The sequence below is a fragment of the Archocentrus centrarchus genome, chromosome 11, assembly GCF_007364275.1.
Source record: "Archocentrus centrarchus isolate MPI-CPG fArcCen1 chromosome 11, fArcCen1, whole genome shotgun sequence".
Taxonomy (NCBI): Eukaryota; Metazoa; Chordata; class Actinopteri; order Cichliformes; family Cichlidae; genus Archocentrus; species Archocentrus centrarchus.
The window spans coordinates 16,505,589-16,791,876 of record NC_044356.1 but is presented as its reverse complement, the minus strand read 5'-3'; the positions used below and the strand labels follow the sequence as shown (position 1 = coordinate 16,791,876).

Below are 286,288 nucleotides of genomic sequence, written 5' to 3'. Positions count from 1 at the left end.
AATTAGGTGTCTAGTCTACTAGTCACTCACACCCCTAGCTACATGCTCCTCAGGCCACGGACTTTAAACGCATGTTTATTTATCCTCGGGTTTCTGGAAGAGCATACGTAGGCTGCCATGACAGACTGCTACTTCCGCTGTACGGTTTTATACTTCCGGTTACCCAAAGTTAGAGCCAGAGGTAATGACAAAATTCGGTTACTTTGTGCTGCAACGGGCGGCTTTATTAGTTGGAACATGAGCTTGGATTCAACTTGTGCTGTTGTAAGTTGTCACTACATCAGTATGTACACTTTTTCAAATTATTTTATTCTGTAAATTTATTCTTTTTCCCCCAAATTATACTACCCAGTTGCACATCCTGTTACCATATTTTTTCCTTATGTTTTAAGTTTTCCTTTAATGTACAGCCTCTTATTTTTTTATGTTATTTTATTTATAGTGTGACACTACAGTATACAGCCTACTTGAAGCTTAAACAATGCGTGCCTTCATGTAAACACATAGCAGTTAGCAAGATGACAGCTACGTGTTCCCCCATCACAGCCCTCGGCCAGTCCAGTGTTTCTGTTTCAGTGATCTGAACACTCTGATATCTGATAAGTGATATACCTTCCACAGAATAGCTGCAGCATCACTACATGATTTCCCAAATCAGCGATACAGGAACAGCTGACTGTCTCCTCCACTCCACTTTCCCTTAGCATGACCCATGCTAAGCGCTTAGCTTGGCCGATGCTCTGGCTCGGCTCTACAGCTGCTTTAAGGAAAACAACCTTGCCTTGTTTGTTAAGCATTACTTTATTGATTTTATTGCTTTGAAGGTAATCTGGTGCTCTTATAATTGCATGATTCCTCGCCATCAACACCTTCGGAAAAAACAAGGTAACTGATAATGTCGATGTAGCTGACTTCGGGCCATAATTTCATGTCATTTACACAAGTGATTGGTGAGGCACTGTTACCTCGCTGCTTTATAAAACATCCTTGCAATGTAACCACCTCCGATGTGGTACCATTTAGGCCAGGTAAAAGAAACTGCAGTGTCAAAATGTTTAAATGAACGGCAACGCCAACCTAAACAACAGCGCAAACGGAAGTAAAATACCGGCTTCCGCTATGAATTATGGGTAGTGGCTGGAAGTCAGAAATACTGTGGATAAGGAACGACTAGTATAATCCAGGCTTTACTGTGCCAAGTGCATAAAGACGTGCATTGCTCTTTTTCCCACAGCGCACGCAACATTCAGATACCTAATACACTAACATACTCCCATTAATGGCTGCATGTTCACAGACAGGTTCCGTTGAGACAAGTCACTTGCTATGTGCGCACTGCTGAGAAAATGGCAGCTCAATGTAAGTTAATTTCTGCTGTTTCATTACAATACCTCTGTTATTGAGGAGTAGAAATAAATGGAACTTGGCTCTAAACGCTTAGCATGAGGACTGAGTGAAGAGTTTTAGGACAGAGCCAAAGCTTTGGCACTGCATTCTCAGCGTTGAGCCATCTACCCACTGTGCCAATGATGTACTTCTTCTGAATTGTCATTTTTTTTTTTTTTTTTTTAAAGATTTAGGGCAATTTGCAGTAAATTGTGTGCCGCAGGCCATCAGTAAATCTGGTTCTATATGTTCATTCTATTATAAAATTCCAGCCTTTGTAATGAAGGGTTCTAACAGGTTGTTCTCGTTTATATGACCTGCATAACACAATAGGCTAAGAGCGCATTACTGTGAAGTAAGATGCGCGTTTTGCAGTCCATCCTCTGCACATTGTAGTTTTAACAAAGCGGACAGCTCGTTAAGAAGGCGTGTTTAACGTCACATGATTCTCTGCGCACCGCGCTTCCCTTTTCCTAAGTCCTCGTGAATCCTCCTACTCACTTTTTCTTGACCTCGATGACGAAGGAAACGTAGTTCGGAAAAGGAGACAGAAGGTACTTTTCAAACGTGGCCCTCGTGTTTCCTCATTGTTTCCCATCAGCGTTTCAGGCAAAACGTACTGTCTGACTGTACGACCGCAGTCCATGCCTGGAGCCGTTTCAGCGGCACGACTCACAAAACCTATGACTATGATTTAAGCTATGACTGTACTCACAGTTGTACCGTTTCCCTGCTGCTTCAGAGCGGAAGAACTCATTGAAGAACTTGTAGGATTTCAAAGTAAGAGTTTTTAAAGCTGTCAGACTTGAAACGACAAGAGTCGTTCTACAGAAACGTCCGATTTTGGGATTGCAAGACGCCTTAAAAATTATTTTCCTAACATTTAAACTTAGACCATATTATTACATAACTTGTTGACTTTATTCATAAAAAAGATAGCTTAAGGATTAAAAAAAAAATCTACATTTAATTAATGTAAAATTTATTTACTCTTCTGCACATGTATTCAGAGTCACATAATAATAAAAATAAAAATGATAATTATAATAATAATGGAACAAATCGGGAGATTATCTTTTATGATTTCAATCAGGTTTGCTAAAAGTGTGTATTGTATGATATTTGCTCATTTGTGCAATTATTTAGTTGCTATAACAATGAAAATAGTTGAACAGTTAAAAATGAGTCATGCAATCCATTAGATCTTAACCCTCAAATGTAACAAAATTCAATGGATGTAAAATTATTATCTTGTTAAGTATGACACATTTCATTTGATGTGCCAGAAAAATCAAAACCATCTGGGGGTATATATGGCACTCAATCTTTAGACATACTTGACAAATGAGGTTTAATAGTGATGAGAAAAAATTAAAATTAGCATAAAATTAATATTTTATGCAAAATGCATTTTGAAAAATGGCTGCTACAGGGCATCAAGCCAATTCTCAGTCATTGTGTACTCACAAAATTATCTGATTTAATCCATTTGTAACACTAGTGACACCACTCCAAGCGCTCATTACTTTCTTTGTATATTTTGGGCTTGTGATGTAGCCCACATATCACTCTTTCCCATAATGCAGTCTTCTTACTTTATCCAGTGTTGCACACTGCACACATACATATACTACAGTTTCCCATGCAGGCCACAGGATCTGCTAAATGTCTTCACTGTAAATGACAAGCTGGGCAATACCTTTACGTGTTGCAGCTGGCACACAGCTCTGTACAGGACTGTCACTTTAGGAAACCGAGATGCTTGTACTAGAGCCCACAGGTTCCTTACACACCGGACATAGCAGAGGCTGCTCATTCTGGCAGACAAGTTATTGATATTATAAATATTAATGATGATTTACTATGAACAGAAGAAATACAGAGCCAGAAGAAATACAGAAATCAGGAGAATGAATTATATGAATTATTTCAAACATGCCTATGGGTGCTTAGAGAGCAAGTGCGTAATATAGCAGTGAAAAGTATGAATTATAGGAACAGAATTACCTTTTCAGCTGGACCTTGGGTAGCTTGTCTCTGCTCTGTTTTACTTGATGCTTCCTCACTCTGCAGTGCAAACTGTCATTAGGAGTGAGTTCTCAGAAAAAGATAAAAGTTTGTTTTAGAGAAAAATTAAACCGGTAATGTTAATAAGCAGTTTTTTTTGGCAGCACAATTAGACATGTATTCCCCCCAGCATGGAGAGGAGAGGAAGGGAAGAAGCCATTGAACAGAGTGACTGGGCAGGCTGTGGTTTCCTGGATGTCGATTGGTGCACAAACCTTACAAGTGGAAAAGCGATCAAAGGTCCTTCAGTGTCCATAAAGAGACAGTGCATGCAACTTATTATATGCGCTTCAGTTATGTGCCCACTCACTTTTCTTCAGGCTCAAAGGAATTTTCAGATTTGGTCATATAAAACTAACTAACCTGAAAGAAAATGTAAACAATGGTAGCAGCAAATAATAACTGGAAGAGCAGAGTACTTTAAATAAGGAGTAAATGTGGTGGATAAGTAACCTAGAAAGCCCTTTAATGACTAAGCCTGTGTAAAAAAACAAACAAAAAAAAAAAACAAAAGGGGGTGGGGGGGCTAACACAAGATCATAGAAAAGATCATGTGAGATTTTATATGAACATCTGGTACAGTGCACACATGCAATACATTATAATTAGCATAATTAGAAATGCAGATTAACATGATCCACTAGAGGCTGTAAAAGTTTTGTTTTTCCACCAAAGAAGCCACATTCACTCAATCATAAGAATACAAGTCAAGTTTAATAAGTCTTTACATTTGCAGCATGAAGGATGCTGTGGTAGTCTCTGTTCCTAAATTCAGTTTTCCCAAAATGGTAAATGAGTTCAGACTGGTCACCCTCACATTAATTGTGACCAAAGTCCTTATAAATCTGGTGACATCAGAGATTTTAATGAAAATTGAGCACGTGTATGAGGGAGGAGAAGACCATGCTAGAATAACCCCACTGAACCTGATTGTTAAACACTTGGAGGGGAAAAGTTCTCATTCTTGATTTCTGTGTGTTGATTTTTCCTGAGCCTTCAGCACAATTCAAACTGATATTTTAACCAGAAAGCCTTCTAGGCTGGACTTTTCAACAAAATGGACTTAAAGAGTCGATTTAAAAAGGGATCCTATTCAATCAATTTTACTCCTCAACTGGCTCCCCGCAGGACTGTGTGCTCTCGCCATTGTTATTTATCCAGTATGCAAATATGTGTCAGAGCAGGAAACAGGACCATTTTAAAGTTTGCTTTTATTTTTAGGCTGCTCCAGACCAATCATGGCTCAGTCCTTGATGAGTCCTACCTTCAATTAATAAACAAATCTAAAAGGAAAGACATGGTCATTGATTTTAGAAAATGCACTCAGACAAGAGGAGGTCACATTTCATTCAGGGTCAGAAGGTGGAATGTGTTAGTCGGTATAGTGAGATTGTATAGTTATCTATAAAGAGAACAGAAACTCAGTCAGATTGTTAGATGGTTCAACAGGCTGACTGGTGAGCCGTGGCTGAACCGAGCATCCCCGTCCAACAGACAGTTACAGTGGTTGACTGGTTTGATTTTAACTTGATGAACCTTTGCACCCTTCTGGACTAAGGCTCCTGGTTCAGAACAACGAGGTTTAAAAACACCTTTGTTTTGCCAGCCATCAATCAGATAAACAAATCGTTTATCTGTTTTGCTAGCCTATATATTGCTGTGCAAATTCTCTATTATTATTTATTTATCTCTTCAGTACTTCTCTGTTTACTTGCATTGAAAATGTGCATGAGAGGACGGATGACTCACTTACTGCAGACCAACTACCTTCCAGTACAAATGAAGTAACCTGAACCTGAACCTTAATTTCATGGGACTTTGTAAAAGGCAGCTATGAAGTGCCTAACAGAAGAAGAGAAACTGGTTGATTTTTTTTTTTTTTTTTAATCCTGTAACATGTGTCCGCATGGCATTTACTGTACTGAGAGCACTCAACAATCACAGCAGAGAATCAAGGAAAGGTGTTCACAACCACTGCTGAAATGTCTGCTTTTCCCCAGGCCCTCAGGATTGAAACAGACCGCTGATGATGCTCAGCAGGTTTTACCAAAAGTTTATTACAGCACTGGACTTCTCTCTGAGCCCCATTAGGACACAGATGCCTTCAGCGTGCAACCACTAGGTGGCATCAAGATATTAACCTGTGACTCTAGCAGCAGGGAGACCTGCTTGAGACTCTGCAACAAATTAAAGCTGTGAATCTTCAGACAGCAGCAAAACTGTCTTAGGCATTTTGCTACTGTTTTGGCCTGTGATTTTTTTTTAAATTTTTTTGTGATTCCTTAAAAATAGTTCATGTATTACTCTTCACATAGACTTTAATAGTTAAACGTATTTGTCAAGGTAGAAAAGAGCAATAGATAGAAAAGTAATAAAAAAAAACATGCAAGCTCATGCAGCCCCTTTTCCCAGCCCCTGTTAACCAGCTTTTCAGATTTACATGGGGAACTCATACAGTATATCACAAGAGCATTTTATACAGCAACTAACTAAATTTGTGGAACATTTAATGTATTTTTACATTTTGTTTGATGTTTAAATCTCCTGTAAATGATTATTCTTTGGGTAGTTTGACGAGTTAGTCATACATTACTCAGTGATGAGTTTTCAGCCTCTTAAATTTTAATTAGAGAAGAAGAAGAAGAAAGAGCTTTATTTGTCACATACATTTACATGCAGTGAAATTCATTCTCTGCATTTAACCCATCACACACATGGAGTATGTAGTACACACAGCACAGCATGGAGCAGGGGGCAGCCAAAGGGCGCCCGGGGAGCAACCTGGGGGGGTGGGCTTGCTCAGGGACCCACAGTGATGCCAGCCCGAGGATTTGAACCAGGGTCCTCTCAGTGACGAACCCTCTTCTTCTCCCCTAGGCCACCACTCCAGACACGGACAAATTATAAGAGTAGTCAGAGAAAGGTGCACAAACACTGACCCATCTGAAACACTTATCGCACTACATCACTTAAAAGATAGAAAAGTATTTTGGTTTGAATTGTGGTGACATCACATGATCACTTCATGATTATCATGGGCAGAAAAATTCAGAAGATATGTACAGAAAAACTGAAAAATAACAGCTAGTCAACTTCGTCAATCACTTTATTTACATTTATCACTTTAAAGCACTCTGATGTAGAAAGTGCTTGTGTGGATACGTGAATGATACATGCAGTATAAAGTGCTTTGAGTGCAGAATAGAAAAGCAGTATATTAGAACCAGTCCATTTACCATATTATTACGTGCATATTTGACACATTATTGATATTTAATTCTTAAATATCACGCTTCATCAATACATGATGACACCCCTAGTTTTAATTGCAAAATATTTTCAAAGCATGCATACATCTTTAAGACCAGTGTCTAACCACCTGTCATACACACATTGCAACAAATACAAGTTGGCATAATTACTCTCCTGCAATTGACAGTTCTTTGAGATAAAGTCTTGCCTTGCATCTGCTTGGGCATACGCTTACATTCTTAACCTTCTGCTGCAGGCCCCACATAACCTTTACCTGTCACACACACTAATGAATAAAGCTGAGGAGTTACCTTTGATGTGATTGCCTCTGTGTGTGTTCAGCATCAGAGCATCAGGGAAGGTCATGTGTGCAAGGCAACTGCAGATCAGCAGCTTACTTGCTTTTTACTGTTGCATAATCTCAGGTGTCTTCTCCTCCTCCTCCACACCTGTGCCTGTAGCTCCCGCCGCCTCCTCCCATCTCTGTTTTTTTTTTCTCTTTCTGCTCTTCACTGGCTCCTCCCATTCAGAGCTACCTCTCCTTAATGTGTATGTGAATCTGCAGGCTTCTCTCTTCCTGTGGCCAAGAATCATTTAGGCTTTCGTTAAGCCAGTTCAGATCTCCAGCCAAGCTCCACTTCCATCTGCTGCCACATCTGACAGCAGGTGGCCTTTTAGCAAAGTGCTGACTCACATGGTGGAAACAGCAATTATATCTCTGTCTCGTTACACAGCACGTTTAGTGCTCTCCTCTGATCACATGATTCATGTCACATGAGAAGGTCAAAGGAGAATTTGGATTTTTAGAGAAACCATCACATACCAGTTTTGTTACAATTCATCCAAATGAGCACTTAATGACACATTTTGTTGCGTTGCATGTTGGAGTCTCATGTCTGCAGGCAGGTGACAGGTTTTATAGCTGGCCTGAGGTGTCACAGTTGTCATGACACAGCACAGAGGGAACAAGTCATTAAGTAGACTGCCTATAATAGATTGCTGACATGAGACCCATCCTTACTCTGCTTATCTGCACCACACAGTTCTGAAATTGTGGCTTTTCATTCCACCTTTGAGCAGATAAAAATACAAAAAAAAAAAAAATGCAATGACATAGGGCTTATATATTTATGCAGTAGTGTCTTATCTACTCTAACGTTTTTTTTAATTTTGTTTTTCTGCAGATTTAAATTGTAGAAAAAAAAACAACACCAGGAAAAACGTGCTTCGTTTTCTATATAACCTCTCAATTAGTACAAGGCATTTTTTTCCCTTTGCATGAATGTGCCCACCAGGGCCAATTAGCGGACCTTAAGGTAACTATGTGAAACATAGTCAAGAACCAAAAAAGTACACATATGATCTCTAGGAGTAAAAAGTTCATATTTGCACAGTGATTCTAGATTTTAAGGTGAAAGAAATTAGGTAAAATCTTAATTTTACTATTACATTTATAAGCTTTTGTTATTTATTTAAGTTTAATTAAATACGTTTTGACAAACTTTATTCTGTATCTGTCTCATACACTCATTTTATTAGGTACACTTTGGTAGTACTGGATTGGAGGTTTGCCTTCAGAACTGTCATAATTCTTCATGGCATAGATTCAACAAGATGCTGGAAACATTCCTTAGAGAGTTTGGTCCATATTGGCATAATAGCAACACAGTTGCTGCAGATTTGTTGGCTACACTTTCATAATATGAATTTCTCCTTTCACCACATCCCAGAGGTGCTCTGCTGGATTGAGATCTGGTGACTGTAGAGGCCATTTGAGTACATGGAACTCATTGTCATGCTCAATGTCACAGCAAGAAAAATCAAGATCCATCAGAGCAGGCAACATTTTTTCAGTCTTCTGTTGTCTGTGTGAATTTTAGCTTAAGTTTCCTGTTCTCAGCTGACAGGAGTGGCACCTGGTGTGGTCTTCTGCTGCTGTAGCCCATCTGCTTCAAGATTCAGAGATGCTCTTCTGCATATCTTGGTTTTAACAAGTATCAAGTGATCCTCAGTTTGAATTTCAGCAGGTTGTCCATCTTTAATGAGCTCGGGTCCAGAGTGATTTCTGGACCGCTTGTGCATATTTCTTTCTTTGCTCTAAACATTTGTGGTGCAGAGACAAACTGTGTTCACTAGTAGTAGTTTTTCAAAAGTGTTCCTGAGGTCCTGCAGTGATTTCCACCACAGAAACATGTTTGTTTTTAATGCCGTGCCACCAGTACTGGTTTAAGGCATTTTCTTTCTTAACAAGATTTCTCTGAATTCTCTGAATCATTGCAATTTTATGATAAGAAACCTTAGATTGCTGAAGTATTTGTGTTCACAGTCTTTGGTGAGCCCTTTACCAGCCTTACTTCTGATAGACTCTCATGTTTCACCTGGTGTTGCTTTTAGCACTTTGTCATTTGCCCCAACTCTTTTAAAATGCACAATGAAAATGCATCAAATAAAGAAATTCATGTTTAAAAAAATGAATATGCTGTCTTTGAAGCCCTTTCAATAAAATATATGCCTTAAATAATTTGCAAATCAGAGTATTCTGTTTGCATAAACTACATTTTACTCAAGATCCAGACTTTTTTCATAAACATTGTTTGTGCACCTTGCCCGTGACACGTCAACACTCTGACTGTGGTTGTTAGAGGACATCTGCAATACATTTCTCTCTATGAAAGGTCAGGCTGTTTAATATATATATATATATATATATATATATATATATATATATATATATATATATATATATAAATAAAAAAACACCTGTCTTTAGTGGGTGTTCTTTCAGAGGATATCCCCTCCTGCAGGTGCTGATGTCGTGTAGAAGTAGAAACCACACACATACATGCAAAGTTGACACCTGAGTTGCTGTGAATAGGCTCAGCACGCAACTCTCGGCATGTTCTGGTTGAGAATAAATTCACCTGCTGGGTAATCCATGCAGCCTGAGCATTAGGCCGCCAAGCATGACGTACAGCGCGGTGCGATGAAGTCAAAGTTTAACTCAGTGAAACTGCTCTTGTGTTTGATTGCTACTCTCTGAACTATCCTTTGTCTACAGGTGCAATGACACATAACATAACATACATATTAATCAAGCATTTCCACACAGCATCGTCTTCTTAATAATTTTTCAACCCAGTGCCTGAAGAAATTTTGAAAATAAGATTTTAACTCACTGAGCAACAAAGACATTACAATGAACTCCTCTTTGAAAATCTGAATGCAACTTTTTGAATGTGCAACTTTTCCTCAATAAAATAACAATCCTCAGCCAGGGACAGCTGCCAGGCAGCTTAGCTCACCTCCAAACTTTGGCCTCACTCCTCAGCAGGTTCATCAGCACAAGGTTGGCTCTGTCTGATTAGGTAACAGATAATCATTAAGAAAAGGTTGTTGGGCCTCTGCTGTGCTATTCAGTGGCTTCTCCATCCAGCACAGCCTACTTAGCCTCGTCTGTAAAGCCACTGTTACCTAATGACAGAGCCCGTGTAGAGCCATGGGCCGGCTGATTTGGAAAGTGGCTGTGGTGTTCAAAGAAAGACTCTTTGCTGTTTGAGCTGGGGCACACCAGGCTTCACTAGTATGTGTGTATGTGCATGCATGTGTGTGTGTGTGTGTGTGTGTGTGTGTGTGTGTGCAGCTCTTCATTGTACAGCCAGTCAGATCAATGTTATGCAAACCTATTAGTCAGAGGTTGCAGTGTTGGCTTCACACAATACTCAGGGACTCTCCCCCAGGGTCAAACACACTGATGAGCTCTCACCTCTGTTAAGACTGACAATGATTTCTCAGTTAAAGCCAGCAACAGAGAACCACAACTTTAAAATGTCAAACAGTGCTATAAAGACAGTTGTGCCATGGCGTCACCTGCATTTTGTCATTAAAGCAAGCATTCATGTTTAAAGTTGCACCAAAATCAAACTCAGAAATTGATTTATTGATATTTTAGCTGCTTTTCTGTCTCTATGTTTGCATATACAGTAAAATCCACAATCATAAAATGTAATCAGACTTTTTTATTATATATTTTGTACCCATTTCCAAAAGCATGATTCCAAAAAAATCACACTGCTGTGTAAAATGTAAATAAAAACAGAATACAGTGTTTTCAGTGGGCGATAGCCCTGGACTGCAGGCAGAGCACCCACACTCTTTTAACACATAGCCATGCTGCTGGACTGCATGAAGAATGTGGTTTGACTTTGTGTTGCTTAAATAAGCAAGGACCCTTAAAAGGATATGTTACTCCTAATATTGTTCAGCATTAATGGTGACTTCACAGATGTACAAGTTTCCCATACAATGTGCATTAATGCTGCCCCAAACCATCACAGATGCTTAATGAGAGTAAGTTGATAACAAGCTAACTTTTTGTTTAAAAGACTTGGCCTCTCTGGCTTACATTTTTTAAACTTTTTAAACAATCATGCTGCTGACTGACCTTATTAACCGTGAGATGCTTTAGCAGGTGTGTTTTGCTACAACTTTTTAAATGTGTTGCTGGCATCAGATTCAAAATAACCACATATTTTACAGACAACAATACCATTTCTTAGTTTCAACATTTCATATATACGCTCACTGGCCACTTTATTAGGCAAACTGACTCAGCTGCTCATTAATGTAAATATCAGTCAGTCACATGGAAGCAACTCAGTGCATTTAGGCATGTAGACACAGTCAAGACAACTTGAAATTCAAACTGAACATCCGAATGGGGAAGTAAGGTGATTTACGTGACATGGGCTGTTTTGAGTATTTCAAACTCTCAAAAAAGAGAAAATATCCAGTGGGAAGGAATTCAGGTGAGAGTGGTCAGACTGTTTCAAGCTGATAGGAAGGCAACAGTAACTCAAATAACCATCATTGCAACCAAGGATAACATCTCTGAATGGGCTACAGAAGCAGACGACCACGCTGGTTGTCACTCCTGTCAGCTAAGAACAGGAAACTGAGGCTAGAATTTACAAAGACTCACTACAGCTATGTTTATATGTTCATCCATTCATGCACCAAAGTTAATTGAATCTGAGCAGGGGAGGACACCTCCTGCCAAATAATTTTTCTGAATAATTTCTTTATGTAATCCCTTATTATAGATTTTAACTCTATAAAGAGAAGTGCAAGATGAAAAGAAGATGAGATGATTCCTGTGCGTGCATGTGTCATCAGTGTTGATCAGATATTGCTTTTTGCATGTAATGGATCATTGTGATCAGCGCAATGAGGATTTTGCTGACTCGACAGGAGGGGGGTATGGGGAGGTGGTTCTCAGTGTACTTCATAAGGCCATTAAGAAAATACTCCCTGGAACACAGGCTGAATAATCCCTGTGGCTTTGACTTCCTTTAATCATCTTAGCCAAAGCATGGCTCCCAATGTGCCTGCATGGGAACACCTGTACTGGGCCACAGCAAATGCATGGTGGTTATCATCTTAATCTTCCAGATGATCATCATGCAGTACTCAGAAATAAGCAAGCTCATTTATGCTGACCAAGAGAATGCAAAGCAAGCAAGCTGAACTTTAATGCAAATGATTGAAAATGTAGTCTTAGCGTCAGCTGTTTATCTTTATCATTTGAATCCGTCCAAAGGTCTAGTTTGCACACATCTCACATTAGGGAGAAAAAAAAACAGCAAGGCAGGTAAAACATACAGAATGCATGCAAAGCTGGAGAAAATGTTTAAATAAGAACAGGAGCTGCTATAAACTGTGGAAACACTCAGTAAATTGTGGGGCTATTTGTGCAGGGATTTAAAATCCCTCACTTTTTTAAATGATTTTTTTTTTAGGGGGAATGACGAAGACTTTATAACCAACAGATAAATAATTAAAACAAGAAATTATATCTTAATTATTATACACTTTTGGATGATTTTAAATAATGTATTGAAAAAGCTAAGAAAGACTTAATCTTGGGTAGCCCCAAAATGACCTGGAAATTTTACTTTCTATTATAAAACATAACTACATGCCCCCGTTTAAAAAGCACATAGTTACTATTAATTACAGTCAGTTCATGTTTAATTTAATATATTCTTCAGTAAACCAGAAACTTCTGTGCAGTTTTACATGCTAATCGCCCTTCAGGTGCCGGGCTCCTGTTGCCAGGAAACCGTGGTTTCTCATTGGCCGTTGCCGCATCACATGACGCCGATCCTTGACGTCACGGCGAGCGGCTTCGGGGCTAAGCTGAGTGTGTACATCGGCTCGGGAAAAAATCCTGGTGGAGTTTGGACTGCGAGCACCCGGGGAACTTCAGCTACCTATCGCCTCTCTTTGCTTCCTCTGAAACTTTCGCCGCCTCTCACTTTTGACCTGAGGTAATGGACTCCTAAAGAGACTTTAAACAAGCTCTCAAAAGCAACTTGAAAGCGAGGTAAGCTGTAGCTGATGTTGTGTTCGTCTCTCCTTCGCAGTTTGCCCGCTTCCTCATACTTTCCCCCCCCATATTTCACTAATTTCAGCTCAGGTGAGATGAGTTTACAGGTTGAAGAAGCGTCCTTACAGGCTTCGAGCTGTTGCCTCTACTTTTATTCGCTTGGCTTACATGATCAGAAGAGCAGCATTTTCCACATTTTCTTCCATAACTTTGCAGCTGTGGCAGCATTTCGCGACGCTAGCGGCGTGTAAAGCTTTACCTACATTTCTAATCGGATGAAAGTGCTTCTTCTTGTCCTTACACAAGCTCCTGAGTGGAGCCGGAGAGGTGGTGCTCGTTTTTAGTCTTTACACTCTCCATTTAATTGAAGCAGGAGAGAGAACAGGAAGTGAAAAAAGAGGGAGTCCTGCTACCACACAAAGCTGAGTTAGGCAGGGTATCTCATTTCAGCAAATGCACATCAGTCAGCCAGTGGATTAAAGCCGGAGCGGTAGCTTTACTAGACCGGTGGTGCTGCTTCACCTTTGTCAGGTGAGTGGGAATCTGGTTTCTGCAGACTCTGGTACAGTGTGAGGGATCTGGTCAGTGCACTCAACCTGTCAGAAGATCCAGAATGAAAACATACAAAATGAAGGGTCTAATAAAAGCTACTGAAATATCAGCAGATGGTATGTCAGATATTTGCAGGCTGTCTCTCTGTTATGAAAATTTTGCTTTTGCTTGTTGCATGCAATGCAGACCACACATAAGACCCTTCTGTCTGCATATACCTAAGGCAAAAGGTTTGTATTATCTTAAATAACAGATGTCTGAGTGTTTTTTTTTTTGTTGTTGTTGTTATTTATGGCCATTTTGAAAAACAATTTAAAAAAAAAATTTAGAATAAATAAAAAAAAAACTGTTAAAAAGCAAAGTCCTCTTGACTTCTTTTAGTGGAAGGTCAAAACCTTTTTTATACGCAGGAATAACAACCTTGATTATCATTACAACAAGAGAGCCAGACAAAATTAAAAAAATGATACATTTGTTGAATTGCTGTACAAGCTGAATATTTTTGCAGTTTATAAATATGTAATGCTAAACATTCAACTATCACTCCTCCTCATCTGAAGATTTACTCTGATGGCATAAAGAGTAAATAATTAATACAAAAAAGTCCTGACTCGGTTGGTTTCAGGTTTCCATCACAGTCAAGCGTCTAATGTAGCATTAAACTGACTAAAGCATCTCAAAGTAGCTCCTCCAGGCCTCACTTGAACTTGTGCAGGATTTATTTATTTATTTATTTTTTAAAGCTGTCTTTGGTTTCATTTTGGGTGTAAACACTGGGGTGCATCACAGTTAAGTTTCCTCTGATGGTTCCAGTGAAGTGGCCACGAGGGGATCAGAGAGGGAGGTGGAGTGAGGAGAACATTAACGGACACAGAAGCTGAGAAATAAATCTGAGAGCAGTTGAAGTTCAATGGTACTAGAGGTTCAGTTCGCATGCAAAGAAAACAGAAAACAAACACACACATGTGCACGTACACACACACACACAGACTCTGGAAGCTGTGCTGTCTTTGAAAACTGTGGCTTTCAGACTTTTGATTTGATTTTAGTAATTCAGCAGCTCAGGCAGCCAATACAGCATAATGAGATAATTGAAAGACCTGTGGAGGGTGGAGTTGCGATAATACCCCCCTTTGTGTCAAAAGCACACCCCTCACCCCACTCCCAAAGAGCTTAGGATGCTGACAGATGTGTGCTAAATTTGAACAGATGTTCTATTTTCACCGGCGTGGGTGTCTTCTGAGTTTGTTTTGGGCCAGATCGACCGCATTGGCTGCGTGGTCTGTAGTTAGGCTTGTCTGGGCAGCAGCCTTTGAATTGAATTAGACCTTTTTAGAGAGAGCGGATGGTGAGAGTGTTTCGGTAAACGCAATGATGAGTGGAAAATTAAAGTGAGGGAGGATGGAGAGAGCTGGAGATGACATATGAGAAGAAACAGATTCTGGCCTGTCACGCACATTATATTTGGGATAGAAAGGCACATTTCTGGCACGATGCACAGCAACAGATATCTCTGGCTGAGAGGGGTGGGAGTTGTTTAGTCATCCGATAGATTGACATTTCCATCTTTGTAGCCTTTGTCTTTACAACAGGCTGTTTCAGGGACAGACTCACATTTAGAGATTCAGTGCAAAAATAAACAGCCCTCTCATGCAGTCAGTGGCATTTTGCTGTGAGTGTGTGTGTGATGCCGTTTGTCCGTTCTGCAGCTGTGGATTCGTGCAGTTGTTGTCAGACTTTTTTTTTTTTTTTTTTTTAAATCTTGTTCTCATTCGCTCCCTCATAATGGCTTCAGTGTCATGATTGTGGTTTTCTGCAGCGCCTTGACGCACAAAGCTGTCTCACAATGGGAGCTCATGTGTGCTGCATTATGATGAAGTTGCTGCCTTGGGTTTCTCAAATGCAGGATGGATTTTAGTTATTTATTTTGTAGACGGAGGAAGAGGAGGGAAGAAGTGTTTTTTTTTTTTTTTTTTACAATAGCAAGCAAAATCCATGTTGAGCTCGTGATTTCTGGAAATCATATGCGAGTATTGCTTAAATGTTCAAAGCGAAAACATTTAAACATGAACATGGAAATTAAAAAACTAGAGCACTTGGATTAACTGTCCCTCTTGCCCAATATCTATCCTTATAAATGTAGTTGTTATTTATCTGTTTCACGTCAGTTTTGTGGTTACTGAATGTTTAAACATTGTGTAATGAAAGGCAGAAGGACTTTAATACAGGTCTGTTTTTTTTTTTTAAATAATAAAGATTATTTGTTTATATGATCAAAAGGAGAAGCAACTCAGTGCACACATATATACACACACACGCGCGTGTATGTGTGTGTATATATGTATGTATATATATATATATATATATATATATATATATATATATATATATATATATATATATATATATATATATATATATAAAATGTCACACAGGTGTTAATAAAGGTGTTGTTAGGATAAACACAAACAGTAGAAAGTGTTCTAAGATGATGTGGCTAACTTTAAAGCTACTTTGAAGCTGAAGGTTGGTTGCAGGACTCCGGTTGCCTAGGTGATGCTCTAATGTGTTTCCTACCTTATCATAAGTCAGTAACCAGTATCCCTTCATCAATAGTCGCTACAGTCATTCGCCTCAGAGTTGAAAAAACCAACCGTTATCTCAGGATGCATCAGTAGTTGCTAGGAGTTGCTGAATGTTGTTGCCACGTGGCTGCAAATCACTTCCTGTGTGGACGCAGCTTTAGTTTGTGTTTTAAGAGTCCGTTGAATTTCAGCCTTAGTTTGATGTGAAGCTGTTGCATTTCCTGCATCAAATGATTGTTTTCATGTGGTCTGAATAATTTCTCCTTTAATTGATTAACCTAATTATAACCAACAACAACAAAAAAATCATGACAAAGGGGTCCAAAGTGCCATCTGCTTCTTTTGACTGGTTGTTTGTAGCATTGCGATATAGAATCACGTCACCAAGAAAAGCAGGATATGGTCAGTTGAATAGTTTCAGCTCTGGATGATGTTTTTAGATGCAAATAAAATTAATTAATTAACCTGCTTTGACTTTTTAATATACCACTGTATCATTTTCACTTTTCTTTGCTTTGAAACCTTTCACTGAAACCTTAGAATTAGTGTAGTACCAAGTTACTACCAATCTGGGTTTCAGTGTTGGTCTGTGCATCCTGTTTCACTGACAGAAACCCTGCGAAACCCCCACATCCTCAGACTTTGGTACAGGTTGGACCATCAGTGGTCCAGCTCTGACCTTATGCTAAATAACATGGCGGATAGAGTTGCAGTGAGACATTCAAGGAGCCGCTAAGGCATGCTACAGTGAACAGGCGTCGCCACGATACTTGTAATGTGAGTGTGCGTGCTCCCAGAGCTATGTTGGGCTCAAAGGTGGTTTGAGATGTTCAGGCTGACCAGTCATGTGATTGCTGGTGGATGGTAGCCAGAAGATGTTTATAGATGATCCGAGACATGTGTTTTAAGCTTTGACATGAGTGAAAAATCACTTTTTCTGTGTGAGCTTTCTGTGCTCAGGCTATTTATATGCTTCTGTGTCTCTTTGTGCACTGTTTGTCAGTTTTGCGCTTTACTCCTCTGGAATAACACTAAAGTTTGTTCTATAACTAAAACTGTGCCTGTAAATAAGGCTTTCAAGGCCTTGTTGTTTGCTTTCATACTTCATTTTCATGCACCTAATGTCAGTCAAGTTGAATTCAACAAAACAAACTGGCAGTGAGGATGAAGTGGATTTAATAGAAACAAAAAGGATGTGAAATGAATAACATTTTAAAGCCGCCAGCTGCTTGAGCCTCGTCCAGTACTTACCTGCCTTTTGGAATATGTGCTGCAGCCTCCTCTTGTCACATCTCCTGCAGAAATAAGACCGTTCATTTGTTTTCTTGCCCCCAAGTTAAAATTAGTAATTTCTGCACCTCTGGAGTCATGGTTGGTTCCCTCATGTGTACCTATGTAAATCTTCTCACCTGGTAATATCTTTGATCATTTATCCATTAAAGTGACTGATACACCTGCGTATGTTACATGAATTGACCTGAATTTTGGAATATGAAAGCAGGTTCAAAACAGGAAGCATAACAAGAAAAAACCCCACTGATTTTTCAGGTTTGAAGTTCTTATTACAGACCAGAAAACAACATATATAAGAGTCAGACAGCCACAAACGTCTGATCATGAGTTCTTTCAAAAACACAGTTTAAGTAGAAGAAAATTACAGATAGATTACTCAATTAAGCAGCAAAGCCGAAAGAGGCTGGTTGTGACGTTGTTGTTGCGTAAACTGTTGCCTGAAATCAACTTTGAACCAAGCCTCTGGGGTTGTTGTCTAATCTGAGGAAAAAGTGTCAGTTTTAATATCTTATCACAGCTGAGATGAAACAAACTTTTGAACTGGGGGTGGATATTGGATTGCAGACCCTGCAGGTCTAATAATTGCTTCCTTGTTAGGTCGAGGGTAGCTGCCCTTAGCTCTGCAGTATGATCGCAGATGCATCATATTTCATTATGAATGTGCCATTCATAAACTCTGTGATGGGGTTCAGCCATCCTTTCAGGCTCGCTGTTGACCTCCTTCAGCTCTCTGTTCTTGGATTATCTGTTGGACTCTGAGGTTAAGATTTACCTGTAGGATATAAATGGAGCCTTGTGGCTGTTGCGTAACTGGGCAATAAGATGTTCTGGGACGAATGCCGGGTGGAGGCCCTTTGAGTCAAACAGTAAGAATGAGTCAAAACACTGTCTGCATACTAGGGATAATTGATTGAATTTTCTAAGACTATAAAAAGATAAAACAGTTATTGCAATGATGCTCTGACCTTGTTTTGTGTTATGAATCCGTCACCCCTGTTTCCGTTACACAGGTGGCTTTTGACTTTCTCTAAAAACTAAACATGCGTCTCATCAGACCACTGCATGCTAAGCACTACTTGAGATGTATTTTACCTAAATAAATAAATGCATGATGCTTTCAGTGAGCCAGCGAGTAATCATATTATATAATGGTGATCTCAGTGCTGAAACCATTTTGATTGTTGCCATCTTCGAGCTGTCCTCCTGCTGTGTAGTTGTGTAGTAAAAAGATTCCTTCAAATTTAAGAAACCCATTGATTGCATAGGTTGGCTCATAAAACCTTAAACCTTTGAGTCCTGACAGAAAGTTCTGACAGAAAGCGCTGACAGTTGCGCTCATACTCATTTTGACTGAGTAATTAAAGTAATATTAAAGTTGTTTATTACTGAGTAATCAGTTTGTTGGCCCCAGCTTTATTTCTAAGGGAGTTTAACCCAGACGCTGGGCCATTAGGAAACTCAGGTGTTGTATTGATCCCAACATGGAAACATGCTCACCAGCTCACCATCAGTTGACATTTAGTGCAAATTAAAGCTGATGTTATTAGCCGATTTAATCAAACTTCCCCCTGGAGTGAAAATTAGTCATGAGCTGTTCAGGTCGATTTAAATGTTTTGGTCATTTTTTTAAAGGAAAATTGCAACATTCATGCTTTTTTTTTTTTAAGCTAATCAGCTGCAACATTAAAACCACAGACAGACGAAGTGAATAATCGATGCCATGACCATGTTCTACTGGGAAACCTTTGGCATGTGATTCTCTGCAATTTTGCTGTCAAAACATTAGCTGATATCTTCCAAGCTGTTTTATTTTCTACCTGTTAATTTAAAAAATGGCAGCACAGGAAGAAGTAGCCAAAAAAGCATAGGAGTAAATGATAATATTGTTCACAAGCAATATTAGGCATTGGATCTGTGTTTTAAAAAATGTTGTATTATGAAGTCTTGCTTTATTACATGTGGTTGATTTTGATGTAGTTCTTGTTGGACAGAAAGTTTTTCCTTTTCTGTTGGCTTTGGTCCTCCTTTTGGAGCCACTGATGATGTCTTTGCTGTTTGTTTGGCTGTTTTGGAGTCAAATCTGTCTGAAGACCCAGCAGGTGTATCCTGTCTTCTGCTAAAGGTCTCAAACTCTGAACACTAAAGCGCATGGTGACTGTGTGTGCGTGTTGTTGACGTTGCACTCAAAGAGACAGTCTATTCTGAAGATCTTCACTAATGCCTGTGCAGGCTGAGGTCAGCGGCTCTATCTCAGACCCGTTCTCCCCTCCTAGGGTTAGACTAATGTCACTTGCTTGTGTTGACCTTAAGAGATGGTCGAGGGAGAGCTTGGCTAAACCGCAAGATCTGTCTCCTTGTCAAAGCATTAGTTATGTAACGGTGCCATCGTTGGTCCGCCTGCAGCCGCAGGTAAGAGCCTTACCGGTTTAGTGTAGGCAGTGATCTCATAAAGCCAGGAATAGCGGTGTTCTTAGGGTGACTGGCTGAAGAGATGTTCAGCTCTCATCCCATCAATATTTCTTCCAAAATACACGCAGACCTTCAGCCAAGAACTGATCCTCTTGGCTGCCGCAGAGGTTTTGCATCACAGGTATTTTGTGTTGTATTCTACTCTTGACTGTGCATAATGAGACATTTTGACAAGTGTGTAAAAGAACCATCCATGCCTGAATCGAAACCACGTGACTAATGGCAACCCTTGCAACTAAGCTTTAATTTAAGTTGGATTTAATTCGATTTGAACAACATAAAGAGACAGGGGCAGAGGGAAAGGTTAATGTAACATCAGTCATGTTTAAATGTGCAAAATTTCTTCAATCTGATTCAAATTCAATTTAGAACTTTACTAAACTGGACCCGAAATAAGGTGGTCCGATCAGGATGTGGGTTTACGTGCATCAAGCGTTTGAACACAATAAATGATTTTGACATTTGAATTGTTTAACCTTCCAGAAATAATGGAAGAAGTTGCATTTCCAATGTAAACAAATATTTTTGCCTTTGGTGCCATTTTTCTTTTTTGAATGGGACCTACATTGTGTTCTCATTGTGCTGACATGGTTCTGTTGATGTAACACACATACAGAGGAAGGACAGAAGTGTTTGTATGCACATCAATTCAGTTAATGATAAATTCTGAGGAAATTGTGATCCAAACAAATGTGATCGGGTCAGAATCTTGGCATGTTTACATCAAGCATTTTTATTCCTCTCAGGCTTTTAATCTGGTTACTCGTGTTCATGTAAACATGGCTATCGTAACCTTCCAGTTAACATTTGATACCATAGAATTGATTGCTAACGTGCTTTCAGATGACTGTAAGCAAATAATGATGGTAGACAAATGAATTTGTTTATAGCTGTAACTCCTGTGGTGACCCATGGTTGGAGGCTGGTGTATAAACAGATGATGGATGATATAGTAAAACACAGCTGTAATAGTATACAGCCTGTCTTCAGAGGAGTAATACTGTACATTAATAAATACTTTAAATCCCTATATCTGCTTAAATCTGTCTTGTAGTTTTTAAAATATGTTGTATATAAGGACCTAGTTTAATAAAGTTTTTAATGAGCGTTAATTAAAGGAACAGGAAAACATTAGCTATAATTGGTCTCTGTTACCAATTAAAATGTAAATCATGTGCATCAGTCTCATCTCCCTGGAGGAGAAAAAAAACTCAAAGAGGCAATGCAAACTAGACACAGATAAACGTAAGCTAAGTTTTTATATAAAATATTTGGCTCGTAATAAATGCGTACCACAGCTCTGTGAGATGAATGTGCAGATGCAAATTAGACTGGAACAAAAGGGATTGGAACATTAATTCATGGCCTCAAAGCATGCAAACTGACTAATTTTTCCTCATCAGCACCGGTGCCGACGGAAGACACTGCAGTGTTGAAACATTAGTCTGATTAAGCTGCATTTTGCTGGAATGTGTGGCAAGAACACTGATTTTATGAGTCTGACAACTCTTAGTAAGTTTCTAAATATGGTCATCAACAGGTGCAGACCAATATGCTCCTGGATACAGCTGGATAAACCAAAAAGCAATTAGCAATACATTACATATTTCATTGCTCTAACACATGCCATAAATTGGATAAACATTTGGGATTGGCCCAGCATGATTAAGGTGCGGAAAGGGTGGATATTTACACCGGAGAGGAACAAAACTAATGCACACTGCACAGCTGAAATAGATTCAGTGATTTGTCACTTACTGTCATGTTATTCCATTTAATACAAAAAAATAAATAAATTATTACAGTTAAAATATACATGACTACTGTATACTGCAGGATGAAGAAAAGAAACAAATACTCAGATTTGAGACGCTATAACCAGGTAATATTTGCCACTTTTCCTTTAAACGTCTTTCTTAAAGGAAAAGTGGCATTATAATTAATCAGTTATAGAAAAAGTTGCCAATTCTAATTTCTGTTGGATCAGCTTATCATTGCCCAGTTGTTTCAGCTCTTTAATCGTATGCATGGAAAATAAGCAAACACATTTGTTTGCAGTGAAAATAATCTTAAAAGTTACACATAAACATATTTAAACTGTCAACATGCTGTTTAATCCAGCTCTGTTTTTCTTTTGTGTGTGTGTGTGTGTGTGTGTGTGTGTGTGTGTGTGTGTGTGTGTGTGTGTGTGTGTGTGTGTGTGTGAGAAGCCATTAAGAGCAACACTAATTAACCTTCCCCCTCTGGTTTAAAGTAATGGAGAGAGAAACGTGTTAGTCGGCTCAGTTCCTCCATATTAATGTTTAAACAGTGAGGCTGGAAGGACACGTTATGATTAGGACTGCAGCTAAAAGCAAACAAACGAACAAGCCTTCAGTTTTTGCATAAAGTGCTATTTAAATTCTTTTGTGAGTAATAATGCTTTTTTCCAGTCACTCTTGGTTATCACAGCGATAACCAAGAGTAATTGCAGGGTCAGTTGTCATGACAACACAGCACCAAATAATCAAAAATGCACCACAATCCATCAAGCAATTAAAATGCATATTTGAGGCTTTGGTGGCTCCAGTCACCGCATCAGACAAAGAATGAGTCTATGAATGAAATGAAGATTTCAGAAAAGGCAGATAACCTAAAATTAAACCAAATCACACGGTTGGTCACAGATACATTACAGATGCTGCTTGCTGTCGATTCGCGGTTAAATGCGTTTTTTTTATCTCGTCACATTTAAACTTTGAGTAAAGGCATAAGGAACGGTGTAAAAATTGGTGACTCTTAATGTAGGGGTTAGGGGTCCACAAAATAATTTGATAAGAATCATAAAATTGATGGGGACTATTTGGACTAGTAAAACAAGCATTACTTCCTTTCCTTCTGGGTCAACAGAAACTCTAACATGATTATGACTAGGACTGGGTACCTTTTATGTTTGAGACGATACTGGTACCAATACCTGGAATTCCTTTCACTTGCAACACTTCTCCGTTTGAAACATATTTGTTATTTTTAAACGTGTTCTGACCTGGTTTCCACAGATTAAATGTTGATATAGCAATAGAAGTCGTCAAAACAGGAAGTAAAGAAAGTGTCTACTGCCCTTAATTTTTATTTTTCTAAACCATTTTTTCCATACTTGAATGCAATCTACCTTATAGTATTACTTCTCAAATGAGGTACTTGCCCATTACCTTGACCTTCAAATGAGCTTGACCTTCTACAATAATTTTTGACACTAACTCTTACACTGGCCATTAGTTTTTTTTTTTCTATATTGACTTTACTATAACAGCACTTTGATACCCTCCCTCAAAGCATCACTTGCTCTTGCTGTATAACCATCCACACCAGTTTGACATGCCAGAGTGACTACTTCATGACTCCTTGTGGTGGTACAGAAGTGAACTAACTGTGATTGAAGGACAAACTTGCATGAGGTAAAGTGGACTGCATCGACAGTGGAAGAAAACAAGTCACAGAGCTAATGGACTTAATTGATATGATTTAAATTGAATAGTGACACTGACATCACAGTGCATTTAATTATTACATTATTCCTGCTTTTTCCCTTTTGAGGTGTATTTTTCTTCTTGAATTACACTGGTTTGTGATGTATTTGAAATGACTCTCTTATTCTGTATGTGATGTAAATGTGACACTATTGTTATCACGAGAAACGTACTGTGGTAGTATCGTAAGTTGTCTGTGATTCCCACCCATAAAAACTTACATCAGATAGTTCTCTCTGCCTCGTGACACTCGTGAAATTTAGGAAAATTAAATTTTTTTCTTACCTCCTTCTCATTAAATATGTAAATTGATAAACTGGTGAGATTTTTAATTTTGCTCTAAATGTGGTTGAACAAATTAAATTGCAAATTGAGGTGATATTTTTTTTGCGGGCTCACTAATTTATGAACTGACACCCTGAATGTTTAATTTCCATTCAGTAATGGTTAATAAAGTTCAGTCTTTATTAAAGGAAGTCACTTATTTTTAAAGTTTAGTGGCCTCTCACACCTACACATGCAGTTAGGATTATTATAGCATACTAGAGCTCTGATTAATAACAGACCTGCCTGATCAGTAGTATTTGCTACATCTGTGCTTGCTTGCTATGACAAGTGAAAATGTTCTGGAGGTCACCAAACTTGGTATAGGAATCAGCTGATGCTCATAGACTATATAAAAGATGTTCATAGTTCTGGACCATTGTGGAAGTGATTGCATGGTTTCCCTGGGTTTCTCAGATTCACCCCTTGATCATCACACCACCATGATGGTGGTTGTGTACATCTTTTAAATACAGTCTATGCTTACACCAGATCATATCGGTTACTCTGCACAGCGGCTGGCAGATGACTCGCACACAGGATTTATGATCCTGCATTGGTGTCTTTGTGTAGCCAAAAAGTCACGAAAAGCAAAAAAAAAAAAAAAAATTTGACAATTCAGCCAAGGCGGAGGCTACTGAAACACACTTGTACGTGGTCCTCCATAATGTCACATGAAGATGATGGTGATTGTTAATTGCATTTTGGTTGTTGAAAAATTATTTGAGTAGAAAAGAGGGCAACAGTGGAGTTCACCACAAGAGGAAGAAGTGTGAGGCAGGGGGGACATCAAAGATCAAATGAGCACAGACAATAGCTGCAGTGGACTGCTTTATTGTTTTGTTTTGTTCGCTTCTCCGCAAAGACGTTATGACTTTTGCCATGACTTTAGGGGCTAAGCTGAGCAGCACAAACCATAAACAAGAACAGCCCACATTACCACGTTATTGCAGATATTTTGCCCTCAAGTGACAGTACACAGCTAATGTGTACTGTCACTTGTACAATGGACATTAGTAAAATTCTGCGTAGCACCCAAAGACTACAAATTTTCCCAAAAACTGTATTCAATAAATCTGGTGTAAAATGGTTCAAAAACATTAAGTTCAGCAGGTCTAACTGCAAAGTGAGAGAACTATAAGTCATTCTGCACATACCAATACAGTCCTGAGGAGTGTAATGTTTCAGAAAACATTGTCCTCAGATTATGTATTTATTGTGTATTTAATAGGTCTATTAAAGGATAAAAACCACACTTTCTGTCTATATATGTAAGCTGTCTCATGGCTGTTTGCTTCTGTCTAATTTAAAGGCACAAACTCACTTCCCTGTCTGTATATCCACGGTTCAGTCAAGACCTCCTCTGTGCAGTGTTTTGCCCCGGGATAGGTGTGTAAACAGGTCTAATCTCCTTTTTCCCGCTGCTGCAGCATTGGAGTGAACTATTGGTAAAACAGCAGGGGAGCTCATCGGAGGTGGCTGCCACGCTGCTAGAGCTCATTGTTCACTCTGAGTTAATTAAAGGATTATAGCTAGCTGTTTATGGAACGTGTGTTTGTGAAATAAAAGACGACGAAATTGGATTTAAGAAAACCAATACAAATGCAGACTGTTTAATTCAAGCAGCGCACACACACACTGACGCACTTGCTGCAGAATTACTTAAACTACCATAACTGATGAGCACTAAAACTGTTTTATTGCTGCTGCTTATTTATTTTTATTTTTTTAACAGAAGTTTAACTTAATACTTAATGCTAAATTCAATCTTATTGGCAATAAGGTTTGTGCTGTTTCCACCAAGTGTGCTACTGTGCATGGAGGTCAGTTAATGAATTTTATGGATGAGCAGCCACATTGAATGTAATGGGAAAACTGACTGCATACATGATTATTATCAAGAAACTGAAAACTGTACCTGTACGATTCACCCAAGAACTTAGGATGCATGTAGTTATTGTGAGGTCATAAGTTCATATGTGTTTGTTTCTTTTAAATTTATGAGGTGACAGTTTTCATTTTAGATTTGGAGTACGAAAAGCCAAAACTCTGAGTGGAAACAGAGAGGTGATGGATCTTTATTTCCCTTCCTGGAGCAAGCTACCTCCACCGTAATTTGCTTCGACCCGACCTGACATTGCTGATTTTATCTGTCATTATCCTTGGCTAAGCTTTTTACAGCTTCCCTCTTGTCTTTAGCCCGGAGAGCTCAGCAGCAGCAAGCAGTGTGACAAGGGAGGGTGGTAAGCACTTTAGCTGCAGGGGAAGATGATGAACTGTGTCCTCTGTTGAGTTTTAGAAAAAGAAGAAAGAAACATCCCTGATTCCTTTCTGCACCAAATTATTAGTTATGGAGGAGTGCTACATTTGTCACACTGTTTATCTTACGTTTCTCAATAAAAATGAAAGAAAATGTTATCAGATATTTTGATATCAGATCAATGAGCCATCTTAGCTACAATTACAGTGGCTGTTGATAGCTGTGTCTATGAATGAGCCTCAGAGTTCCTGCAGGAAATGGAAGATGCATCTGCAGAGATGCATGCACAGACACAAAAAAAAAAGGCATGTTATAGGTGTGGTTGTGCAGCTGTTGTAATCCTACACCATCAAAACATACAATGGTCTCGTGTTGCAGGTGCATGTGCACAAGACCACGTGCCCAACTTAACACTAAAGGCTGCATTTTCCTTTTATCTAGTGTGTAGTCTTTGCTTTTTTTCGTGAAAACATTTGTTTGCATTTTGTCATTAAAACAGCCAGAAAATAAATGAAAAAGATAAGGCCATACCAAATAAGAGAGCATGTGCTAGTTCAGCACCAAATAAATTTTCACCTTGCAGACAAATAAAACAGAATGGAGAAAATAAACAAATTTAATCAGTGACAATTAAGCAAGATGCATTAAATAGATAATGTGAGGAAAGGAAAAAAATACAAATGCACATTTTACTGACGTGTGATAAACACTGACATTAGCAGCTCAAGTACACCTGACATTGCAATAGTCATGCCTATTTCTGGCTGCAGCAGTCTCCGATAAACACGGGGGAGACGAGCATTTAGCAGAAGAACGACCACATTTTCCTCTCTTGCAGCTGGTGACCAAAAGAGTCACCAAATATTCAACTTTGCGTCTATCAGCTGATGGCAAACTCGACTCAGTGAATGAAACGTGTTCTGTGTTTGGTGAATGTGTATTCAGCTATTCATTCACTTCATTGGTAAACTGGATTCATAAGGTGATATATCAGTGAAATTGATTTTCAGCTGTAATATGTGGATATACTTCATTAAAAATAAAAGCTGGTGATATATGGTTTTATATAAATGTGACACATTTACATGAAAAGTCAAAAATTGGGAAACTGCATTAAGCTCACTTATTCCTTTTTATATCCTCTCCTCCCCCTCTTGTATCAGCAAGCCTCGAGGTCATTTCAGATGATTTTCTAACAACCTTTTAATGTCTCTCTGTCTTCTGTTTTCTGCTGTCAGCAGTCTTAAAGCGCCGCTGCCCCCTCACCAACCACAGCCTCAACAGAAGCAGTGACCATGGGTAAACAGAACAGCAAGCTCCGTCCCGACGTCATGCAAGACTTGGTGGAGAACACGGACTTCACCGAGCACGAGATCACCGAGTGGTACAAGGGCTTCTTGCGGGACTGCCCCAGCGGGGCTCTGTCCATGGAAGAGTTCAAGAAGATCTACGCCAACTTCTTCCCTTACGGCGACGCCTCCAAGTTCGCAGAGCACGTCTTCCGCACATTTGATGCCAACGGAGATGGGACTATAGACTTCAGGGAGTTCATCATTGCTCTGAGCGTGACCTCACGTGGTCGGCTGGACCAGAAGCTGAAGTGGGCGTTCAGTATGTACGACCTGGATGGGAATGGCTACATAAGCAAGGCCGAAATGCTTGAGATTGTAACGGTGGGTTTGATTTAGTAATCTTTGCTTCCTTTTTGAGGGGGGGGGGGCTCCTTTCTAGCTTTTATTTTCCTTCATCTTCTGTTTCCTCAACCATTCAGACTTTCTGCTTCTCTAGCTTTATGTAGCCCTCAGTCTTTCAGTGGAAGCTGCACACATCATGCTCCCCTGCTCCTAAAACTAGTCCTGCAGTGAAGCAACATTTTTGCTCAGCCATCCATAACAGCTGCTATCTGCTTTTGTGCTCTGCACCATTTCACTGCCCACAGCAGGGAAAGCAGCCACTGTGTAATTTAAGAAACCAGCAGTTCCTCTCTGGTCTTCAGATGTGTCTAAATTAGACTTGGCTGTGATGTATTTCTAGAGCTGAGTGGTCCACCTTCTGATTGTCATATTGACTCAGCACTACTTCGAACAACTGTGCACTTCTAGGAACAGTTGCCTCCCCATCGTTACTGTACAGCAAGCAGGCTTCTTGTCTGATTGGATGAATGCTTCAGACGTCTGTCGGAGCATCACACACTCGCACACCACCCAGCAATCCCATACACATGTTGTTACATCACACATTGCGGTGCTAAATTGAGTCGAGCACTAAAGAATGTGTAATCCCATTCTCCAAGTAGGTGTTATTTATAGCGTGTGCGTAAGGTGAGAAGTAGCCTGTGCATGTGGCGAGGATCTGATACATTAAAAGCTACACCATACAAGGCTAGATTTGTTGCGTGATTTATACATTAAGAAAAAAGAATCTTAAACTAGAGAGTTTTTAGCTCACCCGGCTGAAGGCCCGACGAGTGTATGCTGTGGCGAGGCATCAGTTTATCTGTTCGCAGTTCACAGGAACCACTACTCCCCCTACAGTATTGATTGGAATTTAGTCAAACTTACAGGTCTTCACCCAAATTATACTAAGGTCAAGGTCACAATTGTCTTTCTCAGTGAATTTCGATTCTTATCAGATTGTGTGGCACAGCCAACCAGTGATTAAAAAATGTGAAGTGGGTGTTAGGTATGCACGACCTGGATCGGAATGGCTGCAGTTTCTGGTTTAGGATATTTTTCCAGATGAATGGCTTTAATTGAGCGATTGGCTTTTTAATTACTTTTTTTATTTTCTTTGTTAACTGTTACACCTTTAGTGCAGCATTGTATTACTGCAGATATTTGGCTAATAATTAAACTGATACTCTTCTCTAAAGTTAGTAGGTGCTTAATTAAGAAAAACTAAATTACCAACACACTAAGAGACGATGAAAATAACTGGTGCTCAGCATGTCTGTGTTGTCTTCAGGTGCACTGCTGACAAACTCCTCAATATAAAGATGAATGTTTCACTTGTTCTGCCATTAAAATGGTCTCATCCAAAGCCAAAGAGTGAAAGGAAGGTGATGGAAAAACAGTGCAACCCTTCAGTAGCTGATTTAATAGATTTGACGTTTCACTTTTTTTTTTTTTTTTTTTTTTGGAAAATTTCTTCTGCTTCATATATTTCATAAACCTAAAACAATAAGGTAAAACTCTTTTTTTTCCCAATATGATCTCTTCCTGTTTGAAAAAGAAATGGGAAAAAGGCAACTCTATTTCTCTTTCTCCCTGCAGAGATAAGTTGATCGATGGGTCACTTAGATGTTTTTTTTTTCTGTACACTTCTGTACAATTGTGCTTAATGGAGTCTAAAGGTTTTTCACTAAGATATCATCTGTTTGTAATGCATTACAGCCACTCTTAGAAAATCTGAACTGACATAAAAGGACATTTAGGTGATTTTGTTGCTTAGTGCACAGAAACAGCTTTTTATTTTTCCCCCCAAAAGTCCCAAAATGTCCATACTGAAACCTTTGTTCCCCTCTCTCTTTTTTCCTCATGTCTACAGGCCATTTACAAAATGGTTTCCTCTGTGATGAAGATGCCTGAGGATGAGTCAACACCTGAGAAACGCACAGATAAGATTTTCAGGCAGATGGACACAAATCGAGATGGTGAGACTTCCTTATTATCGGTTCTTATTATTTCCACGCACAGAAGAAGAGACACAGGGAGGAACAGAGGGAACTTAAACACACAAGAAAAAACAAATTCAAAAGAGGAAGTGAAACTGAATTTAAAAAAAAACCAAAAAAGCAATAATTTAAAACTGACACTAGAACAGTATCTAAATCTAAACAGGCACCCAGAATGCCATAAATGCAACAAGAAGTTAAGCTGCATCCACACAGGAAGCAAGTCACTCATTGCATATTGATTTGAAGGTGATGGTTGGTCAATGGGATTTATTACCCTGCAATTCATATGAATGGAAAAGTGTGCCCAAACTTTTGACTGGTACTTTGTGTCAGTCACCTGTAACCTGCGCTGTCATTGGTAGAAGCTTATATCACTCACCTTGAAGTCAAGAAAAAGTTTTTTTTTTTTTTTAAAAAACTCTTAGTCACTTGAAGTCACCTGGTCATCAGTGATCACATAAATGGCTTCCTGGGTGGACACAGCTTATTGCTCAAAAATTTCTAGAATGATAATGAAATCAAAACAGAAATGGGAACCCTCAACCTGAAAATTATCAAAAACTAGGAGGGCTTAAACAGAAGTTAACCTAAACAGAAATCAAGAATAAATAATAATAAACACGAACAAAAAAAGCTCAAAATCCACACAAAATCCTGACCATAACAAGATATCCGTAACATGGTGATCTTAGCTCTGGCTGTGAGCACAACAGCCCCACCCACCTTCTGTTCAAAACTTTTGTTTGCAAGGAGCAGCCAATCTGGCTTTAATGGAGGTTTGTCTTATAAAGAGAGCCAGATTACCAACACCTAAATTTCAAGGCGCCCTTCATATTTAGTTGGAAAGTGTTTCTCTGAGGGAGGCAGTACTCTTTACTGCAAAATCAAATTATTACAGAAGAGGCCTATAATTACACGGGTCACTTCCTTCTCTATTTTTTTCCAGCTTTATTGTAGCTACATTTTAATCACAAATCCATTTTTTATTTTTTATTTTTTTTGGGTCCGTGAGCTTTTGCAGCAGTTGACGGGTTATGACAGCTAAATATTGCATTTCAAACTGGAGCGTTGAATATATGTGCTTTATTGAAGTATTTTTTCTTCTTTCAATTGAATGATTCATATTGCAGCAAATGAGCAAGATGAGTACCTATTAAACTCCATGTCTTTCACAGGTAAACTTTCCCTGGAGGAGTTTGTTGAGGGAGCAAAGAACGATCCCTCCATTGTCCGACTGCTTCAGTGTGATCCCAGCAGTGCTGGGCAGTAAAACAACAAAAGGACTTTTCCCACTGCAGTTTAATAGATTTAACACATTTTCAAAATCTCTCCCATCTGACACACCTGAGATTTTCTTTTTTTTCTTCACACGGGATTCCTCGAGCTTTAGAGGCACACCAGATTAACATGCACATATACATGCCACAAATAGTATATAATCGTCCAGAATCCTACATGCACACACAGTTCGTGCGCCTCTATGCCTGGTCAGAAACTCCAGACATGCAGTGGAGATCTCACATATGGTACAAATAGAAGTCAAAGAACTGAAATCCCATCAAAGACTTGTTAAATGCAGAATGAGAGCTGTGTTATCTGTCTGAGAGGACGCCCGGCGAGGATAATCCAGCACATTTGTGAGGTACTCTGAGCGAATCAAGTTTTGGCTGTTTGTTTTCCTGCCCTTTGTTGTTATGGAAAGCATTATTCCTGATGGAAAGGGAGTTGTGCTGTTTTTTTTCTGTGACTGACTGAATGGGTGGTTGGTTTTTTTAGTATTGCAGTCTAAATCCATGTTAACACTGGAAAAAAATGAAGTTAAGTAAGTCTGGGGCAAAAAGTGTTCTGAGCTTACAGTAGACTGAAGATCTGGGAACTGTAGTTTTTAACCAAAGAGTAATTTTAGACAGGGATGAAAGATTATTTTATTTGTTTTGTCTTTTTTTTTTTTTTTTTGTACATTTTGGAGGAATGTTACATGGAACCAGAACTGAGTCAGATTTCTAAATGAAGGGGAATATCATGACTACAGATCACAAGCATCTGCTTCTTTGAAAGTGACTTTATATGCCAAGTTCTGTATCCACACCCTCAAACATGGTATGTGCACACATTCATTTTAACTATGAATACATAAACTTGGCATATGCATAGAAACCGAGCTGCGATTCTCCTTCAACTACGGTTCAAAAAGTGTATAACTGAAAAACAAAGATAGATGTTATATGAATATATATAGTATGTACTTATATATTCTTTTACTCTGTGGTAACGTTGTAGCAATTCGCTGCAATGAAAGAGATTCATTTTAAAATGTTGACGTATAAATTATTGGAATGTGATGATGAATATTTTCTTTTCTTTTACTTGACAAATATGATATGGAAGAAAGTTGTACAGTATATTCACTCATATTTATGCTAGAGATGTTAAAAAAAAAGGAGAGGACCACACATATTGCTATGCATTCAGCTTTGAATATCATCTGCTGCATTTTAAAATTTTTTAAGTCTCCTACACTGACATGAGATAAAATGCTGGCAGTCGATAAGTTTTTTTTTTTTCTTTCCAGTAAAGTCTCTAAATTCAAATGTAACCATAATCTCAAATTTTTGTGCAAATGTGACGTCATGTCTCCTGAACATGCACTTTTTATCTCGTGCAAAAAAAAAAAAAAAAAAAAGTATCAATTGCAAATTAATCTAAATGCTGCTGTGACAATTAAAACAATTGCAATTATAATGATGACAGTCGCTCAACTGACAGGTCGATGCACAGACATTGGTGACCATACTATACCGTTCCAGCTGTATTTCTAAAGCACTTTAACACAATCACAATGGACCAAAGTGCTGTACAGAGGAATAAAGAAAAGACAGAACAACATACCAGCTCACATGAAGCATAAAATGCCCGTAAAAAATGCAAATGAAAATAAGACTTGAAGCATAAGAATAGCAACAGACATACAATAAAACAAAATAGGTGAAATAAAAAAAAGTCAACGTCTCACAAGTAACTGGTGCATCCACCAAACTCACTGTGGTTTTCAGGATTCACAAAAGCTTTTCATCACTCCCCTGCTGTCCCTGCCGATCAGAAAACAAGGTGGATAAATGTGACGTTAGGGTGGAAAAAATAATAAACATTTCAGAGAAGCAATTGGTACTACAGTCCCACATTTCAATAGCATCTTGTGGTCAAGTGCCAAATTTAGATGAATTTTAAAAAAGGAAGAAAAAAAAAACAGTATTGTATCTGTTTATACTGTACAGCTGTGACCTGTCGAACAAAAAAGTTATTTTGTAGATTTTTTTGTATTGTTAACTTGCAATATGTGTTCTGTGTAGGATGTCCATTTTGTTATTCAAATAAAGACAGAATGGGGAAAATGGCTCATTGTCGTTTCACTGTTATTCATAAAGATGCATTTTAAGTCACACCGTCAGAAAGCTGACTGGAAAAATGTCTACGTTCACTGGTTCATGTGATTTTGCAATCTTCTCTACAGACACAACCACGTGGGTCATATTTGAGATGCTGTACAAATTTATATTTCTCCACAAGATTAACATTTGTTGGCTTTTGACACCTCATGCCATTTCACAATTCTAAATTTCCTATGCTTAAAATCCTGATAGTTTATATTATACAAATAGAAATCTGGTAAACACAGGGCTTTTTGTCATGTTTCCATTGTGTGACATATAAATTGGGGAAGCATTAGAATAACTCCAACCAAACAAATGACTAAAGTTAAAGTTAAACAGCTGGCTTTGGTGTAAGGTTTGTAGTTAATATTAATTGGCAAATGTTAGCATGCTAATACGCTAAGGTAAGGTGGTGAGCATACTAACATACTGTACCTGGTAACAATATTGCCAAAATGAAATAAATGTTAAATAATATATATTGTAAATTAAATTAGTATATCTATCAGTAATTAAATGTTAACATTTTGAAATAATTATTAACTATAGCATCAATCTATTCTCTGCCACTTACAAACATCACACAGAAAGGCCCGGGCAAGGATGGATTCAAACCCAGACCTTCTCGCTGTGTGAGGCAACCATGCTAACCACCATGCCACCATGCTGTTTTCCTTATAAGGTCCACTGAGTTGCACCATCTTCTTTGGCAGCCTCCTAGCTGTTAGGAAACTGCATTTTTCTGATTTTTGATCAGTTCGGTTACAATTGGAGGCTTTCAGAGGATAAGATTTGAACTAAATATTTATTTTTCAGAGGCTCCATATTATAATGGTTTACACAGTTGCCTAACAAGTGTAAGATACCTGCCCCCCAACCCCAAAGGGACTGATATTCTTTGGGATTGGGTCAGGAAGGACATCTAGCATTAAAATCTGCCAACTCAAACATGTGGACCATTTGTTGTGGTGATCCCTTATGAATAAGAGAGCCGCTGTTTAATAAAAAGTAAAGTGTCATTATATAATTTGTGTTCAGCGCTAACTGGAAAATACATCCTATAGAGCCAAAATAATGCTAGTCAAAAGACAACTCGCCAGAGTTTATCTTGCTTCACCAAATATAAATGTATAATTTGTTTTCTCAAACTGAAAAATCAAATGGTTAAACAAGTTTGGTTAAAATAGTTAGCCTAGCATAATGTAGCTCTAGCTGCCATCTTTAATTCCATTTCATGTTAAGCTATCTTAAAAGAATACACATTTCTACTGTATTTGTAATGTTTCTCAACCAGCCCTACGTGTGTTTAGTTTAATGACCTTTTCCTTTTGTCATTGTCAGCGTATTAGCGTTTAACTAAAAAAAAAACAAAAAAAAAAACAGTCTTAATCACAGTTTTTCCAAAAAATTATATCTCCGCATCTTTATTAATTTTTCAAAACATCCAAACACCTGAGACACAAATAACAACAATGTATCATTTGTCTCCAGTGAGATCGTGTTTATAGTTTTTAAGTGATATTCTCATTTAGGGCTACAAGTGATCTTTACACTATGTGTTGACCTGTAAATATTACAACATGGTTGAAATAAAGGGATATGACATTTTAAAACTTATTGAGTACTGCTAAAGAAGGTGACTCTGGGAGAAGTCACTGAAATGTAGTACTTTGAATTCTTGAATGAATTGCTAAAGAAATTTAAAATCTCCTTAAAGCATTAATAAATAACATCTAAAAAAAAAAAACAAAGGCCGGCATGCAAAGAAGCTACTAAATTACTTGGGGTAAACTAATTCAAGTTGCAGCTATTACAGTACATCAGGCATTTCACAAGTCTACTCCTGATGTGTCATTTGGCAACATATGTCTGTACAGAATGAGGATAAGCATCCTTTTATACAAGTATGCTGTAAAAACTGGAGAACTTGAATCTGTGGTCTGTGATTTCACCCCAAACCAGTTCATAGGAAAGTCCTTTAAAAAAAATTATGTTAGAAAATGCAATTTGCTTCATAGTGGAACAGTGTTGGTGAGATATCAGATGTGTCCACGTTGACCTCAAAGCATCTGCACAGCTCCAGTGGACTGTCTCCAGTAATTTCAGCCAGCTTATCAACCAGTCACAGCGTCTCTTTTGACTTCTCCTGCAGTCTATTAAGCCAGTTAACAAGCTGTCAAATCTCTGTCAGCATGATCTTGTAGGCGTCTGCGTAGCTCTCGATGCTGAGGATAAAGGTGTCTTCGTTGGAGTAGTGCTCGATGATGTTATCGTCCATGTTCACCAGGATCCTGCCGCAAAACACAAAAGTTTTATTTCATGTGCAAAATGTGAAAGCTCCAAATTAGCCCCAACTTTCTCTTTCTGTGTTTGTTTCACTCACCCTTTCTTACTTTTCTTGTACACTTTGGCTATCCTCTCTGTGGGCACACCATATTTCTCTGATATCTACCGATAATAAAAAAAAAAAAGAAAAAAGGCGCTCAGCTGCAAACAAACTGTGCCTTTGACATTAGTTCCCACGTACAAACAGAGGCATCACTCACAGCATCCATCAGGCCTCTGAGCGTGGGAGACTTCAGCATCAGTGCGTCGAACACCTCGTCTGTCTCCTTTCTCACATAAAGCAGCACTGCAGACAGGAGGGAGGAGAGCAGACCACCTTTTAGTGTATATACATGATAATGCGCCTGTGATTGGAGTGTATATATGAGGAAGCACTTAGGGATATTGTGCGCTTGCCGCATTCAAAAAACTAATCAGCAACCTTTTATAAATCCTTTTACTGTTTTCCAGCTGATGTCAACAGTCCTTCTGGGCCACACAAACAAATCGGGGAAACACAGTCTGGATTTTTTTTTTTTTTAATTTTACATTTACGGCCTAAATAGCCAATCAGAAATCAGAAAAATGCAGTTTCATAACAGCTAGGGGGCTGCCAAAGAAGATGGTGTGACTCAGTGGACCTTGCAAGGAATGAACTTTAAGTCTTGCAGAAGAAGAAGTGCTTGGAAGAAATAGAAATGTAAGTATCTGTGAAGCTCCAGAACAGCTCCTAAATGTACCTTGTTCCGTTAATGTACAGAAGACTACCTGACAAGGAAAATCACAAGTGCTTCTGAGAATGGTTTTATGTTTCTTATCCAAATAATAAGTTGAATCAAAATGAATGATGATGATCTGGAACTGTTACTAAGCATAAATAGTGCTACTCTGTATTCATCCTCAAACGTGATGGAAAATATCTGGATGGAAAAAGATCTGGGCACAGTGTGTCCCATACTCAGGCCTGATTTCTTATAAATTGTATAGTTAATCATTAGAAATGTCAAACTTTCTTGCGTATTTCCCTGCTCTTCTTCCTGGTCTGGATCATTTCTTGAAGGTCACTTGAGAAGATAGAGGAGATGACATGCAGCTGAAGGAGAAGGCGTCCATCTCATACCTCTCTTGTGCGTCTCCTCTTTGATCTGCTTGTGAGGAGACGGGCACAGATCTTCATCCGATGTCCTGAACATCCTCTTCACCACCACGCTCCTGTGAACAGAGAATCACGTGAGGTCAGGTACATGCGTGTATTCTTGTTCCATTGTGGTGACATGCACTTCCCCCTGCACGAGGCGGCTATCTTCAGCAGCTTTCATTTGCATACATATATTTGTATGAAAACAAGTGCTTCCTGTTGATGCATACTCACCCTTCTCTCTCAATCTCCTCTGTGTTGAAGGTAAACACCTAGAAAGGAAGTGTTAGGTATTAATAGCAGTAATGAATGTCATGCAGATATAAAAACAGATATAAAATGAATAAGTGAATGGTTAAGGTTTTGAGAACCCTGATGTTCTCTAGTTGTAAGAAAAAGTTTAAAACCCTTTGGAATTTTCTATATTTCTGCATAAATATGATTCATGAGTCCTAAAAGTAAAAACAAACAAACAAATGAGATTTAAATATTTGACTTTTTGTTATTGAGGAAACTTCTTCAATATTACATATTTCTGGAGGGAAATGTATGTGAACCTTTCAGAATGGCTTGACCCTGTTTTGCAGCAATAACTGTACTTTCAGGTAACTTATCAGGTTTAATCCTCAGTGTACATTTAACTCTAGGATGATGTTGGGTTTCTGCCCATAAGCTGCTCATTTCAAGTCCTTACACAACACACAACATTGGATTAAGTTTAGAACTTTTTTGACTTGGAAAGCAGGGCTTGGCTTAGGCTGTGTTTGGTTTGGGAGGAGAACTGCTGACCAAGGAGTACTTTGAGAAACTCCTAAACCCTACCAAAAGTCCTCTGTGAAGGAGGCAGAGCCTGAAGACTTGGGGGAAGACTTGCCTATCACAATGGCAGAGGTCACTGGAGTATTAGACATGTTCCCCAGTGCTAGGTTTGGATGAGATTTGCCATGAGATACTAAAGGCTCTGGACATTGCGGGGCTGTCTTGGCTGACATGCCTCTTTAATTAACATGCAGATTTTGGCTGTGAAATGAGTTGCATCTGTAGCGTGGCTGGGCTCAGCCTTAGGAATAGGGTGAGCAGCCTCGGGTTGATCCTCTGAGTTGAAAGGAGTCAGTTGAAATGCTTCTGGAATTTGGTTTGGATGCCTCCCTTTGGAGGTTTTTTTGGACACCAGAGACTATAAATCTCATCTGACTTGGGAATGCCTCAGGTTCCCCCAAGAGAAGTTGGAAAGCGTTGCTGGGGAGAAGGATGTCTACAGTACCCCACTTAGTCTGCCCCGTGATCCACGCTTCCGAAAAGCAGAAGATAATAGAAGATTATAACATATTGATTTTATTTTTTAATCATTTTTAGTGGAAGAACTACGGGTTGTTATTTTGCAGCATCACTTGCTTTCTCTTGAGGTTCAGTTCATGGATGCGTGTCTTGATATTTTACCTTAGAATTTCCTGGTATAATTCAGAAATTATTGCTCCATCAGCGATGGTGATCCTTCCAGGCCCAGATGTAGCAAAACAGGCCCAGACCATGGAAGAAGGATCTTGAATGCTTGGATGCAGAGTTTTCATGTCTCCAAATGAAATGTTTCTTATTTATACCATTCCATCATACCATATCCATCTACAAAACACTCTCGAACAGCCTTTTGTTTTGTCCATTTTTATTTTTTTTTTAACCAAACTGCAAATGGGCAGCAGCTTTCTTTTCGGAGAGCAGTACCTTTTGCCTCACAGGCCTCCTGTGGACACCTTTGTTGTTCAGTGTTCTCCTAATGTATTACTCGTGAGTGTGAACGTTAGCCTGTGTAAGAGGAAACTAGAAGTTACTCTGAGTTCCTTTGTGACCTCCAAGGCTCCAAGGCTTACACATCCCGCTTTTGAAATGATTTTTTTATGAATCGATTGTTCCTTTGCAGAGTCACAATGGACCTGAACTTTCTTTATTTGTGCAGCATGTCTGACTCTAGATTGATAGTGTTCAAACTCTTCAGAGATGGTTCTGTAACCTTTTCCAGCCGTATGAGTAGCAACAACCCTTTTTTGTTCATGCCACGAAAAACGTCCTCCAATACATTGTAAGGATTCAACTTTGATCCCTGTTCTCTGTATAAAATCAAGGTGTCACTTCATGCCTGATTCTAATTTCACCTTCAAATTCACTTCTTATCCTTATGGTTCACATACTTTTCCCACTCACATATAATTTTAATGACCAAACATTTTCAAATATTTTAATTTTTTTTTGTTTAATTCTGTCAGACTGGCTCAAGGTAAGCTTCCTCTCTGCCTGTAGGCTCTGCAGGAGCACTAATATTTGTTCCTTTTATCCAGGTTTCTTAATAGATCCAAATCATTTTTTATCCCATTTTTTCCTCTTTCCTTTTCATCTTTTGAGTTGGGGTCATAACTGTTGGGCTCGCTTTATCTACTTTCAGGATGTGTATGAAATTCAGATGATTTGGTTCAGAGTTTTGCAAAAATACCAAGTCTAAAAGGGATGAGAAGCTTATTCCTGCTATTTTAAACAGATATACATTTACTGAAACTAGTTGTAACTGGGTAAATATCTGTACAACTTTTAGTCTGTAATAGTTTAAAAATGCTGCATTGCAATAAAAAAAAAAAACCTGCCACTGTGAGCGGTATATCATTATTGATTACATGATTAAATTTGCCTTAATTTGTAGGCATCAGCCAACATACTATCAGATAAATGTGGTGGAGAAGAACTGCCTCTGGTAGCATAAAATACAAATACTTAAGTAAAATGTTTGAGCATAACTTTTCCTTTGCAGCTGGAGGGTGCGTAAAACCAGAAAAACTTGCTAACAGTTGAATCGGAGCTGAATTGAGGCTCCAATTTCATATTTCAGCAGATGAGCTGATAGCAAAAACAGGTTTGCTTTAAGGAAAAAAAAAAGAATAGCGATCTACCTGTCCGGCTCTCTGCAGGTTTCCAAAGTGAACATCGGGGATGAAGAGCACGGGCTGGGCATCCAAATCGGTCATGGTCTTGAAATAGGTGGTGTCGGACTTTTTGGGGACACTAATCACCCCTACGCCTCCATCTTTCCCTGGAGATAAGTCAAAATGAGAAAAAAAACAAACTAGAAAATAAATAGCAACAATTATTTCCATGAAGGATTGATGTATTCAAAGGGATTTCAGGTAAATATGCAACCTTTTTCTACCTCTGCAAGCCTCAAATTGCTCCCTGGAGCTATAATTTTCTCTGATTATTTTTTTGCTTTTATTCAAAACAAAGTAATTTCTCATGCAGCTCAAACCTTTTGACTTCTTGCGCAACAGCTTTCTCTCCTCGTCCCTTATTTTCCTTTCAGCTCCCTGGAAACAAACAAATAACAACACAAAACAAAAAAAAAATGAGACATCAGAAAAAAATATAGTTTCAATAAATTTGAGCTGTGTGTGTGTATGTGTGTGTGTGTGTGTGTACTGTCTTTTTAGGTGTGCTTTGTGGATCACTATACACTGACCACTAGAGGGAGGACTGATGCCATGATATAACTGCCTCACTGCAACTACCTGTCTGAATACTTTACCTTTTGTATGCCTCTCTCACATCATGTAACAAGCATCAACAATAAAAACTCAGATTTAACTTTGTGATATTGTCATATGAACTGAAACAAAACCAGACAGCAGTTAAACTCACAGCAGCATATTTCTATTTTAGTTCAGTGTTTGAACTGCTGTTATCTCTCCAGAAAATGAAGCCTTGAACTTATTTTACAGCCATTTAAACAACTTCTTAAAGTTTTGACACTCTTCTTTGGTGTTTATAAAAGTAAAGTGACTATTGTAGGAGTCTTTAACTATTAAAGCTTACAATAAGGGTTGAAGATTTTTTACTTTTTGAGTAACCAGGTCAACGTGTAAGAAAAGAGCTTTTGAGAGTATTTATTGTCACCATGAGTAACACAATGCAAGTGCATTTTAGTTCCATTGTATTCAAGAGAAAGCAGACACCTGATATCACGGGGCAACTCACACCAAAACAGTCTAGATGGACAAAAACAGCAGAGGATGAACATGTATACGTAAAACTGGGGAGAAGCGTCCCTTTAACGTTTCTCCTGATAAATTAATTAGTCCAGAAAATAAGATTAATCAAACTCCATATAAAAAAATACAGAAGTGACTCATCACCTTATCACAGAAGACCTTGATCTGTGAGTAGGCCCTGTGTAGTGGCCTGTTGCTGCGGTTGTTGTAGCTGTATGTGTCGATCTGGATCATCAGAGGAAGACCCTTCACCCCCTTCTGAGACGAGAAGTCTGTGCTCAGGCAGTTTACTGTGATGAAGATCTTCAGGGACACAGAAGGAGAGGAGGAAATGTTAAAGCACTTTAACTCTACATATTTGGGAATAAAAGTACATTAACTTGCCACTTTGGTAGGCACACCCGTTCAACTGCTCTTTAACACGGGGGGGGGGGGGGGGGTCAGTGACTCAGTGCATTTAGGCATGTAGACATTTGGGCATGAAGAGCATCTCTGAATGGGCTACAGCGGCAGAAGACCACACTGGGTGCTACTCCTTTCAATTAAGAATAGGAAGTTTGCACAGACTCACCAAAATTAGAAAACAGAAGACTGAAAAAATGTTGCCTGTCTCGATGTCTTCGGCTACATTCAGATGGTCAACCAGAATTTAGCATAAACAATAGCAATGCCTCATATCAATGATTTAGGCTGCTTGGTGGTGTAATGGAATGGGGGATATTTTCTTGGCACACTTTGGGCCCCTTAGTACCAACTACACATCGTTTGTATACCATAGCCTACCTCAGTGTACCCATCTTCTGATCAACTGTGTGATCTATCATGTCAACATGGACCACAATCTCTGAAGAATGTTGCCAGATCCTTGTTGAATCTGTGCCATGAATTATGTCAGTTCTGAAGGCAAAAGTGGGTACTAGCGAGGTGTAACTAATGAAATGGCTGCTGATTGTATTATTTTTAGCTATAAAGGAATCCAAAACATCCACAAGAATGCTACATTTAATTGCAAATACTCAAAGAAGTGTATACTTCTGTTATGTTATGTTGCCTCTCAAAGCGAGGCCGTATCTTTTAATTTTCTAATTCCAGTGCTCGATATTAATAGTTTTGCCAGATATAAACCACCTAGAGTTAGCCAGTAGAAGCCTTTTTTTTTGTTCCTAAACAGACATGTGGCTGTTGAGTATCACAAACAAAATTCCTTTCATGTGTTTTCTTCTCAGAAGATAAAAATCAAAAGGACAGAGATACAGATCAGTGAGAAACTATTTCTTCTTTCTGTGATGGCGTTCCCATCAGTGAAAAAAAGCAAACAAAAACGTAACTGCTGTATTTCTGCATTTCTTGTTCTTCAAGCCTCGGCACACATCACCATCAATCTTTGAGCTTTGTTGTTATTGCGTACTACAACAAAACCCAAGGAGGTTGGTCATTAACTTGAACCATTAAAAACTCCATTAGCTACAGCAGCCAAGAGGAAAGCCTGTGGAGAAGAAACACACTTAATGCTAAAGCCCCTTTTCTTTTAATATACTCTATTCTGAAGCACTTCTCTCACTTTTATTACCTCTGATTAGTGTTTCTATGAATTTTGATATACTCTCTTTTCTATTTAAACATCAGAACCACTACTGTTAACTGCCTCAGCCGCTTTTAAATGCATGACAGAGCAAGGTGGGCCACAAAAAAAAAAAAACAAAAAAACAATCCACAAAGATTAGGTAACTGCTTCTTAAAACCGCACAGCACCCTGATGGAGGACTACCAGATGAATCAGTTCCACTCCTGTAATTTAGTAACATGTAGGAAGATTATTCAACCACATGAAATGAAAATAAAATATTACATGGGAACTTAGGCTGTACGCTCTTGTTTCTACTCATGACATAATTCAAAGCTCTACTTACCAGTTTAAAATGTGCAAAACAAATGAGCTAATCATGCTGACAAGTTCAAACTTTCACATCTCTCAGAGTAGATTTTTTTTGTTTGGCTTTTTTTACAATAATAACATTTCACTCTGAATGGATTCATACACTATATTGCCATAAGTATTCACTCGTCTGCCCTCACAAGCAAATTAACTTGAGTGACATCCCATTTATAATCCACAGGATGTCAGCCAATCCTTTGCACCTATAACAGCTTCAACTCTTCTGGGAAGGCTTTCCACAAGGTTTAGGAGTGTGTTTATGGGAATTTATGACCATTCTTCCAGAAGTACATTTGTGAGGTCAGACACTGATGTTGGATGAGAAGGCCTGGTTCACAGTCTCCACTCTAATTTATGCCAAAGGTGTTCTATTTGGTTGAGGTCAGGACTATGTGGAGGCCAATCATATTCTTCCACACCGAACTCACTCAAACTGGTGTGCAGTTATGTTGGAACAGGAAGGGGCCATCCCCAAACTGTTCCCACAAAGTTGGGAGCATGAAATTGTCCAAAATATCTTGGTATCCTGATCCTTAAGAGTTCCTTTCACTGGAACTAAGGGGGCGAGCCTAACTCCTGAAAAACAACCCCACACCATAATCCCCCCTCCACCAAACTTTACACTTGGCACAGTGCAGTCAGACAAATACCGTTCTCCTGGCAACCACCAAACTCAGACTTGTCCATCGGATTGCCAGATGGAGACAAGGGATTCGTCACTCCACAGAACACGTTTTCACTGCTCTAGAGTCCGTGTGCTTTACACCACTGTATCCAAGGCTTTGCATTGTGTTTGGTGATGTAAGGCTTGGATGCAGTTGCTCAGCCATGTAAACCCAATCCATGAAGCTCTCTACTCACTGTTCTTGAGCTAATCTGAAGGCCACATGAAGTTTGGAGGTCCGACTGCAGAAACACACTATGCACCTCAGCATTTTACATGGCCTTTCACTTCGTGGCTGACTTGCTGTCATTCCCAATCACTTCCACTTTGTTTTCTAACAGCTGACTGTGGAATATTTAGTAGTGAAGAAATTTAATGACTGGACTTGTTGCACAGGTGGGACCCTATCATGGTACCATGCTGGAAATTACTGAACTCCTGAGAGCGACCCATTCTTTCACAGATATTTATAGAAGCAGTCTGCATGCCCAGGTGCTGGATTTTATACACCTATGGCCAGTAATTGGAACACCTGAATTCAATGATTTGGATGGGTGAGTGAATACTTTTGGCTATATAGTGTATTTGTAAATAATACATACCATTGGTCCATTCTTATTCTAAGAGCATCAAATAGTGCTGTTTTAACAAAACTATGTGTCACAGACACACAAGGTGTCTTTGGGTGCCAGTTCTGTGACCCACAGGGGTTCGAAAATAGTGAAACAGGCATGTTACTCCCACCTCATTATACACTGGTGCTTGTAAAGGTCTCTTAGCATCACTTTTAGATACACTGGGTAGGCATCATATTTCATTCAGCTGGGATAATGTTGTAAACGGCCATATTGTAACCCAAAACCCAATCTCTTCCTCAACCTAACTAAGAAGTTAGGCTTTTTTTTTTTTTTGCATTTTTGACCACAGCAGCTTTTATCATCAGTGGAGAGAAACAGGAAATGGGGGAAAGATACAGGGAAGACACATGGGAAAATTGGCAACAGGCTGGGATGCGAACCCACGCCGCCCGCACCGCAACATGGCATATGTATGTGGTTGCCAGTTTCACCACTAAGCCACCTGGGCACCCTAACTACGAAGTTTTTGCTATCTGTACCTAAGCAGTGGCTAAAGGCAAAGTTAAAGTGAATGAAAACCAGTGGGCTAAAACACAAAACTCCCAATTGGGACAGAAACTGTAATTTCCTGCTGACAAACCTATAACTTCCTAATGCAGACTTTGTAGCTCATTAAGACCACTAACTCTTAGAATTTTATATTTTGCACTGCCGATGAGTCAAATCACCAACGGCAAAGGATATCTTGACACTATACACAGCACACTATTTAAGGTGTGCATCTGCAAGCCACTTTGCAACCCACCGCCACCTAAGGTCCTCCTTTTTCAGCTGTGTCTGATGTCCTAACTGTTGTTCTCTAATGGGTTTTGCTGCTGTATCGGTCACTTTAGGCTTTCCACAGCTTAACAAAGAACAAAACACCAAATATAATCTTATTTTGACTAAGGTGATTCCTGATGTAGGTTTTTCTCAAATATACAGGACTTAAAGCAGAGTGCTCTGTTCCAGATATAGGTGTGTACACCATATCATGTGTGCTTTACTCAGAAAATAGTTCCATTGTGTTTAATTGTGGCTTAGCCTCTGGGTGTCAGGTTCCTGCTTATTGCCTTACATCTTATTCATTTTCCAGGTAGTGTTTTTGCTATCAGGCATAAAAAAAGGCATGTAAAAACATATCTTGGAAGTGAAAAAGGCTCTCTTTAAAGTACCCTCCTATTTTTTGGGTTTTTTTTTTTTTTTGTCCTGACAGAAGAAAGCAAATACAATAAACTGCCTCGGCATTACACCTGTTTCGGTGGTTGAACACGTATATGTTCAGGTTCAATAGTCACAGAGTTTCAAAGAGGAAAAAGAGGAAAGAAAGACAAAAAAAGATGAACAGAGAAAGTAAATATTAGTCCAGAGAAGTGAGCTTGGATTTTTTCCAGCACTGTCTTTGTCCCCAGGCTGCTATTACAATGAAAGAGTCATACAACACAGAGTAATTCACACAGTCACTGGTGTTCACACAGAAATGAGGGCAAAACAAACAACAGAGGGTGGGGACCGAGACTGGTGTGTGTTGGTCCTTGGGGGCACTCTGGAGTTCAAACACTGACGAGGCTTTAAGGAGTGGCCACAAAGGAGGACAAACAGAGCAAAAGTGCACAACACTGCCAGTCAGTTTTATGACTGTCAAGAACATGCCAATCGTAGTGAAAAAAAAACTGCCTTTAATGTTCAACTCTGCAACATTTTAGGATTCAATTATCAATTTCAAAGTGAGCTCGGGAGTGTTTGTGATGCCTACGTGTCAGGCAGGTGCTTGCATCATATTCGAAAGTGCACTTGTGTGCCAACAACTGAATCAGCTCATAAAACCTGTCCCACTGCTTTTCACATTTTCAACTCATCTCCAGCAAGAGTAAATACAATGGAGTAGTTTCTGGGAAAATTACAGTGACACTTATTTCACACACACACACACACACACACACACACACACACACACACACACACACACACACACACACACACACACACACACACACACACACACACACACACACAAACCAAATGGTAATACTTTTGTACCTTGGCCTCTTCATTTACATCCCAGGTGAAGGAGATGGCGTTGTAGGCGATTTCTTCAATGTTGCTGATCGTGTTGAAGCTTTCCTTGTAATCAGCTGTGGGGACACATGGGGACACGGTTCATTTCAAGTATAAGTTCTTCTGCAAACAATGACACCGCCCCACAAACTGGTCAATAAAAGCAGGTAGCTATTGTTTAAGATAAGCACTGAAATGGCACGCTTCAGTTTTGTAAGATAAAGCCTTATCTGCAAGAGCAAACAAGCTCACAGGCTTCAAAGGGAGCAGGAGGAAACATAGAAGACCATTTGGCTCAGAGGACCACATTAAAAGCCAGTCACATGAGTGCATCAGTATGATATTGTTGACTGGGGACGATAAACAGGATGGACTTAAAGGCCCATGGTATGCTGGCATAATGACTCATATGTGGCTACTCCATTATGAGAATGTTAAGATAACCTAAGGATTGCTACAAGGGAGAATTTTAGCTAAAAGATTTTATCCTTCCCTTCATTTTGAGGATTTAGTCAATAAAAAGTGGAGAGACTGTTTTTGAGATGCAAAGTTGATTCCGTCCAGTTTAAGCAACAGAAAAGAGAGGCCTTCAAACTGACTTCATTTTAGATTTTTCCTGTCATCACAAATGCTCCTTAATTTTCTGGGGCTGTAAATATTGGAGCATCAAATGCGAGTGACAAAGCCCAACAAATGCAGTGCTATTGTGACCCTTTTCCAAAGGTTTATGTCTTCATTCAGCAGGAATGCCATAGATATGCAGAAAAAGAAGAAAAAAAATCGCCTTTTATGCAATTTGTTGGCAATAAGTAAACTATAAAATGATGCCATCCTCATTTTTTGACTGAAATGATCAAAAAAAAAAAAAAATCACCTTCTGTATTTTTCAATTGGAATAAAAAAATCAGCATGTGGCAGGATGAGATCCAGATGTGATCTGGGGGTGAGAAGTTCTACGTCCCCTTGTCTGTCAGTGACCATTCGTCTCTGTCATCCTAACTGCCGTTGCAGCAACACTTCCTGCTTTCTGAGCAGGTGCACAAAGCTACAGGGCGAGCAGCAGCATGCCTATCTGCTAACAGCCCACTCTAAATAACCCCATTCAAATGATCCATTCTGTGACGCTGCCCAAGGGCACGACGGATCCCGCCTCATCCCCCTCACCCCCCAACTTGCTATTCAGCTCAGATCACTGAAGATCTTCAAGTTACAGCCTGCGCCCGGGCTGAGCTAGCTGTAGCTGCAGGGACAGTGGCCCGTCCTCCATTACTGGCCTATTTTGTCAGCATGACCTTTAACGAATGTATACTTGTAGAAAGATAAGTGTGTTCATGTGCAGATAATATCACTCAGCTCCCTGTTGATGCACGATAGCTATCTTTGCATCATATATGCACACCTACAAACAGAGATTCATTACACTAGCAAATGCCAAACAGGATGCCAAAGGGATGTACGCTTAAAAAAGTTGTTTCACTTCCTCCAAACAGACGCATGCATGATTATATGCAACCAGCAGTAAAATACTTTTCATCTCCATGTAATAATGTTAAAGGTGAGATGCTATTTCAGCAGCAAAAAGATAGAATGATTTACATTCAAGTCTTCATTTTGCAGTTATCTGAAGACCATTTTTGTGTTTGGATTATAAAATGTGCCATATACTCATACGCATTGTAACAAAGTTAGGTTCATACCTAACTGTGTTTTCCTATGTGTCTGTGAAGGGGTCAACGGCTACATGGGGTGCACCCGGGCAAAAGCAATCCTGGAAGACAAAAATTCTCATCTTGGCTCATTAACGCCTGAATTGACATGATTTGCCTTTCAATTGGCCTTTGTTTATTTAAGTTTTGCAACACCTGGCAAAGTTCTTATTATGGTCACACACTTGTCCCTCACTCATCACTTTCTCATTGATTTCTCTGGTGTTTTATTCAGTTGTGATCATTTCTTATCTTACTGTCATCCACTGCATATTATTTTCTGTATTTATCATGATCTGGGAGCCAATCTAGACAAATTGGGGCCCCATGCAAGATCTGAACCCCGAGCGGACTTGTTGACTGAGGTCTTATCTTCCAGGATCCAGGATGGCAGTAGCGTAGTGGCTCTGAATCCCTTTAGAAGAGCAGTTCAACATTTTGAGAAATGTTTTAACTAGAGGCCTGATATCACCTTCAAATTCATGGTCACAGTCAGGAAGCCAGATAGCTTTGTTTATCATCAAGACTAATGTAGTTTGCCTCTGTCCTGAATACATAGTATTCCAAGTTCCAAAGGAAACAAGGGTAAAAGTCAGGAATGAATCTTCCAAGAATCTTTAACAAAACCTCAGATGCCAATTTGCTAGGGGTAAAGTTAGAGAATCACCAAAAAGAGGAGAAAACACTGAGCATAACCACAAGGTCAAGCTCAGCTAATCTCAGTACCAGCACACCTCAGAATGGCTGCCCAAGTAACCTTATGCAAGATAATGAACCCTGAGTTGCCCCTGATCTAGCCACTGGTGTGTGTGTGTGTGTGTGTGTGTGTGTGTGTGTGTGTGTGTGTGTGTGTGTGTGTGTGTGTGTGTGAGGTTAGAAAGTACTTAGGTTATCGGCTATCGATAAATCCCATGTAGGACATTATTTAAGGTGATTCAACTTTTATGCAGTTGCTGCTCCCTCTGCAAGCTGCTTTGCAAGCCAACCTCCACCCCAACTCTTGCTACTCATGCTGTATCTTACTTGGTGTGTTACATTTACCTTGGAAGTCAGCACAATGCCTATTTTTTCAGAAATTCCACTGAAGCTCATTTACGAATAGAACCTGGTCAGTGCTCTTTGTGTGGCTTAGTTAGGGAGTCATAAATACACAGCAGTGGGAGTACAGAGTACAGATTACAAGTTTTACACTTTTACTAATGTTTATGTACACTTTTGGATTGTGAAGTTGGGGTTGGTGGGGGTTCTCCAGCTTTCTGAGTTGGAAATACAACTTGAGGGATGTTCCAGTAGAAATTTCCAATTTAGAAGTCAGGATTTCTCACTTCATATGGAATACACTATTAATCAGTGTCATATCTTTTGTCACTGATGCCTGTCCTTTTTTTTACGAGGGTATCTTGCTGCAGTGCCATACTGCAGCTCTTTCTACTTTCACTAAAGTAGTCCTGACAGAACTATCAGCAAAAATATTCAATCCATCTAAGACAAAAGAAGCCCAAAATGGGTTTTCCATTCTTCCTTCGCATGATGCTCAGGTTGGAATCATCTATTCCCACAGATGCAAAGATGTGTGTGAATTGTAGGCTGATTGGGACTTGTCTTGGTTTGTATAAATAAAAGAATTAAGATGAAGATCTAAACTGGGAAAGAATTACTTCCAACAGACCTCGACCAGCTAAGGTAACAGTGTGGCTAGCATTCCTCTCCCTGTCCCGACAAGCTGTGTGTGTCTGTGTGTGTGTCTCCCATCGAATTCTCCCACATACCTCTGCATCTCTGCCTGCTGAGCAGGCCCAAGCTTGTCAAGGACAAACTGCCTACAATCTTCTCACACACTCATTCAACAAGGCGTAGAAAAAGTCGGTTCAAATTCAAATGCATCAACCGAAAATCGGCGGCAGACAAAAGGTCAAAAGTGTAACGATTATAAGACTTTAGATGAGAACACGTATACCCGTGGGAAATGCTGTGAGATGGAAAATTTAACTCTGGTTTGGATGTTTTGTTTTGTTTTTTTCACAATTCAGTATTTTGCTCAGTCTCCCAGTTAATGTCAAAGAGATTAGAGGATTTAAGTTGTGGGTATCAGTCATATGCAGGCATATGGAGACTCAGGTGTGTGTGTGTCTGCCTCTTGCCTCTTGTCTGATGGTGGGCAGCTGAACGGCCACAGGCAGACATCTGGGTGGAGGCTTGTTTGCTCTCAGTTTAGTAATGCTGTGTTTACTAGTTGAGCACATTCCAGCATAAATGTGTCATCTTGTCTTTTGGTTCATGTGTTTTCATTCATATGTTTGTCCAACATGGGACTGAGCGAGAAGAAAAGATGAAGGGGCAGCGAAAGTCTCACCAATGTCCAGGACTCGCTGTTTGGCCGTGTGCTGCCGAGAGTGCCAGTACTTCCAGTATTTAAGCTGCTCGTCTCGGTTCTTGTCCTCACTGAACACCACCATGATCACACTCTGAGAAGGGAGGCAAGACAACAAAATGTTAAGACGACTTAAGACTCAGACGAGACCGCAGACAACACCAACCCTATCTGATTTTCATCTTCATATTACAGCTTGGCTTTTATTTATAACTTCGTACTTTGGACTCAGATTATCTCCAGAGATGTAGCAGCAACACAGCAACATAAGGGGTAAGATGATTAGATAGATGACCACCTCTAAACTTAGTCAAACTTATTTAAAAGATAAAATAAAGTGTCACTCCACCCAGATAAATGTGCACGAATGCACAAGCTGATGAATTTGTCTTTCTGTATTCATTTTTTCATGTGTTGCTAAAACAATATTTAAATTTAAAGGAAGTTATTCTGCTCTTTCCCAGCTCCATATTTTTACTTCTGGACTCGGTCTTATACAGGCCTTTATCTACACCCTCAATTCATCCCCAGCCAGAGCTGCGTCCTGAGATGACTCTATTAGGGATATGTTATCTTAATGACCCCATACAGACCATATAGTTGAAAAACCTGTTTAAAAGTGAGCGTTTGGGGTAGTTTGAAGCCTTTTGTCTCACAGGGATTACTCAAGTATATGCTGACTTTGGCAATGTGTAATACAAGCATCCACTATAGTAACAGGGGCATAAAATTACATAAAATAAGGAAAAGAATAATAGATACTCGTTAATTTGTTACCAATCAGTTTACCTATTCAGCAGATACTGTAGGTGGCAACATTTAAATTCATTTGACATTAGGGTTCTGTGTGGTATTCACTCTTTTTTAGCTTTGTTTTGGATCTCCACATACTCTTTTGGGTAGTTTCTGATTTGTAATGTCTGAGAGTTTTTTTTTATTTATAGCAGTTGTGCTCAGTTACTTGCAGTTACTTGCTCTCAAAACAGCAAAAAAGTACTAAAACTTCAGGCCAGAATGCCAAGACTGACGTGGAGAGAAGAAATAAAAAAAGACTTCCTGCTGGTTTATTATTAGCTTTAATAATAAGAAAAATGACAGTGTAATATGCAAACTTTCAAAATACCAGGGGAACAATCTAATGAAACTGGGAGTGGAGGGGGGAGAAGGAACAAAAATCAAATCAAAATGATCCGCTCACCCGGACTTTACTGATGGGGTGACGGAGGCGCTTGTTGGTGCTGAGCTCGTTGAGCGTCACAGCGTAGAACTGGCCTTTGTTCAGGTAGGTCATCGGCCCCTCGCCCTGCTTCTGACGCAGCGAACGAGAGGCATCCAGCGTGTACTGGAAGCTGTCGCTGTACACACAAACACATCAACAGCAACATGTGGTTAAAAAAATAACAAAGCGGGATGTGGGGAACAACAACTCAGAGCACAAAGACTTACAATGAAAGTTTGTTATATAATGGACCACATGTAAATATTTACACCATATAAGCTGTAATAAGAAGTAGGCTTGAATGACTTACACTCCCTCCTGATGAAATAAGAAGTCATCTGTAGGTAGAGAGGAAGGCGAGTGGTACTTCTGTTTAAAAAAAAGACAGAAAAAGAGGAAATTATTAAAAAGAACATTTAGAGGAACTGCTTAAACAGTACAGCAGATCCAAAGAAATTAAACTCCTGAGCAGCAGGAGATCTTAGAGCAACAGGGAGCACATTAGATGACTAATTTAATAAGTCTTTAACCTCTGAGTGAATCATATTTACACATCTATCAGTCTCCACCCAGCATATACAGTTACAGATCATCAGCATCTGACATTTCAGTCCTGAAGTGTTACATTTCCCGTTTTAGTGCCTACAGTACTTTATTTCTCTTCCCAGTGTGTCTTCTGGCACCTCATCATTCATGCAACTATAGGAAGGTAATAGCAACAGACCAAAAAGAAGCAGACCTGAGCCAGTGTTTGCATTGCATTCTGGTCTGATTTTGAGTATCTTTGTGGAGTCGCTATTCACTGACTATCTTGTAGATTTTGACGTTGACTTGCATCAACACCAACAAACTGGAGGGCACCACACTTTTAACACCAACAGTGTGCATGTTTTGGCCCGTGTTTCCCTTAAATGAAGCTCTTTCTATGTTTAACTGCATCAGTATCTGTTCATGTCCAGACTTTCCATTCTCACCCTGTCTCGTTTCTCTTCATACGGACTGTCAGGTGGACTCTGCTCGTCGTCTTTTGTGTACGAGTTGTGATTGACGGTGGTCACCTCATACGGACTCTGTTCATAGATCACCCGTGCCGAGTCTTCTCCTTCCACCCGGTAGTGAGGCCCCCCTGCTGCCACGAAGACGGGTGCGTACACCTCGGCCTTCACCACAGCCACAGCTGGAGAACTTCCGTCCCCCGACCCCGTCGAGCTGCTGAACTGCTCCCGTTTGGTCTCCTGGTGCTCAGTGTTCAGGGACAGGTTGACGGGGACAGACTTGAGAACCTGAACCCGGTTGTCCACTGTCTCCACCTCGTTTTGGGTGCTTTGGTTGTTTGGCAACATAGTCCTGATAAAAAACATGGATTAAATAGGATTTAGGATGTATTTCTTTGGGAAAATCACTGACTGCAGCAATGTGAAATATTAGTTATTGAAACTGGTGAGCTACTTTTGGAGGTAAAAAATAATTTAGTTTAATTTAATTTGAAAAACTATCTATAACTAACCCTAAAACTGATGTCCATTTTAGTAAAAGAAAAGTAGGCGAGTCTGCAATGAGCAACTTAATAACAATAGTCTTTTCTGAAAAACATAAAAATTCCCTGTGGAGTGTTTTTGGACCTCCTGTAGCATTTTGGGTTTTGGGGTTTTAAGCAGAAATCCGGAGTGTACGTTAAAGCAACACATGGAATAAAGCAGGTAAAACACTATAAATAGATATCTGTATATGAATATACAAAATGTATTGGCAGGGGGCTATAGTTTTGGTACAGGAAGGTTTCTGATTTCTGACCAGTCCGGTTTTAGTTGCATGCAGTTAAACAGTCTGTGTGCAGTCAAACAGGCCTAGAGACTGCCTGAAGACCCTCTGACAACTACCAGTTGCTAGGGAAAAATGTGTATTCCCCAACCAGTTGTTGTGGTTGCTGGAGGTTGCTGGCTGTCGCTGCATGAAATTGGTCACAAACAGGTATATGGTGCTGCACCGAAAACTTCCTGCAACGCCTTTGGTCACTAGCACATCTCCACCGCTACAAGCTGTTCGTGCAGGAGATGCTCGCCTAGCATTAGTGAAACTTTGAAAAACTGACCAGAAACGGAGAGTGTTTGCCTTTTAGTTGGCAAGTGTTTGGAGACAAGTTTTTCATGCAAACTATGGGCGACTGCAGCAATCTGCTAGCAACCAAAGCAATCACAAGCAGGCTTTTGTTGCAGCACACCCTTTGTGACAGATTTCAACTACCAACAGCCAGTATGTCTGTGTAGGTTCTCAATCATCCAGGTCATAGTAGTTTCTGGAGCTTGAAAAAAAAAAAGGCGACCGGACTTCTTTTTGTTTCTTGAAGACGTTTCACTTCTCATCCAAAAGGCTTCTTCAGTTCTCAAACCAAATGGTGGAGAAACCCAGGTATTTAAACCCCAAAGGGGGTAGTCCCCTGGAGGTGGTTATGACCATCTATTGTTCATGTGCATAATCACATGCGCCAAGGTGTGAATGGAGGTGTGGGCCATTACAATCAGTGGTTTCAGGTGAAACCAATATGGGACTTCACTCCATTGTTTCATGTGACCTATTGAGGTCACAGCCAGCAACTGGTCTCTGGGCCTGTGAAACTGAGGCCTTAAATCAGCAACAAAGCCCAGAAAAAAAACAGATTAGTGGCCAAGAAGTGTTTTTGGTAGTCGAGCGCACATCAATACAGCGACTGTATTTCTAGCTTCTGTTGTTTCTTGTATATAGTGACTTTAATGGTGGCTTTTTGGCCCACCATTTCTGACTGTAAGAAGAAGAAAACTCCACATAGGCCCTTTAATTCTCTTTCTGGTATGTCTGAAAACCTGCTTTCATTTTAAAGATTAGCACTAATATGCATGTCAGTATTGAATAATTGAAAAAAAAAATTTGAATAAAATGTAATGATGCTTTCAGGTACAGTTGATCTAAACATTCACGCAGCATGTTGTCTAAATGGAAATGAGGCAACGTTTCCCCTTTTACAGATCAGTAAGTAGATAACAGCAGTTTGTTCCCAAAGCAGGAGCGTATTTTACCATAAAATCTTTTTTCATTTGCTTTTTCATTGGCTTCAGTAAATTCTTGGCTTCTTTCTTTCAGTATCAGCACTTCAAGTGAAACAAGACTCACTGATGTGTGATATTTTCACACATTGATACTCGTGGTGCTTGTCTCATATCACTGCGACCTTAGATTAGAAGATTTGTTACTGTGTAATAGAAAACTGTTTTTGCAGAAATGGCTTTCCATATGAAACTGTTTTCATATGCAATCTTTTTAACTTCATTCTTTTATTTTACTGAGCTCCGGGGTTCAATTCCACCTGCTGCTGGAAACATCTGCCGGCGACATATTTTCATGGTCTTTCCAACCCTGAGTGAGACCCGTGTTCACTGACCTCTTCTCCTGTTCCTCCGTAATTTCAGTGGCTTTGGAAACTTGCAAAAGTCTCTTATCTTTGGGCACCTGCACAGAAAAGGAGGAAATGTCAGTCATGGTCAAACCTACAAGGGAACTATAGCTTACAGCTTACAACATATATGCTATAAGTGTTTTCTTACGCATCGTGTACCACATGGAACGTGTCGCCTGTTTACACCAAGCCTCTGTGCTGTGTGATTTTTGAGTTGGTGCGGTTAAAAACTGAGTGCAACAGTTGTCAGTGTGACCTTCTGACCTGAATTCATTTATCTAACAAATGTAATCCTTTGAGAATATTAATGTAGACTTTTCTAGAGTTGCCAAAGAAAATGTCCAGAATACCTGAAACTAATGTGCTATTACATTTGAAATAACAAAAAGTTTTAAGAATTTCCACATATTTGACTTCATCTTCTTTAAAGTTAAAAAAGGAAACTGTAAAATGTGAGGCACTGAAAACCCTGCAGCCTAAATATCAACTTCATCTTTCTGTTGTTCAATTGAATTTCCCCTGTGACACTACCATTTAGGTTTTGCATTAATGTTTTAAAGCTTACCTTTTATGCTCATTTCTAGCTGCATATTTGCATTCTTGGATTATATTTGAGTACCTTTCCATGACTCACAGTTCAAAATGATCCCTATTTATCTTTTTAGGTAGCCTTCTTCTGATTGGCTGCCCCTCACAGACAAAAAGGTCTGATAAGCACCCACCATTCTAACAGTATAGATACATGAAATAAATGAAGGGAAAGAATAATGGCTGCACTTTAAGACTTTTTTTGCACCTTGTAGTAGTCATAGAGCAGACCCAGGGCATTGGCACTGTCCTCGTCTCCGTTGATGCTCATCATTGCCTTGGTGGCAGCTGTCAGTGGGTTCTCCAGGTACGACCGCCATGCCTCATCTTCGCTGGTGTACGCCCGCCTCACCGCAGGGAACGAGTTCTCGTTGGGGACCACCACCACCAGACGTTTGCTGAGAAGCACGAGAACATAATAATTCTGTTATTTTCCAGGCTGAACGGTGACTGAAGAAAAATTAAACGATGAACTGATTAGCTAGAGCAGTTTTCACGCCTGTGTGTTTTTCTGTGTGTTTTCCTCTTTGCTCTTTAGGCTCACTTAAGTTGAGATCAGAGACCAGTTAAATGCACACAGTGTTGCCACAACATCTCTGAGCTCAGCCAATCACAAGAGAGGCTCTGAATGTGGCAACTTGCACTTCAAAATCGTTGCACAAAACATTTCTGTCAACAGCGGTAAGTTTTCACTTGGCTCTTTCTGTTTGTTGCTGCAACACATTGCTTGACAATCAGGATATTTTTTTTTCATGCAGCTCTGTGCAGCGCACAAAAAAAGGCTGTCAGTATGAAAGATCTGTTTATTTTGCTGCTATACTTTCTCTATTTGACATTCGTCCTTCCTCTGAGCAGTGACGCAAACCTTTACAGAAAAAGGCGCAACTGCAGAAGACAGGCAACAACGGGCAGAAGGGAGTTGTTCCACGGTGTCTTCCTTATATTGTATCACACACAGTGGAGCGATGCCGTGCTTTTTTTAGCCAGCTACAAATAAATAATGCTCCTGTTATTGGATTGATCTTGCATTTATCTAAAAAAAAAAAAAAAAAAAAAGAGCTGGTATTCAGAATCAGGTTGTTGTGTGAGCGATGTTTATGATTTTAGCAACTTTACTCTGGTGGGTTTGACTAAAGGTTAACACTGTGTGTCAAAACAGAGGCAGACACCTGCTGTTTCCACTGATGCAGGAGACAGCAGCTCTGCAGGGCAGCCAGGCTTTGACAACCACATTCATGCCACACATACTTCTAATAGTATTGATAATGACTGAAATAATGATTAACTGTCAAGCTAGGCAGGATCCAGGTAAATGACATAAGACAAAAGGTTATCATTAATACAGTTTAATATGCTTTTTATGAGTATATTAGAAAATTTTTAAAAACTTTACTATTATTTGGGATTTGGAGAAAGTGAAACACAGCACCTGTGACTGGCACAAGGCATAATATATTATTATTATTATTATGAAGAAAAAGTTTAATATTACTGACTTTTCAAGAGCACAATCCTTCTCTATTAGTATTTAGCATTGTAGTCCAAAGGTTGATTTCTTTAAAAAGTCCATAAAAAAAGGAATTTCTAGTGTTACAAAACAGCAGAGGCCAGCAGGCTTTCCAAACTGTTCCCATTCACAAGCAGACCCAACACGCTCTCTAGGCCTGAAACAGGGAAAAAATATACAGTGATATCCGAAAGCAGGACTAAAAAGTATTTTTAAAAAATTCAGGGTGTTTACAAAAGCCAGTCCTTGCACTTTGAAGGCTTTCCCATCAGTCAAAAATGGCGAATTCAGCTCTAATGAAATCCACGGCGCCAAGCTTGTCAGCTTTTCCTTCAGGCCTAGAAGAGTTTGATATCTGTCATAAATCATCCAAACGGAGCAAAACCGGTACGCGTTCCCCATTTCTGTGTATATATGTGTGTGTGTGTCCTCTACAAAAGTAATCCCGGGTTTAAAGCAGCTTTGTTTTAATAACAGACTCTAAAAGAAAACACTTTCAACAACTTTCCCCCCCTGCAATTCAGCAAAGATCCTCTCCTCTGGCTCGATCACTTACTTGTCTGTCTCCTGTGACATATTTTGCTTCCTCTACGATTCTTCCTTGTGAAACTGGACTTTCAAGTCGGAGCAGGTAATAGAGTGAGAGTGAGTTGCCAGAAGTTGGGCTACAGGTAAGTCGACTTTTCTCGCCCCGCTTCTTTTCTCCCTGCCCCTCTCTCTCTCTCTCTCTCCCTCTGTGTGTGTGTGTTTGACTGTCTCTCCTCCGCTCCCTCCACCTGGACAGGTAAAGCCGCTTTTTTGTCCCCAAGCAGCCAATCGCGCTGCGTCTCTCTCGCTCAGTTTACACGTAGATTACGGTGACAAACATGAGCATGTTACACCGCCGTCCATTATGATATTTGCCTTGGCTCGCTTTAATGGCAGCGGGTCAACTTTGGCTGCGAATTCTTCCACTGTGGAAGAATTGAGGCTGAGGGTGAGTCTGCCCGCTGATTGGCTGCTGTCGAGGGGCGGGTAGTTCCGATTGGCTGCTGGGGCCAGGTAGAGGCCCACCTCACCTGAGAGCATAGCAAAGGACGGTACTGAAGACGCCGCAGTGACACAGAAAACAGATAAACACGGAAAACAGTTTAGATTTGAAGGGAGAAAAAAGACATTTACGAGCCTTCAGATCTGATTTGATTCTGTAAAAGTTAATCTTTTTTTTTTTTTTTTTTTTATATATGAGGATTTGAGGCATGACTGCGCAGCCTCAAACTGACCATTCACTGGACACACTCTGCCTCAGGCTTTCTTTCATTCCCATCGGTTGATTTAACTTCTGGCCCCTCAGATTTCAGTGGTGACTTGCCTGTGTGTGTGTTTGTGTGTGTGTGTGTTTCAGGTAAACTCAGAGCAGAGCGAATGCAGGGAGGAGCCCTATCATTAGCTCACACAATGCCATTGTACCCTTAATGAAGCTATTGTACGCGGAGATCCCAATGCATGGGATTACCCAGACAGAGCAAACAGTGTGTGTGTGTGTGTGTGTGTGTGTGGTGTGTCAGGTGGTGCGCAGCAATCTGTGATTTTTCTTCTCTTTAATGTATGGATGATGGATGCAGGGTGGTGCTTTATTATTATTATTTTTTTTAAGAAACTTTAACACAGCAGAGACACATCAAATTAAACATGAAGTAATTAATATTTGTTTGGTGAAAGGGAAACCTGAACTGGATAAGTGGCAGGAAATGGATGGATAGGTTTGCAGTAGCAAAAATGAATTAATTAAGTACAATTTTACCCCTGAAAGCTGCATACATAGTTTAATAGTTATTTTTCAGATGAAGATTTTATAGAAATGATGTCACTCTGTGTATTATTAGAGTAAACCAGAGACTTACAGCCCTTTTTTAAGCTTGTGAAAATGAAAATGAGTTTTAATATGTATTTAGTATTTAACCTGATGAAGTCTAAGTGATGGAAAGGGATGACAAGTAACCTAACCTGATGCTGCCAAAATATTTCATATTTGGCTTTCTCCCAAATCTTGGGAGTCAGAAGACAAAAAAAAAAAAATATGTTTAATTGACATGCATCAAAAATGATATCCCTTTTTTGTAAAAAGCCCCCCCCCCCCCCCCCCCCCCTTTTTTTTTCTTTTTCTCAGCTCAGAGTCAATAAGGTCCAAAGACATGTATCGGGAGGTGTAAATTTATAGTAACTTAATGGCAGCTTAATGCTAAAAGGTTACAGGAAAATTCATTTATTGTAACTTTACTGTAATTTCGCTTTCAGCAAAAAAATTATCTAATTTAATTTACAACATTAGTGCAGTTTTTAACTAGGAGTGTAGCTTTATTTAAAATGGACATCTTTATCTGTGAAAAAAAAACAAAAAAAAAAAAACAAGTCACTGCAGTCCAGCACTGTAAACTTTAACATAAGTCCAAAAAAAACGAATGTGAGCATGAGCTTTTTATTTTGTTAGCGCATTAATCGTCTCACTCTGTGCTGAGTGTCACTGATCTAAACAAGCTATATACATACAAATATCTGTTATTACTGGGTATTAGTTGTATTAGTATTTAAGTAAAGTGAATAAGAAGTAAAAATCTTCGGCTGCCTTTGTTTTCTCCTTCTCCAAACTGCTTTGAAGGAAGTGTTTGCATGTCAAAATGCCAGCCTTTTGCGTATGAATGCTTTCAGGCACCTTTATATGGAAATCCAAAAATTACGTTTCAGATTCAGTTAAACCGTCACCTCTGTGTGTATGTGTGTGTGTGTGTGTGTGTGTGTGTGTGTGTGTGTGTGTGTGTGTTCTTGTTTGCGTGTCTGAGGATGCATGTGTTTGCGTGCCCTACTGATGATTACTATCCTCCCTTGTCCAATTTGTTTTACAGAGCACCTGGGCCTTGGCTGAGCTCTGTCTGTGTACGTGTGTGTAAATGGGACTGCTAGATAAATACAGGTGGGGTCCCTTTCTTCTAACAACACACAGACTGAATGAGAGATCAACAGGGAGACAAAAGAGAGGGAAATGAAAATGCTCTATTCATCTGTATTACTTACCTCGTTTCAGCTTTATTACTATATTCTTAAATTGACATGATTAGAGAAGAAAACCGGCTACAAACAGATTGAAAAACACCAGAGAGGTGCAAAATGAACATGAAGGTTGTTACATTACAAAACAGGCTTTTTGCACCCACCCTTCTGTTGTCTCATAATCCATCCACAAATCATTTACGCTGCACAGAAAGCAGAGTGAGATTAAAATAATGGATCTATATAAGCTTCCCTCTTATCTTTACCTTCCCGTACATGACTCCTGCCTCTTGGAATCTCAGCCATGGAGATGACAGCTGAAATCATGTAAGGGCTACCATACAAGCTGCCACAAGCAGGCAAGAGCAAGACTGGAAAGTCAGGGGCCACGAGTCACCACATACTTTTCTTGTGTTTATGTATGTGTGTGTGTCCAACTCTGAGGTGAAAGGTGTATCCTACATTCCAGGCGTTTTTGTGCAGGAGCAGCTTGTCTGGACTTGGGCAGGATTTAGTGTCTGAGTCTACTTGTTTGAGTTAAGAAGCCCACAGCTGAGAAGGAGACAGAGGTGTGTGTATGGGGGTGGGCCAGTGTGGGTATGCGTGCATGTAGGAGGGGGATGTTGTTCAGATGGAGGTTACCATAGATGAAGAGTAGGTGCAGGAGGGAAGGAGGATTATTATGGTATTATGTTTTTGGTGTTGTTGTTGTTTTTGCAAAACGTGCTACAGAAAAACCTTTTCCAATTCGGGGTTGACTGGACTGGAGCCGATCCCAGGTGTGACTGTGCTGATGGTGCAGTGGTTTGCGCTGTTGCCTCACAGCAAGAAGGTCCTGGGTTTGAATCTGTCAGCCAGTTCTAGCCTTTCTGCCTGTTCCCCCCTGTGCCTGCATGCACGGGTTTCTTCCCACAGTCCAAAGAGAGGCTTCTTAGGTTAACTGCTGATCCTAATTTGGCCATAGGTGTGAATGGTTGTTACTGTCTTTCTGCGTTAGCCATGTGATGGACTGGCAACCTCTTCAGCTTACCTAGTAACACACAGATAAAGACAAATTAAAAACTACTACTAAACTAATACTACTGTGGTGACCCCTTATTCACAAGGGGTCACTTTGGAAAAAGATGCTTGGGGTAATATAAAAAAAATAATACACACACACACACACACACATTACCCAGCAGAACAACTCTGACAGTCTGCACCACATGCAGCAAAGTAGGTACGTGCTATAGTTTCCAACCAATTTTCTCTCTTTCTACCCTTAATTACTCTGTCAAAGTATTTTAAACAGTACTAAGATGTCAGAAGGATGTTGTACAGTTAGTTATTCTGGCAGTGCAGAAGACAAAGCTGAGCTTTTAGAGTTTCACATTTTCACATTTTGGTAACCTCCAATAGCATAAATTAGATCTGCTTCATCTGATAAATTAGAAATTCCTTCACATTCGTGTTTAAACTGTCATCCAGTGCTGCTGACTCCACTCGCCAACAGTCACAGTTGGCCCACATTTCAGAGAGCTGCTGCTGTTGGTGAGCTGTCACCACCTTCACAATCAGCCTCTGTCTGATCAGCTTATGTCTGCCTGACCCAAGACCTCACCTCTCCTTCAGCTGCACTCTGTGTGAGCATGTAGGTGTGTGTGTGTGTGTGTGTGTGTGTGCTGAGGTAAGAAATTAACTTCTTTCTCCCTGAAGGCATGATTTGCCCTCGTGCTATGATTTCTCAGGGTCAGTTTTAACGAAACAATGAACAGAAACATTTAATATTGGCTGTTTAATCTTTAATCGCTTTGATTTCTTTTTCTTATTCCACACGGTGAAACAACCTGCTCAGTGCTTCCTGTGCATGCGCTGTTTGTCATTAAAGGCCAGGCTTCTGAAGCAGCAGTGAAAGTTTTCAGCCGGTGGATTTGTTGTGACTATGTCACTGCACCGCTTGTGTACAGCCTGACTGGTCTGGCAACATTGTGGCATGTCACAGTGGCGCGAGCAGTGGAGTGGACTGTGGATAAACCTGTTGGTTCGGAAAAAAAAAAAAAGGGGAAAGCATGAAGGGGGAGCAGGGAGAGGAAGTGGCTAATGGGGAAGATGAAATCCAACTTCCTCTCCCTGAGACAGCCTCCAGAGAAGAAAAGAAGATCCTATTCACCTCTGACAGGTGCCGTTTCACCCTCTTTGTGTGAGGTTTTGCTGCCAGGCTAGTCTAGCCTCTCTCCTGAAATGCCTTTTTTCTTCTAAACTCTGCTTAACCTCCTAAAAACTATCAGACACCAGATATTTCTAGAAACAAACAACAACAAAAAAAAGCACAAATGTGAGATCGTGATGACTAAGAAGTCATTTACAACAACTTGTGGTGGGAGGAAAAGACCCAAATAGAAAAAAAAAAAAAACATCTCTGACTGTCTGTGGCAAACCTTGCTTACTCACACGCACAATGGACAGCCAGATAATATCCTCCTCCACTATTGAAGCTGACACCTGGAAGATTTGCTTTCACACAGGCCCCAAGGCTGGAGAACCCCACCCCAAACCTAAGCTAGCAAGTCTCTGCACAGCATCCTCTAGGGTGGGGGGAATTTGAGTAATGTGTGGCTTTTGTCATTTTTTCCCCTCCACTTTTCTTTCTTTTACTATCTGCCCCCCCCTTCTTAAAGCATAATCACATCCTTCTCTCTTGAGAGATATTTCCCTCTTTCACAAAAGACTGAAAAGACCATCTTTCTTTTCTTGGGATGGCGTGGTGGAGGGGGTGCAGCAGCGGCCGGGCTGGAGGCTTTTCTCACAATGATAATATTTCTCTCAAGAAAGTCAGGAATATGCACCATGTGCCTGAAAATGGATAAAAGTAGATCCTCTCTGACACACACACACACACACACACACAGCAGCTGTCTTATTCTGATGTGTAGAAATGAATTAAAATACACAAAGAGCAAGAGGTTTTTCCTGCTTTCCTTACAGCCGTATTAATAATTTGGTGTTATCGAGGCAGCTTATCTGCATTTCCATCGTGTGATAACTGAAGCTGCAGAACATTTACATATTAGCTGAATTTAGTCAAATACCGAGCAGTAGTGAACAGCTCCACTGTTCCTGCCTGATGGCGAGACCACAGTCAACGACAGAAGAGATAAGCATCTAATGCACCGCAGTGAACCACATTATGGTGTGTACAGGTCGTGCTTGCTGCAGTGTTTGTAAAGCTGAGAGTTTAAAATATGAGTTAAACCTTTGAAGTGAGATTGTTGCGATGATAATTCGGGATGTTAAATATTACTCCAGGTATTATGTGCATTTCAGTGTTGGTGTGTGCTCATGATGTGGATGCTGGTGGCTCACTAACAGATTCCTCCACACATCATACCAGAGCTCACTGTGGAGTGTAACTGATTTCTCCTCCAAAGAGGCCCCCTAGTGTTTCTCTGAGGGAGCTCGTTTCTTTTATTATGGAGCTTTTAAAGTTGATGGAGCAAAAAAAAAAAAAGGAAAAACATACACCTGCAATCCCAGTAAAAGCCACTGAGTTTTCTCAGAAAAGAGACAACAGCAGTGATGGAACACTTCATCGCTCAATTACAGCAGTCATATGAATGCTGCATGAGCTGCAGTTCAAAACAATCCTTACACTGAGTCTGAAGGGAAGGGATGAACCGGTGTTGTCTACACAAAACTTTGCAAAGAATCAAAAATTTTTTCTTTAGGGGTGTCAAACTCCAGTCCTCAAGGGCCGGTGTCCTGCAGGTTTTAGATGTGTCTCTGCTTCAACAGTCAAATATACAGTAGAAGTCATTAGCAGGACTCTGGAGAACTCACCTGCATACTGAGGAGGTAATTCAGCCATTTGATTCAGGTGTGTTAGATCAGGGACACATCTAAACCCTGCAGGACACCGGACCTCGAGGCCAGAAGTTTGACACCGTTCCTAGCAGCCTGTTGCAAAAACGCATCATTTGTTCCCATTTCTTTAGTTGAATCTCCAAAAAAGGCCAAAGATAACACAAATTTTTTTTTTGCACCAACAAGGTGATTCCCAACGAGCTATCAGAGCTGAAAACTTGGCATATGTCAGCATGTTGTGCAGTGTGTCCTTAAAAAAATTCAGAGGACACTGGACAAGTGGAGGAAAAAAGCAGTTGCAGGTCTAAATAACTATCCACAGCAGATGAACCGTATCTGAAAGTCATGTCCTTAAGAAACAGGAAAGACCTGACACATCTGGCCCTTCAATTTGTAACGTTTGGGTTGTGTTTGGCGGTGAAGAGGAGGCAGCAAACATACTTAGCAGACGGTCAAAAACAGACAACCATGCTGGTACTGGGAATTCCACAGTGTTGTCCTTTAATAAACATACTCTTCACCAACCTTATAAAGCCCGGTTGAATGGCTGCTGGATTATCATACATGAAATAGCAGTATTCATACAACCTGTAACATTACTAAGAGTTAGGGAGATAGAAAAATAGAGGTCCACCTTGGTCCGTGCGTCCATCTGCCAAAACGTTTCTCCCACGCTCTCTACAGAGGAACGGTGGCTCACACTTGTGACATCACTAACAAAAGTTTAGACTGTCATAAAGAGACAACACACAATTACGACTGTTACAAGTTGATCCATCTACTCCATCCATCTAGTCACTGAAGCCTCATCTATATATAGGATTAATAGATATAATAACTATATGATTATGAAAACCTAGGCATAAATATTGCAACTTTATGCCTTAATGAGCAGTATTATTGATACAACACTGGGCAAGCTATAACTTTTTAACTCTAGAAACATCATAAAATAATTCACTCAAAAAGCTTGACTTGGTCTGGTTTTTTTTTTTTTTTTTGTTTTCCTCCCCCAGTTCTCTTCCCAGTTCCCCCAGTGCTTTGATTTATCAGTGTTTTTGTGGACTGTACCAATGACTGCAGAAAACTACAGTCGTGTGTACCTCTGTTACTCTACCACTCGGGGGCGACATTGCGCAGAGTCGCATATCCCCTGCACGTTTATTTGAACCAGGGTGCATTCAGGGATCCATATTTTTATTGGTAGATATCAGTTCACCACCTACTAAGATGGTTAATCTCATCTTCCTGTTACCTTACTCCCTACATTTCACAAAAAGGATTTTATAAGACGATTTATATTATGCTACTACGCTACGAACACAGATGGACTTCTGATAGGTTTGATGACAGTTTATTACTTTATAATTTGTATAATTACCTGTAATTACAAACCCTAGCCTGCTTCATATACGGAGCCTGACATATGCAACTCCATGTTTTCGTTTATATTTTTGTCCAAATACGAACGCTTCCTATCGCTTAAAGTAGTAAATTTTATAATTACCAACCCTTGCCCGGTCACTGAATGCACCATGACGTTCACCTGTCAGCGTGAACTGAGCAGCTGTTCCATTTGAGTGTGCGGGCACCTCGCAAACGACACGTACTCCAAATTTTAAAAAGGTAAGGACTCTTATCTCTTTAAACAGTTATTGGCTATAATACAGTGCTGCTAATGTGGACCCATGCGTGCAGTTAAATGTCCATATGGTTAACCGGCGAAGCTAACAAGCCAGACAGCAGAGAACAGCACGTACAGTGTAAGGCTATCAACTGCTGGTTTAGTGAAGACAAAGTGATGTTAACCTGAGAGGACGTTTGCACTTTGTGTTGTGAAAGATGAAAGATGAAAACTCAAAAAGCAGCAGCACTTAAGCAAATATACCACTGAAATTAATACCAATACTCATATTTAACTGTACAACTGCAGGGACCAGAAACTACTTACTTTTTAAATAGCAGCTCTTTAACATCACGTGTTTATAAACCAGTAGTTTTACTAGATTTTACATGAGCTGACCAACACTACATAACACAGCTGACCAAACAGAGGGCTATTTATGGAAGGTGCTAGTAAGCAAGGCTACATTACCAAGTCCCTGGACACCCCCAGTGCTGTCTGAGTCACAGTGGGGTCAGTTGATTAATGTACCACTTAAAAGCAATCTTAACCAAAAAAAAAGTGGTTGCTCTGTTATTGGCCAATCTTGACTTGTCGTTCAGCCAAAGCTAATTTTTGCCCCTTAAAAGTCTTTGAGTTTCACGGAGCCATACACATGTTTGCACTGCAGTTATGACATCTTGGTTACATAACCAAACCTTTACTTGTATCCACCCAAACCGTTATCAGGCAAGGCCCTCACTGACAGTACGATCCAGGGAGAACAGGCTGGGCAAGATAAACTAGTTAAAGCACAGATGTGCATTTAAAGGCCTGTGAGGGCATGACAACACTTGTTCCTGTGATTGTAGCTCATGTAAAAATGTGAAAATGCAATTACGTTGTAGCACAAAGCTACCGAACCTGGTCCTTTTCCAAGAAAGGTGAGCAGTTATATCTAGAGGATTAAAAACCTATTATTAATTTCTTTACTGTTTAAGTGTTAGATGTAAGGTGGTTCCAGGGTTTTGTGGGTCAGTCTGCTAACTGTGTTTAACCTGAAGTATGTTTTTTTCAGTTCAGGTGAAACTGGAGCTTTATCTTGTTGACTTGTTGACTATTGCTTTTTATAGTGTTTATATCCATTAGACCTTTAATTACCTTTAAGGAAGACCCTACACTGTCTTTGTTTGTTCATTGGTTTCTCATTATTCATGAACAAACATGATATTAATAAGCCCCTCCTCACACACTAAATGGACCGTAAATAGTTGTTTACTTACTGACTGCTCATGCATCCACTGTGCGTTCCCAGCATGGCGCGCGGGCATCAGAAGATTCAATCCCAGCAGAAAAACGCCAAGAAACAGGCAGAAATGAAGAAGGCCAAGGGTCACGATCAAAAGACGGCAGCCAAGGCAGCACTCGTGTTCACCTGCTCTGTGTGCAAAGTAAGTATGTCCACTCGGAACCTGACTGAGGGTGGGAGACATATTTTAAACCAAACACAGTGCCTTCTCCTTCAAATCCTCCTGTCCTTTAACATCTGTGGGATGTTTCATCTCTTCTCGCAGTCTCAGATGCCTGACCCAAAAACCTTCAAGCAGCATTTTGAGAGCAAACACCCAAAATCCCCTCTGCCCCCCGAGTTAGAGGGAGTGGAGGCGTAGGTGGATGTGAAACTCTCGAACCCTGTACCAACAGCAGTCTGACAGCAATGGATGATTTCATGCAACCAACATGAAGCACTTATCTATTAATTCTTTTACAGGCTGGGTCACCTTTGAACCAAGCGCTGCCTCCCATCCAATCTGGTGCGGGTCAGGCTTGAATACATGTCACAGTAGACCTGTACAATGTATGAACAATGAAAAGTAATAAAAGGGGATCGTTTGTTGTTCAGTTATCCTGAACACACTGATGTGTAAGAATATTTCTGCCCGCTCTTGTGCCTCTTTATGCTTAGCTTTGGTGGACTGATCGATCCTTTACCGACCAGAGGTAAACGCACAGTGTCCTGGAGGTTGAGGACATTACAGCAATGACAAAAATGAACTCATCTTCTTAATTAGTACTGAATCGAAAGGAGACTGTGAACTGTCTGCCCAGTTATACTGCATATTCTCATTTTAGCTCATCATGATGTCATGTTGTGTTTATAAAAAAAAAAAAAGTGAAACTTTGATAGCCATTTCCGAGCTGCTGAATGAATTGTAAGCCAATGAATGTATCTTCCAGTGATGCATTGTTAAGTCATTTTATTAAAAGGTTCACTTTTATATTTTATTTTATTGCCGAGTAATTTATTATTTTCCTTTCAAAGTGACAGCACTTTTCTGTTGCTCTACCCACTCAAGCAGAGCTCTTTTCACTGTAACCCTGACCAATGCTTTTATTATTACTCAACAAGTCTGCGTGTGAAAACGTGTTTTTCCTTTGGGATTAAATGGTCTTTATACTGCCGGATTGTGAGTCAAAGTTGGTGTGATGTCCGATCATGACACAAGCACAGGTAATTACCCTGGATTCACAGTGGGTGAGTGGGTGTCCAGCTCCACGTTATCCAGGCACCTCCCTTGCTTAACCCAAGGTGAATATTTCCAGTAGTGAGACAGGACTATCTCCTGTTTTGGGCTGTAAGCGATGAAAGGACGAGCCCAGACCTGTTTCTCCCGGCACTGCCTGCATTTCATGTGTGAAAACAGCTTTAAAGTGGATCTGTGTTCCTCATTTCCAGAGCCATGCTTTTATTTTTGCACTCTGTTAGAATTGCTTTGCATGATTCACAGTTCAAAGTATTAATTATTTATCTTATACTGAGCCTTTGTACAGATCTTCAGTTCGTCATGTCTAAAACAATCCATTTGACTATCCAACTTTCTCTGATTTGGTGCTTCTCATAAACAGAAGGATGGAACAGCGAGTGGGCGGGGCTTCTGTGCTCACAGTTAGTGCTGTTAGGTTGAGATGACCATGTTATCCTGTCTTTTTGACATGATGATTAAGTTGTGTCTAAAATCATTCACCACTTCCTAATCCTTATATAAAAAGTGATTTGTAGAGGACTATACATTATCGGTCACTTTAGTAGGTACGGCTAAAAAAAACTACTCTTTAACGCAAATATCTAATCAGCCAATCACATGGCAGCAACTCAATGCATTCAGGCATGTAAATAAGGTCAGGATGACCTGTTGAAGTTCAAAGTGAGCATCAGAATGGGGAAGAAAAACAATTCATGGTTGTTGGTGCCAGATGGGCTAATTGATCTACTGGGATTTTCCCACACAATCATCTGTAGAGAATGGTTGGAAAAAGAGAAAATTTCCAGTGAAGTTCCTCTGGGTGAAAATGCCTTGGTGATGTCAGAGGAGAATGGGCAGACTGCTTCAATCTGATAGGCAACAGCAACTCAAATAAACATTCTTTATAACAAAGATAAGCATCTTTGAACACACAACACGTTGAATCTCGAAGCAGATGGGCTACAGCAGCAGAAGACCACACTGGGTGCCACTCCTGTCAGCTAAGAACAGGAAACTGAGGCTACAATTCACACAGGCTCACCAAATTTTTACAATAGAAGACTGAAAAAACATTGTCTGGTCTGATGAGGCTCCATTTCTGCTGTGGCATTCAGATGGTAGGGTCAGAACTTGGTGTAAACATCATGAAAGAATGGATCCATCCTGCCTTGTATCAATGGTTCAGGCTGCTGCTGGTGGTGTAATGGTGTGGGGGAAGTATTCTTTTCACACTTTCAGTACCAACCGAGCATCATTTAGACACCACTGCCTACCTGAGTATTGTTGCTGATCATGCCCATCCCTTTATGACTACACTATACCCATTTAGTAATGAGTGCTTCCACCATATCACAAAGCTCAAATATTCTCAAACTGGTTTTCTTGAACATGTCACTGTACTCCAATGGCCTTCACGGTCACCAGATCTCAGTCCAATAGAGCACCTTTGGGATGTGGCAGAACACGAGATTCACATCATGAAAGTATAGCCAACAAATCTGCAGAAACTGTGTGATGCTATCATATCAATATTGACCAAAATCTCTAAGGAAGGTTTCCAGCACCTTGTTGAATCTTTGCCATGAAGAATTAAGGCAGTTCTGAAGGCAAACGGTCATCCAACCCAGTACTAGCAAGGTGTACCTAATAAAGTGAGCAGTGAGTGTATAGTGAGATCACTGAACACGTCATCTTGTCTGTGCTATTAATTACATAGTTACTGTCACACAGAACTAAACAGAAGAAAACTGGCTGTATAAATAAATACAGACAGTTACATAGTTGTTGCAGTTATACTGTGCTGTCATTTATCTGTCAGTCTGTCTTTTTTTGACTTCACTTCAATGCATGATGGCATACAGTGCTTGGATAATGACCACTGGTTTTACACTACTTTTTGTGAGGCAGTGTGGGTTGCTTTGAGTGTGCTATATAGGCTGAGTGAGTAATATCGGACACACCCCAAGAGGAAAAAAAAGTCTAAAACCAAGAGAAGTCTGAAGCCTGAGCTTTTGGCCAGGTTTATTATGAGTACCTACCACTTTAACAGTATATACTGTATGACAGAAAATGAGGAAAATCATAAAACTTTAATGGTAAAGAAGGTCTTTTATAGCTCATCGGCTCCTACCTACCTAGTAATGAGTGTATCTGGATACAGAGCTTTAATTGTGGGGGTGGCAGCATGACTCACAGAGAGTAACTGGCAGCTGACTTGAACGTCATCCCAGGAGGCTGTGTTAATAATCTCTGACATTTTAAACAGAATAAATTAATCTCCACAGCCAGGGGATGTGGCACCACATTGATTAAAGCTAGGCACACAGAGCTTCACTTACAGGTTTAAAGACCTGTTTCAGGTGGTGTTCTTAAGAAAAATGTACAGGAAGTGACAAAATCAGTTGAAGCTAATCTATCTGTGGCTGAGTGATGCATTGCATCTGCTGAAATGGCTCAAAGTGCAGTATTTACTAATCAAATACCCTAAACTGTCAAGTGACTCGGTCTGCATAAAGACGTCTTTAACATGGCTGGTAATGACGAATGCTTCGCTTCAGCTCAAACACAATAAGTGAAAGAATATACTATGTAAGCCAGCCACACAGACATGGCTACAACCACACAATTGCACTTCATGTGTGAAGTCACTCAGTTCATAAAGACCACACCATCTGTCTTCTTTGTCATAATTAAATCATTCCGGGGGAAATGTGGCTTGACTTCCTTTTATTCTGACTAGTCAGAAGCAAAAAAACCTCCAGCATGGTCAGTGACGCGCTGCCTGTTGCTTTAGTTCAGCTGAATGACTCACAGTTCACATTGTTCTCCTGCCTCCTCACACACAATCCACATCCTGCCTTCCATCTGTAAACTTGTAAATCAAAAATGCAACACATGTTCATTCATATAAACAAATACACACACACACACATCTGAATTTTTTGGTTTTTACGGCCTGCCTTTGAGCTCAACATGCAGGAGTCACAGGAAAAACGAGAGCACTCGCACAAACTAGTTGTTTCAATTAGGTGAAGAAATTCCCCCTGGCTATAGATCATCTATTTTAAGGCACCATTGTCAGTCTGAGCTCTCATCACACTGATGTGAAAGAAACACTGAAGCACCAGCCCCTTTCTGTCAGCATCTTTTTACAGAATAGTAACTCAAGCTTCTGGGCATCATCGCAACTGCTTTATTATTAGTGTTTCTTCTTGGGCAGTGTGTGTATCTGGGCCCAACAGTAGACCTTTACCATCTAATCAAAATCCTGCCATTAACCTGAACCATACTCTGTCGAAAACCTGATTATAAAACATGTTTCTCCACGCTATATGAACTGAATTTCATTTAATAATGGTGTTTTAATGGTAGAGCTTGGGCTGTTTTAATTCTGTGGAAGATTATTTTGGAGAGGACCACTTTCATTTAGTTTATGTGTGGTGTAATAAAAGGTAGTAATCAATATGCCCTACAGGAGGTTGGAAACATTTCAATTCAATTCAGTTTTATTTATATAGCACCAAATCACAACAAACAGTCGCCTCAAGGCGCATAAACATTTATTTATATTTAGGCAAACACTCTTTAGTCACCATCACGACGTATCTACTTCCCCTAGTCCTCCTTGGCCACTCATTAGCACACCTCCAAATCTGAAGCTTTTACACATGATTTATGTCTCTCTAAGAAATGCTGTTGGGGCTGATTGCCGTCATGGTCCGTCCAGTTACTGGGATGCCCACCTGATGACCCCAGAGACCTGCTACCTTTGACCGGTTTTACAAGGTCAGGGGAGGTGATTCACTGGAGTAGGCCCACAAGACAAATTTGCAAAACTAGTGAAACTAGAAAAACATGCCTGATATTTGAACTACTGAAGGGGCCAAGGCATTTGGATGAACAAGCCTATCTTGCTACTAAGCAGAGCCACAGCATCTACAAACAAAAAATAAAATAAAATAAAAACATCTTCTGTAACCATTGATCATCTGTTTGCCTGTGCAGACACTGGATAAAATAGTTTTAATATGCATAATATACGCCTGATACCAACGTTATTTTTTCCATTATTTCCTCATTTTGTCAGTTTCTCAGTTTACACGTTAGACCATTTCTTGTATAAAGCTCTCTTGGGTAGTTTCACATGATTACAAACACATTGATATTTGCAGTTTTAATTACTTTTTCACCCTCAGTAAAAATGCAAATTCTTTGTCAGCAGTTGTGTGCGCTGAACACAAACGATCGTAAAGAGATATTTACGGTAAATTATGATAGTAAAACTGAAATTAAAACATTGACATCTCACTCCTGGCCCATGAACATGTAGCATGGACAACGTTATTAAGCGATTAAAGTCATCTACGCTTGATTTAAAATATAGACTACATCTCCCATGCATCCTTGCGGGCGTTACCGGACAAACGCTAATGCCATTTGTACGTAAGTAAAACATTTAACATTAGATTTAATTTAGAAGATTTCTGAATTCCGCTTATGTCACTAAATTCATATTTTCATTAGGTTTTTTTTTAAATTATTTTTTGTGCTCGTTCCGTGCAGTCTTAAAAATTTTGCCTGTAAATTTGGCTACCATAGCAACTCTCTTCTTACGTCATCCATCCGGGCTCGACCCTGCTGCCGTGTCTTTGATTGGAGGGAAACCCCGTGGATGAGCGGGAGAGATCATCAGCTGTGCGGCCGGGAATCAGGAACAACAGCGTCTAACGACACTCACAGGTTAGTTACATCTATTTACTGCTGTTGCTTGGTGGTGTTTTTAACCAAAGAATCGCTCCTTGTGTTTTTGGGAGGGGGTGGGATCTTTTTTAAGCCTGCATTAATCGCCGTGTCTGGCGGCTGTAAGTGGAAATCGTTGATGCTCCGCGCTGCTCAGTCATTGTTCGGCGCTCGCCTGTCAGGGAAGCGTTGGTCTCGGCAACCCTAACCTATCTATTTTGTTTACTCGCCGTTTTTGGAGGACACCTCTCGGCTGTGTCGGGTGGGCTTTTGTGAATGATGCAGCCTAAAATATGAGGGTAATTGCAGCTAGAAGAAGCGGTCTGGTTCGCTTTCCGGGAAGCGAAAAAGGGCGTTCACTGAGGGCTGAACGAAGCGAGGCTCCTTTCATTGCAGTGACTGACTCAGAGACACTTATTTTACGGTCGCCTGCAGCGTTATTAAGCGTTTCCCAAATTAAATGCAGAGACAATTTAATCCAAATCGTTTATTAGGCTATATCTTTCTCTCTCGCCATTTTTTTTTTTATTTTTTCTTACATGGTATGAGCTGGGTGGGCAGGTGTGTGAATGAGTGTGACGTGAAACTGGGTGGCCGACATTCCTCAAAGGGGTGCAGGTGACTCGGTGGTGGGAAAAAATTTCACTCATTGTGTGGTTTTGGAAATGCTGAACACATAGTTTGGGGCTTCTTCTTTTTTTTTTTTTTTTTTAATTCAAGACAGATTGGTAAGCAGGTTGCATATCAAGTTATTGCGTTTATTGCGGATCTCTGCTGTTACCCAGAGATTAAGTAAAAGGTCTTAGCTTTAAGGGACCTACATTTAAAAAAACACAAGTTACTCAGCATAGGTTACTATACTGTTAATCTAGTCTATATTTTCTAGTAAATCAGACTTCCTGTCCTGCATCTGTCCTGTGTATGAGCCAGTGATTGATGCTACAAAAAATGACCTGCAGACCACTTTTTTTAAAATTTTTTTTTTTTTAATTTGGCAATTCATCATCTCAGTTAAAACTAAAGCAACTTCTTGACTGACAGAAGTTAATCTGTAACTGTTCTGAGATTAGATCATGACTGTGGCATGCATGTTAACTGTTTGGTGGAGGAAAACGCACATTTGTGTCACCTTATGGTTTGGGAAATTGTGAATCAATATAAAATAGTCTGTAGATTAATACAAATAATGATTGTCATCCATTGACCACTGATCTCCGGGGAAATGTCCGTTGTCTAATGTTCATTTTCCAGAGTTTCATAATCTGATTTTTTTTTTTTTTTTTGGTGTGAACACGTTGGCTGCATGTTTCCCGTAAGTGCGTAATCCATTTTGTCTGTTCTTGTCTTAAAGGTAATGAGTCAGAAGAAGCCTGAAAGTATGCCTGATGTGTGATTATAACCTGTGTAATTAAAACTTTGTCATTGCATTTATAAGATTTCAATGCCAAATGACTTAGTCACTACTTTAAATCAAGTCTGTGCCCGATTGTGTGCAGCTGAGCCAAGCAGATTGATTTCCAAAAAAGTGCTCTGCTGGTGTGGACACACCCAACTTTCCCATGAATTCTTAAGAGATGACACACTGAGAAGATTATAGCTAAAATAACACAGATTTTTGTGCATGTAATATAAGATATACATTTTCTATTTTATAACATTATGGGGTCTCTCGAATGTCAGGTATTTAATGCATATCTGAAATATGAGGTTATGCTGGAAGAACAGCACATTTACCTGCACAGTAGTCCTCCATAACTCACCTTCAGTGATCAAATCTCTGCATCCTCTCTTCAACGTCCCCTTGCTCTACCATTTCTTTGCCTCAACTTGCTGTCTCCTGTTCCATTTGTGTTGTCCATCCTGACTCTTTCCTCTCTCCTTCCACCACCCACACATGGCAGTCATGGCAGACAGGGAGGAGCTGGTACAGAAGGCCAAACTGGCCGAGCAGGCCGAGCGCTATGAGGACATGGCTGCGGCCATGAAGTCCGTCACAGAGCTGGGCTCGGAGCTCAACAACGAGGAGCGCAATCTGCTCTCTGTTGCCTACAAGAATGTGGTCGGGGCTAGAAGGTCCTCCTGGAGGGTGATATCCAGCATTGAGCAGAAGACTGAATCCGAAAAGACGCCTGAAACTGAAAAGAAAGCGGCGCTGGTCAAGGAGTACAGAGAGAAGATCGAGGGGGAGCTTAAACAGATCTGCCAGGAAGTACGGGTAAGGAACAGAGATGTTGGAGAGAGGAGGTGAAGAGGGTAAATGCTTGAATGTGGGTAGTGGATGGTGCAAGCAGATATGCATGCAGAAATTAAGCCAGGTCCTCTTGGTATTCGTATAACCTACATTCAGATCCTGGCTGCAGGGATTTTGGCCAGGCTAAGTCACATTAGCAGAGAGTTAAATTCTGCGTAGCATATTTTTGTTTTTTTTTAATCTTTGAAACAAGCAGCAAAAACCAAATTGACAAACAGCAAACTGCTTCTCTTATGAATGAATGCTCACCCACATCCTTTACAAAAAGAAGAGAACCATGTCTTTTACACATTAGTGACACCTACAGGTCATTTGTGGTGCATGTGTGAATGTGGTAGGGATCTAAAGGGGGACAATGAAAACCTGCAGCTAACAGGATTTAAATATTAGTCACAGTTCTCAGCATACAGCTGCTTGTCTAGGTTAATATGGCTTTGCTTCCATCACTGTTCATCTCTGAATGTCCTACCCTCAGCATTTAGTAAAGTAAATGGCCTGTTTTACTGAGTAGCAACTATGAACACCAAGTAGGCAAATGATGGCTCCACATCCTTGCAGATGTTTGAATATCACAGAGATAAACTTTAGTATTTGGATAGTTTAGATACATCCTGTATTTGGCCATTCAGTGACTCCCAAATCTGTGACCTTTAAAAGGAAATTTTAACATGTAGGCCCACTATCAAAATCCATCTCTACTCATCTGATTCCATAGATACAAGTTTGCATGTTGCAAAGTATATCCAGAAGAAGCTTTCTTTCATGTTTTATATTAACTTGTACACATGACGTTTTAGTGTTTTGTTTGTACATTATTTATCAGGTATGCTTTGTGAAAAATAAATGGCAAAGCAATAAAAATCAGCTGCCACTGCATCACCCTCGATTGCAGCTGAAAACAGTAGTTCTTGTTCTGCTCTGCAGTCTAAGTGAGCTCTGCATAGCGGCATGTGAAGCAGTTCTCCACCTGCTGCAGATAAGTGATCACTGTTGATCTCAAAAGCAGAAGGGCTGCTATTGTCAGTTGCCACCGGCTCACTTATAACTGCTGGTACAATTGTGTGCAGAGTTCCACATGTTCTTTAGTGTTAAAGTTGCACATTCTTTTTTTTTTTTTTTTTTTTTGCAGGACCTGCTCGACAAATTTCTGATCCCGAAAGCATCAGGTGCCGAGGGGAAAGTCTTCTACCTGAAGATGAAGGGAGACTACTTTCGCTACCTGGCTGAGGTGGCCACTGGAGACGAGAGGAATGGTAAAAAAAATGCGCATGTTATACATTGCTGATAATCTCACTTTTTTCTTTTTTTTTTTTTTAAATCCTGTTGTGCAGTCACTCCAGGACATGAGGCAGTAAAAGTGTGTTTTTGTGCTCAGGGTTCATGAAAACTATAGTGGTCTGTCACATAACCCTAGGACCCTATGACTAGTTCAGGTGGTGTTTGTAGCAGGAATACTGACATGCTTCCTGTCCTTGACCTACAACCATCTGCCAAAATACTGGCAAGTGCTGCTGCGAGGTTGCCATGGCAACAGCAGCAGCACCAGGGTGTTGGCTGCTGATAGTTGGCAGAAGGCATTTTAGATTTTTTTTTTTTCTTTTATTAATTTTATGAAGTTTTGTAAAATTATTGTTTTTATTGCATTCCATAAAATCCATTACGCATGATTGGATACTTCTTTGGTTTTGAGGAATATTTTGGTTATCTTAAATTGATCCTGTGTTTTCTCGTTATAACTGTACTGACAGTAGAGCTTAGCAAAAATGATATCGGATGATTTGACTTTTTTTTTGTTTGTTTGTTTTTGTTTTGTTTTTTGTATAATTGCTAAAAGAAAAAATCCAGTGTATGATTTCAAAGAGATGATTATTCTCATTTGACATATCTGCTTCCTGACTGTTTATTTGTGCAGAGATTGTTAAGCACTCACAAGCTGGCTACCAGGATGCGTATGACATCAGCCTAAAAGAAATGGAGGCTACACATCCCATCCGCCTGGGCCTTGCTCTGAACTTCTCTGTCTTCTACTACGAGATTGCCAACTTACCTGGCGAGGCTTGCAAACTGGCTAAGACGGTAAGAGCCTTCCTCTGTTTCCTGTCCCCTTCTTTAAGAAGCGCTGTTAACAAGGGGTTATTCCTCTCCACCTAGTGCTTGCTCATAAGATCACTGAATCGCCGGGGTCCTCGCTTTAAAGTTGCAATACAGAAAGTCTTTGGATTACTGTTGTGAGCAAACGCTTAAAAAAGTTTTCAATCCTATTTTGTGGCCAAAGGGTTTTTTTTTTTTTTTTTTGGTATGCTTTCTCTCCTGCAAATGATTCTTTTACATCATCTGTGCAGAGTTTTAAGACATCAGCAGCTCCAGCTTATCCAAACAGTGCAGCCATCCAAATCACTTTATAGATACATAAAATGATAAATACACTTACCTATGAGAGAATGCATGTTTGCCACCACGCAACCAAAACTGTTGTGAACCTCTGCTATGTGCTTGTGCAAGTTCAACAAGATGGCTCAACATTTGTTGTTTGAGGAGAATTTGGTGAGGCAATGGAAAAAGACTTTTCGACTGCCTCAAAGCGATTCTGGTGACTCAGGAGTGGAAAGCGGTGCTCTGCTCACTCTATAGTGCAGGTAGGGCACTGCTGACTTCAACTGAGGATATAGTCGAGTGGGGGATAGAAAACTTTGATGCCCTCCTTAACCCCACTGACACACCTTCCGTAGAGGAAGCAGAGTCTGGGGACGAGGGGATAACTCACTGGTGGGTGAGATCACTTGAGGTAGTTCACAACTTGTTGGTGGAAGGGCCCCTGGGGTGGATGAGATTCACTCTGATCTCCTGAAGACTTTGAATGTTGTAGGGCTGTTTTTGTTGACATGCCTCTGAAATGTTGCATTGATCTGGGGCGGTGGTTCCCATCTTCAAGAAGTGGGACCGGAGGGTGTACTCCAACTATCAGGGGATTACATTCCTCAGCCTCCAGGTCAGGGATAAGTTGCTGCCCTCAGCGGAGGATTTTAAGTATTTCGGGGTCTTGTTCACAAGTGAGGACAAAGGGAAGCGATAGATTGATAGATGGATTGGGGCTGCGTCTGCAGTGATGCGGATGCTGCACCAGTGCATCGGGGTAAAGAGAGAGTTAAGCGTAAAAGCGAAGCTGTCGAGTTACCACTTGATTTACATCCCCACCCTCACCTGTGGTCACAAACTTTGGATTGTGACTGAAAGAATGAGATCACGGATACAAGTGGTGGAAATTAGCTTCCTTTGAAGGATGTCAGGCCTTTCCCTTAGAGAGAGGGTGAGGTGTGAAGCCATTCAAGAGGGGCTCAGAGTAGAGCTGCTACTCCTCCACATTGAAAGGAGCCAGTTGAGGTGGTTCCTGGGTGCCTCTTGGGTGAGGTGTTCTGGGCATGTCCTACTGGGAGGAGGCCCCAGGGCAGACCCTGGAGAGATTATCTCTCAGCTGGCCTGGGAATTCCTCAGTGTTTCTCCAGATAAACTGGAGAAGTTGGCTGCGGAGAGGAAGGTCTGGGATTTTCTGCTTCGGCTGCTGGCCCCAGATTAGTGGAAGAAAATGAATAGATGAGAATTTTACTGGCTTTTTGGAGGCAGGAACAGGACAACAACTGCCTTGAGTGTTCTGGAATTTTCTTATTCAGGACTCTTAAGCCCCATCCATGTTCCAGACTGCAACTCTAATGTATTTACCGTGCCATCATATATCAGTCAGTGGTTACTTTGCCTGTCATCAAAAAAAGTTTATGCTGATATTCTGCTGGCTCTGGTCCTCACATTCCTGCTAATGTCTTACATGTCTCTGACTCTCCTTTGGTGTATATAATGTTATTCTTTAACCTACATGGTCACTTTGAGGAGTTCATCAATGGAAAGACTAACAACTCTTTTAAACCTTCTGCTTACTGTACTCCATATCTTTTAGGATTTTGTTGAATGAAACCTTAAATGATGGAAAAAAGCATTTATTTATTTATTTTTTTAACTACATGAAATGACCGCTAAAGTCTGTTACTAATTAATTACATTAATGAAGGTCCTATTTTATTTAAGTGCAAAGCCTTGACTAATGTAATCAGTAGTAATACGACAAAGTTTGTCCACGACTCTGTGTGACATTTTAACATTTTGTCATCGGTTAGTGAGTGCAAGGGTCCAGATGTGTGTACCTGCCTGTTTTCTGACACAGAAAACTGTGTCATGTGCCTCAGGTGGCAGACTTTAAAGAAGTATAACAGGAGTGATTGCTTGGCCATTGGGTCTCCCAGCTGTCTGTGTCCACAACAGAGTATAATCAAGGCCTAAGAGAAAGACATGACACTTAAAGGCTCTTGAAGTGAAATCTATGGGAGAATCCTACATTAACAAAGATGGTGGGAACAATGTAACTATAGATTTTTAATACCTTTTACATAGTGATTCTGTTGCTGCAGTCTTTTGTTATAGTGACCATTAAAATCATAAAACCGTAAAAGTTAATGTAGATAAAGTTTGTCCAAGTGAGATTTAACCTCTATAAATGGCTGCTTGTTGTTGCTTTCCGTTGAAATTATTGTTTTTATTGTTGCCCTGCCAATACAAGCTCAGTGTAGGCACTTTCAAGCGTCTGTACTCTGGTTTTTGGAAGTACTGATGGTCGTCTCTGTCTCTTCCAGGCCTTTGATGATGCCATCGCCAAGCTAGACTCGCTCAATACTGAATCTTACAAAGACAGCACCTTGATCATGCAGCTGCTCCGTGACAACCTGACTGTGAGTGTCTCTACAATACTTGATTCAAACTTGGCTTAATGTTTCAGGCCAGAAAGTTTTCCCCCTGCTTATACGTGAGCACTAAATTCAGTATCCTGTGTTTTATTTTGTATTGTTTTTCAGCTGTGGATGTCGGATGCAGGCGGTGAGGGCGGGATTGAGGGAGAAGAAGGGGAGCAGCCAGCTGAGGAGAAGAACTGAACTTCAGAAAAAAATAAACCCACTTTTTTTTTTTTTTTTTTTTTTTAACACCTCTCACCAGCCTAAGTTGTGTGCGTGGTTGTGTCCACATACATGCACAAATATGTATGTTTACACTCCACTCACAGTGTGTAAAGTACAGTATGTGTGCAGATACATTGAAGTGTGCGCGTTAATCGTATCAACACCTCCACAGGGAAAAGAATGGAATAGATAGGGTTTTTTATTTTTATTTTTTACATTTTTTTTTTCATTACTCATTGTGCGACCCAGTGGATGTTCATTTTTTTGGTTTTTTTTGTTGTTGTTTTTTTAAAGAAAATATAGTCTTTTAGTTGAGATAAAATCCCTCCTTTAGATCCAAATCTGCCCCATGCTCTTGAACCTTAATCACTGTAGCAAACTGCTGCTGTTGCAGGAAAGTAAACCAACCAACCTCGAAGTGTAACTTTGATAATAATTTGTATGTTTTTACTTGAACTGAACATTTACAACCTTTTTGTGACACTTTGGTCCACAAAACTCCTTTGAGGCACGTTTAAAAAGAAAAAAAAAAAAAAGGTCACGTTAGTCTGAATTCATTACATTTTAACATCTGACAATAGCAGTACTCATGTACTGTTGGCAGGTTTCATTTATTACCATATTGCTTGTATCCATGCTGCCCTGTCAGCGTCCAGTGTAGCAGGTAGTTTTTTTTTTTTTTAAATGGATGGTACATGTGTCATGGCTCAGTGGGTTTTACAGTGCTTTCAGGCATAGGAAAGGTTTTCTACATGAATGACCACTTACAAAAGCTGTAGGTTACCTTTGGTTTATTGAGAGGATTACATTCCATTTTACTGACATATTTTCACTATCAGTGAAACGTGTAGACTAATTTCCTGCAGTTTTGCATACCACATGACAAGCTATATAGACAGCCTAAGATAAAGTGAACAACTTGATAAAATGGCTCGATACTGTAACTTTTGATATTTTATCTTTTCAGCAGTGCAGAGGATACTTTTGCCATGTGCTTTTATGTGGCTTTCTACTCTTTTTCTATTCAGGTGTTTTTTGTATTTTCTTTGTATTTTATTCCCTTATTGATTCTTGATTTGACTCCTGGAATGTATGTGGTTCTCAGTAGTCTGGTGTGAGGGTTAGGCGTGCTTTTAAAGCTGGCAGTCTCTGCTTAGGATTAGGTGGAATACAGTTACATTTTTCTTCCTTGAAAGTACATTGTGAAAAGACAAAATTAAAAACTGTGGCAAATATAAAATGAGAATTTAAGTCACTTGGTAGGAAATTCCATTAAGGCCATTTAGTAATCACAAAGTAGTGCCAGTTTCTTAACTACAGTATCTTGGTTTTAAGAAGATGGGATGCAGGATTCAGCGAGTAACATTCTTGGGTATGTTATTTGGTTATGTGCTTTCATGTAAGTGGAATTAAAACATTCAAATTAAGCTTGTGTGCTTTGTTTTTCTACTCTCTTTACAAATGTAATATGGATGGATGGGTTCACAGCTCACGCTGAGACAAACCCACAGATGACCTGAGTGTGAAACCCTGTTAAAGCAATGAAATGAAGGCTGTCATAGTCATGTGAAGCTTTTCACAGGTCCCTGTACAGTCCTGTGGAAAAACAGAGTACACCCCCATGATTCAGTAGCTTGTAGAACCACCTTTTGCAGCAATAACTTCAAGTTATCATTTTTACTGTATGACTTTATCAGTCTCTCATTGCTGTGGAGGAATTTTGGCCCATTCTTTACAATGTTGCTTTAGTTCATTGAGGTTTGCAGGCATTTGTTTATGCACAGCTCTAAAAGTCCCATCACAGCATTTGAATGAGGTTGATGCCTGGACTTTGACTGGGCCACTGCAACACCTTGATTCTCTTCTTTTTCAGCTTTTCTGTTGTATATTTGTTGCTGTGCTGCTTGTGTTGCATTGAACCAATCTTGGGTAAGCTTTAGTTGTCCGACAGATGGCCCCATAATTGACCGATCTGTATACCAAAGCATACGGAGGAGTTCATGGTGGATTCGATGACTGCAGGTCCCGTGCCCAAATAATCACCCCTCCACCACCGTGCTTGACAGTTGGTATGAGGTGTTTGTGCTAATATGCTGTGTTTGGTTTTCTTCCAACATGGTGCTGTGTATTATGGCTCAACATCTATACATTGGTCTTGTCTTTCAAGAGGACATTGTTCTAGAAGTTTTGTGGTTTGTTCAGCAAACATAAGCCTTGCTCTTATGCACTACTTAGAAGAGGCTTTCTCTTGGCAGCCTTCCAAACAAATTGTGCTTATTCACTCTTTTTCTCTGTGTACTGTAATGAACTTTAATATTTAACATGTCAGTGTTAAAGTTGTAGAGTCTGAGATGTAGCTCTGGAGTTTTTTTGCATGATCTGACCTTGGGGTGAATTTGCTGGGACATCCACTCCTGGGAAGATTGCTAGTGTGGAGCATTCAGGTGTGTTAACACAGTATCACAAACTGCCTGTCGGACTGAAAACACTGCCCTCTGCAGATAGTGATGAATGTGAAGGGCGGATGTGATGCATTTAAGTGCACCATGGAACAAAACATTGCCATTTGTTCACTTTATATCAGGGGCCCTGTTTTTGATAAGTGTTCCGTTTGTATAGTACCCTCTGTGCTCAGTGCAGCTTTGAGCAATATCATTTTTATGAGTTACAAGCCTAAATATACAGTACAAAGGCTTATTAATGTATAACGCATTCCTAAATAACCTCAAACTTCCCAAGTGAGGGAGGGGTTTCGAGGGTTAGACACACCAGTACTGAAACTGGTGTTTGTATGTAGGCTTTGCCTTCCCTACCAGCTGATACTAAAATGTACATCACCACTTAATAGGGTTTTACTGTCAGTACAATAACGTATTTCGAGGCTTTAACTATACATTTTACATGATTTCATCATCACCCGTACACTTTTGGTCAACGCCCCTTTGTTATCTTCTTCTCCCCCGCCCCCCTTAAACAACCCTAAAAGATGATTGGTCCATTTCGGTGACGCACCCATTAGTATATATAAGACAACTTCCCGATAACTTCCTCCCCCTCAACCCCGGCTGTTAGTGCTGTGTGAGTGCGTGTGTGCGCCTGAGCTCGCTCGGCACACGTTCTATAAAAAAAAAAAATACAAAAAAAAATTCAAAATATAAAAAAGCCAAAAAATCTTTTTTTTCCCCCCCTTTTTCTTTTTGTAACAAGTCGGTGAAGCTGAAGTAGACATCCGAGGACTGGACGGTAACGTACAAAGAAGGGGCTGCCTAACGTATTGAATTTTTTTAGTCGACGTGTTAATGATTCAGAAGCGAGGCCAAGTAACGCCAGATTTGCTTTTATTTCTGCGTGTCAGCTTTGAATGACAGTTTTAATCCAATTAGAAGTCGACGTTTTGCCATTTTAGTATAAAATTTTTTTTACCCGAAAACAACTGACAGACTAGTAAACGGTTGTCTCACGTTTACCATCAGCGTTCTGCCCCGAACTGACGTGACGCTAGAGACCGTTGGAGAATCGAGCAATTCGTACTGTAGTCGAAAACTTTTTCTTTTTAATCAAAAAAAAAATTAGCTTGGTACGATTATTTTACTAGCCTCCACAGCCAAGGAAAAATGAATCCCAGTGCTCCCAGTTACCCCATGGCCTCCCTGTACGTCGGGGATCTGCATCAAGATGTGACTGAGGCCATGCTGTACGAGAAATTCAGCCCAGCCGGAGCGATCCTCTCTATCCGTGTCTGTAGGGACATGATCACCCGACGTTCCCTTGGATACGCCTATGTCAACTTCCAGCAGCCAGCGGACGGTATGTAATTTATTGAAATACCAGCGAAAAATGTGCTTTATTCGTGTTTTCACTTGTCGGTGACAAGTGAGAGCTAGCCTATTCCTACTACACGTGACTGCGGCCGACATGTTGTCGGCAGGGTCTCCTGGTGTGAACCTCCCAGCAGTGGCGTAGCAGCGCCGAGTCCGCCCAGCCCAGTAATGTAGCAGTGCGCTGCAAGCTGCCAAGTGAATATGCACCTTTATCTCTTTTCTCTCAGGACAACACCCCAACTGCTCTCCTTAAAATACTTACACAACAGGTTAGAAGTTGTAGTATTAATATTTATCAGTATTAGGGGAAAAATGAGTGTGCCAACCTGTAAAAAAGTTGGAATATGTAAAACTTGAATATGAATGAGGTTAATTTTTTTTTTCTCCTAGAGTCCGCATATCTGCGCCCTTCCACCTCAAACATTTTCTGCATACCATTGAATGATAAGGGCAAAGGGCTGCCTTAGACTTGGGTGTGTTTCTTTTCTAATCATCTACATACATGGCCAGAAGTTTTGGCAGTCACACAAATTTTGTTTTATTTCGATTTTTGTCAAATTTCCATCTTCTCATATCTATTCAATTTTGTGGTTTGAGTTATTTTCCCCCTGCTTATTTGTAAGGTGTTTTCTAGTCCAGTCAAAGTACTGTCTTTTGAGAGGCATCACTGAGTTAATAAATGCTTAAGCAACAATGCCCCCCAAATACTAGCTACATCTTTTTGCTGGTGTCTTATTTGCTGGTTCGGGCTGTCTTTTGATGGTGATGTGAGTAATTTGTCTTTTTGATGTGTGGGAGGAAAAATCGAACCGTAAAGCAATGTTGGGGAAAACTGAATTTACAGGTTTGTGTGCATGTCTGCAGTAAACTAGTGGGAATCCTTGACATGCCTAGGTCAGCTAGAGGAGGGTTTAATATTGAGATGACTGTGCAGCTGAACTAAGGTTAGCCCTAAATAATGTGCAGACCGGAACAGTTGCCACTACCAGTCACATCGATTTGCTTTCTAATATTTGTGCTGGTCTCAGTTGGCTGAGAGCCAGAGGTTACTAATGTATGTATGCTGATGTACTTAAGACCAGAAGGGCCAGTTTGGAGTGACGGAAGTAGGTTAAAGCACCTACTGTGAGGCTGCCTTGGTATTCCTGGTATTCCTTTCAGGACTACCAGGAGGACTAACACATGTTAATGTGCTCTAACACCATTACAGAACTACCTACTGTTTTTGATCCTTTGAAATGGCTCAAGGAAAAACCTGTAAATCCAGTTTTCTCACATTGGTTTTCTAAAAGGCTTCATAAACTGCCCTCCAAGACTAACCTGCGTGCCAGCTTATGCTATTGCAATCAAAGTGCCACACGCAATAGATGACTTCCACACAAAATCTGACTTGTTTTAAATAACCCCACTTTTTTTTTTTTTTTTCTTCTTCTTTTTCTTCCCCCCCCTCTCCCCCCACTTAGCTGAACGTGCACTGGACACCATGAACTTTGACGTGATCAAGGGGCAGCCTGTACGCATCATGTGGTCACAGCGTGATCCGTCACTGAGAAAAAGCGGCGTGGGAAACATCTTCATCAAGAATCTTGACAAGTCCATTGACAACAAGGCTCTTTATGACACTTTCTCTGCTTTTGGCAACATCCTGTCATGCAAGGTAAAGCCTTCCTGCCCCCTCACCCTTTTGTTGTAGGTAAACCTGAAGCAGGGGGGATGGTTCAACAGGATGTGTGATTGTATTTGCATTTAAGTGCTCTGCTGGAGTCTCTTTGTGCTGCAGATTTGTGAAAGGTCTTCTTTCGTTAACACATTTTCTCACCCTGCTGCTGACACGAGAATACCTCAACTCCTGAGGTCATGTGAAGTTAAAAATGCATCATAGTTTAGATCTGTAGTTGCATAATTGTGTGGACATGTAAAAAGAAAAGCAGGTTATGGGGAGGAGAGGGTTTGCCTTCCCTACCCTATACAATGATTCTGTATATAAAGTAACACAAGGATTATGAACTGTCCACTGGATCCAGAGAAAGATATTCATTAGATACTCTGAGCATATGTGCTCTTATTGTTTTGATTTTTCACAAAAACAAAACCGTGTTATTACGGTTTTATATTTTCTAATGAGTTTTTGCGTTCTTGGTTTCAGTTTGTTTGCAGAATGGGTTTGATCATCCTTTTAGTTTTTGTTTGAAAATATGTCATTTTCAGTTAGCTGATTTTTAGTTTTTAAATAATTCTAATATGCACGTTTTTCAGTGATGTCAGTAACACGTTACTCTAATCTGACTACTTTTTTCATTAACGAGTAATCTAATGCATTACTATTTGCAGTCCAGTAATCTGATTTAAAGTTACTTATCCAGGTCACTTTGCGTTACTGTTTTTGTCATTTTCCTTAGTAAAAAGATATATTTTTGCCATCTTCTTGCGTCTCGGGGAGTGACGTCTGGCCAATGCGACAATTAAGTCCTGTTTTCAGCATGAGGACAATAATCGCACACAGCGACACAAATGTAAACACTGGAGGGAGGAGAGAGAGATGCACGTTTTTATAGCTGGAAATACAGGCACTATTTTGAGTTTGTCAGCTAAAGATGACAATATCAAGGTTCATTGTGCACTCTGTGCTGGCGACAAAGTGCTAACTAGCTTCAAAAATACTACATCAAATTTGAAGAAACATTTTGAGTCGCAGCACAGCCCAGTCACACGTACAGAGCAAGTCCCACAAGGTGGTGTTGTGCCCAAAAAGCGATTTTTTTTTTTTTTTTTTTTTTTTTTTTTTTTTCTCTTGGTGTTTGTCAGAAACGACTGCCTGTATTTAAACAGCTGTAAATGACTTGTTGACCTGTAATCTGTGAAACATAATGTCAAACATATCTCATGAGTTATATCGGGTCATTTTGAGCGAGAAACAGCATTTCTAAAATGTATTTTTAAATACAAATCTGGCTCAGAAGGCTGCAGAAATCACAACAAATATAACATCACAGTTCTATAAAGATATTTGAAGTGGCCAAAAAGCTCTGGATTGATTTATAATGTAGATGCAATAATACAGACTCCTAAAGATTCTTGCAAAACAGGTTATTTCTTCATTTTCTATATAAGCCCTCTATTTACCAATATAAGCAAAGACATTACACATAAAAGCATAAAGAAACAACGGAGTCACTTTATGGCAGACAATCACTTTTTGGCACAACACCGGCAGCTGTTGAATGTAACTAATAAAGTAACTTGTAACTTGTAGTCACTTCTAAAATTAAGTAATCAGTAAAGTAGCTAAGTTACTTTTTAAAGGAGTAATCAGTAATTGGATTACTTTTTCAAGGTAACTATGCCATCACTGATGGTATTTGTCAGGGAATACTTGTAGAAGTTCACAATACATAATACAATACACTTATTGAAGGCTGCAAAGCACCTAGTTGTAATTTAATTTTTGTGAACTGTGATAAATTGGAAGCAAAGTTGTGTTACAAAAGGTCATAATGAGGTATTCATTTTTTAAAGTGGTTTGTGTGTGATCCTGCAAGACCGTTCATATTAAGTATACTGTTGCTGCATGTGTGTCCTCTTTCTGGAAGGTGGTTTGTGACGAGAACGGCTCTAAAGGCTACGGCTTTGTGCATTTTGAGACTCAGGAGGCGGCCGAACGAGCCATTGAGAAAATGAATGGCATGCTGCTCAATGACCGGAAAGTGTAAGTGAATGTTTTAACTGGCTTTGGAGTGATTTGGTGTATAATATCTGAAATCTGCAGAATCATGTTTGAGTAATTGACATTTTTAATGTTTTTGTGCAAAGATAACTGTGACAAGTGTACTGCTGTCATTTATTATAACTTTCACTTTCTGTCTTAACAATTATGCAGTGATAAACTGTATTAACTCATTTTAATTATACATTTGTAAATTTTTAAATGTCCTTTTAACGTAGGTTTGTGGGCCGCTTCAAATCTCGCAAAGAGCGCGAGGCTGAGCTGGGGGCCCGAGCCAAAGAGTTCACAAACGTTTACATTAAAAACTTTGGTGACGACATGGACGATGAGAAGCTGAGGGAACTCTTCAGTAAATACGGTCAGTCAGCGTCTCCATATTTCTAGCTGATCTTTAAAATGCTTTAACCTGCTCTAGTATTGGCATAAAGGGTGCCTTACCTGAAGAAAAACAGCATGGGTTAAAGGAAAAAAGGCAATAAAGTTTCTCTGTTGCTTAGGCAATGCCATGAGTATCCGGGTCATGACAGATGAAAGTGGAAAGTCTCGAGGCTTTGGGTTTGTCAGCTTTGAAAGACACGAGGATGCCCAGAAGGTCAGCCAACTTCTTCTTTTTTTTTTTTTTTTTTTTTTTTTTAATTAAAGGTAACCGCCAGAAAATCACAAAGTTGACGATGTTTTCATGATTTCTTCAGGCGGTGGACGAGATGAACGGGAAGGAGTTAAACGGCAAGCTGATCTACGTCGGCCGTGCCCAGAAGAAGGTGGAGCGACAGACGGAGCTGAAGCGCAAATTTGAACAGATGAAACAAGACCGCATGACTCGATACCAGGTTTGTTTCTCTGTCAGAAGTCTACACAGAGACTGCAGCTTTGTCAAATTCAGTGCGCTCTCTTTGGTAGGCTGCACTGGCCAAAATGGCTGCAACAGTGACTCTGTAGTTCATGGGCCCCACGTTTCTTCACTGTGGATCATGGGGATAAATATGTGCTGCAGACAAAAGCATCAGTTATAGTTCAGTCCATTAGTGGGGGATTATTCTTTAAAATGGTGTTTATAAGAAGGTACAAGCTTATTTTTCTTCATTTCCAGGGTGTTAATTTGTATGTGAAGAACCTAGACGATGGAATAGATGACGAACGCCTGCGGAAGGAATTCTCGCCATTTGGCACCATCACCAGTGCCAAGGTAGGGCTAATAATAGAATATTATGAGCTGGCATGAATGTTCTTTTAAGGTTTAATATTATATTATTGGCAATTTATGATTATGTAGTATTTATATAACCTTTCTCTCAGGTGATGATGGAAGGCGGGCGCAGCAAAGGCTTTGGCTTTGTCTGCTTCTCGTCCCCAGAGGAGGCCACCAAAGCTGTGACAGAAATGAATGGACGCATTGTTGCCACCAAGCCACTGTACGTGGCCCTGGCTCAGAGGAAAGAGGAGCGTCAAGCCCACCTGACCAACCAGTACATGCAGCGCATGGCCAGTGTGCGCGCGGTGCCAAATCCAGTCATCAACCCATACCAGCCCACTCCACCCTCTGGTTACTTCATGGCAGCCATTCCCCCAACCCAGAACCGTGCTGCTTACTACCCAGCTCCTGGCCAAGTGACCCATCTCCGCCCGAGCCCACGCTGGACCACCCAAGGCGTCCGACCACCGCGTGAGTATTCTGAAGTTGTCCTTCTATGATTGTGTGTATTTACTCACATTTTAAAAATGCATGAAAAGATTTGTTATATGAAAAATCTAAATTTTCTATTTTCAGCAATTATTTGTCTCCAGTGAGGCTAGAGACCTGCAAAAAAAAAAAATGAGAAAAGACCACCTATTTGTTTTCTTCTGTCTCCATCAGCTGACTGGCTCATTTAGAGACATTTATATAGTCAAATTTGCAGTAAAGATCTTTTCTTTTAGATCATTTTTAGTTTCTCTTGTCAGAAAATATGTCAAAGTATGAAAATGGTGGGAGATGATACATTTGTACTGATAAAATCTTGAAATGCACTTTCTGGAGTGTGTAGGACTTAAATTAACTTAATATAAACTGGGTATGAATGTGACTGTTGTAGGTTAAAACTGTTTGATTTTGTTTGTCCATAGATCTCCAGAACATGCCAGGTGCCATGCGTCCCTCAGCACCTCGTACTCAAACCTTCAGCACAGTGCGGCCTACCTCCCAGGTGCCCCGCATGATGTCCACCCAGCGTGTCGGTCAGTCCACTTAACATACATGCAGTACTCTTGCTAACTGCGCAGAAAGTACAGTTGAATTCTGTGATTTCCTTCTGCCTGTCACGCATTTTAACCTTTCTTCCTCTTTTGGGTCTCCTCCAGCCACTCAGGCCATGGGCCCCCGACCAGCCACTGCAGCTGCCGCAGCAGCCGCCCCCGTGCGTGGAGTACCTCAGTACAAGTATGCAGCAGGAGTCCGCAATCCCCAGCAGCACATGACCACTCAGCCACAAGTCACCATGCAGCAGGTAGGAATGCTCCTTTCCAGAACTACTGGCCTCTTTCTGCCCTACATCTGAGGAAAAACTGGGATATGCATTAAAATTTCTTTTGGTTTCCCCGTAGCCTGCAGTCCATGTTCAGGGACAGGAGCCTCTGACTGCCTCCATGCTGGCTGCTGCTCCTCCACAGGAACAGAAGCAGATGCTGGGTAAGGTTTTAGTAACAGCTGTCCATGACTATGAAGTGTTAGCTTAACAGTAGCATTTATCCCCTCCCACTGGACTGAGTATAGACGGCGTCTTTCTTTGTGCATCCTGTTTTAAATTCCCCTCTTATCTGTCCCTCCTCTAGGTGAACGTCTGTTTCCACTGATCCAGAACATGCATCCCAGTCTGGCAGGCAAGATCACTGGCATGCTGCTGGAGATTGACAACTCTGAGTTGCTCCACATGCTGGAGTCCCCCGAGTCTCTCCGCTCAAAGGTCAGTACTTAAGCATGTTAATATCGACAATGTCAAGCAGTTCTTTCTTTTAAGAGTCCTCCTGCGCTCACTGTTAAAAAGGAGGCCAGAGTACTTGCTGTTGCTAACATCAGTTGACATTTTGTGTTCAGGTGGATGAAGCAGTGGCTGTGCTGCAGGCTCATCAGGCCAAGGAGGCCGCCCAGAAGACAGTTACCAATTCAGCTGGGGTCCCAAATGTCTGAACCCAAGGTATGAATAGTTATTGAGAGCTGCTTTAACAAGGAGAGGATGGTGTTTTCAATTAATCTAGAGCTTTGAATGTACCTAGCTTCTTGTACAGTGAAATAATAGTGGACTTTAAAATTGCTTGTTGCAAATTGTTTAAATGTGGTTTAAACAAATAGTTCATATCACTAATTGTTTTTTTTTTTTGTTTGTTTGTTTTTAACAGGAGTGGGGAACCTTGAGACTAGCTTCACTGATGGACAAAATAATTTCACAGTGAAAAAGTTAAAAACACACAAAACAAAGTAAAAAGAAAATAAATAATATATAAAAATAACATTGAAAACAAGTCTCCAGCCAGGCTACAATGAACAGAAACACCAGGTCTGGTTTGTGAATAAAGAGAAAAGTAACAAAAAAAGAGGAAAAAGTTAAAATAAAAAATGCTCAGTTTTGAGGGGTTTTAAAGGCAAATTGAAAGCATTCCTTTCTGACATTTTATCTTTTTTTTTTTTTTTTTCTTTCTTTTTTTTCCCTTTGGTATCTTTTTTTTTTTCCCTTTTTTTGTTTTTAATGTTTGGGTTCTACAAGCCCGTTGTCAAATTTCCCCTGACCTTTGCTTGCGTGAATAAAACAAATGCCTGTTGACTGTTGTGTTCTCATTCAAAGGATAAATCTCGTACTGTTCTGAGTCATCGCTATTTCACAAAATGAAACTAGCACAGAAGTTGTGTTCCAAATTTATTTTTTTTATTGTGCTTTGTGACAGAACCAAAGAAGTGTCAAATATTAACAAGCACTGAAACATATTTTGGGTCAGCCATCCAACATGAGCAGCTGCAGTAATTCAGTCCACAACAAAAGTTGGTGATGTGGTGGCAGGTTGAGCTCGGCTAGTGGAGCTGAATTTATTTTCCAATGGCCCGGGCCTGCTCTGCCATATTCTGGATCAGAGCCTCCATCTGCTTCTGGAGGTTATCGAACATGGGCTGCATCTGGGCGGCCAGGGGTTTGATCTGCTCTTCGATGTTGGTAGCAGCGGTCCTCAGCTGATCCTGGATTTGAGAAGCCAGGGGCTCCATCTGGGTTTTCCTGTCCTCCAGGAAGGTTCTGTGGAGTAAAATATGATCAACAGTTAAATTTAAAAATCAGAAACGTACCAGTCTGGAGGCCATGTGTCCTGGTAGTTTCTATGTTACGCAGCTGCCACCTCTCATTTAATGGCACTCAAAATATAGGTAAATGTAAAGCAAGTTAACTAGAACTACTCAGAATTCAAATGCATTTATATTAATGTGAAGTGCAATTTAATAATGTAGGTGAAGCTCATATGGTTTTGTGGATCATATTTTAATATTTTATATTTTTATGCAATTAAAAAGGTCAAATTGAAGTGGAATAGAGTAGCAAGTCTATTAGAGTGAGCTATCCTGCACTCCTGCAGCTAGTTAAAAAAAAAAAAAACAACTCAATCACACAGTCAGTACTCAGGGTTATCTGAGTCCGGTCTGCCTTACGTGCTTATCATTACCCAGAGGAACTGTTGGTATTTAAGAGTGAACAAAGGTCTAGTGAGGTCAGCAGCAGCCCCATCTTGGTGTGTGTGGAGATGAGCTAGTTACTCACTGAGCCTGGTTTGCCAGGTCTTGATTGCGGATGATCTCAGTCAGCTCCTGAGTCATTTTGTTCTTCACCTCTTCAAAATACTGACCGAGCTTTTCAAGATTGAAGGCCTCCTGTGCAAAGCTTCCTGTTGGTTTTTTAAAAAAAAGTTTTTTTCTTTGTCAAAGTAAGGAGCACCCCCCCGCCCACACACACACACACACACAGATATTCAATAAAAATGCCAAAATCTGATAGTACCTTGTGCAAGGGCAAGCACGACAACAGTGGCAATGAGGGAGAATTTCATGACTGCTGACTGGATAAGACCTACAAAAGAAAACCCAACATTTCATGAGCAGTGTGTTTAAACTGTTAGATGTCAAAAAGCAGAATTTATCACTGATGAAGTTGTGCTTTCTAGGAATTCCAGTCTGCTGTGTTGTCACGTGGAAATGGAATCAATATTTTTCGTCACTGTGTATTGTCCAAACTTTAACAGGCTCATCAACAGCCAGTCTGTATACTTTATCTGTGCCAAACCTTTAAAATAATTTATCACAGGCAAAATTAAGAATAAATGGTCAAAACTGGGCATAATTGTTAATTAAAAAAAAAAAAAGTTTGCTTCTTTGGTTGTTAACTGGAAAAAGAAATGTTATAATTTACTTAAGCAAATAAAAAGACCAGTGCTGATAGTTTCTTCTGTCAGTGCACCTTTTTTAAAAAATCCAACTTTTAGGATCAATCCTACACATACAAGGCATTTCTTTACATTTCTACTGTTTATACTGAGTTCAAATGCAGTATTTTCTGCTCTCTCACTGCATTTCAGTAACCTAAAAAAATGTTTGTAGGGTTTGAGTTTTTTTAAATTTGTTGTGCTGCCTCCACCCAGTCTGAACTCTGCCTTACATCACTGTCAAATGCTGACCCTTCAGATACTCCAAGGTGCATTTAAAAAAAAAAAAAAAAAAAAAAAAAAAAAAAAAATATATATATATATATATATATATTTGATTCAAGCCCATAAGAAAATCAGACTCACCTGTGCTGCAAGCGACTTTGGACCGGATGGTGGCTTCACACAGGACCCTCACACTTCTTATACCCCGGCATGGTGATGCGTCGCCGTCAGACTTTGAGTCTGATTGGTTAAGATAAAGAAAGAAAAGACAGACATTATTGGATGACCCTTGCTGCTGTATTTGCCAGCCAGGCAAAATTAACCAAAGTCCAGCAGTCCCTCTGCTGACTGTCCAACACGAGTGAGCGTCTTATCCTGCTGATTAAACATAAGCACCTAATCATCACTAACAGCATCAACGTTACGACAGCGGGGCCACGTTTGGTGACGTCAGCTTCAACAGATATGATAACAGATTATTATAGAGGCAGGCTCGATGCTGGTGTTGCGCTCCTGTTTTCAGTTTTCCTCAAGCTGAGTTTTCACAAATTGTGAAGGCTCAGGAGTATACTGAGTAAATTGAGTTCTTGTGAATAACTGGTTTATTGATGGCTTTGTGTGTTTTTAGGCTGAGTGCATAAAGATCATTGAACTCTATTGTAAACTATGGAACTCTCTGAATAAAAACAGACCACTTTAAACCAGACCGAATCATCTGATTGCATCCCCTGGATACACTGGATAAATCCATGTGTGGATCTTAAAACTTGAAATTTGGGATTTATTTATTGTTAATTCTCTAATAACTGGTAGATGGACTGTAATGAAATTGTACACATTCGTAGCTCCCTCAGGCAGAGGTGTTTCCAGGATTTTTGGATTGGAGTGTCACCAAGCCACACACTGAAGCACAAATTTCAACAGCCTGGTTGTGTGTTTTTTTTTTTAATGTTCATCTTTGCAAAGTAGGGGAGTTACAGGAAGCAACTAGAGGCAATGTGGTGACCTTAAACCATTGAATGTCACTGATGATCAGCAAGTTCAGGGGGTGATGGGTGAAACAACTTTTTTTAGTCCGTGGGGAAAAAAAAAACATTTCAAAATTGCCTAATTTAGCTGCTCTTTAGGAAGCAGCGTTATGAATTCCACTAATTCGTGCAAATGTAAACCTTCTACCCTTGGCTTACATCCAGCAGGGTGTTATAGCCTCCAACCCATCTTTATAGCTGCTGTAAAATGATTAATTCCCAAACGCTTTCCACCCCAGCCAGTAATAAACAATCTCATACATGTGTTTGGATAGAAATATGTGAGCAGGGAGCATAAACAACACGAGCTGTTTAATAAACCTAGTACAAATGGCCTGTGAGTATTCATCTGATGGGAAAAGTCTGCGATGGAGCTTTAAAAATTCGATTTAGACTGTAAAGCTTTGATCAAAACCAGATGTGGGAACATGCACTGTGTTTTCAACCCAGCACATTCTCTGTGTCCAACCCTGGACTGTCCTGTTGGCTTAAACTCTTTATGTCTCTAAAAAGTGCTCCAGACACAGGACCATCTGCTCTGTGGTATGCAGGCAACGTGAGGATGCATCACTTGACATTAAAGTGTGTGCAGCAGGAAGAGGTAGCAAAAGTAGTACAGCAAAGCTTAGACGTGAACAATGAGGGCATTTATTCAAAAAGATGTCAGCATGAAAAAAAAAAAAAAACTGGTAAGAGGAAAAAAATGTGTCCTGATTCTGTCTTTTCAAAGCTTTGACCCCTTGAGGCTCTGGCTCATCCATAAAAATGATTGATTGCATTAAGGACTCAACTTAGCAGGAAACATACTAAGAGCTGTAAAAGTAGTCAGTAAAACAGCTGCTGTTAAAGGCAATCCTGCACTAAGCTGCTTTCTTATATTAAACAGACAGTTTAATGTTTTACCTGATTGTGGAGGAGCTGTATATAAACCAGTGCATCTCAAAAAAGGGGTTTGTAATTTATGTCAGAAATACCCAGCTTCTGAAAAGTATGTTCATTTATGCACTCAGTTCTTGGTTGGGGATCCGTTAGCATGAATTACTGCATCAACGTGATCAGGTTGTGGCACTTTAGATCAGGTGTTTCTCATCTTCCCCACAGACTCTCTGTGAGGTTCGGGTCAGGCGAGCTGGCAGTAATAACATGGTCAGCAAAATATTTGGTGCTAAGTCTTGAAAAAGGAAATCAGCATCTCTATAAAACTTGTCAGCAGGTGGAGATGTGAAGGGCTCTAAAATCTCCCAGTGGACGCTGTGTTGATCTTGGACTTGATAAAACACAGTGGACCAACACCAGCACGAGCAGATGACATGGCACGCCAACTCATCACAGACTGCTGAAACTTCACAGTGGACTTCAAACACCTTCTGTGCCTCTTCCTCCAGACTTAAGGACTTTGACTTCCAAATGAAATACTTTTAACTGAAGACAGGACTTTGGACCACTGACCAACAGTCCAGTTCTTTTTCTCTTTTTTCCCACTTCTGAGGTCTCTGGTTCCGGAGGAGTTTGATGTTAGGAATGCAACAGCTGTAGCTCCTTTCCTGAAGACATCTATGCACCTTGATACACAGACACCAGCCTCAGTCCACTCTCCCAGGCTCTTGAATCAACTTTTCTTCACAATCCTCTCAGGCTTGCTGTCACCCCTATTGCTTTTGCACCTTTTCCTAAAAAACTTTTCCCTTCCATTAACATAATTTGATACAACATAGTAGATGATTGTCATCTGGACAACTGTCATGCAGGCAGTCTTCCCCATGATTGTGCTTGCATTTGATGAACTAGACTGAGAGATACAGTATTTGTATAAATATTTCAGAAAAAGGAAAAAGTATGCACAGTATTTAGGTCAGAGGATCACCCGTAACTGGTTTACTTGGACTTAATCTTGAAGCCTCTTGCATTAAAGTTGTATCTATCGTGGAGTTCAGTCCACGCTGAAACAAGTTAAGAACAGACACTCATTAGAAAACTGGAGAAGAACATCAATGGAAAAATGTCAGAGGAAGTGAGCATAAGCCAAAGACCTTCAGGTTATAAACTAGTGTCATGAAATGAGAGCATGCAGTAGCGAGTCGCACACTCATTCACAGTTATGAAGCATGCATCTGCTGAAATCCTTCTGCTGTTTGCACACTCTGTAGTAAACACTCTTTTTTCAACGTTTTTTTCTTGTCCTTTGTGAGATTTCCAGTTTCTCGCTGGGCTCTAATTTGTTTAAAATGTGCTTTTTAGTGGAAACAGATGATGTTCAATCTTTGATTTAATGCAGATTCAGCTTTAAAAAAAAAAAAAAAAAAGGAATAGTTCCTCCTTTGGACTTCTCTGGCCTCATCCCAGACCGCACAAAGAATGAAAAATGACACAAGACCCAGAAAGTCCTAAAAACATTTAGGAGGCACAAGAGGAGGTCCCATTTCCTCTTCAAGTCTTTGTTCTGCTCTAAGTTGGTGGTCCCCCCCCCCCCCCCCCCCCAGCCGACAGTTAAGATACTATAAGCTTGCATTATGTTTCAGTATTTCAAAGAAAAATCATAATTTTTTTTCCACCTCTTATCAAGTGAAGTGAGTTGGTCTGATCCAAGTTTTAATCACATGCTTCAGCAGAGCTGGAGCTGTAAACCGCACTGTAGTTGTTCTCTGTTGGTGCCAGAGAAGAACAGAGCAGGCTCAGATTTCTCGGCTTGACATTTTCTGATTTTCCACTGATGCATTCCAGTCCTCTAGGAAAAATCGGAAATCTCAACGCAGCACACGTAACTAAAAGCATATGCTACTTGTCTGTAACAAAGATGACTGCCTTGTTACAGACAATTAACATTTATCTTTATATGTTGTTTTATGCAGCATTTTTGTAATGTTTAATATTTTCTGTTTAATGTACGTATTAAATAAGCAGATTATTACACTGTTAATTTTTGTTTGCAACAAGTAAAGTTGAACAACCTCTTTTTGTTTTTGTTGACTGGCACAAAGAAACCCTGCTTTTCTTTTTCTATAGCACTTTTCTACTCAGTTGAGCACCCAAAATAAGTTTATTTATACAGTGCTTTTATCTATGCCTAAGTGATTGCTGACATTTGTGCGCATACACACCCAGGGGCAACTCAAGGCTCAGTATCTTTCCCAAGGATACTTTGGCATTCAAACAGGAGGAGTCAGGGATCAAACCATCAACTTTCCTATTGGTAGATGGCCCACTCTACTACGTGAGCCACAGCTGCCCCAGTACAAAGTGAATGCAGCACAAACCCACTGCAATTTGTCTATCGGTGCAGTGCCATTTGTTGGCTAATTATTTCTAAATCAACTCAAAAATTAATATAAATTAACATATAGCTAAATCAGCAGCTGTACAACAGGAATAAATAAATAAAATACATAATAAAATGAACATGGAGTTTCCTAGTTGTAGAATATTTTGTAAGGTTGCATTACACTTTGAATGTAAAGCTAAACATTATGACAACTTAAAGTCAGTGTTACTATTGCCCCAGGATGTAAAGAATCCCTCATCCTTAGATCCTCAGTTAGGATGAGGAAATACTCCACAAAAAGAAACACAGGAAAACAAGAAATAAACAGAGAATAGAGAAGGATTTATTTTTATTTGCATTGTATACCAAGAAAAAGAAAAAAAATTCTCATGAAAAACACAGTCATTGTAACAATTACAAAGAATACCAATTCACACATTAGAAACGTATGCAGCCGTACTGTAAATGCATTTTACAGTGTAATTAAAGCAGTAGTGGCAGAAGTAGCAGAATACGAGGGGTCCTTGAAGGCAACAGTTGACTGACAATCCCGCAGCCTAATCCGCGGAGCGAGGATGCATAGCAGCGCCGTTATGTGTCGAATCAAGTCAGCTCAGTACTTACTTAGGCTGTGACTGACAAAAACCCTGATATACTTCGCTCATTCAGCCCTTAAAGCTCACTTTTTCAGCAGAAGCCGTCGGGTTGATCGCTACAGTTTTCCTCCAGACCGGGACTCCGCAGACGTTACGTCGGGACAATGGAATCTAACGTTATCCCGGACAGTGTCCGCCATCAGAGGCTGCAGCCGGGGATCGGATTCGGTTCGGGAGCGACCGGGACCCTCCGCTCCTCTCTCCGGCCCGGGGTTACTGTCCCCATCGCGCCGTTGCTGTCCTCTCCGGCCTCTCTGGCAGCTTCGTCCGGGCCTCCTCCTCCGCCGCCCCCGCTGCAGCTCCACAGCCTCTACGGCGGAGTAGGAGCGGGGCTGGGGCCGGTGGCTGGCGGTCACTGTAACCCGGGGAACCCGGCAGTACTGAAGGAGGCGGTGGAGGCTGTGGTCCGCAGCTTCGCCAAACACACGCAGGGTTACGGCAGAGGTAATGTCCGGCAGTGACACTGTCCTGGGAATAGCGCTGTTAATGTGTGTCATAACGCTTCAGGTTATAGCTGGGGAGGGGACTTTTTGAAGAGCTGAAAACCACTTTCAGCTGCGCCATTTGTTTGGAAGGAAGGCATTAAAAAGAAACTCCTGTAATTTTCACGTTTATCTAAACTGTGTAAATACACCATGTAGGCTGCAGTGGTAATTTGCACCTGATGCAATGTTACCGTGAAGTTTCCTTAGATGTTTGCTCCAGTCACTTCATCGCTGGATTAAAATCCAGGGCTGCAGGGGATTGCATTTACGAACAATAAGCTATTGTTCGTAAATTGGCCATTACACTCCTGTTACACGGTAAATAACAATAATGGACGCTGTGAAAAACCTTAATAACCTTGAAAAATCAAAGAGCGGTGCCAGTATAGTTTGTCAAATTATGTCATATCCTCTGGTTAGAAAACTGAGTTTATATATTTTATATTAAATATAAACTGCACATCATTAGTAATCTTTACTTGAAGGATGGAGTTTAATTTAAAGTACCTGACCGGTTTCTGTCATCACCTGGAGGTCAGAGTTTACCCTCTTGAGGCGTACCTAAAACTACCATTAGACCAAAGGCTTAAGCAATGCTAGAGCTGGAGCTAAAACATGTGTTCCTGCCCAATGCTAATAGGATTTATTTCCCAAAGATGGTCCCCATGTGTCGCCAGCTAACAGCCTCTTTTCCCCTGCATCCCATTTAGGCTTCTTGACACATTCCTTGGCAGCATCTTTTAAGACTTTTGGCAGTAAAACACACGAGATGATGTAATTAGGCTTTCCTATATGTTTCCTTTAAAGCGGTCATTAAGTTGTAATTTTAAAAGACCTATTTAGTGTATTTAAAGAAGTATTATGAGAAAAGGGACATCGTGTGCAAATATGGCTTTGGAAAAAGTTTCGTGCACTTTAAAGTGGAGTTGCAGGATGTTCTTTGACTGTAGTTTCTTTTTTAGGTTTGAGCTTGGACCAGCTCCACAATACATCCTTCAATATCAAGTCTTTCCTGTCTCTTTCCACTTTTACTATAGAGGAAATTGATAAAAACAGACCAGAAATCCTCATTAAATCACTGTCATGAGCCTGAATGTCATTGTGCATCCAGAGTTTAAAATAGAGTACATTATGGACTTTTTTTTTTAAAGCAATAATTGTACAAGAAATAGTTTTTAATAGTATTTAACTTTATACAAAAAGCATTAAACAGAAAAATAAACTGTCTTTAAAACTGCACTAACTCTCGCATGCTTTAAGGAGCAAATTCAGGCTGTTTGAGTTTCATTAGGCTGTCTCTTTATGTAATCCCAGATTGACTTGACTTTGAGATCAGGGCTCTGTGGGGGCCTGACCATCTGTTGTGGGTCTCCTTGTTTGTCCTGACACTGAAGATAGTTCTTTACAACTCTGGCTGTCTTTGGACACATTATTTGTCATCCTGCAGAGTGGAGCTTAGGACAGATCAGACGCTTCCCTGATGGAAAAGAACCAAAATATTTAGAGTGTCTAAACTTCCCAGTCATCGATTAAAACTGTGTTACTAATTGGAAGCAAGAGAACAGCATACATATTTAAAAAAAAAAAGATTTGGATAGTCCTTTAGGGATCTACTCTATGGAAAATATGGCTTATAGTTTGTTGACAGAAGCTTCTTTTTAATGTTTGATGAAGTTGGTGAGCCTCCAGACTTGTATAAGGGCGAGATGCAGGCTGCCTGTGTTCAAACAGTGAGCAGTAACAGCATTCAAATAATATTGGCTGCACACATATTTCCCAACAGACCCCAAACCCAAGTAATCATTTATGACTCAGTTGCAGAGTTTGCAGCTTTCCATTGTTGTTTTTGTTTCCTTGTGGATGACAAGAACTCAGCTTTCTCATATGAAGCGCAGAGTCGAGTGTTTTTCTGTAAGCCACTCCTCTGAGGTGATGCAGAATTTCCTCTGGGCAGCCACCTAAACCTTTCCGGAAAATGCTCTGGCATCCTGGAGACGACCTTTCCCTGCACCTTTCAATTTTTGTTTAGAGAGGATGTTGTAGAGCTCGGCTAGTGGCAGCAGACAAACACATGTAAACTGGACTAATGGTTTGTGTTACTCTGATGTAACAAGGCTTCTTTTATCTGTGCGTCCTGCAGTGAACGTGGTGGAAGCTTTGCAGGAGTTTTGGCAGATGAAGCTGACCAGAGGAGCCGACCTGCGGAACGGAGCCCTCGTTGTTTATGAAATGGTTCCATCCAACAGCCCTCCATATGTTTGCTATGTTAGCCTTCCAGGCGGCAGCTGCTTCGGAAGTTTCCAGGTACAGTATCTGCGTTCTGTGAGCACAATTATCACAAAATATACAGTACCGTGCAGAAGTCTTGAGACCAACCCTCAGTTCTTTACATTTTGCTTCCAAGGAACCAGACTTTCCTGTAATTTTTAAAGTGGTCTTGAACATTGGCTCATTTTCAGTCCAGTCCTTGTACCTGATCATTTTCAGAGGAATTTTTTTGTTTGTTTATTCAGTCATTTAACACTGACCTATGAATATGTGTGTATACCTATGTCTGTCTACACGTAATAGACAACTTAACAAAGAACCAGTTTTAAAGCTATCGGTGGAAAACTTGCCATATCTCGGCATGGTGTGCAGTGTGTCCTTGAAAACTGGAGTAAACTGGAAAGTGGAGGACAAAAGAAGAAGTGTCAGGCCTGAAAAATGATCTACAGCAGATAAACGGTATCTGAAAGTCATGTCCTTAAGAAATAGGAAAAAAATGCAGCAAAGACCTGACAAGACCTGAGAGACGCATCTGGACCTTCTGTTGATCCATGTACTGTTCACTGAAGCCTCATCAGAAATGGCCTCAGTGGAAGGATGGCTGTCAAGAAGCCATTCTTAAGGAAGAGAAACAAGGAGTGAAGGCTGAGGTATGCCATACTACACAATAACTGGGCTGAAAATCATTGGCAACAGGTCTGATGGAGTGGTGATGTATGGAGGAGGTCAGGAGAGAGTGAGTGACAGTGAGTGTCTATAGCCATCTTTGGCTTTGTCATGATTTTGGGCTGCATTTCAGTCAGTGGTGTTGCACATTTTGTCAAAATTGGTGGAATTACGAACGCGGAAAAATACCATCACATTTTGATCCACCATGCAATACCATCTGGAAAGCATCTGATTGGCAAAAGCTTTACTTTTCAGCATGATAATGATCCTAAACACACTGCCAATGCAATAAAAGCGTACCTGGATTGAAAAATACATACTATGAAACACTATCAATCATGGATTGACCTCCCCAGAGCCAGGACCTCAACGTTATTGAAGCATTGTGGGATCATATTCACCGAGAAGAGAAGAAAAGGCAGCCAACATCCAAAGAAGAGCTTTGAATGTCCTTCAAGAAGTCTGGAAAACTATTTCTGAAGACTGCTTAAAGAAATTCTAAGAAAGCTGCCCAAAATAGTTCAGATTGTGTTGTCATACTAAATATTGACTTTCAAGCTCGTTAGAATTGTACAAACTCTGTTTTTCCTTGAAGACTGTATTTCGCTGTACCTAGTTACCATTTTCCTAGCACAATATAAAGAAATACTTGGTGGCTTGAGACTTTTGCACATTATGATAAAAATGTGCCATTGTCTTTGACTGGACAACAGTGAATGTGTTGTGGTTTGGAGAGACGCTTTATTCTATTGCAAACATTTCTGCAACCACAAGATCAAATATGGCTGCAAGCTCAAAACCACAGTCATTTAAAGATTGCCTGAGCTGTCGTTGGCCTTTTGACTGTTTATCTGTGTTTCTGTCCATTCATACATGTTCTCTTTGCTGTTTGACAGTTCTGTCCCACGAAGGCAGAGGCAAGACGCAGCGCTGCCAAGATCGCCCTGATGAACTCTGTTTTTAACGAACATCCCTCGCGTCGAATTACAGACGACTTCATTGAGAAGAGCGTGAATGAGGCGCTGGCCTCCTTCAATGTAAGTTTAATAACCAAAGTCGTGTTTATATGACTGTCAGTCAGCAACACAGGTCAATTTTTGCGGTTTTTGGCAACATGCACATGGATATTTGACATATAGTAAATGTTATGAAAGTGTACACAGGTCATAGTAGTCTCTGGAGCTTGAAAAAGGCGACTGGACTTCTTTTTGTTTCTTGAAGACGTTTCCCCTCTCATCCGAAAGGCTTCTTCAGTTCTCAACCAAATGGTGGAGAGACCCAGGTATTTAAACCCCTGTGGGCGTAGTCCCCTGGAGGTGGTTATGACCCTCTATTGATCATGTGCGTGAACACATGTGCCCAGGTGTGAAGAGGGCGTGGGTCATATTTAATCAGTGGTTTCAGTTGAAACCAATTTAGGACTCCGCTCCATTGTTTCCTGTGGCCTATTGAGGTCACTGGAACAAAGGTGTGAATGGGGGTTGAGACGTCTGGGAAGGGAGCTCAGGACAGCACTGTAAGCGGGGGAAAGTTGGTGACGTAATCCACCTCCTCTGTTCAATGATGGTTGTTCACAGTGGACATAGATGGCTTCTTTCACTCCTCTTTCAAACCATCTGTTTTCCCTGTCCAAAATGTGAACATTGGCATCCTCAAAAGAGTGCCCTTTTTCCTTCAGATGCAGATGTACTGCTGAATCTTGTCCTATCGAGGTGGCTCTTCTATGTTGTGCCATTCGTTTGTGAAGAGGCTGTTTGGTTTCACCAATGTAGAGGTCCGAGCACTCTTCACTGCACTGAACAGCATACACTACATCGCTGATCTTGTGTTTGGCGGGTTTGTCCTTGGGATGAACCAGTTTTTGTCTTAGGGTGTGACTTGGTTTGAAGTATACTGAGATGTCATGCTTGGAGAAAATTCTTCTGAGTTTCTCTGACAAGCCTGACACATATGGGATGACAATGTTGTTCCTCTTGTCCTTCCTATTCTCTGTAGTTTGTGTTTGGCCTTCATTCCTGTGCATCTTAGCTGATTTGATGTGTCAGGCTTGTCAGAGAAACTCAGAAGAATTTTCTCCAAGCATGACATCTCAGTATACTTCAAACCAAGTCACACCCTAAGACAAAAACTGGTTCATCCCAAGGACAAACCCGCCAAACACAAGATCAGCGATGTAGTGTATGCTGTTCAGTGCAGTGAAGAGTGCTCGGACCTCTACATTGGTGAAACCAAACAGCCTCTTCACAAACGAATGGCACAACATAGAAGAGCCACCTCGACAGGACAAGATTCAGCAGTACATCTGCATCTGAAGGAAAAAGGGCACTCTTTTGAGGATGCCAATGTTCACATTTTGGACAGGGAAAACAGATGGTTTGAAAGAGGAGTGAAAGAAGCCATCTATGTCCACTGTGAACAACCATCATTGAACAGAGGAGGTGGATTACGTCACCAACTTTCCCCCGCTTACAGTGCTGTCCTGAGCTCCCTTCCCAGACGTCTCAACCCCCATTCACACCTTTGTTCCAGTGACCTCAATAGGCCACAGGAAACAATGGAGCGGAGTCCTAAATTGGTTTCAACTGAAACCACTGATTAAATATGACCCACGCCCTCTTCACACCTGGGCACATGTGTTCACGCACATGATCAATAGAGGGTCATAACCACCTCCAGGGGACTACGCCCACAGGGGTTTAAATACCTGGGTCTCTCCACCATTTGGTTGAGAACTGAAGAAGCCTTTCGGATGAGAGGTGAAACGTCTTCAAGAAACAAAAAGAAGTCCAGTCGCCTTTTTCAAGCTCCAGAGACTAAAGTGTACACAGTGAGTACAAATAAGTGATGCTTTTGAAAAGAAAATGAAGGAAAATAACACTGCATTGGATTGACTCACAAACACACACACAAGTGCCAAATATGTGTAGAGACATACAAGTAAGTAGCATACGTGAGACCGAGCTGTTGTTGACTGGCATTAACTGCTTGTCGATGCTCACAGGGAAACAGAGAAGAGGCTGACAATCCCACCACAGGGATTGGGGCGTTTCGCTTCATGCTTGAGTCCAACAAAGGAAAGTCCATGCTGGAGTTTCAGGTGTGTGTTTTAAGTAGCTTTTTTCTTTATATTTATGCATGTAATATCACTGACAAGGTGTGAGCTCAACCTTTATAAATATGCCTATATACAAAACACATATTCATAAAGACAGCAATTTTATGTGTAAATGTTCATTCACAGGTGATAATATACAGTTAGTTTGGCCCCACAATGCTCAATTACTGGTTTCTTGTTCTTGGTCTTGCTTGTGTCTGTCTTCCAGGAGCTGATGACTGTGTTCCAGCTGCTGCACTGGAATGGAAGCCTCAAAGCCATGAGAGAACGGCAGTGTTCCCGACAGGTACTGGATGAAATCCAAGCCCTCTAAAAAATTTGCTTAATTTAAGCAAATACAGTCATTTTTAATGAACAAATTTCACACTGATCAGCCACAAAATTAAAACCACCGACAGGTGAGGTGAAAAACAATGAGTGTCTCTACAGTGCAATGTCATGCTGGGAAACACGAAGCACCCACCTTAACATTGCGCCGCACCACAATTCAAAATCTGCACAGGAACAGCTTGAGGAACCCAAAAAAGAGCTCAAATTCTCCGTATCCCACTCCAATCAAGGAGTCCCGGGACACGACAGAACAATCTCAGTCAGTCGAGGCCCCACCCAGCAGTCCACAGGACCAAAACGATCCACAGCCAGTGTCCCAGTGCCAGACACCAAAGTGCACCCCCAGAGGTTCTGTGTCCACGCCCAGTTTTGGTGACCGACAAAATTAGGTGGTTTTAATGCTGTGGCCGATCAGGCATTTTTCTATGCGACGGGGCTGTTCTAGATAAATTCATACCATGACATGACTCACCACGACTTGTAGCAGTGTTTGAGTGCACAGATTAGTTGAAAAAAAGGAACAACAAAAAAGGTCTTTCTAAATGAGAACATGCTGCCTAAAAGATGAGATAAGCTTTACATTTGGGAAGTATCCAACGGACAGCTATTCTAATCTGAAAACAGATCACATGTACATATACAGAATTAAAACTTTAACTAGCTTTTTAAGCAGTCAGAGATTTGTTCACAAGATGACCATATAAAGGATTTCTTTGCATTTATTTTTCTCGTTTAGATGCTCTTTGTGACATCATATAGAGCTAAGAGCAGAAAAAAACTGCCTGCACATACTTTGTTCTCTTTTTATTTAAGATTATGGACATTTTTATTATGAGCATCTACACTGCAACACTCTATACAGAACTGTGCAAAAGTCTTGAATCACTCCTTATTTCTTTATATTAAGGAACCAGACTTGTTATTTTTTAACGTGATCTTGAGCAATAGTTTTCCAGGCTTTCTGAAGGTCTTTCAAAGTTTTTCTTTGGATGCTGGCTGCTTCTTCACTTACTTTCAGTCCAGTACTTGTACCTGACCATTTTCAGAGGAATGTGTTTCAGTCTGTTAAACCACTGAACACTGACCTATGAATCATTCAAGCATAGAAAAGACACCTAACACAATGGATGAACCAGTGTTGTGTCTACACTTAACAAACAACTTAGCAAAGTACAAATTGTATCTTTAGGCACTTTGTTACTAGCAGCCTGTCACACATAATTTATTCAAGTGTCTTTGGATAAAGCTATGAAAAATGCTGAAAGTAAAGTTTAACAGACATAAAACAGCATTTTTATAACAGCAAAGTGAATCCCAAAGAGCCTTTAGCTAAAAACTTGGCATATCTTTGTAGCAAAAGAAGATGTGTCAGGTCTGAAAAACTATCAACAGCAGATGAGCAGTATCTGAAAGTCATGTCCTTAAGAAATAGGAAAAATCCAGCAAAGACCTGACAGGACCTCAGAGATGCATCTGGACCATCAGTTGATCCATCTACTGTTCACTGAAGCCTCGTCAGAAATTGTCTCAGTGGAAACGTGGCTGTCAAGAATCTGTTCTTAAGGAAGTGAAACAGGGGGAAAAGGCTGAAGTATGCCAAATTACACAAGAACTGGACTGAAAATCTTTGGCAGCAGGTCTGATGGAGTGATGAATCCAAATTTGAAATTTTTGGTTCAAATCGTCAGTACAGAACAGGTCAGGGGAGAGATACAGCAGTGACTGTCTACAGCCTTATCGTCTTGGTTGGATCGTTTACAGACAGTGGCTCCAGTCAGTGATGAAGTCTCACTAGATTGAGCTGGCACAAAATGCAGATAACTGAGGGAATATCTAATCAAGGTTGTTTTCCATTATCAAACACTTAGCCGTGATTATGACTTTATGGCTGAACTTGCAGGAGGTGCTGGCTCACTACTCCCATCGGGCTCTGGATGACGACATGCGCACTCAGATGGCCGCTGACTGGGTGAACCGAGAACAGAGCATAGCGGGCACCATCGCGCAGGAGCTGGCCACAACAGAGCGAGAACTAGAGGACGCCAGGCTGGCGGGAAGAGAACTGCGTTTTTACAAAGAGAAGAAGGACATCCTGATGTTAGCTGTGGGTCAGCTCAGTGCAGCCAACACCGCCACACTGCCCTCGCACTAAACCTGTCGTCCAATGTGGAAACATGCCTTCACGCTCCGTAGGATTCCTGGTAACAGTATTGATATCTTCACAGATGACTTCTCAGAACTTTAAGGTTTTGTTTTGTTTTGAGGACCAGCTAATCAAGCCTTGACTTACAGTATGCACATCTTGTCCATAAAACAAATACTACCCGCTATAGCCGTTACCTCTTTGTGCCTAGTAAATACAGCATAGCAGTGCTTTTTTTTTCTAGATGCCTGTAAAAGTGCTCGGCATTCTACCTGACTGGGATTTACATGTTTGTTTGTTTGTTTTTTCATTACTTCATACTGTACTTACTCAAAGTAAACCTACGGAGACAAAGCCTTCTATGATTCAGTGAATGTACGGGGCATAAAATGACCCACCAGACCAAACGCTCCTGAGGCATGGTTCACGTGTTGCTTTTCGGCTTTGGTTCATTTTGCTTGCTTATAGTACTTGGGATGATAAGATGCCAGATAAGTCACCCCATTCAGCAAAAAAAAAAAAATCACCAGTGAAGGGGATTAAAGATCTCACCTAATATCACCGGTTTTATGTAGTGGGTGTACAACCTTGTGCTGCAGGTCCTTAAATATTACTAGAATTCCAGTAAGCACAGAAACACACTTATTGGCTCATGTTATAGTAATTTGTGTGTTCTTTGCAGAAAAACAAAAGGAAAATGTCAGGTAATTGACATTTTTGACAGCTCTGACTGAAGCTCAGGTTTTAAAGAAAAATCAAATATTAAACCACCCTAGTCTGTTTTACTTTTGTTTTTGTTTGTTTGCAAAGACTTTTGGCTTTTTTTAAGCTTCATTGTTTGCTTGGTTACGATGACACTAGCCGAATGTATATTTTTAATGCGCTAGCAAATAAAGGGCCTGCAAAGCAACACAACTTAAACTACAAAATTGCTCTTGTGATGCAGATTGTGTTTGTCAGCTAGAGGAGTTCAAAAAGGTCAGTGGTTGTTAGGACTTAAATGTAGGTCTCAGCAGTTACAATATGGAGGCCAGAAAATGAGTTTGGCTTTTTTTTTTTTTTTTTTAAAGCTGAACCATCGGTTTTGAGTCATTGCAGTTAAAACAGTGCCAGCTTCTGTGGTCTAAGTCTTCTTTTTTTTGAGATACTGGAAGCAGAAATTGGGTTTTGGCAGTGTTGTTATGTCTACATGCCAAAAAAAAAGTAATATAACAGGCATTTATTACCTTTTTTTACTGTAAATGTCATAACTTTATATTTGTCCGTCTTTATAAAATGCATTTTTATACATTGTAGGGATAAAGGCGTTTTAACAAGCAGCATTAAAAAGACCCCGCGTAACCAGAGTTTTAATTGATGTGATATGGCTCTTTTGGAGGTAATGAAAGTCAAACAGCAGGAGGGCTCGTTCTCATTGCTGAATGCTGGATTGTTAGCAGCAGAAACTGATTACACAGAATATAAAGAGATGACGAATAAAGAAAAAAGTGCAGGAAGAGCTTTATTATTCAGTTGCTATAACTCTTCTCTCGAGTCATTGTGCCTTTATGAAAATTGGTAGCTGGCAATGTTTGGACGGTTGTCTTTACACGTGCAGCTAATTTCTTACTGTTACAGCATTTTAAAGGAATAGTTCAACATTTGGGGGGAATTTGATTGGAGAATTAGATTGACGTATGCATGGCGGTCTGGTAAATATGAAGCTAAACGCAGCAGTCTCAGCTTAGAGTAGCATAAAGACTGAAAACAGATGGAAACAAGTTCCCACAGTCAGCCCGAAAGTAACAAAATCTGCCAAACTAATTGACAGACTATGTCTTTTTTGTATAATGCATATGGAAACAGAAGTGTAAAAGTGACATTTCACAGTTGTGTAGAGGATTATGTGCTATTTCTTGATCTGAATCACAGACTGTATATGAAAGATGGCCGAAGCTTCTCTGTCTAAAAAGTCAAGCCAGTGAAGAAGTGCCTTCCATCTACATTCTCTCTAATTGTCAGCACGGGCGAGTCCTCTGGCTGCAAAGAGAAGTAAAGAAATGACTGACCTCAGTGATTACTTTCCTTATGTGTTTATGGTCTCATTTGCTAGTTTCAAGTCCTTTTTAATGTACAGCATGAAGTCTGCTCATAAATTATGATCTCATGTTGACTATGATACAAGATGAAACAGGGTGTGCCCTCCTCCTGTTGTGGAGGGCCGCACCATTAAGCTGAACTCAAATCTGCTCAATATTAATCTTATCTCTTTATAAGCTTTGTGGGTGTGGCCCTCCACAAAAGTCCCAGTTTCTCATGTGGCCCCCGTGGGAGAATTCATTGCCCAGCCCTACTTTAGAGTGTCACTACTTTGTTACTGATGAGTCATTACTATATATGTGTCCCTCAGTTTCTCAGTGAGATACACCACTTGTTTGTCATGTCTGGTATCAAGAAGGTCCAAAATGCCAAACATGAGGCTTCCAAACCAATGGGTGATGACACGGTGGCTACATCCATCTTTTATATACAGTCTGAGCTGGTTAATACTTTCAGTATCTGCAGAGTGGTTTCAGCCTTTTTGTTCATGTCAAATTATGAAAGAATTCCCTTTAATTTGTTACATGCCGTTAGATTACGAAGGATGTATTTAATATTACTACCTTTGGTATAAATTTATAAACATTATATAATGTTTTTGTTTTTTTGTTTTTTTGGTGCTCACCTTGCAAAATATGTGCTTAGCACAAGTATGAAAATATTTGTTCGGAAAAGACCTTGCGGTTCTCTTCAGTAAATAATACAAAGTTAAAATTGATTGAAAACTTCAACCTAATATATCGACGTTAAGATCTTTTCTTTTTAAAATGTTTTCAGCAAATTTTACACTTGGAACTAAACAGCCTCCCAGGATTTCATCTGCAGAAATGCTGAGTGATTTTATCGTCCCATTAATAAATTAAGAAACGTAAATGTGATTAATGAGGAGAACTCGACCAGTGTTTAAATGCCCTGCTTAACAGGAAAGAGGCTGATCTTGAATCGTGTGTTTCTTCTAATTTAGATGCTCAGCCTTTTTGATTGTTTGTTTGTTTGTTTTAGCCATAAGCCGTTAATCTCAGAGCTCCTATTGTAAAAATGCCTTTGACCTTTCTTTGTTATCATTATAAATGAAGTTTTTTTTTTTTTTTTAAGCAGGATATTCCTTTGCTATCCATTTACTAAAGAACACTTTTGGCTTTTCATGTTTTTTGGCTTTGATACACGATGTGTTGATTAAGTTCTGTTTTATATGTTTCATATTCTATACAGTATTGTTTTATAAGAGTGTTTCTCGAGGTCCTTACTGTTTGTATTTTCTATGAGCATTTTGTATTCCATGTTTATACTTTTAGTAGATTTATATGTATATGTAATAAATTTGCTGTTACAAATGTTATTACTGTGTGGAGTCACTTGTTGTCCATGTTTACAAACTGAACTGAATATCAAGGCCACATTACACAGTGGTAAAATTTAATACTATAAACTAATGAAAAGACATATTTCAGATGTTTAGAATGAAAAACACAGCTGTCATTCACTTCATTTTTTAAAAATTACATAGTAACTTTGGTTTCAAATGCCACAGTAAGGCATAGTAAATATAACCACCAGTCTTAAAATATATTTTAGGCTTCATAGCACTGTTTCTGATAAAAACCCAGTCAGTTTGAATCTGCAAATTAAAATTACAGAGTAATACTGGTGAGGAACAGACTAATTACCTTTTACCTCTCTATTAACAATTGTAATAGACTAATTACCTCTACTACCTCAGACCAGACCTCAAACTCTCATCCAGGGTGCTCAGGATCTTGAGTGAGAGCATCACTACCTGGATGGGGAACTGGATCCGTGAGGACTGCTTGGCCCTCAGAAGGGTAGTTCATTCTACCGAGAGAACCACCAAGCTCCAGAATCTGCAGGACATTTACATCAAATGATTCAGACCTAAAGCCAGGAGGATCGCAGGGACCCTAATGACAACAGACCGGCTTCCAGGATTGAAAGAATGAGAAGGAGCTTCTGCCCTCAAGCCATTAGTCTGCTAAATGAGACTACAACTTAAGACCACCCCACCCACTACCTACCCACTACTGAGCTACCCAACATTCACCCCTGGACTATGCTTGAGCTACTAGTTAATTATGTTTGCTGTTATTCAATAATAATAAATAAATACAAATAAAAAGTGGATTCTTCTGGAATTCTTTTCTATTTGTGTCTTCTTCTTTGCTTGTACAGCTGTTCTGGTACATAAGCATTTCACTGCACATTACACTTGTATAACTGTCTACGTGACAAATAAACTTTAAACTAATTTTTAAAAATAGTAATAAGTAAACCATCTGTATTTATTGAGATGTTTTTCTGGTAAATTGTGTCCAGAAGCAATAAAATAATCATCCCATTCTAGTTAGAATGAGCTCGTTTTTCACATTATGTGCTCGAAAAATGTAATATTATACCAGAAATTTTATTTTATTTTATACTTCCGGTACATAGCGGCGGAAGAGGTGGGACTTCTCTATGCAGCGCTTCCCCTCCGTTGGTCATTCAATATGGCAGCGGGACCAATTTCAGAAAGAAATCAAGGTACGTTCATCATTAAACTGTTTGCTTTGTTTCGTTGCACTCCGCAATTATAAATGTTAAGGTACATTTCACTAAAAGCTGCTCACATATGTTTGCTGACCGCCTCGTTCAGACAGCAGTCTGGTAAACAACCGGCGGATCACATGGAAATACTGCGATGCCATTAGCTTAGCATTTCGTCGATTTAGCTCTTCATTTAGACTTTTATTCCTTTTACTTGCCGGCTGCGGATGAGAGCCAAAGTACAGCGTTGTTTTTTGGGTTGTTTTGAAGTGTGGTTGTTGTAAGCAAATTAAAAGCAGACTTAACGTTACAGCTAAAGGTAGCCGATAAAGCTAACAACATAGCTAGTAGTAGCTTCATCCGGCATTCACGTCAAAGAAATAAAACTAAATTGTTTCTTATTGTGCCGATTTTACACGCGGCAGGTGCGGAGTATTTAACAATGTAGATATGGAGGATTGTAGATATTATTTTAGATGTAATCGCTAAACGTGTGGCTTTACTGAATATTGCCCACGTATGATAAATTGGAGGAGAGTGTGGAAAGCATTAATGGGTTTAAAGAAAGACACATTATTTAGACAACAAAAAATTGTTGAACCAGGCTGCCATCCCACATCTAATCAAACTTTCCCGCACAGCGTAATGAAAAGTACCCATTACCTTAGAACTCACTCCAAACAATCTGAACCTGTGAAGAAAATGGAGCCTTGGCGCTAATTTTTCACATAAAAAGCCAACATGTTCTTCCCATTTAAAAAAAATGTGTCCATATAGGTGCCCAAATACTTTTACAAGCTAGCCTGTTACCACATTTTACAATGCCTTTATTATACATTAATTTTACAGTAAGATTTGAATACACTTTATTGGGTAGATAACGCTCAGCATTGTCACTATGTGTGAAAAAGGCTGAAAAAAGACAGAAAATCGTATTTTCAGCGGGTAAACAGTATCAATTAGGCTGTAAAAATGGTAAATCTTTAATCACAGGTGACTAACTTGAAGAAGAGTTTAGAGTTTTACATTTAAATGATGTAAATAATTAAAACCCTGCAGTTCTGAAGCTACAATGAGTAAAAATTTGGTATCTATTATTCATGAAATACAGTAGCTCCATTGTCATAGTATAATTTTACTCAAGTTCATTGAAAAAGAAATGGTTTGATGATGCATTGATAATTATGAGGTTTATTCTCTCTTCATTTTGCAGATGCCACTGTGTATGTTGGTGGTTTGGATGAGAAAGTGTCTGAGCCGTTACTATGGGAGCTTTTCCTGCAGGCTGGTCCTGTGGTAAACACACACATGCCCAAGGACAGGGTCACAGGCCAACATCAAGGTGAGGAGAGGAGAGCAGAGAATAAAACCTCTTGAAGCATGTATTTCTGAAGGATCATCAGAAACAAACATGGCTAACTGTTTTTATTCCTTTTCCAGGCTATGGTTTTGTGGAGTTCCTCAGTGAAGAGGATGCCGACTATGCCATCAAAATCATGAATATGATAAAGCTCTATGGTAAACCAATCAGGGTTAATAAAGCCTCTGCGCACAACAAAAACCTGGATGTTGGTGCTAACATCTTCATTGGTAACCTGGACCCAGAGATTGATGAGAAACTGCTCTACGACACATTTAGTGCCTTTGGTGTCATCCTCCAGACGCCAAAGATCATGAGAGACCCAGACACTGGCAACTCTAAGGGTTACGCTTTCATCAATTTTGCCAGCTTCGACGCATCAGATGCTGCCATTGAGGCCATGAACGGCCAGTATCTCTGTAACAGGCCCATCACAGTGTCGTACGCCTTCAAGAAAGATTCCAAAGGAGAGCGTCATGGCTCAGCTGCAGAGCGACTCCTGGCTGCGCAGAACCCTCTCTCCCAGGCAGACAGACCTCACCAGCTGTTTGCAGATGCTCCTCCACCGCCAACGGCTCCAACGCCGGTTCTCACCACGCTGGGAGCTGCGATGCCCATCCCAGGTATGAGCAAATGACAGCTGTTAAATTGTTTTGAGTGTGTAAAAGTAAATTTTTTTTGCATCGGTCTTTGGGTATTTGAACACTGATGCAGGGTATTACAGAATGTTTCAGCCACTGATCAGTTAATGTGGAAAGATACTGTTTCCGTTAAGAATATGTTAATAGGTGATGATTTTAAGTCATTTTTTTACAAGCAGAATGGGGGTTTCTGGTACAATTTGATCTACTTCCAGGAGGAGGAAAAAGAAGTCATCAAGCCAAAGTGGTGTGAGAATAAAGTTGTTCCTTATGAGTTTTGATCTCTTTTCATTTTATTCTCACAGAGAACCTACTGCAATTTAGTTTACACTATACACTATATTATCAAAAGTATTTCCTCAGCTGCCTTCACACACATATGGACTTGAATGACATCCCATCCTTAATTCATATGGTTTAATGTGAAGCCAGCCCAACCTTTGCAGCTACAACAGCTTCAACCTTTCTGGGAGCACTTTCCACAAGGTTTCAGAGTCTGTTTATTGGAATTTTTGACCATTCTTCCAGACGCACGTTTGTGAAGTCAGACACTGATGTTGGACTGCTCTAATTCATCCCAAAGGTGTTCTATCGGGTTGAGGTCAGGACTCTGTGCAGGCCAGTCAAGTTCTTCCACACCAAACTCAGTCATCCATGTCTTTATGGACCTTGCTTTGTGCACTTGTGTGCAGTGAGTCCAGTGGCGGCGTGCTTTACACCACTGCATCAGATGCTTTGGATTGTGCTTGGTAATGTAAGGCTTGGATGCAGCTCCTTGGCCATAGAAACCCATTCCATGAAGCTCTCTATTCACTGTTCTTGAGCTAATTTGAAGGACATATGAAGTCTGGAGGTCTGTAGCGATTGACTGCAGAAAGTTGTTGACCTCTGTGCACTGTGTGCCTCAGCATCCACTGACCCCCACTTTGTGATTTTGCGTGGCCTGCCACTTCGTGGATGAGTTGCTGTCATTCCCAATTTCTTCCATTTAGTTATAATAGCACTAACAGTTGACTATGGAGTTAATTATATTGCTCTGTCAAACTATCAATTAAAGTATATATGGCATCATTTAAACTTCATTTAGCAAAGCATGAGTATGCCTTCTTTTGCACACATAACTGCTGTTGTTAAACAGATCCTGTTTGGAAATAGACAGGATATTAAATCTGCTGCTCATGCCGTGGCTCCTGTACACACATTGTGTCCATTTTATTCCAAGGAGTAATAGTTTTATTTGGCCACTTAAAGCTGTCACATGTGAAAATATGAAAAAGGAAAAAGGTGGTGATGTAGTTGTGTTGGTGTGCTTCCTCTTGTACTTTGCTGTATAATCTGTAAACAGCAGCTGTCTGTGATTAATGGTTATAGATTAGTGATTGTTATGAGAGTAAATGCGTTTCCATCATCAGCATTAAGATGATGTAGGAAATGTGTCTGTGCTGCTCTGACTGATACTTCTTTAATCAGTAGATGATAAAGAGATTATTTTTAATTTAATCTTGATCAGTGTGTGGAATAAAGTGGACGTGACAGCCAGAAAATTGGTCTGTTAATGAAGTTCTTCATAGATATTACATTAGCTACCATAAGTGGATCATCATAAGTCACGTTGCTCTGCTCAAATATGAAATTATGACTGACTTTACAAATACAACCTGTTTGCGTGCAGGCATGCCACCTCCTGGAGCTTTCCCCCCTGTTCCTCCACCTGGATCAATGCCTCCAACAATGCCCCCTGCTATGCCCATACCACCAGTAGCTGTGACACCTGGCCCACAGGGTGGTGGCGGACCCCCACCTGGACCACCGCCCTTCCCTCCTGCCAGTATGCATCCAGGTAAGGCTGCATTTATTTCTAAATTAGTTGCTAGTGGAAAGTAATGCAGTAGTATATTGTAAAAGTTTAGATAAGTGTGTTTGGGTGCTTTCTGTAGTTCTTGTACATATGTGTGTGAGTGTAATGCCAGTTGTGGTTTACCTGTATTCTGCCTATTTAAATATACATGCAGTTTCACTGTAACAGTTTGGTCTTTGTGCAGAAATGTTAAGCTTGAGCTTGCTTTGTTCCTGCCATGCAGGCATGCCTCAGATGCCCATGCCCCCTCCTGCTCCTCCTGGCATGGTGCCTCCACCTCCTGCTCCACCAGGATCAAACCAACGGGCACCGCCGCCCCCCAGTATGCCTCCACCCCCACCTATGGGCATGCCTCCCAGAGCGCCGTATGGACCTCCCACAGGTATAAGCACTTCCATTCTTTGTTGTTTAATAAAAGTCTCTCTCAGCACAAAAATAAGAGAAAAGTCATTCAAAGCAGCATTCTCTGTAAATGAATAATTGAAGGGTTCTCTCCATAAGACAACAGATTTTATGCAGCAAAAATAGGTTCACCGTTTTAGTGCCAACACAGGGCTGATGTTGATAAAACCACATTTTGTTAATTGAATCATTTATCATATGAAATAAACCGGAAGATGATTTGGAAAACACTCAGATGTTCACTGACACATTCTGGCGCCTCTGCTGATGCCTGGGAGGACGCGCTACTGTAATTTGTGATATTCAAAACAAAACAAAAAAAAAATCTATCACTGCGATTACACCAGCAGGGCTGTGGCAGAAAGTCTGGGCTCTGATGTTTTGGAAGCCCTTTTCATAAGATAGGATATGGGAAATAAATTGGATAAGGTGTAGCGTCATTGCCTTGCCCAAGGCAGCAATTAGCAAGCAAGAACGTTTAATGTTTGAACCCTGGCTGTCCAGAGACATGGATGTAAGCTTTTTTTTTTTTTTTTTTTTTTTTTATTTATTAAAAAAAGCTTAATGATGTCTCTGTGCCAGGAAGAAGTATTTGGAGTGGCCTATTCAAACTTTCGACTTGAATCTGACCAAGATGCTTTGGCATGACCTTAAACAGGCCGTTCATGCTCAAAAACCCTCCAGTGTGGCTGCATTAAAACAAATCTGCAAAGAAGAATGTGCCAAAATTCCTCCACAGCGATGTAAAAGACTCATTGCTAGTTATCATGAACTGTTGATAGCAGTTCTTGCTGCCAAGGGTGGCACAACCAGGTATTAGGTTCAGGGGGCAATTAGTTTTTCACACAGTGCCAGGAAGGTTTGCATAGCTTTTTTTTTTTTTTCGTTTAATAAATTAAATCATGATTTAAAAACTGCATTCAGGTATCTTTGATATAAAAAAATTGTTTGATCTGAAACATGTAAGTGTGACAAATATGCAAAAAAAGCAGAAATCAGGAAGGGACTGTAGGTAGTTAAAATACTTAGTGTATAGAATAAAGTACTTGGAGCAATCAGTAAGTGAGAAAAGCACTACAAAAGTGCCAGTCCATTTCTATTTTCTAGTTTTTTGCCATGTCCTTGTTGATGTTAGTTCCTATCTTAATGCCCTTTTACAATTTGCATTTTTAGTTGGTTGCAGGCAAATGTTGACCTTGAGGAATGAAATAACTTTGATCATTAATCAACAAAGACTGACCTACAGGACTCGGGAGGCAGATTTTTAGGACAGTGCCTCAGTTTTGGTCCTGAATTTTGTTCCTTAAGTGTCACAAAAGTATGACTGTTTCTGTGATCCACCATCCAGTCACTGTACAATATGAAACATGAGACATGAAATGATGCAGAATATGTTGGCAGGCCAGCAAAACTTACTTCACACTGATTCCATAATCCATATTTCCCTTGTTTTCGGTGTCAGCAGCTGGGTTCTTCTCAACTTTTGAGGTTTTGTGATGCATAGGTGTTCCAGCAGTGTAGACAAAGACATTTTGTTTGCCACGTTTTAAAAGCATTTGGGCATTTTTGTTACAGTGCTACAATAGCCAGACATTTATCGTGCCATCTATTGTGCCTCAAAATTGTAATGGACTTGAGATTATTGTTGTCTCACACTGCAGTAAGCTGCAGTAATGCAAAGTTTGTCCACTGTCTTGGTTATAGTTCAGAACATGGCAAGACATGAAGGAAGTATCTGCCTCTGTACAGTACCGTGCAGATGTGAGGAGGAAAATGCTTGTGGAAAAATATATCTGTGTTGTTAGGTTTGGGGCATGAAAAGATGGGGGGGGTTGGGTGGGGGTGGTGGGAGTCAATTTTTTTGTTCTGATTCTTGGTAATACTCGATGGTGGTTTTATCAGACTGTAACCGCTCATTCATTCTTTCTTTCTCTCAGGCCCTCCTGTCCCTCCAGGTATGAGAGGGCCTCCTCCTCCCATGCCTCCACCTGGCTATGGTGCTGGCCCTCCTCGTCCACCTCCCTTCGGCTTCCAGAGAGGACCTCCGATGCCACCAAGACCCCCAGGCGTCCCGCCACGGGCTCCTCCAAGAGCGCCAATGCCATCGTAATACCCATCAGACAACTGGCTACCAATTTGCTTTTTTAAAAACACATCTTTAGACCTACGCGATTTTGTAAGCGTGAGAGTAATTTAACCACCTGTTTGTATTTTTGCTTTGTTTTTTTTTTTTGGTCATTGTACAGATGAACAACAAATAAAATTTTTAGTATGAATTTTGCATGTTCTTTACTCAGTTTTTTGCTTTTGACAACAAAATACAGCATCAACGTAACAGTGATTTGCAGCTCTTAGAGGGACGCCGAGTTGGGTGATGCTTTCACAATAACAAGATTTTACTCTGCTAGGACCCTCAGTGTGCTTGGGAATCTAATGGCAGTAGGCCTGTTTGTTGAGGTCTCCGGAGGAAAAGAAAAGGTGCCATTAACATTAGAAAATGATGCATTCTGTATCCTTAGTGTCAGCTACATTTGACTGAAGCAATGACAGAAATTTAGCAGCCACTAAGGTAGTTTCCAGCTGCAGTTTCTCTCCTTCATATGGCTCAAAATGTCTCGTGTGCATTTGGGAGCTTTAGATTTACTGCTCCATCTACGTTCCAGCCCTCAACTATAGTCAGGTTTTGGGGCTCTCCTTCAGAGAAAGAGTTGAGCTGCTGCTCCACATTGAAATGATACCTCCTAGTTCAAGTGGTCTGGACATGTTCATCTGAAGAGGAGGAGACCCTGGGGTGGACCCTGGACTCGCTGGGGAGAGGGCAATCTGGGCATCTCTGTTTAGACAGCTGCCCAGTGACCTGGACCTGGATGAGTGGTTGGATGGAAAGATGGGGAGGCTTTCTCTGAATAAGGCTCTAGAATCAGTTCCACACATTTCCACAGAAAAAAAGACTAGCACCAGAAAAGTGACACACAATTGATGGACCCAGTATTTCATGCTCAAACACTGCACAGTGAAAACCTTTGTATAACTTGGCTGTGCTGGTTGAATTTGGTTTATTAAGCAATCTGTAGTAGGTATACAGTTGTGGTAAGAAATTTCCATCCATTCATGATGGCCAAGAATGCCATGATAATTTTGGGCTTTTAATAATTTCTTTGAACTGTTCTTTTTCCAGGGTGGAATGTCTACACAGCATAAGTCTTTAATTTATTTTAAAAATAAGAATTAGGCAAGTTCAAACTTGTGCATCTAGTTCTTGTTTTTAAAGTCATTAAAGATGTATGCTGCACAATCACTCCACCCTGGACAAAGAACAGCTCTTTTAGTTTTAAAACACCATGTTCACGCAGCTCCTCATGTTAAGTGACATTTAGAGATCTAGTCCTGCACATTTCCACACAAACAGAAACATTTAGATTTCTTATGTGCATGCTTATTTTAAACGCTGATAAAGAGCATTTAGGTTTCTTTGCAGCAGTTATTCATGCAGTCAGAGACACGCGAGTGGTTGGCATGGCAACAGGAGTCAGGTGCCCTTGCACGTGTGTAATATTGATATATGTACAGACAGTGATGTGTCTTTAAAAAGCAGATGTTTGCTACTAATGTGCTGCATACAGAGGAGTCTTAAACACGCATCTCCAGCCTCCATGGTAAAAATTTGTTCATTAAAGGCGCAGCCGTCTTATGTAAAACTGGTGAAAGTGTGCGCGGATTGTGCGCAGTGATTTGCGCCAAACCTTCCAGATCGACCAGGGCCCGCCGGTGAGGGGGGCGGGGGTTCGCGTGGGGGAGGGGACCCCTGCGCATCACTTCTGTGAGTGTGTGTGGATGGCGTGGGCTTCTCCGTCTCCAAACCGCGCAGCAGCAGCAGCACCACCACCACCATCATCATCATCACTCGGTTCACAGCGACAGCCCCGTACGCATCACCATCCTCATCCTCCTCCTCATCCTTCATCACCACCATCTCCAGGCTTAGAGAGACGCTCGCATCGAAGGATTTAAGGTGAGATTAATTTAATTAGCCGTTAGAAGCTGATGGTTCTGATTTTCCCCTCCTCTTTATGCATTAAGACATAAAGAGGAGGGAGACGATGGGCGTGTTCTTCAACCGTTCACTTCACACAGCAATTAGGATCGATTTTGTGAATCGAGACGCGGCCCTATAATCTAATCCAAGTCGTGACAAGCCGCTGGCAGTGTGATTTCTAAGAACGGGCGCATATGTCAGGACGCAGGCTCGGAGACAATCGGCTGGTATTTGTAACAGATTTATATTTACAATCCATCCGCATTTGTAGGCTGTACAAATTGGCATCTTGACGACAAGGCCTCTTATACTCCTTAAAATAAATGAAGACAGTTATGACGGCACCGAAGGCTTAAATTTGGTATCTAATCGGAGTCTTGCATCCACATTACGAAATATACAAATCCCGAAACCAGGACAGCACAGCACAGACATCACAGGCTGACAGTGTTGGAAAAAGGCCTGTGAGAGCAGAATATCAGATTTGGGGCTCTTTTTGGCTGTCGTTGAAGCCATGTTGTCAGGTGTCCAGATTTATTATCACAAGAGAGGCTTGACAAAAATCTCCCTGTACTTTAATAACTCTGCACAAGATACTGATGGCTATCTGCCCTGCATTTCCTTGCAAGGAAGTGATAAACTGCCGTTCATTGATTTTTAAATGCGGAAATTAAATAAAAAGGGTTTCTGAGAGCAGTAAGCAATACAAAGCCACCCTCCTCATCCTCAGGCCTTCCTCTTCTCTCCACTGACAGGACTGTGTGTTGCAGGCTGTGTGTTGCAGGCTGTGTGAGCTGTAGAGAGGTTGTCAACTTGACAACAGTGAGGAAATGAGATACGAAAGTGGCCTCGAAGCTTTTGTTTGCGTCGCACTAGCCTTTGCATGTACCCTTTAGTTTCTTAATGAAGAAGTCATAGAAAGAAGTTTAGTTTACCTGTTCTATCTATCTATCTATCTATCTATCTATCTATCTATCTATCTATCTATCTATCTATCTATCTATCTATCTATCTATCTATCTATCTATCTATCTATCTATCTATCTATCTATCTATCTATCTATCTATCTATCGAGACAGTTCCATTAGAGCCAGGCCAGTGTTAATGCTATGACTGACAGTGTTGCCTTTTCCTTCTATCAAGATGCTGTAAAACGATATGTTTATAAAGAGTGATGATGATGATGCTCAGTGTCCTGAGAAAAGGTCAAACCATTCAAAATCATCCATGCAGTTAGAGGATGGTTGCAAAAAGAGCCTTAAGGTAAAACATTTATGTTTTTTTGCTGTTTGATTTTGGCCTTGTATACTGCTGATACTCTTTGATACAGTCATGTGTTCAGTATTGTCAAAATTATGGGCTGTAAGTAGCCCCGTCCAGGATATTATTAGGTTAGAGTCCTACAGTTTAGCCTGGCTGACCAGGCCTGGTAGGGTTGCTTTGATCAGTGCCAGTAAATCTGTTCGTCATGCTGACAGTGATGGATCTGCTGCCTTACGATTGGAAGTTATCTCCAGAGTGAAATTTAAAATGAGCAAATCACCAATGTGTTATTGTAGCATCCAGGACAGATGCTGGCATACATGCAAACCATGTGTTCAAAATTAGTGTATGAGGCTAAGATGGAAACATGTTTTTTTTTCTTTGTTTATCACAGGTTCATTTTAGTTTGCTTGTGAAGGTTTGCTTGTGAAGGTTGACAGATTTCCTTCTTCCACCTAAGAGCCACTGCTACCATTTTAAACTCTTTCCTTGCCAGTGATTAGGAATAAGAAGGAATTTCATGGATGTAAAATAGCCCAGAACATTCACAGACTGTATATGAAAGATGGACGTAGCATTCTGGTCTGAAAAGTGAAGCCTTAAACCTGCATACTTTCTAATGACCAGTAGGGGGCGACTAATGTTGTTACAAAAAGAAGTCTAAATTTTATTGAAGTCTGTTTACTTATCTTTTGTACTCAGTTAACACGTTCTTTAAGGGTGTATGGTCTCAATCTCTAGTTCCATATCTTACCAAATCTTTTCCCCCATTACAGTCAAAATGGATATGCAGTATGTGTTTTAGGCTAGGCCTAAATTGCCATTGGAAAACCACAGTGGATTTGAAATCAAACAATCAAGAGTAAAGAAGCTTCTTTCACCTTGTTACCATTCGAGGGAGATTTAGGCTACGTTCACACTGCAGCCTGAAGTGACCCAATTCCGATTTTTTGTGAAATCCGATTTTTTTGGCGTGGTCGTTCACATTTCCAAATATATGCGACTTGGATGTGATCTGTGTGTGAACAGCAGACGAACTGAAAGTGTCCCGCATGCGCAGTAGAGGACGTGATAACGTCACATGTAGCGAGCGCGCTCAATGTTTGCGGAAGTCACACGTTTTCCTTCCCGCGTCCACGTAACGGGACGCAGAATAGTGACGTTTGTCGAGTATCAATGACATGCCGGTCGGATGAATGCGACCTGGCCGTACACACTCAGGTCGCATTTGAAAAGATCGGATACGTATCGGATTTAGGACCACATATCCAAGTGGCCCGTTCATGCCAGCCCGTTCAGACTGGCATGAAAAGATCGGATACAGGTCGCATGAGGGCGAAAAAAATTTGGGTCACTTCAGGCTGCAGTGTGAACGTAGCCTTACATGTTTGATTTGGTACATTTTTATGCTAGATACCCTTCCTGAAACAACCCCAAATTTATATCTTCAGCTGGAATTGAACCAGTAACCTTTTGCTTGCCAAGCAAGGTTTACCCAACTGTAAACCACTACAGTAGGCTCCCTACAGTAGACACAGACACACGTACAGTAAACTATGCCTCAAGTCCAAATCTATCATTGCCATAATTATAGTTATATTTCACTGTTTTATTTCAAAAGTATTAAAATAAATGTTAACGTACTGCAGTGATGACTTGTATCCCAGTATTTGATGAACTCTTGTCCGTAGCTTTGTGTGGACTGTGTACCTGACAAACATTTACAGCTCCGTGAGGTCCGTTATTACCTGTCAGACCTCGTTCTTGAAAGAGGGGCAAAAGTAACATTGCACTGATGTCTCATCGTCTGTCCCTGCTTTCATTGCACCATAAATTCAAAGTGACAAGTGGATTTATTGCACGGCGACCCACACTGTCTCGGTGAAAAAGAAGCATATGAACCACCTGAACTGAACCTTAAAAATGTTCTTTAAACAGCACCTCTTTCTTTTTCAAAACGACGTGACAAAAACAGATATCAATTTTATAGCTTCTTTTCCCTCAATTTCAAGCTTGGTTTGTTTTATCACATAGTTTCCTTCAAATCTGCAAGTTTTCTTTCTTCCAATCGAATGACATTTAGGGATTGTGTCATTTATTAGTCTGACTTTTCTTCTCAAGCATTTTACTGAAAGATTTCAGGTGAGGTCTTTAAATGATCACCATATACACAGTAAAGACATTGATTTTGTTTTGTTTTGTTTTGTTTTATTCCACAGTAGTGTCAGATACATTTGAGCCATGGTCACATAAAACAGCTTTTCACCATGAGACTCAGGCCATTTCTGCATCAAGAAGAATAAATTAGATTCGCTGTTTTCAAGGCCTGATCTTTCACCCTGCAATTAATGCTCAGGCCTGTCTGTGACTCAGCAGAGAACACATGCTGATTGAGCATGGCGAGGCAACAGGCATAATCTGGATGGACACCATTACAGGGTGGTTAGGTAGTTTGAAAAAGGAAATAGAAAAATGAACAGTTTATTCCTTTTTTCTTTTTTTTTTTAAGGGCCTCATTAAAATATTGACAGGTGCCCTGATCCTGTAGATGGAAGAGGCAGGAAGCTAAAATACCATATGTGTCATCAGCTACAGATTGAGATACCTATCATCTGGTGTTCTTTTGATGCATCATTAGCCCATTTTGTATGTGTGTGTGTGTGTGTGTGTGTGTCCGTGCAGGCATGTGAGGACATGCATGAGATCTTGACTCATTGTGACAGAATTGTTGCCAGATAAATTTTAGGAAAAGTCACCAGCAAAATGCATCTCAGTGAAACCCAGCAACCAGATACCTGAACAAGGATAAAGAAACTTCCACCACATCCCCAAGCTGGATGGACATAGTCAGGAACAATACTCAGGTAGACTGTGGTGTTTAAATGATGCTCAGTTGATATTAAGTGGTCCAAGATGTCCCATGAAAATATCCCCCACACCATCTGGTCCTCTGCTGCTGTAGTGCATCTGCTTAAAGTTTTGAAGTGTGGTTGTAACAAGTGGTTATTTTAGTGACTGTTACCTTCATATCAGCTTAAAGCAGTCTGGCCATTAAAAAAAAAAAACACATCTTCAGTCCAAAGAAGACCAAGTCACAGATTTAATTTGTGATAGATGTCTTGAAAACTTTAACGTTACTAGACTGGATGCTGTTAAAATTTTATGTTCATGAAATTTTTAATTGAATGAGCCAGTCTCTCTACAGTTTGTGGTGGTTTTCTGTCTGTTTTCGCATCACTTCAGTCAGTGGCTCTGTAGCTGACGGTTTCCTAGTTAAAAAAAAAAGCATATTTCCATTAAACGCCTGACTCATTATGAAACTAACCAATATAATTTTTCATTTTCTTTGCAGACAACCTCAACCTGTTATCAGTGAAGTGAACTTGGAGCCAGCTCTTTAAATCTGTGAGGTATATCCAACAAACGGAAGCCCCAGTACGTTCAGGTAGCCTGTCAGCTAAACCTTTGAACTCTTGTGCATCTTTTGTACCTCTTTAACATGGAGGACGGCTATCAAAACCGGACTGCCTTCATAAAAGGTGCCAAAGACATTGCCAAAGAAGTCAAGCGGCAAGCCACTAAGAAGGTGGGCCGCTCGGTTGATCGAATGAGCGATGAGTACAGCAAGCGCTCCTACAGCCGTTTTGAAGAGGATGATGATGATGACTACCCCATGCAGGGAAGCCAGGATGGAGGCTACTACCGTGGAGACAGCCAGGCAGCCAATGATGATGAGGGTGGCCACAGTGACTCCACAGAGGGTCACGATGAGGATGATGAGATCTATGAGGGAGAGTACCAGGGAATTCCCAGGGCTGATTCAGGAAAAGGTAGTCTAGCTGGGGGTCCAGGATCGGTGAGAGCTGGAGCTCAGCAGCTCAGAGATGTCGGTGTGTCCGAGGCTGAGAGAAGGAAGGACCAAGAGGAGCTGGCTCAACAGTACGAGACCATTTTACAAGAATGTGGCCACGGGAAGTTCCAGTGGACCCTGTACTTTGTACTGGGGCTCGCACTCATGGCTGATGGTGTGGAGATCTTTGTCGTCGGGTTTGTGCTCCCCAGCGCTGAGAAGGATATGTGTCTGTCTGAACCCAACAAAAGCATGCTGGGTAAAACTCTACTCCTTCTGTTGTACATGTTTGGGTTTGGCAGGTTTATTATTGATTTTATAAATGATGTCAATAATCTATATGTTTGTCCCTTTTCACAAACCTCCAAAGTATTGGCTGCGTATCCAAAGCCTGATACAACTCATTCCTCTGTGGCATAGTCTTTAGTTCTCATCCAAGAACTATTTAAAAATCTAAATGACTCACACTGTTGCTCTTGGCGACACGTTCTTTCAATCCCACATACAACATACTTGAAATGTTCACCAGAGCGTGAGATGTGTATTGACTCTGTGAAGAAATGTATTTATTTTTTTTTAAACGAGAGGGACTTCACTTTTTTAAAGACAAACATTTACACACATATGCACACAAATGATGCAATAACAGGTTCCTGCCAATGGTTTCACTCTGCCAGGCTGATTTAGATGGTAATGATACAACAACAACAAAAAAAACACAGCAATGCAGTGGGAAAGAAGCAGGAAAATTGCAGAGTGCTCATTCAATGTCAACAATAGGATTGCCATTAAAAATGCTTTCCAGATGTTTTATAAAGAAAGCTATTCCATAGAATAATTGTAACAATAATGAACAATTCAAAGAAACTCCCAATTCTGAAAAAGTTGGGATGCTGTGTAAAAAGTAAATGAAAGCTAAATGAAAATCTCATAAACCCTTATTATGTCTTTTTGAATTTTATGGCAGCAACATGTCTCCAAAACAGTTGGAAAAGGGTCATGTTTACCACCGTGTAGCATCACCTCTTCTTTTAACAACAGTCCATAAATGTCTGGGAGCTGAGGAGACCAGCTGCTGGACTTTTGGGAGAGGAACTTTGTCCCATTGTCCCCTTTCACCAAAGGTTTTCACTTGGTGAAAGGTCTGGACTACTGGCAGGCTTGTTCGGCTCCTGGACTCTTCTACTATGAAGCCATGCCCTTGTAATAGGCGCAGTATGCGTCTTGCTGAAATATGCAAGGCTTTCCCTGAAAAAGATGTGATCAGGATGGGAGCACATGTTGCTCTAAAACCTGTATATACCTTTCCACATTGATTGCACTGTTCCAGATGTGTCAGCTGGGGATTCCATAGGCGCTAATGCACCTCCATGCCATCAGAGACACACCCTTTTAAAGTGAGCGCTGATAACAAGCTGGATGGTTCATTCTCCTTTTTAGTCTGGAGGACAGGGAAATCCACGTTTTCCTAAAAGAATTCCAAATTTCAATTTGTTGGACCACAGAACAGTTTTCCACTTTGCATCAGTCCATTTTAAATGAGTTTTCATCTCAAGGAAGACATTTCTGGATCGTGTTCATATATGGCTTCTTCTTTGTGTGATAGAGCTTTAACCTGCATTAGTGGATGGCACAGTCAGTGAACTGTGTTCACAGACAGTGATTTCTGGAAGTGTTCCTGAGCCCATGCAGTGATTTCCATGACAGAATCATACCTGTTTTTAATGCAGTGCTGCCTGAGGGCCCAAAGATGACGGGCATCCAATATTGAATTTCAGTCTTGTCCCTTGCACACAGAGATTTCTCCATCTTTACTTCTGAGAAACAAGGTGCTCTTTTCATACCCAATCATGTTGCTGATTTAGAGCTAGTTGACCTAATTAATTGCAAAATGTTCCTCCAGCAGTTTCTTTTTAGTATCAAACTTATAACTCAAACTTAGAAAACATATCAGATGTTCAAAATGAGTCTCACTTTAAACATCTTATATGTTTTCTATGTTCGATTGTGAAAAAACTATAGTTTTATGAGTTTGCAAATAATTCCAGCTTTTTTGGAATTGGGGTTGTGTATAAAAAGATGGTCATAATTACCAGGACATCACCCGCTGGTTTGATCATTTTAAAATGTCAAGCCTAGCTGTCGCTGTATTGGTTCTTTGGAGCTCCGAGAAGGATGAGAGGTTAAAGCAACGTGCTAACTTGCCAGCTAATACTAGCTAGCTTAGTGAGCAAGGTGCAGTCACGGCCTGCATGGGCACAGATACCTGCTAATAAGTAAAAACATGCAAATAAAGTAATACTAGATCCACTCACTGAAAAAAATGGAGCAAAGACATCTCGGATGGGCTGTTAGCATAATAATTGCACAAAAAGTCATATCATTTGTAAGATAATTGCATTAAAATGGTCCAAAATGCATCAACACCATGAACATGGCCGAGAGGTCCTTTTCAGTCACTAGCAGCCATAACCTTATGTAACATCAGGCCTCAATGCTGGTTGAGATATATAAAAATGTCATAATTTAAGTGGAAGGTTAGCTACAGAGGCCAAAACTTTTTTTTTTTTTTTTTTTTTTGTACTAGGCAGCAAACATGTTGTACCTCTTGTAAAGTTATGCATTTTAACAAAGAAGCCTGTAGCTATAAGGTGGATATAGCTTCTGGGTCAGAAAAGTGAGCCTGCACTGCAGTTTTAAAATGGCCAGCAGGGGGCAGCTCACTTGATTTATGACCTCAGTAAATGCTTTGCTGACAGGTTTAAGGTCTCAGTCACTAGTTTCAAGTCTCGTTGAAAACAACGTGATGTCTTATTTGTGATCAGTAACTTGGTACTCTGTGATCAGTAACTTGGTACTCTGTGATCAGTTTTTCAGTCAGGTCATCTCATATTTGCATCAAGACGGCAACAATTAAAATGCTAAGCTCAAGGTTTCAAGACAGGATTTCACCAACCAATGGGTGATGTCACAGTGGGTACATCTGCATCTTTACTAAAGACGTCCATAGGGATTAACTCACTTTTAGAGCCAACCGCAAATTGGAATTACATTTTCTTAGCACTTCCATGTTTTTGTCATTTTTCAGCATTCAGCTTGCCCCCTACACATGCACTATTTACTCCCATGAATATGTAGACATTTAGGCTATATATATATATATATATATATATATATATAGGGAAAGGGCCAAATGAGTCAAAAAGCACAGAGAAAATCTAAATCACTGTTGACTTTTATATTTTAATGGAGCTTTTTTAACAAGGAGAAAAACAGGAAATGTCCGTATTTATTATCAAATTATCAGTCTGATTTGAGATATGGCAGAATAACCACGAGCCTGAAAACCCTACAATCTCACAATTTAATTTTCTTTGCTCTCTCCTCAGGTCTTATTGTATATTTTGGGATGATGGTTGGGGCTTTCCTGTGGGGGGCTCTGGCTGACCGGATAGGCCGTCGGCAGTCTCTTCTCATCTCTCTCTCTATCAACAGTATCTTCTCTTTCTTCTCCTCCTTCGTCCAGGGTTACAGCACCTTTCTGTTTTGCCGTCTCCTCTCAGGCGTTGGGTAATAGAAAAAAAATTAATAATAATAATTCTATTTTTTTCCCAGTCTGTGTCTCTTAATCTGATCTGTTTTTGCTTCACTGTAACAATGGTTATGTTTGAGTTTGGTCATTAATAGACAAAGTTATATATACAGTGCTGTGAAAAGGTATGGCCCCCTTCCTCATTTCTTAGTTTTTTTTGCATATTTGTCACACTTAAATATTTCAGATCATCAAACAAATTTTAATTTTAGATAACCCAAATAAATATAAAAGAAAAAAATAATTAATGATTCAACAATAAGAAAGAAACTAGGCAAAAATGGCATCCATGGGAGAGTTCCAAGAAGAAAACCATCAAAAGACCTCAAAGACTCGTCTCATATTTGCCAAACAACATCTTGATGAACCCCAAGGTGGAGTTACAGCTCATGTAAAACCAACACAGCGTTTCAAAAATATAACATCATAGCAACAGTTAAACATGGTGGTGGTAGTGTGACAATCTGGGGCTGCTTTGCTGCTTCAGGATGACTTGCTGTAATTGATGGAATCATGAATTCTGCTCTCTACCAGAAAATCCTGAAGGAGAATATCTGGCCATCAGTTTGTGCCCTGAAGCTCAAGCACACTTGGATTATGCAGCAGGACGTGAAACACACCAGTCCACCTCTGAATGGCTCAAACAAACCAAAATGAAGATTTTGGAGTGGCCTAGTCAAAGCCTTTGAGATACTTTGGCATGACCTTAAACAGGCTGTTTATGCTGGAAAACCCTCCAATGTGGCTGAATTAAAACAATTCTGCAAAGAAGAGTGGGTCAAAATTCCTCCACAGCGATGTGAAACACTCATTCCTAGCTACTGCAAACTCTTGATTGTATTTCTTGCTGCCAAGAGGGACACAACCAGATATTAGGTTTAGGAGGCAATTAGTTTTTCACACAGTGCCAGGTAGGGTTGGATAGCTTTTCCCCCTTAATATATGAAATCATTGTTTAAAAACTGCATTTTGTATTTACTTGGGTTATCTTTGTCTAATATTAAATTTTGTTTGACAATCTGAAATATATAAGTGTGACAAATATGCCAAAAACTAAGACATCAGGAAGGGGGCAAATACTTTTACACAGCGCTGTATGTCATAACTTCAGTTCTATTCCCTTCTGAAAGTTTTAATTTTTAGTCTGGTTGCACAATTTTAAATTCAACAGTAAAAGGATTTGAATGATTTTTGCTCATTTAGTTTTTACAATGTGTAGCAAAGTGTTCAAACAGAGTTTCTCAAGTTTAGTGAACTGGCAAATTGAAAAGCTGACATCGTTTCCATTTGGGCTCAAATCAGTCACTTTCCCGCTGAGCTCCTATGAGTTTGTTTTGCACCACGGTGACGATAATCACACAGGCACAAAGAAACATAATGTAGTGGTTTTGTTAAAGCTTTAGTGACTAAATGAAACAACAATTACAGTATATTCAAGGTTGGAGAGAGTCAAGACTTGGAAAGTTTTGCAAACAGTTGCTGTAGTTCTCTATACAATAACCTAAGTATGCTGCTTTACCCTCGATATGAAACAGTGGGGAGAGCCTACATATAAAAACATACATATTCAAAATAGTGTCAATATTCATAACGCGCAAACAGTTCACCTCTAGGCTCAGTTGTTTTCTGAATTTTGCAGAATCGGTGGCTCGATTCCCATCGTGTTCTCCTACTACTCTGAATTTCTGGCCCAAGAGAAGCGTGGTGAGCACCTCAGCTGGCTCTGCATGTTCTGGATGATTGGAGGAATATATGCATCTGCTATGGCCTGGGCTATAATCCCACATTATGGTGAGTTCAGTGACCAGAATAAAGAAAATAGAAAGTTAGGAATCCTTGCTTTCTCTGTCCATGCTGAATTGATCAACTTTAACAATATTTGTTGTTACTGTGCTAAATAAACTGGATTTAGCAGTGTTACAGCAAAAAAGGGGAACTGCCAGATACAAGTAAAGCTCACTAAATATCATATTGTAATCTCTTTAGTTTCACATTATTAACATGCAGATACATATAGGCACAATGTTGATATTTTTGGAGCAGTCAGTTGAAATGGCTGGGGGGTAAAACGTAAGCTGAAGCTTATTTGCTAGAAAGTGATCTGCCCAGAAACCATGCACCGAGGATGACCTCTGACTTCCTTGGAGAACATGTTTCGTATTGATTTTTTTTTTTTTCACTGCAGTGAAGGTTAACCATTCGGAAATGTGTGCTCATTTCTTTGTGTTGGCTTGCTTTTTCCTTTCAGGATGGAGTTTCCAGATGGGCTCGGCGTATCAGTTCCATAGCTGGCGTGTGTTTGTGCTAGTGTGTGCTTTTCCATCAGTTGCAGCCATCGCTGCCCTTAACGCCATGCCAGAGAGCCCACGCTTCTACTTAGAGGTTAGCAGATGTGCTCGTTTAAACAGTTAGTCTCTGTCTTACAGTAATGGCTGGCAATATTTTTCTTATTATTAATGTCATGTGGTTTTCAACAGAATGGCAAACATGATGAAGGCTGGATGGTTCTGAAGCAAGTTCATGACACAAACATGCGAGCAAAGGGATACCCAGAGAGGGTGTTTTCTGTAAGTATCATTGAAAAAATGGCAATCTAAATCTTTTAGATAGCTCACAGTAGGGAGATGGGAGAGAGAGGGAGAGCAGTCTAGATCTCTGGCTAGATACCAATTGGCTACCAGGGGTATACCCCAATTTTAGAGTAAGCTGCACAGAAATAAAAGCCACAGTCACCTTGGATCATAGCCGATGACTTTTACAAAAGAAATTGGCTTTTATTTGATGCAATGAAAACCACAGATTGTATATAAAGGATTAGTGTAACCACTATGACATCACCCACAGGTTTGTGGCCCCAAGTTTGACCGGTGCAGGGCTTTTCAGAGCCAGAAGATATATTTACATTGAGGTTTCGCACATGATGTCACGTGCATATTTCTCGAGAATTGTCTACCATATTTGATATGATACAACCATTAGTTTGTAGGGAAATGTGTATTCCCCGACTGGTTGGGAGTGGTTCCTGGAGGCTGCTGGCTCTTACTGGGTGAAATCAGTTGCAAAGAAGGTATTGCACCAAAAACCTCCTAGTGATTGCCTTGGTTGCTAGCAAGTTGCCATGATTGCCTGTAGTTTTTTCACGTTTGTCTGCAAATACTTGCTAACTACTGGTTCAACAGTAGTAAAAGTTGAAAAAATGCATCACAAAACAAAAATGGAGGTTTGCTTTCAAAGTAAAAGTTATTGCTGGAGCCATAATGTTTTATAAGGTGCAACTTTATGTTTGTGGTGCACTTTTCACAGTTTCACTACAGCTCAGAGAGTAGTTGGATAGTGTTTGTAGACAGGTCTGTCACTTCCAGTCAAACTATGACTGCAGCAACCAACCTTTTGATTTTTGCTAACCAGTTGGGGAACTCCTTAGCGACGGGTTATTCCCTCAGGGGGTGTCACTAATTGGTCTGTAGACCTGTGTGACTAATCGGTCTTTATACCTGTGCGACTGGGGCTTTAGCAGCTATTTTCCCAGTAACTGCCATCAACCTCCAGCAACCAACAACCACTCTCAGCTGGTCAGTGAATACTCATTTTTCCCTCACGATCAGTCATTGCCAGATGGTCAAGGACCGGTCTCTAGGTCTGTGTGACTGGGGCCTTATTCACTTGACCCGACTCTAGGAGCTCGACAGGGCCATAGAAGGTCCTTAACCCATCAGCAGGACCAGTATCTGCTCCTTTGTGCAAGGAGGAACAGGATGAGCCCTGCCAGGGCCCTACAAAATGACCTCCAGCAGGCCACTGGTGTAAATCTCTGATCAAACAATCAGAAACAGACTTCATGAGGGTGTCCTGAGGGTCCGGTGTCCTCTAGTGTGCCCTGTGCTCACTACCTGGCACCGTGGAGCCTGATTGGCATTTGCCATAGAATACCAGAATTGGCATGTCCACCACTGGTGCTTTTCACAGATGAGAGCAGGTTCACCCTGAGGATATGTGAAAGGGTCTGGAGAAGCTGTGGAGAATGTTATGCTGCCTGTAACATCGTTCAGCATGACCAGTTTGGTGGTAGGCCAGTGATGGTCTGGGAAGGCATATCTATGGAGGGACTCACAGACCTCTACAGGCTAGGCAACGACACCCTGATTGCCATTAGGTATTGGGATGAAATCCTCGGACCCACTGTCAGACCCTACGCTGGTGCAGTGGGTCCTGGGTTCCCCTGGTGCACAACAATGCCCAGCCTCATATGGCGAGAGTATTAAGGCAGTTCCTGGTGGATGAAGGAGTTGATACCATTAACTGGCCCCCACCCTCGCCCAACCTAAATTCAACAGAGCACCTCTGGGACATTATTTTTCGGTCCATCCAATGCTGCCACGATTCACCTCAGCTCAGGCTCAGTGATGCCCTGGTCCAGATCTGGGAGGAGATCTTCTTTACTTCCAGCACTTAAGTCTGTCAAAAAAAAAGCTATTCAAATCTAGAACAAAGCAAACAAAAAATCGTGTACAAATGTGTGATTTTCCACAATATGTATTTTAGTCAAACAAATCACGAGAACTCCTGCTCCACGTAAAAACACAACTTTCCCCGTCACAGACATCTTCATCAGGCTTAAGATTAACAATAAATGTCAAACAAACTTCAATAGTCTTAATATTTTCTGATTAACACTGTGTTCATTATGTTCTTTACCTCTGATTGTATTGGTGGTGACTTTCAGAGTACCTTTTCAGAAAGCCTCTTGTAGTAGTTCAGTTTTTTTTTAGCCAGTCTTCTCTAAAATGACTTTTGTAACTTTGGTTCAAGGTCACCACAATCAAAACTGTGAAGCAGATGGATGAGCTGGTGGATATTGGCACGGACGCTCCTGCCTGGCAGCGCTACAGACTGAAGATTATGAGCCTCTCCCAACAGGTGAGTAAAGTTAGTTAAAAATGCAGTTTACATACATTTTATTTAACCTGCAAATGCTTTTCTTCTGGATTGGTTGGGTTTGTTTGAATAACCAGAAGATTTGGCACTTCGGAGACACTTGTGAACAAAAGCGGCGACTAAGGGCCAAGTTTTAAAAGTGTGAAATCAAAAGCACCAGCCGAGATCACAGCTTCCTTGAAATTACAGTTATTTTACAAGAGTGTTGAAGCTGAGGTGTTTTACAGCTCAGGGCCGGCTTTAAAAAGCCTCAGTGGATACAAGCAACGCACAGGTGGAAGTAAATCCAAGTGCAGCTAAAATATTTGCCTTTAAACATGTCTTTTCCTTTAGTTCGTCTTTGAATTTTCTTTGATTTTTTGAGTATATTAAAGGAATAATAAGCTGCTTGCTGCAGCATTTATTGATGTGTCCACGTGCAGACTCTCTGTCCCTTTTCTGCCTCCTGAATTTAAATTCTGTGACAAAAACACTTGTTTAGCTCACAAACACGGTGCATATTTTTCTAGTAACTATCTTTTTTTGTGTGTGTGTGTGTGTGTATTTTTGGCTATGATGTGTTTAAACTTCTGTTGCACTTTGTTGCAGCACCGCTGCTCTGGGCAACAAACTGTGTGCCTGATTTGAATTTGCATGCAGCCTACGTTCTCCTACACACACACACGCCTACACGCTCACTCTCCTTCTGAATCAGCTTCTTGTTTACCACCTGCTTAATGCCCACTAAGAAACTTTAAAGAATAAGCGAGTTGAAGCACTGTATTGAGACTAAAGCTCTTGTTTCATGTGGAAGCTGCTCTCGTGTCACTTTCACCCCCACCCCCCACTGTGCTCCAAGATGCTTGATGTGTTTCTTCGTGTTCACTTGTTGCAGATTCGGAATAACATCCTTGCCTGCTTCCGACCAGAATATAAAAGGACAACCTTCATGCTCATGGCTGTTTGGTTTTCTATGTCTTTCAGGTAAGCTAAAAATTCCTCTCTCTTTCTTTGCAGCCTCCCGTGTCTTATGCTCCATTTAGGGCTTAATCCATTTCTCTCAACTCCCGTAACTTTCCAGCTATTACGGCCTGACTGTGTGGTTTCCGGACATGATCAAATACATCCAGAAGCAGGAATATGAATCGCGCACAAAGACCTTCACTAAGGAACGAGTGGAGCACGTCACTTTTAACTTCACCCTGGAAAATCAAGTGCATCGCCAAGGATACTACTTCAATGACAAGTAAATTTTGTTTCAGGGCAAAGTTAATTACTGATTTTGATACCACTGTAGAGAACTTTTTTTTAAATATGCAAAAAAAAAAACCTGAAAAATGTTCCTGATCACAGGTTCCTTAACCTGAAGATGAAGTCCATGGTTTTTGAAGACTCTGTGTTTGAGGAGTGCTACTTCGAGGACATCACCTCCACGCACACCTTCTTTAGAAACTGCACCTTTGTTGCAAGCTTATTTTATAACACAGGTAAATATGACTGTGTCATTTTATTGTGCAGTATCTTCAGTCCTGCTGTGCAGGAATTTTAATTAACATGATGAACCTGCTTTCCACAGCTACTGCAGATTTGTTGTACGTCTGAGGTTTGTGTGTGCAGTTAAATGTCTCCATGTATGTGTGCCACATAAACATCATGCACTATATGGACAAAAGTATTGGGCCACTCTTAATCTTTGAATTCAGGTGTTTTAAGTCTCATTGCCACAGGTGTGCAAAATCAAACACCCAGCCATGCTGTCTGTCTTTCATCTATGAAAGAATGGGCTGCTCTGAAGAGGTGGTGAGTGGTATTATTGCAAGTGGAAGCATTTGGAACCATAGCACCTCAGCCATGAAGTGGCAGAGCATGTAAAGTTACAGAGTGCTGAGGCGCATAATGCGTAAAAGTCTCCAATGCTCTGCTGACTCAATAACTTCAGAGCTCCAAACCTCCTCTGACATTAACATCAGCACAAAAACTGTGTGCCAGGAGCTTCATGTCATGGCCATCCATGGCTAAACAGCCCCGGTCAGTGTAATGCATAGTACTTTTGCCCATATAGTATATCTGCAGAAATATTACAAACAAATAAATTATATATCAGGATGGTTATATATTTGTATTTACTATATTTATTCATTTACACACAAACATATAGAAAAGGAGTTGCTCTTTCAGTAGTTGCTGTTATTAATCAAACCTTGAATGTTAAGTCTTTAAAAGCTCTGCAAACCAAGGGTGGTTAGGATAGCTGGTAAAGTTGATGTAAAGCAAGAAATCCTCACATGTGAGATTACCTGATATGGTGTATCATCTCTTGACAGACTACAATCATTTTATTAATAATTTTCTGGAGAATTTTGCCAAAAAATCATTTTGTTCATTGTTTCAGATTATTTGAGAAATGCTGTCATTTTACCCCAAAGTTTAAACAAAGGAAAGATAAAACACACCGTGTGAGTGGCAGGATTGGCTATCTAACAGTACCTTGTCAATAAGAATAAAACAGATGTAAGAATGTGCTGAATGGCTGATCAGAACCAGAAATTACCCGTTTGCGGAGACCAGATCATTTAAAAAGTAAGTGAGCTGCGTGTGGTTTGGATTTCCGCTTGTGCTTTAAATCAACATGTCACATTCAGACCTGGGAAACACATCTGAGAAACTAAAAAGAAACAGTTTCTCTGCAAACATACTGCAGCTATCTATCATAAGCTGTGGCAGATTTATTTTGGTTTAGTTTTTCTGTTGCTTTTACAGCAGCTGTAGCTTCTCCCGGCTGAAGCCAGCAATGCATTCTTTTATGTTTGTGTCATTTGTGCATCTAAAATGTTATGACTGTTCAGCACTTTTATGGCTGACTCCATTTAATAAAACTTATTGGTATGGAAGCAATTTCAGCGGTGTCATGAGAAAATTAAATGTCGTCTTCTGTGCCCCTACAGAAGTGTAGAAACCCATCTCCTGACCTTTTCTGTCATTTTTCTGATGATCGGAGATGCTGCCTTTAATGCTGTTTTTGTGTTTAGTCCCTGCCTAAAGGTTTTTTTTTTTTTAAATTAAAAACAGATGCTGGTGTGGGATTGGTTGTGTGGTGACTGCTGTAATGCCCTGGCTTCTTTTGCTAAGGGATTATTTAATCCCCTCCTTCCCTGTTCGAGGAAAACAAATCTTTTATGTGAAGACGTAGGTTTGGTTTGAGGTACAATGAAGTCAGACATTCTTCAAGATGTAGTATAAATCTTTTATGTTTTCAGTGCTCTAACCAAAAGACTTAATGTTGTACCCTTACTAAGTTTTTCTTGTTTTACCTGGAGGAGAAACATGCAGAGGAGGTGAAAAGTTCCTCTTTACCCAGTGGAAATTGCATCCTTGCATTTCTGTCAATTACTTCAATTTATGAAATTATTTAATCATTCTGACATTTTCCTTTTGCGGCTGCAGATTTGTTCAAATACAGATTCGTCAACTGTAAACTGGTCAACAGCACGTTTCTCCACAACAAGGAGGGCTGCATGCTCGACTTCAGCGACGACTTCAACAATGCCTACATGATCTACTTTGTCAACTTTCTCGGCACACTGGCGGTGTTGCCTGGCAACATTGTGTCAGCTCTATTAATGGACAAAATTGGGAGGTTAAGGATGCTGGGTAGGTTAATCTAATCGGCACAGAGAATTCAGTTATGAATGCAGAGATGATTTGGTTTAATGTAATTCTGGGGCCTCTTTTCAAACAGCCGGATCCAGTGTCATATCGTGCGTCAGCTGCTTCTTCCTGATGTTTGGAAACACTGAGTCGGGAATGATTGCCCTCTTATGTCTGTTTGGTGGCATCAGCATCGCCTCGTGGAACGCCCTGGATGTGATAACGGTAGAGCTCTACCCCTCGGATAAAAGGTAACATGAAAAGCAGTTTCCACAACCGAGGTTTGAGGTTTTTGTTTTCTGAGAAAGAGAGTAAAGCTGGGTCTCCATGTCAACAGCCCACAGATTCGGGTCATGTGAGGCAACAGCGGTAAAAATTTTGCATGAAGGCCCAGAATTATTCTAATATGCACACTGTGGACAATGATCGCTCATCTGACAAAACATTTGTCTGTGTCAGTGCAGTATCTGTCATCTGGCTGCGCTTCCTCTCATTTTGTGCTCTTAAAAATGTTGTCCTGAAGTGTCAGTTGAGGGTGTTTGTAGAATTTACAACCGGAATCTGAATGTGAACTTTTATGTCTTCATTTTTATTTGTACTTTCATTTTATCTGATTTTTCTGGAGACAGAAGGATCTTCATGGAGGTGGGCCTGTTTCTGTTGAGTGAAACCTGACCCTGGATCAAAACAGGCCCACTTTACTAATACCATTAAACATTTATTCAAGGTATTTGATAGTATGTTTCTTTTAACATCCTTCCGTCTGCTCTATTTCTGCCACTTATCTGGGTTTGGGTCATGTGAGCAGCAGTCTAAGCAGAACCACCCAGACCTCCATCACCCTGGCATCCTCCCCCGGCTCTTGCGTGGGGACATTGAGGCATTTCAAAGCCAGCTGATAGACATGTCCTTGGTTGGCCCCGGGGCCTCCTTTCTATGCCCAAAACACCTCACCTAGTAGTCGTGCTGGTCAGATGCCCAAATCACCTCAACTGGCTGCTTTTGATGTAGAGAAGCAGCAACTCTACTCTGAATCCCTTGCAAATGATTAAGCTCCTAACCCTATATCCAAGGGAGAGCCCAGACACACTTTGGAGGAAGCTCATTTTGGCTGCTTGTAGCCACTATCTCGTTCTTGCGGTCACTACCCCCAGCTTTAAGCCATAGGTGAGGGTAGTTACATGTATAAACCAGTAAAATGACAGTTTCACTTTCATGCTCAGTTCTGTCTTCACAATCGCAGACGACCACTGCTGAAGCTGCACCAGTCGATCTGTCGAGCTCCTGCTCCACTCTCCTCTCACTTGTGAGCAAGACCCTGAGATACTCCAATTTGTGCAGCAACTCCTCCCTGACTCAGAATGGTGATTCCACCCTTTTTCAGCTGAGAACCATGACTTCAGACTTGGATGTACCAATTCTCATTCCTGCTGCTTCACATTTGGCTGCAAACGACCCCACTGTGTGCTGGAGGTCACCGCCTAATGAAGCCAGAAGAACCACATCATCCAAAAGAAGTAGCGAGGTGATTTTAAGACCACAAAACTGGTAACCCTCTTCCACTGGGCTGCATCTAGAAATTTTGTCCATTAAAGTGATCAACAGAACAATACACTTAATGCTGGCCAAGCCCATGGAGTCAGTTTCACTCTGATTACCTCTACAGTACCCTTTAACGTTGCCTTAATCCAGCAAAAATGAAGGAGTGGGTGATCAGTACTGTTAAAACCAGTCCTGACTGGATAAGTTGGTGAAACTCCTCACTCTGTTTGTGTTTGTACCCTTTCTTTTTGTCTACAGGACCACAGCGTTCGGCTTCCTGAACGCCCTCTGTAAACTGGCGGCCGTGCTGGGGATCAGCATCTTCCAGTCATTTGTGGGCATCACCAAGGCTGTACCCATCCTATTTGCCGCTGGCGCCCTTGCTGCCGGCAGTTTCCTTGCTACAAAGCTGCCTGAAACAAGAGGCCAAGTGTTGCAGTAAAGCAGACGACCAGCAGAGGGCAGCAGAGTCCAGCTGGAGTTTGTGTTTAACTAGAGCCCGAACATCCCTGAGAGCTTCAGCGCTGCTGTCACAAACCAACAAAACAGACTGCCATCCCCATTGTAAGCCCAGAATCCTTTGAAATGTGGATTGCATCATTCAAAGTCTATACAGACACGCAGTGATTAAAAGAGGAGAGTACACAGTAGGTAGAAAAAGATGACGATACATTTGTAATAACTTAATTTCCACTGCTTTGTCAGGTATTTAAAAAAAAAAAAATCAGATCTTTTATGGAAGAGTCACTCTTAGAGGGTGATAATGTGCAGGCAGGATAAGACACCCACAGATGTACAGTGACACAGAAGGATCAAATGAAGGAGAGGAAACTGAAAAAAGCCATTTTTGAAGGAACGAGAATGATTTATTCCGTGTATGTGGTGAGTTTTCAGATGTGATTGTGCTGTTTTCTTTCTCGTCTGTCCTCGACCTCAGTGAATGCTTACAGTACCGCTGTTTAATGTGCTGTGACGTTACTGGAACAGTTCAGTTTACATTTGCATCCAGACTGTTGCTCATAGACTTGTTTTCAAATATTCTCAAAATGAATTTCAGGGTGAACTTATTTTTCTCTAAAAAGGAAAAAAAAAAAAAATGGCCATGACCCTTGATCACTGCCTGACCCGCTGAGCGCTGTTATTCTCTACCAAATACTGTTAAAACATTCCAGTGAGGCTGCATTCATTCAGACACAAAGAGTTCAAAGTGCTTTTGTCCCTGAATGATTCCAGTCCTCTGCTTAGAGCCTCAAAACACAGTCAGGTGAAGATGCATTTCACAGGATTCTCTGTTGTAAATGGGAATAGTTTGATCCAGTTCTTCAGTGTTTGGTGTTAAACCGATGTTTTCCCTCCGTGTCGTGTGGCAGTTTGACGATGTTCTCGAGGAACGTCTGTGGGACGGATTTTGGTCAAGTGCTAAACGTGAGAGCAGATGCACATAGTATCTGCCTAAGTTAGTGGTGTGGCTGTGCGTGTGTTTGTTTGTCGTGTGATCTCTTCATTTAAATTCCAGTGTTTCATGCAAATGAAAGCACAGATCATATTTCTTCACTCAGTGGGAATTTTAATGCCTAGTTAAAGCATGCGAGTCTGGTACAAGGTGTAATGTTTAAGGATTGTTCAGATAACTAATGAACATCACAGTGTGTGTGTGTGTGGTACTTTCGGCTGCTCTCTTATTTCCCACAGCAGATGGATCCGCATGTTTGATTTGGCACACTAGCTTGTGACCCCCTGAGGTCGGGTTTGTGTCTCCTCCTGGTCTCATGTAATTTAAAGGCATTAACCACCACTCCACAGAGCTACCAAGGAATGAATTATATCCCCATTTTTTTTCATTATCCTATTCATCCCCTCTAAGGGAAAACCCAGATATAACCCAAAACCCCAGATTTGAAGAACTTACACCCCTGGTATGTTTGTTGTACATACAGTGTAATGCACCTCCATCCTATATGAAAAGTAGTCATGCCCCACTTGCAGGCTTTTACCACAGCTTTCAGGTGTACCCTGCAGTGTTCATGAGCTGATCAATACAAGCACACAAGGCAGTCCTCATGCACCTGAAAAAACAAAAAAAACGGCACCATATTCATAAGCACAAATCAAATGGGAAAAAGAGAACAAGAAGCTGCAAAAACAGATTGATTAGGCATAGCGACAAAAAAGAAAAACATCATTTTATTTTAAGGGCTCCTGTCCAGACATTCCCACACTCTATCCATTCCCGCTGGAAAAGATTGAAATTATGTGACTCATTTTGTTTCAGTGGTTTTAATGGGCTCTTAGTTTTGATTGGAAATGATCAGAATCACTCTTAAAGGAAAGCTGATTGAGTACACTTTCATTCTTTAAAAATGTCACAGTATTTTAGTATCATTTCTCCAAAATGTACAATATGTGTGCTGACAATCAGTGAGAGAGTGTGACATTTTGACCGAAAAACGTCCTCTGGGTTTTGTGTGTGTGTGTGTGTGCATGTGTTAGTGTGGTTATCACCCCCCTCTATAGTAAAAAAACACCCTTGTTTACTTCTGGTACCTTAGCTTAGCATAAAGCCTGTACATGGAGGAGGACAGCTTGTCTGGCTCTGCTGTTTCCCATGTTAAGCTACGCTAACCTAAGCGCCTGCTACCTGTAGCTTCATATTCAGTCTATACAGACACGAGAGCATCATCTTCTCACTAAAGAATGCAAAGGAGACTATCGCCAAAATCAATTTCTTTAAAATCTTTCTTCAAATCTACATGCTGAGGATCAGAACTGAGGGGTGTACTATGAAGCGGGATTAGTGGTTTAGCCAGCTATGTTGAGCTTAACGTCAAAGTTTTCGGTCTCGCTTTGTCTGTGTCTCTTTAGCTGGTTATACCACCGTGGTAACTTACGCTGAAGTGCTGCGTTTCCACCGATTCCTTTATTCACAGCAAGTGTAGCCTAATGTAGATTCTCTGGTGGAGGAACATGTTTTATATGTGCAAGTTCAAGGTTTGCAGCCATCACATTAGAAACAAACTGCAGCACTGAGAGTGTACTCAGCTTTTTTTTTACCATTTTACCATCATATATTTTATGTTCTTTATACTTTTTTTTTTTTTTAAATCACCACTTTATCATCATCATCATCTGATGTGGAATGAGAGTCACATGTTTTATATGACTTCAGAAAGCACGGCTTCACAAAGAAAGTTGATAACCACTGTCATGATACCATTATCTTCAACTGTCTGGGTTTAGGTTTTGTTGAGCCAGCTAACACAAAGAAAACCTGGCTGTGTTGAATAACCTTTGTAGTACACCCCTCTGTTCTTTGCTGTTTGTGTACAAAGTTGTGCATATTTAATGAACAGATTTGTCCTGTCTTGTTCCTGTTGGAAAGACTGTTTTGATCTGCATGTGTGGATGTATGTATGTGTGCTTGTGTGTGTGTGTGTGTGTGTGTGTGTGTGCTGACTAAATCGTCTGTCACATATTTTTCTACTTTCTTCTGTTGCGATGTTTTCATCCCTGTGATGATTACCGCTCAGCTGGGGACCACGGAGTATATTTACACTATGAAAAGGAGAAAAAAAACAAGACCTAATGCAATATATGCAGTGTAGAAGTCAGTGTGCCGTTCTTCATAACAGACTTGGGTGCTCTTTTGCTGACATAGCCTTTGAAACAAGTCCCATGAAAGGCAGCCAGAAATAACACACGGTCTGCTCCTCGGTTTAGAAACACGCAAAAAAACAAAAAAAAAAAAACAACAAAAAAAAGGGATCGCATCTTAAATTCATAAAGACAGCTTCACCCCTTAAACCTTCTGTATTCAAACGATTGTGACGCATGTTCGTTATCGTATTGTCTGACTTCTTGGACGTCCTGTATGCCAGCTGTTTTTGTCTAAAGCAAGAACTAGTGTTTTCATTGTTGTATGATGACATAGATTTGTTGCTTGCAGTGATTGTTCTTAATCAAAGTGGGGTTAAAATTGGTGAAACTTGAGTATGTGTTCTGAAAGTGAGTTAGTGGTGACTGTGCTCCTTGTTTACCTTGGACCCAGGTAACCTTTTTTTTTTTTCCTCTATATATGTGAATATACATGCCTGAATTTCTGAGGAGATTGCTTGTGATCTTGAAGATAACTGTTGGCCAGAAAGGACAGCGCACTTTTAATGAAGTGCATAAAAAGTATAACTTGACATAAACTTGTTTGTTTATGTGAGTCTGTATTAAAGGGGGAGGTTTAAGTAACGAACTGGAGGAAACAGGAAGTCAAACTCAAAAGGACCAAGGGTTTAAACTCATCAAAAGAGCGCCCTCTGTCAAATTGAAGCTCCTGTCCAAACTGTAAAAGTTTACGGATTAATGTTACTATGTGTAGAATTTCATTCTATATACATATAAATATATATAAATATATATATATACATACATGTATAAACTATAAAAAGTTATTGGTTTGAGTTTTATCTATAAGGAAGGCAGTGATATTGAGTGCGGTCAAAATAAAGCAAACACCAGCCTGAAGACTTCCCCTTAACGACGGCAGTCTGTTAAAGGTGTGGGAGAAACACCTCCTGCATCTACAAAGAACTGCAAGAATCCATCGCTGTAGTTTGGACCAATGGCGTTTCTGTTTGTTTTCTTTAGTTTGACTCTGAGCTGTTTATTATCGCATAAAAGTTCTACTTTAAATGTGAGTTCAATTCAAGATTCAGTGTACCGTGTGTAGAAACTGTAGATGTTTGTATGTGCAAGTATGCAACTTGTGAAACAAAAGATTAAGGAAAACAGTTCCAAAAAAAGTTCGATATGACACAAATCTATTGTGTGTTGTCTTTGTGTTTTGTAAATGAAGACTGAACATCTTGGTAAATTCAGTATTTATTACTTCTGGATATTGAGAATATTTTAGTGATGCTGAAAAGGTGCTGTATTTATTTTATGTGAGAATTGTTCATTATGCTGGGATTCGCACTTTTGTGCTATTTATCCAGTTCTTTGAAGAAAATCATAATGGAAATAAAACTTGAAGAAAACCAGTGTCGTGAACTTGTGAATAAACTTATGTTTATTAAACTTTTTTCTTTATACTTTCAAAGTACAGTACTGTGCAAAAGTCTTGAGTCTTCATTTTATTTTGCTAGGAAAATGGGAAATAGGTACATTTATTGAAACACACATGGAACTACAGTATCTATCTGTCTATCTATCTATCTGTGTGTGTGTGTGTGTGATTGTGCTTTTCTGTGTTCATAATTCCAGCAATTTTGACAAGATCCCTAACACCACTAACTGAAATGCAGCCCCAAACCATGGCAGAGCTTTCACAGTGTTTTACAGATGGCTGCAGACACTCACTGTTGTACCTCACTGACCAAAAATTTCAAATTTGGATTCATCACTCCATCAGACCTGTTGCCACTGATTTTCAGTCCAGTTCTTGGCATATCTTAACCTTTCCTCCCTGTTTCCCTTCCTAAAGAATGACTTCTTGACAGCCACCACCATGCATCTCTCAGGTTCTGTCAGGTCTTTGCTGGATTTTTTCCCTTCAGATACTGTATATCTGCAGGAGATAACTTTTCAGGCCTGTTTTTCATCAAATCATTTAAGGACATTTGACAAGTTTTAGCTAATTGCTCCATGAAAATCCTCTTGTTGGTGCCAAAATCCAATTTTATGCTTTTCAAACTGCACTCTCTTTTGCAAATTCAACTTAAAAAAAAAAGTGAACAAATGATGTGTTCGTGTGACAGGCTGCTAACAAAAAAGTGCCCAAAGATACAATTTAAAATTGGTTCTTTGCTATGTTGTCTGTTGTGCATAGGCACAACACTGGTTCATCCATTGAGTTAGAATCCTTTTTGTGCTTGAATGATTCATAGGTCAGTGTTAAGTGCCTTAACAAAACATTTATCTGAAAATGTTCAGGTACAAGGACTGGACTGAAAGTGAGTGAAAAAGAAGCCAATGTCCAAACAAAATTTTAGAAAGACCTTCAGAAAGCCTGAAAAACTAGCTCAGGAAGCAAAATATAAAGAAATGAGTGAAGGCTCAACACTTTTGCATGATACTGTAGATGTCAGTTTAATGGGGTACTTTGCAACAACCACTTTAGGTCCCATCCAAGGAAAACAGACTTTTTTTCCCTCTCATGTGATGCTGATGCTGCACTGGTCTGTTGTGAAGAAGGAGCTGAGCGTGAAAGTGAAGCTGTTGATTTACCAAAAAGTGATCGTCTGCCATAAAGTGATTTCCAATGTTTGTGTGCTTTTATGTGTAATGTCTTTGCTTATATTGGTAAATAGAGTGCATGCAGCATGATTTATGAAGGGCTTATATATAAAGTGAAGAAAAAAAAAAAACACCTGTTTTTCAACAATCTTTAGGAGATTGTTTTATTGTACCTACATTATAAGCAATCCAGTGCTTTTTGGCCACTTAAATATCTTTAGAGAACTATAATGTTATATTTGTTGCAGTTTCTGCAGCCCTCTTAGATTTCTGTTTAAAAAGACATTTTTAATGTCAATGACAGTTTTTACCTTGATAAAAAAAAAAAAAAAAATATATATATAAACATCACTTTGCCAAAAAGTGATTGCAGCTTCTACCTTGTGATAGAAATGCTGTTTCTCGCTCAAAATGACCTGATATTCATGAGAGAGATGTTTGACATGTTTCACAGATTATAGGTCAACAAGTCATTTACAGCAGTTTAAATACAGGCAGGCAATCATTTTTTGGCACATACCAAAAATCGCTTTTTGGCACAACACCGGTCAGTCTACATCCTTACCCTCACCTATGGTCACGAACTTTGGCTAGTGACTGAAAGAACGAGATCACGAATATAAGTCCCAGAAATGAGCTTCCTCTGAAGGGTGGCTGGCCTCTCCCTCAGAGATAGGGTAAGTGCTGCCATTCGGGAGGGACTCAAAGTAGAGCTGCTGCTCCTCCACATCGAAAGGAACCAGTTGAGGTGGTTCAGGCATCTGACTAGGATGCCTCCTGGGAGAGGTGTTCTGGGCACATCTTACCAGGAGGAGGCCCCAGGGCAGACCCAGGACATGCCGGAGAGATTCTCTCTCTCTCTCTCAGCTGGCCTGAGAACGCCTTGGGGTCCCCCCCAGATGAGCTGGTGGAAGTGGCTGGGGAGGAGGAGGTCTGGGCTTCTCCGCTTAGGCTGCTGCCCCCGTGACCCAACCCCAGATAAGTGGAAGAAAATGGATGATCAGTTATAAAATTGTATAGCACCTTTGACACAGTGCCGTTCAAATTGCTTTACAGATGACTTGAGGGTTAAAATAAATTATGCAATAATGAGTTATTTTAAATGAAATTGGAAACAAAGAAATTATATGAAATGGCCAACAATTAAGAGTAAATCAAATACAATTAGAAAATAGATTAACTCAAAGTAAAAATATAGAAAAATACAAGTTATAAAATAACTACTTCAGAAAATAGTGTGAGATACTGAAAAAGGCTCCAGTATAGAAAAATAAAATACAATGCCAAGTTAAAATCCAAAATAAAAATACTGAATAGTTTTAAATACTTAAAATATTAAGTGGCATCAATTGTACATATGCAGTCGGGGTGAGGCTGAAGTGACAGGTTGTAACTTCTGTTCAGATTTCAAAGCTTCCTGCAGCTCTCAGGTGGCAGACTTGGATGTAAAAGCTAAACGCAACCTCTCCAAACATTTTTCAATAATGGTCCAGTACAGTGGTGTTATAGATCATCATTAGGCAGACAAATACCAAGAACCCAGTGGAGAGCATAAAAATCCAACAAGAAACAGCTGTGTGTGACGACACTTGAATTAAACAGCATTATCCTCATAACACCAGATACCTAGAGGCAAAAGCTGTATTAGGAATCCAGTTTCATTTTCCAGTGAGATGCAGTGCTCTCCATAATTATAACCATTCTGAAGGAAGAGGTCAGCTTGGGCTCATGAATCATTTGTGCCCAGTCTGTAACTATATGATCTGGGTATGGTTGTCACTGCTGCAGGCATGTATTCTGTATCCTTTTCTTTTACAGAAACAGGACAAGTCCCATCCACACGCATTCTTTGTTGTACTTTTTCTGGACCCAGTTTAATCACAGTCACTCTAGGGGAGCAATTGAACTTGCTAATCCTGTTGTACAGAAACTGGCTGCAACTGAGTAAAGGGTGCAGCAGGGGCTGCTCATGAGACAGTTGATAAAAGGTGAGTGACGATATAAAGAGGCCATTTAAACTTGCTTCTAGCCCCACGCTTTTAGACTGTCGAGTCTTTCCCCATTATTATATCTGGATCATATTTGTAAAGCTCACTGCTTTGCTGCCAGTGGAGCCATCCATGTTGTGCTGTCACCACCCACACTTGTAGCTAGACTGAGACCCTGTGTTGGCCAGTGTTGTGTTACTGCTTAGCCTGACTGCTGATGTGATGTAGGCCAAGGGTTGACAGATTTCCACAAGTATGAACTTACTTTGTAATACAACTCCTGCATTGAGATTTAAATAGAGTCATAAAATTTCTAAACTTGTTAAAATTTAATTGATCCAGTTTATTTAAACACATAATATACAACCCCCCCTCCCAAGAGGGAAACAAAAAAAAAAAAAAAAAAAAAAAAAAACCCACTCACACACAATCACACAAAAGGAAAACAAGCATGGTGAGCAATGCCACACTGGTTGTTCCTATTCCGGGCCATCTTGATGTAGCCTCCTTCACCGAACTTCACACCCCAGCTACAAATGAAGCAATTACAGTCATGAGACTCAAAATTAAGGAAAGACAGCACGTGTCTCCCCCCCCCCCCCAATTATCCAAAAGACTAACCTGTTTTTGACTAGCCAGTAGTCCTGTCCGTTCTCACTGCCGTAACCCACCACCAACGCACCATGGTTCACTTTCTCGGTGCATGTGTTGTCCACGTACACACCTGTTGGTCATGTGAAGCAGGTGCAGAAGACAAGTATAAGAACCAACTCAGATTAAATCTGCATCATTCCATGTGGGGGTGGGGAGAGTAACCAACCATGATGGTAGAAGTGAAACTGTAGCCTGGAAGCATCAATTGCAACAGAGATGGGGCCCACAAGAGCCACTGCCTCCTTCAGTGCAAATTCATCCCCCCTTGGTAAGCAGTAATACCCTGAGCAGTTTGCAGCCCGGTACAGTGGGTTGTACTTGCACCGATTATGCTGAACAGGGATATTCAGTTGAGTTATTAGATGCTTTGACATGAGAAACATCCAGGTTTAATCACAGTCTACATGCAAATAGAAGTTAGACTCACCTTTCCAATGTAGGGGTAAGCATCTTCAGAGTCAATGCCTTGGTTTTCAATAACATACTTGAAAGCCCTTGCTATTAAGCCACCATTGCACCCACGGTTGCCATATTCTGTGGTGCAATCGATCAAGTTTTGAGTGCTGAGAGATCTCAAGATGCCTGTTGACTTTTTAAGTTGTCCCTCCAGAGCTCCAGCTGCACTGAAGGCCCAACAAGCACCACAGGTACCCTGGAAGAAAAACAGCTTGTGACATGGTTCAAAAATAGAGGCTTCCTGTCAAGTGTGGATATTCAGGATGACCAGCTAGAGCCTCACCTGCATTTTGACTGGAGTTACCAGGCCTTTACCCCTCCAGTCCACTGAATCTGGCAGAGAAGTGTTGACTTTTATGGCACTTGCAGTAGCTGTGTCCAGGTCAGATGGTACCTCAGTGCCCATGAGCGTGCCCGTGATCTCATCAGGGGTCTGTAAACAAGAAGAAATTGCACATCATTCTACTATAAGAGCAATAAACTAGGTCAATTATGTGAAGAGTGACCAAACTTTGCAACAACAATGTGTCCACATATACAGTTCCTCATTTAATGACATGATGTGTCCACACAGTTGGAGGAAAATGCTCACCATGTCTCCCAAGTGGTTCATTGCCAGTTCATAGGTGTGCAAGTGCAGAGAGGCTTCCAGGTTGTGGGAGTTAATAATTTTCAAGTTCTTTTCCCAAATCTGTCTGCGTCCAAACTCCTCAATCTGGAACATTGAAGTTAGTCACATCTTTGTGAAATTTTGTGGCATACAGGTTGTGGAACTGTATGCGTTAAGGTTTGTGGGTACAGTAAATGGGATTTGTTTCCCTTTAAAGTAGAGGGCATCACACATCAGAAATTAATTGGAGAGCTGGGGGTGTCTTGTTCTAGGTTAACAAGAAGTTTGACTCACCTTTCCAATGCTCTTAGACTCCCCTACATTGGACTCACCTTTCCAATGCTCTTAAGAAGGCCATTATGCTTAAACAAAACCCAGCTGCAAACTCACATATACATCACCAAATTCAACACCTTAGTTTTTTGTTTTTACCTGATGAGAATATGCTTTTTTATGCACCTTCTTCCATAGCTCCCAGTGTCGATCTGTTTGTGAACTGATATCGGCCACTGCAAATCCACCCAAGACAGTAAAAAGCAGGCTCCAAAACATTTTCAGGACCTGGGAAAAGAAGAAGCCTTCCAAACAGAGTATGGAAAAACAAGTGTTTTCAAACAGACTGCAGCATGGCCCCTGCTGTTAAATGGACAGCTGCTGCAGCAGAGTTTGCAGGTGATATCAATTTACATTTAGAAGCAGCTGAAGGACATTACCGCTGAGCAAAGCTGTATTATGAGCAGTCCACCTTTGCAAATGAAAAAATGCATAAATTATCTGCAGTTCATATCATTTTGACAAACTGGAAAAAAAAATATCTTTATCTAAAACTGTCATCATACATTTCCCACTAGTCTCACTGCACACCTGCAAATAATCAAACCTGCATTAACTGATTTACTCAGTTACTTAGTAACAAGGTGGCAACAAGCAGTGAATATAACTCTGAAAACACACCCAAAAATTACAGAGGCACATTTTTATTCACTGCTGTTGTTTCTGGCTTTCTGGTGAATGTATACTCACTGGCTGCTTTATTAGATACATCTGTTCAGCTGCTTGTTAATACATAGCTCAATAACCAATCATGAGGTAGCAAATTAATGCATTTAGACATGTAGACATAGTCAAGATGACCTGCTTAAGTTCAAACCAAGGGAAATTATGAAGAAAGGGAAATAATGATTCAGTGGCAAGTTGGTGGTCTTTGGGCAGCTTTGGACAAGATGTTCAGAAGAGCAACTCTGAATACACAACACGTTGAACCTTAAAGCAGATGAGCTATAGTGGCAGGATACCACACCGAGTACCACTGCTGTCAGCTGAGAAGAGGAAACTGAGGCTACAATTTGCACAGGCTCATCAAAATTGGACAATAGAAGATAAACAAAAATATTGCCTGGTCTGATGAGTCTTGATTTCTGCTGTGACATTCAGATGGTAGGGTCAGAATTTGGTGTAAATAACATGTAAGCATGGATCCATCCTGCCTTGTATCAGTGAATCAAGCTGCTGGTAGTGTAATGTGTGAAAGATGTTTTCTTCAGACACTTTGTACCCATTAACCATCCTTTAAAAACCACAGCCTACCTAAATATTGCACAGTGTACCCATCCCCTGATGGCTTCTTCCAGTAAGATAACACACCATATTGCAAAGCTCAAATCATCTCAAACTGGTTTCTTGAACATGCCGATGAATTCACTGTACTCAAATGGCCTCCATAGGCACCAGATCTCAATGCAACAGAGCACCTTTGGTATGCGGAGAAATGGGAGATCGTCATCATTAATGTGCAGCTGACAAATCTGCAGCAACTGTGCGATACCATCATGTCAACGTGGACCAAAATCTCTGAGGAATGTTTCCAGGACCTTAGTGAATCTGTGCCATGAAGAATTAAAGCAGTTCTGAAGGCAAAAGAGGTCCAGCCCGGTTCCAGAAAGGTGTGCCTAATGAAGTGAGTGCACGTCCACTATTCACTTTCCAACACTTTGGAAGTTTTGAGCAGTGGGTCTGTAGAGCCTTTTCAGTGCAGTGATAGCAGGGAGAGTGAAACAGCAAAGATATTAAAATTGAACCGCTCACATCTTTGTTGTTCTTGTGTGAATTTGTGTTTAGAAAATGTACAAATTAGTGGCTGTTGTGCATAAATATTCAAATACAAGGTTTTTATAAATTTAAAAAATTTATAAAGCTCCCATCTTGTGATGATCAATACTATTTGACTGAACAGAAAAAAAAACTTCAGATGGCAGTGCAACAGCTGACATTTAAACATTTCCATGTAACCCTCCTTAGTGTTACTAAGCACCAATTAAACTCATAACAGTAAATAAGATATTTCATCTGTTTATTTCTTCCATTATTGCTGTGATTTTTATTAAATCAGTGAAATTTAATATGCAGTCATAAGTATGCAGTTTGAAATTCGAAACATGAGTGAGTAAAGCTTCCAGAGTAAGTACAGTGATTTTTTTTTTTTTTTTCCTCCAGTGGATTTGACTTTCAGGGTAGCATCTTCAGCTCTGATGTTAAATAAAATACAATGAGACAGACATCTGGTCTCTAATATTAATTTAAGCAACCTAAGTTAAGTTAGTAGCCTATCTTTTCACAGTGTAGGGTAAACTGGAAAGCTGGCAATGCCGCAAAGATTATTCTTGTTCCGGGCAAGCCGAATGTAGCCTCCTTCTCCCCACGCAGTTCCCCAGCTGAAATGACAAAAACATTCACATTCGGCTTCAAGATGTCAGAAATATTTTACAAGTTTGCAAAGAGAGGCAGGTTTACCTGTTTTTCACAATCCAGTAGTCTCGTCCTGCATCTGTGCCGTAGCCCACAACCAGGACAGCGTGATTTATCAACTTCGGGTTGCAGCTGGTGACATCATATAAACCTAAAAGAAACAGATGCACAAGTCCAGTAACTGAGAAAATTAAAGTTCAAAGTTTGACAGCAGTATTACTGACAACTGCTGATGACTGACATGCACAGCTAAGGGCTGGCAAACCTAAAACTACAGAAGTGGTAATGTGCAAAATGTGCAATGACAGAAGGAGAGAAATGATCTTCCCAAGGGGGCTCCACCTGAGCTCAACCAGTTGCAGGTGAATGCAAGTCAATTTCTTAGATTGAAAGAAAGAAAGGAAGAAAAAAAAAAGTAGTACAGTAGTGTAGAATGCTGCTAGTTTAGCTGTAACTGTGGGCAGAGACACTCGAATAAAGAATAAATTACAAGTGACCAGTCCAGTGTGAGTCCAGCTCTGTTGGCTGTGACATAACTAAGACAAATGCCTGCTGCTGAGAGTCAGAGTCGAGACACCGTCAGGTTGTTAGTGTAACATTGAGGGGCCTCCTGTGACTTTTTTTGCCTGTTTTGATTTTATTTTCAGTCTAGTAACCTCGAGTACTGCGCTTGGGTTGTAGTTGCTGTTTAGTATTTAGTTTTGGATTCCTTTCTCTCTTTTTAATCTATGGTTAAACTGACCCTCTGCACTTAGTTTCTGTTTCACTTAATTCCTAGTCAGTAAAGAGTTTTAATTTGTGTTTTATTGCATTTGAGTGTCTGTCTGATTGTCAGCACCTGTATCTTGTTCCCCTGCTGTTTCCATTTCCCCAATCAGCCTTCTATGTTTAGAAATTGTTTCCTCTCCCCTTTCTCAGGGTGTCTGTGCTGCCTCAGTGTATTCTTCTCTGCATGCCTTCTGTTCTATTTTCCATCCATGTCTTGATTTGAATGTTATTGCTTTGGACTTTGTTCTCTGGAAACCTAAATAAAAGCTTTGCGTTTTGTTATTTCCTTTCTGCCTGAGTCCTGAAACCACCACAAAAGACCCATTACTGAAAGAAGAGATGACTTGCAGAGAAATGTTACAGCGTTTCTTTTCGCTCTAAATAACTGTTTATTTTTCATATTTTTATTTTGCCGAATAAATACATTTGAGAGGGACATATCCCTGCATCCACACCTTTGGAGGTGACAATTTTTCAACAGAGTAAGCTACAGGAGCTGGAAGAGCTTGTGTAAAAAGAAATACATGTTTAAACCAAAGAAAGTGATGCTATGTTTAGCACTGTATTTAAAAAACAAAACAAAAAAACAATCAGCATCTCTCAGTCATATTTGTATAATTGTGATTAACATATGTCATCTAGTTTACCCATAAGTGTTGTTTACATGATATATTTCACTACAAATACAGTTTTCTGAGTTGCTGCTAAAAAACAAATAAGCTCAAAGCTGCTAATTCAGAGTCCATGCATGAAATTCCCAAGTTTCGAAACTAAGCCTCCTCACCTCCTTTGTACAAATGGAAAGACTCCAGCATGGCATTCACAGCCACAGCAATCGGTCCCACTGATGCCACCGCGCTCTGCAGAATCTTCTCATCCCCGCTGGGAAGGATGTGGAAATTGGAGCAGTAGCCAGCATTTCCCTGGATGGAATAGCGACATTTCCCATTCTGCAAAGAGAAATGAGACATTTATCTGCATTAAATGTAAATATTAAGTTATATTCTACAGCCTTTATGTACATTATCAAAGAACTACAAAAGATTTTAGAAAATTATGCTGTTTTAACTCTTTTACAACATTAAAAATCCTCTTATAAATGCTCCCCACCATAAACAATACATAATGAAACACAATAGCACTACTGTCAGCCTCTTTTTTTAACCCCCTCCCACTTTGCTACAGTTTCCTTCATGTGTGCCGAAGATGACCTTGTGTTCGTAGGGGTAAACGCTCTCCGAGTCGACGCCTCTGTTGCGAATGATGTAGCTGTAAGCTTTGGTGATGTAGCCTCCTCTGCAGCCGAGGTTTCCATCCTTGGTGCTGCAGTCCACCAAGTTCTGTGGACTCAGTGGAACAAGGACCCCCGTGTGCTTCTTCAACTGACCCTCAAGAGCTCCCAAAGAACTGAAGGCCCAGCATGACCCACATAACCCCTTAGAAAAGGAAGACATCACAAAGTTTACCACCACTGTTTTCACAGGATTGTGCTCATGATTTTCATTTCCTTACAATAGGTGATCTTACCTGGTTTCTGACAGGACCCACCAGGCCAGCTTTCCTCCAGTCCACACTCTGAGGTACTGATGAGCCACTCACTTTTTTAAAAGTGCCATTTATGAAATTAAAAGTGTTCTCCAACTTCAAGCAATTCAGCTTCTCGTTGAACTCCTCAGCTGTCTTGGGAGGAAAGAAATGGCAGCAGTAAATACAATGAAAACACTGCATTGCTTCATGATTAGATATTATCTCTGCACAACAGTATTCTCCTCAGATTTAGGCTCACTTGACACTGAACGTGTAAATACAGCACTGCAAGTGTCATGGAATGGCTGTGTGGCAGGCAGAGTAGGACCCAAATGGAGGACAAGAAGCAGACTTAAACTTAACTTTTATTCATAGTGAGAAATAGTAAATATACACAATGCTGGGCTGGCCAGAAATACATTAATCAGGAAACACCATGGGAACCTACAGAGCTAGGGAGCGAGCACGCACACGCACACAGCCTGAGGGAAGCCAAAGATGAGGACATGACAAAGAACCGAGGAGGACAGAGACAATATATACAGACATGAGGTAATCAGGGATGGTGGAAACAGCAGGGGAGAACAGGTGAAGTGAATCACACTAACAAGACAAGGGGAAGCAAAACTGAACCCAATGTACATGGAACAAAGGTCTGTCCATCTATCTTCTTCCACCCATCCTTTGTCATAGTTGCAGGGAGGCTGGAGCTTATCCCAGCTGTCATAGAGCAAGATGCAGGGTACACCCTGGACAGGTCACTGGGCTAACACAGAGGGACAGACAGCCACTCACTCTCACCAATGGGCAATGTAGAAATGCCAGTGAACGTAACCCCACTAGGTGCATGTCTTTGAGCTGTGGGAGGAAACCCGCATAAACATGCAAACTCCACACAGAAAGGTTCCCCACCAAGGTGGATTCAAACTCCATGTGAGGCAACAGTGCTAACCACCATGCAATTATGCTGCCAGTGCAAAAGACTGGCAAAATAAAACAGGAAATAACCTGAGGTGGGAACATTACTCTGGACTTGACAGAACACCAGAAGGCAGGCATGCTGGGAGAAACTAAACTACACAGAAACATGGATGAACTTAGCACATAAGACTAGACACAAGAGGAAGGGAACACAGAGGGAGAACTAGACTCAAAAGGCAAAGAGAAACAGGAACAAAATCAACACTAGAGATACACAAAGAAAATTTAACTTTAAACAACACAGGAATCATGGAAAATAATCAAATAAACAAAACCACAAAGTCCAAAAACTCAAAACGGTGGGTAACAAACTCGGGGGCATGACAATAAGGACACAATGAACTAGATTTCAGTATGTCAGTGTGTTTAGAGCCCATCATCAACTGAAAAGCAAACTGAAGCATTGAAACAGCTCCACTGTTAAACATGAATTTTATACTTGGCATTAACAAATCTCTAATGGAGGCACTGGGAGTGTTTTTACATTCCTTTACTGTCACACCATCAGCTCTTCTAAAATGAACACAAAATACAAAAGGCATGAGGTCAAGCACCTTGCTGCTCATTTGCTGCATACTTTAGTGGACACGATTATTGATTATTGCAACTTTAAAAATCATTTTTCTCTTGCATGCGAGTGCATTTCAGCTGCATCACATTATTCACCCAGACAACTGTAACACTCTGTCCTCTGACAGCGGGCCAAAAGCTTGTGTGTGTCCCAAACATTTCTGCCAGCTTCCTGCAGAGATCCAACACGACACGCCCATCCAGGCTTTACCACTCAGGCTTCCTGTAGTTTTAATCAAAAATAAAAATGCTCTTCCTTTTTTTTTTTTTTTTTTCAGTTCCCTAAGCATTTATTTAAAATCTCATCCATGCATGAACAAGAAAACAACACCGGAACACCAACATATTGGTCTTAAGGTTTTTGCACTTTGTGTTGCTGGTTTTTTAAACATACAAAATATTTGATGAAATCCTTTTTATTTATGTCTTTTTTATTTAAATCCACATAAAATGGAAGATTAGTTACTAGTTCATCTTTGCACATAAAGTATTTTATTATGTCCATAAAAGTCATAAATTAACCAGAATGGCACAGAACAAAACAGTCACAGTACAGTACAGCCCTGTACCGCAGCTTTACTGTTATTCTATAGATTTCCATCATTATGTAATGCTTTTCATGTACATAACAATAAGTGTCTTGATTGTCCAGGCTGGCCGAGCCCATACTGGATTAAAATAATCTGATTGTATGAAGGGAGATTAGAGCCGCTCTATAGGTTAGGGTTTAAATTAAGCCTGCGGGATGCAGCTTTATCTGCAGATTAACAGTGGTGGTCATTCACGTCCATCTTGCACAAGCAAAAGATCAATGTGCATGAATGCTCTTGAGATTCTTTGTTTACATGGTGCTAAAATGTTTGTATCCACCAGAGGTCTCTCAGATACCCTCCAGTCTGGTGCTATAATTTGTAGTGTGTTTAATTTGGATGATTTTTGTTTTTTTGGTCATCAATATTTTTGGTATCATCAGTAAAATTCTATAGTGATGTGTGTAATAGTTTTTACACACTTATTAATACATGAGAGAGAGAGAGCGCGAGAGAGAGAGAGAGAGAGAGAGAGAGAGAGAGAGTGAGAGAGAGAGAGAGAGAGAGCGCGAGGGAGAGTCTCCAATCCTGTCTGTGCAGGGATTTTCGACTTTATACAACTCAATAGCTACATAATTGTGGCTGCCAAGGTCATAGTCATAATATAGATTGTAGGGGACTAAAACACATTTAAAAATCTTAATATTCAAACATGCTCAAAATGTGACCCTCAGCATACTGCAATCAAAATATAACCCAAAGACTTTCCTGTGCAGGCAACTGCGCACTGGGAAAATCATAATAATAACTAGACAAATTACTATTATTATTCTGACCGGTCCTGACTTTACAGCATATGTTTGTAGTAGTGGTTTAACCACTACTACAACCCCGCTACAAGTGGTCTGCATATGCTGCAAAGGGAGTGTAGACACTGCAGGGATAGAGTCACTGCAGAGCAGACAGAATAAGATGAATGAAGCTGGGCAGTTTTCATTTGGATGAAAAAAAAACAACAAAAAGTTTTCATGACAAATGATAATAAAGTGCATGAATGCTGTTTTGTGGTTAACGGTGTGAAACCAGCTATGGTTGAAGTCAGAAGTTACTGCCAGAAAAGTACAAGCCTCTGTTTTGTAATAAGTCTAACTTCCACTTTAAGTGGAATTAATGTTAATAACACATTGACTGCCCTGATTGTACAATTGTTTGTTTCTCTTTTCATTATTGCTGCTGTGTCTTTCTCTGGGGGGGGGGTGATTGGTCACTGACTACAGATAACTTTAGATAATTTAATACTATTCCATCCATGAACAGAATAACAAAATAATCTGTCTTGATTGGGATCTAGATATAGAAAGTTTAGACATCCCGTTTTCTCAGCAGAAGGCTGCTAAGCTGCAGTAGGATCCTACCATGTCAGCCAGGTGGTTCAGCCCCAGCGTGAAGCTGTGTTTCCCCTCTGAGGCCTCCTGGTTGTGTCTTAACACCAAGTGCATATTCTTCTCCCATACTGCTCTCCTGAAGTCGAGCTCGGTCTGAAACACAAATGCTGACTGTCTCATCTAAACGGTGCCTGTATATGTGACAGCAAAGAGAAAATGTTCATTTAAGCACCTACCTGATTATCATAAACTTTGCCGTGTTTGATTTTCCACTCTTCCCACAATTTGTTCACAGCAGGCGACGAGTATACGAAGACCATGAAGGCCAGAAGCAACATGGCACACAAAGTGTGCATCCTGAAAAGGAAGGGAAAAAGGAGTCATGTTATTGGAGCAGACGTGACTCTCGTGTAATTCAACTATCCCTGAATTAGTTAATTTTCACGATTCATTGTCTAATTTGCTATGATTTGGTGCATGTCTTTGTATTTGTGTTACAGTAAACTTGGTATTGGACTCAGTAGTATATGATTTTTTTCAGGAATTTCCCTGAATCGTATAACCTACACGAAGAGCTGAAATATAGAAAAAAAAAAGCTATAAGTTCCAGGAAATTATAACCAAGCATCTAAAGCACCTCAAGTTGCTGTTTGCCTAAAATTATAGTAAAATTTAAACGTGTCATTGCCTAAAAATAACACACCCTGATGGTAAAAGTATTTTTGTTTAAACTGAAAGATGTGAAAGCTCAGAGTTCTGAGAAGACCTCAGTTTCTTTAAGAAAATATTCATGAGCTGCAGCTCAGGGTTACAGAACTTAGTGTTGTAAACAAGAGAATCAAAGTCTGACCTAAACAGTTAGAAAATGTGTAAAACTCAAACAGAATATGATGCACTTTTAGAAATCCACAATAAAAAAGCTCTCGGTTTTCATCACTGTTTGGTGCACTCCTCAAACAAACAAGTCCAAAACCACAGCACTGCATGTTAAATTAACACAGTCTGCAAGTGTTGCCTGTAAAAAAAAAACCCAGCGTTGACTAAAAATTAGAAACGCGATACAAATCGACAGCGCAGACTTCTGAAAGATTACTTCACCGCAAAACAGAGAAGTTCAACTGTAATCGTTTACCGTAATCTCCAAGCTTCTTTCTCAGCAAATCTTTTTCATCCCCTATGATTAATCCACATATTTCCACAAATTGACGAAGCACTTAATTCAATCAGACAAACAATCTAAACTCAGAGGTTTGCGCTCACCTTGTTGCAGAATGGTCTTGCCTGAGACCGAAAGCTGAGCCGGTTTCAGCACGCTAGACCTTCACGCTTAAAAGAGGAAGTTTTATTTCCTGATGCAAGCTTTGCTGCTCACTGGCTTGTCATGTGAATCTAATTTACAACCAGCTGCACACAATATCCTTCCATGTATGAGAGATGCACATGGTAAATGTCAAATGATGATAATACACTTAAATGAAACTGCTTCTGGGGGGGAAATATGTGTGAAATGAAAGCGCTCAGAATAACTGAAAGAAATGAAAGATGTTGAAACATTTTGTGGAGGCAGGGTGATTTTTTTTTCTTTCTAATTTATCATGATTTTGAATCATATTTTGACATACTGTAAGCTGTAGGTGAAATGTGAAGAGGGCGCATGAGCTTAATTTATTATTCTGCCAAAACCAAAAGCAAATCCAGATTTGCTGCTTATGATCCTAATTTAAATCGAATTACATGAGTCTGTGATAAAAGCTGCAGTCATTAGTGCTCTTCACTTTCAAACATGCTGTGGATTTGTAGAAAACCAAAACCAAAACCATGTCAGCTGGTCCTTTCAATGCAGAGGAGCAGCTTCTCCACTCTGGGATGCTGCAGGAAAGACACGTTCATCCAAAATCAGCCTTTGGGTTCGTCCCTACTGAGACCCAAAGACAAACAGCAGCTAAATTAACAGTTAATAACAGCTTCAACAGTTGGAAAAAAAAAGACTAATTGTAAGAAGACTATTACAAAAGACCACAAGAAGAAGACACGCTTTCTCTGTTCTCTTTCATGCTTGTTGTGTTTACTTAGCGAGTGCACTGACAAAGTCATATGTAAATAAAATTCAGCATAGTAAACTCTGAAAGGAAATGGAATCAGTCCACTTTAGCTGATGGCTAAGCTGATTCCCTTCTGCACAGCCTGTTCTCAAATCTCACATGGGGCATGTTATTTGAGCCATTTAAGCCTGCATGTAGCTTCTGCTGCCTCTGCAAGCCACTTTGCAAGCCACCCTTGCTTCAGCTCCTCCATTTCAGGCTATTTATGCTTTTTCTGTGTGCTCGGCCTGTTGCTGCTCTTCCCTGCCTTTTGGATGTCCATGTGAAGGTCCCAGAGTAGAGATATACTGCCAAACTAATTACTGACACTGGAATGACAATCCTGCATACTTTCTTTTTAGTTGGGCAAATGATCTTTTCAGGCTGTCTCTAATGGTTAGGTGTCTCACACAGATATTCTGTTGCTGCACATTTAGATTGTTGAGATTTGATCTAAAAGTGATGCCCAATTGTGAGCTGATCACCTAAGAGGTATTTAAGTGCATTTTTTTTATGCAAATAGGGTCTATATGACACCAACATTGTATAAATAAATAAATAAAAAATAAAGGGAAAAATGGACGAAAGTTTTCATTATGTTAGTTTATTTATTTATTGCGTTGACTGATTATAGTGTGATTAGCAGATGTAAGCTGATGCTGTTGATGATTATACAATTGTTGGTAAATAAATAGCGTGCCACAAAATCCTCTTAAGAAGACAAACAGATCAGAATGTAAAGAACAGATGTGTGTGTTGTCAGAATGGACGGCAAACCAAGAGAAGAGGGATTAGTGGTGAGGCTACTGTGGCATATACCGTGACCAGCTGGTGACCAAGCCATTCTCTGTGTCTGTTCTCATTTCCGGCCAGCTTTCTCTACAATAATGTAAAAACTCAAAGACGTCACAGCGGTCTCTACAGTGGAGAGCTGCAATGATGAAACTATATGATGAGAATCGGACAGAAGGACATTATGCAATGTTGAGATCTGAGGTGGCCTTTGCTATTTTTTGGTCTCGATCTCTGATCTGTCCTCTTCCTGGATGCCCGTTGGACGGAGATTTGCTGATGAATGCAGGTTCCTTAGGTAGCAGATGGTAAGTTCCTGACTCAGCACAAGCTCTTCTTCTGTGGTGATTGTGCATGTTTTGTGCCATTACATCTCATAATCTTGCAGTGGAGCGGGGAGGGTATTGGACTCCCGACTCAAACACCTGATTTGTTTTGTGTTTTCATTTTGCTGGCTTTCATTGAATCCAGAGGGAGCGCTTTCAAATTTCAGCAAGTTCTTTGCAAAATACAATTAAGAGTGGGGGCAGTGTGGGTGTAGTTAGCAACTAAAACTCAAAATACAGAAAATCATTTACACCTGTTATGTTTTCCCAGTTTACAGTCGATTAAAGGAGATTTATTCAGTTACAGAACGGAGAAAGAAACAGTCAAAACATCTTGCCTCTTCAGCAAGTTTAAATCAGGAAACATGTTACAGCCTACCTCTTATTGTTGAGACCAGATAATAATGCTGATTTCATCCATCCATCCATCCATCCATCCATCCATCCATCCATCCATCCATCCATCCATCCATCCATCCATCCATCCATCCATCCATCCATCCATCCATCCTCTTCCACTTATCCTGTTTGTGTCTAGACAACCTTAACAATGCATAACAGCCTAGTATCTATTCGAACAGATATTGGATCACTAAACAACACAAAGGATTTGTATATTTACATAAACTATAGTCTCATCATTCATGACAACATAAAAATGTGGCAATACGTGAGACTCAGTGAAATCTATGAGAAATCTATGAAATCTAACTATACAAGTGCTGATCAGCCTTAATACTTGGTCTAATAAAGGCATTTAACCTGTTTTTACATGCTTAAAGTAGAACCACTTCGTCAATGTCAGAAACAAAAGCGCTGAGAGTGCCCGCACATAGTTTTGACCGATTAGCAGAGTTTATGAGTCAACTTAAATTAAATTGCAACATGACTGCTTAATATACAGTACCAGTCAAAAGTATGGACACACCTACCCATTCATGTGAACGGGTAAGTTCAGTTATCTTTAGATTTCAGTTTTTTACCTGCTGGTGTGATATAGGGAACAGTTGTGAGTGGAACAGTAAAACTGTGAGTCTGATGTGGGACAGGCAGTATGTTCATAACACCATCCCATCAAAACATTTGTGGACCTTTTAAAAAAGTTTGACCAATCAACTGATAGAGAAATCCCACCTTTCCTAATGTCACTCCTTTTCCAGGAATTATATATAAGTTTTAAAGTTTTAAAGGGGAGCTGCCACAGTTTACAACCACAGAGGAATTCCCAGGCCAGTTAATGTCTTAATCAAAAAAGGCTCAGACGGGGCAAAGAGCTGAAAAGATATTCCTTTATTTCTAAGTGTCAGTGCTGAAATTCATCCCCATCTGGTGTTACTCATAAATCTCTGCATTTGGCTGACCTGTGCTTGCCTCCTGTCATCCAGTGCACTGTGCTGGATGGAGTCCAGGAGCTGGTGCATATAATCCCCCAGCATGCACCAAGCGCCCGCGCTTCTACAGCCAGGTTGTTGTTGCCATGAGGACAGCCGAGCATCAGGGAGACTGAGCTACAGCATCACGCTTGCTTCGGAGTTTTGGTTTGAGGAGTGCGAGCATGCTGCTTTCTTGTTGTGGTGCATTTTTTGATCAGCAATGTTGCAAGGAGGAGCTGAGAAAGCGGCACATATACTTTGCTTTTTGAGTTCTGTTTTCTTCTATTGGTATAACAATTTACCCAGAGACAAAAAAGAAAGAAAGAAAAACAAGCAAGAGCATGAAAAAAGTCATTGCATGTAAAAATGGAGCTATTACAATGACAAGCCCGTCAGCCTGAAAAGAAGGTGAGTTGGGATGCTTGATTTTCCTTTGATTTCTTTACAAACCGCTGTAATTCTGTGCCTTCCTGAGTTTTCAAAGCTCTCGAGGCACAGCAAAATACTGCACCTCTGTAAACTGTTTTTCCTCTCTAGCATGTGCTCTCCCAGAGGAGTTCAGGAGTAGTACTCCTCCATGATTCAACGCCGCTGGGAGCTGCCGTCACTACAGGCAGTCCGACTCTGCTCCCAGGATACACGCAGATACCTGTGTTGATATAAATTACCTGTAAAGTAGATGCTCTCCACAGTGGCATGTTTATGTAGATGTGTCATGTGGAAAGTCATCATGGAAATTATAAGAATGTAAACATCATGAGTATAAAAGCAGGATCAAAACCAACGGCAATGTGAAAATACATGCAAATGAACCTTTTTTGCTTCAGCAAGTATGAGTACTTTCATATTTGCGGCCACTTGTGCGAGAACTGTCATAAATGTAATGGACATTACTCTTTCTCACCCCATGTCTCCTCTTACATGCTCCATGCTCTGTACAGCGACATGTAAGCGGAGCTGCCAAAACAGAGGGTGGTTTCACACTTGAAGGTGTTATTTTTTTCTCTCTTTCTCTCTCATGCTCTTGGGAATCTAAACAGCACATTTCAGTAAGTCACACATTTTCAGATGAGCTGACGCATTAGTCATTTTTACATACGTGATAACCAAATTTAACAGAAATAAGTCTGTTTACATGTTCACATGTTCAACCACAGAGTCATTATGTGTTTACTGACAGCACCTTGGCATCTTTTTTTTAACAGTAAGGGTCCATCTTTGCAGTGTACCTGTGGGAAGCATTTTCTCTAGGCACCAAAATGCTTTTGCTTTTTCTGCCACCTACTGGCAGATGTAACAAAAGTTAAATTCAAATAAATAAAATGAGCTTATGATGATTTGAGATTGGAAAAAAAATGTTAGTATCTGTAATAAGCGTCCCTCCAATCATGTATTTCTCTGTTATGTGATCATAGTTCTAGGAATAAAAAGGGCATGACCTTTGTTCTCCAAAGTACTGGCACTATGTTTATTACTGTCTTTAATTATGTAATGTCTGATTGGCAAAGTGGACTGTTTACTGCATTTTGGAAAAGGTTAATGAGACTTTGTGTTAGCAAGACATTTTATAGGAAATCATGTAAAATAAAAGCAACAACAAGAGAAAGCACCAGCTAAAAAGCTTCATGAGCCGTAATTCAGTGGTTCTGAATTTGATTATAACGTCTCCTGTCATGTACTGGTGTGTTCTAATCAGCTTTCATGGCTCCTTCTTAGCTATATTTTGCAAATAATAAAAGTTAAATACCTTCCATCAATTATATCAAAAGAAAGTATTTCAAATCAAGCCAGAAGAATAAACAAAATCTAAAATGTGAACTGTACTACTGGCCAGGCAATATGCACTCCTTTCACATTACAATTTGCCCAGAGAAGGATGTAACCGAGGCACCACAGATAACTCCCGTATGTGATGCCTCATGTGGTGCAGGTTTACTCTTTCTCCCTCTTTCTGCACAAATCAAACAAAACAGTGAGCATGCAATCTGCTCTTGTTTTTTGTATCTAATTTATTCCGGCTAGAGCTTTGAAGCTGAAATGAAATTATCCACAGGACTGCAGCCTCTTGGAGGAGAGGTGCACTGTGCTCTGCACGGGCAAACTGGAAGGGGCAATTCAGGTCAGCTAACAGATAAAGGAGAGCGATGAAGCTGCACACTTAGATAGAGGACACAGGTTCTGCTGAATGAACTGTAATTCTGGTTCATCAAGAAGCCAAAATATTTATTTAGAATATCTTTATTTTGTTGTTGCTTGCTTAAATTGCATGGAAATGTGTGTGTGTGTGTGTGTGTGTATTTTAATTAAATACTCCACATTTCTACCTGCAAGTAGTTTATATAAACAAGAGTGTGAAGGTTTGTTCTCGATCTTTGAGAGCTGTAACAAAATAATAAGCTCAAACGTCTGCTCAGATGCTTTTCTGAACCGTCAACTCACAGTCTCCTTCAGTGACCTGCTCAGGTGTCAAGTTTTCAGCTGAATGATGTTGGTAATCCGGTCCTTCTGCGAGTACTTCAGATGTGAATTCAGCCTAAATGTCACATCAGTGAGGATTAAAGAGAAAAACTATGAATGGCACTATTACCTCTATAGCACTAGGATATTGATATAAGCAGAAATTATTAGTTATAATCTGTCAAAAGCTAATTTTTCAATATTTGTAGGTCCGCAAAGAAAGGCCCCTATTATAGAACCCCTGAGATCCTGTAAAGTAATTTTTTTTTTAATCTTGTGTGTAAGAATAACAAAATAACAACTGTGGTTTCGAGGTACAACAATATCTATCATTAGCTGTCTCCTTATACTTCCTGTTTGTCATGAGAAAAAAGTTTATTTTTCATTATACATTAAAGGTCTTCGTGTAATGACATTGTGGCTTGCATTTAAAATTTTAAAACATTTCTTTTCCACATCTATCTTTATTGGGTTATCAATTCGAATGCATATATTTTGAATTGATGATGCTCATGCAGCAGAGAGACATTTCTTTTTTCTTTCAAAGACCACAAACTGCATTAATTGTGTTTTTTTCCTAATTATAGGGGAATCTAAGGTGCTTAGACAAGCAAATTAATAAATAAAAAGAAATGAAACTGCATGTATCATGCCAAGTGCTTGGCAACCATATCACCACATCACTGAGGATAAATGGCTTCTATCAGCATCGTGACTGAATACAGCAGTGACATTTACTGTTTATCCTAATTAGAGCCATTCAGTTAATCTTCTAGAGAGGGAGCTGGAATGGAGTTGAGCAGGGAAAGAACTGAATCCCAAGTTTTAGAAAAACTGTTAGAGTACCCCTGACACTACACTTGTTTTGCATAGGAACAACATTAGGTCTTTTAGCCCGGAATCAGGGAATTGTTTGGCTTTGTGTCCTTCCACTGAAATAAGGCATGTCTTTGGGCTACAAGAGATGCAAAAGCAATAATACTTTCTCTGTTGGTGAAATGTGTAAATTCGTCAGGCAGACCAAAAATAGAGCTCAACGGGCTACAACCCACAGACGTGTTTATAATTTTAGAGAGCAAATCCAAGAAAGAGGATCAAAATGAACTGTCAGAGGACCAAATGAACATCTGTCACATGCCTCACTTGTGTTAAACATTTTATTTTTAAGTTTAACTTTGGAAAAATGTATCCTATAAACTAAATTAAAGTCAGACTGGCATAAAATAAAGTCAGATTAACCCTGTCAAGGGCTCTCTGCCACTATTCATCTGACAAGGTGACACCTAGTTCTTATTCCCAGGTATTCCTGTGGGGATTGAAAAAAAAAAAAAGAATTTTAGGGAAAAAATGTATGCAAAAAGATATGTCTTCATGTTTCCCATGACTCCTTTCATGGCTTTTTTTTCTCTCTCACTCATGCACACAGGCTACCAGATGTTTGAGGGGAGTAGCGTCCACCAAAGGCTGTGCTGGGGAGCTCTCTACCTGTTGGCAGCAGGGGTTGCATTGACATCTGAAACACACTGGCTGTGTCCATCATCCTGCCGCTGTAATGCTACAGTGCTGGAATTGAATTGTTCTCTTAGCCAACTTACCAGAGTGCCCGACGGTCTCCCACAAGAAGCCAAACTGCTAAACCTAACCCACAATGCAATCAAGACTTTGGCGCGTCAGCAGTTCCACGCACTGACAAAGCTGTTGGACTTGGATTTAAGCAACAATCTTTTGGTAATAATTGAAGTGGAAGCCTTCCTTGGCTTGCAGAGTCTGAGAACTCTGCGCCTTTCTCACAATCACCTGAAGATTATTCCAGTGGGAGCGTTTGCTAGCTTAACAAACCTCCAGTTACTGGACATAAGCAGCAATCAGATTCTTGTTTTCCTTGACTTCACTTTTAGGGAATTAGCGGCCCTGCGGTTCATGAAAGCTGCAGATAATGATGTGGTTTACATCTCTCATCAAGCTTTTACAGGACTAACCAGTCTGCAGGAGCTGCACCTTGATGGCTGCAACCTCACTGCTATGCCAACAGAGGCGCTCACACAGCTTAGCGTGCTGAGAAGCCTTCATTTTCACCGACTGGGCCTCACTGCCCTGCCAAACTACTCTTTCAGCCACCTAGTCCACCTAAAGGAACTTGTCATTTCTCATTGCCCCTGGCTGGAGAGTCTGTCAGGAAACAGTCTCTTTGGCTTAAATCTTACATCCCTAACCATTAAACATGGCAACCTAAGTGCCTTCCCCTACATCCCCTTGCATCACCTTGTATATCTCATATACCTTGACCTTTCTTTTAACCCCATCACCTACATTCATGCAAACCTTATTGGAGATTTGCTTCGGCTCCAAGAGTTACATCTTGTTGGGGGATCACTGCTGCGGATCGAAATTGGAGCATTCAGGGGTTTAGCACATTTCAGATTGCTGAATGTGTCCAGAAACCATCTCACCACACTTGAAATTGGAGCTTTTTATTCAGTGGACACCCTAAAAACTCTAGGACTTGATAACAACCCACTGGCATGTGACTGCCGTTTGGTTTGGGTGGTGCAAAGGCGACTGTACGTGGACTTCGGTGGAAATCCACCAACTTGTATTACCTCAGTCCAGCTGCAGGGCTGGAATTTTCTGGATTTCCCCGAGGCTGAGCTGCCGGATTTACTCACCTGTCGGCCACCTCGAATTCTGAACCGCAAAGCTCAGGTAGCGAGACTAGACCAGGGACACACGGTAGTGTTTTCCTGCAGTGCAGAAGGTGACCCTCTGCCATCTGTCAGATGGTTAAACCCACAGCTAAGACCTCTATTGCCCATAGGCAGAGTACGAGCTCTCTCCAATGGCTCGCTGGAGGTTCGCTATGCTCAACCTCAAGATAGTGGCATATATCTCTGCGTGGCATCAAATGCAGCAGGAAACGATAGCCTGCGCGTCAGCCTTCACGTCCGAGCCTTTCCATCATCTTCTAAGAAACCCTTTCGTCTGAAAGGTTGGTCTGCCTTTCCATCTGCTGTTCCAGGTGTGAACGGAAATTCAAAACTCCCATTTGACGTAAAGACGCTACTGATAGCGGCAACCATTGGGTTTCTCTCATTTTTCAGCTCTGTGAGTGTATGTTTCATTTTCATGTTCTTATGGAGTAAGAGCAAAGGGCAAATAAAACACACAGCCACGATTGCATATGTGCCACGAAGCGCCATGTCGAGTAGTAATGGAGGGACGAGCAACTATATGGAGACAGGCAGATTTACTATGAAACTGATATGAATCAATAAGTAAAGCATCTGCTATGATCTGGTAGGAGTGAATAAACTGCAAGATGCTTGCTTTTATTTGTTTTTGTTTTTATTATTGAATCTGATAAATATGAGCATGTTATGTTCTGGACATTAATAGCATTTTAAATTGCATTTGAAAAATGTGTGACCTTATAAAGAAGCATCTTTAATCGGGTTTGTTTTTCTTCTATGAAACAAAAGCAGGACTGCAAAAAAGAATGTGAAACAGCTCCCCCCCCCCAAAAAAAAAATGCATGTAAGATGTAGAAATGTAAAATTCCCATGTTAACTGCTTAAAATAATAATAATGTTTTAAATTTGTTTTTTAAGAATAAATTAAATTAAATAGTAGACTTGAAATAACAATTACAGTGAATCTCAGATGATGATAACCATGAGGTATTGAGAATAGGAGCATTAACCTTATATTAAGGTTAGTGCACAGCTTCCTAATTATGGCATGTTATTTTTTGTTGATTGTAATTTCTGCACTAGTATTCTTATAAACTCAAACTTACTGTTTATTATTTAATAGTTGTATGAAATGCAGGTTGTTGGGTTTTTTTTTGTTTGTTTGTTTTTTTAATTCCTCTCTCTAATAAACTGGAAAAATTAAAATTATTGTGCTTTCACAAATTTGGTGTACTCATTTACTTAAAAAAATTACAGCACTACAGCATCCAGTGAGGAACAGCAGACACACACACACAGAGCATTAGGTTCAATCTGTTTATAGGGAGTTTTGAATCTACATTGTGGGCAAGTAGACTGTACCAGAAATCTGACCCTCACCAGTGAGTGGAGCTGGCTGCATTTACTGACAACTAAAACGGTAAGTTATGGTTATAATTTTAGAGTAGTCCAACAATAAATATATAATAAATAAATGACTTTAACAGTAGATAAAGACTGTTGCAATCGCCATTGTGCGCTATATCCAAATTGCCTAGTTGCCATGACAATTCATGGCTTTCTCGGTGTGAAAGAAGTCCTTACTGTTTTCATGGCGTTATTCATTTTTCAATAAAATAATTCCAGATTGAAGTATTTATTTTTATTAATTTTTATTAGTTGTGTGATTAATGATTTTTCTTCTATGTCAAAAAAAAGTAAACTACGCCCCCCGGAAGTAGTAGTATCAACCGTGCCGGATGTGATTGCTTGCTAAACGAGCTTTAGCATTTAGCTCCACACTTAAAATTTGTTAGTATTTATCCTCTGCTAAGACGAATTTATAAAGTACACCATTAATATAAAAGCGTATTCGTGGTCTAAAAAACATGGGTACCGACATACAGTTAAGGAAGTACACAGAGTAACGACTAGGTTAAATAGGTCCCTGGAAATTTGTTTAGCGTCACATAACGAGCTAAGTAGCTTAGCGTTGGTTAGCGTTGTTTGGAAATCACAACCATGAGTCTTGCAGTTGGCCGCGAACCCAGAAAGACTGCGGGAAACCGTATGTCCAAATTACTAGATGCTGAAGAAGAGGATGAGTTCTACAAGACCACTTACGGAGGCTTCAACGATGTGAGTAACCAAACTGACCAACACAGAGCGCGCTAATGAGTTAGCATTAGCTAGCTCCAAGCTATCTTGAGCCGTGATGTTGCTATATTGGTCCGTCACAGGATACCAGAGTGCCAAAACGAGAACCATCTCTTCACAACTTCAGCGTGGTTTGAGGGATTTTTGGTTGATGTTTAGTTGTTGCCTAATTGAAGCATCAACTAAATTATTTACATTTTGTTTTCGTGCATTAGTTTAACTGATTAACCGCGTTTCTGCCAGGCAACAAGCGCATGCAGTAGTAAAGTAGACATCTCTCATTATTTTGAGACCGACATGACTGACAGTGGGGCGCACTGATTTAAGTGGGACTCTGGCAGCATTACATGTTCCACATCTATCTCATAAACTTAGCACTAAAATAAGTAATTTTGAGTCTGGTCGATTATTTCTTTGATTGAAGTTTGAAGAAACAAGACATATTGACAATTTAACAGTTTATTCATTTAATAAACAGGGGCCTCAGTAGCATGTGGAAGAACAATACACAGCCACAACAGCCTGGCACCTAATTTCTTTCGGGATCAATAAAGTATCACCCCCCACCCCTCATGCTGGTTACCAGCTTGTGAGATGGCGTCCCATTCTTCAACCAGCAATCATCCAATCCAATAAATGACACCAAACAAGAGTCAGTATCAGAATAAGCTGTTTAGCATTGGCAGAAAAGATTTGGCAAGTTTTTCATGGGCTCAACCCACATACTCAGCACTGCTGCTCAACTCACAAATACATTTTACTACAAATGTGACACCATTTAAGGGGAAATAAACAGGTGTTCCAACGGTATAAGATTTATTGCCCAGAAGCATTGTTACAACAAAGAAATAATTGTCCAAACACAAATTTCCTTACTTTTTGTGTTAGGTTTAGATGTTAACACATCCTCACACACTTATTTTAACATTAAAATCTTAATGAAAGTACCACATATGGCAGGGCTGCTCCATTATACTGCAATACTTTTTTTGTTTGTCAGGAAACCTTTGAGTGTATGTGGATGTACACAGAAAGATTAGAAGCTCTTCCAGTTTTGCCATGTTTTTGCTAGGGCAGGTAAATTAATCAGATTTTATTTAAAGCAAGGTTTTTTTTTTTTTCCTTCAATGATGTTTTGTCATGTATCATAAATCAAGCATCGTTCCCAAGCTTACTTAACTTACAGACTTACTTCGTGTCAGTCTGTGGGATGTTTACTTCAGCTTTTTCCAACGTGTAAAGAAAATTTGTTCATCTGCATTATAACATTTTTTTAAATTTGTTTTTAAGTTGAATTAATCCACTGTTTAAAAGTTGAACACATTTCTCTAGTCACTGGTAAATCATGTTTGAGTATGAGTTTTTAATAATAACAGCTTTAGTTCATCCCCCTGTGGTAATGTTGGAAAAAATTTCCTCTGATTATGGATTTTGACAAGAGAGAAAACTCTGAGCTGAGTGTGAACACAGAGCTGTTGATTTACTGTGTTCCTACCCTCGCCTATGGCCACAAGCTGTGGGTAGTGACTGAAAGAATGAGATCGCAGATACAAACAGCCGAAATCAGTTTCCTCTGAAGGGTGTCTGGACTCAGCCTTAGAGTGTGGGTGAGGAGCTTGGTGATATTAGTTGAGCCTCCACTCTACAGTACATAACAGAAGGGGCCAGTTATGGTGGTTTGGGCATCTGATTATGATGCCTCCAAAGGGAGGTGTTTTGTGCGTGTCCTACCCAGAGAGGCCCCCGGAGCAGACCCAGGACACGCTGGAGAAATTGTATCTCTTGGCTGGCTTAGAAATGCCTCAGTGTTCCCCTGCAAGAACTGGAGGAAATTACCAGGGAAGAGGTCTGGGCATCTCTGCTTAGACGGCTGCCCCTGTGACCTGGAGCTGAATTAGCAGCAGAAAATGGATAGATGGATGGAGAAAACTCTTAATTAGGTGGAGGTTCTCAGATCTGTGTGGACAGCTTTGAAGCTGTCAGAGAAATTAGCTGAATTAAAAGGACACTTCTAAAAATGAGTGTTACTAAAATTTGGCTCACATTAAGGCCTACAGCAGCCACTGTGATCCATTGGAAATGGTGACTGTGACTTAGTTTAGAATCTGCCTAACAATTATAGTTTTAACACCAGCTGTAAACAGAGACTAGATGATGCCAGACTTTCCTGCTTCACACTTGAAAAGAGAAGAAAGGCCTGTGTGATATTGTTTGTCAGAACAGTTGATGCTGTAGCAATTTCACATTATGGCTTGCTTTTGAAGATGCTAATTTGTTTCCTCAATTTACAGTGTGGCTAATTTTCTTCAAACAGCTGCTGGTTCAGGGGTCACTTTGTGTAGGGGGATTTGGCAGCGGCAGCTCTGGCAGTTCTGACAAGAGTGGCTTCATAAAAAAATCACAAACAGATCCTGAGATGCCTCAGTCATCTCTGCTGGGACTTTGATAAAGCAGTGTGACAGTGTCTGTGTGTGCGCAAGTATATCGGTGTTTGTGTATGTAGTCATGATTTCATAGTTTTAATAAAATAATTCTGCATGTTTTCTTTTATCTATACAGTTTTATTTATTTGTTTATTTTAGGGTTATTTTTGTCTTGTGGTGCACTCTAAATCTCTCCTAGAATAATACTTTAATGATAATAATATCCGAGAATAATGGGATGTGGCTCAGCATACATGGGTACACACTTCCCAGATTATTGACAGAATTGTGCAATTTTAATTGCATTAATGTTATCAATAGGCCTAAATACTGCATTTAGAAAAATGCGGAGGAATTTTGGTGTACTAAATTGACTGTTATGTCTTGCATCTCTTGCAGGTAGACTGTTTGGATGTCTTTCCTGACTTGTTGCCTGAATATTGTTCCTTTGGTTTGCTTTCAGGAATCAGGAGATGATGAGTATCACGGAGAACATTCGGACACAGAAGACGAGGTGGACAGCGACTTTGACATTGATGAGGGTGATGAGCCAGACAGTGACCAAGAAGAGGACGCACCTCGGAGGAAAAGTCGGGTTGTCACCAAAGCTTATAAGGTACTACAGGCATTTCAGGGCCCATCAGACTTTAAACCAAGCTGAATTTAATTTAATTTAATTTGTCAATTTGCAGCTGACTTGCAACATGAAGATAGAAGCTGTTTGTCTTTTCCTTTAAAAACAGAAGAAATGTACTATTTACCAACTTGTTTTTTCCCTGTGTTTTCCTTCTATGTGTATACAACTGTACACATGGACTGATTATCTCCCAGGTGACCAAGCTTTTTTAGCAACTAATGGCCAAGTGGCGTCATTACTGACCCCATCATATTTTATACAGAAATAACTCTTTTAATGGCAGTTTCTTTTTCTATAATACCAACACTGTTTCCTTTATCTGTGCCAGATATTCTAAAATGTAAATAAATATGTTTGATATTTCTATGTAAGCTGACTTATCTCTGTCAGTTGAGCTGTTTTCCACATCATACGAGCAATAAGTATCTGCCTCAAGGCTTTTGCAGCAGGAAATCTTAGTACTTAGTGAGATTAAAAAAGTGGTGTCTAAATACCTGTTAAAAAAACAAACGCACACTACGTTATTCTTGGCACACCAATGGGCCAAATCCTTTAAAAAAAAAAAAAGTTGAATGAAAAATTCACAATAAGAAACATTTATTAAAAATATCACAGGGATGCATAAATATATATGGGGATAATAAATATACTGCTCAAAAAATTTATATCTGGACCCTACAGAGGTTGCACAGGTAGTTCAAGTCCTCCAGGATGGCACATTGCCATTGCCCAAAGTTTTGCTTTGTCGCCCAGTACAGTCTCAAGAGGAGGAGGAGATTTAAACTCTCAGGTGGAGATTCCAGGAGGCAGGCAGTTACTCTAGGTGAGGGCTCTGGACAGGGCTGTAGAAGGTCCTTAACCCATCAGCAGGACCTTTGTGCAAGGAGGAACAGGATGAGCACTGGCAGAGCCCTACAAAATGACCTCCATTAGGCCACTGGTGCGAATATGTGACCAAACAATCAGAAACAGACTTCCATGAGGGTGGCCTGGGGCCCTGTGCTCATTGCCTGGCACTGTGGAGCCCAATTGGCATTTGCCAAAGAATGCCAGAGTTGGCAATTCCACCACTGATGCCCTGTGCTTTTCACAGATGAGAGCATATTCACACTGAGCGCAAGTGACAGATGTGAAAGGGTCTGCAGAAGCCATGGAGAACGTTATGCTGCCTGTAACATCGTTCAGCATAACCAGTTTGGTGGTGGGTCAGTGATGGTCTGGCATATTCATGGAGGGACATACAGACCTCTGCAGGCTAGACAACAGCACCCTGACTGACATTAGGTATCGGGATAAAGTGCTCGGACCCATTGTCAGACCCTGTGCTGGTGTAGTGGATCCTGGGTTCCTCCTGGTGCACGACAATACCTGGCGAGACTAAGCAGGCAGTTCCTGGAATTGATGACATTGACTGCCTCCCACACTCGCCTGACCTAAATCCAATAGAACACCTCTGGGACATTATGTTTCAGTCCGTCTGACACTGCCACCTCGGACTGTCCAGGAGCTCAGTGATGTCCTGATTCAGATCTGGGAGGAGATCCCACAGGACACCATTCATTGTCTCATTAGGAGTATGCACCGATTTTGTCAGGCATGCATACAAGCACGTGGAGACCATAGAAACTACTGAGTACCATTTTGAGTTCCTAAAATCAGATGTCATTTTTTTTAACTTTGATTGATTTGATTTTGAATTCAGCTTCTGTAGGTTGGTAAATTCATTTCCATCAAATGGTGTGACATCCTTTCATTCCTAACACATTACCCAGTCCATATCAGTATCGATATCCAGCATGACATAGGGTGAGAGGCAGGGTACACCCTGTACAGATTGCCAGCCTGTTGCAGGGCCTCTTCACATAACAGTTTTCATTATTTTTTAATGTTTTTAAGTTCATTAAATATTTTCTGGCGTGGAGTGGTAACATGCTTTTCATCTTTTTCTTCAAACTGTATGCTAGTGAACTAGAACTTAAAATGCTCTCTGTCTTTGTTTAATCCAAGGAACCAATAAAGGTGGCAAAACCCAAACCTAAAAGAACAGAGGAACAGAAGAAGACGGAGAAAACTAAAGTGGAGCCAAAAAGGAGGATTCTACAAGAATTCCAAGATTTTGCAGAGAGTAAGATTGCTGTAAACCACCTACTAATGCTTGCACAGTGGTTTCCTTCTTTTAAATAAATTCCTCTGATGCATAAACCTCCCCATCATATGCATGGGATGATTACATCACAACACGGCAGGACAGTTTTGAACATGTTAAAAAAATTCCTTTGGAAATTTAATTCAGTGGGTTTTCTTAATTCTTGTGCAGCTCGAAAGTCTGTCCGACAGTCCACAAGTGAACATACACGGAAGACAAATCTGCGCTTACAAGAACGTCAGGATGCCCCGCGAAGACGAAGAGGTGCTCATCGTGACCGACCCCTCACACAGGAAGAGCTGCTGGCTGAGGCTAAAATAACAGCTGAGATCAACATTCGATCTCTTGGTAAGCACATGTTGGAGAACTGAGTTACCTTTTAAAGACACAGAAACTTCAGTTCCAGACTATTGGTTATCTTTCCTGTTATGTAAAGAGAGAACCGGTACCAACATTTGTTCTTCTAGCAGAAACATAACAGAGAAGAACACAAATGACAACAGACGTAGAAAGTATCCTGTTAAACACTTCAGGAGGTGCAAGTACTGGGTATCATGTTGTCAGTTACATAAATGTTAAACTGGTTCTTGTATAGCGCGTTTCTCTCATGTAGAGTAGACTCAAAGTTATACAACATGTCTCATTCACCTATTCTCACACACATTCATACAAACACTTTCTAACATTTACACTCCGACGGATGCATCAGGAGTAACTCGGTATTCAGTTATCTTGCCCAAGGATACTTTGGCATGCAGACTGGAGCAGCCAGGGATCGAACCACCAACCTTCAGATTAATAGATGACCCACTCCACCTCCTGAGGGGCTCCTGAACCACAATCATTCTATAAGCTATATAAGTTAAACATTATACTTGCCTATTAATCAAGGTTGCAAGTGGCTGTGATTGCAATGTAAATCAGTATGATTCCACCAATAGTTGTTTCTACTATATAACAACACACTGGTGTTGCTGATTTTCCTTTATGTCTGCAGAAAACTATGAACGTCTGGAGGCAGACAAGAAGAAACAAGTCCATAAGAAGCGGCGTTTTGAGGGACCAACCATCCGTTACCATTCGGTCCTTACGCCCCTTGTCTCAACCTCAGCCCTAAAAGAAGAAAATGTTGATGTCGAGGGGTATGTGTAATACTGCTCTACCCTGTATTTCTTTTTATTCTGCTTGGAATAATCTGCAGTACAAACATACCAAACTGTTGTGAGTTTATCATTTAATTTAGCAAGGTGATCTATTACATTGTCATATCTTATGCTGTAGTTTTTATATTGCTAGTCCTGAAGTCGTCGTGAGAAATTACCAGGCAATTCTTCCATACATATGATATTTTTTTGTTTTTAAAGTTTTTTATTGTTGTAATATTCCCATTTTTCCAAAGGTTGGATCAGGACGTTCCTCAGACTGCACCACAGAATCCCACTGCACCTTCCCAGCAGCCTGCTGGAGGCCTGTGCTCCCGCACTTACATAACTTTCAGTGACGATGAAGCTTTTGAGGTCGCCTTCCCGCGAAGCTCCCAGACGAATCCTCAGGTGCCCGTACAGGAGGTTTGTCCTGTTACCCACAAGGCCGCGCTGTACCGAGACCCAGTCACAGATATACCGTATGCCAACGCACGAGCCTTCCGCATCATCCGAGAAGCGTATCGGAAATACGTGGCCGCTCATGGATTCCCGAACACTTCGGGAGGTTCGACAGTACTTGACTCCTCGGCAGCGAAGGGCGCCCGCCAGAAAATGGTTATGAAGCAGAGTGCAGCTGCTACATAGATTAGTCTCAAAAAGATGATAAAAGAAAAGGTTTCTGTTTAAAAATTCTCAGTGAAATGATTGAGAAGACTCCGCACTGTTTTTATTTCTGTCCTTACAGTGTCAGCTCACGAGGAACCTGGAGGGAAAAAAGCTGACATTTTGGGTTTGAGCTGTCACTGAGATACTAAAAAAAAAAAAATCTAACATTAGCACAGGAAAAACAGCTGCTGCAATGCCTTAAAATGTAAGAAGCCTGAAATCTTTGTGTGGAAATCAGCAGAAAAAGGCATGCATGTGCACAGAGGCAGCTTGGATTGTTTTTTGTTATTTTTTTATTTTTTTTATTTTTCAATTTATATTTGTTACTGGTAATATTTTTTTATGTCTGAAAAAATAAATTTGGGGAACTTGTAATAATTGAGATTCAAATGAGTTTTGGTTTATAATAAAAAAAAAAAGGAATGGTTGCACAGTGGGAATCATTGAAAAGCTTAAAAAAAACAGCATCAAAAAATCATCTTCATGTGATCGTGTCTAAAATCCATTTAATCTGTTGTGCCCTTCTTAATTTACAGTGTAGTTTTTTTTGAATGTTAGGAGGCAAAGAACTAAATGTCATCTTTTGTTTTTAATTTTCGGTCCAGCTCCATTATTGAAAGCACATCAAATTGTTTTAGAAAATCTGGGCCCCAGAGTTTAATTAATTGCCTGTGTCTGACAAAGACAAATTGTGACAGTTTTAATTGATCAAAGCTTTAAATCCTCCCTTCGGTTATACATTTTAATTTTTAACTGAGCAGCAAACATAAGATATTCTCTTTTATGAGTGATAGCAAAACAGTTTCTTCCATGTTTTATCTCCTGGTTCTTTCTTAATGTGTATTTTGGTAGTTTAGATTTGATTTCTCATTTCCTCTGCCTGCTTTCTGCCTCTGCAGACAGAGCTGTCTCATTGCGCATTCAGAATATATTTGAGTTCAGCGTGAGGCTGTTATAAAAAAATAAAAATAAATAAAAATTCTCTCTGAATTGTTAATGGCAGAAAATTGCTTGAGCTTCAGTCTCAAACAATACTGCTTTGCTTATCCCTTTGGGACCTTAAATTAGATTTTCTATATTTATTCTCTGTGTGCAATCACAGCCAGACAGAGTAAGCCCTTAACACCACAGAGTGCTCCACTGGTGTAAAACCTTTGACCCTTTGTACACTGAAGTACTCCCCTGCACAATGTCTCCTAGTCTCAGGCTCATATAAGTCCAGTGGAGAATTAAAAAAACGAACAAAAAAACCCCTCAAGTTTCAAGACCTCAAATAGTTACACATTCTTTTATTAGAAACAGTGATTTTGTTTTTCAGCTGTATTGCAGGAGCTTGACATTCACACTTCACCAGGGAACCGGATCAATGACAGTGACTGGTGAAGCCATCTCTGAACTTGTTTGGAGTTTCAGCTACAAATCCTGCAGCGTTTGCTTTCATATCACTTCAGCCTTCAGCAGATGGTTCAGGCAGATACTTTACCTTTGCAGTAAAGCTCGTTTCTTTCGAGCAGATTCTCCCGTGTTTCCGGTTATCCCCTGATGATGTTGAGGACAGCATCTCTAAACAGTCTGTGTTCTGGTGTATGAGCAACCTTTTTTCAGCTCATCTGGCTGAAGGACTGATGGGCTTATGCAACGGAGAGGCGTCTGTCGTGCATTCCAAAGACATTGCCACAGCAGGTATTTCCGCATGTTTGATTTGGCATAGACTTTTACATCAGATCTCCTTTATGAAGCAACCGTCCCATTTATCCAGGTTTGGGACTGGCCCTAGCTTCTGACCCCCTGAAGCAGGGTTCCTGTCTCCTCCTGGTCTTGCACTTGGGGTCTTTCATGTGTAAAGTGAGATTATTTTGCCAACCACTGACAACAAAACTCATAACTAGCTTTCTGTACTTCGCACATTACAGTAACTTGTGAATTGTGATGGATAACAAGCCGGATGAGCTACGACACCATTGGTTAAACTGTACAAAGTGTACTCGCTTCACATGTGTGTTTTACGGACTGATGAAATTCAGTATAAAAATGTCAGTTTTTAATAACTTAAAAGCAGAACCTTGGAGCTGCGTTACTAAATTCTACTGTAATTACTAAATGGTACATTCTAATATTATGGGCTCACTGGATACTTTATTAGGTACACCTTGTTAGTACTGGGTTTGATCTCCTTTTGCCTTCAGAACTGCCTTAATTCTTTATGGCATAGATTCCACAATTTGCTGGAATCTATGCTTGTTGGTTCATATTGACATAACATCACACAATTGATTTGTTGGCTGCACATCCATGATGTGAATATCATGTTCCACTGCATCCCAAAGGTGCTCTATTGGATTGAGATCTGGTGACTGTGGAAGCCATCTGAGTACAGTGAACTCATTGTGATGTTCAAGAAACCAGTTTAAGATGATTTCAGCTTTGTGACTTGGTGTAATCCTGCTGGAAGCAGCCATCAGAAGATGGGTACACTGTGTTATACTCAGGTAGGCTGTGGCAGTTAAACAGCACTCAGCTAGTACTAAGGGTCACAAAGTGTGCAAAGAAAATATCCCTGACACACCACCAGCCTGAATCACTGATACAAGGCAGGAGAGATCCACCGGCTGATTAGATGCTTGTTAATGAGCAGTTAAACAGGTGTACCTAATGAAGCGGCTGGTGTGTGTAGTTTCACCTTTCTTTTCGCACACTGCAGTCTAAAAGATGTAAGAGCTGCTTATAGCTGGAAAAATTCAACCCAATGAGGAAGAAGTTAATAAAGAAGACAGATTATTTGTGATAATGTTAATTAATTGAACAAGAACAGAATAGAACCCACAAAAGTACATGTGCATACTGAATATATGCAAGTAGGTTTTGGAAATGAGACCAAGGATGTAATCTAATTTTTTTTTTTCTTTTTCTTTGGATGTGTTAACTGATACGAAACACTTGCGCAAATTGAGACCTTTTTAAAATACTGTCACCTGATACTTGTGTTGATGGTGCATTTATCGAAGTACTGATCTGCTGAAGTGCTTCATTGCTTAAATGTCATTTACATAGAGATGAATGCTGATTTTAAAGTTGCCATTAAGACCAAAATGTCACATTTGCAAAGAGAGGTGGTGGTGGTGGTGGGGGGGGGGGTGAAGTACAATATAAATGAGACTCAAATAAGATACAATCTCCTCCATTGTTCAGGCGCTCTCTGTTGAGATGCAAACAATACTGCGTGCAACTCGAGGAGCAGAAACAGCCATCTGTAAGTTTTCCCAGCAGGCCATCCGGCAGCCAGCCTTACTAGCTCTGTTTGTCATATGCTGAACTGACAGACTTACTGTACCTTGTATTAATCATGAGAGTGAACAAAAAAAATCCCCCCAGACTGATGTGAGAAAACACAACAAATTGATTCATGTTTTTAGTGTACTGTGCTGCTCTGGGATTTAACCAGCCAGTTTTGAGAAAACAAAATGAGTCCACAAGAGGGATAAACGGCTCTCCAAAAAGATAGCTTGAACCACTGCTTGTGGGCAGAGTGAAGGTTCAGCGTCTGAAATGATTTCCCTAGTTATTTTTAGCTTAAGCCCAAATTGTAACTGAGTACATGCTGTGCGCACACTTTGTGCATTGTCGTGTTTGCATTGTTGCCACAATCTTTCTCAGTAACACCCCGAGCAGAACTGTATTCGGCGCTTTCTCGAGATGCAAATTCCAAAGAAGATGTTGCACGAAAAATGTCACTTCACATTCATACCAACAGCAGAACCCCCAGTGGGGGAAAAAAAACAAACAGAAAATCATTTTATTGTGCTTTTTCAATTCTATCAACCTCAGTACTTGCTCTTTGAAAACGGCGTTTGCCCACACACTGCCACTTGCACTGGTGAAGAAAAAAAAAAAACTTAACACATTTATTCAAGAATAACAAGTTATCCCTTAAAGCGAGGACGATGATGAATTCAGTGTCAGGCTAAGCCAACGCCTGTGGTGGATAGACGGATGTAATGTATGCAGTTAAGATTTTTAGCCTTTAGTGTTTTTTTGTGTGTGTGTGTGTGTGTGTGTGTGTATGTGTGTCGCAGTTTAATGCTTCTAAACGCTTCTCGTATCATCTGCAACAGCAGAAGAGTGAAAGCTTTGTCTCCCACATACTGCACAGTGCATATGGTACCAATTGAACAGTTTTCAGAATAGGAAGAGAGGGAACTGCATTATCACTCGTTCTAGTGTGGTAGTTGCCATGGAGACGAGTGTAGGTGGTGTACTGTGCTGTACTCTGTGCTGTACTGCTTCCCTTGTCCTCTCCCCTCTTCTGATGCCCACCGTCTCTGTTCTGCGATCTGCAACATCCGAGTAACTTTCATTTGTTCATATGTACTCAGAAGGCTTCTGCTGTTTTTTTGATTTAAATTATTGTGCATTGTTGAATTATGCCTTTTTAAGTCTGATGCCGCATCCAAATCAAACATATGACCTAAAATGGAGAAAAAAGCTACTTAAATGGGCATGGGATTCGAATTTTTGTACATTGTAGCCAATTTTTGCATTTCCTTCCCATTAACTAAGGATCTTATTTTCTCCCCTCTCTGCTTAGATCCTACAGATCAGAGTTTTCCCTTTTTTGTGTGTGTGTTTCCTGCTGACCGGCTCAGTTCTAGTTTATGTTATGCTTTGTCAGTCTTTTTGCACACCAGCTATTCTTTTATCAGTTTCCATGGAGATGTGTTTGTGCATGTGAGTGATCGAGTGAGGGTTGAGAGCGAAAGAGTAAGGATGTGTCACTTCCACTTCGGAGGTTTTTTTTTTTGTGTGTGTGTGTGTGTTTTTGTGTGCGTGCCGTCCGGTGTCCCGAGATAGATGTTCAGCAACATCAGTGATTTTTGCTTCTTCTGATCCCGCTTCTTGTACTTGTCTTTTCTTGTGTTTGGTACAGTTGCATTACAGTTTAAATCCCAGTAAAATGGTCACAGTCCAATAAACTGCAGTTTATTCACTGAACAGTGCAGCAGGAACACAGCAAATCCCTCAAATGTAAAGTACATACAATTCCCATAGTCTTACTGTGTGAATCTGTCACAGCAAAGGTTTGTTGGCTTTGTTGTATTTGTAGCTGATCAAACTTTTGATGATTAATTCACAAGTTAATTGCGATTAGGAAAAATAGTTATTATTGTTTCATATTCCCAGTTTACCACCAGCTTCACTCTTGTGATGTAGAGAGAAAAAACCCTAACTGGGTTACAATTTTTTTTCAGGATTTATGTAACACAATATTTATATATGCCCACGAAATGATCTATGACACATTCAGGATTTAACAATTAGCAATACATGTTTATGTAACATGTTTACATCGCAGATATCAAAATAAAAATCTTTTCAAAGCAGAACAATCGCTGCCTCCACATGTCTGGATCTATATGGAGAGGTTTGATGGATTGACTCTCTTTTTTTTTTTTCATTGACCAGAATAACACCCCATTACAGACTATTAAAATCCAAATGAGTCACACAGACATTGATTTTACTGGTATTTGGACTACTGGTTTCTGTGAAGACAAAATATCACTGGGCTCTTCAAAGGGCAGTTTCTCAGTTTTTAAAACCGTCTTAAACTGTACTCACATATAGAAAGACACCTCATCAGTTACCTTGCTAATACGCTTCATGGCATAGATTCAATAAGGTGATGAAAACATTGTGGTCCATATTGACATGACAGCATCACAGTTGCTGCAGATTTGTCAGCTGCACATCCATGATGTACCACCACCACATCCCAAAGATGCTCTGTTGGATTGAGATCCGGTGACTGTGGAGGCCATTTAAGTACAGTGGACTCACTGTAATGTTTGAGATGATTCGTGTTATCCTGCTGGAAGCAGCCATCAGAAGATGGGTACGCTGTGGTCATAATGGGATGGACATGGTCAACAACAATGTTAAGATAGGCTATGGTGTTTAAATGATACTCAGTTGGTACTAAGGGGCCCGAAGTGTACCAAGAAAACCCCCCACATCATTACACCACCATCATCAGACTGAACCACTGATCCAAGGCAGGATGGATGCTTTGATGTTGTTTCATCAATTCTGAGCCTACCGTTCAAATGTCCCGGCAAAAACTGAGAATCATTAGACCAGACAATGGTTTTCCACTCTTCTATTCTCCATGCCTGGTGACCTTGTGTGAACTGTAGTCTCAGTTTCCTGTTCTTAGCTGACAGGAGTGGCACCCAGTGTGGTCTTCTGCTGCTATAACCCTCTGCAGAGATGCTGTTCTGCATACATTGGTTGTAACAAGTGGTTCTTTAAGTTACTGTTGCCTTCCTCTCAGCTTGAAGCAGTCTGGCCATTCTCCTCTGATCTCTGGCATCAGCAAGGCATTTTTACCCAGAGAACTGCTGCTCACTGGATATTTTCTCTTTTTCAGACCATTCTCTATAAACTCTAGAGATGTTTATGTGGGAAAATCCCAGCAGATCAGCAGTTTCTGAAATACTCAGACCAGGCCATTTGGCAACAACAACCTGCACTTGAAGTCACTTAAATCACCTTTCTTCCTTATTCTGATGCTCAGTTTGGACTTAAGCAGGTCATCTCATGTACATGTGATTGGCTGATTAGATACTTGCATTGGCAAGTGGTTGAACAGGTGTAACTAATGAAATGGCTGCCGAGTATATATTGTAAGTTACTGAATATGAGACAACTTCATACAAATCTAAGTAGTTAGGGACAAAATACACAAACCTCATCCAGTCCTCAGCTTTCTGCTGTTAGCAGTTAAAGAATACAAAATTATAATCTATGTAGAAAGAGAAACAAGGCTGAATTGAGTTGTTAGAACTCATCTGCATTTCAGTGATGAACCACTGTCTGGACTCTAAGCTACTATAAAAAGTAACTCTGGAAAATACCACCTTTATTTGGCTAACCGAATCCTCACATTGGCTCAGACAGGCTCTCTGAGCAGCACAGTTTACCTGTCATGGGGAGTGCTACTCAGGCTGTGGAGGCTATTGCATAATTTGTTGAGTCTCTTTGTGGAGCTTTCCAAAGTTTGGCAATGATGTAATGCAATCAGCATTATCCCAGTTTTTGATTGTAGCCTGATATTTTATCACTGAGTTTGAAAAGCATGCATGTACCACACAGGGAAAGACTTTAGGAAAGATCCTACTGAGGCACATTATGATCCAGTGTGTTTATTTATTTATTAGCTTTGATGCATGATGGATTCAGACCAAACATGTAGGTTTTACAACACCTCTGTGTTTTTTTTTTTTGTTGTTGCTCTTTTTCTTTTGGCAAAGTTTGTGAATGTGCACTCCAGATGTATATCATATATATTTTCATACAACCATGAAAAAACATGATCACCATGTAGGGATCACCACAGCGGATCATCTGCCTCCATCTCACCCTATCCCTAGCATCCTCTCAATGTCCTCCTTCACTACATCCATGAACCTTCTCTGTGGTCTTCCTCTTTTCCACTTACCTGGATCTCCATCTTCATCATCCTTTGCCCAATATATCCACTATCCCTCCTCTGCACATGTCCAAACCATCTCAGCCTTGCCCCTCTAACTTTGTCTCCAAACTGCTCGACCTGAGCTGTCCCTGTGATATATTCATTTCTAATCTCGACCATTCGGATCACTCCCAGTGAAAATCTTAACTTCAACTCTGCCACCTCCAGCTCAGCTTCCTGTCTTTTTGTCAGTGCCATTGTTTCCAAACCATACATCACAGAAGGTCTCGCTACCATCTTGTAAACCTTCCCTTTCACTCTTGCTGCTGTTCTTCTGTCACAAATCACCACTGATAGTCGTCTCCACATGCTCCACCCTGCCTGCACTCTTTACTTCACCTCTCTTGTGCACTGTCCATTGCTTTGGATGGTTGACCCCTGGTATTTAAACTCATCCACTCTTTGCAGTTTCATCGTTACACCTCTCTCCTTCTCATTCACACACATGTATTCTGTCTTGCTTCTACTGATTTTCCTGAAATTACTGGGCCTGCTTTGGTGTCTCTTACTGACTGGAGTAACAGCTTGTATTTTGGATTGCATTGCATCCTCCCAGTGGTACCCTAAACAACATTATCCCCAGCAGCACAGCCCCCCCTGCTCTGTTTTTAAAAGAAAGCATGTTTGGTTTCTGATTCCCTGCTCATTTTGGATTCGATATAGGAAATGATTACTTGAGGGTCAGAAATAATTATTACCTGCAATAACTCTTGCTTGAAAAAACAGGCATGTGGGCATTGCTAAAGACTTCTTAAAATCTGAACCTTTCCTTTCAGTATGTTGCTACTTTGAACAGACACCTGTGTCATGTGAATCATTAGCATGCTATTACAGATTAATTTGGGAATATGTTCTGTTTAAGCACTATCCATTTTTTTCTGTAAAAATTGGACACTAAAGCACCTCATAGTACTTGTCAACTGTTCTAGTGCTTACTCCCATATGCCACAGGTGAAATTAAGTTACCACAAATCAATTTCCGCAGTGCACCCGGGGTCCCTGAGGGCCTTCTCAGTCTCTTTCCTTTTCGAGCTGCACTGATTTATTAAAATGATCTTGCAGGACACATCACCACAGTTATAAAAGCATCACTTTGCCCCACTGTTGCAAATAAATAAATAAATAAATAAGCTCATGGAAATGTTTTCAGATGCAAACTTTCGGCGCAGTGTCCCTACTCCCGTGCGAGCTACTTGCCCACTGACTAAATGTGCAAGAAGAAACTCAGATGAACTTTACTACTCGTCGACATCGTTTTCGTCGGTAACAGTCGGCACGGTGGGCGGTCGGCCGTCATCGCTGTGCTGTATTTTTCTGGCGATACAAACTCCAGAGATGGTGCAGCGCAGGGCGGACTCTGCTGCCTCTGGAGGCGTTGGTTTTGGTGTATGCCTATCTTACGCTCTATCTCCGCCCTCGGGGGAGAGACTTCTCCGTGCACCTTTTTACGTGCACTGGCGTTAAATTAAAATTAGGGGTTGACGGACTGCAGGAGCGCAAAGGACACCGCGTCAATTTGGTACCGGATTCCCCCCTCTCCTCTCCTCCTCCTCCTCGTAATCAATTTCTGGATTATGGGGACGTCTTTGAGCCACGCAGGGTTAACTACAGATGCTTTCCAAGATTAGCTAGAAACATGGAGCACGTCAAAAAATGTGCATGAATCAGATTTTGCTCCAGTGCTGCTGCACATCTTTGTGATCTCGCTTGTAAATACGCCAGGATATTTATTTCAATGCTTCTGTGTTTTTAGTGCGCGCATTGTGCAGTACGGTTGTTGCTGCTTAGAGTTGGCATAGCCCACAGACATCACCTTCATAATCATTTTAATGTAAGTTAGGGCATAATTGATGCGCAGCCTTCCGTGGCTTTAACCGTAAGCAATGTGCTTTTAATCTCCGTGTAGTGCTTTTTAAAAAAATGTAAATACAAGCGACAAATGATGAACTAATTGGCTGTGTGGATCGGCAGACCAAATGCGCTAACAGGAGTACATATTATTCCCAGATTAAAAGGCGACGCAGGGGCTGTTTGAAGTCACATGCGCCCAGAACAAACAATTAAGATGACAAAAACGGTACCCAGGAGAGATTGTCTTTATTACCGAGGAAGCCGCATTCGTATCACATCACAGTTTCTGGATTGTAATAGAGTTGGGGGACAGGGAGCAGAGGAAGAAGAGAGGGAGGAGAAGCAGAGGAGAGCTGCTGAGCCGCACACCGGAGCCGCTGCTGAGGGGCAAGATTTGGCTTCAGTGGTGGACTGAGCTGAAGGTGAAGGGATCCCTATGACAGTCAGTTTCACCTTTTCCTCTGAAGCCTTCACACTGGACAAAAGCACGTATGGACACATTGCAGCATAGGTGAGGAACAAGAGGAGCTGCGAGTTGGCCTAATGAATAAAACAACTCTCTTTCACAGAGGACAGCACTGGGCTTTTATCTGGAAACCGTCTCTCAGGTCTGCACAAACTGATTCTACCTTCATCCCAAAAAGAAAGTAAACCTGCAACCTCAGCCACCCCCCCACTCCCAAGTGCCCTGCTGGAAACCCACCGGATACAGTCTGCATCCACAGATGTAACTAAGATTTCTTCATAAGGAAGTACCGTAATTTTGGGTAAGTGTTATTCTCAAGTGTGGACAGATGGATGTCATACTGTAAAACTTACAGTGTTTTAAGGATCTCTGCCTATGCACAGTCTTTCATTGATCTCCCTGTGAAGTATTCGCCTTGTATTAGTGACAGCTGGTGTGGTGATGCTGGCCCACCTCACAGCCTTAATATCTACAGCGTAGATAGGAGGGTCTACACCAGCTGTTCATGCAGAAGTGAAACTCAACAGACCTGCGCACAGCAGGCAGGTGTCCTGGTTCAGTGTGTCTCGCTGAACTTGGTTTTAAGGTGATGTTTTACAGGCTGTGTGACCTCTGATGACAGTAAAGGTTTGAGCCAAAAGTGGGACATCAGGACACGGTGATGCAAAACGATTTTACACAAACACCCGATACACTCTCTTGTATGTGTGTTTCAGTATGTTTTTTTTTTTTTAGGTGATTTTACACAAAACCAGAATGAACGGCTGTAAGGACCTGCTGGGTGTAATCAGAAGCTGCCCCCCCCCCTCTGACTTTGGCTTAATGGATGTTTATTAAGAATTCCCACTAAGGCTGTGACAATATCATAACAATTAATACTCATGAATTATAGAAATATCAGAAATATTAATATCTAGAAAAATGTCAGTGTTGTCAAATTCACCTTTAATTTTGTTTACTGTTTAGCAAAAGAAATGCACTCAAAATCCAAGCATAGGGCTGCAGAGACCTGTGAGAAAGTGTGCTAAAAGAACAGTTATCCTATAGTGAAACCCAGTGAAAGCGCTTCAGGACAAGAGCAACATGAAAATATCTTCCATGTAAGCTGTGATACTGTCACCTTTTAATTTGGAGTGCCAAACAGTTTTCATTTATATTATCTTATGTGAATTAGCAACATATCAGTATTAATTAAAATATTTATCCTCAGTACCCACTTATTGCCACACCCCAAGTTTCCACCACAGACTGTATATAAAAGGTCAGTGTAGCCTCCTTGTTGTTCTCCATAGGTTAGTGACCTGTTGTGATGCTCAGGTTGATTTTTGCCATCACGACCCTGGTGTTTTCAACCCAGACACGAGGAGCCGGGGGGGATCTGACTGAGAATCCGTGGGACACTGCATGCTAATATGTTAGCAATTTGTCAGTCCCAAGCCCTAAAGCATACCCTGGTTTATTCAGTAATATGTAAAAGTACCAATTGAGTAAACACACTGACTGGAAAAAATTACAGAAGTCGGAGATAAAAAGAGACAAAATCTCAAAAAGGATGTCCAGTTTTTTTACTTCTATAAACCAGACATCCTTTTGGAACCAGAGAAGTCTTCCCCTCCTGGCTTCCCTTTTCAGACCCAGATACTATGTCCATCTTTCATATACAGTCTATGGTTTGCACATACAAACTTCTCAGTATCTGCTATGTTGTGTGCAGCAGACCAGCTGAATTATAACTGTAATTTTCCCTAGAATGCCTCCCCATTGGTAAAAAAATGCTTTCATGAAGTTTCCCTAATGCGGAAAAAAAAGTTCATCGGTATCTAAGTATCTAAGCATGTGTTTTAAAAGATTTGCCTCTGAGGTGTATTTTGCTTAGATTCCTTATTGTGACTAACATTTAACACTTTGCGCCCCACATTCAGAAAAATTATATTCATTAATTTACTTCATTTTCAGGGAAACTTCCAGTTTAATGAATGCACAAACCTGCTGCTCTCTTCTCTTGGCAGTCAGTTACTGTAGAGTCAGTGAGACTTTGCTTGCACTAATTTCACTGATACCTGTAGTTTCTTAATGAGCTGTCTGTGGGTGTTGCACATTGAACACCTGCATGGACCTGCAGAGGGGGTGTGGGTTATCCATAATGATACATTAAAGATCTCATTTTTTTTTTTTAAAGATAAGACAAACTAAATTACAAAACTGGGTTATTTTACCCTGTCAGGTAGTCAGTTTACTATGACAACAAGAACTTTGGCAAGGCTCAGTTTAGTTACATAACAGAATTGGTTTTAGTGAATATCTATTTTAGGCCAAAATGGCATTTGCCAAGAAGTGTCCCAGTTTCACTGGACTTTGTACTGGGTTCAGTATGTGTATTTTGGAGGAATAGATGATTTGCCAAACTACGCATGAGAGATTTCATTTATTGCTGGTATTCCTCCATCTCCACTGGCAACAGATTGATGTTGGGACACTGAATGGCCACCATCTTCACGGTCCATTATGTCACACCGTCTCTGCACTCGGTAGGCTCTTTTAAACTGTTTCCCATCCTAATCCAAAAAAAAAAACCCCACAATGTAGTGAAGACAGCAGTGCTTCAGTTAATGAAACGTCTAAGGCTGCACACTTGATGGAATAAGATAAGTTTGGCTCACTCTGACTCATTGTCCCTCGCAGGATTTCCTCATCCTCCTCCATATGAAATGAGTATCTTCATAAGAAATGCCTGTTTCGTGAATCTCCTCCAGAAATTATTTTGTTACTTTAGCTGAAATAGAAAGATGTGAATCATGGATGTCTATTAATCTTTCTCAATTCCTCATGAACTGTTGAGAATCTGGACTCTTTGCCACTCTGTCACAGTTGTCAGCCGGGAGCCTGACAGCCGGCAAAGAGCCGATTCTGCTCCAGCACCAAGTTTCCGTCATAATTCTGCTGTTCTTCAGCCATCTTCAATGCAGTGCATGGAGGGGGCTTCTTCTTGCTGCCAAGGACAGAAAGGCTTTGTCAGTCTAGTTGAATGTTCTCTAAGAAAAAAAAAAAGGCAGTCCTGTCAATGAAATCCTGTCCTGCAATTTTCTCAAATTGTTTTCTTTTGCCTCAGGCCATGGATTTATTTCCCATCCTCCTTTTTTTTTCTGCCAACAAACAGAAAAAAGAGGAGATATTTTTTACTGTTCTGGTAGTTCTTCCCCATCCTGAACCTCTCCTCTAACTTAACACAATCTGACAAAGTAATACCTCATAACAATCATCAGCTTGCTCTCACAGAACTGCCCTTCAACTCCATCCTCATATTTTTCTCCCCTTAATCTGTTCTCTTATGGCCGCTGGAGTTATGCTACAGTCACACTAGGGAAAACAGTAGTCCGCGACCTCTCTGCATCAGTTGCCTTCTTCAAAACGCCTTTGGTACATCAAGACGGTGATAAAATGGCAATAAGATGGAGTCAGCAATTAACTGGGATAAAATGGCAAAAATTGCAAATCTACATTAAACAGAAATTCACGTTAGCTACTTACATTCAGAGTATATCCAAAACCTCATAGATTTGAAACAGGAATTTAGAAATTTTTCCACAAACACTGACGTAGTTGCTGCAGGACAGCAAAATGACACAGGCGCTTGGCAGCCTTGGTTTTATTTAGGAATATAACCAGCTGGGACTCAATTGAGTCAAGTCCCCTATTGTAAAAACTATGCATTGCAAACAAGTTGTGCTCATCAGTACAGACTGACTCAGATTGATTGCGACTTGTTGCCAATCTGTCTGTTCTTATTATAGTCAAAATATCTCTTTAGTCTTTATACTTTTATGCCTTTAGTGTATGTTATTGTGTTTTAGGTTTACTTGTTTAAATGAAACGGTTGCAGCTGTAACAATAGTAATTTCCCTTTGGGATCAATAAAGTATTCTAAATTAGACAGTAATTGTTTGGAGTCGTTTGCCAGTCTGTCTGAAAGTAACTGCAGTCAGTCCAAAAAAGGCTGTGAAAAACAGGTTGCGTCGCCTTGCAATTAAAAGTGGTCGCTCAGACACTGAGGGTGTTGCAGAGTAGTCTGTTGGTCGCTGCAACTATTTGCAGTTGGTTGCCGAATGTGGAAAAAATGCAGTGCAATCACCGGGCAAACACTGACCCCCACCCACCCCATCTTGTCACAAGGAGGTTGCTGTCCTATTTTAATTCTAGTGTGACTGAGCCATAGCACACCTCAAATTTCTGTGGGCTGTCTCCCTTGTCAGCATCTCATACAGCTGTGTTTAGGACAGAGGGACATGCCATAACTAGGATGTCATAAAATAAATATTTAAAATTTTCTGAATGACAGTAAAAATATTGCCTGTAATATGAGTTTTAATTAAAGAACAAGGTGTAAAAAGACGTGTGCAAGACTCCTCCTCTCACCTTTTCCCTCTTGGATGATTAACTGTCACTGGACAGAATGGGATAGGTGCAGCGGCTTTTTTCAGATTCATCTGTTTATGGTGGGGAGTGCTGTGCTCACCTACAGTTGTGAGTTTAAGGTGGATTTCTGTGTAGTTTAGAGACCAATTCTGCTCCAGTAGGCATCTTAAATTGAGTGTAATGTGAAAATCTAAAGCTGTCATTGGTTAAATACTCTGAATATGATGAGATATCTTGTATCTAGTATTTTTTTAACCTTTTAAATGAAACAAAAAACCACATTAGCATATTCACTCATACTTGATTTTTTTTTTTTAACAAGGCAGTGAGCAGAAATGTCCTTCTAACAAAAGCAGGAAATTGAACTTTTTAATGGCAAAATCATATCAGACACAAATCATCATTCAGAGCAGGGTATTTTTATACATCTTCCACCATACCTGGAGGGGATCCATGTCTGTAGGAATGCTTATCAATTAATCATGGTAGCGGCTTGTGGTTGTGCAGCATCATGACATTTAGCTTGCAAACCTAAAAAAAAAAAGAGATCAGCTATGATGGGGTGGATGCCGTGTTTTGCAGCCCAAAAATGGATATCTTTTTAATGACATGGACAAGTTTGTATGTTCACATGCTCTGCAGTAGGCCCAGATGGTACCTCTCATATTATTACATTTGAGTCATACAGCTAAACATCTGTTTTTTTTTGTTTTTTTTTCTGAAAGATAAGTTCCTACTGCTTTTTATCTATGGCATCATTTTACCAGGTAGATGAAGAATGATTCTACCTACAGCACAGCAAAAAGTAATTTTAACTCCAGATTCAGGGCTGTTTACTACTATCTACAAAATTACATTTCTCTTTATTCGATTTGTACAGTGTGACATATTCTCTATATTAACGTTGCTTCACCGTTACTTTCACAGACAATAACAGCTTCATATTTTTTCATTTGGTGTTTAAACCTTTTTTGTTTTGGTCATTGTTGTGTTGGGATTGTTAGTTCATCGATGTCAAAAACTAAAGTAAACTTTATTTGTGTCTGTGCCATATAGCTGCATGGACACATCTTCAAAGACGTGGCTGCCCCATCAGAGTCAGTTTGGGTTGGTTGGTCAAGCGGAGGCTTGCTGTGGTGGACCTGGAGTTTTAACCCCAAGTGAGTCAGTTTAGCCAAGACCCAGTCAAAGTCCTATTTTCTCCATTGTCAGCTTTGCGTAATGTCATTTTTTTAGTCGCTTCTCCAGTCTGTCATGGTCCAGTAAGGTTTTTATCTGTTATATATGTTTTTATATGTCCCCCTTAGTCTTCTGTTCTCTCCGAAATGCATCAACACCGCTGTTGCTGGTGGTTAACGAAGGGTTTAACATGCACTCTAGCCTCAGATGTGCCACTCTGCTCCCCTCCACCCACCTGCCATGCTTCCCAATCCTTTTCAGCACTATAAAGGTTTACAGAAGTATCTCAGCATATTGAGGATTTTTTACCACTCAATCCTCCACTGGAGCGTCACTCACCATCTGAGCCACGTTCCGAGTTTTATTTTGACATCCTCTAGGTTTGATAGCGCCATTTGCCTTTTACTCTGGCTTTGATTCACTCCTCCTTCCTCCTCACTGTGCTTCCTTTACCTCCCCAGATGAAAGCAGTCATTTCTTCTCCCTTCAGGGACAGGAAGAGAAGTAATTTTGTTAGCCAGCACAGCGTGTAAAGCCGTTGTTTTGCTTTCGACGTTAAGACCTGCACAATAATGCACTTTAGAAACAAGCAAACAAGAGGCGGTCGCTGCAGGGGTGATGGTTTTTGAGAATCGCCTTATTTTGATGTGTGATGTTGTGGACTAATAAAATATCTTAGTGGGGTGAGTGTCAAGAGGTCCACATTGCTTCTTGATCTCCAGGATTTCCTTCTCAGCTCTTTAATTTGGATCTGCTCATCTACGAGCATAGCATTAAAGCTTCTAAATACATTAGCAAAAGCGAAGGTAGTTTGACAGAGAGCAGTGCACAAGCAGCGAACATGTTCCTATGGTAACTAGGCCACACTTCCCTTGGCTAGTACACACACACACACACACACACACACACACACACACACACACACACACACACACACACACACACACACACACACACACACACACAAAGGGGGAGGAACAGGGAGGAGAGAGACAGAAAACACACGTGATGGAGAGCAACTCCAGATTGTTTATTTAGGTTACTGTTCTTATGTCTTCCTCCGCTCAGAGGCCATTTATATACAGTATTGTCTTGGCCTTCAGAAGTAGTTGTTACATTCGCTTTCTTTGTGTTTCTCCAAAAATATCTGCCAGTTTTCCAGCCGATCGCAGGTTCTTTCCCGTGGCTCCCTCGCTCCCACACTGCCCCTGCTTTCTCTCAAGCCCCTCCACCCACCTCTTCCTTCACATCCTGCAGCTCTTCTGTGCATTTAACTTTTACTTGATTACAGTGCTGCTTCTAAACATAGAACCAAAGTAGCTCTGAAGAGTCAGTCGTGTCGCTTGCTTTCTTAGGATAAAGCCAGCTGTCCACATTTTTGTTAAGCATCTTGCATTTAAGCATCTTAGTCTTTTGGGTGTACATGCTGGGCTCATTTAATGGAGCTAGTTAGACCACCATGTTTGGGTCTTTACTCGAACGGGATTTTAACTCTATTAAACAGCCCTAATGTTTTCTCACTTCACATTTAAGAACAGCAGGCACTTTAGGACTTAAGTATTAAGTATCTGATTCTCTAAATGCCAGCAGTTTGTGCCTCTCTGCACTCGGCATCTCCAGTGTCATTCTGTGTTTAGTAAATCACTGCTCACGCTTAAACCATGTCAAACCTCCCGGGGCAATGCTGCCGGGCTGTCAAAGAGCCACGCAGTTGATGCTGCAGGGCTTTGCTCCTGTCAGTCATGCAGGCTGATTGTTTGGACAGCTTGCTGTGAAAAAAATGGCCTTAACTTTCTACACTCATTACACTGTCTGCTGTTTTTCAGCACCTGTGACGCTGCACGAATTCATGATGGGAGATGAGCCGTGTTTAACTCAGAGTTACTTGGTAGTTGCTATTTAAGAGTTAAATACTGGCTTTGAGGAGCCAGTTCACACAAATCACAAAAATATATTTTATCACTTGCCTCTTATAATCAGCCTTATAAAGTTTAGACTATTTAATGTCAGTTTGTTGTGAATTATTCATCAAAAACGTCTTGTGCAACTGCAGCTTTCATCGGAAATCCTTTGTAACCAAGTAAATGTAAAAGGAATGAAAGAAAATAGTTCACCACCAAGTCAATGTTGTTATATTTTTTATATTATCATTTAAAAATTTTATAATAAATATAATGCCCTTATGTAATTCCATAACATATTCACTTGCTCAGTTTTTTCTAGAAAAGGACATAAATACTACTGCAGTAAACCCTGTAGTCTGGGACCAGAAACACTTCGTATATAATCGTATTATAAAGTAATAATACCCCCCCCCCCCCCCCCCCCCCCCCCCAAAAAAAAAAAAAAACCCTCTCATCTTACGTTAGTCACAAACCAAGTTACCTTTACTTTCGTCATATTGGGGCGGAGAGAATCTCAGAAATCTCAAACCTCACACTTTAAACATACTGGATATGTCAAAGATGATTTTGATCATTTTTAGTTTGTGTTTCACCGTTTTAAACAAAGAGAGCCTGACCACATTACAAGAAAGCTAGAATCACATCGTAGATGGATAGCTGGCCAGATAAGCTGCAAGTAAAGCAAAAATACAAACTTAGAATGACTACAGACCACAAACAAAACAAGAAAATACAGATTGAACCAAGGCACAAAAAAATAAAAGTCTCAAATAAAAATGGGGAGTCCAAAAATGTATGAAAAAATTACTGAATAGAAGAGATTTACATGGAATCTGGTATAGGACATTGTTTTATGCAGTACTGATGAAAATCTTAAGTCACCCCTCATTTCTTAATGTTTTGCTAGGAAAAATAGGTGCAAGGATTCAATGAACTATCTACATACATGGAACCATAGTATATAAGGCAAAAACATGCTCTGGGGAGGCCAGTCCGTCACTGCTAGCAGTCAATTGTGTGTTTTTCTATCCAGGAATGTGTTTACTGCACTGGCAGTGTGTTTGGGATCACTGTCATGCTGAAAAACGAAGCTGTTTCCAATCAGACGTTGTCCGGATGGTTTTGCATGGTGGACCAAAATATGACGGTACCTTCATAAATCCATCAATTTTGGCTAGCTCCCCAACAACACCGGCTGAAATGTAGCCCCAAAACATGACAGACCCTCCACTGTATTTTACAGATGGCTTTAGACGCTCACTGTTCTACCTCTTTGACCTCCTTGCGTACATATTGATAATTTGAACCAAAAAAACTTCACATTTGGATTCATCACTCCATCAGACCTGTTGCCACTGATTTTCAGTCCAGTTCTTGTGTAATTTGGCATACCTCAGCCTATTCTTCCTGTTTCCCTTCTTAAGAATGGCGTCTTGACAGCCACCCTTCCACTGATGAGGCTTCAGTGAACAGTAGATGGCTCAACTAAAGAGCCAGATGCATCTCTCAGGTCCTGTGTCAGGTCTTTACTGGATTTTTCCTGTTTCTCAAGGACATGACTTTCAGATGCTTTTCATCTGCTGTAGTTAGCTTTTTAGGCCTGCTACTTTTGTCCTCCACTTGTCCAGTTTCCTACAATTTTTCAAGGGCACACTGCACACCATGCTGAGATATGCCACATTTTCAGCTAATAGCTGTTTGGGACTCAACTTGTTGGTGGAAAAATACTATTTTATGTCTTTCAAACTGTTATCTTTGGCATTTTTCATAGATTCAGCTAAAGAAATGGGAACAAATTATGTGTTCTTGTGACAGGCTGCTAGTAACAAAGTGCCTAAAGATATAATTCAAAATTGGTTCTTTGCTAAGTTGTCTTCTATGTGTAGACACAGCACTGGTTCATCCATTGAGATGGGCGCCTTTTTTGTGTTTGAATGATTGATAGATCAGTGTTGAGTGGTAAAAAAATCAGCTGTAGATGGTCAGGTACAAGGACTGGATTGAAAAAGCAGTCAATGCCCAAATACAAACTTTGAAAGACCTTCAGAAATCCTGGAGAACTATTGCTCAAGAGGTGTTTTAAAATAGAGTAATATCTGGCTCCCTGGAAGCAAAATATAAAGAAATGAGGGGTGACATTTCAAGACTTTTGCAGTGTATTGTATATATGTGCAAATATTGCTGTAAACTTGATTAAATACAGTTAATATTGATGTAGCTGGAAAATCATATACCCCTGAAGATTTAGTCGCATCTAAAAAATTTCATGAACGTGTAACAGCATCCATACTTTATCTTTCTTGGAGCCCGTCCCAGTATAGAAGTGGTCTGTGGTCCCCACCTGCAGAACCACTCCTACCATGCAGGTTAACTTTTGATGCAAACCCTTGTGCTCAAGCAAAACCCCTGTAATAAAATATCAGCCGGTTGTTTCACTGGATTTGAAGCTTGGTATCATTATATAGGCAATCTGAACCACTTCATTTTCTTTTCAGTGAAAGTCATGAACTGGCAAAAGGGTTAAACTATAAAATATATTTGTTTTTATTAGTTATTAAATGCACAAAACTTCTAATCACTTGAAATGAATAGACAGTGATGAAATATTTATCCACACTTTGCTGATCCTATGTTCACATTACCATTAAGGTAGGATTAGGTCCGGCTACCTTGACAGTTTGACTTACATTATGGATACTGTCATAAAAAGAGCAACTTCCCATGGCATAATCACGGGTTGGTTGTTGACATGGTAGTATTTACTCATTGGAATTTCGCTATTATGGAGACTTCCATATGACATGAATATGACATCTGCCCCAGCAGGCCCATCTGTGAGTCACCAGAGGCTCCTTGTTGTCATAAGCTCCAGACCACTCATAACGAGATTTGGTGTATGTGATCTGGAAACGCTGTCACTCCAGGACAAACTGGATGGGACCATCCACACTGTGGACAGTCACGATAAATTCAAGCATTTTTTCTTAGTGAGTTCCGCTCCCACCCTCAATATACACTTCTCAAAAAAATAAAGGGAACACTCAAATAACACATCCTAGATCTGAATGAATGAAATGTTCTCATTAAATACTTTGTTCTGTACAAAGTTGAGTGTGCTGACAACAAAATCACACAAAAATCATCAATGGAAATCAAATTTGGTAACCAATGGAGGCCTGGATTTGGAGTCACACACAAAATTAAAGTGGAAAAACACACTACAGGCTGATTCAACTTTGATGTAATGTCCTTAAAACAAGTCAAAATGAGGCTCAGTATTGTGTGTGGCCTCCACGTGCCTGTATGACCTCCCTACAATGCCTGGGCATGCTCCTGATGAGGTGGCAGATGGTCTCCTGAGGGATCTCCTCCCAGACCTGGACTAAAGCATCCGCCAACTCCTGGACAGTCTGTGGTGCAACATGACGTTGGTGGATGGAGCGAGACATGATGTCCCAGATGTGCTCAATCGGATTCAGGTCTGGGGAACGGGCGGGCCAGTCCATAGCTTCGATGCCTTCATCTTGCAGGAACTGCTGACACACTCCAGCCACATGAGGTCTAGCATTGTCCTGCGTTAGGAGGAACCCAGGACCAACCGCACCAGCATGGTCTCACAAGGGGTCTGAGGATCTCATCTCAGTACCTAATGGCAGTCATGCTACCACTGGCGAGCACATGGGGGGCTGTGCGGCCCTCCAAAGAAATGCCACCCCACACCATTACTGACCCACTGCCAAACCGGTCATTCTGAAGGATGTTGCAGGCAGCAGATCACTCTCCACGGCGTCTCCAGACTCTGTCACATCTGTCACATATGCTAAGTGTGAACCTGCTTTCATCTGTGAAGAGCACAGGGCGCCAGTGGTGAATTTGCCAATCCTGGTGTTCTCTGGCAAATGCCAAGCGTCCTGCACAGTGTTGGGCTGTGAGCGCAACCCTCATCTGTGGACGTCGGGCCCTCATACCATCCTCATGGAGTCGGTTTCTAACCGTTTGTGCAGACACATGCACATTTATGGCCTGCTGGAGGTCATTTTGCAGGGCTCTGGCAGTGCTCCTCCTGTTCCTTCTTGCACAAAGGCGGGTTGTTGCTGCTGGGTTGTTGCCCTCCTACGGCCTCCTCCACGTCTCCTGGTGTACTGGCCTGTCTCCTGGTAGCGCCTCCAGCCTCTGGACACTACACTGACAGACACAGCAAACTTTCTTGCCACAGCTCACATTGATGTGCCATCCTGGATGAGCTGCACTACCTGAGCCACTTGTGTGGGTTGTAGAGTCCATCTCATGCTACCACGAGTGTGAAAGCACCACCAACATTCAAAAGTGACCAAAACATCAGCCAGAAAGCATAGGTACTGAGAAGTGGTCTCTGGTCCCCAGCTGCAGAACCACTCCTTTATTGAGTGTGTCTTGCTAATTGCCAATAATTTCCGCCTGTTGTCTATTCCATTTGCGCAACAGCATGTGAAATTGATTGCCAATCAGTGTTGCTTCCTAAGTGGACAGTTTGATTTCACAGAACTTTGATTTACTTGGCGTTATATTGTGTTGTTTAAGTGTTCCCATTATTTTTTTGAGCAGTGTATAATCGAAACATGTTAATAGATTATTTTGTAATCCTCACTACACTGATATAGGCCTCAAACACCATTTTATGTATTAGCATAAATGTAGATTTTTATCCTGCTTTAAAACGGTTCATTTGGATACAGAGTGGCATAATTAAAAGCACATTTACTGTCTTAATTTTGCTATTAAATACACTAATTCTTTAACTTTTTTTTAACAAACAGGAGGCTGTTTTATAAATATGTTGACTTCATTTAACCTACGACATCACATAGATCAAGCACAATATGTTTTCTGCTTTGTGTTTACATTCAGCTAAATAACCCTAAAACCTATATCTTTCTCCCTGTAGTATGGTCTGTGGGAATTTGGGCCATACTTGTTTTATTTATTTCTTTATTTTTGAGTCATAGTTGTGCATTCCAGACACAGAAACTCTAAAATAACATTATGAACCAATGAAACTGCGAGGGGCTGTTAACAGTTTTATATTATATGTGTGAAAACTTGTTCACGTTGTGTCTTGGGACTGGCTTTTTTTTTTTCTATTAAAGCCAACAAGCAGAAACTAATTACGGTATTATTTTAGGTAAAAACCCAACTTTTGTTTGATACTGTCTGAATACCTCATCTCAGGGTACCCGTGCAGATCTGATACCAGCCTTCAGCCAACATGCTAGTGCTGTGGCTCTCATTACACTGATTGCTGTTTGAAGATTTGAGCTCCACAAATTGTAATTACTGCAGTTCCCTTTGGTGATCCCCTGACTTCTCTCTCTCTTTTTTTTTTCCCATTTAAGAGAAGTGACTTTGAATTTGACAGTACACTAACTTTTAATCCAAGTATCATCATCAGCAATACTCAGGTTTGTGACCAAATACCTTCAAAACTAACGAGCTTCAGTGTACATTGGATTTAGCTCTAATTAGCAGCAAGTAAGTTGTGTGTACATCCCGTTCTCTATTTAGGCTAAAAGCAAGGAAACAGTTTCAGTGAGGGGGAAACAGTTGCATGTCTAGTGTCTAATTAGAGTGCTCATTATACCTAATATTATCATCCTAGAATGCAAACATCTGACAAGATAGAATTGTCATTATGAGTGAAAGCATGCTAGTGTTAATGTTTACCTCAGATCACCTCCTGTGGTGAATTAGAGCCTGACAGAGCCTCTGGCACGGCTGCAGCCCCTCAGTCTTATGGAGTGCTGGTGATGCTATGGTCCAGTGTTCTTTTTTGAAGTGTCCTATTATGTAAGGTAGCATGAGATGCCGGATTAGTGAGGTTGCCAGTTGTGACGGCATCATTGTTTCTGCTAATACTTAAATTCACCCTGAGACTGATTTGGTGGATTAACTGTATGGATATTGGTAATTTTGGTAGATTTTCATAAGTGATTGTATATCTTTTGGAAGACATCTGCAGAGAGATTACATGATTATTATTAAATTACTGTTTGTCGTGATCACTCAGTTTAAGGGGTGGGCCATTATTATATCCAGCATCTTTTACACCTGTATGAGTGGGAACCAAAGTATCTGAAAATGATTTTATTTAAATTATTTTAAAAAGCAAAGTTTCCAAATATGTATTAATAGAGATATACATGCTAAAGGTTGAGTATGTTTCTCCAACACCCACTCGCAGTCTTCCTCTTTCTGTTTTCTCCCTCTCTGTATCACAGTTAGCTAGAGGCTGTTGCCACCCACACACTCCGTCCTGACAGCAATTTACATTCAGAATAGCCCATGTGAACGCATCCATGTGTTCTAATATGTCACGTTTACTTAGATCACCACGTTCTGCAGGTGACTTTCTCAGTGGCAAGTGGGAATACATGCTAAATATTCCTCTGCTGGGTCATTAGATCCGTTTGCTGTCGCGCTGAGGAGCGAGGCGGTGTCAGGATTCAGCCCCACAATGGAAATATTTCCTCCGGTTGAGGAAGATTACCCCCTCGTGGCCGGCAGACGGGTCCGACCACTTCACTCACGCGTCTGTTGGGAGAAACAGATGCATTGTGTTGCGTGTTGGTGTGTTTCATCGTCTTTACTGTGCAGTTGTGTGCCTGTATCTTCTGCAGTTCAAGTAGAAGCCCTTGGAGTTGTTTCCATGGATACCAAACAATTAGCTGGGATTCAGAATAGAACCTGGAGAGTCGCCTATTTACAGGCTTTGGGAGTGAGGAAATCATAGGATGACAGAGTGTCTTGATTCTGCGTGCAAAGGGAAGAAAAAAACAGCTCCCGTGGGTAATGGGAAATTTCTAAAATAAATAAATAAATAAAAAATGCTCCAGCAGATCAATCAGAGACAAAAATAGAATAGCAGAGTGAATATGAACATGAAACAGGATCACGTTTTCTTATGTACTGTGAAAGATATGGCACGCTCAGAAGCTAGCTTAAAAAATGCATTCATATAAAAAAAGAATATGACCTTATTGTATAACCTGGGCTCACTTAAGGGCCACATTTTAGCTTTCGACATGGCTCATTTCCCCCTGATGTTTCTTGTTTATTACAAAGGTTGAACAGCTGTGTAGCTGAAAATATGATTGTTTTTCAAGAATAAAACCTCCACTTCTGGGGGAATGAGGAAGGGCTAAATATAGATTGTGTTCCCAAAGGTTTGCATAGAGGATAAAGGTACCACGAGCAGTCTATTATCTTAAGAATAGTTTGATAATCTGGGAATTACATTTGTTTTCTTTCACACATCATACCACATTCATATCTGTGTATTATATGTATGGCAGCCTGCTGCAACAGCCAGGAGCTGGTCAACATTTGCTTGCCTCAGAGGCCAGAAATAAGGGGGGGAAGGGGGGACATGCTAGCTGTACTCTGTCTTAAGACAGCTTTGGGGGTGCTGGAAGGTAGATTTTGCTATCAGATCAACACAGTATACACTGCTCAAAAAACTAAAGGAACCGTTTTTAATCAGAGTACAGCATCAAGTCAATTCAACCTCTGGGATATTGATCTGGTCAGTTAAGTAGCAGAAAGAGTTGTTAATCAGTTTCAGCTGCTTTGGTGTTAATGAAATTAGCAACAGGGGCACTAGAGGGGCAACAATGAGACAACCCCCCAAAACAGGAATAGTTTTACAGGTAGAGGTCACTGACATTTTTCCCTCCTTATCTTTTCTGTCTGTTTTTTCACTAGTTTTGCATTTGGCTAAGGTCACTGCTGGTAGCATGGGGCACTACCTGGACGCTACAGAGGTTGCACAGGTAGTCCAACTACTCCAGGATGGCACATCAGTACGTGCCATTGTCAGAAGGTTTGCTGTGTCTTGTGTCCTGGATGTTCCAGGAGACAGGCAGTTACTTTACAAGAGCTGGACAGGGCTGTAGAAGGTCTTTAACCCATCAGTATTGCCGGTTTCTGCTCTTCTGTGCAAGGAGGAACAGGGTTAGCATTGCCAGAGTTCTACAAAATGACCTTAAGCCGACCACTGGTGTGAATGTCTAAGACCAAATAATCAAAAACAGACTTCATAAGGGTGGCTTGAGGGCCTGATGTCCTCTAGTGGGCCCTGTGCTCACTGCCTGGCACCATGGAGCCTGATTGGCATTTGCCATAGAATACCAGAACTGGCAATCCCACCACTGGTGTGCTTTTCACAGATGAAAGCACTTGACTGGCCGCCAGGCTCACCTGACCTAAATTCAATAGAGCACCTCTGGGAGATTTTGTTTCAGCCCATACATTGGACCTTTGGACAGAGCTACCCTGTTTTATTTCTTTCAGCTAAAGCTAACCAGCTACAGGCCATTTCCTGATATTTATCTTACAGATAGGACAGTCAAGAAATCAGATTTTCAGTATATGATGATTATGGTGGTCAAAAGAATGTAAGATGGTGATATTATCTTGTACAGAAAATTTGGGTGAGGAATTGCATCAAAAAAATGTAAGACAGCTAGGTACTGCGTTGTCTTTTGCCACGCAGCATGGGAAAAAGCCAGCTAAAGTTTTTGTGTTTCCTAAAATGTCAAAATGTCTAGATTAACATTCAAAAAGCAGGCTTATCTGCCTTTTTTTTTTTTTTTATTATGTATGCATTTTTAACTTGTTGATGTCAAACGGTGTCCTATCTTCAGTCAATCACAATCTACATGGCATTATCTGAGCCAAAGATTAAAGATGGAAAACAAATTACAGGCTGGCTGACAGGCCAGGTCTCAACCCCAGGTGTGTGCAGCTGCAGTGAATGGGTGCTCCTCCATCAAAGCCGAAAGGTTTTCTGGATGATGACCCAGGGCAAAAATAGCACGTTGTTTATTTTCAGTTTATGCATCAGAAACTGTTCTTCTTTTGAAAGATGCTGTAGATAGTGAAGTTAAGATAGCAAACATGGGAAATATCGGAAAGTCTGCTTCTTCTTGATTGCCTCGTTGCTTGACTGTTTTTGTGTGCAGCTGGGCTTCTTGGTGTGCATTCTTGCCTGACTTTTTTTTGTGCTGCGTCATGTTTTACAGTGTGGTAAGGTGCTATATTATCAATTCAGTCTCTGAAGACGATGCACTTCCCCAGTATACTAATCTGTGGGGCTAAACCAAATGGTAAACGGGTACATGCATATAAGTAAAGGAAAAAACTGACAGATCTTAGTTTCACCAATTTATTTTGGACATGTCAAAAAACATGTTGATATTTTGGGCTTGTGGTCTCATGAAGGCTAAAAAGCTGGTTGCTGATTCTGGATTATTTACTGTGTTATCATGAGATCAGTTTTGAGGTCAGTGTCTTTATATCACAAGACTCCTGATTACAGACAACAAGCGTCTGCAAGAAAATGAGTAACCATTTCCTAGAACTATTCTTTTAAGTTTGTGTTTGAAGGAAACTGATTTTCCTTTATTCTGTTGTTAATGAATACCTCATATTTAAACAAAGGGATTCTGGGAATAATGTGGGATGGATATATATGTATCATGTGATCCTCATGCTCCTCTGCAGTGGACTTCTCTTCCAGGTCGCCACATAGACACACACACAGTCACGCAGAGAAAGCGTCAAATGTGAATCCCTAAAGATAGATGCATATACTTTTATAGATCCATCAACATGTTTCCAGAGTTGCTGCTAGCCTAAAGTCAGACCAAGACCATGGGTTTCAAGATGACTCATCAGAGTGTGGGTCTTCCTCCAAATATAGTTCTCACATCAGTTTTTTTTTTTTCACTGGCATTAGATATAAAAAGTTTTCCTTTCTGATGACAAATCACTGTTTGGGCATACAGTTGTTTTTTCAAGACTGTGGTGTTCATTGTGTTTTTCTGGGGGGCTGTAGCTGTATGTTCTTGTTGCTGGTGTTCTTCAGCTTGAACTTCTCTGTGCTGGTATCTTGCTTGTGTGTTCTGTCATGTTTTCTGATGCTGTTTTCATTTCTTTATGTAACTGAAGTGGCAGCTGCAAGGTAATGACACAAGCTACGAGTAGGAAAATTACTGTGAAAGCAATAAAATGTAGTTCTTAACTACTGGAAAATTAACTGTGTTGTGACCTCAGAGAGACTGCAACAAAATGTTGCAATGAAGCAATACAAATTGGTAAAAAAAGATGAAATATAGTCAGAGTTATAACCATTTGATTGATTTAAGCATTATGCAGGAGTGTAATGCTTTTTTTTTGTTTCTTGTTTGAGCTCGAAAAAGACATTTTGTTCCTTCTTTCTCATTATTACAGGATCAAGCTGATCATTTCTGTAACTGCATTCACAGCATCATGCTAATGTAAAATGTCATTACTGTGTCTGAGCATTTTGCCAACACAGTTAATTTTCCATTGAGACCTCTTAACTCTTAACAAATTTCATCTGGTTTGGCAGAGTTGCTACATGAACTATTCAAGCCTGGAAAAAAGTAAAAAAAAACTAATGATTTGACAATTCAAATCTTTATCTCAGAACTGGCTGCCAAATTGTGGCAGGGGGTGTTTATTTGACATTAGGTGAGATAAGTCTTAAATTGAATGTGAAATCATTACAGAATTTACACAAGTAGGTAAATATTACCAAATTTTAAAGGTGATACATTTAAAGGGCCACAACTTAGAGGCTGTAAATTTAATTTAACAAAATTCTTACCTATTTTATATTAATAATAATGTCATAATAATGATGCTAAGATGCAGCTGCACATGTTTAGCTGCACATTTATTGTTTTCAAGTTGCGCACCTGCGTTTGTTGAAGGCTTAAATCGTCTCCACTTCTTATTGATTTAACACGCTATTCTTGCTGCTTTTGTTTGGTGCTTTTTCCTTCATAGACCAATCTCGCAGGGCAAGTTTTGCCTCTGCAAGACAGTCAAGCATGGAAACTCCTCCCAATACGACCCCACAGCCTTTCAGACAGCCGGTAAGTACAGGAAATATACCATACCGTGCACACACTGTGTGTGACGTAAGCTTTATGCCTGCGTAGAAAACGCATAGATCAGGGTTGTTAGCCCCACTGTAAACTGCTAATCCTTGATATTCCTTGACATATATATGTATTTTTTTTAATCTTTAGAGTTTTCTCAATCGAAGGTTGAAGGGTTCCATCAAGAGGGCAAAAAGCCAGCCCAAACTCGACCGGACCAGCAGCTTCAGACAAATGATTTTGCCTCGGTTTCGTAGTGCTGACCAAGAAAGGTAAGTAATCTTAATGTATATTTCCAGGTTGTCATCTGGCCATTGCGCTCCATTTCAGATTTTAAATATTATTCCCTCAGAGTGATGCTGTTTTCACACTTCATCCAATATTCATAATGAAAAATCCGAGGAGGACAAGGCTGCAGTTCGAAAGAGAATTTTTGATATGGTAATGTTCTATAAGCCAGAGACAAAAGGCACTCAGTACCTGTAAAGTTAAAGTTTGTGTTGAGTTGAGATCATGCAGGGATTTCTCTGACATAGACAAAACAAAACAAAATGATTACACTATGGATTTGAATGTCAGAAGGAACACGGACAAACCCTAACTGTCAATATAAAGAACCAGCGGCTGTAAACATTTAATTAATTAATTTTTTTTCTGCTGGCTGATGTTGTAAGCTTCACATAAACCCTGGAACAAATATGTGCGTACGACATTCAGTAAACAACCCCAGCAGGTGTGGAATTAGAAATGTTGTGGTTATAAAGTGCTCAATTGCATCACAGTCATCACTAAGATAGTGGATACTTTACAGTCCATTTATGCACTGAGCTTGGGAGCAGTGTCGCTCTTTGGGCACGACTAAACCATCAGCAGTCAGATCTGTTCTCGCCTGGGTGTCTGACAATCCTGTGCTGTGTACTGTGTGTTATTTCAGTGGGTTAGCTGTGACTGCGAATGCCAAACCCTCTTAGCTTTGCTGGTGAAAGCTGCACTTTTTTTTCCTTTGAGTTCCTAATGTCAGTACTTAGTTTCAAGATTGCCTGTTACAATCAGACCGATGAGCTGATTCATTTCAGTAAACTCAGAGATTTTGTTCTTAAAGCCCTGATGACCTGATGTCAAAGTGTTCGCAATCTCTAACCAACATAAAATGAATTTTATTCTACAGTGCCATTCCTCTATATGGGTATTTTTTTTTCTGAGCAAACATCTGAATTATCACAGTGGGAAAAGTCCAGGTGTTTCGAGTAAGATTAACATTGACTCGGTTTTATTCAAGTGTGCCACTTATTAATTTCAGTTTTTTTGTATCTGCACTTTTCCAACTGTGATGTCTGCTGTGAAAAAGGCCTTTATAGGACAAGAGATCAATAAAAGAAAAAGGTAATGGGTCTGCCTGCTGGCTTAAAGCTTCCAAAAATAGCTTAAAGCAAAATGAAAAAAAAAGGGAACGTTTCAACTTTAATGGTCACAATGGCAAAAAGTGTACAAACACTAAACTGGCTACATTATGGTGACATAATTTTTTGTACATTTTAAGATGGGTCTCTATGCATAATAATATAAACTCCATTATCATTGAGTAAAATTCTCATTTCTTCTCTTAAGGCACTTCCTAAACCAGTGAATTTACATCAGCCATACCTGCACTTCAGATTATTACTCACATGGCATACTTACATGCGATCATTAAAATCTGTGGTATCCTGATTAAAGATAGGCTTTAATCCTTTCATCACAAAACTATTTTGTGCTTTTAAAGAGCCACTTTTGTCCTCGTGTGGTTGAAGCAGAATGTGGATGAATTTCCGAGGCGCTCCCAACAGCCTTCACTCCGACTGTAGCGCCTTATCACCCACAAAAGCAGAGCCCTGTTGAATGAAGGACGTTGCCTTTAGTGATACCTTCACAGATGGTTTCGCATCGCTTTCAGGCAGTGACGAAAGATATTCATTTGAGTGATATTACTAGAAGAGCAGTCTGTCCAATCACTGCAATGCTGCTGTCAGGGCTGTGATTTATTACAAATGAACAGAAAATAAATAGGAGTGAAGGCTTGTATTATCACAACATGAAAAAGCTTTGTTAGTTCACTTTATTTTATGTCTTCACAAAAGATGAAACAATAGCAGCTTAATGATATGCACATTTATTTAAATTGGTACTCTTACTCTCAGGATTTCTTCAGCACAAAATCAGGAAAATAAAGCTGCAATGTGTAGTGTTGAAATCAGTTGGTGGAGACACTTGTGTGGTTTCTTTTCAGGATGCAATAGCTTGCAGCTCTAGAGGCTCTCATGGCAGCTTTTTCTTGTTTTGCATTCTGAACTGAGGTCACATCCCGGCGGATTCTTGCTTGCATTGTGATCAAAATTTTATGCAGTCCTCACACAATCCAGTCACGATGCACATATGGGAAACACAAAGATGTAGAGGGTAGAGGAAAGTAAAAATGTAATGCTGACACTTCACTTTCCTCTCACTACAGGAGATGTGTAATAGACATATTTAGGGCAGGTGTGGATGATGTGGATGCTCGGAGATGATCAGCGTGTTGTTTTTGCAAAAACATGTAGAAATCCTTAGTTTTTAAATGCAGATGCCGGTTCAAATGTTAAAACGAGTTTTGTACTAACCTAAGGGTTACTGTGGAGGCAGCACCGAAGGAGGTGGTGGTGGTAGGGAGCTAAATGGTGATGGGGTTAAACTCTGCCTCGGTCGTGCCTTTCCCCTCTAACCGCAGCCGTTCACCGCTGCTTCAGACAGCTGCCTTCACAGCCTGCTTCGAGTTCTGCCCACACACGCTTAATTCACTCAGTAGTGTTAAGTTGACTTTGCAATAAATCCACAGCATCCAACTTCACACTCTAGCTTTCCAACGCAGCTGCTCTACCTCTGCTGCCAAGTTGGTTTACCATGTCCTGCGTTCTGCGATGGCACTGTCAGCTCCCTTAACACGATGATTCACTCCTCTTCTGATCAGCATTAAATGCAGCCTTAAATTTGTGTTCTCCTTTTACTGCATCATTATCCGTTCAGTCAGGACCACTAGAGTCAAAAGATTGTTATTTCTTTTTACAGTAATTTATATTTAGCAGCATGACTCTGCTCTGGGATCTTCGTGCCCTTCCATAAGGGTGCATAAGATGGGGGGAGCAGCAGAAAGACTCCCATATGGACCAGTTACTACTGTTCCAGGCATCAGTTGCTACTGATATGAAATTGATTGTGTTGGATGCAACTTGAAAGGAGGAACTGGGGTGGAGGTGGGTTGTAAAGTGGCTTTCAGCTGTAGTAACTGCCTAACTAATGCTACGTGCAGTATGCAGATTCAGACCACTACTATGTTTTGACCCCAGCTTTTGGTGCAGATACATGCCACATTTTTTGGTGATTGTGCTTTAAAGCTAGTTTTGGATAGCTTTCATTTTGAGAAATTTGCTTGATCGCATTCTGAGCAAGGCTCCGTCCACACGTACACAGGTATTTTTTTTTAAAAATGAGGACTGGCAGATATCTCTGTCCACATTAAAATACAAATGTCAAGGCAGCATATTTTAGGTGGCGATATATAAATAACCGTACAGAAATGTTTCTCAGTCAAAAGCCTACAAACAGTAACGTGGCGCACAGGCTGATGCCAAAAGAAAGAAGGTATAGGCGCACACCTATGACGTTGCAAGACTAAATCTCAGTTTTCCTTGTTCACACATAAATCCAGAAACAGAGTTTCCTCACCCTGGAATGAGTACTTCAAAAGCTCTGTGTTCAGTTATCTAAAATACTGTCTACATGTGCACGAAAAAGCCAAAACGCATGGAAAAAGTTACATCCATGTGCATGAGGGCAGGGTGTGGGAGTTAAGAGAAGACTTATATTACTCTCAGGTCTGTGAAGCTACAGCCACCAGCTGGTTAACTTTGCTTAGCCTACATTTTGCCTGCAACAACATCTAAAGTTCAAACAACATTCAAATTTGCCATATTTCCCTTATTTTTTGGCATGAAAAATATAAAGAGTTTATTACTGAGCCTTAGAGGATTATGTTGGTTAGGACAGCAGCTAAATAATGTATTATTGCAATTTTATAAACGCCACGTTTTCAGTTATTTTTTTTCTCCAAAGCCAGTTTTAGAAAACATTACAGGAATAAACTGACAATCAGCTGTTTCCTGCTGATTCTAGTGCTCATCTAACTAGAAAGAGAGGAATCATATTTTCCAAAACAGAATTAAAAATATGTTTTAACCGTTTAATCTAAACTGAGTCTACATGTGGCTATGGGACAGCCCATGGCGCTCTGCGTTTGCAATGTCTGTCTGCCAGCAAATCAATTTAACACTTCACGTTCAGTCTCTGTTTGTTTCAGCCTGAAAAGATACAGTTAAACCAAAAGGGAAGGCACCCACTCACTAGTTGAGATGGTAACACACACATACTGTAAGTTAAACAATAGTTTATATTTAGTCTTCCTCCTTTTCCCATTACTATAAGCAACAAAATCCTTTTCCTTGCCATATTGTTTTTCCAGTTCTGTTGCGTTTAAAGACAGCTTTGGTTCACATTTCTGACAGAGCTGCCCTCTTCAAATGTTACTCCATGATCAAGCCGTAATCCTCCCTGCCTTTTTATACCTGAGCTAGAGTGCAGACTGCCGAGTTGCTTCTCAGGACTTGAATTTACATTAGTAGTAGCTAATATCAAACTTAAAATTAACTTTTTTTTTAATACCTTATTGTAGTTAAAGGAATATTTCAGAATTGCATTTTCAGATTTTCAGACAACACCACAATCCGAGCTGCAATAGGCCATTTCCTAACATAAACTATGAGTCACATGAGCAGAGTCAATAGACCAAATTGAAAATGCAAGAACTGAAAATCTGGTCTTCTTTACTTTTTCCATAAACTCATTATAAAAGGATCAGATCTGAAAAAAAAAAAAAAAAAAAAAAAATCATACTGAAATTACAGGACTGATACATAGTAAGGTTATTTGAGCTGCAGTGACTCAAGTGTGAAAACAGCATCATAATCACATCTGAATTCTGAAAGTAAGTCAATATCTTCCTCTTCTTCTTCAGGACTCGCTTGATGCAGAGCTTCAAAGAATCCCACTCCCACGAGTCTCTACTTTCTCCTAGCAGTGCCGCAGAGGCTTTGGACCTAGTTTTGGATGAAGACGCCATAATCAAACCTGTCCATTCTAGCATTTTAGGACAAGAGTACTGCTTTGAGGTGTGTTGAGGTTGTTTAACCTTTTCTCTCTCCATGGTTTTGCTTCCCTGCTGCTATCTCACTGTATTTATGGAGCAATTCAGGTGCCACTACAAAGCCACTTCACACTTCTCTTGAAAATGGGTAAATGACATGACCCAGTGCTTTACGTAATTAGTGCTTTAATAACTGAGTTAATTATATAAAATTGGAAACTGACAATCTATAGAGCTGGGGCTGTTCCATATAAAACATAACAAGTAATTTGAAGATGAGATTTATGAGTCAAAAATGAACAGATCTTATGAGGGAGCATATGTTTTTTTTCTCTCTACAAACAGCATGCCAGGCCAAATCAGTGAGCGGCAGCTCCAGGAGAATCGATGTGTTTTAATATAAGGGCAAATTCTACTATTAGAAACTGATGGAGACTGTGTAGGGTCTTGGAAGGTGTGGCATCTGTTCTCTGGATGAATCAGACAGCTCAAATGGAGTCCAGAATTTACCCAGAGAAAGGCTGCTTAATCACAAACATATGAGCCTGAAATCTGTGCATAACAGCTGACCTGTGTGTAGAAGATGAACACAAAACATTATTTACCTTGCATATTTATGAAACTACTGATAATATGCAAGTAACGCCTAGTGAAGTGAAGCTGCAGGTATGTATTAAAGTAAAATGAAGGCAGTTTTCTGCAAAATCCCAAATTAGATTCAGTGACACCTGAATGACATTTTGTAAGATTCAGACATTGATCTAATATCTGTCTGACATACCTGCCATTATTTCAGTGTGTTATGTAATAGAGCTGATACTAGAGAGAAATAAAATACAATATAAGAAAACTACATGAAAGTCCATTTGTGATGTTGTAGAGCTCAGTGTGTGTGCACACGCAGAAGCTTTTGTGCATTATAGGCCAAACTCAGTGTAGAAATGTGGCTAAAATCCTGAAACACTGCAAGCTGCTCTGCTCACTGTAAAAAGTAGCTCCGATGTCTCTAATCAAAGCATCCATGGCTTGTATGCCTCTTTTATTAGTTAATTAATTCTCTGTGAGTTAAAGCAGTTCTATTGAGCACCAGAAATACGTTTGGTTCTGCTCTAAATTTTTGTAGTGTGGACTCGGTAAAGGACAACATTTTGTTACTGCATTCAGAGCTCTGAGCAGTCCATGCTGATAATGTTTCCCCCTCCCGGCGTTCCATATAAATTAGCACTCCTGGTGGCAACTATCACAGGTATGTCAGGTGCAACATAGGCCTTGTTTTTTTCCTTAAATAAATAATTGCAGAATTTGCAGTAAATTGCCTACCACATTTAAATACTCTCCTCCCCAAAATTTGTAGCTCAAAGGGAAATTCCTCACTTTATATTCACAGTAAACAACTGCAGTTATTGTTAGTGAAAGATGTGCACTAACCACTTAAAGTTTATTAATACAAACATTAGATTATTTTTTTTTTAGCTCTAAAAGAAGGCTCGTGCTGGTGTAGTCTGCTAGTTAATCTGGCCTTTAAGCTTTGGTTACGGGAAATTGTGTTCACATACTTTTAAAAAATACTGAGTAATTTATTTGTGCCTAGCAACATAATCTCCCAGAGTGGAAGCTACTTTCCTGCATACTACCTGTGACTGGAAGATGCAGGTCGACCTAGAAAGAGGCAGAACAACATGGATGCGTACTCAGGTGTTCCCTGTAGAGGTGGGATGCAGAGGGTTTTTTTGGGGGTAGGGTGGGGTGGGGAGTTCAATGACAGGCCTTCCAACAAGCTTCTAACAAGCTATCAAGTCACTATCAGAGGCTGCTGAGCAAAGCAGCAAATGGCTTTGGGAGAAGAGGAAGGACTCCAACTGGGCCGCAAGATGTCTGACATGAGCGGTAAAAGCAGAGAGGGGGCACACCTGGGATGCCAGGTATTGCAGCTGAGCTTTCTGGAGGTGTTGTGGGCCTATCAACACAACACCAAAGAAGGAGGGTGTCCACCTGATGACCCTGATGAAGAATGATGATTGAAAAACAGCCTAATAAAGAATCTTTCTCACTCTTGAATGCAGTAAAGTAATGTTTTATCTGCAGGTAACCACCAGTTCAGGGACAAAATGTTTTGCCTGCCGTTCAGCTTCAGAAAGAGACAAATGGATCGAAAACCTGCAACGAGCTGTCAAGCCAAACAAGGTAGATTCAGTAAAATAGATTGTTTTTCACTCTCACTAAAAATGGTAAACACGAGTGCAACAGTAAAGACAGTTTTATGTAAGGACTGTTATAATGCAGTAACAGAACTCCTCGTTTCACTTTCAGGATAACAGCAGACGGGTGGACAATGTGCTTAAGTTGTGGATCATCGAAGCGCGAGACCTTCCAGCTAAGAAACGCTATTATTGTGAGCTGTGTCTGGATGACATGCTGTATGCACGCACCACCAGCAAGCCCCGCACTGACACCGTCTTCTGGGGCGAGCATTTTGAATTTAACAATTTGCCTACCATTCGTAGCCTTCGTTTGCACCTCTACAAGGAAACAGATAAAAAAAGACGCAAGGTAAGCGAAAAGTCCCACGAAGTCATTTTTTAAATTCATTTAGCCAAAATGCATGTAATAAATAAATGAAATAAACTTTTTTCTTTGTCAATAATCTAGGAAAAAAGCACATACATTGGCCTTGTTAGCATCCCCATATCCAGCATTACAGGCAGGCAGTTCGTTGAGCAGTGGTACCCGGTGATACAATCCAGTGTTCTGGCCAAAAGTGGTGGTGTTGGAAGTACCAAAGTTATCAACGCCTCACTACGTATCAAGTCTCGCTACCAGACAATGAACATCCTCCCGATGGAGCTGTACAAGGAGTTTGCGGAGTACATTACCAACAACTACCGAACACTGTGTGGAGTTCTGGAGCCTCTGTTGAGTGTGAAGAGTAAAGAGGAGGTGGCATTTGCACTGGTGCACATTCTTCAAAGCACGGGGAAGACAAAGGTAAAGAAAGGTCAAGTTAGAGTATGCTGTTGTGTTAGATTGCCATTCTTGTTTCCCACTTCTCTGTATGATTTGAATTTTTATTTAATTTGCATGAATTCTACAGAAATACAGTTAGGTCCAAAAGTTTCTGGACAGAGGCACCTTTTATTTTACTTTTGTCTGTGTACACCATCTCAGTGGACTTTAAATCAGTCCACATTCAAGATGAAATTAATTGTAGACTTGATATATAAAAAAAACCCCTACCAATGGCTGGACAAAGCTGGACTGACCAACAGCACAGAAGCACTAATCATGGCAGCACAAGAACAAGCTCTGAGCACAAGATCACTAGAGGCTGGGGTCTACCACACAAAGTAAGACCCCAGGGGCAGTCTGTGCAGAGATGCCCCTGAGACAATCCAACACATAACAGCAGAGTGCAAGATGCTAGCAGGAAGGAACGCCATAACCAAGTGGGTGGCATAGTATACATCTGTGCCAAGTATGACCTGGAAGTCCCGAGGTCAAAATGGGATATCCCCCAAGGGTAGTTGAGAACAACAGAGCTAAGATCCTGTGGGACTTCCAGATACAGACAGACAAACCTGTGGTGGCTAACCATCCGGATATAATAGTGGTGGACAAACAAAGGGACCAAGCCGTAGTGATAGACGTTGCAATACCAAGTGATGGCAACATCAAGAAGAAAGAGGACAAGAAGCTGGATAAATACCAAGGACTCAGAGAGGAGCTGGAATGGATGTGGAAGGTGAAGGTAACAGCGGTCCCGGTGGTAATCAGAACACTTGGGGCAGTGACCTCTGTCCAGAAGAGTGTAGTCCTGGGAACAGCTAAAGCTGAAAGTCTGCACTTTAATTGCAGCTTGTTTGATTTAAAATCCACTGTGGTGGTGTACAGAGGCGTAACTATATAAAAAAATGTGTCTTTATCCACAAACTCGTGGACTTAATTGTATGTGGATTGTAGCTGTACTGTAAGTGTTATCTTTTATTAGGAGTTCCTGTCAGACATGGCGATGTGTGAGGTGGATCGATTCATGGACCGAGAGCACCTGATCTTTCGGGAAAACACACTCGCTACAAAGGCTGTGGAAGAGTACCTCAAACTGATAGGTCACAGATACCTCAAGGAGGCTATAGGTAAGGCTGCACATCTGTGTGTGTATTAATGCACTGCTGACTGAATAAAGGTATGTGGGCTTGAAGCTCAGAGTAAATAAAATATTCTCCTGACCTTTACTAAAAAAAAAAAAGGCTGAATTCAGGCATAAGCAGCATGTGGCATTTAGTGAAACTGATTGTGGTATTGTTTGATGTTGCGCTTGTTTTTGTGACATGCACAATTACTCCTATTTGTGATGGCAGAATTTTAGAAATGCACGCTGTAAGAAAAATAGTCTGTCACATCAGCAAAAACAAATGAGATTTTAATAGGATTTCTGTGTCATAACATTAAATGCAAATGTCTTCTTTCGTTATCTTACATCTCAAAATACAAATTCGAATGAATGGGGGGGGGGCTGGTGAAAAATAAGTCTAACTGATTCAAAGGAACTAGTTAGATTAACTGATTTAATAATTTTCTTTTTCCAAAGCAGCTAAAATCAGATGTATTCAATATTTATGTCAATGTATGTCAATATTTATCCCATTAAATTTAATTAAAGGTGGTTTTTGATCATTTAAATCTTAACATCTTTTCTAGTTGGCAGTTTTTTTGTTTTGGCACTTCTGCAAGGACATTGCTACCTTTATGTTCCTCATTAGGGGAATGACCTGTAACGTAAACATCATGCATATTTTACATTTATGTTTTTGAGATTCAGCCATTATTAAAGCAGTTTTATATTCACGTGCAAGGCCCCGGTCACATAGGCCTAGAGACTGGACAGCGACTATCTGGCAACCACAAGGCGCTAGGGAAAAATATGTATTCCCAGGCTGGTTGGTGAATGGCTGCTGTCTGTGGCACAGTGAAAGTGGTTGCATAGAGGTATACGGTTCTGCACCAAAAGCCTCCTGGTGATTGCTCGGGTCACTAGCAAATTGCTGTGGTTGCCCCTAGTTTGCATGGAAGATGCTGACTTGCCTGCAAATACTTGCCATACTAGTGAGATTGTAAGAAGTGCGACACAAACCGGAAATGGAGACCATTTGCTTTTGCTTTTTACTTTTAAGGTGAACATTCTTCATTCTTTGTTGCACTTTTTCACCTTTTACCACCACTTGGCAAGTAGTTGGCAAGTGTTTGCAGACAAGTTGGCATCTATCTAAATTAAGTTTGTATATTTGCTCGCTTTAAACTATTCCTTAATTGAAGGAGGAAAAATTATTAATATTACCTCTTCTCGCTCTCGGCGGAGGTGGATGCCTTTTTTCCTCTCCCAAACCATCCCTTATCTGCCCTGCTTTGCTGTGCTTTAAGAGCCTCTCTACACATCATCCAAACTGGAAATTAAAACTATGAATTTGGTCAGCTGGTCTCTCAATGCTATTGATCAGATTTTCTACACAAGGAAACCGAGGAAAGGACAACCCCTCTGTCCCCCACGACATGTCCGGCTGGCTACATCATGGATTCCTGGGGTGACTGGAAGATGATGTGCTTGACGGCCCTGTCCATGGAGGATGTAGAAGACGTGTACATATTCGGCCTATGGATAACAGGATCTCTTCTGATTGGCCTTGGGGGATACCTGTTTTATCGTGAAATCTGGAAAATCTGGGCAGTTGTTTGTGACTTAGGTAAGCTGAAGGGTTGTGCAGAGCAGTACACGCACAGACTCAGTACCTGGTAGAGCTGAACCGCAAGGTGGACGCGAGCCTTGAGCCTCACAGGCCAGCTTCGGCCATGCTCTAAGGCGAATGGATTAAATCTTGGTGAAGTGTACATTCGGTGTGACAAGGGAAGGAGCCATGAGAATTCGGATGATTGGAGACTCCATTGAGAGGTCCAGAGACTGTAAGGCTGTCGGAAATTAATCAGTGACAGCCTGTACCAAAACAACTTGTATTATCTAGAATTTGGCTCCCTGTCCGGCCTTGGTTCAGCCAGTATCTCAACTTCTCTAGGATGTTGTGTAAATAGATGCTCTATCCCCCCCGCGCACCATCCCGTCTCTTTGTGACCTGTGTGAACTGGTATCCTGGTGACCAAGGCTGACTATTCCACTTCATCATGAACACTATCATGAACTGCTAACCGAGGGGGGAGCTGGCTTGCCTCAACAGTACCCTGGACTCATTTGCCTCCGCTGGCACACCCCTCACCTCCCCACCCAGTGCTCCCATGCAGTTTATGTGCACACTATGCTATGCAGGGTTTTTTTTAACCTCATATATTGCCCTGGTACGGGGCAAAGTATGAGATGCTTTTTTTTTCTCCTTACTTACCCATTGTATTTGCTATGTTTCCATCTTCTTTTTAAAAGGGCAGCAAGGCCGCATACACTTATCTCCCCTGTTTGTTTGTCTTTTTCTTGGATGGGTGTTCTGGAACATAACATCATTGTATGTCTGACGTATAATGACAGTCTTCTGATTCTGATTTTCCATGTAAATTAGGGGCATTAACCTACTAGTGACCAAAGCAATCCTAAGGAGGTTTTCGGTGCACAACCGTATACCTCTTTGCAACCAATTTTACCGTGCCACAGCCAGCAACCGCTTGGGGAAAAGTGACTTGTGGTTGCCAGATGGTTGCCGACTGGTTTTTACTGCTGTGTAACTGGAGCCCAAGCTACATTTTGCTTCCCTTTAATAATAATCTTAGGAAGTATTTTAGTTGCATCATTTTCTCACAAGTAAAAGATTAAATGGTACACTATGTGCAGTTGTTTCCTGGTTCACCTGTCATTGCAGCTTAGAGAAGAACATTTTGTACATTGATGCTTTTTTGTTGTTGTTGTTGTTTTTCTTTTCTTTTTTAAAAGAAAGGTAATGACAGTGTAATCTACATTTTGTAGGTGACTTTATTCGAGCCTTATATGAGTCTGAGGAGAACTGTGAGGTGGACCCCATGCGTGTCCCACCATCAGTCCTCGCTGACCATCAAGCCAACCTTCGAATGTGCTGCGAGCTCTTACTCTGCAAGATTATCAACTCTCTCTGGTCAGTTTTACCCATATTGTACCCTCAGAAATCTGTATGTATGTGCTCTCACTGTGTTTTAATTGGTGCCTAAATTAACCAGAGGACTGAAACTTTCAGCCTGCAGTTCATAATTCCCAGGGCAGTCATGTTCCTACATTCCTTGAAAGCTGCAGAATTAATTAGAAGTCAGTTAAATAGGAAGATAAATGGTTTTGTTTAAATATTTGTTAATCTGAGCATAAAAGGTTTTGATTCATTAAAGAAAAAGAGCAAATACATTGCCCAGAGCAGGGAAAATTGCTCTTTTCTATAAACTTTAGTCTTCTGACCTTGAATTCCTGAGGGTTTGACATAAGCTACTGCCTTTTGTCTTGCTGTTCTCCCTGACAGCGGGAATGAAATCATACTCTTGTTTCAGCATATTTCCTCGGGAGCTGAAGGAAGTTTTTGCCTCATGGAGAGCCAGATGTGCTGAGCGTGGAAGAGAGGATCTCGCCGACAGCCTCATCAGCTCCTCCCTGTTTCTTCGCTTCATGTGCCCAGCCATCATGTCCCCCTCCCTGTTCAACTTAATGCAGGAGTACCCTGCTGAACGCACGTCCCGCACGCTCACGCTCATAGCCAAGGTGATGCAGAACCTGGCCAGCTTCACCAAGTGAGTGTCTGTCTTTGCCTGCCCTCTTACACCAGCTGTGATGTTAACACTGATTTGATTCAGTTCATTTTAAGATCCACAGACGTCTGACACTTTTGCTAGGTGGGATGCATGTCACAGAGTAGCATCGCGCAAACAGAGGCTTGCAGTTTTGACTGCCAGGGTATAAGCTGTTACTCACCCACAGTGAACTCTGAGCCACTCTGTCCTCCTGACATTTTTTGAAAATCATAACAAATTCCTCTGGCGTAAACAGGCCCCTGTGATTAACACATCAAAACTTTGCATGGTGCTAATTTATTTGACAGCGTTAAAGAACTTTTTAGGATGTGCTCTCAAGGTCACACCTGTTATACTGAAAATAACTTTTAGGATGAAGCTCATGCTTATTCTTTATTATCTCTAATGACAGTTACAGGCCTGAAACAATTAGCTGATTAAACTTAACCTTGTGCATGGGTAACTTTCTATCAAAAAAAATTTAAGAAGAATCAAAACAGCACTCTGATAAAGGGACTCACTGTGGTGGAACTGATAATGAAAGTATTCATTTCTTCTAGTCAAACTTCAGAGTTTTTAACTCCACACACTCATATGTAATAAAATATCAAAAAAGCCAGTCACATCTTATACCACACATTGTCTTTGTAAAGACCTTAGTTGTAAACTCATCCTGGTACACATTTCTTTTCAGGTGAACTTACTTGATGATAAAGGTGCAGCTGAGCTGTCATCCTAGTGTTCCCGACGTCATGGATTTGACATTGATTGTCTTAATGTGCACACTAGGTTTCCTTTTATGAGTTTTTTGGAGTGTGATACTTGGAAAGCTGGCGTCTCTAAAAGAGCATACTGAAAAAACTGTAAATGTGTTTGTAGGTGCTGTAACAGCACAAGTTACTGTTGCTACTGATGGTGTCAACTAGAGATGCATCAATTGCAATTTTCTTGGCCAATCCCAATTTCATATTTTTTTTTTTTTTTAAATATAACCTGCCAGTACCCATTTTTAACTGTAACAGACAGACAGAAGTTTAAGTAGCTCAGGATCTTGTTCACAAGTGAGGGAAGAGGAGGCAGACTGATTGGGGCTGCGGCTGCAGTGATGCAGATGCTGCACCGGTCCATCGTGGCGAAGAGAGAGCTGAGCGTAAAAGTGAAACTGTCAATTTACCAGTCGATCTACGTCCCTACTCACACCGATGTTCACGAGCTTTTGGTAGTGACTAAAAGAACAAGATCGTGGATACAAGCATCCCCCGAAGGGTGGCTGGCCTCCATAATTTTCCTCATAACTACTTTGATCTCATACCCAGGCTGAAGAAATCTGAAGAAATGAGGCATAGTGGCAATTTAACGATTTATTCATTTAACACAGTAGTTCTCAAACTTTTCACAATGGGTACCATCTCAGAAAATATTTGCTCTTCAAATACCACCCATATAATAGACATTAAAATACACGAGGCAGTTTTATTTCTTATATGAATGTTATTTATTATTGACTGCCTTCAACAGCTGCAACTGTACTTGACTGAAACACCCATCAAGTGACAATATAACTGCACTGCATTTAAACAGTCACAGTAACAGTGGGCTATCCACTACTGAAATGAGAATACTTCAATCACAAATCAAATGCAGTATTAACTGTACTACATTGAGTATATTAGCGATAATAACTATAATACATTCAGACAAACATCAATATTAACATCAATTATTAATAACAGCTCTATGCAAACAATCAAAACATTAAAATTTGGTGGTTATTGGCAACTTAGCCTACATACCTAATGAGAAGGATGTGCTCCATAAACACAGTTCTGTGATGTCTGGGTCAGTTGAGGTCAGCTTCAGCATCAGATTTGATTCAGCATGAAACCTGCTTCTGTATTTAGTCTTTAAGAAGGCGAGTGAAGAGAAACCTTTCTTGCATACTGTAGATACGTGGTTGCAAATGGAAGAAGAAAGTGCACAGCCTTGTCTAAAAGTGCGGGATATTCATTGTGCATCTGTATCCAAAGTCCAGCAATGTCTGATTTTTGAAACGTCTCGTCAGAAGACAGTTCTATTAAACCATCCTGCTCAACACCTGTGAAATCCTCGGGCATGTCAGATGCCTCCATGCTGAATGAGTTTCTCATCAAGCTGTTCACTTCTGCTGTTGCTGGGAAATATTCACTGAACTGTTGCCTGAGAGAGACAAGGTGTGCAATGACTGCAAGGATTGCAGGCAGGCCCTTCCATCCTCTCCACTCTCAAATTTTGGAGGTAGTCTCTGATAAACCCTGCTCTGTGGGGGCGAGTGTTGTCATCCTGGAGGACAGAGTTTGCTCCCAGACTGTAGAGATCACCACTGGTTGCAGAATCTCATCTTGATATCTCTTCATTGAGATTGCCTCCAATGATGACAAGCCTGATTCATCAACTGGGGTACCAGAAGCTCAAAACAAGAGTCAGTAGCAGAATAAGCTGTTTGGCATTGGCAGAGAAGATTTGGCAAGTTTTTCACGAGTGCAACCTACATACTCAACTGTGCTGCTCAACCCACATATGCATTTTCCTTACAAATGTGGGACCATTTAAGGGGAAATAAACAGGCTTTCCAGATTCATTGCCAAGAAGCATTATTACAACAAAGAAATAATCGACCAAACACAAATTTCCTTACTTTTGGTGCAAAGTTTATATTGTGGTGTCATTAAGGATACGATGGAGGTCTTCAAATGTCATCTTTATAGGGGAAAGAGTTAAAACTGCACCATTAAAATAAATAAATAAGACAGTGACAAACCACATTAAGCATGTTTTAGAACATTAGAGCAGCATGTCTGTGTAGTAAAAGAATCAAGTTGCAAAACTTGCACTTGCAGTCTAGACTCGTCACCCACTGAGAACATTTGATGCATTACAAAATGAAAAATACCACGAAGGAGGCTCTGACCTGCTGAGCAGCTGAGTTCCTACATCAATAGGAAAATGGTTAGCAGATGCTTACAAAGTACAAAGAAAAGATGATGCAATGCAGTGGTACTGTCCTGACTCTTTTGAAACGTGTTGCTAGCATAAAATAAAACATTTGACTTTATTTTAAATATTATTGTAAGTGATTTGCAAATTATTGCATTCTGTTTTATTCACATTTGATGCAGCATGTTGTAACGCACTCACTGATATCAGAATTACAGAACAACAGAAACAAACATGTAAAAGCTCAAATTCTGCGCTCATAGGCTGTAAACATTAGACCCACTAACACAGTGCACAGCACAGTATGTTTCCAAGTTCTTCTCTTCTTTGTCTTCATGTGTCCTACATATGTTGCCTGTGATGTGTGCAGATTTGGACCTAAGGAAGAATACATGTATTTCATGAATGAGTTCCTGGAGATGGAGTGGGGCTCCATGCAGCAGTTTCTCTATGAGATTTCCAACTTGGACACCGGAGGAAATGCAGGAGGGTTTGAGGGCTACATTGACCTCGGCAGAGAATTGTCCATGCTCCACAGCTTACTGTGGGAAGTCATGGGCCAGCTTAGCAAGGTAGGTGGAATAACACCATAGGTTTGTTTAATATGTGTCTGAAAATTGTTGTCAGGAGAACGTGAACCTCGGCTGTCTGACAAACACATAAGGACTGCCAGTTGGCCTTCTTAAAAACTTAACTGTAATTTTGTCATTTATTTTTAAACTCCAAAATGTGCCATCTATCAAAATTCTGTTGTAACTTATATTTATAAGTTATAAATAGTTTATGCTTAGCCATAAATTGTTTAATATGTTTGCAGACAGCACTTTAGTGCTTTCTAATGTTTCATGAATGCCTTTTCTAAATGGGTGGGCGGGGAGGTGAATGAGTTTTATGAATGACATAGTACTGGACCCTGGAATATTTTCTTCTGGGCAGGAGAAAGCAATCTGAAAATGTGACAAGGATTTTTATATAAATATTACTTAAGCAATACCGTGTTGACTTTTTTCCAAAAAATATGTTACATGTTAAACACAGAAAGAAATTGTGCAATATAACCAAAAGCTGGAACATATGAAACTGATGGGGAAACCCCCCCCCACTGCAGTGTAGACTGGTCCCCATATTTACTGTAATAGAGTAGAGGCTGAGTCATTTTCATTGCATCCCTCTTTGCTATCTTAATAATTTAATAAATATTTATTATGGCTCTAAGATATTTGTATGGCAATTTCCTATCTGCTTCCTATGTGCTTCATTTTTTTAAATCACTCCCTGTCAATCCTTCACCAGCAGTTTAATGAATTTAAACCTAGCTCATCAGTACACAAAGTAGTCACTTTTACCTTTTATCTTGTCTTTTTTTCCAGTTGGATCTTTCTCCCAGTTGGCTGTGCTGCTAAAACATGGTTAATAAAATAGCGTGCAGTGGTAAAAGAAGAAGAAAAAAAAAAAGACAAGATTGGGAACAGCTGTTTAGAGGATGTGAGCTTTTTTTCTTGTCTTGATTCTGAAAACCTGTCCATTCTGCAGGATGCTATACTCAAACTTGGACCCCTGCCTCGGCTGCTGAATGACATCAGTGTCGCTCTGAGGAACCCGCAGCTTCACATGCCGACAAATCACCAGCCAGACCGACCGAAGGACAGACTCTTCTCCCGCCCATCCTTCAATCGGCTTATGTCCTCTGATTTCCAAAGCCTTATGATGCGTGACTTAAACAGGTACCTTCTTGTGGGTCCTTGTTGTGTTATATGTTTCTTGCCAAGAACTCTGGACATGAAAATACATTTGTATGCCCCCATAAGGAAGAACGCAACAATGTGTGTGTACGTGTGTGTGTATATATATATATATATATATATATATATATATATATATATATATATATATATATATATATATATATATATATATATATATATATATATAAATATATATATATATATATATACATAAAAAGAGAGAGTTTTATTAGCGTAGGACAACACTGGTGTATTTCTAAGAGCCTGTAATGCTAATGCTAATGCACCTCTTCAGGCTTTTAAAGTATTTTATCAATCAGTAAATGTGGGCACCATCTGTTCCCAGACTCTCTTGCCCAAGCTTTTATTTATTTATTTTTTTACTGTGTGTTTTAATTCATTTTAGCACTCTTAAGATTGTCAAGAGAGTGTTGTACCATGACTGCCTGTTTAAATGAGCCTTTAACATAAATAACAGTGATTATATTTTGTGGCACATATTTTGTGTTTATTAAATATAAAGTGCAGTCATGTGAAAAAGAACATTTTCACAGGACTCGGTGCAATAAGTACACCCTTACTGCTTCCACAGGAGGGTAAATAATAGCAGCCAGCTGCAGTTAATCAAATGCACTTGATTAATTGATCATCAGTAAGTGTGAGCACCTCTATAAAAGCAGATGTTTTGACAGTTTGCTGGTCTGGAGCATTAAGGTGTGTTAACACAATGTCAAAAACCTCTCAGGAGTGGATGTCTCAGCGAATTCACCCCAACGTCAGAGACACTATGCAAAAAAAAAAAAAAAAAAACTCCAAGAGCTACATCTCAGACTCTACAGGCCTCTGTTAACATGTTAAACGTTAAAGTTCATGAACAAGTATCAGTTGTTTGGAAGAGTTGCCAAGAGAAAGCCTCTTCTCTATAAGGAACAGGGCAGCATGGCAGAGGTTTGCAAATCTGCATCTGAACAAACCACAAGACTCCTGGAACAGTGTCCTTTGGAGAGATGAGACCAAAGTAGAGATATTTGAACATAATGCACAACACAACATATCAACACAAACACCTCATACCATCTGTCAAGCACGGTGTTGGAGGGGTTATGGACCTGTTTCGCAGCCACAGGACCTGGGGGCCTTGCAGCCATTGAGTCCACCACGAACTCCTCTGTATACCAAAGTATGAGTCAAATGTGAGGCCATCTCTCTGACAGCTAACAGATATTTATCAATAAGTCCTTAATGAAACAAAGGGAAAAATGTAGCCAAATTAAAGGTAAATAAAGTGACATTAACTACAGTTGCAACTGGTTGCTCCTGTTTATACAGTAGGTTTCTCTCTTGTTTGCAACTGTGTGGTTAAAGCTCCTTCCACTTCCTTAAGTTTAAGCCCTAATGTGCCTGGCCCAACTGGTGCCCCTGGCCTCCCAGGGAGACCCAGGATCATTCTATGTGGCACTGATCAGGTCATTTTGCAGTCTCCTGTGCACACACCTGCTGCTGTTGTGCATGGCTTGCTACAAGGCCTCTGGTATCTAGTAGAAAAAAAATTCAATCCACCAAAATGTAAAACCAAGACTTGATTTTCCCATAAATACCAAAATACAATAATAATAAATAAATAAAATAATATTCAAGCAGATAGCTATATCTCTTACATTGGCTAGAATGTGGAAATTATTTTGTTTCTTCACACTATTTGCCATGCCATGGCAAAAAGAGTGCTACCAGTGATTTTGCGTGTCAGGCATTTTACCCTGCTGTACCTTACTGAATAAAGTACTTTTATTTACTTTGAAATGCAGCACTTCTAATTCGGCTGCTACAGCTTGAAAAAATTATAAGCTGTCATAGTGTCCCTGGCTTCATTTTCAGGTTATATAAAAAAATATAACAACTTAAATCCATCCAAGCAATGAAAAGGTGTTACAATACTGAAATACTGCCTTTATAATAAAGACAAAAATCTTTGGGAACCACTGGCCTCTCCTTTACTGTTGCCTGTCTAATTAAGGCTGCTCATGGCCATGGGCATTACTTAAAATGATAAATGGACTACAATTATATTACACTTTTTAACCATATCCAAGTTCTGCAAAGCACCTTACAACTCACACATTATTTCCATGCTAAGGTGCTTTCCCGGATCAAGGTTGGAGAAATGTCTTGCTCAAGGACACCTAAACATGTCGAGGGGTCGGATATCAACTCTGCAGTTACCAGACAAACTGCTCTACCACCCGAGCCAATGCCACCTCAAAACCAAATGGTTTAATGCTAGCATAAAATTTCTGGATGTAGCTATTTGGTAATGTGTCTCTTGTATATTTTCTAGTTCAATAGACATCTCTCGCCTGCCGTCCCCCACTACTGGAGTGTCAGCTGTAGAATCCCTCACATCTAATCTGAACATGAGGCGCCACGCGGAACGAGACCTTCGCTCGTCGAGGGAGGTATTCTATGTGACGCGCCCACCCCTGGCTCGATCGAGCCCTGCATACTGCACAAGCAGCTCGGACATCACAGAACCTGATCCGAAGGTACAGCATCAGTCATCCTACATGTAGAACAATATATCATTTTTAAAGGTATTTACCTATACCTGATTATATAATAACAGTACATCTGGAAGTTATGTAGTGGGTTAAGTACATAAAGTATATTTGTGTTTGCTTTTTCATTTAAGTGGTGAGTAAAGTACCTTATCTTTTCAACGTGCTGCTGTGTCCTCTTGATATTTGACACGACCTAAATCCCCCCAAAAGAAAAAAATGTCCACGATCAAACTTTAAAGCATGATATTTTAGTAACCAGGACCTCAAACCACATGACGATATATTATTTACTAACCTCATGTTGTTGATGGTTTCATCTCAGACTCTTTTGCTATTCCCGGCAGCAGTTTTATCTGATCATGGCCTGTCTCTCTGCCGATTGGGCACTTACTGGTGCTGTAGTTCACTGACTGAGCCTAACCTTGCACCTGGATTGAAAACAATTTAACCCTAACCATCTAAGACCTCCCCAGTGCTGCAGTGTTTATAGCCTAACTATACCTCTGTAGGTATGCCAGTGGGTGGCAGATCATATATGTCCAGTAGCTGCACTAACCCTCCAAAACCAGGCTCCTTCATCCGTAGTTTTTTTTTTTTTTTTTCAAATCTTTTAATCTGTTTATGTCCAGTTATAGAGGTGCTACATAAAATAATTCAGCCTGAACCTGTTGTAGTTGTCATCTAGTTTATTTCACACTCTTCTAAACTTCATTAATCCTTTTCTTTTTCATGGATGCCAGAATTCCACGCCTGATCGAACCACCTAGGAGAAACGGCAAAATACTAATCACTCTATTGGAGTCTAAAGAACTCTGTTAACAGTCAGTGGTGACCCATGGTAATTATGCCAGACAACAAACTGGCTGTTTGTTGGTTATTTAAGTGGTACAGTCCACATTAACAACCGTATCTGTAAGCGCTTCGGAGTAGTCCAAAAGGCTTCTTTTTCCATCTGTTATCCCAAAACCTAAAACCACCATATAAGAACATTTTTATTTGCTGTGAGGAAAGTAGTGTTATTTCTCTACTTCTCTTTTGTGCTATTTTGTTTTCTTGTGTCTCTCAGGTCCACAGTGTAAACAAAAGTGTATCCATGATGGACCTTCAGGACTCTCGCATGAACAGCATTTCCAATCTGAACTCTGTGGGAGACATGCTCACTTCCTCTCAGGCCTCCATCGCAGGTCTCGGCCACAGCTTTGGGAACCTCGGTGGTCCCCTTCGTATGGGAGGGCATTTGCCAAGTGGTTCAGCGGGCTCTGGTCTGAGAATAAGCCAGATGGGTCATGTAGGGGGGCCCACCGAATCCATCTCTCAGCAACAGCAGCAGGCGGCAGCGGCTATGCACTTCCCCCTGTCTTTCCAGAACCCGCTATTCCATCTGGCTGCCCAGAACTCCCCGGCTCAGTCAGCTCAGCCTCCCCCTCCTCTTCTCCTCGCCCCTGAGCCTGAGAATGGCCATCACGACTACCCACCGGCCTTTGGCAACAGCGCGTTCTCCCGCAGTGAGGACTTGTCCGCCCTGCGGTCACAGAGCAGTCTGGTACAGCCCAGCATTGTCCACTCACACAGCTACAGTGATGATTTCACCCGGCAGAATCAGAGCAATGACTATGCCTGGCACCAGCTGTCGCTGCAGGTTCAGGTAGGAATCTCATTTTTCCTAAAATAGTAAAATAGTGTGTTTTTTTGCTTTAAACATTTTGTCGCTTATCTTAAATAACAGAAAAATGTATGCAGTTAGGCCCATGCTGTAAGTATTTGGACAATGAGAAAATCTTTGTATCTTTGCTTCTGTACACCACAACAGTGGATTTTATGTGTTTATGTTCAATATGTGATTGAAATGTAGACTTTCCTCTTTAAATCAATGGGTTTATCAAATATGTGTCATTAACTGTTTAGGAACTGCAGCCATTTTTATATATACAGTCTCCCATTGTCAGAGGCTCAAAGGCAATTAGACAAACTAAGTAAAATTTAATTTATCTTTAAAAATTGTGCCATTGTCCAAATAGTTGTCGGCGATGTACAAATGAGTTTCTATGGGATCTATGGGGATGCATTTGGGATTTTGTTAAAAATATTTGTAGAACATGCTGTCTGTTTTTGCACAACACATATCATAACTCCTCATTCAGTAGGCAAAGAGTTGATTAAAACAATCACCATGAATTATAACCCCACCCCCCACTATCATCAGGCTAAAAATTGACCTCTATATTTATACAAAATTGTACAAACTCAGAGATGACATCTTTTTATGTCCAATCATTTCTCTTTCATGATAAAATATTTGACCAGCTGTTGTGTGCTTGAGACTGCCATTTATAGGATATTTTACATAGAGTTACATGAAAAAAGAACTACAAGGACTTTTGAAATGGAGTATAATGAGCTTATGAGGAACCTGCAATCTTTATTTTTGTGGATGTCGCACCCCATTGACATTTCCCATGTCCTACACTAAAGTAAATATATGGGCTTAAAATGTTGCTTGTCTTTTGTCGTCGTGATATAACTTACTGTCGCTAATTTAAGCTCTTGTTCATTAATCACTGAGACCTGAACTCTCCCTAAAATATTGTTTAGTGGACAAATAAGATAAAAACAATAGTTGTGTCTAATGATATTAAAATCCAGATACTTCTTCATGTTATGGAGGTTTAACTTTTTTGACTGTTTATTTATCCAGAACAGCATGGGTTTAGGCAGGCCACAAAGTCAAGGTCAGCCAACGATCCAGGCAGGAACTGATCCCAATACCAGCCTAAGCCTGAGCTGGTTGCTCAGCTGATACAGAGCAACCAGTTGTATCTGCAAGCCACTTTGCAATTCACCTGCACCTCAGCTCCTCCTTTTATGTTGTTTCTAACTTAATTAGTGTCTTATCTGTTGTCATCAGTGCCTGCACTGTTTTGCATGCATGTATTGCCCCTGCTCTCCCTGGATATGTCAAAATAGATTTATAGCATCAAATATTACTGCAGATGGAAATAACAATCTTATTTTTATTATAGTAGCTCTGACTGAGTCAGAGTTTTTTAAATTCAGTACAAAGTAAATTCAGGAAATTTAAAAACACTAAGAATTACCCCAATAACTAAAAATACTGTTTAAAATAAATATTTCCACATTAAAACAATTTGTGTCTTCACAGAATTTATAACTTTTATTCATAATTGTATATTTGATGCATTGGTACTGGCTATTGTAATACGGTACTGTGCAAAAGTCTTGAACTACCCCTTTTATTGGTATTGCTTACAAGGAGCCAGACTTGTATTTTTTTAATGGTCTTGAGCAATCCTTCTCCGGGCTTTCTGAAGGTCTTAAAGTTTTTTTCTTTTGACATTGGCTGCCTTTTCAGTCCAGCCCTTGTACCTGACTATTTTCAGAAGATTTTTTTTGTTTGTTAAGCCACTTAACACTGACCTATGAATCATTAAAGCATAAAAAGGGCACCTACCTAAAGGGATGAACCAGTGTTATATCTACACATAACAGACAACTTAGCAAAGAACCAATTTTAAATTGTATCTTTAGGCACTTTCTTACTGTTGCATAAACATATGTTCCTATTTATTCAATTGAATCTACAAAAAATGCCAAAGATAACACAGTTCAGCAGGCACAAAATTATATTTTTCACCAACAAGTTGATTCTCAAAGAGCTGTTGGCTAAAAATTTATATCTTTGCATGGTGTGCAATGTGTTTTGGAGGAAACTGGACAAGTGGCGGACAGAAGAAGAAGCAGGCCTAAAAAACTATCTACAGATAAACAGTATCTGAAAGGCACGTCCTTAAGAAATAAGAAAAAAATCCAACAAAGACCTGACACAGGGCCTGAGAAGTGCATCTGGCCCTTCAGTTGATCCATGTACTGTTCATTGAGGCCTCATCAGAAATGGTCTGAGTGGAAGGATGGCAGTCAAGAAACCATTCTTAAAGAAGAGAAACAGCAAGAAAAGGCTGGGGTATGCCAAAAATTACACTAGAACAAGGTCTTATGAAGTGATGAATCCAAATTTCAAAGTTTTTGGTTCGAATGGTCAGAACAGTGAGTGTCTACAGCCATCTGTCGAACATGGTGGAGGCTCTGTCGTGGTTTGGGGCTGCATTTCAGTGGGTGGTGTTGGAGATCTGTTAAAAATTCATGGAATTGTGAATGCAGAAAAGGACCCTGAGGTTTTGATCCACCATGTAATACAATCTGGAAGTGATCCAAACACACTTCCAGTGCAGTACTTGGATAGAAAAACACACAATGTCATTGGCCTCCCCAGAGTCTGAGTCTCAACATTATTGAAGCAGGGTTGGGATCATCTTGACAGAGAACAAAAGAAAATGCAGCCTACATCCAAAGAAGAGCTTTGTATGTCCTTTAAGAAGCCTGGAGAACTATTCTTGAAGACTACTTAAAGAAACACACATTTAGAGCAGGGGTCATCAACTGCATTTGAAAAAGGGATGGAATTTTTCTCAGCAGACAGTGTGAGGGCCAGAATCTCTCGTAAAGTAAAATAAAATTAATATTGCAGGCTAAGTAATGTATTATCATTTGATATATCAGTTTTCCTTTCAAATTCATAGTTTTAATGATGTGATGAGCAAGTCTTGCACTTATTCTCTGTTATGTTGACGGTTGTTATGGAAACTCCACAACTGTGTGCAGTTCTCATTATAGACATGAGCACGGGAAACAATAAAATGTTAAATGAAAGCAACAAGTTTATCTATGTACAATCTACTTTTCAGAAGGCGTTTTTGTCGTTGTTGTTTTTTAATGAATATGGGAACATTTGAAGAGTTCAGATGCAAAACCCTCCAAATCCACGAGCAGACCGTGGGAGAGACCCTCACAGCAAAGGAGATGGGAACCCCATGCAGGCTGGGCAATACGTTCGGCAGACAGAACCGATCCTTCTGCGGGTTCACCAATGGAAATTTAGTTACAAATTTTACCTCCTTTAGTTAAACAAGTTTGAAGCCGAACATTTTTTTCTACACAAAACAAGGCGTGACTCACCTTCAACTGTGTTTACAATCTGATCACCACCAACAAAAGCCGGCTCCTCGGTGCAGCACAGTGCTGAAAATACTTGAAGTCACATGGTCCGATCTTGTATTCTCATTGGTTTTAGGAACATGGAGGCTTTTACGGGCAATGGGAAGTGGCGTTTGGAGGCTTTTAATAATTTAGACTAGTCAGAGATGGGTATTTAACAGTTTATGATGCAACATGTTTGATTGGTGTACAGTACGTGTGGAGAGGATTCCGTAAATATCATTATCTAATTTTTGAAGGATGTGGCATTTAGTGGCTTTTGAACTCTTCATAGTTTTTCCTCCTCAGTAGGCTAGTCTTGATTTCAATAATATTTGGGGGGCTGGATGGACATCTCTGGTGGGCCGGATATGGTCCGTGGGCTGCCAGTTGATGTTCACTGATTTAGAGAGGGCAAACCTCCACGAAAGCTACTCACTCTCGGGGCAGTATTTACTTTAAAGGCATTAGTATTTTCTTTTCATTATGTAGGAGTAGGTAATGGATAGTAGGTACTGATTTGTAAAGAACTGGATATGAATAACGTGAGCTTATTATCTAATAATATACTACAGTATATTTCTAACTGACTAGGCAGCTCATTCTCTTTCTCTTGACAATACTTTCTTTTCTTAAAAGGAAGGCAGATATGAAATGTAAAAGTGAGAGGTCAAATGAAACATATTTGGATTCCATCCATCCATCCATCCATCCATCCATCCATCCATCCATCCATCCATCCATCCATCCATCCATCCATCCATCCATCCATCCATTCATTCTCTCTCTTCCACTTATTCAATTCACAGGGCTGGAGCCTATCCCAGCTGCCATAGGGCAAGAGGCAGGGTACACCCTGGGCAGGACACCAGTCTGTTTCAGGCCTGATTTAGACTTCTGCACTGAATCGTTGTAGAGCCTATGACATAACCTATGTAAGAGGCCGACGTCATTGCTGGCATTTATGCTTGTGCGAGGTGCGTTGCTTATTACCATGTTGTCGTGTCCCGGTGTTTTATATGCGGAGCCAGCCGATAGAAACTAATAAAATGCTGGGATTTTTTCCCTCGTGGGTCAAGCCAATCACAATCGTTGCGGGCTGTCAAGCCGATGTGTATTTACATTTTTTGGGAGGTGAGGTTATGGCGTAGGGTTCAGAGGGGTTTCCCTCTACCCAGAAAGAACCCACACAGACATGCAAACTCCACACAGAAGGGCCCTGGCCAGATTGTGGATTGGAACACAGGACCCTCTTGCTGTGAGGCAACAGTTCTAACCACTGCTCCACCATGCTGCAAACTATAATACAGTGATATATAGAATTCTCATATACCAGTATAATTTCTAAATGTTGCCAATACAAACAAAGGTAGTAGAATTTTAAGCATAGCTTTAAAGATTTTTTATGAAGTTTGACCTTGTTTGACCTTGAAGAAGAGGTCAAAGGTCCAAAGTAATGTGAAATATAGAATCCCCATAAATCATTCCCTATATCCCTGTATGCTGTCAATACAAACAATGGCAGTAACAAACATAGTTTTAAATAGCTTTATATAGCATTATTATTGTTTTGACCTTCAGATTAAGCTATTGACCTTGAACGAGAGGTCAGAGGTCAAATGTGGCATGATATTTTAAATCTTTATACGGTACTTTCGATATGTTGACAATACACACCACACTTTTAAGAATCATAGTTTCTAAGTTATAAGTCTTTTTGTCAGTTTTCAATCAATAAATCATTAAGTTGACCTTGAAGACCTCGGTGTATGTAAGCCAAATTTTAATGGATTGTTAACACGACCCCACTCTACAGCCCTATAAAGTTTTATCAGAATTCATCCAAAATTTTTCGAGCTGTCATGTTTATAGACACTCACGCATGCATGTAAACGCTACAGAAAACATAACCTCATTGGTGGAAGTAATTACAAGAAAGCTTGCCTAAGACAATTCAGGCTGCATTGAAGAATAAAGGTGGTCAAACCAAATGTTGACTTTCAAGTTTGTTAGTAATGTTCTGTTTCTGCCTCATGTATCCATGCATGTAAGTGCATGTTTCAATACGTGCTTCTACTATTTCCTATTTTAACTAGCCAAATATAAAGAAATGAGGGGTGACTCAAGACTTTTGCACAATATTTCATATTTTGAAAATCTTCTTAAATATTAGGAGTGGTGCATTTTTTTTTTTAATTCCCTAAATAAACAAGTAAATAAATATTCACATATTTTCAGAAGCTGGGCTTGTGAATGTTGTGATGAGGACAAGCCAAACTCTGTTAAAAAAGACCTGGATTGTTTTGGTTGGTTTTTTTTTTCCAATTCTCAGCCAAATTACCCAACATACTTAGAGCCTTGCCATTTATTCTTAGTGTGATTTTAACACCTCGACTGAGTCAGTGAATTCAGATTAGCTGTTGGAGTCCATTAGATCCTTCTTGTACTTTTGTTTTCACTGTGTTGAGACTGATTGTCAGATTGCATAATAAAGCTCAGATGTTATTTAAAAAATGGCCCTCTCTTATGCAGCACGATATGCAAATGTAACAGAAACCTAAGGGTACTTGTCATGCTAGAGACAACGCACTGGAGCAGAATCATTCACTTGCCTACTCTGCTGAACTTTGTAGAGCGCTTGACATCCATCACACTGCGTGCCCCCGATTCAGCAGAGCTGGATACTTGTGGTCGGTCAGTAGGGCAGGAAAAAGTCTTGAAATGCAGATACTATGTGTGTAGTTATTAATAACGTTGTAAGCTATTTCAGAATCTATACTGAAGACCTGAGTTGAAGCAATTAAGTTAAACTGTCATTTGTTTAATAAGAGTTGAGAGAGCTTCTTGTATTTTACAAAATATAATTTTAAATGAAACAGCTTGTAATGAACTTTATGGGCCTGTTGATCCATTACAGTGATAAGTTTACTATGACACGTCTGTGTAAAATGATAGCGTTTAATGACGGTGTCATGTAGTTGAGCTATTTCTGTCCTGATGCGTGGGCTTTAATGGAACAAACATCACAAGCTTCCTGAATATTAATGCAGATGGTGTAATCATGAATTCATTATCTTTCATTCTATCCATCCATCCACCTATTTATTCATACACATACATCTACCTGTTTATTCATATGTACAGGTATATGTCTGCTTTGTTTTCTTTTTTTAAAAAACTAAACAGCTATTCATGACCATCCACACTTCTCAAGTTAACTAGGGCAGTTGTGTTTATGTCTCCAGTGCCAAATTAAAACTTCGGGTTTCAGTAGTTATGTACACATCTTAAACTGAACTTTATGAGTTCAAATAATATGACAGATGTTATGGCAAGCGTTTGAATACTCCACTAGATGTACCCAATAAAAGGCCACTCATTAAGTATTTCTACATCTAACCTTTACACTGCCTTATTGTTGAAAGGGTGTCTTACTCCCATCCATAAAGGGCATACTCCACACCATGCCCAAGCACATTTGACCCCCCCATAGCTCAGTTTATTTGACTAATGTGACTAATGTCGTGCCCAGGCATGGTGAAGCAAATCCTTCTGTGACCGGCTTGAAAAGTTGGGCTCAGGTGCAGTTCAGCTGGATTCAGTATGCATGTAGTGTGATCCCTACTCCCACCTCAGCACGGATCTCTAATACTTCCTAAAAGAGAGCTGCTTCTGTAGAAAACAAAAAACATTGCTTTAAGTAGTTAACAAATATGTGAGATTACAGTGCTCCAATGTTTCTATAATTAATCACCAAAATGCATAAAATTGTGAAACTTATGCTCTGCAGGTGCACTTTTTCAGAAAGTGTGTGTTTATGCGAGGGCAGTGTGAGCACTTGCCTGAGGGGGAGTGCGGAGAATTGAGCTTGATCATGGCACAAGGCAGCTGCACCTAGAATGAGTATGCCCTAACTCTATTCATTTTTCTACGTACCCATGTTTGAATTTTTGGGGGGATTATAGCATCACATAACCTGGTTGGAACTTTTTTTTGTTTTGTTTTAAGAATAACATTCACACTAATGGAAATACTTGTGGCATCACACAAAACGCCCGCTCACTAGCAGCACATGCAGTGCACTGGACAATTAACTTCTCTGTTTGCAGATCACACTTTACTCTTTAATAAGATGAGATAAGATAAGAAATCTCTTTATTAGTCCCACGACGGGGAAATTCAGTGTAGCAGCGGCAAAGGTATTGTAAAGAGCACAAACAGTAACTAGGATACAATAAAATAAAAGTACAAGAAATTAAAATATAAAAAAGTGTAAGAGGTAAAGTAGAAAGTAGAATGAATAAATAAATGCCGAACCTATTTGAAATGAGGTATATTTTACAGTGCTAGTACTAGTAGTGGTTAATAAAGTAGATCACTTCTATTTCTGGGAACAGTGCTGGTTAAAAAGTCTGACTGCTGCAGGGAGAAAAGACAGAGTGCAAAGGTCAAAGACAGGTTGATGTCCAATTGGCTGTTTTTGATATTTGTGTTTTCACATGCACCTCTGTTGGGTAAGTCAGAAAAGTATATTATTAATCATTTGCCTTTATTTCTTCTTTTCTTGTAGGAGTCCCTTCAGCAGCAGCACCTGATGGGAGTCACATCTCAGACACCCACAGGCACAGGGACGCCCGCCTCTTTGGCCACGCCTCCAACTACAGTCCACCCTGTCCGCCAGACATCCATCGCCGCGCAGCACCTCAAGTCCCAGCGGTCCATTAACACCCCAGCCACTGCCACGCCTCCAAAGGTTCGTCCACAGAGCAGAAACCTCCTCCTCAACTCCTCTGACACAAACCTAAGCGGCAGTCAGCCAAAGTCACGGCAGGCTCAGCAGCAGCAGCCGCAACAGCAGCAGCAGGTGCAGCAGCAAATGCCGCAGACGCAACAGGATGGGCAGCTGTCGGTGACAGACAGTCCAGCTCCTGGGCTCCCGTACCAGACGAGCTCCGCCAAAGAGAACCAAGTCCCGCCAGCAGCTGCAGAGGAGGCAACAGACACGCCCACAAAAAGCACCAAGAAGTCTCAGCAGTCACAGCTGCAGCCACCACAGCAGCATCTGCTCAAGCCAGTTGTCAATAAGCAGGCAAGTGTAGAAACTTATTTTCCAAAGTGTCATTTGCAACATCAGTGATAAAAGTAAAACCTGTGTCCATTTAAAAAAAACGAATCACATTCTTAAGTGGCTCATTTAATACAGAATTTCCTCAATAAAGATTGTAAATATTTTGAATGTCATGAAAGAAAATCCTGTTAATAAGGCAAAACTCTTTTTTCAGGGTTCTCAATCCACTCTGAACACTCCGTCCATGAACGAGCGGACGGTTGCCTGGGTGTCCAACATGCCACATCTGTCTGCTGACATCGAGAGCCTGCGGCCGGACCGTGAGGGCCAGCTGAAAGAGTACTCAAAGAGTATGGATGAGTCACGACTGGAAAGGGTTAGCACTTTTTCCCCCCCCCTGCACCTCTTCAAAAAAAAATATGCATAACTCACATGTTCTGATGAGATTACTAGAAACTGAAAATGTGAAACTGTGGTCATCATAGTTTTCTGTGAAGTGTTGGGTTTTTGTTAATGTTCTCCTAATAGCTGATTTCCATTTAGTAAATTAAGAAAATTGAAGGTGATGTACAATTTAATAAGGATAGATTGATAGGGTTTGATCACAGTTTTTTTTTCACATTTTATAAAATATAATACTTGTTGTGTGTGTGGCTTATAGGAAAAATAAAACAGCTTAGTTTTAAGGTTGTTTGGATAATGATGGCAGACTCGCACTGTTTCCGGATTTCTGTGTCCTGAAAACAGTGTTTTGGCCTTGCATGCATATCAAATAAAATACTGGTCATTGTGTTCTCGGTAGAAGAAAAGAACAATCACACTCATACACACTCTGTAGTAAATTGCTTATTTATATTTCAGTTATCATCCATTTTACACATTTTAAGATTGTATAGTAGTCTTTATAAACAAATGGCTCGTACAAGACCCCATGGTTTTAGCTGGTTCTGCCATACAAGTTTCTATGACATCTTCCATAAAAGGCAAAACCATACCTGATGAACATTTATGTGAAAAAGAACGTTTTCACAGGACTCTATGCAGTCATGTGAAACACTAATTATACTTAATGATTCAGTAGTTTGTAGAACCACCTTAAGCAGTAATAAGTTGAAGTAATCATTTTGACCTTGTCAGTCTGTCACATCGTTGTGGAGGAATTTTGGCCCACTCTTCTTTACCACATTGCTTCAGTTCATTGAAGTTGATGCTGCCTGATTCATTTCTTTTTCAGCCACTTTTGTTGTAGATTTGCTGATGTGCTTGGGATCATTGTCCTGCTGCATGGCCCAGTTTGGGCAGAGCTTTAGCTGTCAGACAGATGGCCTCAGATTTGACTCTAGAATACTCTGGTATACAGAGGAGTTCATGGTGGACTCAGTGACTGCAAGGTGCCCAGGTCCTATGACTGCAAAGCAAGCCCACATCATTACCCGTCCAACACCATGCTTGAGAGTTGGTATGAGGTGTTTGTGCTGCTATTCTGTGTTTGGGTTTTGCGAAATATGGTTCTGTGCATTATGACAAAACATCTCCACTTTGGTCTTGTTTGTCCAACGGCCAATGTTGCAGAAGTCTTGTGGTTTATTCTTGGTTTGAGAAAAAAGGCAACCCTTCCAAACAAGCCATACTTATTCAGTCTTCTTCTAACTGTACTGTCATGAACTTTGTTTTAACATGCTAACATTTAACATGCTAACTGAGGCCTTTAGAGTCTGAGATTTGCCCTTCAATGTCATATCCTTATGCAGCAGTGCATCTCCTTGAACACTGCTGTTCACTTGTACTTGCGCATCTGTGATTTACACTGGATCTCCTCCACTGTGCCAGATCAGGACACTTTAACTTAAATTTAATTTAGTGGAAAAAGTTGCATGGCTTCAAAATGCACATAAAGGGTGGTGATGAGTGAATATTGTATTGATGTGGTTTAAAAAAAAGAAAAACTCCTGACTTTTTAAAAAATTGCTGTGAGTAGGAGGACTGTGTATGCTGTCACCTGTCACAGCTGAGACAGTCGACACCAAATGTTCTCCCTCAGACACTGAGGGAGATGTTTAGAGCTTAATGGGTTGCACTTTAGGAGTTAGATTGACTGGCGTGGGGGGACAAATTCAGGGTATACAACACAGTGAATATCCAAAGAGAGAAAAAAAGCCTCCTCACATGATGTTGAGGTCTCATTCATCTCTTTGCAGATCAGTTGGATCAGGTTGAGTCATAATTTGATGTTTGCTCTGTGCGCAAGTTTGTGAAATCACACATATGCACAAGTTATCCGAACAGGACTTCTAGGGACCAATCTAAGAAAAGTAGCCGAGAGGTGCACAAGGAGATGACCTTAAAGGGAAGAATATAAAAATAGTATAATTTTTGCTTTTTATACATATGCATGCTTTTCATGCCCTTGGATTGGAGCTTTAACACAATTATGCAGGGGTAGTGGCAGAAAGCATTTTGTATAATGAATAACTCCCACACTTGTGCTTATTTTAGAAACAATGCAGTGCTTAAGAGATTGAAACTGGTAGTTGCACACATTAAAGCCCAACACTACTCCACTTCACATTTATCCCACTTGTTACTTAGCATAAAAGAGAATTGTACAACAGAGTGTTGTCTCCATGGATAAAATCACTCATCATTCAGGAGTTTTTTTTTTTTGAATACCAGTAATGACATGACTGAAGTGACATTATTTCATTCATTCTTTTAGGTAAGAGAATACGAAGAAGAAATTCACTCGTTAAAAGAGCGGCTGAAGATGTCTCATCGCAAACTTGAAGAATATGAGCAGCGACTTCTGTCGCAGGAACAACAGACAAACAAGATCCTGCAGCAGTATCAGAACCGCCTGGAAGACAGCGAGCGGCGCCTGAAGCAGCAGCAAATGGAGAAGGACTCTCAAATCAAAGGCATCATCAACAGGTGATTAGTGTGCCGTTCAAACTTAGGCTGGCAGACATGAGGCCATGCCAGTTACTTCATCTCTTTAATGAGATTCATCATACAGATTCTTTCTACTTTTTTTTTTTTTCTTCAGATGACTCACAAGTTGCTACTAAGTGTATCAGATAAGAAAAGTTTAAGTTAGCACTACCTTTTAAAGTAGTCCCTGATATCATGATGAAATATCTGACTAAAGTAGAGTGCAATGAAACACACTGTTACACTCAACACTCATGTGACCTGGTCAGATAAAGACTTCTGCCATTAACAGTCTTCATTTTTGTTGAAAAGCACTGTAAGCTATAGACCGAAGCTCTAAAAGGTGGTTAAAAGATGGTCACCAGCCTCTCTAAAAATTGCCTTGAGCTATTCTGAGACTCAGAATAACACCTCTCTGCTCAGTGAAGAAAGAAGCATTAAATGTCGTTCAAAACTAAACTCTAAGACCTTTACAAAATATGACTAAACTGTAATCACTGAAATGCAGCTTGCATCATACCGCATGTGTCAGATTTTAAATCAAATAATTCACCATTTTGGAAAATGTTACTGTTAGGATTAGTTTAATGTAAAAATCTAAAATGGTTACATTTGTGCATACAGTTTAACCTTAAATTCACAATACAAATACTGTTTTTAGATTTCTGGTTTTTAGGGTTTTTTTTTTTTTTGTAGATTGGGTACATTTTACTTAGCATTTAACTTTCAACTTTTGAAAAGTCTATGCTAAGCTAAATGCCTTCTGCTTTAACTCTGTGTGTAAAAGTACCCTGCGGAATTTTATTGTAAATTCATCTTATGGTCACCTTTGTGTTTTTTATCCATCTGTTTTATGCACTTTACACAGTACATATAGTATACACTGTACTGTGCAAAAGTCTTAAGTTACCCTTCATTTCTTCATATTTCGCTAGGAAAATGGGAAATAAATACAGTGATTTATTGAAACCTGTGCAAACACTCATGGAAATATAATATTTAAGGCAAAAACAGAGTTTGTTCAATTCTAATTAGCTTTAAAGTCAATATCTGCTATGATTGCCTTTATTTTTCAACACAAGATGTCTCATCCTGAAATATCTTAGCTAAGCTTTCTTATCATTTCATTAAGGCTTCTTGAAGGACATTCAAAGCCCTTCTTTGGATGCTTTTATTCCATTCTCTGTAAAGCTGGCCCCACACTGCTTCAATAATGTTGAGGTCTGGGCTTTGGGAGGCCAATATATGACTGATAGTGTTCCATTGTGTATTTTTCTATCAAGTTATGTGTTTACTGCATTGGCAGTGTGTTTGGGCTCATTAGCAATTATTCAACATGACAGTCAGATCCTTTTCAGATGGTATTGCATGGTGGATAAAAATCTGGTGGTAGTTTTCTACATTCATAATTCCATGAATTCTGACAAGATCTCCAACACCACCGGCTGAAATGCAGCACCGAATTATGATGGAGCCTCCACCATGTTTTACAGATGGCTGTAGACACTCACTGTTGTACCTTTCTCCTGACTTCCTCCATATATTGATGATTTGATTCTCGAATTCATCACTGCATAAGACCTGTTGCCACTGATTTTCAGAACAGTTGCTGTGTAATTTGGCATACCTCAGCCTTTTTCTCCCTGTTTCCCTTCCTTAAGAATGGCTTTTTGACAGCCACCTTTTCACTGACCCCATTGACCCCATCTAATGAGGCTTCAGTGAATAGTAGATGGATAACTCAAGGGCCAGATACATCTCTCAGGGACTGTGTCAGGTCTTTGCTGAATGATTTGTTCATATTTTTTAAGGACATGCCTTTCAGATGCTGTTCATCTGCTATTGATATTTTTTTTAGGCCTGCTACTTCTTTTGTCAAGAAGATATGCCAATTTTTCAGCTAGTCTTTTTGTAGTTTCAACTAAAGAAATGGGAAAGAAATTATGTGTTTTTGCCATAGGCTGCTAGTAATAAAGTACTTCAAGAAACCAGTTAAAATTGGTTCTTTGCCAAGTTCTCTGTTATGTGTAGACACAACATTGGTTCATCCCTTGATTTTTTAATTTTTTTTTTTTAATGCTTGAATGGTGCTTGAATAAAAACCACTTTAAAAAAATGACAAGAAAGTCTAGCTCCTTGGAAGGCGAATATAAAGAAATGATGGGTGACTCAAGACCTTTGCACAGTACTGTATACTCATAAGTATTCTTCTTCTGGCTGCTCCCTTTAGGGGGTTGCCACAGTGGATCATCTGCCTCCATCTCACTCTCTCCCTAGCATCCTCTGCACGTCCTTCACTATATCCATGAAACTTCTCTGAGGTCTTTCTCTTTTCCTTCTGCCTGACAGCTCCATATTCAACATCCTTTATCCAATATATCCACTATCCCTCCTCTGCACATGTCCAAACCATCTCATCCTTGCCTCTCTAACTTTGTCTCCAGACCACTCACCTTGCGCTGTTCCTCTGATGTACTCATTTCTGATCTTGTCCATTCTGGTCACTCCCTATGAAAATCTTAGCATCTTCAGCTCTGCCACCTCCAGCTCGGCCTCCTGTCTTTTTGTCAGTGCCACCGTCTCCAAACCATACATCACAGCAGGTCTCACTATCTTGTAAACCTTTTCTTTCACTCTTGCTGATATCCTTCTGTCACAAATCACCCTTGACACTCATCTCCACCCACTCCACCCTGCCTGCACTCTCTTCTTCACCTCTCTTTTGCACAGTACACTGCTTTGGATGGTTGACCCCAGATATTTAAACTCATCTACTTTCACTACCTCTACTCCTTGCAGCTTAACTGTTGCTCCTGTCTCCCTCTCATTCACACACACGTATTCTGTCTTGCTTCTACTGACTTTCATTCCTCGTCTCTCCTGTGCATACCTCCACCTTTCCAGACTCTCTTCCATGTGCTCCCTACTCTCACTACAGATCACAGTGTTGTCTGCAAACATCATAGTCCACGGGGACTGCTGCCTGACTTCATCTGTCAGCCTGTCCATCACTATTGTGAAGAAGAAGGGGCTCAGAGCAGATGCCTGATGCAATCCCACCCACATCTCAAACCCATCTGTCACTCCTACCACACACCGCTCCACTGTCTCACTGTCCCGCTGTCCTCATACATGTCCTGCAACACCCTTACATACTTCTCTGCAGCACCACAGTTCCTCTCTTGGCACCCTATCATATGCTTTCTCTAGATCCACAAAGACACAGTGCAACTCCTTCTCACCTTTTCAGTACTTCTCTATCAGCACTCTCAAAGCAAACATCACATCTGCAGTGCTCTCTTTGGCATGAAGCCATACTGCTGCTCGCTGATCTTCACCTCGCTTCTTAACCTAGCTTCAACTCTTTCTCATAGCTTCAGGGTATGGCTCATCAACTATCCCTCTGCAGAGGAAAAAAATCTGTGGTGGGGACAGTATCACAGCAGCCCCAGTACCAGTACATTTCTTCTCCATTCCTCCATTTCTCACTCTCTAAACAGTTAAACAGCCTGGTCAGTAAGTCTACTGCCCTCTCTCCCAGACATCTCCATACCCCCATTTCCACTCTTCATCCTCTTCATAGCTGCCCTCACTTCCTCTTTACTAATGCTCTGCACTTTCTGATTCACTAACTGTCCATCTGTCTTCATCACACTCTCTCATTATCAACATTCATCAGCTCCTTAGAGTACATCCATCTTCTCAACATTCTCTCATCACTTGTTAGAACATTTCCATTTTTGTCGTTAACCACCTTAACCTGCTGCACATCCTTTCCAGCTCAATCTCTGTACTGAGCCAATTGATTAAAATCCTTTTCCCCTTCCTTTGTGCCCAGCCTCAGGTACAACTCATTTTCCTTTCTCTTTCCCAACTCTCTCTTTACCATACGCCTAGCCTCCCAGTACTCCTGTCTGCTTTCTCCCTACCTCCACTTTTTCTTTGCTAACCTATTCATTTGAATAATTTTCTGCACTTCCTCATTCCACCACCAAGTCTCTGTGTCCTCTTTCCTCTGTGCAGAGGACACATCATATACCTGTTTGGCAGTTTCCCACAGCACTACACCTGTACTTCCCCAGCCATCTGGTAACTCTTTCCTACCACCCAGAGCCTGTCTCAACTCCTTCCTGAACTCTGTGCAACATTCTTCCTTCTTCAGCCTCCACCATTTAATCCTTGCCTCTGCCTTCACTCGCTTCCTCTTCTTGATTTCCAAAGTCATCCAACAGACTACCATTCAGTGCTCCCCTGACACCACCCTGCAGTCTCATATCTCATTCAGATTGTACCTTCTGGGTAAGACGCAGTCCACCTGTGCGTACCTTCCTTCACTCTTACACATATATGTTGTATATTCACAAGTGTATGAGGCTGAAATTTTGGAAGCACTGACTGAAACGAAATGCATTAAAGAACGAAGGAAACAGATTTAGAAAATGAAAAATGATATGTGTGCCACCAGAGCAGCAGACTAAAACATCACATCTGTGCAAGTGGTTAGACTTTAATGGCCTGTTCCCACTAAATGTGTCATTCATCACAAAAATTGCAGGAAGATTAAAAACTAATGCAGCCAGTGAGACAGTTCATATTGGCTGTGGATAACCCTTAATCAGACCACAGCTTGTAGCTAGTCCACCAATTAGCAGCTGGCCTTCTTTGATAAGTCCAAAGAAGGAAATAAAGAATACTGTTCTTTAAAACAAAAAAAATGGACAGGTGTGCTGTTTCCACTACTGGACACATCCAGCCCACTTGCCAATATCAGCACCTAAGCTGCCATTGGATAATATTTACAGTATGTACTGGGTATTGTAGTTGATTAAACTAAACAGTTGAGCGTTAGTGCCATGATGTTAGATGCCACATTATTTTGTGGGAACAGGCTAATGAAAGACAATCAGAAGTTAAATTTTTTCCACTTTTCTTTTCTACATAGTTTTCCACCATTTGAGATTCGACTCATATACAGTACCAGTCAAAACTTTTGACTGGTACTTTATACAATATTGTTGCAACTTCTTTTTCTGCATTGGTTAAATGGCATCAGGCTTTTGTTTCCACAGGGTGCCTTTTTGCTTGCAGAGTAGAGCAGAGGGCTAGAGATATTCTCAAATTTTCAAACAGAAAGCAAATTATGCATAATTCCCAAATGTCAAACATTAAATATAATTAATGCCATAAACTTCACACCCATTAAACTAGAATAACAATATAAAACACCTCTCCTGTGGTTACGTGTCGAGTTCACCTGTTTGATTTTACTTTAGTAAGCTATAAAAAGACAAAAGATACCAGGCCAGAATAAAGAAGACAATAGCTTGGGAGAAATACTACTTGGAATGAAGTTGGATTTATACCTAATAAGATGCTGGTGTACCACATTAAATTCCTTTCTGAAAGCCAAAATTGATAGAATACACAAAGCACACAAGCCATCTCATTTGGTTGAAACCATTTAAAATCATGGGTACCCACTTAACTATCCTGAACACACTCATTTCACAAATTCTCCACAGCTGAATGTGAGCTTCCTCAGCCGCTGAATCAGAGCTTCAGGAGCCTCAGGAGGCTCTGATTCAGTTTCAGGCAGCTCTGAGGATACCTGAATGTGCCCACAAACATGTCAAGACCTTAATATCATCATATGGCCGCATAATCCTACAGTAAAATTGAAGAACACCGGCTTTATTATTCTATTTTTGTCAACCGGTATGTTTGTTTCTATTTCCCTGTTGTCAGACTCATGGCTGTGGAAGATGAGCTGAGAGGGGGTGCCATTCCTGATATTAAGCCTCGAATCCTCACAGACCAGGTTTGTGCCTGTGTCTACCTCTTTTATCATCCCTATTCGCTAATCCAGTCATGTCCTAAAACACTTTGCTTCATTCTTGCATCATATCCAAAGCATTTGCCGCAAAGCCAGTGCAGAGGAAAAGTTTGCAGCTGTCATACACACCGCCTAGCCCCATCTTTCAAAATTACACATGTCACATCTGAGATAACATTTTACCATATAATGCACACGCTTGAGGGGCGAATGAATGAAAACAGCGCTGATTCTCAAATTCAAGACCTGGGTTTATGTACTGAGTGTGCCTAGTGTGTCTCTGTGAAGGAATAGCAAGTCTTTAACACACAAACTGAATGTTATTTATCACAAAAACACATTCATCATTAGAAAAACCTTGACTGTGACTCACCAGCAGCGTCACAGTAATCCTTCAGGGCTTGGTTTCATGAATGCACCATGTGGGCTGAATTGTGACGCAGGTGAAGAGGCTGTGCGCGCTGCTGTCCTTATAAATATACCGTCACCTTCTTTGAAGCTCTCAGTGTCAGGAGCAAATAGTAAAAATAGCCTCTTGAAAAAACAAGACTACACATAGAAATCTTCAATGGGCCTGCTGTGAAGTTGTAAATGTTTTTACACCAGACTTCTTAAACAAATTTGAGTGAGTGATGAGGATAAACAGCCAAACTCTGCGACCAAATTTAGACCCTAGTAAAACAGTTTCATTTGTGCTTAGCCCTAAGTAGGATTAGTCTTTTAGCTCAGAGTGCTGTCATGAGGTAAACACTCACTGAAAAAGAATAAATGTGTTGAGAAATGTTATTCCTTCAAATTGGGAGAGTTGTGTTAATTACGATGCGCCTCCTCAAGACTGAAGCTGAAATTTAAAGAAATGGTTTAAGACATGTTTGTCTGCCTTCTTCACAAGAATTATGTGGAAAATATTTATTCTCTCTAGCAGATTTGAAGCTACTGCTAGCAAATGTTAGCTTAGCTTAGCACCAAGACTGGAAACTGGGGGAAAAACAGCTACTCTGGCTCTGTCCAAAGGTGTTGTTCCTGGACCTCTGTAGTTTAATCATGTATATATTATCAGCAGATTTCCCAGACATGTAATAAACTAATCTCAGAGTTAAACAAAATATCAATGAAGCTGTGCCTATATCCTTGTGTTTTACTCTAGACTAAAACTGAAGATTGGGTTATGTGCTGGTCCACTTCTCAGAGCAGTAACTTACTGCTTTCACTACAAACCATTCTGTTGACTACAGTACTGTGCAAAAGTCTTGAGCCACCTTTCACTTCTTTACATTTTGTTTACAATGTGTTGCAAAAATATACAATTTGTACCCATTTCTTCAGCTAAATCTACAAAAAAATGTGCCAAAGATAACATAGTTTGCCAGGTATAAAATTGTAATTTTCCACCAACAAGGTGATTCCCAAAGAGCTATTAGCTGAAAACATGGTATTATGTGCAGTACTTCTTTAAAAATTTTCAAGAAACTGGACAAGTGGAGGATGAAAGAAGAAGTGTGAGGCCTACAAAAATATCTGCAGCAGATGAACAGTAGATGAAAGAGGAAAAAATCCAGCAAAGCCCTGACACAGGACCTAAACAATGCATCTGGCCCTTCAGTTGATCTATCTACTGTTTACTGAAGCCTCATCAGAAATGGTTTCAGTGGAAGTATGGCTGTCAATAAAGCCATTCTTAAAGAAGAGAAACAGGGAGAATTACACAAGAACTGGACTGAAAATCTGTGGCAGCAAGTCTTATGGAGTGATGAATCCAAATTTCAAAGTTTTGGCTTAAATCGTACAACAGTGAGTTTCTACTGCCATCTGTAAAACACGGTGGAGGCTCTGTCATGGTTTGGGGCTGCATTTCAGCTGGTGGTGTTGGGGATCTTGCTAAAATTGATGGAATTATGAACACAGAAAAGTACCACCAGATTTTGCTTGACTAGGCAATACCATCTGGAAAACATCTGATTGGCAACGGTATCATTTTTTCAGCATGGCAATGATCCCAAACACACTGCCATGCAGTAAAAGCATACATGAATAGAAAAACACACAATGGAACACTATCAGTCATAGATTGGAGCCTGATCATCTTGACAGATAATGGAATAAAAGGCAGCCAACATTCAAAGAAGAGCTTTGAATGTCCCTCAAGAAACCTAGCGATCTACTCCTGAAGTCTCCTTAAAGAAATTACAAGATAACTGCCTAAGAGAGTTCAGGCTGTGTTGAAGAATAAAGATGGTCAGACCAAATACTGACTTTCAAGCTCATTAGAATTGTATAAACTCTGTTTTTGCTTTGTACACTGTATTTCCATGTGTTTGCACCTTTTTTGTAGTTTCCTAGCAAAATACAAAGAAAAGATGGCTTGCTCAAGACTTTTGCACCTGGATGTAACTGTACCTGGATGTAACTGCCCACTGGGAAGGTCAACCTATGAACTATATATTTTGGAAGCCTTTTTCTTCCTATTTGCATTTGCATCACTAACAGAAGCCTCAAGTCTGTAATAACCTGTCAGCAGCTGACGCTATAATGTCACCTCTTGTTATAGCAGATGGCCAATAGCAAATTGAGGGGAATTGCTAACCAGCATTTTATATTTTGCTTTGGCAACTCAGGATTGGTGAATTTCTCCATGTTTTGTTTGTTAATAGCTATTTTTTTAACTTCCTCTTATGCTTTAAAAGTGCGTACTTCAAAGATGGAGTTCTAAGAGCAATTAAAAAAGTGGTCACTAACTATGACCATTCCTAGAACTATGAAAAAGTTCCTGCAGTCTGAAAGCACCTACTGTCTACCAGCTAACAGATTTGGACAGAACCAGGCTAACTGTTTACAGTCTTTGTGCTAAACAAAGCTAACCAACTGCTCGAGCTTCTTATTTGCTATTCAGACATGAGAGGTATCAGTTTTTTCATCCAACTCTCAGCAGGAAAGCAATTAATCCTATTTTCCACCCTCATGAAGATGTAATAGGAGAGAAGTAGTAATTTCACCTGTTTTCTCTCCCTTCAGTCTATCAGCCAGGGATATGGATCCTGACTGCCAGTTCCAAAGTGACCAGAGTTCATGATGGTCACTTCAGTGTAAGAAGACTGACTCAGACCCTTCCCCCATCAAGACAAAGCTCTGCAGTGGATCCAGCAGGACTACTGGAGGCGTCATCTCACATTCTTAAATAAATACTGACAAAAAAAAAAATCTTGCACATATTCAAACTTAGCCTGTACCAGAACTTGACAATCAGCTTAGCATGAGGACCAATGTGGGAAGTGAATCTTCTTATGAGCCAGTGCCACAACAATGGCAATACTGTACCTAATGAGTTTCTTTATTTAATTGGAAAAAGTAAGAAGAGGTGTGCAAAACTCTGGGGGACAAAGATGTATTCATGGTGTTCCCTCCTACGAGCAACACGGTTGCTTCTCACTAAGGTGGCTGCAGACAAAAATGTAAAATAGGCTTTTTATAAGCACAATATCTCTTCATGGTGACGCCTGTGACAAGAAACAAGCATCGAATCATTTGCCAACTGTTATCCTCAGATGCGGGGCCTAAGCAAAGACATATTTTACTATTTGGCTCTGGTGAAATCATATAGTAACATATTGTCATTGCAAAGGTATTTTCACCCCCCCCCCCCACCCGCCCTCCCCCCAAAACAAGGTGGTTATTATGATTTTTGCAACTTTTATAGTACAGCCATCCCATCTGAAAAGATACCAAACAAGTCCTACAGTCACCTTAAAACTGTTTAAGTACAATCTGGACCTTCTTGTTGGTTTACTTTTTCAGTAAAGCCTTGAGTTTCAGTGTATAGAAAAATGATTTCTTAAAGCTACTAAATCTTTGTAATAATGTAATAATACTTTACAAAACTAACCTTAAATTAAAACATGTTTTGTTCACTTTATAGTATTATTAACAGTAATAATTATGATAAACTAGAGTAAATCTAACATTTCAAAACAGTGCTACAAAGTGTTACAAAGAAAGCTTATGGGAAAATGTAAACATTGTGTTTAAAGGGGTACTCCACCAACTTTAGTCAGTATGAGAGTTAGCCTTGTAAACAGTGTTGTGTTTATGTCTTGGTGTATCAGGAGCTTTGGCTGATCAGAGAAAATGATCCTGTCTGTGATGCCATCTGTGCTTGAACCATAGCCCTGTGCCAATGAAGCAAGTTCAACATACCCAGGATATCTTTCCATAATCTGGCTTCATCACTCTAATATTTGCAATCAAGCTAATCGGTCACACCAAGGTGGTTATCATCTTGATAAGTTAACCCAGACTGGTTTTACAAAGAAAGGTAAAACTATTATATTAGAAAAATATGAAGAGGTTACACAGACACATGCACACACATGCGCACACACACACACACGCACGCACGCACGCACGCACGCACGCACACACACACACACACACACAATACAGCTGGAAAGCAGCACAGCTGCTGCAGACTAAACAACAGTGTTAGTGTCTGTAACAGGGAGCTTGCTGTAAAGTAGTTTATATTAAAAGCGCTGTGTGTGCGCTTTAAGTGCTTTGTCAGTGAGGCAGGAGAGACCTGCTAAGTTAATAAAGTCAAAACTATTTGAAGCCAGGAAGGAAAGCTGTCATGTACACACAGATACTCTATTTTAGGACAGATTCATGCTTATAGAATGACAAAAGTTTTGTAAAATTGATTGCAGCTAACTGGAAAAAAAAAAAAAATCAAGGAATAAAGTCTAGGAATCTATATTTATTACTGATGCTCATCAGGGAAAGGCAGAGACTTCAGACCCTATTTAAAAAATTTAGACCCTCCTGTCTGTGTTCAGAGGTCTGAGGGATCTTCAAGGAATTGTGACACTATTCTCTGGAGAACTGATTGGTCAGTTGGTGGTGATTTCTTATTTCAAACATAACCTGCTCCAGACTGCAGGTCTCCAGCATAAGTTGTACCCTGGTAAAAAGTGAAGCGCCTTTGTAATACTGAAAATCCCGGGTTAAGCCTGAAGTTACCTGGATAAGCCCAAATCCTGCTTCATAGCACAGGCCTCTGGAGACTTCCAGTACTTGTTATAAATTAGGAATGTGGAGTTTGGGAGACGTGAGCGTTTTTCCCTTCTAATAACTAGAAGTGGATTCTGTAGGCACATTCCACTGGCCAAGGCCAATGCCTTAGTTTGCCATTTTAAAGAAATTGATCTATAACCACACCAAAGGTTCAAACCCATCCTCCAAGTTTAATAAAGCACAGAGATGGACTAAAAGTCAGGGAAATTTGTTGTGTTAAATTGCAGCAGTGCCTGCTTTTTCTTTTCTTTTCTTTTTTTTTTTAAATGGAAGCCATGTTACTACTTAATTTCATGTTTTTTACATTATGCTTTCAAAAATGTCTTAAAAAGATAACAGTAGTACAGCTCCTCCCAGTGTTCCTAACCCCTTAGGAGCTTAATTGGTTAACTTAATTACCTTTGTGCTCTTTTTAAGTTAGTGACACTGAGAGTTGCAACAATGAGCCATTCAGCCAACTGACAGAATTAACGAGCAACGATTTTTATAATGAGATTATTAAATGAATCTCATATCTCAAATGTGAGAATCTGATGCTGTTGCTTCTCTTACAAAGTATCTTTTGTGTTTTAGTTTAAAAGCAACACCTTAGGCTTTAAGAATTTTTTCTCCCCTAGTAGCCTAATCTAATTGAAAAAACAGAAGGTAGATTGGGGTTAGTGGTGGTTCTAACTTGGTCTAAACTAGCAAAACCTCAAATAAATGAATATTCTTTTTTGAGGTGGGGGGGGGGATAAAAATCTAAATGAAGGATTTGTCCCAGACTTTCACGCCTGGTATTTTTGATGTGCATCTTTTTGTGTATTTCTTTTTTTTTTTTTTGTGTGTGTGTTCATTTTGCTGCTTAACACTTTGTAACACTGGCTTGAAAAGTGAAATATAAATAAAGAAAATTTAACCAACATGATTTTAAACAAGATGTGCGCCTGGACACGAATCATATATAACAAGTAGTGAATTACTCATCTGTTGTGTTTAATGTCTCTGAAGCATAGGTGTGCAACAGTTCTGCATGTGCTTTTTAAATGCAAGGACGAGTAAGTCGGTTTGCTGTCAGATATACTGATGTACAAAAAACAAAAACAAAAAAAACAAAAACAACTTTGACACGGCTTTCTTATTGGAAGACATCTTTTTTAATCCAACCTGCTGACTCTTCTGCTTTTTTCCAGAAGAGTGTGGCATTCAGCCTTTTGCATTATACAACATGAAAGTACAGAGAGAAATGGACATGCAGAAAAGAGAGAGGAGACAGTGAAACCAACTGAACAATAAGACGTTTACAAGCAGGGATATGTAGTATATGTGCATAGGATTTGACTGCCTTACAGTCTGTGCCACAGGGCCCAAAATAACAATGCCAATACAAAAAGCTGTAAACTTTGTATATTAAACGTCTTTTTTTTTGTAGTCAGGTGATGAATTAATAAGCAGTGTGTTGGTTAACTCTGTATGTTAGAAACATTTACATTACAAATTTCATGGTTGATATAATTTATCCTAACCTCTTGCCTTTAAAAAGACATTTTCTTTCAAGATAAATATCAATGATACAAAGTTAAATGTTTATGTTACCAGAACTGTATAAAATAGCTTAATGTATATCTATTCTTATATGTAAAATGTATTCAAATCAAGGGTAGGCCTTCAGGCATGTTGAAGTTGTGGTAAAAAAAAAAAAAGAGAAAAAAAAGAAAGAGATATATTATTCTAACTCTTAATGCTGCAATCCAGAAACTGCAGTGCTGCGGCTGCATTCATGGGAGCTGACTGAGTTCCCCGGATAGCTCACTTTTGCTCCAGATGAAATACGACAAATATTTGTCTAATAGTTTGCCTACGTTGTGTAACCAAACTAGCAGTGGTGCTTTCAACAATGCTGGATTGCAGTTTTAAGCAGTCTTCTTTTGAAATATGCGTTTATTTATCTGGCCTGCATTGCAATACAGTATTTTGAAATGTTATACTGCACTTCTGTTTTCACTTCACAAGAAGCTGCAATCCATAATCTGCGAAAATATGTTTTTAAGGACATAAAAATATATCTAATATACCCATGTATTATTGAAACTTTCTCTGTATTAGCTGCAGTGGTACAGTGTGCTACCTCTGAAATCCTCCCCTCGTGTCCCTTTGAAATTAAGATTCTTTTTCTGTTTCGTAAAATAACCTGAGAGGGTACTTTATTCCATTTAGCTCAAAATCCTCCTTTTATTTAAGAGCTATTGCTAACAAACTAGTTATAATTTTGCTTGGTTACTTGTTTAATTATATTTTTTGGATTTCCTGTACGCAACCTTTGCCACAACAGGAGCGTTTCTAAAGTCTGTCCTGTTTGCTCTTGTATTTAAGTGCCATTAGCATTGCAGTCATATTAATCTCTTTTTAAATCATGGGATGAGATTGAGCATGTGTCAGGTATTTGACTCTCAGGTGTTGTGAGGAACACAGAGATTTAATGCGCAGAATATCGAACGGCAAATTTCGAAGCTGAAGCACCATAAAGTTCAAAGAGCACATTAAATGAGGGGTTTGTGCTAAAGCTAAAGCAACCACTCTGTTTTTATCTGGGCTGGCTCTTTGCTCTCATCTCATCCTTACAAATAGTTTAATTTACACCTTCTCTTTTATCATTTGTTACATAAGAAGAAGAGGAGTTTATTTTCTTGGTCCAAATGAAAAATGTGACAAATGCCCCACTGTAATAAGACTTGATGAGGAATATTATATAAGATGCTATTAAAGAAGTGCTTTATCTTTACATAATCATGACATATTTTAGACGTTGTATGAACCTTTGTTGACCCAAGGGAGAATAACTGCCGCTTTGCTGCAGCTACGGCAAGATCTAATAAATGAGATTATATATGTTGTATATTTTAAATAAGGGTACTTAACATCAACATATTTATGTTTCTAAAATGGATGTATAGCATTTTGGAATGAAGTAAAATATTTTTCTTGGCAGCTATTATTCTGCACAATTGACCTACTGTGTCACAAATATAGAGTCAGTGGGATTTCTGGCTTGAATTAGGCCTAGTGGATGTAATACCTTAATTTACTTGACATTTCTTTTGAAATAAGCCATGCCCCATTGATAAGCCATACCCTCCAGTCCCCTGATGTTGTGTGGTGGATGTTTAATGTTGGTAGTTTTATTTATAATGGTAGTTATTGTAGGTATGATTGCGCTTGTAATTATTATTATTAGTGTAAGTATACTTGATTGATATGATTTGTTTTGTTTGAACAAAGGGAATGTATTCATTTTTCAGGTGATTTTTCTGAGTGATTTAAATAAATTAATAAATCCCTAATCGAGGATCTGTTATTTAAAGTACTCGAGTAAGGTACTTTTAAACTGAGACTTAACATTGATCCTAACCTCTTAGATGGGGAGTCTTCTTCACAAATGGGAGTTAGTCATAGAATTCCACAGGGTTCTGTGTTGGGATTAGTACTTCTTACATTATATATGCTTCCCTAAGGCAATATTATCAGAAAATGCTTCATGCATTTTCATTGTTATGCAGATGATACCCAGATTTATTTATCTATGAAGCCAGATGACACAAATCGGTTAGTTAAACTATGGCATGTCTTGAAGACATAAAGGTGTGAATAGCCTCTAATTTTCTACTTCTCAATTCTGACAAAACTGAGGTTATTGTACTTGGCTCTAGAAACTTAAGAAACATGGTGCTGACCACATACTTAATCTGGATATCATTACATTGGCCTCCACTAACACAGGCTATGTCATGAAACGTGCACATTAAACAAATATTCTATAAAATAAATATGTAGGACTGCTTTGAATATGGAGCTGCCAGGCAGAAGGACAAGAGGAAGACCACAGAGAAGATTCATGGATGCAGTGAAGGAGGAGGGTTGACAGAGGGTTGAAGGTGTGACAGAAGAGGATGCTAGGGACAGGGAGTCTGGAGTCTAGAAACTTGCTATTTCTAGAGTTTCTGAAAGTAGAATGGGAAGCAGAGCCTTCACCTATCAGTTTAACTACCAGTTTGGATTTGGGAGACAGATTCCTTCTCTACTTTTAAGACTTTTTAGATTTAAAACTTTCCTTTTTGATAAAGCTCACATTATGGCTATATCGGACAACCCTGAATCATCATGTAGTTATGCTGCTAGAGGCTCAAGCTGCTTGGGGACCTCGCATGATGCACTGAGTGTTTCTTCTCCACTCTCCCCTTTGCACTCCCTAGGTTTTTATATACCGAGGTTGCATGTCATTAAATTGCATCTTCTCTGTCTTATAGTGTGTGTTTTGTTCTGTCTCTCTGTGCTCTCTTTGTTCTCCTCTTTCCCCTTCACTTCCCAACCAGTCACAGCAGATGGCTGACCCTCCCTAAGCCTGGTTCTGCATGAGGTTTCTTCCTGCAAAAAAGCGAGTTTTTCCTTTCCACTATCACCAAGCACTGATTGTTGGAGTTTTCTCTCTAAAACTGCAGGGTCTTGATTTGATTTGATTTGATTTGGCCCCATATTTTAAAAAAAATATATTGAATTAATTGATTTGAATTTTATGCTACATTTCACTGAAGACAGTATGTACAGTAGTATTTTAAGATTTAAGAGATTTAAGAATATCTAAGAACCAAAATAATAATAATAATAATAAAGGAACACATTTGAAAAGATAGAAAAGTCACTGTGGGACTTTTATGAGATAGCCTGGGGTTCATTTTCTGAGCTTTTCAGTACAGCAGTTGATTAAAAATCTACATACACAGCCTCAGATCATTCTTAGTCTCCCACTCATTGTGGAGGAGGTGCCAGTCTTCTGTCTGAATCAATTTCTTGTCTTAAATAAGCAAGATTAAGATTCAATAAATGAACTAAATGAACTTTACATCCACACCTATCAATATTTTCATATTATCAACAGATGAAATGGCTATGTGAAATGAGAAAGAGGTCACATAGAATGACAAGCCCACAGAGAATATCAACCAACAGCTCTACTCTATTGAACAATTTTATTGAACAGCCATAGTGTTTTGGTTCACTCTCGGTAGCCTTGTTGCTTCTAAAAAAAGAGACAGATATTTCACCAGGAGAGTCCAAATACAGAGTTAAAGGGAGAGTGACTATAAACATAAGGAAAACTATCTCAAACCACTGATAATTTTGGATGTTGCTGGATGTGTCTGCTAACATGTTTGTCATGGCATCTTTAGAAGAGGATAAAATGCCAGATGATTTGGGCTTGTTTTTGTGCCCTAAAGTAGTCAAATATAGAAAATAAATGAATGACTAAAAGTGTTACCATTTGGGAAGTGTGTTTATTCACTTGTTGGGAAAACCATTTGCTTTTGCATAACACAAAGACTGATGCTGCCAGGCAATTACTGAAACTCCAAATGGTATCATATTTTAAATGAAAAATACTGTTTTGCAATTTTTTTTTTGTATGAATTAAACAAATATAACATGGAAATTAATGAGCTTTTGAGGTGAAGAAGGCACTAGACAGAGCCAGCTGCTGTTTTCTCTTTTTTAGTCTTTGTGCTAAGCCAACTGCCTGCAGCTGTGGTATTATACAGTATAAGAAAATTACAGAGAGAGCTCAGTGTTTTATTTGGTGTAATACCACAATAACAGTATTTTAGATTAGCATTCAACACAATCAGAAAATCTTAAAATGCTGACAAGCTTGGCCTTAAAGTCAATATATATTCACTGCTGCTATTCAAGTCGCTACAATACCTCCCAAATGGATAATTCTTAAAGGTTTAAAGTTTTCAATATACTGCCAGAAGCTCCCCCAGCTTCTTTGTCATTACACAGGAATAAAGAATAAACTATTTTCATTGAAATTGCACTGCAACAGATCTCCTCCTCTGCCAACTCACAGATTTCTTGTATCACAACTAGGCTGATCATAATCCATCCCCTCAAGTAACAACCTGGCTTCGCATTTTCTCATGTCATTTCAATGCCTGAGTGGGTAATGGGATGTCAGCTGCTCTCCATCAGAGATTTGCATGATGCCAAAGGACTGCAGATAACCAACTGTCTGGTACATTGCAAGAAAATGAAGGTGAATCAGTTTCACAGCTTCTGCTGCTCTTTCAGTTTCCTCTCAGCAACTCCTTCACAAGTCCTGTATGCTTGTAATATATTTATGCTAATTATCACAACACTTAAATGTCTGCAGAAGCCCACACCTTCATGGTGGGTTGAGTCATATTTTTCAGTGTCAGTACAGCTGATTTAAATGTGTAAAACACAGAGAGATTTCCCTTTCTTAAAATGATTTCTCTATGCACTGTCAAAAACTGACAGGAATAATTAATGCATAAGCTACTTATCAGGGTAACCTGCTTGATAAGGGCAGTTGAAACCATGAGGATTTTTGTGGCCATTCTTGAGGATTAGCTAAATCCAGAGGGTAATGGACTTAATGTAGCATCTTAGGGGAATAGCTAAATATTTCAGCTTTCTCATGCTTTCTTGTCGTTACAATAACACCACTCATGTCTGTGTGTGAAATATAAACCTGGAGAAAGTGGATGGTTAGCATAGTTTTGCATAAAGACGGGAGGAGGGAAAGCAGCTACCCAGGCTCAATCTGAAAGAAATAAAATCCACGTCTTTAATGGTTCAGTCACACTAGAGTAAAAACTGGACGGCAACTTCCTTGCAACTAGGAAAAACAAACAAACAAACAAACAAAACATTGATGGCTGCCTAGTGATGGTGGTGCACCAGGTCGTGGTCTGATTTGGACAGAGGGCAACAGATTTCCAATTACTGACAATTTATTACAATTAATCACCAACATATTATCACAAACTGATTGTATGTAAATGCCGATTTGACCCCATTCAATAGCAAACTGATAGCAGACTGAGTCCATCTTACTGCTCTTTTATTGTCATGTTGAAGCACCAAAGTTGCTTTGAAGAGGCAACTGTCTGCAGACTTAGTCCCCATCAACTGTTTCAAAGGCAAGTTCACTGCACGTGGTAATAATTTTGGTCATGCTGCGGTGTCCCGCCAGTGTTTTCCATAGTGTGACTCTAGCATAAAGCACTATTACTGCATTCTTTCTTTTTTTTTTTAAATTGTTTTAATATGTTTTTATTTTATTATTTATTTATTTTATTTCTTATTTGTTTAATCAACACTTTTCTTCATTAATAAACCTGTCCATTACCTTCACTAAGCTAACCAGCTACAGGTAAGAGAGACAGTTGCGTAAGTGGTGTTATAAGTCTGAGAAAACTGAAGTAAGATGGGGAAAAACAGTAAATAAGCATATTTTCCAAAAATGTGTGACTGTGCTTTATATTTTCACTGGGTAGCAGCCTCCTCTGAAAGATGTGAATGTTAGAATGCTGTCAGTTTGGACCTCATTCAGTTTTAAAGCCCAAACAACAGCACCATCTTGTGGTGTACCACAGTCACAGACTGCATTATAAGTAATAAATTTATATATTAATTACAGTCCTCCTTTCCAGAGAGTGAGGAAGTGAGACAGGAATCAGCCACATTAGACAGATGAATTAAATAATAACAGTAAAAATTTATCCTGGGATATAAATATACCAACCATCTGCGTAATCCTCCCAACAACACCCCTCAAAATAGTGCAAAAATAGTTTGAGAAACATGACGAAGAGTTCAAGTTGCTTACTTGGCTTCCCAATTCCCCCACACCACAATCCTATTGAGCATGCTATCAAGCATGGGATGTGCTGGAAAAAAAAAGACTCATAGCATCTTACAGGATCTACTAATCTTGGTGTGGATACTGCAGGGAACCTTCAGAGCTCCTTTTTAAGTTCAGGCCTTGATGGGCCAGAACTGTGTAGGCGGTACAGGGGGAAGCCATGATATATATATATATATATATATATATATATATATATATATATATATATATATATATATATATATATATAGACATGATTGTTGTGTTTTCCAGACCTTCAATCCGTGGCAAAAACCTCTTCAGCATATACAATTTGACATATTTATCTAGAGAAAACTGAGTGAACAGAAAGCACACAAAACAAAGTTTAGGATGGATTTTATTTTTAATTTCCATTCAAACAAATGACATGCACACTGTAAATCCAAGACAATCACAATTTAGACTGAGTAATTGTTCCAAATACATGTACATGTAGGATTTAATCTATTGTATAGTGTTTTAGGTAATAATACAAACAACTGGAAGAAGAAAGTGAAAAGAAACTAGAAGAGGCACTAGAAAGTGCGATTTTTGGAGCAACTGCCATGTGATTGCTGAAAGCTGATGCAGACGGTTGTTTTACATGCTAAAAATGCAAGACTTTTTTTGACGGGGGGTAGCTGCAAATAGTGCTAAGCAGTTTTCATTTTTGTATACTCAGCAATCGCCCTAATGTGTGTGGAGTGGTAGGATCTCTTTTTGGCTCTTTGGCTTAATTAGATAGAGACAGTTAGATGACAGGAAAGTGGGGAGAGAGCGTGCAGGTGACATCCAGCAAATGGCCTGGGGTAGAAGTGAACCCAGGCCACTGCAGCCAGGACACAGCCTCCACATGTGGGGTGTGTGCTCTAACAGGACCTCTTTTAATTAGATTTTAGAGTGAATTTGTGAATACATTTTTTTTTACAAAGTGCTATGATATTATTACCGACTAAAGTGCAAAGCTTCACACAGACTCAAAAGCCTAGGTACAGCTTAAGTATTTAAGATTAGCTTTCTTACATCAGATCTAAAATATGGATATTTGCAGAGCCGTAGATGGGAAAGCTTCCTAATCCACATTGAAACCTCTTAAATTATCCATCCTGGTTCCACCTTGTGTTTCATAAAGGCCTAAGTGTTTATAATTTGATCATTGTGCTGTGACTTTACAGAGTGGACACTACAGTTGGCAGTGTTGAAAGAGGTACATATTTCCTGCTGTCAGTTTGAGATGTGTGGCTGAAAATGTTGTTGACTGGAGTACCCAGCTGGCCTGCTTGCCCAGACCCCACTTCAGAATTAATATCATAGGGCACCTTGGACATAATAGCTAAACTTAATTTGAAGAGCACATTATGGAGAGCCACACGGTATTCTTTTCTAACCAGGCAGTAGATGACAGGGTTGAAGCAGCAGCTGGTGAAAGCCAAACAGTTGGCCAGAGGGAAAAAGTATGTTTGAGCCCAGAAGAATGAGGGGGTCATATCAATGATGTCAAGTTGGATCAGGGAACCCCAAAGTGTGAGGACGTTGTACGGGAACCAGCAGGCACAGAACGAAAGTACCACCACCGCCACGGACTTTGTAATGTCAGTCTTTCGCCAAGAGTTGCTGCCTTTCAGTTTATGCTGACGGAGGAAGCGCATCAGAAGCAGGTAGGAGAGGATCATAATGGCGTAGGGCAGCAAAAATCCCAGCACCACTCGCAGGAGTTGGTTTATTCCAAGCCAGGCTGTACCATCTGGGAAACGGAGGAGGCATGCTGTGTCGTTGCCAAAGCCCACATGTTTCAGGTCTGCAAACACAGCTCGGGGTGCCGCCGCTATGAGTGCTCCAGCCCAGATAAAAGCTGTGGCCACTGGAAAAGCCCAAGACCGGCTGCAGCGGGAAGCACTGGGTTTGAGAGCAGTTGCCACATAGCAGTACCGGGTCAAACTCATAGCTGTGAGGAAAAAGCAGCTAGCAAACACATTCAACCCAGTGAGTACGGACACAGCCTTGCATGTACCCAGGCCAAAGGGCCAGCTGTAGTCCAATGCAATATCAATAGCCCAAAATGGTAAGGCCAGTGAAAACAGTAAGTCTGCCACAGCTAAGTTAAAAACAAAGAAATTGATATTGCCTGTGGTGATGGTGTGAGTAGAGTACAGCAGGAACATCACTAACAAGTTCCCCAATACTCCAGCTGTAGCCACAATAAAATACACCACAGATATGAGTATCCTCTGCCAGGGGGGTGGATCGGGAAACCCCAGCAAGTTGTAAATGCTCACATTGTGAAATGCAAGCTGAGAGTTATTACTGAATTTGTCTAAACTGCAAGTATTCAGGATGTTTCTGTAGAACTCAAGTTTCTGTAAGTCAGTGTCTGACATCTTGCTTCCCTGATGAAGGCGAAGTTTGTCCTCAAGATGCTGAGATGTGTCCGCTTGTCTCCTCTTTTAAACTACTATAAATAAAAAATGTACGTCTTGGCAGTCTGTTTATTAGATGACAATCTTCTGTCCCTGCAAGGAAAGAGGAAGTTATTACTACATAATAGGCACTGGAGTTTATGAGTAAATAAGTAGATTAGGTCTGTCAGATAAACAAATTACACTAAAGTGTTACCCACAGAGTTCAGTAATCCAATTCAGATCTCAACAGATAAGACAGGAAATATGAATTTAAACAGAAAGTTAAGCTAATTTCACCCTACGAAGTGGAAAAGCTCTTCAGGAGTTCCCCAGAATAATGTGTAATACATGTGTAATGCAGAAGTTCATTTCTGACAACAGACAAATCAGTTCACGTTTATATTGTCGATAGATGTTTGACTAATCAGTAAATGATCATCTTCTAGATAACAGATGTGTTATAAGCGCTGCTTGAGATTCCCTTTGAATTTTACAAGTTTTAGATGCAACATGAAATGTCAAAAAATGTGAATAATATTGTGACCGTGAGACAGTCAAAGCCTGAAAAGTCTCAAGGATAAACCAGGATTTCTTAAACAAAATAAGATTGTTTTTTTATAAAATTTCAAGTAACAGCTCATTAGAGCTCCTGGAGACTTGTTATTTGTGAGCAAAAAGAAAGAATAATTATTAGTAAATGCTACTGGATATATAGGGTTAGGGTTAGGGTTAGGGTTAGGGTTATATATATATATATATATATATATATATATATATATATATATATATATATATATATATATATATATATATATATATATATATATATATATATATATATATATATATATATATATAAGATATATATATATATATATATATATATATATATATATATATATATATATATATATATATATATATATATATATATATATATATATACATATATATATATATATATATATATATATATATATATATATATATATATATATATATATATATATATATATATATATATATATATATTATATATATATATATATATATTTATTTAGTTCATATAGCTTTTGAGGAATTAACTGTTTTAAGATTTTTTTAATTATATAGATAGTTATACAAGACACCGAAAAACATTTGCTGACTTAAAAACCATTCAGCTGCATTCAAATTACGTTAATGTTAGTAAGTACTGTAGAGAAGCAAACAGATGCACTGTGTGCTGCGGATGACCCTAACTGCACTGAACACATGTACTTTTCCCTGCTGCTGTGGGGACCTTGCTGTTAATAAAAGTTAAACACATTTGCAGAGTACTTGTTTTTTCTTTCTTCTCAAGTTCATATTTATCTCGAACCCTGCAGTTGATAAAAGGCACAAGAAAAAACAAACAAGACTGTCTCTTTGATTAGTTAAATAATCCACTTTAGCTTTTTATCAAGGTTCTACCCATAAATTCAATATCAAGGCCATAAAAATATCTTACCTGATCATCAAAAGGTGGCAAATGATGGGCAGTTTTTGTAGCCTCTGTTGGTTAGTACCAGACAACAGCAAGAATGCCCATGCAACCCACCCTGAATGCATGCAGCTCCACCCCATTATGTTTTTCTGTTTGCATATTCAGAATCTGCTCAAGTGGCTGAAACACTAGGAAACTTAACTTCCTCGCAAAGATACAATGTAGAAAACTGGAAAAGTACAGAAGCCCCACATATACCTAAATTCGGGCTAAGCAGCAAGTGTCTTACATTTTTAAAGGATATTAAAAAACAGCTTTAATCTATCTATCTATCTATCTATCTATCTATCTATCTATCTATCTATCTATCTATCTATCTATCTATCTATCTATCTATCTATCTATCTATCTATCTATCTATCTATCTATCTATCTATCTATCTATCTATCTATCTATCTATCTATCTATCTATCTATCTATCTATCTATCTATCTATCTATCTAAAAAAAAAACTACACTCCCCTCCCTTTATTTTTGCTGCAGACTGGTTTGCATTAGGAGATGAATATGACACAAAAGATCAACATCGCAGCTATTTCCAGACATTTACACCTGGATCTGATACGCAGTTCAGCAAATGGCACCTTTTGTCTGAACTCACCCATTTTTCTTGTGAGCAAAAGTATTGTCCAGGTGTGTCCTGTTACGGTGATTATTCAAACAATCAATAGCGTTGAATGTCTACGCTCAGTTTCAGATTTGGGTTCTGCCAAATGTCTGTGGGTGAAAATTAAGCAGCTGTGAGGCTGAAAGAAGATGGAAACTCAATCAGAGCCATTGCACAAACATTGACCATAGCCAGTACAACTGCTTGGAATGTCCTGAAGAAGAAATTGTCACTGGTGTACCGAGTAACCGATGTCAAACAGGTAGACCGAGGAGAACAACAGCAGTTGATGACAAAAACATTGTAAGTGTAGCTGTAATGCTGTAAAGAAAGACCATAAAACTGCTGTTAGTGACATCAGCAACAATCTCCAGAGGTCATGAGTGAAGGTATCTCAATTTACTGTTTGCGGAAGACTTCATGAACAAAAGTAGAGGCTTCACCAGATTATGCAATCCACTAATTAACAAGAAGAACAGGACGGCCAGGCTGTAATTTGCCAAGCAATACAGAAAAGCCTCAGAAAAAAGTTTTATGGACTGATGAGACAAAAATTAACCTTTACTGATGTGATGGAAAGGCTAAAGTTTGGAGAAGAAAGAAAGGATCTACTCATGATCCCAAACATACTGAGCTCATCTGTGAAACACAGTGGAGGTGATGTCATGGCTCCTCTAGGACGGGCTCATTAATCTTCATTGATGATTTCACGCATGATGGCAGCAGTACAATGAACTCAGAAGTCTACAGATACATTTTGTCAATTTAAAGAAGGATGCAACCAAACTGATTGGGAAATCCTTCATCGTGCAGCAAGATAATGACCCAAAACACACTGCCAAAACTACAAAACATCAGAGAGTTCTTCAGGGGCAGGAAGTGGAAGGTTTTAGATTGGCCTAGTCAATCTCCAGACTGACAGAGGCCACGGTGAAAGTCTGGAAAAGCATCACAAAAGAAGACTAAGAAGACTCTGACTGCTTTTAAAGCCTTTAAAACCAGACTTTCGAAAAATAAAGTAGCAAGAACTGACACATTTAGGTGCTTATGTGCTTTCATTCATTAACTTTTTTCTCACGCTTTCAATTAAATTTTACAAATAATTTATTAATTTATTTTTACTTACGCTGTCAGAGTTCTACTGGAATTACAATTTGAGTTTTTTTTTCTTTTAATGTTTCAGAATAACAGATTTACATTTTATTCTTAGAAAACATAAAATCCACTTTTAGATTTCATGGAAAAAGTCAGTACATTTCATTTAATTCTTGCCTCACTACATTTCATGATTTACACATTTCTTACTGCTCTTTCTTAAAGCAATATTTGAATATATAACACATACAGTAGCCTTTTATTTAACTTCAAAGGCTACCATTACCCCCCAACAGTTTCTCCCACAATGGTTCATATTAAACAATTAATCTGCCTCTAAGGAACTTTGCCAGGTGACTGCAGGTAACACTGTGTTTGACATATTGATTATGAGCAAGATTATGAACACAAAAGTAGCACTAATTTGTTTTCTTGTTTTTTCTTCTATTTACATCCGGCTCGTTGGTTGGAGATTAGATTGAGCAGCCGAGAAGACTCTTTGTTATAAATTGTTGATAGTGGAAGGAACATCAGCAGTGACCAACTAAATGAGATTAGGTGGGAAAAAGCGGAAGAGTGAGGAAATTGATTTATGCCGGCATGTCTGAGCTGAGGCATCACCATAAACTGACTGAACAAAACAAGCAGCTTTCAGTGTTCATGTTTCTACGGCCAGCAACAGGTTTCAGAAACCACGTTAATACCAGCCTGTGCACTTTCCTCGGCAGCAGGTCTTTATCCTAATAGCGATAGAAGAGGATTCTGCACTTTGTGTGAAACTTGCAAACAATATTTTGAACTACAATAGCAAATTAATTATTGCCTAATGTTAAAGCACAAATATCTCATTTAGCATACAGTCTGGTCTATTATAACCTCCGAAGCTTGGTAGTTATTACATTATGTAATGTTTTTAAACTGCATTAAACACTAAAGTTAAAAACATTAGGCTATGGCTTTATGAAAGATGAAATGCTGAACTATCATTGGAGATTTAGTTGCACTGTTAGATGGATTTTGTTAAAACTTACCAGAGACATTATACTAAGCTAAGCTTAAGCAGTCAGCTGTAGTTTCCTATTAGTCATACAGATCTCCTATCATCATTCAAATCTGTGGAAGAATGCAAATATTTCCCAGAATCTGAAAAATATTTATTTAACTAAGTGTTTCAGCTGGGCCTCTAAAGCAAAAAACTAAACATGAGAATAAAACACTCTTCCTAGTGTTAAACAAATAAAACAACTATCCAGATGTGGAAAATATACACAAATACAATTCAATCGGACTTGCTTATTAATTCCCACACTTGCATCAAAGGTATTTAAGTGTATGGATCCCACCTACATCACCATCGCGTGTGCATCTCTGAGCATGCCAGCTGTATTGTCTCGGGGAGCAGAGAGGACTGTGGGCAGAGTGACACATGGCTTTGTCGCCACCCTGTGTAAAAATGAGAAAACAGCACATCAGTCAAGTCTAAAAGTGAGTGAGTGAGCCCCCTGGTGTCAAATGTCTGAACCAGCAACAAGCAGCCTGATCACATTTTCTCTGGCATTTCCAAAGCCTGCGTTTGTAAAACACACCAGTCAAAAAAAAAGAAAAAAAAAAAAACTGATATGGACTGAGTAAAGTGTTGGGAATGAAAGGATGCCACATCGTTTGATGGAAATGAAAATTATCAACCTACAGAGGGCTGAATTCAAAGATACCCTGAAAATCAAATATATATATATATATATATATATATATATATATATATATATATATATATATATATATATATATATATATATATATATATATATATATATATATATATATATATATATATATATATATATATATATATATATATATTTGATTTATATATATATATATATATGTTCTATTACATTTAGGTCAGGCGAGTGTGGGGATCAGTCAATGGTATCAATTCCTTCAAGTCAAGTCAAGTCAAGTCAAGTTTATTTATAAAGCACATTTAAAACAACGACGTTGACCAAAGTGCTGTACAAGATCTGTAACCCCAAGGACTATACTAAATAAAAATAAAAATATATAAATAAATAAATAAAATAATAAAATAAAAATAAATAAATAAAAACATTAAGAACAATAAATAACATAAGAAAATTAAAAATTAAAACGTTTAAAACAAGTACCATAAAATACCATAAAACAGTCATCTAAAAGGAGGTAGCACTGCAGCCAAATGCCAAGGAAAAGAAATGTGTTTTTAATAGAGATTTAAATGTGTGTATCGTCTGAGCTGTGCGGATATGGAGAGGTAGATCGTTCCATAGCTTTGGTGCTGCTGCTGCAAAAGCTCGATCACCTCTCTGTTTTAGTCTAGTTTTAGGCCTCTGTAAGAGCAGCTGGTTCGATGACCTCAGAGCTCTTACAGGGGTGTGACAGTGAAGCAGCTCAGACAGATACAAAGGTGCCAGTCCGTTTAAGGCTTTAAAAGTAAGCAATAAAATCTTAAAATCGATTCTAAAACGGACAGGGAGCCAGTGAAGGGATGACAGGACTGGGGTAATGTGTTCATGCTTTTTTAAACCGGTTAAAAGACGAGCTGCCGCATTCTGGACTACCTGCAGGCGGCGCACAGATGATTGATCTATGCCAAAGTACAGAGAATTACAGTAGTCCAGGCGGGAAGTAATAAAAGCATGAATAACTTTTTCCAGGTCCTGCTGCGGGAGATAAGGTTTTACCTTGGCAATAACTCTGAGTTGGTAAAAACTGATTTTGGTAACAGCACTTACTTGCTTCTCCATTTTAAAACTACTATCTAAAATGACACCCAGATTTTTCACAGCATCACGACAGTGAGGAGCCAAATGACTCGGAGTGCCAGAGGAGTAGCTTGAGGGGTCAAATTTACCAAAGCATATGACCTCGGTTTTGCTTTCATTAAGATTTAGGAAATTGTTTCTCATCCAGGACTTGATGTCACTTAGACAGTTCAGCAGGGGTTCCCATGGATCTCTGCTGTTCAGTTTGATGGGCATATACACCTGGATGTCGTCAGCAAAACAGTGGAAACAAATATTATGTTTCCTAAAAATCGACCCTAGAGGCAACATATACAATGAGAAAAGAATTGGGCCCAGAATGGACCCCTGAGGCACTCCACAAGAAAGCTTTGCTGTGGTAGAAAAACAGTTTCCTAGATGGACAGAGAAACTTCTATCAGTAAGATAAGATCTGAACCAAGTCAGAACCGTGCCTTTAATGCCAATTTCATGTTCTAGGCGGGATAGAAGGATCTCGTGGTCCACAGTGTCAAAGGCAGTTCATCCTCCAGGAACTGCCTGCATACTCTTACCATTTGAGGCCGGACATTGTTATGCACCAGGAAGAACCCAGGACCCACTGCACCAGCGTAGGGTCTGACAATGGGTCCTAGGATTTTATCCTGATACCTAATGGCAGTCATGGTGCTGTTGCCTAACCTCTAGAGGTCTGTGCATCCCTCTATGGATATGCCCCCCGAGACCATTACTGACCCACCACCAAACCAGTCCTGCTGAACGATGTTACAGACAGAATAACGTTCTCCACGGCTTCTTCAGACCCTTTTACATCTGTCACATGTGCTCAGAGTGAACCTGCTCTCATCTGTGAAAAGCACAGGGCTATTCTATGGCAAATGCCAATCAGATTCCACGGTGCCGGGCAGTGATCACAGGGTTTACTAGAGGACGTCAGGCCCAAACAATCATAGACTTCATGAGGGTGGCCAGACACCCTCATGAAGTCTATGATTATTTGGTCAGAGACATTCACACCAGTGGTCTGCTGGAGATCATTTTTAGGGCTCTGGCAGTGCTCAACCTGTTCCTCCTTGCACAAAAGGTGCAGATACTAGTCCTGGATGTGTTAAGGACCGTCCACAGCCCTGTCGATCTCTCCTAGAGTAACTGCCTGTTTCCTGGAAGCTCCTCCATCCTCTTGAGACCTTCTGACAATGGCACGTATTGATGTGCCATCCTGGAGGAGTTGGACTACCTGTGCAACCTCTGTAGGGTCCAGGTAGTGCCCCATGCTACCAGCAGTGACATTAGCCAAATGCAAAACTAGTGAAAAAAACAGAGAAAAGATGAGGAGGGAAAAATGTCAGTGACCTCCAGCTGTAAAACCATTCGGGTTTTGGGGGTTGTCTCACTGTTGCCCCTCTAGTGTACCTCTTGTTAATTTTATTAACAACAAAGCAGCTGAAACTCATTAACAACCCTCTTTGCTACTTAACTGACCAGATCAATATCCCAGCAGTTTAACTGACTTGATGCAATGCTCTGATTGAAAAGTGTTCCTTTAATTTTTTGAGATGTGTATAACTATCAACAACCACAGACTGGCAACTAAAATAAACTTTGTTCTACTGTGCATTTATCAGATTATTACTTTTACTGGAGGATGCTTTTCCATTTATTTATTATTTAATAAACCTGGTAATCCTACTAATGGCAGTAACTGTAAACAAACCAAAAATCCAATTAGAAACTACACTTGAGGTATTGGAGTGATTTTCAAACCCTTAAAAAGTGGTTCGAGTGCTTAGTTAGTAGGAAAAAAAAGAGTAGAAAAGCACTACATACTGTAAGTATCAGTCCATTAAAATTCAGCCATGATGCAATATCATATTTAAAAAGCTTTTAATTTAGCTAATTTGCATGGACAGAGGAATTTTGACCATTCCTAATGCTCTTCCAATAGCAGTGAAAGAGAAAAAGTATATTTCTTAGCTGGGAAACTACCCAGGGCATCAAAAGCCCCAAATTCATTAGGCTCCATAGATTATTAGTTACAAGTGGCTATGCTAACACATATAGGTACCATAGGTACCACATAAAGTAATTTGCAGTAAAAGAACACAATATAAAATGCAGCTGCAAGCTGCAATCAGGAGGGGAAGTAGGTCGGTAAGGCCTATGGGATGGCTGACACACTGATATCTTGATGATCGAAAAAATGTGATTTTTGTCCAGTACCGGTGGCCAAATGAAATAAAGTTAGCATCGATACATCAAAGGGTTACTAAGATATGTTCTCACTTTCAGCATGACAGATATGCTGCAGATTCTGATGAGACGTAATGGATAGCAATCCATCATAGTTAAGTGAGGCTTGACGATCACCTCTGCCAATTTTAGTGGAAATAAGAAAAGAAAAAAATCGAGTCTTTGAAAACTTGCCAAACTTTGCCATAGATTCTACTACGGCTGAAAATGGCATGATGGAATGTTAATTTATTTTAGATAAAGCTACCCAGCAAAAAGTAATCATCAACAACTAAAACATTTAATTGTTGTGCACATTAATGAATCAATAATTACGATCCACTAATATAATGCACATGATTCTCAAAAGTGGCACTCTAGATAATGAGGGTGTTTTTACTTTAGGTACTTTTGATATATTTTAATTTTTTTTTATTATCTTGTCCACTATTTTTTATTTTATCTTACTTATATAAAAAAAAGTCAAAATACTTTTGTTACTTTGCAAAACAATTATCCGACTCAAAATTATAAGTTTCGCACCATTTTTACGTGATAAAAGACACAGGGCTGCACATGAGAAAATTTTCAACGCAGATTTTATTCCTGATTTAATCTCAACGTGACCTCGAACCGTAAACCCCTCGTTTAAGACGGTATGTTATTGTTTTCCATATAAGCGAACGGAGAATCCTGGCAGTTTTACCTTCGCAGTCACGCTGCAAACACGGGCTCCACTTCACTAACTAAATGTTCCGCACGCGCGCACCGGTCACCTCTCTCAGTCTCAGCAGCAGCGAATGTTGCCGAGGCGCGCGCACGCAGAGATCACTCGCCCTTGCCTGTTATTAACGTTAATAACGTTATCTCTCGCGTCACTCATGTCCCCAACGACGACGGCTGCTGCTGCTGCTACCGCTGCTGCAGAGGAGTGGGACGGGAGCTACAGTTCAGGTGCACCGCTGTGATTGAAATACGCGGAAGTTTTGACGCCACGGAGCAGAAAGGAGATGAGCACACCGCTGAAAGGATAGACTCCCCCCTCACACCATCCAGCTCCCCGATTTGTGGACAAGTGTTTATCCGCTGAACCGAGAGCTCGGTCCGTGATGGGACTCCTTCAGGAGCGACCTGCCGCTTAATGTTAACCCCTCTGAGGTAAGGAGTGAAGCCAAACGACGGTGAACTAACAAAAGAGATGGGGTGCCCAAGAGGAGCAGGGTGCGGTGGTGCGCTAGGGCAGTTTATAAGAAGTGCGGGTGCTCTGTTTTGAGAGTTTGCGTAGGCGAAAGTTGACTACAACATCCCCGTCGGTTAGTTGGTAACTAAAATGGATGTCAGTTATTTGTAAAACACTCGGACAAGTCGTGCGTCCCGTGAATCGATGCTGCTCCTACATGTAGCGACTTGACACCAGCAGCCCCCGGCTACTCACATTATCGCTTATTTAACCGTTATCGTCGTCTTTGGTGCGGTTTGGGCACAGCTGTGAACACGGTCGACGCACGCAAACTTGTGGTGAGTAAGTGAGTGCAAACAGGACAGACAACAAGGCTGCCATTGTACCGGATCAGCGGCGGATTAACGGAATTCCTTTTCTCTGCTCTGCACTGTCTGAATGGCCTCCAGCTTCTCTCTGCCTGCATGCGTGTCTCTGTGGGTCTAACATCTTGATTTCTACCCGCTCTCACCCCTTGCACTTGTTAGAAGCAGTGACCTAAAATACCCACCAAGCCTCCGCACCGTAGAGGCCTTCGTGAAACATGTGGATGGGACAGCACAGGCCACTAAACTGTATTGTTATCAGGACAAGGCTGAAAGCTGACTGCTGTTGAGTAAACAGCACTCACTCTTATTTTATTCATTAATCTTTAAGGTTGCAAAAGTCAAAAATTGTCTTTTTTAGCTTCTTTTGTCTGACCAGCAGTGTAAAACAAATAAATAAATTAAAAAAATAATTAATTGCATGTTATTATATAACAAAATATAATTGAAACTTGTAACCAGTTAAAAAGATTGGAGCTGATTTGTCAAACTGGATTTCAAGGTGCACTTTAAATCGGGTTAAGTAGAAGGAGCGGTCCAAATTTTTGTCAGATAGGTCCTCGGGGTGTTTTTTGTCTGCCCTTGTCTCGAAAAGCTCTTGTCTCATGACTGATCACTAACTGTATAGCACTGAAGGATAAAGATTGTAATGTAGGCTGCTTAAAAGTCTAATTACATCCCACAGACAGTAATATCGGTCATCTTTTCTAATACTCACAGGCAATAAAACAAACAGGCCCAGATTTTCTTTTTTTTTTTCTATTTCTTAGTCCTCCCTCCCTCTGTACACTTGCACATCATGATAACATGCACCATCTCCAGCTCTCCCCTCCTCCCCTAGAGTAACCAACCAACATGTGGGGAGGTAATCCCAGCTATTAGGGTAATCTCCTCGGCATGGCGATCAATAGGGGAGGGTGTGTGACAACTACCAGACAAGACTAGTGTGTATGGGGGGGGGGGGGGGGGGGGGGTGGACAAAATTTGTGCTAAAGAAAAATGATTTAATCATCTAGATTAGGTCATGAGGCTGGGGTCTGGACAGAGGCTTGTTGCTGGAAGGGGGAGGGGTGCAGACAGTGCAGGCAGGAGGATATGAGGGGTCAGGCCATCTCCACTTTGGGCAGCTCCCATTGTGACAATAGGCTGAAAGTAGGCATGCAGCGATTGTGAAATTCTGCGTGGAAATCGTTAGATAGGTTGAAAATATAAATTTGGCCAACAGGCAATGCCCATGCCAGTGTTTTTTGTTTGTGGTATCTGTATGTAATCCCCCATTTTGTGCCAGTAAAACAAGGAAATAGTTATAAAATCATAGCTGAATACTACATTCAATTTCAAACCTTAAAGATTTATAAAGCTGAATGTAAGGGCTGTGGAATCGAGGCGACAGATCAGATAAACATAAACAACTGGCATCAGTGAACACCATCATCTTTACTAATTGTGAGCAAAGCGAATATCAGCTGACACCTGAAGTTTGGCTGCCTTTCTAGCTAAAACAGTTTGGTTTTGTAATTCAAGTTAATTAAGCTATAATGAATAGCTCCACACCTGGAAAAAAAACAAATCTGAAATAGACTATGCCTTCTGCACGTATGCTAGTGTAAGACAGTGAAAATGACCACAGACACAAACTCTGAGAAGCAAGTTTTAAATATGGTAATATAATAATAATAACCATAATAATAGTTTCCTTTTACTTGGCAGCACTTTAATGTGGGATGGATGTCAGCTATATCATATAAAAAAATTTAGATTCTTAGTCTTTAAATGTGTTTTACAAACCCTACAAACCATTAACTTGTTGTTCCTGTGAATCCAGCATGAATTAGTAAATACACAACAGGTCTTCAGGGGACTGCTTTGTGGCTCAGTCACACTAGAGTAGAAATAAGGTGGCAACCTCCTTGCAACTAGGAAAAAAAACAAAACAGAAAAAAACCCAAACTGGTGGTTTCCTGGTGATTTCACTGAATGTTTTCCACATTTGGTGAATAACTGCAAGGAACTGTGTTACCAATTGGTCACCTACAGGTTGAGCGTGCAGCACCCTCAACCTCTGGGGGACCTCTTTCGATCACATGGCTATTACACAGCCTGCCTGGTGCGAGGCAACCTGTCTCCAAACAATCGCGATCTAACTCAGACTGACAGCAGTCCCTGTTACTTCACTTGGTGAAGCTTTGCAAATAATTCCTGTCTAATTTATAAATGAAGACAGTGTTGTGGTCCTGGGTCATTGGCCCAGCATTTTCTGTTTTGGACTCTTGAATTTTGTTTCTTTATATCTCAGTATAGCTCTTGGTTCTATGTCTATGTCGCTGTGTTGCCACTTGCTGTCTTATTTTGATAATGCCTTGTATTGTGTGCAGTGTGTTTAGTTTTGCTTCCCCTGGTCTTGTTAGTGTGATTCTGTCCACCTGTTCTCCCAAGCCGTTTTGACTCTCCTCTCGTTATCCCTTGTGTATTTATTGTCTGTCTTTTCATCAGCTCTTTGTTCCTGTGTCGTCTATGGCGCTCTGCTCGCTGTGTGTTCTTCTGTCTGTGTCCTAGTTTAAGTAAGTTTTCCTAGTTTGTGTTGCTGGTCCTGGCCAGCTCTGCAAACCCTCTTTCGATCAGCAAATAAAGCTGAAGTTTAATTCAATCCTGTTTTCGAGTCCTGCATCTTGGGCGCACCCCTTGCTTGCCACACAGCTGTAGCATCAGGGAGAAAATCATATTAAAATAACTGGCCAAACAAGAGCTGCTGTGCTGTTCTTGCTGAGTGTGTACCCTCTCTTTTGATGTGATTACCTAACAGCACATCATACAGATGGACCACAAGCTGCATTCAGAGAATGTGGTGTTCATGCTACCTGGGCCTTATGTAAACAGATGAAAACAAAAAATCGTCCTACAGAATATATTTAAGGAAAAACATTTTACAGCTTAAGCATTTAGTCCAATAAATCTACTCAAATGGCTTTTTTTTAAACAAAAAAACAAAAAACCCAAGCCAAAACATATCCAGTTTCAGCCTTTACTTTCTTCTTTTATAGAGCATTATAAATGGAAAATATTTAAACATGCTTTTATTTTGTCTTTCCTAAAGGTTAAGGCTTATACAGTTAAATATGTAAACTTTTATAATTTATTCTGTAATTTTTGTACACCAAGTGATTAATCAGGAAATCTGTGTCCTGATGGAAATTATTGATAGCGATGTTAAAAACATTCTGTAAATGTTAGAAAATGGAAATAAACTGAATTTGCTGCAGGAACTGTTTAATCTGTTTAGTATTGTTAGCGCTGTTCTTTGGGTACGCTAACTATCGCAGCAAAACCACAAAGCAGGTTTTCTTTATTTTAGCTCAGTTAAGAATCAAATGGGTGGAGAACATTTACAGTTTGTGATGATTCACATAGGTTCTTCAAAAAAAAATAAAAATGAACATGCCCTTTAAGTCTCCAGTGGAGGAACTGGAGTGCAGACATTGGCAGATGGAAGATGGGAGGGATGAGTAAGGCGCTCACAGATCCCTTCTGTTTGGCTCCATTGAGACCGAGGGAGACGAGATTGGATGGGTCTGGAGGAATCAGGTTACTATCGGCTCATTCTATTCCAAAGAAGTGGTGGTGTAAAAGATGCAATACCCCTATGGGAAACCTAATCCAGACCCTCCTGCCAGCTGTCATTCTTTTGCTCCAGGGTAAAATCGCTAAGCAGGTATCCCCTTACAATTCTTCAATCCTTACCTTAATCAGCAGGAAATGTGAAATTACACACTGTAATTACAAATCATTATCTGCTACATAACTTGAGAATCTTAATGTTTTACACGGATCCAGATTTGCATTACATGTCAGAAAAAGAAAAGCAAAAGTGCCTTCAAGTATATTTGAAATATCATCTTTAGTAATTTTGTAGTGAGTTTTGGTTAAAATCAGTGTCAGATTTGTATCTGATTAGCAGAGGGGAGATGCAGGCTCCCCGGTCTCTAATTTTGCACTTTTTGCATGAGGAAATTAATTCTGACTACAGGCCTATCATGACAAGATCTACTGTACTGTTAAAGTAGCTGTGTCCATTATTTGGGCAGTCTTGATTAGTCTCGGGATCAATTCAAGCTAAAGTTCATCTCAGATTTAAGATGCATAAATGAGATGAAGTGACAGCACTGTCAAATTTGATTTTTGAATAACTCATTAGTCAGTCACATGAAAAATAACTAGGAAATTATAGTCAATTATTATTAATTATGGTTAACAAATCATTAATATTTATAAAAGGCAAGCATGTTTAACAGTTTGTATTTCCATTTTCTAAAAAGTGTATGATTTACTGTTTTGGCCTTATTCTGTAGGCTTAATCTGCTTTAATCTGTTGTGTTTTCTTTTATTTCAGCAGCTTGACCCTTATTTTGGCGACAGTGAAATCAGTGTCTTAGAATTTACACCTGAGGACAGGAGGGCACATGATGAAAGGAAGGCTGATAAAGTAAAACCAGAGTGATGGAGACATAAAGGGAGACAGAGTGAGTTTGAGTTGACCTTGCCATGATAATCTAATCCCTGTTGAGAGTGCTTTTTTTAGAGAGCAAGTTAATGCCAGCAGATTATACTCTAGTGTCTCCTACACTAGCCAATCCAAACTGAAAAGAGAGTGGGTACACAGTGGATCCTCAGACCTACCACAGTAGATAAATTAGCAGTAATAATAATCTATAATGATTGAAATATCCCTAACAATGACGTCTCTTCATCTTTGCTTTTCTGCTTTTTAGTGGAGTTGGCTCAGGTAGTCTGTATCAGACCCTGCATGAGACTTGTTGTGTATTTCCACAGCAGGTAAAACCGCTGCCATCTTCTCTCTGCCATGTCATGGATGCCCCTTTTTTGCACAAAGGGGCATCCATGATAAAAAGCCACTCATTGAGCAGCTCATCTCATGCAATGAAAAGTAATCCCTGTGTATGTTGTGTAACCAAGTGGAGAGTTGCCCAAGGAGGGGGATGGGCACGAATGTGTGCAAGTTTGTCCGTGCTTGTGACTGTTGAGCTCATGGCTGTCTAATCTTTTAGGTACATTAGGCTGGTCGCCCACAGCGCTGTGTGGCTTCACTCTTTTTCGTGCAATTAAGTCATTCTAGGAACACCATAGGCCCTGAATGATCCCACAAGTTGCTTGCGAGCTATAAATGGATAATCCAGCTGTGGTAGGATAGGGAGGTGTGTGCCGATCAACATGTAAACTGGAAGATGGGACTCGTGATACTTGTTATCACTTTGTGTAGCTCATGTTTTGCAAAATTTTTCAAGTGTTCACTCTAATGAGGTTGTTCGGTGGTCACTAGGTTAAGAGCTCTACTGCTGCGTTCAGGCCATGTTGGCAGGATGGAAAAAGTATTTCTGCATTACTCAGAGAAAGTCACCTCCCCACTGCAGTCCCACTGCAAGTGACCAACGCAATATTTAAACGCAGAACAATATTATTTATTATTTACAGGGTTGTTTCTGGTGACTAATTGGCTGGCACTCTTTAAATGTACAAAGTTAAACACTGGCCAAACAAATATTTTGTGTGTTTCTTAGGATCATGTTCCTCGTTAATCATGTTTTAAATGTCACTGAAATATATGGCATATATACGTGTATAACGTTGCAAACACACACACACAAGCACGCCTCCCCAGTAGTGGCTGGTGGTATCGTAACATCTTTGAACTGGTGGATCAGTGCGTGGATCTTTATTCATATGTTGAATAAACAGTCGCTGTTTTGACGTAGTTAACCATAGACAATATAAAAGATGGACGTAGCTACTGTGATTTCGCCTGCTGGTTTCTGAAGTCCTGCTCTGAAGCCTTGAGATGAGCATTTCCCTGCTGTTGCTGTCTTGGCTGGGAAATACCAGAGCGGGTCTGACTATGACTTGCACTTGACAACTTGTTAACCAGTGAGCGTGTGGTTTCATACCACAGATTATCCTCCATTTTGAACCGTGGTATGACCAAGATTTACAAAATTGCTTTAATTTTTTTCATTCAGTATGTCCCAGAATGAATGACTGAGCATAAGACAAATAATACTTGATATTAGATATTAGATGTTGAAACTCATTCACCTTGAATTCTTTGAACAGATCTAGATACCAGATATTAAAGTATTTTCTCCCTTGTTTTGAAAAGCAAGATAGCATGATTTGAATATTGCAAATCAGTTATCACCCCTTGGTCGTCATCCTCGCAAATGCAAAGTACTTCCATACGTGACTCTTACTGCCTTTCTTATAATTGAGTCAGGGTGGAGCTATCTCAACAGCTGCACGAGTTGCTATTTTCCACATGTAATTTTTGCTGTGCTTGTGGGCGTCCTTCTTCTTCAGCATGTAAGGATAGACTAGAACACTTGTAGGTGTATACTGCCACTGTCAGTTCTAGAAGCATTGCAATCTCAGTACATACAGTGCCTATGGTACCCCACCCCCAAAAAAACAAAACAACCCCCCCCCCCCCCCCACAAGTACTGTTAGAATTTTCATATCGAAAGGTATGGTGAATGTCAGTTCTGGTGGCAGCTGTAGTCCATTAGGCCAGCGATTATGCCACTGGCATAATCTGTGATCTCTAAGGCTGACTTTGCCTTTAATTTGTTGTGAAATATCCCTTGTGCAAAATTGTATTTCCTTTAATCCACTAACAAATGACACAAGAGCAATCATACTGTGAAAGGGCAGAAAGGTTTTTCTTAAATTTACTATACTGTGCATCTGGAGGGATAAGATAAGGATGGGAAAAACATGATAGAAAATATCCTGAATATAGATTTAAACTACATTTACAGCAAAGTAAACATCTTCAGTTTGTATAATATTTTAGTTTTATGCCTCATTTGTGTTTGCAGTTGGTAGACAGGATTATTGGACACAAAACAGTAGATGCGAGGTGAAGCTTAGTGACTGTGGCTTTGAACACTAGCATAAGGACGGTCACATGCCATCTCCAGTCAGGGGTATGTTGGCACAGGTTTGTGGATGTGAATATTTGGATGACTTCAGCACATGCACACACACACTCACACACAGGGACACATATGCATGCACACAGTCATGGGGCATACACGTAGCAATAATTTTCGCATCTCTCACTAGTTTGCAAATACAGAAATGTGCAAACATTAGCTAATGTGGACATGTCTTTCTTAAAAAACTAACTTGGTACTTGAGGCATTTAGGTGTTTTAGATTAGATGGGAGACTTCCAGTCCACGGCAGCAACTGGGCACACAATCAGTGCACAAACACGCGACGCAGTGGATATTTTCATGCGAGTACACACACATCTCAGAACACAGGCTCTCAGCATCAGTGCCCTGACCATAGGGAGTTTGTGCTGAGCTGGTTGGGACGTCAGGATGAATCAATGTGCGGACAGCTGACTGGACATGCCTATTCATCTGCCAGAGAAAAGAGAGCGAAAAAGGGAGTGAGGGATTCTAAAAGAAATGAGTTAAGCCCTAGAGCAACGTGTTTGGCTATCTGCATTACGTTACAGATCCTCCAGTGGGCTTTGAGTGTTGTATGGGATAAAGGCAGAAAAGGTGGAAAAGATAGAAGAGTACAGGAGGGGGGGGGGGGGGGGGGGGGGGGGGGGGGGTAAGATAGGTGGAGTTTTCAAAATTATTTTTGTTGTGTACACATGTAGTAGTAGGACATTGCAGATGCAAATGTATAACACTCATTAAGCACATAGGCTGCTTTGACAAAGGCATAAGCTCATACTGTAGCGGTGGCTACCTCCATTCTGATGGCCCGTTTATTCCCATCTGTTGCCCTCAGCTCTCTGACTTTATCCCCATTGTGTTAACTCATTACATTCGCCTTAACCTTAACCCCTTAATTGCCACCCTCCAGTTCCCCTTGCATATCCTCCCCCTCTTGGAGACAGTGTGCCACATTGCCCATGCGTTAATCTGATAGCGTCTGCCTACCAAACACCTGCCATGTCCAGAAAAACCTCCTAAACTCCTCCAGATTCTGGATACAGCACCCATTGTAGTGTGAGCGGATCAGCACACGATAGCAAGCAGGCAGGCTTTTAGACAGGTGCAGATGCAGAAACAGCAGATAATTAGATGCCCCACCTCAACACCTGAAAATCATGCTAGAGTCAGTGTTTTGATTTTAGCCTTTATGAGTATGTGGACCTATTTTTCCCTCGCATTTGAAGAAAGACATGACAAACAAGAGTTGTCTTTTGTCCTGCCTCTTCGCCCATTCGAAGACAGTGATGTGTAGGCCCAGGCCTCTTCAGTTTAACAATAACTCTCTCGACCCCCTAATGAGGGGTGGAGGGCCAGACATGAGGCGATGTGACAGTTCTGGTGCGGCTGACACAATAGCAGGTTTTTCTTTTGACTGCCTGGCTGGCTTGAGTGCCTTCTTTCACTAAAACAGCCAAACAAATGGTCATGTTTGCCTGAGGAACATGTTTATCTACATCAGACCGCCTCGGCCATGCACTACTCTTCATGTAGAGCACCAGATCTGCTTTTATGTTTGCCATTTCTAAAGGAGCCTCTCATATCAAACAGATTTTCTTGGCAGACGAGATCTACAATTATGAAGGATTTATTTAGTGATTGCAATATTCTTGGCTGATTCCGATTCTTTTCTGATCGCGACCTGCCCATACCCATTTTTGCAAATTCTGATTTTCTTTCTAAAAACTATAACTGACAGAATTTACAAGCAAAAATCAACTTTTCTTAAATGCAAAATATTATATTCATAGTAAAATAAGACAGGAGGCTGAGCTGGAGGTAGCAGAGTTGAAGATGCTCCAATTGCTTTGGAGACAACGATAGAGAGGTGAGGTTGAGATGGTTAGCCCACGTGCAGAGAAGAGATATTGGATGTATTGGACAAAGTATGCTGAATATCGAGCCGCCAAGCAGGAGGAAAAGAGGAAGACCATAGAGAAGATTTATGGATGTGACAGAGGAGGATGCTAGGAATAGGGTGAAATGGAGGTAGATGACATGCATTGGTGACTCAGTTTTTTTCAGTCATCTCCATAATTTTTCTTGCAACTGCTTTGATCCATTATTCTTACTGAGGATGCTGCCTTGTGGTTGGCTCTGGCTCTTGTGGCTGGTGATTTAAGTATGTGATTAGGTTTGTTGTTACGAGTGTTTTCGTGGTGGTCCTCCCATGGTTTACTTTGATAAACTTCACTCACAGTGAAGAGCTTCCATGCTGATGACATGTTGCATGTGGCTGTGTGTGTGTGTGTGTGTGTGTGTGTGCAATTGTTTGCCTGCACCAGTGTGTGCATGTAGCAAAATGTGCCATCTTGTAATCAGAAATATGCAAAGCTGACCAGTTGGCTATGGGTCAGGGCCGAAAGCACTGAAAATTGGTGCATCTGTAGTTTTTTCTTGTGTAAATGTGAAATTTTTCTTGTCTTTGGGGGTAAAAAAAAAAAAAAATACTAAAGGTTAACACACGTTACCAGGTAATTTCTTTATATCCACCTGCATGTGAATGTGCGTCATGGAAAAAACAATGAAGTTGTTCTAAAAGAAATGGATGGAAAAGTGTACGAGGTGGATGCAGAAAAGACACATTTTGCATTTGCCTTTGAAGTTATCATGGTTTTTTAAAAAGGGCAAACTTTGAATCTCAGTGGCTTAAATAAGAAAGGAGAAAACATTTGTGATATGAGTTGAAAAAGAAGCAGGTGGGAAACACGTGCATACAATCTTTCTGTCAGCTCAAAATGAAAGTCTCAAAGCTTATCGGACAGGCTATTGCTGAAAAATTGAGGTAAAAGTGATGACATCCAAAAATAAAAGGGCAATTGAATTTCATGATTATTTTATATGTTTAGCTAATGCATTAAATTAACATTTTAAAATATTGTTTTCCATAAATACCCACTTTGATGAATGCTGTTTTATTATGCATTATTTAGTTAATTATTTAGTTAAAATGTGTGTTTATAGTTTCTAGGAATGTTAAAGTTCTGAAACAGAGACTGAATTTTTGTCCCTGTTCTATGTTCTTATTTCATGACATTGCAAGATAATTTGCATATGCAATGATATAATCTTTATATCTTACTCTAATGATCATAACATATGTATGTATATTTTAAGTACGCCAATCAAGCATAACATTATGATCTGCCTAATATTGTGTTGCCTAGGCAGCCCTGACCTGTCGAGGCATGGACTCCACTAGATCCCTGAAGGTGTGTAGTGATATTGGCACCAAGATGTTAGCAACAGATTCTTTTAAGTCCTGTAAGCTGCAGGGTGGGGCCTCCATGGATGGGACTTGTTTGTCCACCACATCCCACAAATTCTTGATTGGATTGATATCTGGGGAATTTGGAGGCCAAGTCAACACCTCAAACTCATTGTTGTTCTCCTCAAACCATTCCTGAACCATTTTTTGCTTGGTGGTAGGGTGCATTATCCTGCTGAAAGAGGCCACAGCCATCAGGGAATACTGTTTCCAGGAAAGGGTGTACATGGTCTGCAACAATGCTTTGGTAGGTGATATGTGTCAAAGTAACATCCACATGGATGGCAAGGACCCAAGGTTTCTCAGCAGAACATTGCCCAAAGCATCACACTGCCTCTGCTGGCTTTTCTTTTTCCCATAATGCATCCTGCTGCCAGGTGTTACCCAAGTACACAATGCACATGCACCCGGACATCCACATGATATAAAAGAAAATGTGATTCATCAGACCAGGCCGCCTTCTTCCATTGCGCTGTGGTCCAGTTCTGATACTCACATGTCCATTGTTGGTGCTTTTGGTGGTGGACAGGGGTCACCACGGTCTGACTGGTCTGCGACTCTGCAGCCCCATACGCAACAAACTGTGATGAACTGTGTCATCTGACACCTTTGTGTCATGGTCCTGGGCCGTGTGCCCAGCATTTTGTTTTATTCTTTTATACTTGGTTTTGTTTTCACTGAGTTCTGTTATGTTCCTAGTTTGTTTTGATCTTCCATCTTAGTTCCTGTCTTGTTATTAGTTGTTTACATTTTGATTTCCTAGTTCACTTTGTTCCTGTCTCCCCAGCGTCTGTGTTCTTGTGTCTGTTTTGTCCTTTTGTCATGTCCTCGGCCTCCTGTGTTTTTGTATTGACTTTTATTCCCAGTGTTGTGACTAGTCTGCGTCTCTGTCCCGTGTCTGTGTGTTTCCTGTTTTACTTTGATAGTTCCTAGTTCCTTGTGCTTTGTGTTTAGTTTTGCTTCCCCTTGCCTCTTTTGTTTATTATGTTCAGCTGTGCCCATCACCTGTTGCCTGTTCCCCGATTACCTTATGTGTGTATTTAAGTCCTCAGTCTGTGTCTGCTCCTGGTTGCGTTGTCATCTATGATTCCCTGCTGTGTGTTACCCTGCCCACTGGTTTCTGTTTAGTTCTGGCACCTGTCCAGCCCAGTTATTTGTATTTCATGTCATTTCCTTAATAAACACCTGATGAACTCAGTTCTTTCTCGGAAACTCACTCAAATCCTTACGCTTGCCCAATTTTCATACATCTAACACATCAAGTTTGAGGCAAAAATGTTCACTTGCTCCTTAATATATCCCAGCCACTAACAGGTACCACGATGAAGAGATAATCAGTGTTATCCACTTCACTAGTCAGTGGTCATAATGTTATACTTAACAGGTGGGCCAATCTGAATGAAACTTTGCACGAACATCGTCACACATACAGCAATTATTAACATCTATATGTTTAAAAAAAACATTTATTATAAATGCCAGTTCTTTGAATTTTCTTTTTTATCATCCCCCTGCAAATGTGATGTTATGTTCTCTTTTTGTGTTTGTTTCATGCATCACATTCAGCGATGTTGCCATACATAACTTCACAGTTGCCAAAATTTGTTGGTTGTTTTTGAGTTTTTGTACTAATCACCGCTAAATATGGAATGAAGAATTAGAAAAAGTACCGCAGGTCTTGAGAAAACTGCCCAAGTATATGCTCATTAGCCTTGTGGTCATGTTGCCTGGGCTTGTTAGCCATGTGGAGTTCTTTGCTGATTTCCTGATAAAGCATGATAGTCTGATGATGCTGCTTAAGATTTTTTTAAAATCATCCATTCTAAAAAAAAAAAAAAAAAGGAGAAAAGTGTTATGACTCAAAACTGTGGCCCAAAAATTTAGGTATAAACCAAGTAATTGATTTGGAGAATAGCTGCATCACTACTATTTATATACTAGACAACTGTGCCTTTGTCCATACCTCTTGTCTGAACCATGATTTGGGTGTAAAACCTTAAAATACACATTTTAAGCAATTCTGTGCTCCCACGAGGCCCACTGCTATGAGAAAGACACTCTTAGTAACAAAGTGAAAGTATTATAATAGTAAAAGTTTCAAATATACCTTATTACCTTTACTCACAATCTTGCATCAGCACTCGTCCCAGAATCAGTGCTCTGTATGTGCTAGTAACTGAGTTTCTAAAATGAAGTTTGTTGATAATGGATTATTGATCGTGAATTAGAGTGAATGGCCCCTGGGCGCTCATCCTGGCTGGCCAGGAATGAATACATCTCTTCATGCTTCACCTCACACACTCAATTTAGGCATAAGCAACCAAAGGACCGACAGACACACGCATGTTGAGACACTGACCCGTGGTCTAATATGCACAGACAGCCGTCGTTCATCCAGTAAAGGACAAAGGTTATTCCAAAATCTCTGTGATGCAAATTGCCTCAGTGAGCTCTCACTTTCTCTTAGCACCCGGTCAAACTACCTTACATGTCAGCAACATCTGCGGTTACTGTTTTTAGAGTGAACCCAGCCTCTGTATAGGTGAAAATGTTCTTTTTGTTAAAAGCATAAGGAAAACATGATGTTCAACAGCTTTTGAACAAAAATGTAATCATTTAGCTTTTTTTGTATGTTGCATATCTATAATTGGTACAGTTTGTGCTACATTCAGGTTTATAAGATAGCCACAAATGCAGTGTCACATTCACTTTTAGGCTTTAGTAGTTGAGTTTAAGTGGGTTTCTTTTTGGTGAATATTGCCAATTAATGTAATTATCATTGCGACTCATTTCAGTTTCTTTCTGCCCCCCATCCAGATATCATGACAACAGCATGCCACTTGATGAAGGAACAGCTCTTCAACGATCAGGATTGGACACTAAAGCTGTGATGTTTGGCAAGTTTTTTATACCTGTGCTGAGAACTCAGTGACTTTTGGGACATTAGGTTTTTACAGTTTCAGAGGATTTATTAAACAGCTGTGGTGATTCTTAATGACCGGTGGTCTTGGAAAGGTGATGGAGACAGAAGAAAGAGAGGATGCATCACAAAAAGACACAACTAACATGAAGGCGGTGGCAGAGGACGATGTGACGTCATGTCACACCTGTGGGGTGTGTGGGCGCAGTTTTCCTCTTCTCAGCTCTCTTTCTCAGCACATGAGAAGACACACTCGGGAGAAGCCTTACAAGTGTCCATACTGTGAACACAGGACTGCTCAGAAGGGCAGCCTGAAGGCTCACATTCGAAGCCATAAACTGGGCCTTTTGAGCCATAACCTCAGTGACAAGGAGGGGGACGGAGATGAAGGGCAGAGAGATGATGCTGATATAACCGACCCTCTGGAGGTCAGCACCCCACCTGAGAAAGCTCATACCATTAATGGAAAAATAAAGAAGAAAACAACCAAGAAAAAAGTTAAGGGTAAAGTTAGCATCGAGTTTAATGATGGGGGTAATGATGAATCTTTTTCCTGCACCATTTGTGGCCAGGTTTTCCCTCAGGTATTACTCCTCAAGTCCCATATGAAAAGGCACCGTGGCTCTCAGGATCATGGTTGCCGGATCTGTGGACGACGCTTCCGCCAAGCGTGGTTCCTCCAAAGTCATATGCGCATTCATCGAGTCAAAGCCCAGCTAAGGGGCAGCAAAAGCAATGAACCACCTCCTACCATCAATGGGGTTCCTCAAGACCCAGCATCACTGATGAATGAAGAATGCCTCTATGAGCTCTGTGCAGGTTGTGGTAACTTCTTCTATGACCGCAAAACCTTGCAGATACACGAAAAGCTACATAAACTGAATCACATTCGAACTCAGATGCAAAACCCAGCGCAGGAACCCATGGAGTCCTCTGAGGTGCACAATGCTAAGAGACAGTTTTTGGAAAGCTTGAACCTCACTTCTGCGAGACCCAAGGAAAATCCTGAGAAAGAGAAGCTGGGCAGTCGAATTCCTGAGCTAGATCCAGTTTGTAGTTACCAGTCATGGCAGTTAGCCACAAGGGGACGATTAGTGGAGGCTACAGAAAAATGTCTGGGATGGGAGGAGAGACTAGCTGATGCAGAAGTGGCCTATGACACAGAAAAAGGTGAGTATGTTCCCTTGAAGCAAGAGAAAAAGAGAAAGACAAATGACACCTCCAGTTCCAATCTTAAGAAGAAGAAGGGTGACACAGGCCTTGATCACAAAAGTGGTGACAGAAAGATTAGCCAGAAGGACCGTATTCTGCTGAATGGACTTGGGCAAGCATTTTACGAGGCACTGCAGACTAAGAAGGTTAAAGACATTCACTGCTCATCTAAACAGATGAAGAACATCAAGAGCCATCAAGACAAGGAAGGTGAGCCAAAAACACAGCACAACACAGCACAACACCACAATACATTATCTATGCCAGAGTTTGGACAAGAGTTTATATTCTTTGAGCAGCATAGAACAGTTACTTTGTATTGCATACTTTAACCATTTAGGCGAAAAAGTTGTATTTGTAGACTTGCAGCCTTTAAGGTCTATATTTTATAGTAATTGATTACAGAAAGGTAAATTAAACTACAATTCTGGTACAAAAATTAGTTATAAATTAACAATGTACTGTGTAAAGGAGGTTTTGACTAGTGAATTTCTAATTGAATCACAGCAGCTGTAATTGCCATTGTTTATAGAAGAAAGATTTTAAAAGGTTACCTCGTTTTAAGGGACTCAATGTTTAAATCTCAGCACTGTAAATAACTAAAGAAATATTTTACCGAGTGTACTTGCCCGTAACAAACCCAAAACAACAACAACAACAAAAAACAGTTTTGCTGGATAGACTCAGACTTAGATTGATTTATTTGTCTGTTAGGGGTCAGACAAAATATCAATATGGAAATTTATTGTATCAGGTTCCTTTTGTGTACAATATGTAACCTTCAGATTATGAAGATAAAGTGAAATAAAGCCAATACAGTCGACATTAGCTATTTGCCAATATATTGGTATTGGCATTTATAAGGGCCAATAAATGAAAATTAAATGAAAAAGTAAGTAAGAGATGGGAGAAACAGCCTTCAACCATGTTAAGAGTGTCGATGTTGCATAATTTGTCCACCAGAGGACACTCTGCAACTTCTCTGTTGGCAACATGTGTTTTTAATGCCACAAACAACAACCAGCTGATCCAAGCAGAGTCAAGCAGAGCATAAACAAATAATCCACCAACACGTTGCAACAGTAAAAGATTATTTTTAAATTGTATTGCTTTACTTTCTTAGTAAAGACACATAAATAACTACACATAATAAATGTTAGGGAAATCTGTTTATGTTTCATGTGTCTGAATGAAAACAAAATATTGGCTGATATATCAAACTTTTGAATCACCAAATATCAATATCGTCATTGGTCTTCAAAATCCTGTGTCAGTCTAAAGTGAAAGAAAGTGAACTAACTTGCGGTTTTAAAAAGAAAAAAGAATGCCACAAGGGAAAAAAAATGGCAGGCAGCATGGCTAAATTGAACTGAATTTAAATGTAATAATAGCACAGTACATAATTCTTGCTATTTGTCTTTTTAAGGGTATTTTTCTTCTTTTTTAAGGGTATTTTTTTCTTCACACAGCTAGATGTGTGATGTATTGTAGATGATTGTCTTGCAATGTATCACAGAATCTGTGTTGTGATATTGTTATAATGAAGGGCACTGTATCATGACAGTATTGTTTGTGGAGTTAATCCCACCCCTAATGTGTATTATCTCTAATGTCTATCACATTATGACACTATAAAAGGTTTGGACCTCTGACAGCCTGAGTGTTTTTCTTGTTTGGATCAAATGGTCACTTTTACTGACTGTGTCATAGACTGCATATAAAAGATGGGTGTAGCCACTTTAACATCACCGGTTAGTTAGCAGAGTCCTGTTGTGAAGCCTCAAACTGAACATACAGCATGCTCATTGGCTGTTGAATTCTCAGTTATATGGACCGAGCTTTATACTCCTATTTGACCTTAATTAGGACCATAATATATTAATGAAACATCATGTTGTATCAAATAAGACTCAAAACTAGCAACTGAGGCCATAATTTCATCAGGAAAATGTTTACTGACGTGACACACAGGTGAGCCAAGCGGTTATCCTCCTATAGACTCAAACAGCTGGATTCTTATTGGCCAATGGAAAGAATGCATGTTCACGTTTAATATACAATCTGTGTATTGTGTACATACGAAAACTTTTTCTGTTGTGAATATCCTTCACACTGTACCTTCTGTTTTTACCTGCAGATAAAAAAACCTACTTCTGTGAGCACTGTGATTTCCACACTGTTGACACCACACTACTCAGGTCTCATCTGCACACGCAGCACCAGGACTTCCTGAGTCCCTATAGCAAACAGAGCACCAGTTTGGACATAAGCAGAAGTGGTTCCAAAGCCTCAAGATACATGGACTACCTCAGAAGCAGGAGCATGTTGCTCAGTCAGCAATACTGGAATGCTTATTCATGTACTCCAAGCCAGGACTTTGTAGAGTCAAACATTAAAATGGAAAAAACAAATGGCACAGAGGTCAAAGAGCAGGGACAGGCAGCTGGCGATGCCGGCAGTCTCCTCAATCTTTCCTCTTTACCCTTAACCGATGTAAATGTTTCAGTGAAAACACAGGGCCTAGTGAGACATCAGTGCCCATACTGCTCCCACACCACCAACTACCCAGAAGTACTGTGGATCCATCAGCGTGTTGCACACAGGGTGGATGGCAGTAGCTCCATGGCACCCAAGTGGGCGCCCAGCATTAACAGCCTCAAGAGTTTAAAGGCAGGTGTTGCTCAGTGGAGACGCACGGGGCCGCCACCTTTTCTTGAAGGCAAAGACTGTCCAGCTCTGCCTACTCCAAGAACGCAGCGCACACAGCCTCCAGGGTTCACAAGCCATGGTGGCGGCAACAGCAGCAGCAGCAGCAGGAGCAGGAGCAAGCATTCAGCCCACAAGACCCAATCAGGCACCGTGAAGTCCAAGCATCAGTCAAAGGATTCAAGACCTTCAGATGTGACACAGTCTAGTGGCAAGGTTGGACTTCAAAATCAAAAGAAGGAGCATAACCGAACAGTGGAGGGTGGAACTAAAGGCTCCAGTACCCAAGCTACTTCATCAACGAGTATTACAAACAGCAAGAGTCTCCAAAGCTTCCAGTCTACAAGCAGCCCAAAACAAAGAGGCAACAGAGCCACCGTGGAGGGAAATTTCCCACAGGAGGGTTTGGGTTTTATGTTGGCAAAAAATCGTGGTGGGAATTCTTCTTCTAACACAGATAAACTCCATTCTCGCAGGCAGTCAAGTGACTTTTCCTCAGGTCCTAAAGGTCCTGATCTCTGGGCTGCCATGAACATGTGGGGGCTTCATGGAAGCAAAGCATATTTAGATACACTCCGATTTTCTCAGGGAAAGAGTGAATCAACAGGAGAAACGCCAATGGACATTGATATTTTAAGTCTCCTGAAAAACTACAGTCCACATGATCTGGCAGCTCTCTATCAGCACTGGGGCTTTGTTGATCCCAGACTTGATCCACAAGGTGAGGAAGCTTTGTTTTGTGTTTTATTTGCTCCGAGTGCTCAAAAATTTGAGTATTGTTCAGATTGAGGCCAGATTAAAAGAAGGGTTTACACACTGATGTTTTATAATGCTTGAATTTGATACTTAAATGTTCTTTTACAATTCTACTTTCACA

General features: G+C 40.2%; 17 protein-coding genes and 1 non-coding gene across 29 annotated transcripts in view; 12 read left to right on the top strand and 6 right to left on the bottom strand.

Annotated features, from left to right (window-relative positions):
- LOC115787550 (probable 2-ketogluconate reductase) overlaps positions 1-3,602 on the bottom strand; it is a 7,858-nt gene extending 4,256 nt beyond the window's left edge. The window contains exons 1-2 of one of the 4 annotated variants that reach the window (XM_030740285.1): positions 3,394-3,602; positions 3,086-3,203 (exon numbers count right to left, since the gene is read on the bottom strand). In XM_030740285.1, the coding sequence (XP_030596145.1) occupies positions 3,086-3,202 (117 nt within the window). In that variant the 5' untranslated portion in view covers position 3,203; positions 3,394-3,602. Of the gene's footprint in view, positions 1-1,887; positions 2,137-3,085; positions 3,204-3,393 lie in introns of those variants that run through there. The other 3 variants (XM_030740288.1, XM_030740287.1, XM_030740286.1) reach the window with 3 other exon arrangements.
- A 9,275-nt stretch (positions 3,603-12,877) lies between these two features.
- On the top strand, positions 12,878-33,152 carry LOC115787796 (neurocalcin-delta B). 2 transcript variants are annotated; one of them, XM_030740516.1, is made up of 4 exons: positions 12,878-13,087; positions 27,324-27,755; positions 29,629-29,734; positions 30,934-33,152. In XM_030740516.1, the coding sequence occupies exons 2-4, from the start codon at positions 27,378-27,380 to the stop codon at positions 31,026-31,028; spliced, it is 579 nt and encodes a 192-aa protein (XP_030596376.1). In that variant the 5' UTR covers positions 12,878-13,087; positions 27,324-27,377; the 3' UTR covers positions 31,029-33,152. The 2 variants fall into 2 exon arrangements, with proteins under 2 accessions (XP_030596376.1, XP_030596375.1); XM_030740515.1 differs by having other exon boundaries at positions 12,879-13,087; positions 27,321-27,755.
- A 1,457-nt stretch (positions 33,153-34,609) lies between these two features.
- On the bottom strand, positions 34,610-57,700 carry grhl2b (grainyhead-like transcription factor 2b). Of its 2 annotated transcripts, none has more exons than XM_030740943.1 (16): positions 57,333-57,700; positions 55,478-55,667; positions 54,667-54,734; positions 52,226-52,598; positions 51,562-51,620; positions 51,231-51,387; positions 50,015-50,126; positions 45,938-46,032; positions 40,825-40,983; positions 39,942-39,999; positions 39,589-39,728; positions 36,887-36,924; positions 36,635-36,726; positions 35,736-35,821; positions 35,573-35,637; positions 34,610-35,480 (listed from the first exon to the last, which is right to left on the bottom strand). In XM_030740943.1, exons 1-16 carry the CDS (start codon positions 57,350-57,352, stop codon positions 35,366-35,368), a joined length of 1,827 nt encoding a protein of 608 aa, XP_030596803.1. In that variant the 5' UTR covers positions 57,353-57,700; the 3' UTR covers positions 34,610-35,365. The 2 variants fall into 2 exon arrangements, with proteins under 2 accessions (XP_030596803.1, XP_030596804.1); XM_030740944.1 differs by lacking the exon at positions 57,333-57,700 and adding an exon at positions 56,766-57,300.
- A 7,433-nt stretch (positions 57,701-65,133) lies between these two features.
- Positions 65,134-67,621, top strand: znf706 (zinc finger protein 706). The gene is made up of 3 exons (XM_030740536.1): positions 65,134-65,272; positions 66,565-66,700; positions 66,824-67,621. The coding sequence occupies exons 2-3, from the start codon at positions 66,566-66,568 to the stop codon at positions 66,917-66,919; spliced, it is 231 nt and encodes a 76-aa protein (XP_030596396.1). The 5' UTR covers positions 65,134-65,272; position 66,565; the 3' UTR covers positions 66,920-67,621.
- Positions 67,622-72,396: 4,775 nt separating this feature from the next.
- On the top strand, positions 72,397-81,192 carry LOC115787806 (14-3-3 protein zeta/delta-like). Its single transcript, XM_030740535.1, has 6 exons — positions 72,397-72,514; positions 74,416-74,729; positions 75,895-76,018; positions 76,678-76,841; positions 79,445-79,540; positions 79,664-81,192. The coding sequence occupies exons 2-6, from the start codon at positions 74,418-74,420 to the stop codon at positions 79,739-79,741; spliced, it is 774 nt and encodes a 257-aa protein (XP_030596395.1). The 5' UTR covers positions 72,397-72,514; positions 74,416-74,417; the 3' UTR covers positions 79,742-81,192.
- A 2,187-nt stretch (positions 81,193-83,379) lies between these two features.
- LOC115787886 (polyadenylate-binding protein 1) lies at positions 83,380-90,773 on the top strand. The gene is made up of 14 exons (XM_030740667.1): positions 83,380-83,572; positions 85,050-85,243; positions 87,177-87,292; positions 87,529-87,668; positions 87,808-87,902; positions 88,003-88,140; positions 88,401-88,496; positions 88,607-88,973; positions 89,414-89,524; positions 89,648-89,793; positions 89,891-89,975; positions 90,119-90,249; positions 90,381-90,480; positions 90,683-90,773. The coding sequence occupies exons 1-13, from the start codon at positions 83,380-83,382 to the stop codon at positions 90,471-90,473; spliced, it is 1,905 nt and encodes a 634-aa protein (XP_030596527.1). The 3' UTR covers positions 90,474-90,480; positions 90,683-90,773.
- Positions 88,174-88,310, top strand: LOC115788845 (small nucleolar RNA SNORA5). Its single transcript, XR_004020636.1, has one exon. It is a non-coding gene; the product is annotated as a small nucleolar RNA SNORA5 (small nucleolar RNA).
- A 411-nt stretch (positions 90,774-91,184) lies between the features above and the next one.
- On the bottom strand, positions 91,185-93,194 carry LOC115787888 (type-4 ice-structuring protein LS-12-like). Its single transcript, XM_030740668.1, has 4 exons — positions 93,107-93,194; positions 92,320-92,388; positions 92,083-92,206; positions 91,185-91,566 (listed from the first exon to the last, which is right to left on the bottom strand). The coding sequence occupies exons 2-4, from the start codon at positions 92,366-92,368 to the stop codon at positions 91,365-91,367; spliced, it is 375 nt and encodes a 124-aa protein (XP_030596528.1). The 5' UTR covers positions 92,369-92,388; positions 93,107-93,194; the 3' UTR covers positions 91,185-91,364.
- A 4,610-nt stretch (positions 93,195-97,804) lies between these two features.
- lix1l (limb and CNS expressed 1 like) lies at positions 97,805-110,336 on the top strand. The gene is made up of 6 exons (XM_030740277.1): positions 97,805-98,352; positions 100,534-100,697; positions 102,227-102,367; positions 104,332-104,427; positions 104,654-104,731; positions 106,676-110,336. Exons 1-6 carry the CDS (start codon positions 98,013-98,015, stop codon positions 106,925-106,927), a joined length of 1,071 nt encoding a protein of 356 aa, XP_030596137.1. The 5' UTR covers positions 97,805-98,012; the 3' UTR covers positions 106,928-110,336.
- A 1,165-nt stretch (positions 110,337-111,501) lies between these two features.
- On the top strand, positions 111,502-118,075 carry sf3b4 (splicing factor 3b, subunit 4). The gene is made up of 6 exons (XM_030741251.1): positions 111,502-111,535; positions 112,752-112,880; positions 112,979-113,521; positions 115,212-115,379; positions 115,621-115,779; positions 117,737-118,075. Exons 1-6 carry the CDS (start codon positions 111,502-111,504, stop codon positions 117,907-117,909), a joined length of 1,206 nt encoding a protein of 401 aa, XP_030597111.1. The 3' UTR covers positions 117,910-118,075.
- A 1,600-nt stretch (positions 118,076-119,675) lies between these two features.
- Positions 119,676-142,377, top strand: LOC115787945 (synaptic vesicle glycoprotein 2A-like). Of its 2 annotated transcripts, XM_030740745.1 has the most exons (13): positions 119,676-119,811; positions 124,452-125,208; positions 128,339-128,519; positions 130,181-130,332; positions 130,790-130,923; positions 131,019-131,108; positions 133,351-133,458; positions 134,351-134,439; positions 134,537-134,701; positions 134,809-134,942; positions 136,900-137,106; positions 137,195-137,354; positions 138,904-139,087. In XM_030740745.1, exons 2-13 carry the CDS (start codon positions 124,599-124,601, stop codon positions 139,085-139,087), a joined length of 2,214 nt encoding a protein of 737 aa, XP_030596605.1. In that variant the 5' UTR covers positions 119,676-119,811; positions 124,452-124,598. The 2 variants fall into 2 exon arrangements, with proteins under 2 accessions (XP_030596605.1, XP_030596606.1); XM_030740746.1 differs by lacking the exon at positions 119,676-119,811 and having other exon boundaries at positions 124,599-125,208; positions 138,904-142,377.
- A 4,908-nt stretch (positions 142,378-147,285) lies between these two features.
- LOC115787911 (cathepsin S-like) lies at positions 147,286-149,132 on the bottom strand. Its single transcript, XM_030740706.1, has 7 exons — positions 149,008-149,132; positions 148,558-148,680; positions 148,249-148,398; positions 147,937-148,161; positions 147,676-147,841; positions 147,477-147,579; positions 147,286-147,385 (listed from the first exon to the last, which is right to left on the bottom strand). Exons 1-7 carry the CDS (start codon positions 149,125-149,127, stop codon positions 147,286-147,288), a joined length of 987 nt encoding a protein of 328 aa, XP_030596566.1. The 5' UTR covers positions 149,128-149,132.
- A 1,806-nt stretch (positions 149,133-150,938) lies between these two features.
- Positions 150,939-158,459, bottom strand: ctss1 (cathepsin S, ortholog 1). Of its 2 annotated transcripts, none has more exons than XM_030740704.1 (8): positions 158,342-158,459; positions 157,318-157,438; positions 157,112-157,234; positions 153,616-153,768; positions 153,300-153,524; positions 152,873-153,038; positions 151,366-151,471; positions 150,939-151,286 (listed from the first exon to the last, which is right to left on the bottom strand). In XM_030740704.1, exons 2-8 carry the CDS (start codon positions 157,435-157,437, stop codon positions 151,187-151,189), a joined length of 993 nt encoding a protein of 330 aa, XP_030596564.1. In that variant the 5' UTR covers position 157,438; positions 158,342-158,459; the 3' UTR covers positions 150,939-151,186. The 2 variants fall into 2 exon arrangements, with proteins under 2 accessions (XP_030596564.1, XP_030596565.1); XM_030740705.1 differs by lacking the exon at positions 158,342-158,459 and adding an exon at positions 158,214-158,336.
- A 3,582-nt stretch (positions 158,460-162,041) lies between these two features.
- LOC115788550 (leucine-rich repeat and immunoglobulin-like domain-containing nogo receptor-interacting protein 1) lies at positions 162,042-167,478 on the top strand. 2 transcript variants are annotated; one of them, XM_030741615.1, is made up of 2 exons: positions 162,042-162,061; positions 165,537-167,478. In XM_030741615.1, exon 2 carries the CDS (start codon positions 165,545-165,547, stop codon positions 167,372-167,374), a length of 1,830 nt encoding a protein of 609 aa, XP_030597475.1. In that variant the 5' UTR covers positions 162,042-162,061; positions 165,537-165,544; the 3' UTR covers positions 167,375-167,478. The 2 variants fall into 2 exon arrangements, with proteins under 2 accessions (XP_030597475.1, XP_030597476.1); XM_030741616.1 differs by lacking the exon at positions 162,042-162,061 and adding an exon at positions 162,621-162,702.
- Positions 167,479-168,532: 1,054 nt separating this feature from the next.
- vps72a (vacuolar protein sorting 72 homolog a) lies at positions 168,533-176,373 on the top strand. Its single transcript, XM_030741109.1, has 6 exons — positions 168,533-168,915; positions 171,820-171,972; positions 174,001-174,118; positions 174,311-174,487; positions 175,137-175,281; positions 175,539-176,373. Exons 1-6 carry the CDS (start codon positions 168,799-168,801, stop codon positions 175,927-175,929), a joined length of 1,101 nt encoding a protein of 366 aa, XP_030596969.1. The 5' UTR covers positions 168,533-168,798; the 3' UTR covers positions 175,930-176,373.
- Positions 176,374-204,146: 27,773 nt separating this feature from the next.
- LOC115788122 (ras/Rap GTPase-activating protein SynGAP-like) lies at positions 204,147-246,823 on the top strand. Its single transcript, XM_030741041.1, has 18 exons — positions 204,147-204,228; positions 204,385-204,506; positions 209,318-209,471; positions 211,532-211,630; positions 211,757-211,996; positions 212,096-212,431; positions 213,432-213,576; positions 216,402-216,546; positions 216,947-217,183; positions 220,527-220,728; positions 221,690-221,880; positions 224,237-224,452; positions 224,534-224,537; positions 225,523-226,101; positions 234,076-234,594; positions 234,788-234,949; positions 237,290-237,501; positions 246,347-246,823. The coding sequence occupies exons 1-18, from the start codon at positions 204,184-204,186 to the stop codon at positions 246,402-246,404; spliced, it is 3,666 nt and encodes a 1,221-aa protein (XP_030596901.1). The 5' UTR covers positions 204,147-204,183; the 3' UTR covers positions 246,405-246,823.
- Positions 246,824-257,272: 10,449 nt separating this feature from the next.
- Positions 257,273-258,481, bottom strand: LOC115787601 (relaxin-3 receptor 1-like). The gene has a single exon (XM_030740348.1). It carries the CDS (start codon positions 258,479-258,481, stop codon positions 257,273-257,275), a length of 1,209 nt encoding a protein of 402 aa, XP_030596208.1.
- A 9,080-nt stretch (positions 258,482-267,561) lies between these two features.
- LOC115788502 (zinc finger protein 516-like) overlaps positions 267,562-286,288 on the top strand; it is a 20,689-nt gene continuing 1,962 nt past the window's right edge. For 2 of the 4 annotated variants that reach the window (XM_030741539.1, XM_030741536.1), the window contains exons 1-4: positions 267,562-267,897; positions 272,672-272,801; positions 281,391-282,915; positions 284,843-286,132. In XM_030741539.1, coding sequence (XP_030597399.1) covers positions 281,568-282,915; positions 284,843-286,132 — 2,638 coding nt within the window. In that variant the 5' untranslated portion in view covers positions 267,562-267,897; positions 272,672-272,801; positions 281,391-281,567. The remainder of the gene's footprint in view (positions 267,898-272,671; positions 272,802-281,390; positions 282,916-284,842; positions 286,133-286,288) is intronic. The other 2 variants (XM_030741538.1, XM_030741537.1) reach the window with 2 other exon arrangements.

What these genes read in the sequence shown, in the direction of transcription:
- LOC115787796 (XM_030740516.1), top strand. Translation starts at nt 27,378, where the DNA reads ATGGGTAAACAGAACAGCAAGCTCCGTCCCGACGTCATGCAAGACTTG. An exon ending in AAATGCTTGAGATTGTAACG is followed by an intron (nt 27,756 to 29,628) that starts GTGGGTTTGATT and finishes TCATGTCTACAG; the next exon opens with GCCATTTACAAAATGGTTTC. An exon ending in GATGGACACAAATCGAGATG is followed by an intron (nt 29,735 to 30,933) that starts GTGAGACTTCCT and finishes TGTCTTTCACAG; the next exon opens with GTAAACTTTCCCTGGAGGAG.
- grhl2b (XM_030740943.1), bottom strand. Translation starts at nt 57,352, where the DNA reads ATGTCACAGGAGACAGACAA. An exon ending in ATGAAGAGAAACGAGACAGG is followed by an intron (nt 51,621 to 52,225) that starts GTGAGAATGGAA and finishes TTTTTTAAACAG; the next exon opens with AAGTACCACTCGCCTTCCTC. An exon ending in TCAAGGTCTTCTGTGATAAG is followed by an intron (nt 40,000 to 40,824) that starts GTGATGAGTCAC and finishes GTTTGTTTCCAG; the next exon opens with GGAGCTGAAAGGAAAATAAG.
- znf706 (XM_030740536.1), top strand. Translation starts at nt 66,566, where the DNA reads ATGGCGCGCGGGCATCAGAAGATTCAATCCCAGCAGAAAAACGCCAAG. An exon ending in TCACCTGCTCTGTGTGCAAA is followed by an intron (nt 66,701 to 66,823) that starts GTAAGTATGTCC and finishes CTCTTCTCGCAG; the next exon opens with TCTCAGATGCCTGACCCAAA.
- LOC115787806 (XM_030740535.1), top strand. Translation starts at nt 74,418, where the DNA reads ATGGCAGACAGGGAGGAGCTGGTACAGAAGGCCAAACTGGCCGAGCAG. An exon ending in CACTGGAGACGAGAGGAATG is followed by an intron (nt 76,019 to 76,677) that starts GTAAAAAAAATG and finishes TTATTTGTGCAG; the next exon opens with AGATTGTTAAGCACTCACAA. An exon ending in TGCTCCGTGACAACCTGACT is followed by an intron (nt 79,541 to 79,663) that starts GTGAGTGTCTCT and finishes ATTGTTTTTCAG; the next exon opens with CTGTGGATGTCGGATGCAGG.
- LOC115787886 (XM_030740667.1), top strand. Translation starts at nt 83,380, where the DNA reads ATGAATCCCAGTGCTCCCAGTTACCCCATGGCCTCCCTGTACGTCGGG. An exon ending in GATGTCCACCCAGCGTGTCG is followed by an intron (nt 89,525 to 89,647) that starts GTCAGTCCACTT and finishes GGTCTCCTCCAG; the next exon opens with CCACTCAGGCCATGGGCCCC. An exon ending in CACAAGTCACCATGCAGCAG is followed by an intron (nt 89,794 to 89,890) that starts GTAGGAATGCTC and finishes GTTTCCCCGTAG; the next exon opens with CCTGCAGTCCATGTTCAGGG.
- LOC115787888 (XM_030740668.1), bottom strand. Translation starts at nt 92,368, where the DNA reads ATGAAATTCTCCCTCATTGCCACTGTTGTCGTGCTTGCCCTTGCACAA. An exon ending in CGTGCTTGCCCTTGCACAAG is followed by an intron (nt 92,207 to 92,319) that starts GTACTATCAGAT and finishes AAAAACCAACAG; the next exon opens with GAAGCTTTGCACAGGAGGCC. An exon ending in GACCTGGCAAACCAGGCTCA is followed by an intron (nt 91,567 to 92,082) that starts GTGAGTAACTAG and finishes TTTACTCCACAG; the next exon opens with AACCTTCCTGGAGGACAGGA.
- lix1l (XM_030740277.1), top strand. Translation starts at nt 98,013, where the DNA reads ATGGAATCTAACGTTATCCCGGACAGTGTCCGCCATCAGAGGCTGCAG. An exon ending in AGTCCATGCTGGAGTTTCAG is followed by an intron (nt 104,428 to 104,653) that starts GTGTGTGTTTTA and finishes TCTGTCTTCCAG; the next exon opens with GAGCTGATGACTGTGTTCCA. An exon ending in AACGGCAGTGTTCCCGACAG is followed by an intron (nt 104,732 to 106,675) that starts GTACTGGATGAA and finishes CTGAACTTGCAG; the next exon opens with GAGGTGCTGGCTCACTACTC.
- sf3b4 (XM_030741251.1), top strand. Translation starts at nt 111,502, where the DNA reads ATGGCAGCGGGACCAATTTCAGAAAGAAATCAAG. An exon ending in GGTCACAGGCCAACATCAAG is followed by an intron (nt 112,881 to 112,978) that starts GTGAGGAGAGGA and finishes TTCCTTTTCCAG; the next exon opens with GCTATGGTTTTGTGGAGTTC. An exon ending in TCCTGCCAGTATGCATCCAG is followed by an intron (nt 115,380 to 115,620) that starts GTAAGGCTGCAT and finishes CCTGCCATGCAG; the next exon opens with GCATGCCTCAGATGCCCATG.
- LOC115787945 (XM_030740746.1), top strand. Translation starts at nt 124,599, where the DNA reads ATGGAGGACGGCTATCAAAACCGGACTGCCTTCATAAAAGGTGCCAAA. An exon ending in ACCCAGAGAGGGTGTTTTCT is followed by an intron (nt 131,109 to 133,350) that starts GTAAGTATCATT and finishes CTTTGGTTCAAG; the next exon opens with GTCACCACAATCAAAACTGT. An exon ending in TTATGAGCCTCTCCCAACAG is followed by an intron (nt 133,459 to 134,350) that starts GTGAGTAAAGTT and finishes CACTTGTTGCAG; the next exon opens with ATTCGGAATAACATCCTTGC.
- LOC115787911 (XM_030740706.1), bottom strand. Translation starts at nt 149,127, where the DNA reads ATGTTTTGGAGCCTGCTTTTTACTGTCTTGGGTGGATTTGCAGTGGCC. An exon ending in TAACTCCAGTCAAAATGCAG is followed by an intron (nt 148,162 to 148,248) that starts GTGAGGCTCTAG and finishes TTTTTCTTCCAG; the next exon opens with GGTACCTGTGGTGCTTGTTG. An exon ending in GTTTCACTTCTACCATCATG is followed by an intron (nt 147,580 to 147,675) that starts GTTGGTTACTCT and finishes CATGACCAACAG; the next exon opens with GTGTGTACGTGGACAACACA.
- ctss1 (XM_030740704.1), bottom strand. Translation starts at nt 157,437, where the DNA reads ATGCACACTTTGTGTGCCATGTTGCTTCTGGCCTTCATGGTCTTCGTA. An exon ending in TTTACCCCTACGAACACAAG is followed by an intron (nt 153,039 to 153,299) that starts GTCATCTTCGGC and finishes TTCTCTTTGCAG; the next exon opens with AATGGGAAATGTCGCTATTC. An exon ending in TACTGGATTGTGAAAAACAG is followed by an intron (nt 151,287 to 151,365) that starts GTAAACCTGCCT and finishes TTGTCATTTCAG; the next exon opens with CTGGGGAACTGCGTGGGGAG.
- LOC115788550 (XM_030741615.1), top strand. Translation starts at nt 165,545, where the DNA reads ATGTTTGAGGGGAGTAGCGTCCACCAAAGGCTGTGCTGGGGAGCTCTC.
- vps72a (XM_030741109.1), top strand. Translation starts at nt 168,799, where the DNA reads ATGAGTCTTGCAGTTGGCCGCGAACCCAGAAAGACTGCGGGAAACCGT. An exon ending in TTGTCACCAAAGCTTATAAG is followed by an intron (nt 171,973 to 174,000) that starts GTACTACAGGCA and finishes GTTTAATCCAAG; the next exon opens with GAACCAATAAAGGTGGCAAA. An exon ending in GAAAATGTTGATGTCGAGGG is followed by an intron (nt 175,282 to 175,538) that starts GTATGTGTAATA and finishes ATTTTTCCAAAG; the next exon opens with GTTGGATCAGGACGTTCCTC.
- LOC115788122 (XM_030741041.1), top strand. Translation starts at nt 204,184, where the DNA reads ATGGAAACTCCTCCCAATACGACCCCACAGCCTTTCAGACAGCCG. An exon ending in CGTAGTGCTGACCAAGAAAG is followed by an intron (nt 204,507 to 209,317) that starts GTAAGTAATCTT and finishes CTTCTTCTTCAG; the next exon opens with GACTCGCTTGATGCAGAGCT. An exon ending in GACAAGAGTACTGCTTTGAG is followed by an intron (nt 209,472 to 211,531) that starts GTGTGTTGAGGT and finishes TTTTATCTGCAG; the next exon opens with GTAACCACCAGTTCAGGGAC.
- LOC115787601 (XM_030740348.1), bottom strand. Translation starts at nt 258,481, where the DNA reads ATGTCAGACACTGACTTACAGAAACTTGAGTTCTACAGAAACATCCTG.